Source organism: Xenia sp. Carnegie-2017, unplaced genomic scaffold (genome assembly GCF_021976095.1).
Source record: "Xenia sp. Carnegie-2017 unplaced genomic scaffold, XeniaSp_v1 HiC_scaffold_6, whole genome shotgun sequence".
Taxonomy (NCBI): domain Eukaryota; kingdom Metazoa; phylum Cnidaria; class Anthozoa; order Malacalcyonacea; family Xeniidae; genus Xenia; species Xenia sp. Carnegie-2017.
The window spans coordinates 21,789,483-22,043,788 of record NW_025813526.1 but is presented as its reverse complement, the minus strand read 5'-3'; the positions used below and the strand labels follow the sequence as shown (position 1 = coordinate 22,043,788).

The 254,306-nt window shown below is 34.1% G+C and overlaps 9 protein-coding genes, 10 long non-coding RNA genes and 2 pseudogenes across 26 annotated transcripts; 14 read left to right on the top strand and 7 right to left on the bottom strand.

Moving 5' to 3' along the window:
- Positions 1-31,220: 31,220 nt before the first annotated feature.
- On the top strand, positions 31,221-32,302 carry LOC124457618. Its single transcript, XR_006952691.1, has 3 exons — positions 31,221-31,315; positions 31,482-31,584; positions 32,246-32,302. It is a non-coding gene; the product is annotated as an uncharacterized LOC124457618 (long non-coding RNA).
- Positions 32,303-33,835: 1,533 nt separating this feature from the next.
- On the top strand, positions 33,836-64,275 carry LOC124457347 (deleted in malignant brain tumors 1 protein-like; the record flags this gene model as incomplete). Its single annotated transcript, XM_047007615.1, has 6 exons — positions 33,836-33,874; positions 34,013-34,262; positions 56,001-56,318; positions 58,686-59,003; positions 61,319-61,636; positions 63,989-64,275. Coding segments are annotated over exons 1-6 (1,530 nt in total), but the record flags the coding sequence as incomplete, so codon positions are not given.
- A 2,528-nt stretch (positions 64,276-66,803) lies between these two features.
- LOC124457615 lies at positions 66,804-67,335 on the top strand. Its single transcript, XR_006952688.1, has 2 exons — positions 66,804-66,984; positions 67,208-67,335. It is a non-coding gene; the product is annotated as an uncharacterized LOC124457615 (long non-coding RNA).
- Positions 67,336-68,289: 954 nt separating this feature from the next.
- LOC124457614 lies at positions 68,290-73,189 on the top strand. The gene is made up of 2 exons (XR_006952687.1): positions 68,290-68,325; positions 72,889-73,189. It is a non-coding gene; the product is annotated as an uncharacterized LOC124457614 (long non-coding RNA).
- Positions 73,190-77,415: 4,226 nt separating this feature from the next.
- Positions 77,416-78,681, bottom strand: LOC124457610. Of its 2 annotated transcripts, XM_047007834.1 has the most exons (5): positions 78,588-78,681; positions 78,261-78,343; positions 77,989-78,108; positions 77,661-77,783; positions 77,416-77,510 (listed from the first exon to the last, which is right to left on the bottom strand). In XM_047007834.1, the coding sequence occupies exons 1-4, from the start codon at positions 78,673-78,675 to the stop codon at positions 77,763-77,765; spliced, it is 312 nt and encodes a 103-aa protein (XP_046863790.1). In that variant the 5' UTR covers positions 78,676-78,681; the 3' UTR covers positions 77,416-77,510; positions 77,661-77,762. The 2 variants fall into 2 exon arrangements, 1 of the variants encoding a protein (XP_046863790.1); XR_006952684.1 differs by lacking the exons at positions 77,989-78,108; positions 78,588-78,681 and having other exon boundaries at positions 78,261-78,569.
- Positions 78,682-79,314: 633 nt separating this feature from the next.
- Positions 79,315-79,986, top strand: LOC124457607. Its single transcript, XM_047007829.1, has 2 exons — positions 79,315-79,686; positions 79,823-79,986. The coding sequence occupies exons 1-2, from the start codon at positions 79,399-79,401 to the stop codon at positions 79,982-79,984; spliced, it is 450 nt and encodes a 149-aa protein (XP_046863785.1). The 5' UTR covers positions 79,315-79,398; the 3' UTR covers positions 79,985-79,986.
- A 5,451-nt stretch (positions 79,987-85,437) lies between these two features.
- On the top strand, positions 85,438-86,094 carry LOC124457617. The gene is made up of 3 exons (XR_006952690.1): positions 85,438-85,608; positions 85,735-85,890; positions 85,994-86,094. It is a non-coding gene; the product is annotated as an uncharacterized LOC124457617 (long non-coding RNA).
- A 28,000-nt stretch (positions 86,095-114,094) lies between these two features.
- Positions 114,095-117,164, bottom strand: LOC124457621. The gene is made up of 3 exons (XR_006952694.1): positions 116,872-117,164; positions 114,769-114,881; positions 114,095-114,627 (listed from the first exon to the last, which is right to left on the bottom strand). It is a non-coding gene; the product is annotated as an uncharacterized LOC124457621 (long non-coding RNA).
- Positions 117,080-119,105, top strand: LOC124457619. Its single transcript, XR_006952692.1, has 4 exons — positions 117,080-117,535; positions 117,948-118,117; positions 118,244-118,333; positions 119,052-119,105. It is a non-coding gene; the product is annotated as an uncharacterized LOC124457619 (long non-coding RNA).
- Positions 119,106-119,261: 156 nt separating this feature from the next.
- Positions 119,262-123,828, top strand: LOC124457608. Of its 3 annotated transcripts, XR_006952683.1 has the most exons (6): positions 119,262-119,375; positions 119,447-119,634; positions 121,557-121,770; positions 122,953-123,055; positions 123,128-123,252; positions 123,637-123,656. XR_006952683.1 is itself a non-coding variant. In XM_047007830.1 (4 exons), the coding sequence occupies exons 1-4, from the start codon at positions 119,360-119,362 to the stop codon at positions 122,970-122,972; spliced, it is 438 nt and encodes a 145-aa protein (XP_046863786.1). In that variant the 5' UTR covers positions 119,262-119,359; the 3' UTR covers positions 122,973-123,828. The 3 variants fall into 3 exon arrangements, 1 of the variants encoding a protein (XP_046863786.1); XR_006952682.1 differs by having other exon boundaries at positions 123,128-123,828; XM_047007830.1 differs by having other exon boundaries at positions 122,953-123,828.
- Positions 123,829-142,722: 18,894 nt separating this feature from the next.
- Positions 142,723-145,443, top strand: LOC124457346 (annotated as a pseudogene).
- Positions 145,444-152,812: 7,369 nt separating this feature from the next.
- Positions 152,813-155,057, top strand: LOC124457345 (major facilitator superfamily domain-containing protein 9-like). Its single transcript, XM_047007614.1, has 6 exons — positions 152,813-152,854; positions 153,052-153,139; positions 153,231-153,281; positions 153,612-153,740; positions 154,266-154,506; positions 154,634-155,057. The coding sequence occupies exons 1-6, from the start codon at positions 152,813-152,815 to the stop codon at positions 155,055-155,057; spliced, it is 975 nt and encodes a 324-aa protein (XP_046863570.1).
- Positions 155,058-156,174: 1,117 nt separating this feature from the next.
- LOC124457344 lies at positions 156,175-158,171 on the bottom strand. Its single transcript, XM_047007613.1, has 3 exons — positions 158,129-158,171; positions 157,867-158,053; positions 156,175-157,310 (listed from the first exon to the last, which is right to left on the bottom strand). Exons 1-3 carry the CDS (start codon positions 158,169-158,171, stop codon positions 156,362-156,364), a joined length of 1,179 nt encoding a protein of 392 aa, XP_046863569.1. The 3' UTR covers positions 156,175-156,361.
- A 304-nt stretch (positions 158,172-158,475) lies between these two features.
- LOC124457616 lies at positions 158,476-160,056 on the bottom strand. The gene is made up of 2 exons (XR_006952689.1): positions 159,872-160,056; positions 158,476-158,660 (listed from the first exon to the last, which is right to left on the bottom strand). It is a non-coding gene; the product is annotated as an uncharacterized LOC124457616 (long non-coding RNA).
- Positions 160,057-165,538: 5,482 nt separating this feature from the next.
- LOC124457623 lies at positions 165,539-167,037 on the bottom strand. Its single transcript, XR_006952696.1, has 2 exons — positions 166,913-167,037; positions 165,539-165,673 (listed from the first exon to the last, which is right to left on the bottom strand). It is a non-coding gene; the product is annotated as an uncharacterized LOC124457623 (long non-coding RNA).
- Positions 167,038-182,118: 15,081 nt separating this feature from the next.
- On the top strand, positions 182,119-184,122 carry LOC124458266 (cytochrome b-245 heavy chain-like). The gene is made up of 4 exons (XM_047008317.1): positions 182,119-182,219; positions 182,973-183,063; positions 183,587-183,732; positions 183,809-184,122. The coding sequence occupies exons 1-4, from the start codon at positions 182,196-182,198 to the stop codon at positions 183,863-183,865; spliced, it is 318 nt and encodes a 105-aa protein (XP_046864273.1). The 5' UTR covers positions 182,119-182,195; the 3' UTR covers positions 183,866-184,122.
- LOC124458267 lies at positions 182,431-184,818 on the bottom strand. Of its 3 annotated transcripts, none has more exons than XR_006953106.1 (3): positions 184,718-184,818; positions 183,563-183,712; positions 182,431-183,092 (listed from the first exon to the last, which is right to left on the bottom strand). It is a non-coding gene; the product is annotated as an uncharacterized LOC124458267 (long non-coding RNA). The 3 variants fall into 3 exon arrangements; XR_006953105.1 differs by having other exon boundaries at positions 183,706-183,712; XR_006953107.1 differs by lacking the exon at positions 182,431-183,092 and having other exon boundaries at positions 183,257-183,712.
- Positions 184,819-214,150: 29,332 nt separating this feature from the next.
- Positions 214,151-214,933, top strand: LOC124457803. The gene is made up of 2 exons (XR_006952803.1): positions 214,151-214,518; positions 214,709-214,933. It is a non-coding gene; the product is annotated as an uncharacterized LOC124457803 (long non-coding RNA).
- LOC124457801 lies at positions 214,850-216,165 on the bottom strand. Of its 3 annotated transcripts, none has more exons than XM_047007988.1 (4): positions 215,969-216,165; positions 215,537-215,780; positions 215,328-215,428; positions 214,850-215,247 (listed from the first exon to the last, which is right to left on the bottom strand). In XM_047007988.1, the coding sequence occupies exons 2-4, from the start codon at positions 215,622-215,624 to the stop codon at positions 214,921-214,923; spliced, it is 516 nt and encodes a 171-aa protein (XP_046863944.1). In that variant the 5' UTR covers positions 215,625-215,780; positions 215,969-216,165; the 3' UTR covers positions 214,850-214,920. The 3 variants fall into 3 exon arrangements, with proteins under 3 accessions (XP_046863944.1, XP_046863942.1, XP_046863943.1); XM_047007986.1 differs by having other exon boundaries at positions 215,989-216,165; XM_047007987.1 differs by having other exon boundaries at positions 215,537-216,165.
- Positions 216,166-216,233: 68 nt separating this feature from the next.
- Positions 216,234-225,451, top strand: LOC124457800 (annotated as a pseudogene).
- Positions 225,452-231,854: 6,403 nt separating this feature from the next.
- Positions 231,855-251,186, top strand: LOC124457343 (deleted in malignant brain tumors 1 protein-like). The gene is made up of 10 exons (XM_047007612.1): positions 231,855-231,870; positions 234,670-235,058; positions 235,964-236,080; positions 236,959-237,276; positions 238,302-238,619; positions 240,972-241,289; positions 243,628-243,945; positions 244,967-245,284; positions 246,311-246,628; positions 250,861-251,186. Exons 2-10 carry the CDS (start codon positions 234,719-234,721, stop codon positions 251,184-251,186), a joined length of 2,691 nt encoding a protein of 896 aa, XP_046863568.1. The 5' UTR covers positions 231,855-231,870; positions 234,670-234,718.
- The last annotated feature ends 3,120 nt before the right edge of the window (positions 251,187-254,306 follow it).

Sequence of the window (254,306 nt, the reverse complement as noted above, 5' to 3'; positions counted from 1 at the left end):
TTGCCCTAGAAATATATTCCTAATATAAACTTTTTATAGTTTGTACACAATTTCTCTAATTTTCAAATACTGTTTTGGAAAAAATTAAGAAGTTCCTTGCAAAATGAAATACTAACTGTTACACACAATGCCAGAGCTCTTCAAGATTCCCTTGGAATAAATGGCATAGCAGACTCTTTATCTTGGGTAGGAAGCACATAATCATATATTCATGTTCTGCCACATTAAGTTCCTGTGAAATCCATTGTTTTCAACAGATTAAGACATGCATATATGAATTTGTGCCCCCAAACTAACAAGTGTCCTGCGCCACTGCTGGGATTTTTTATATATTAGTAAATCTGGTAGTTAGACAGTTAAATGTGTCATTTTCACTTCTATCAATGCTATGGCAATGATATCCTGCTTTTTCTTCTTCAGGTTATTTTTAACTTTTACTTTACATTGCCTTTATAGTTTGAACTATAATAAAGTATTATTAAATCAATCATTAAATAAATATTTCCTCCCATGTAAAGAAAACAAACATTGTCACAACAATTAAGGTGTTAGTCCCCAAATCAAGTATGATTGAATCAAATAACAATAACTGTATGTCCATTTCAAACAACTACAATTCTCATAAATAGAAAGTATATTTTGTAAATTATATGAATGAATAGAAGTAAATATAGAAAAGACTGTATTCATACTTATATAGCAAAGCAAATCTTGTGGGCTTTTCCGCATTTCAAAAAGGGATGTTACATGATCATGGTTGCTGTAAGATCAGTATTTACTCTCATTATACAAGAAAATGACCCAACAACATTCATTTTAAGGAACTTCACAACTTCTGAATAGCTAGATATTGCAAACTAAACTCATAAATATACTTTGATAGTTCCATACAAATTTCTTAATAAAAACTGTTCCAGTAAATAAATGGCAGTTAAAAACTTGAAAATACAAATGTTTGAATATTGTCAATAATATATTTATACCTTCTATAAATATACAACTGTTGTTATTTGAACCATTGTTAAAAAAAATCTACAATACAACTGTTTCTAATCTCCTTTAGTATAAAGAAGACATGCCTAAAATGAAAAGAGAAATTGATTTTCATCTTCATTAAAAATGAGCTACAAATTCCTTTCCTCTTCTTCTATCTCCTTGTACGTTTTGAAAAAACAGGAGTATTTTAGCTTCTAGTAAATAAAAGATAAATAGAAGTCCAAATGCTTCAGTTTCAATATCTATAGTTTGTTTATAACCAAATGAAGATTGTTGTATATTATTGCAGTACATGTTCAGGTCCAAATGTTTTCGTTTCAATTTTCATCGCTCGTTCATAAAAATCTTTTGACTTTTCGTACTCTCCCATTTTACTGTAAACCAAACCCAGATTGTTGTACGTTTTCGCAATAATAACATGGTCAGGTCCAAATGCTATTGTCTGAATTTTCATCGCTCGTTCACAAAAACTTTTTGCTTTTCGTACTCTCCCATTTTACTGTAAACCAAACCCAGATTGTTGTACGTTTTCGCAATATTAACATGGTCAGGTCCAAATGCTTTGTCTGAATTTTCATCGCTCGTTCACAAAAACTTTTGGCTTTTTCGTACTCTCCCATATCTCTGTAAACCGAACCCAGATTGTTGTATGTGTTTGCAATAATAATATGGTCAGGTCCAAATGTTTTTGTTTGAACTTCTATCGCTCGTTCACAAAAACTTTTTGCTTTTTCGTACTCTCCCATATCATTGCAAACCGAACCGAGATTTCTGTACGTTATCGCAATATTAACATGGTCAGGTCCAAATGTTTTCGTGTCAATTTTCATCGCTCGTTCATAAAAATCTTTTGCTTTTTCGTACTCTTCCATATCATTGTAAACCAAACCCAGATTGTTGTACGTTGCCGCAATATTAACATGGTCAGGTCCAAATGTTTTGTTTGAATTTTCATCGCTCGTTCATAAAAATCTTTTGCTTTTTCGTACTCTCCCATATTATCGTAAACCAAACCCAGATTGTTGTACGTTATCGCAATATTAACATGGTCAGGTCCAAATGTTTTCGTTTCAATTTCTATCGCTCGTTCATAAAAATGTTTTGCTTTTTCGTACTCTCCCATATGATCGTAAACCAAACCCAGATTGTTGTACATTGTCGCAATATTAACATGGTCAGGTCCAACTGTTTTCGTTTCAATTTCTATTGCTCTTTCATAAAAATGTTTTGCTATTTCGTACTTTCCCATATCTCTGTAAGCCGAACCCAGATTGTTGTACGTTGTCGCAATATCAACATGTTCAGGTCCAAATGTTTTTGTTTGAATTTTCATCGCTTGTTCATAAAAATCTTTTGCTTTTTCGTACTCTCCCATAGCTTTGTAAACCAAACCCAGATTGCTGTACGTTGACGCAATATTAACATGGTCAGGTCCAAATGCTTTCGTTTCAATTTCTATCGCACGTTCATAAAAATCTTTTGCTTTTTCGTACTCTCCCATATTATAGTAAACCGAACCCAGATTGTTGTACGTTGTCGCAATATTAACATGGTCAGGTCCAAATGCTTTTGTTTTAATTTCTATCGCACGTTCATAAAAATCTTTTGCTTTTTTGTACTCTCCCATATGTTTGTAAACCAAACCCAGATTGTTGTACGTTGTAGCAATATCAACATGGTCAAGTCCAAATGTTTTTGTTTGAGTTTTCATTGCCCGCTCGAGAAAATCTATAGCATTTTTATATTCTCCATTCTTCCAAAGCAACTCACCCAGCTCGTTGTACGAATATGAAACATCAATATGATCAACACCTAACACTTTAGTTTGAATTTCTGTTATTTCATAAAGTACTTTATACGCAAGTTTATAGTTGCTAAATTTTTTCAAAACATCTACAAAATATTTGGCAAATTTCCAATTTCTTTCATCAAGTTTTTGTTTTGATGATTTTACATCGATCAACTTATTTAAGAAATGTTGAAATGATGAATTTGTTATGAATTTAATTAGATGTGGAATTATTTTGATTTCATCTTCTCTGTCTTCAAAATGATTTAGTGCCCAAGCAACTTGACAGGCAAGATCAGCTGCAGACTTTTTAGAATTATTTTCGTTTTGTTTACAGCCAAAGGTCTGCGATGAATAATTTATGATGGCTTCGTGTACAACGCTGTGCAGGCGGATGTCGTTGTTTTCCGTTTGAAGGAATAAAGAACAATGCTTTAATTGAAGACAGATATCTTCTGCAGATTTTTGTGGATCAATGCTTTTAATAAATGGTATTATAACATCTTGTGGTAAGGGATCGAAAGATAATAACGAGAAAAGTTTAAAAACATGTTCCAACAAGATTGATTCTTTGGCATTTCTTTGTACTGCTAACATAACAGTTTTCATTCCTAAGTAAGTTGTGTTTATTTTTTGAAAATTGCCATCCATTTTCTGTCGCTCTCCTTCATTCAACTTATCAAAATATTTCTCCCACGTGAATGTCGGATTTACACTTTTTACTCTACCTACGTAGGAAGCAGAATTTGCCAGGAACAACGGTTGACGATCTAATTTGTCTGATACATCCTTTAAAATTTTTCATCTTCATTATGAATATCAGAAAAGACAGATAGAAGTTCTCGACATTCTTCATTGTTCATACCATGACTAACTGAAATGTGTTTATTTAGATTTCCATCTGGTGGTATAGCATCTGTATTTTGGACAGTTACTATAATTTGACCATTTTTCCAACTATGATCACCAACTTGAGGTAATAATGGATAAATTTTATGAAGTTCAACCACGTTATCTACAACAATCCACCATGTTTGCCAAGATTTCAGTTGTTGTGTCAGCAATAATTGAAAATCTTTAATTTTGTCTTCGCTGCTTTTTGCTTCTTTGAGAATATTTTCAATGACAGTTTTATCATTGCTTAATCGTTTACAAAGTTCAGCATAAGTTTTCAAAAGAGAGTCGATATCTTTTCCTTCGAGCGTCATCACAAATGTCGTATTCTTTTCCCAGTCAAACGAGTTATACATTTCTTCGCAAATTTGTCTAGCTAATTGAGATTTTCCACTGCCAGGATTACCAGAAATATAGTAATATGTTAGTTCATTATTGTTAGTACTGCGCAAGTTATTGAGATCTGCTGTGATTTGATTAAGTAACTCTGTACGTTTAACCACATCGTGATTTGGTTTGGAAGGAAGTACTTGAAAAGAATTAAATTTGTTTCGTTCACTTTTTATTGTATTAATTTCTGTCAGTAGAAATCCTAGATCTTGAAAAGAGGTTTCAACATGAGAAACCATTTTGTAAAATTCGGTATCAGATACTTTTTCATCTTTATTATGAGCGATTTTGTTTCTTACATCACGAAGTTTATCCACAGCAGCTCTAACTTTATCATTAATCTTTGTTCCAATTGAGTGGGTAAACATAATTGCTTTACATATTGTCGTGCAATCCCACTTACTGGTGTCACCATCTTTAAGTTTTGACAAAGTTTGTCTATCACAAAATTTTTTCTGTGATATTTCAATATTGAACAACTTCTGACCACTAACGTTTGTATTTTCCCATTCTCCGAGGGATTGTTTGTAATGAGTGTTCCATTCTTGGATAAAAAGATCAACAAGTTTCTCTGTAACATCTTTATATTTCAGGTAGAAGTAATTAATTTCTTCTCTTGACTGCATCTAAGGGTCATAAAATTATTAATGTCAACATAAATTGGTTCTTTAATTAGAGTTTATAGACAACTAAAATTGTTGAAGATCAAACATAGCTACGTAATGTTACAGTTTTACTTGTACGTGTAAATGAAATTCGAGGATGGCAGCTGAAAACAACGCAATTGGACATTTTAGTTTTCCCGCATTTAGGCATTTGGCTACATTTTGGTAGTGGCGTCGCCAGGATTTTGCGAGGGGGGAGGGCACAAAATTTGTACCACGTCAGTCGCTAGCGAAATGGCCCTAAAAATTGCTTTTGAATTGGGAAATTTTTGAAATATTTATCACAACATGAATAGTTTCAATTTTTTAACTTCCCAGTTTAACCTTGGCGGATTTGTACATTCTTCGTGTTATAACGTTACGTAGATTGATTATTGATTTTAATGAAATGTTTTCATATTATAATACTTCCAGAATTGCAGTATTTTCATGAGCCTTACTCTTAGTCATTGCTATATTTGTATTTTTGTGTGTACAATTTTGAGTCTACGAGTATAGTTGTCCACGATCTTATACAACTTCTATGATATGGTGTAATGTCGTTCATGATAAGCATCACAATATTACTTGTTCTTCCTTGCCTACTAGAGACTTGAATTATTCTAGAATTATTGTTTTGTTTTGTTTATTTTTAAGAAATTAAAATCTTCACCACTCGGCTAACAACCCAGAAAGGGTAAATGCAACGCAAACTAGTCTGCACAGCTAATAGAATGCTTCCCTTTACAGTAAAGTTGTGCAAATTTTGTAAGAGCTACATTAATGCCAAGTGCTTCTTTTATAATTTCGAATGATGAATATAAAGACTCTTATCTAAAATTCTAATGGGGGGCACTTGGGGGCTTAGCCAATTTTTAATGGGGCACGTGCTCCCTTCCCAGGCCCCTCTTTAGCGACTCCACTGCATGTTGCAATTGAAGTGGAGGTACTGAGTTATACCATCACTTAGGAAGATGTTTAACAATTTGTCTAACTGACACACCAAGTTAGGGCAGGCCTTCTACTTGAATACAATGACTACATAGTCAGCTGTACCATAGAAATATGTATGAAGCAGAGTGTTTTGAATTTAGGCTTTCCATTTAAAAAAATTCACATTTCTTATAAAAGATCTGATTGCCTTCTAGAATTAATTGTAAAGACAACCATAAAAAACTTTTGAAACACGGCTAACAGCCAAGGAACATTTATTGACGTTATTTAAATTTCCTTATGTACCATATATAGCTTAAATAGAGGAACTATTCCGACCAATAATAATATTTGTTATTTGTAACAAATACTATAAATACTGCTCTGTAAAATAAAAAAAATCAGCTCGATCATTAAGTTCAATCGTGGTTGTTACTGAAGGTATAGAGTATATTACGAAAAGAGATATGGCGAGTAACTCGAACTCAACAGGTTATGGGCCCAGGAGAGGTTTGCTTTTCGATGGAAGCGAAAGCAAATACGAGTTATGGGAAGTAAAATTCTTGGGCTATATGCGCCTTCAAAAACTGTACGACGTATTTATGGAATCAACAAGTGAGAGAGAAGAACCAGCAGCTTCAAAGCTGGCTGACGCTTTTGCAGAGTTGGTCCAATATCTGGACGACAGAAGTTTGTCTCTTGTGATTCGGGAGGCGAAAGACAATGGACGGAGAGCTTTAGAAATCCTCAGACATCACTATCAAGGCAGAGGAAAACCTCGCATCATCGCTCTTTACACGGAACTCACTTGGCTGTAGAAAAGTGACGACGAGTCTGTCACAGATTATATATTGCGAGCGGAACGATCGGCAACAGCCTTAAGAGAAGCCCAGGAAATGATAAGTAATGCACTACTCATTGCTATGGTTTTAAAGGGTCTGCCAAGCACGTACGACGTCTTTGCTTCCGTAACAGTTCAAAGGGAATGACAAATGACATTTACGGAATTTAAAAACTCGTAACCAAGTCATGAAGAAAATATCAAACCATTGTCACCAAAAACTGAGGTAGGTGACAACGTTATGTATGTGAAACAAAAATTGGACGAAAATTGTTTCAAATGTGGATGGAAGAAAGGGACACAAAATCTCACAATGCCGAGTGAAGGGGAACAAATGGTGCTCCATATGCAAGATCAAGACCCACGACACGAAAGATTGCCGAAAGAAAAAAGAAACATCCAAGTCAGCTAAAGACGAGCAGCGCTGTGACAGTGAATGGCAACACTTCTTTTTATTTGTGTCAAAGGATGAAGTAGAGAACGCTGAAGCAGACGTGAAGGATAAGGATCAAGCGATTTTAACTCTATTGCTGGACACAAAAGCCACAAGCCACATTATTAACGATAAGTCAAAATTTATAGATTTTGATAGTAAATTTGATAGTAAAGCGCATGTTTATTGAATTAGCAGATGGCAGTAAAGCCAACATAGTAGTCGGTAAAGGTACTGCTAAAGTCATATTAGTTGATTTGCATGGAAATGCGCAGGATGTCTTATTAAGTAATGCCTTATATGTTCCATCTTACGATCAAAATATATTCTCAGTAAATGCTGCCGTAGAAAAGGGGGCAAAAGTCAATTTAGATAAACACGATAAGCATGTACAGTGCCCTGATGGCACAGCGTTTGGAATAAGACAAAAAGGCAAACTTTACTATATAAATAGCATATCATCTTCGAATAAAAATGCATGTTCTCTTTACGAGTGGTACAAGGTTCTAGGGTCACTGCAACAACAAGGATGTTAGGAAACTAGAGAAGGTGGTTAAAGGGATGAAAATCACAGACTTGAGGGAAGTTGAGTGTGAGGTTTGTACGCAAGGTATAATGGGTCAGACGAAAAGTAAGCTGGAAGATAAAAAGGCGAGACGTCCTCTTGAGTTTATTTATACGGATCTTGCAAGCCCTATTGATCCGGAGGGAAGAGAAGGGTTTAGATATGCATTTTCGTTTGTTGATGATTATTCAGGATTGAATATGGTCTATTTTCTTAAGCATAAAAGCGATACACCACAAGCATTAAAACAGTTTTTAGCAGATGTTGCACCTTACGGAAATGTGAAGCACATAAGAAGTCATATCGGCACTGAATTTACAAGCGAGAAATTCAAATCGATTCTTAAGAGAAAACAAAATTAGGCAAGAAACTAATGCACCATATTCGTCACCACCAGAACGGCACAGTTGAGAGATCGTGGTTGACTTTATTTAACATGGCTAGGTGTCTAGGTGTCTAGCACCATGTTAGCACTTCTGTATACATATACGTAAGCGATGAAGATAAAGTTTCTCTGTCGTTTTATTGAGCATCATGAAAAAGAAATATTTATTGATACATCTTTAATACTCGCCTGGATCAAATTATGTAGTATAAGTACATGTCAAACAAAAGCATTCAAAATAACGTATCCAATATTATATTTATGTGAAGCGCCGCCTCAAAACTCAAGATCAAGATACTTCTTTAACCGAGTCAAAAGGGCGACTTGTTTATTATTGAGATTATAATTATTCTTTTAACTCTGTCCTTCTTAGATTTACAAACATTTTAATTTTAGTATGCGTTTGTTTTTCTGGTTGCTAGAGATTGTATTAGGAGAATTTAAACGAAAAAGTTAGGGTAATCAACTGATAAAAGTGCAACGCGCGTTTGATATTGATATTGCAGTAATTGATACCACAAGCCTATCTGCCTAAAGTGGTTTAAATTTATTAACTTATGCATTCAAGATGCGATGTGGCACAACAATTTTAGTTGTTTCAGGCTTACAATAACCGGTTTACTGCTGAAAGTTGCGTATATAGGTATTCATTTGTATTCATTTGTGGATATTGCTCATTTAAACTCCCTCCCCCCTCAAAAAAAAAAGTTAAGATAAGTTTCTCATGTTAGATAGTGAACAAAACTGCTTTATGATAACAACTTGGTATAATTTATATACAATAGTTTAAACCTTTATTCGTCTTATGAGCAGATGAGCAATGCTCATTGATGCTCATAATTACTTATGAGCACTTGCTCAAATGCTCATAACTGCTTCAACACACTTGCTCATTTGCCCATAAATGCACATTGCTACATAAAGTGTCTCATTTCTAAAAAGGCAGTGCCGGCGAAATGAGCTGCAGATATTGTGGAAAAGTGTTTAATCGAGCTTTCAACTTACGTAGACACGAAAAAGAATACTGTCCACTAAGACTAAGGGATGAAGGGAAAATGTTTCAATCAGATTCAGACAGGCAGGGAATGCATTTCGAAGATAATGTTTCTACAAGTTCAACAGATGAATCTGAAAGTTCAATGTCAATAGAAAATGAGGCTGAAACTGGAGAGAAAACTGATCCTTGGATACCTTTGATAGAAGAAGCAAGGGAAAGAAGTAATGTAGATTTCGATGAGATGAAGGAAAGCCTTGTGAACAGTGGTCTGGATGAGCAGACAGCTGAAAATCAAGCATATTCTAACATTCTACCAAAACTTCAAAAAGAATTGGAAAGTATTTATATGCAACGTCTTATGTGGATAAACCAACTGAAAAAAGATCCCATCCACAGAAAAATAATGCATCCAAAGAAAAGGTTTATAGAAAATGACGACTTTGGTCCACAGGAAGCTATGGAAGCAGCTATTGATAAGAGAAAGTTTCTCATCAACAGACTTTTAAAAGAGTACAGCTTTGGTGAGATTGCCAATGATGAAGAAGATTAACTTTGTTAGATGAATTCGTTTCATAATAACTTGTATCTTATTTTGAAGTGACGTTGTTCAATAAAATCTTTTGCTTTTCAGTTTAGTGTGAAAATTACTTTAATATTCCATAGCTGTAAAAATCCTCTGCTATTGTTTCTATCTCTACCTGTTTAATGGAAACATGCCAAGAAAGCCTCTTAGAGCTATACATACTGCGCGAAGCTCGATGTTTTTGAAATATTTTGCGCCTTCATAAGATGAGAAGGGAAATTCCCTAAAGTGATGATGCATGAAATAGCTCGAATAATATTACGCTTACGGCACACTTCTACCTATATAGCCGACTTTTAGCAGTAAACCGGTTATTGTAAGCCTGAAACAACTAAAATTGTTGTGCCACATCGCATCTTGAATGCATAAGTTAATAAATTTAAACCACTTTAGGCAGATAGGCTTGTGGTATCAATTACTGCAATATCAATATCAAACGCGCGTTGCACTTTTATCAGTTGATTACCCTAACTTCTTCGTTTAAATTCTCCTAATACAATCTCTAGCAACCAGAAAAACAAACGCATACTAAAATAAAAATAATGTTTGTAAATCTAAGAAGGACAGAGTTAAAAGAATAATTATAATCTCAATAATAAACAAGTCGCCCTTTTGACTCGGTTAAAGAAGTATCTTGATCTTGAGTTTTGAGGCGGCGCTTCACATAAATATAATATTGGATACGTTATTCTGAATGCTTTTGTTTGACATGTACTTATACTACATAATTTGATCCAGGCGAGTATTAAAGTGGTTATATCACGAATTTTAGCCCCCCTTTTTTATGAGCTTAATTGAAAATTTGCATTATTTGAAGAACTATGACATGTCGCTGGACTTAAACAGATAAATATAAGTTGCTTAATTTTACCTCCAAAGTCGGGTACTATTTGCGAATTTTTTACGACGCCATATTGATACTTGTGACGTAGATAGTTGAACACGTCTGTTTCCGTCAATACAATATTATATTATAGAAGGAGATTTTGTTGTCGTTTTTCTTGTCTTAAAAACAAATAATGACAGTATTTTCAATAAAATATTAAAAAACAAGTTGTCCGGAAAGTATGGCCTCAAATCAGTGCTCAGATAATTCGAATTCGATGTCTGAATGCGTATCTGATTCGAGCTCGGAATCCGTGGGTTATGTCGAGCATTTAAACGACTTCGCATGTGACGATGAACCGCTAGCAGGAGATGGTGATGAAGTGCATACTCCAGATGATCCCGATAGAATTCTCCCTGCGATATTAGAACAACGAAGTGATGGCGTAATTCCACTTGGTAAGTTGTTGTTTTCTCCTGTTTGTAATATACATAAAGTTACTTTATAAACCAGAATGCTTCCACGTTTCAGGTGTAATTGTCAATGCTGTCATACCGATTTGTTAGAAGGCGCATTAGAGTACAGATTCTGTAAGGAAATTGGACCAGCTTTGCAGAAAATGACATTCGATGGCAGCATTGAGAAAATATCATGCATAACACAGCATGCCAAATTTGGGCCTTTAGTTCATGAGGCTGTCCTTGAAAACGTCGGGCCACTATTGAGAGATAGGAATGGACGTGCTTATCGCCGCCAAGCATCACAATCATTAAATATGTAAGATTGTAAATTGTATGAGAAACAATGTTATAATCAACATTGTTTCATCAACAATTAGTCCAACCTTTTTATTTACTTCAGGTACTTGAGAGCTGTGGCATACAGATGGTTGATGCAATGGTTTTGTGGGTCTATGGGATGGGAGAATACTCGGCCTTTACCTGCTTGTGTTTACCACTTTATTCGTAAAGCATATCCAAGTGGTAACACAACAGGTTACATACCATCAGAGGGGCGATGATGGAATAGTCTTTTAACTTGTGCACTGTAGAGACTGTTGACCTTTGCTGAGTTTGGAATGGTCAGGAAACATGCCTAGATGAAAACCAAATAGGAGATACATGGATGCACTATATAAGTTGACATGCAGTTTAATGGTTTGAAACAAGAGTAAACAATAAAAACAAATCGGTGCAACTACTGAGAGGTTAAGCTGAAAGAATTAAATGAAAGAAAATCTTTTCTTCAATGTCAGTCTGGGAAAAAGACAAAAGAAAAATATATGGAATTAAATCATAGCATAAATGTAAAATGGAAAATAGCAAGCCGTTCAAATGGCGAATCGTTTGCTTCCCAGTGCATACTTAAACATGCTCAGCTTCATCACTAGTAGATGGTACTTCCTCATTGAGAGAACATGTTTCCTTCCGCGATGGCTTATGGAGAGTATGTCGAATAATCTACAAAACTTATATCGAATTTACATATGACAAAAGAAAAATTAACATAAACAAGCGTAAACTTACTTGTCTTCGCTTTCGATCGGTTATTTCGTCCTGTAATGGTTCAGGAATCCCAGCCACGTCAATGGTTGGGATAGCATCTTTCTTCAACCTTCTTTTGAGCTTGACTTACACACTCAAATTAAGGTCAAAACAAGAATCTTCAAAATGCGCAGAACACAGACACGAGGTAGAGAAAGCTTCAAAACCCGGTCTATGTTTACGCACAAAATTTACCCATTTTCTACGTATTTGCGGCTCTGTTTCTTTTTTAGGAAACAGATGCATCGACATTCCTTCGGTTTTTGAATCATTGGCGCAACTAATTTGATTAGGTCCGCCAGCAACACAGCGTTTTCCTCCGCGTTTCTTATTAAGATTACTAGTAGAATACGCCATGTTGATATATGTGTTCAACTTTCTACGTCACAAGTCATTAGCATACCGATCAAAAAGTTCGCAAAAAAAATGCTGAAAATCGTGACTTTGAACGTCCATAAAATCACTTTCACCAATCCAATTTCAATTATAATTGCAGATTTAAAATCACTGAAACAAGGTCTTTCAATTTAGCTAATAAAAAAGGGGGGCTAAAATTCGTGATATAACCACTTTAAAGATGGATCAATAAATATTTCTTTTCTATAATGCTCAATAAAACGACAGAGAAGCTTTATCTTCATCGCTTACGTATATGTATACAGAAGTGCTAACATGTAAGCAGTAAATTCATACATGTTTCTTATATTTCTTTTAGAGCAATGTGTAATGGTTTGACTTTACGAATCGAACTGGAATAAATATAAATATATATTTACAAAAGCTTAACGACTCGTGTTTCAAGTTTGTTCTTTTTATCCGAAACAAATATTTTACGCCAATCTTTACAAGTGTATTTTAGTATCTCAAGTCCATTAACGGGTGGCTTGACATCTTCAATGCTTTTCATAAAATCTTTGATCACAATCTCTTCGGACACATTTTTCAAGGCATCATCAAAATGCAACAACATACGCTCGTCATGCTCCATCATCAAACAATAATGCTCACGCTAAGAGGGTTGGTCAATCATGAAAAAATTGCAGTTCTTATTTACTTCAGCGTTTATCATTGCAACAAATTCTTCATCATAGCAGTCTAAAAGTTTATTTTCTAAGAAACTTTGATGTACAGTTATTTCATTCTTTTCTGACTGCAAAGGCAATTTGTTCAATCTTAATGCCTGATCAATGTCTACATTCAATTCCATTTGTTTCAAGAGATAAAATGTAAACTTTTCGATAAAGTATAAGCTATAAAATGCAATTACCTCGTTTTCTACCGTTTTTACCTTCGATTGAGAAAAGGAAACGGATCTAATGTCACTTTGTTAATAGCATGCAACTTCCAGCTTTGTCGTATTTCCGATTTTCACGCCATCCAATGCCATGCCTTGTTTATTAACCCCTATTTCCTGTTGACATGCGCGCGCACTAGTTCACTTTCGAACAACAACATAGAAAGGAAGGTATGCACCCACCGGTATGGGTGCACTGAAACTGCCATGTTGGAACATCAGAACCATGCTTGACAACGCTGACAGCAACAGACCTGAACGTCGTTCTGCTTTGATTGCACATGAACTGTCCAGGCTAGATGTCAACATTGCTGCCCTCAGCGAAGTTCGCTTCCCCAAAGAACGCAGCCTTCAGGAGCATGGCGCCAGATATACCCTCTTCTGGTCAGGAAAACCTGCAACAGAAAAGCGTCTCGCAGGCGTTGGCTTCATGGTTACAACCTCCATCGCTTCCAAGTTGGAAAACCTGCCAACTGGTCATTCTGACCGCATCATGTCCATGCGCCTCTCTTTGAAGAACAAAAAGTATGCCACGCTCTTCAATGTGCATGCCCCAAATCTTCAAGCTGTGCCTGCAGAAAAAGACAAGTTCTACTTAGAGCTCCGCAGAGTTCTTCGAAGCACCTCCGTAGACGTTAAAGTGATAATCCTTGGCGACTTCAACGCCAGAGTGGGACAAGACGCTGTTGCCTGGAAAAGAGTGCTTGGCAGACATGGCGTTGGTAACTGCAACGACAACGGGCGCTTGCTGCTGGAATTTTGCATGGAGCAGCAACTTGTCGTCACCAACACCATCTTCCAACAAAAGGGAAGTCTGAAAACAACCTGAATGCATCCTCGGTCCAAACACTGGCACCTTATTGACTACGTTCTAGTGCGCCAACGAGACCTCCAAGACGTCTTACACACCAGAGTGATGACCAGCGCAGTATGTCGCACTGACCATCGCCTCGTGCGCTGCAAACTCAGACTTCACTTCAAACCTAAACAAAGAAAGGAAGGGCCCCCAAAGAAAATGTTCAAGCTCAATAGGCTACAATCAGCTGTAGTGAGAGCTGACTTCCAGATGTGCTTGCAGTTCAAGCTTGAAAACGACGGCTGCCCAGAAAATCCTTCACCTGATTCACTTTGGCTTTATTTGAAAAGAGCCATACTGCAGACATCAGAAGAAGTCCTGGGATTCACCACTAAAAAGAACAAAGACTGGTTCGACGAACACAAACTAGGAGATCCTGGAATTGCTGGCTAAGAAGAGATCAGCCCACCAGGCTCACCTGGCTCAGCCGTCCTGTCCCGTGAGGAAAGCTGCGTTCCGTTACACTTGCAGCAACCTCCAGCGCAAGCTTCGAGAGATTAAGAACGAGTGGTGGATCAACCTCGCAGAACGAACTCAGCAATGCGCAGACGCTGGTGACTACAGAGGTTTCTACGAAGCCCATAAGGCAGTGTACAGCCCTACGCACAACGCCCAGAGTCCTTTACGCAGTGCGGACGGTGAGGCGCTCCTCACAGACAGGGCGTCCTGTGTCGCTGGTCCGAGCACTTCTACGCCCTCTTCAGCGCTGATCGAGTCGTTCAGGACTCAGCAATCCTCCGCATCCTTCAGCTCCCAGTTATAGTGGAATTGGACGAACCACCCTCTATGAAAGAACTCACAGAAGCCATAGAGAAGATTAAGAGTGGCAAGGCAGCAGGAGTTGATGGCATCCCACCAGAGATCTGGAAAGATGGAGGCCCAGCATTACACATAAAGCTCCAAGAACTCCTCGTCTGTTGTTGGGAACAAGGAAAGCTTCCAAGAGACCTCCATGATGCAGTCATCGTTACCTTGTACAAAAACAAGGGGGAAAAGTCAGTCTGCTCCAACTACCGGGGGATCACTCTGCTTTCGATCGCACGAAAAATCCTTGCTCGTGTGCTCCTGAACAGGCTAATACCTACCATCGCAGAAGACCACATCCCAGAAAACCAGTGTGGCTTCAGAGCAAACATGGGTACCACAGACATGGTGTTCGTCCTCAGGCAACTCCAAGAGAAGTGCCGGGAACAGAACAAAGGACTCTATGTAACGTTTGTGGACCTGACGAAGGCCTTCGACACAGTGAGCAGGAAGGAACTTTGGCTCCTTATAGAGCGCCTCGGCTGCCCCCCAAAGTTCCTCAGTATGATCATCGAGCTGCATGAAGACCGGAGCGGCCAAGTCAGGTTGAACAAAACCATCTCAGAACCCTTCCCCATCGTCAACGGCGTGAAACAGGGTTGTGTCTTGGCTCCGACTCTGTTCAGCATCTTCTTCAGCATGATGCTTAGGCAAGCCACAGAACACCTTGACGATGACGATGCTGTCTACATTCGCTATCGCCTTGACGGCAATCTGTTCAACCTCAGTAGGCTGCAATCCCATACAAAGACCCATGAGCAGATGATCCGAAACCTCCTCTTTGCCGACGACGCTGCCCTTGTTGCCCATACCGAAAAAGCCCTGCAGAGCCTCACGCCCTGTTTTGCAGAGGCTGCCCAGCTCTTCGGACTCGAGGTCAGCTTGAAAAAGACGGAAGTCGTCCATCAGCTCGCACCTCGGGTAGAGTACCGCCCTCCTCACATTACCATCTGCGATACTGAGCTGAAAAGCGTTCACCAGTTCACCTACCTGGGGTGTGTTATCACATCAGATGCGAAGATCGACAGGGAGGTCGACAACAGACTGGCCAAGGTAAGCAGCACTTTTGGCAGACTGTATAACAGAGTGTGGAACAACAATTCTTTGAAGAAAGGCACCAAGATCAGCGTGTACAGAGCCGTCGTACTCACCACCCTCTTGTACGGCTCTGAGTCGTGGGTAATCTACCGTCACCACCTACGCCTCCTTGAGCGTTTCCATCAGCGCTGTCTCCGCACCATCCTCAACATTCACTGGAGTGACTACGTCACCAATGTTGAGTTATTCACACAGGCGGAGATCACCTGCATCGAGGCCATGCTACTGAAGTCGCAGCTACGTTGGGCAGGGCACGTTTCCAGAATGGATGATCAACGCCTGCCCAAAATTGCCTTGTATGGCGAACTTTCCACTGGCCACCATAACAGAGGGGCACCGAAGAAACGCTACAAAGACTCTCTAAAGAAGTCCCTCGGAGCCTGCCGTATCGACCACCGCCAGTGGCCTATTCTTCCTGCTGACCGTGATGCCTGGCGTCGTACTGTCTACCAGGCTGTCTCCTCCTTTGAGGACTCTCGTACAGAGAACTTGAGGGAGAAACGCCGCAGGAGGAAGAACCGGGAAGCTTCAGCAGCCGTACCTGACGTGACCTTTGACTGTAGCCGCTGCAGCCGAACCTGTTTGTCTCGCATCGGACTTGTCAGCCACGAGCGTGCCTGTAGTTGCCGTTGACAGTTTCTTTCATAAAATCTTCGTTCGCGAAGCCATGCCAAGAGAAAAGGGGCCAAGAGATTTCCTGTTGACATGCGCGCGAACTAGTTCACTTTCGAAGCCTGGAAACTAACTGGCACGGGTAAGAGCTCTGTGACAAAAGTGTGACAAAGCTGCATCTTAACTACTTAGACCCTAGAAGTAAACAAGGTATTTTCGTAGGATACGATAAAAATAATCCAGCATATCTACTATACTACCCTGACATTAACAAGGTAGAGCGTGTAAGATGCGTTAAGTTCTTCAGGGAGGGTAGCAGGGAACTGCCAGAACTAGATGATGAAGAACTTGCACCTCAGATAGCAAAATTGTATGAAAGAAACCCCAAAACAACTAAGGAAGACATTATTGCTCCAGAGACATCTAGAGAATCAAGATACCCTACTAGGATAAGAAGTAAGCCTAAATATCTTGACAAGTATATGACAGAAGAAGTTTCAGGGGAGGATACTATCTCATATACCGTAGATTATTGCTATAGAGTATCCAACATCCTAACGACATATTCCCAAGCAATAAGCTCTATTGTAAAAGTAAAATGGCAAAAAGCCATGAATGATGAAATGAAAGCGTTAATTGACAATGATACGTTTGAACTTGTTCCACCCCCAACAAACAGAGACATAGGGGGGGGGGGAATGGGTATACACCGTAAAAGTAGGGCAACATGAAGAAGATTCCCATAAAGCCCCGTTATGTAGCAAAACGATACTCGCAGACTCCCGGTATTGACTACAACGAAACCTTTTCGCCAACTGCACGCATGAGTTCTATCCGTGTATTGCTTCAACACGCTGTTCAAACAACATGTTATTGCGTCACATGGATGTAAAAACAGCTTATCTTAACGCCCCAATAGACTGCGAAATTTATATGTATCAACCCGAAGGATATGAGGAAGTAGATAAAAATGGTAAAAAATTAGTGTACAGATTGAAAAAGTCTTTGTAGGGTTTGGTAGGAATTGGAATAACGTATTGCATGAACACTTAATCGGGAAAACTTTCAAACAATCATTAGTCGACCCATGCGTTTACACGCGATTTGAAGGAAAAGATGTTACTATTCTAATAGTATGGTAGATGAGATTATCATTGTTGCTTACAATGACACATTAATGCAGAGTTTCAAGAAAATCTTAAGCGACCGTTTTAAGATGAAAGATTTAGGAATATTGTCCTGATTCTTAGGGACTAAATTCAAATGCTCAGTAAAGAAATAGAAGATGCAGGTGAGATACGAGCGGAATTCGAGAGACTAATTTTGGATTCAAACGATATCATCAAGGAGTCAATTCCCCCAGTTGAAACGGCAACAAGGACATTGAACGACACATTGAATAGCAGTTCGAGTAGTGAGACGCAAAGAGTTATTCGAGCAAAACTCCCAAAGCTGGAAGTAAAGAAATTTAGCGGACGGTTACAGAAATGGCAAGAGTTTTGGGATTCGTTCGACAGTGCGGTGAATAGAAATGATGGATTGGCGGACGTAGACAAGTTTGCGTACTTGAGAAGTCTTTTACTCAACCCGCAAGATCGACAATATCGGGATTTGCGTTAACTTCGGCGAACTATCACGAAGCAGTAGAATTATTGAAAGGTAGATACGGCAAAAGGAACGTGATCCAGAAAGCACACATCCAGGAGCTGATGAATGTTAAATCCATAACGTACGAAGGAGATATCGACAAGCTACGGCGGTTATACGACACCTGCGAGACGAACTACCGTGGGTAAAAGGCCCTAGGAGTGGACGAAGCCGCGTACTCAGCAATCGTAGTACCAGACGTTATTGCAAAGTTACCGGACGCCTTTCGATTGACGATTACAAGAGGCCACGATTTCGCTGAGTGGTCAATGAAAGAGGCGTTGAAAGCGATTCTTAAAGAGTTAGTGTTTCGAGAAGCTCACAAGCCGATCAGAGAAAGGAGCAAAGGAAATGACGGGGAGAAACAACGAGAAACATCGAGACATTCCAGACAAATCGGGTCGGCGTCAGCGCTTCACGCAAAACACGAAGGTCGCAACGAGGGGTCAACAAACGATAAAGCAGCACGAAACTGTGTTTATTGTCTCGGGGAACACAGACCGGAGGAATGTAAGAAAGTCATTAATGTAAATGAGAGAAAACAGCTGATTCGTAAGTACGGAAGATGTTTTATTTGCTTGAAGAAAGGACATGTCAGTAAAAATTGTAATAATAATAATAAATGTAATGCATGTGAGAAGGCACACCATAGGTCAATTTGTGAAGCCAATGGGATTCTTTCAGGCGATGTTCAAACCAACCATTCTATTTTGGGATCTCATTGTAGGATAGCTTAACAGACAGCACAGGCTTTTATTAAGGGAGATAAGGGAAGTGTTAGAGTCAGAGTCTTATTTGATTCAGGAAGTCACGAGTCATTTGTGAAAGGAAAGATAATACAGAGAGCAGGCATTCAGTCTATTAGAAAGGAATGGGTAGAAATCAAATCATTTGGTCAAGAGAAGGCTGAAGGTAAATTGCGAGAAGTGTTTCAATTAGAGTTGACTTCAGTTACTAGGGGAGAGAGTTTGAATATTGAAGCATACAGTTTAGACTGTATATCTCAACTTAGAAATGAACATGTGGAGTTGAGAAAAAGGGATTATTCTCATTTAAAAGGTCTGTGGTTTTCAGATGTTTGCAAGGATAAGGATATTTTGGAAATTGAGGTTTTGGTCAGAGCTGATCATCTTTGGTGGTTTCAGGAAGGAAATGTTGTTCGGGGACAGGTAGATGAAGCGGTGGCTGTGTTTACTAAATTAGGTTGGGTGTTGTCCGGGCCCATGAAAGCTAGAAACGATTTAAATAACTTGCACATTCAAGTAAACTTCGTTGCTCATGAAAGCTCTAGCAATTCAAATTTGGATATGAATGTCAATCGCTTGTGGGATTTTGAACTATAGGAATAGTTAAAGAGGACGAGATTCACGAGTCTTTGAAAGATTCTATTGTGTTTAATGGTAAAGATACAGTGTTAAATTGCTTTGGAAGGAAGGACATAGATTAGATTCTACAAATTTTAATGTTAGCTTGAAAAGATTAAAAGGTCAGTTAATCTGGCTGAAGAAAGAACCAGACATTTTGGATAGTATGACAAGACAATCAAGGATCAGTTGAGTAGCGGTGTTATAGAACCAGTCATAGAATTAGAGCTAACCGAAAAAATACATTACATACCACATCATGCAGTTGTTCGTAAAGATGCAAAAACAACCAAGGTAGGAGTTGTTTATAATGCGTCATGTAAAGAGTCACCAAACGATTCCTCGCTTAATGACTGTTTGCATGTGAGACCCAAATTAGCACCATTGTTATTTCACATTTTGATAAGGTTTAGGGAGAAAAGAGTTGCGTTAGTGGCAGACATTGAAAAGGCATTTTTGAACATTGCAGTTGACACTTTGGACAGGGATTGCCTAAGATTTTTATGGGTAGATGATGTGAATAGTAAAAGGGTAAAAACTGGGGAATACCTGTTTTGTAGAGTAATGTTTGGGGTTAATTGCTCTCCATTTTTTGTTGAATGCAACGCTACAGTATCATTTAGACTCATTCATGGAAGTAGATAAAGAATTTGTTAGGAAACTCAGAGTCAGCTTTTATGTAGATGACCTTGTGTCAGGTGATCAATCGAGGAAAGCAGCAATCATGTTATATGAGACAGCAAGTAAGCAAAGGGCTGCAGGGGGATTTAAGCTTAGAATGTGGCTCAGTAATGATCAGAGTGTTCTTAAAGAAATAGAAAGGAGAGAAGGAAGCAATTTAGAAGGGAGAAAAGTAGATGTAGTTATGAAGAATGTGGTTGATGATCAAACTTACGCAAAAGCATCTGTTGGGGAAAATAGTAGTAGTGGAAGTTTTGAGAAGGTACTGGGATTGGGATGGGTGTGTAAATCAGATCAATTTGTGTTTTGCCTGTGGAAATTGGCTGAAAGAGCAAAAACACTCATTCCTAGTAAGCGAAACATACTAAGTGTTCTTGCAGGATTATTTGACCCTTTGGGTATTGTAAGCCCAATCATAGTTTGTGTTAAGTTATTGTTTCAGGAGTTGTGTATTGAGAACATTGAATGGGATAAAGAGTTGTATGCTGACAGGAGGAAACGGTGGGAGGTGTGGATAGAAGAGTTAGAGCAAGTAAGAGACTTAGTAGTGACGAGATGTGTTTATGGTAGTTTGATTGGTGAGACAAAGTGTTACTTGCATGGATATGCAGATGCAAGCCTGAAGGCATACTCTACAGTAATATATTTCGTAACAGAACTAAATGGGGCTTATCATGTAGAGCTGCTTACTGCGAAAACTAGGATAGCGCCATTGAAATCGCAGACCATTCCCTGATTAGAACTTATGACGGCTGGGATACTGGCAGTGTTAATGGACACAGTGAAGTCAGCGTTGGGAGGATACGTACAGTTTATTGGAACATACTATTGGTTAGACAGTATGACTGCATTGTGCTGGATCAGTAATAAGGGAGAATGGTAACAATTTGTACGCCATAGAGTTAACGAAATTTTAAAATTGAGCAGAAAGGATGATTGGAGACATTGCCCAGGTGTAGAGAACCCAGCTGACCTAGGTTCTAAGGGAGTTGCAGCATCGCAATTAAAGGGGAGTGAGCTTTGGTGGAAAGGACCAAGGTGGTTGTCGGGTCCGCAGTGCAAATGGCCAAGGGCAAAAGAGGTTAAGGATACAGAGGAAAGTCTTGCTGAGGTAAAAAGGACTGCATTAGTTGCAACACAGGTAGTAGAGATTGCAGTGAAGTTTGGGGATTTTAGTGATATAGAAAGACTTGTAAGGGTCATGGCATTTGTTCAACGGTTTGTAGACAATTTGAAGGCAAAAGTTAAGCATGAGGCAGGGAATACTGGAGCACTGAGAGTATCAGAGCTGGTGATAGCAGAGCAAGTGTTGATAAAATGGGCTCAGAAGGAAGTAAGGAAACGTAGTCATTATGATCAAATAGTCAGACAATTGAACATAGTGGAGCGTAATGGAATGATTAGATGTAAGGGTAGACTTGGCAATTCAGAGTTAGAGTTAGAAGCGAGGGAACCAATTTTATTGCCTAAGGATCACCACTTAACAGAATTAATCGTTAAAGATTGCCATAGGAAGGTTCACCATAGTGGGGTGAGAGCGACCTTAGCTTAGCTACGCAGCAAATTTTGGGTGCCTCGAGGTAGACAGTTTTTGAAAAGGGTGATTGGTAATTGTATGATTTGTAGAAGGCATCAAGGCCAGGCTTACAAAACACTAGTGCAAGCAGATCTGCCAGACTTTAGAGTACAATATTCCCCTCCCTTTTCTAAGGTAGGTGTGGATTTTGCCGGACCATTGTTTGCAAAAGAAGGTTGGCAGATGGTTAAGGTGTACATTGCATTATTTTCTTGCTGTGTGACAAGAGCAATTCATCTTGACTTAGTGGATAGTTTAAGTGCACGTTGTTTTTTGAATTGCATGCGAAGGCTCACCGCTAGAAGGGGAACACCATCGCTAATGGTTTCGGACAATGCCAAGACGTTTAAAGCAACTGAGAAAGCATTGAAGGGGATTTATGATAGCAAGGAGGTGAAATCTTTTTTGGAAGGTAATAGGTTGGTGTGGAAATTTAATTTGGCAAGGACACCTTGGTGGGGTGGATTTTTTGAAAGAATGGTAGCGTTGGTGAAAGGTTGTCTGAGGAAGATATTGGGTAATGCTAAATTGAATAGGGAAGAACTGTTGACGACATTAGTTGAGGTAGAAGGTACATTAAACTCCAGACCATTGACGTATGTGTACGACGATGAAGTTAATGTGGATGTACTGACTCCTTCCCATCTCATGTTTGGAAGACGATTTGCATCTATTCCAGACGAGGAAGTTCAAAACGCTATTAGGGATGAAGATGAAGGAGAGATAAAACGTAGGTTTAGATATTTAGCGAAATTGAAGTCACATTTTTGGTCAAGGGGGAGGAAGGAGTACTTAAAAAATTTAAGAGAATACCATAAGGTCGGAAAAGTGAAGGGTAGTTTTTGTCGAAAAAGAGGTGATGTCGTTCTTGTTTTTGACGAAGGTTTAAAAAGAGGGTTTTGGAAAAGAGCGGGAATTGAGACATTAGTCGTAGGATTGTCTTTTGTTGATGCCTGTGAACGAGTAAGGAGCATGAATTGGAATTGATGTATAACTTTGACTAGAAAATTAAATGGACGGGTATGCACATCCCCTCTTCACCTAAAATATTCACCTGTGCTGGTCAGGCAAGCAGGTTTGCCGGAATCAAGTGATGCAACCATCCCTTTTTTGCGCCAGCTATCTCAAGTCTTGTGGCGATGGAGAAATGGTGACGGGAACAGGCAGAGGATGCTGCTGGAAGTTCTTAGCCATGACTCTGCACGCAGGTGGCTGCGAATTGATGGTCGTCCGCCATAAACCTAGGGCAGATACGGCGCCCGTATCCTCTCGCAGTGACAGAGCAGCCCTCTTTAGGGTTAGCACTGCTCTCCCCACATGGGGAATGGGAGATAAAAGGATCCCTAAACAAAGCCTGCCCTACTTGCACCTGGCTGGAAACGCACCTGCCTGGGCATCCAACTAAGCGGTCGTACAACTAAGGATAACAAAACAAGAAAGCGCTTAACCATTGGGGCATGGAACGTGAGAACGCTGTTGGACAGAGGAGACAGACCAGAGCGACGCACTTCTTGAATAGCAAGGGTGCTTGGACAATACCAGGTGGACATAGCCGCATTGAGTGAGACCAGACTTGCAGATGAAACTCAACTGGAAGAGGTCGGTGGTGGCTACACCTTCTACTGCATTGGGAAACTGGACAACGCCCCAAGACACTCAAGCGTGGGATTTTCCATACGCACTCAGCTCGCAAGGCGACTAGTCAGCTTGCCACAGGGTATCAGCGATCGCCTCATGACCCTGCGGCTGAAACTCCAGAAAGACTGCAACGCAACAATTGTCAGCGCCTACGCCCCTACAATGACAAACTCAGATGAAGTGAAGGAAGCCTTCTGCGAAGAGCTCAACCAGCTACTCTCCAGGGTTGACCGCAGAGACAAACTCATCATCCTTAGAGACTTTAACGCACGAGTTGGAGTAGACTACACCATCTGGCCAAACATCCTGGGTCGCCATGGAACTGGCAAGTGCAACTCCAATGGCCTGATGCTACTATCTCTGTGCGCACAGCACGAACTAACCGTCACTAACACTCTCTTTCAACAAGCTGACAAGCTGAAGAACACATGGATGCACCCTCGCTCCAAACAGTGGCACATGCTGGACTACGTAATCGTCCGCCAGAGGCACCACAGAGACGTGCACATCACACGCTGCATGCGAGGTGCCAACTGTTGGTCTTATCACCGCCTGCTACGGAGCAAGATGAACATCCAGCTCGCCGGAAAGAACAAATCAGTAAGAGAGAAGCCACTGAGGAAGTTAAATGTAGCTCGCATTCCACCCAACAAAGAAGAGCTGCAAGAGAAGCTAGAGGTAGCCCTGGGAAACATTAACATTACGGGCGAGGATATAAAGGAAGACTGGAGCACCTTCAAAGAAGCCGTCTACAACTCTGCAGCGAGTGTCCTTGGATACGTTGAGCGAAAACATCGAGACTGGTTTGACGAGAATGATGCTGAGATCAACAGGCTTATTGACAGTCTCCATAAGGCTCACAGCGACCTTATAGAGGACAAAGCTTGCGAGAAGAAGAAGCAAGACTACCAGCTAATGAGGCAGCAGGTGCAACACAAGCTGCCGGAAATGAAGAACGCCTGGTGGAAAAAGAAAGCCGAAGAAATCCAAGTGGCAGCTGATGCTCACGACTCAAAAAAGCTCCACGATGGGCTTCGCGCGGTGTACAGTCCAAAATCGTCAGGCTCTACCCCCATCAGATCTGCAGACCGAACGACACTGCTAACAGACAAAGCTGACATACTTTCACGCTGGGCTGAACACTTCAACAAACTGCTAAATAGAGAGTCACAGATGAACGAAGAAGCCATTGAGTCCCTCCCCCAGCTGCCAATCAAAGAGGAAATTGCCGACCTACCCGCCAGAGACGAGATTGCAAAAGCCCTCACGCAGACAAGGTCTGGAAAGGCTCCTGGGGCTGATGGAATTCCAGCTGACGTCTACAAGAACGGAGACCAGGAACTCCTGGACAAACTGACATCCCTGTTCCAGGAGATTTGGAAAGTTGTCAAGGTCCCCCAGGACTTCAAAGATGCTGCCGTTGTGCACATCTATAAGAGGAAAGGCGATAAAACCTTATGTGACAACCATCGACGCATATCCCTCCTCTGCATCGCAGGCAAGGTTTTGGCCCGAGTCGTCCTCAACAGGCTAATCACATATGTTGCCGAAGCCATCGTCCCTGAATCTCAGTGTGGTTTCCGGGAAGGCATGGGAACTACTGACATGGTTTTCGCTATTAGGCAGTTGCAGGAAAAGTGTCGCGAGCAAAACAAGGACCTCCACATGGTCTTTGTAGACCTAACTAAGGCATTCGACACCGTTAATCGGGAAGGCCTTTGGAGGATCCTGGGAAAATTAGGGTGTCCAAAGAAGCTAGTCTCTCTGGTAGCCTCCTTTCACGATGGCATGCAGGAAAGAGTCCAGGAAAGTGGGGAGACATCGGACCCATTTCCTGTGAAGAACGGTGTGAAGCAAGGTTGTATTCTTCCCCCACTCTCTTCTCCATCCTGCTCGCAGCGATGCTGCTCGACGCCTTCCGTGACTTCGACAAAGGGGTGTACATTCAGTTCCGCACCGATGGAATGCTCTTCAACCTCAGAAGACTTCAGGCCAAGACCAAAGTCTACGAGGCACTCCTGCGTGAAATTCTCTTCGCAGAATACTGCGCACTAGCCGCCCACTCCCATGAAGACATCCAGTGCATAACAGACCGCTTCGCAACTGCATGTGATCGCTTTGAGCTGACCATCAGCCTGGGCAAGACTGAGATCCTGGTCCAGCTTCAACCATCCCAGATTCGTGACACCTCACCACCACCTCCTGTCATCATTAACCACACCAACATCAAGACTGTTGACAAGTTCTGCTACCTTGGCAGCACCACCAGCAACAATGGTTCCCTGGACGTAGAGGTAACGCTGCGTATTGCAAAGGCCAGTGCTGCTTTTGGTAGACTAAAGAGAAGACTCTGGCAGGAACACGGCATCAAGATCGTCACCAAAATTGCTGTGTAAAGGGCTGTGGTCCCGAGTGTTCTGCTGTATTGCTGTGAAACCTGGACCACTTATCGCAGGCACATACAACAGGTGGAACTGTTCCACCAGCGCTGCCTGAGAAAAATCCTTCGCATCAAATGGCAGGAGAAAGTGTCCAACCTTGAAGTCCTTGAAAGGTGTGGACTCCCCAGCATTGAGAGCTTGATAATTAAAGCTCAACTCCGATGGACAGGCCATGTCGTAAGGATGGATGACAGCAGAATCCCAAAGATGCTGCTGTATAGCAACTACAAGACGGGAGCCGTGTCCAAGGAAGACCGCTGAAGAGATACAAAGACACCCTTAAAGCCAACATCAAGAGCTGCAACATAGACTCAAACACCTGGGAGAAGTTCGCGGGAGACAGACTGCAGTGGAGGCATCTATGCTCCCAGGGCGTTCGGAACTTCGAAGCCGGTAGAGCAGCCGCCATCAAGGAGAAGAGAGCCCGAAGGAAGCAACGCTCTGCCATTCTTGTCTCGTTCCCCTGCAGCGTTTGCGGACGTTCGTTTGCATCACAAATTGGCCTCCATTCACACATGAGGTCCCACTCTCGCAAATAGACCTGCATGCCTACTCATCTGTCGCCCCGACAGGAAAGTCCAAAATCATTATCATCATCAGAAAATCAAATTGATGATATTTTGAGAATTGTGTTTGACTGCGTGCTAGGTTTAGATAGTATACAATCCCATAGAGAACCGGCGGACGCATAACTGCTTTGTGCTAACGTGCAAAGGAGAAATTTGCTACATCATTAAAATGTTCAATAAATGATCAATTTTAACCACCTGCTGTTTTTATTGCAAAATTTTGAATTCTGTTCATACCCAATAAAATATGAAATGCAAATTTTTATTTTAGCTATGACTGAAGTAAACACAAAAAAGTTTTGACTTGGAAGCTTTATGCCAATAAACCTTTCACAGTTTACTATTATTTATTTCAATTATTGAACATCCGGACTTACATGCAAACTAACTGAAATAGTCATAAAGGAAGACAGGCAGCCAGCCTTTTAAAAGTAAGATAGCTCAAAAATTAAAGATTTATATTTTAGGAAGTTAAGAAAATCGATAAACAGAGCTTCTCTAAAATTCTCAGCGTTCCAACTTTGAAGCGTTGTCAATGAAGTTTTGTCATTTTGTAAACTTTGGATACGGATAAACAAATAATCTGATCAGGGGCGTAAGAAGTAAAATTGGGGAGGAGCTTAAGATTTCAGGGCAATCGTTATTTAAGAAGGGAATATGAGAGTAATTAATCTCGAAGTCTCTAATTTAGAATAAATTTGTCACATCTCAGTAATCATAGATACTACAAAACTGATAGCGTTTGGACTTGACAGTTCATTATGCAAAGTATTGTCATTTTGTGAGCTTTTGACACAAACAAATATTTTAAATAGTCTATCTTACAATAAGTTGAACAAATATAGACCAGAAAAAAATCACGTGTACTATCACGTGAAGAAGTGAGCTTTTCACTCTAATTAGGCGCAATTTCTAAGGACATACCTAGCAAAACGTTTTTATGTCGTCATCTGTGGTACGAATAAGATAAGTAATAGATGACTGTATAAAAAAGGAAAAAAATTCTTCTTGATAAAAGCCATGTTAGATAAAGTGAAAATCATTTCGCATTTATGATATGCATTACTGAAATTTTGTGACGTGTCATGATTTTGATTTATTTTGTTGATTTTTTAACCCTGCCGTACTAATGATATTTGAAAAGGCAAGCGAAATTAAGTGTTGGTGATAATGCAAGAAAGGTCAGTATTTTGAAATGATAAATTATCCAATTTGTTAATGGGAAAATCCCACAAAAATCAACAGATGTATCAATATAAAACTTATGAAGCGTGAATTCCACCACGAAAATGACGTTCAGGTTTTTTATGACAAATATAACAAAATTCTAGACATAAGAATAAACATTGACACTCTGATATGTGAACTTTAGAATCAACATACCTTAAAAAATTTAGAAAGATTAAAGACGACGCAACCATCTACATGATGTCTTTGCTTTTTCTTGATAATAAAGAAATTGGAATGTTTAATAAATGTTCAATTTTAATCACCTGCTGTTTTTATTGCAAAATATTGAATTCTGTTCATACCCAATAAAATTTGAAATGCAAATTTTTTAATTTAGCTATTACTGAAGTAAACACAAAAAAGTTTTGACTTGGAAGTTTATGTCAATAAACCTTTCACAGTTTACTATTATTTATTTCAATTATTGAACATCCGGACTTACATGCAAACTAACTGAATTAATTATAAAGGAAAACGCGGTAGCCAGCCTTTTAAAAGTAAGATAGCTCAAAAATGAAAGATTAATATTTTAGGAAGTTAAAAAAATCGATAAACAGAGCTTCTCTGAAATTCTCATCGTTCCAACTTCGAAACGTGGTCAATGAAATTTTGTCATTTTGTCAACTTTTGATCCGGAGAAACAACTAATTTGATCAAGGGCGTGAGAAGCAAGTAAAAGTTGGGGGGCTCAAGGTTTTAGGGGCAGTCTTTATTCAAAAAGGGAATTTCAGAGTAATAAATCTGAAAGTCAGTAATTTTGATTAATTTTGTCACATCTCAGTAATCAGAGATACTTCAAAATTGATAGCGTTTGGACTTTACAGTTCATCATGCAAAGTTTTGTCATTTTGTGAACTTTGGACGCAAACAAATATTTTGAATAGTCTATCTTACAACAAGTTGAACAATTATAGACCAGAAAAAAATCACGTGTACTATTACGTGAAAAAGTGAGCTTTTCACTTCAATTTGGCGCAATTTCTAAAGATATACCTAGCAAAACGTTTTTATGTCATCATATGTGTTACGAATATGATAAATAGATAGATGATTATATGAATGAGGAAAAAATTCTTCTTGATAAAAGCCATGTTAGATAAAATTAAAATTATTCCGCATTTATGATATGAATAACTGAAATTCTGTGACGTGTCATGATTTTGATTCATTTTGTTGATTTTTTAGCCCTGCCGTACCAATGATATTTGAAAAGACAAGCGAAATTAATTGTTGGTGATAATGCAAGAAAGGTCAGTATTTTGAAATGATAAATTATCCAATGTGTTGTTGGGAAAATACCACCAAAATCAACAGATGTATCAATATAAAACATATGAAGTGCGAATTCCACCACGAAAATGACATTCAGGTTTTTTATGACAAATATAACAGAATTCTAGACATAAGAACAAACAATTACACTCTGAAAGGTGAACTTTATAATCAACATACCTTAACAAATTTAGAAAGATTAAAGAAGACGCAACCAGCTACTTGATGCCCTTTCTTCTGCTTGATAATAAAGAAATTGGAATGTTCAATAAATGTTCAATTTTAATCACCTGCTGTTTTTATTGTAAAATATTGAATTATGTTCATAACAGCGAGACGATAAAATGATATGAGCAAATTTTATATTTTAGCTGTAATTGAAATATACACGACAGGGATTGATTTAGAAATTTTATTGCAAATTCAATTTCAGTTCAACTCTATCAACTCATAAATGTTGTACACATTTAACTATTGTTAATTTTCAGTATTGACATGGGTGTACCGGACCAAAACATCAGGATGCGGACATTATTTTGCTCAAATAAACGTTGCTTCGCTAAAATTGTCAGCGTTCCAACTTTGAAACGTGGTCAATGAAGTTTTGTCATTTTGTAAACGTTTGATACGAATGAACAAATAATTTGATCCCGGGCGTGAGAAGCAAGTAAAAGTAGGGGGGCTCAAGATTTTAGGGGCAGTCTTTATTTAAAAAGGGAATATCAGAGTAATTAATCTCGAGGTCTCTAATGTAGAATAATTTTGCCACATTTCAGTAGTCATAGATACTACAAAGCTGATAGCGTTTGGACTTGACACTTCATCATGCAATTTTTTCATTTTGTGAACTTTGGACGCAAACAAATATTTTGAATAGTCTATCTTACAACAAGTTTAACAATTTCTATAATTGGCAAGGCGCAACCAGCTACTTGATGCCCTTGCTTCTGCTTAATAATAAAGAAATTGGAATGTTCACTAAATGTTCAATTTTTATCACCTGCTGTTTTTATTGTAAAATATTGAGTTCTGTTCATAACAGCGAGACGATAAAATGATATGAGCAAATTTTATATTTTAGCTATAATTCAAATACACGACAGGGTTTATATTAGAAAGTTTATTGCAAATTCAAATTCAGTTCAACTCGATCAACTCATAAGTGTTGTACAAAGTTAACTATTATTAATTTTCATTATTAACATGGGTGTACGGGACCAAAAACATCAGGATGCGGACACTATTTTGCTCGACGAAAGCGGAAATCCTTTACATGCAGTGCCGTAGTTAGACATGAAGAAAGACATGAACTTCTGGGGAGCATATTTTCTAACGCCAAACGCGTGAGCCTTTCTGGCGAGGTCTATAAAGTCATGCTCACCTTTGGAAAATTTCTAAATCCCATCTAATCCCAAAAAGGTGATTACAAGGACTTGGTATAAGGGTTTGATTATAAAATCTTTGATTAGCTAATCTATAATCTATAACAAATATGGCGGATTCAACTGTCGTGTTTCGTCTTTCAAAAATTTTAATTGACGATATATTTTCTTACTTGGAACAACAGAATGTTTTCTATTGGGATTTTAGATGCAGATTTTTACGTGGGAAAACCTATAGATGGCTTAGATATTTTGTTTTCTAAATTTCGTGAGGCGAATGTTAACCGTCTTCCTGTTTTGAGGATATTTGGCTCAACTCCTGGTGGACAGAAAACTTGTGTTCATATTCATCAAGTATTTCCTTACTTATACATACCTTACGATGGAACTAAACCCAAAGATAAATATCTGAAACAATTTACGACAAGTGTAGACTTTGCTGTTCAAGTTGCGTTTGGTAGAACATCATCTTCTATGAAGTATGTTCATAAAACTGAAATTGTTAGAAAAATGTAAGTTGTTTTCCTTGTTTTCTCGTCCTGTTGACAAAGCTTACTATTATGAAATCCTTTTTACTCTCTTCTTTAAATCACAATACAAAATCTTCCATTTTCGACCCAACATTGTGGAAGTATAGCTGCATGAATTTTCTCAAAGTATTTTGTCACAAGGCAAACAACCGCAGTGTGAAGAAACAATAAACCAAGGTTTTGACAAATTTTGTTTAACTTATTTTAACTTAGATTTATACAATAAAATATTTCTATTTTCATCTATTTTAGATGTGGATGTGGATAGTCCAGTTGTTGATCAGTCATTTATAGATGCACTACAAGCCAGCCAGGCCAGCAATTCATGTATTATTTAACAAAAATAATTCTTTCTGTCTCAAGGGCTCAAATTTTTTTTAATACAAGACATTTATTTAGTTGGAGAGTTGGATAAAGAATTGGTGGAGATTTTAATGAGTTTGGATAAGGATGACAATGAAACACTGCTGCATGAATGTTCTCATATTGCGGGCTCACAAAGTAAGAATGAACACTCCATTATATGAATATTGTATTGAGATCAAAACTACCATAATTAGACATGGATATCAATGGTGATTGTGTACAGTTTCATTTGTCTTTAGTAAAATTTGTCTTATATGAAGTTTTTCAATCAATCTTTTTTATTTTATTGTTTTTTCCGAAGGTAGTGATGATGAACATGATGAAGATATTGATGAAGATGAAGAATCAATATTAATGTCACAGCCATTTTGGAAAGATGATGTAGAGGAACATGATTCCCAAAGGTAAAAGTATCCATTTTTGTTTATAAAATAAAGACAGAAAAATGCGTGCGTTGATTTGTCTATAGTTGAGTTAACATTAGCTCGTGTATATATATCTGAGCTTTATCAACTAAAATCAATCAAAGAGAATTTACAAATCAATCATGAATACATGTTACAGGAAAAATTACAGCCATTTGCAATTGACTGTGAGACGTGCATAATTTAAACGTTTGTTACAGTTTCAAAACTTGACGTTACTAACGGCTAACTGTTTGTTGCTAAGGCGTAACCCTGAGATAGCATTGGTTAATGACAAAGTGTCGCTCTACGAGTCTACGACAAAGACACACTGTGCCTCACCAGTACCAATTTAAAGTTTTATATCTAACGATAAAGTTTAACGTTTTGAAACGTCTTTCCATACTTACATAATTGCAACATGTCACGGTTGTTTATTAAATATAAACAACATTTTCCATAACTTAACATGTACGCCTTAGCAACAATGAGTTAGACGTTAGTAACGTCAAGTTTTGAAACTGTAACAAACGTTTAAATTATCCACGCGGCACGGTCATATGCAAATATCTGTAAAACACTTGTTTCGTTTTAAATTTGTCTGTTTTGTATTATTGTTGTTTTATAAAAGAATTAAATGAAGTTTTTTGTGATTATACAGGCTTATGCAAACATCGGAGACGTTAGTGAGATCTTTTGAGCCTTTGACTTGCCTCAGACTGATCAGCTCTCAAGTTCTCCCAAAGGTCTCCTTGCTTTTCATAATCCTGTGCAAATACTGTAAACATCTTATATCAAATAGTGTGTCTGATGGTCCAAAACGTTTTGATATTGTACTTATGTAAGCTTTTTTTATCAAATTTTTGTTACTACTTTAAATGATTAATTTCGTACAAGAGTATTTTACAATGGCACCCAACATAACAGGATATTTTATATATAAACATGTAACTTAGAATATTTTGGAGTGAAGACATCTATGTTTTGCAATATCTCTTTATTTTCTTTTTTTATCAGTTATCAACTCTGTTAGACTTTGGGACCAGAAAGTTCTATTGGCAGAGGTCGTTTGGATGTATTTTACAATGGAGAATGGGGAACAATTTGTGATGATGGCTGGGATTTAAACGATGCTAAAGGTGTTTGTCGACAACTTGGTTATGACTATGCTGGCAGAGCTTTACTAGGAGGTAATGTTCCACATGGCAGTGGAATAATATGGTTAGACGAAGTTCGTTGTGTAGGAAATGAAAATAATATTTCGAGTTGTTCACATAGTGGATGGGGATCACATAATTGTACACATGATGAAGATGCTGGTATACAATGTTCAGGTTTGTTTCTACATTTTTTACATTTATTTACAAAGATAGTAAACTGAATTATTTGAAGGATCCTCAATGATTAATCGAAACATTTAATATGATTTCCAAATACTGAAACAATATTGACAAATTCCTTAAGTATAAACACAGCTTCGGACGTAAATTAACTATATAAACACAACTCGTTCCACGAGGACATAATTAAACATAACTATTTTATGATAGCCCATAGAAAGATTCGATAATACTCGAGAAAAAGGGCAGTCCATTGACCAAATTTTCCGTGGAGGAATGTAATAATCCTTAAATCATCTGTTTTTTTACGATTGTTTACATTCATTATAGCTTTTTAAAGCTGTAGGCTGTGGCTTATAAAGGCCCATTAAAATTTTTTTTGCATATATAACAGAAGCATCTCCAAATTAACACTGCAGTGTAAATTTATGTCTTTTAATGTCGTGCTGTCTATCTTAAGAATACATTTTTAATTTGTTTTTAACTGTCCGTTAAGGTTCAGCAAAAGCCATGCCTAGAGAGCACCAGAAACGTATTTCTGAATAATTAAAAAGACAGTTATTTTAAAAATACGATATAGTTTTCCACGTTGTGAGCGAAGAGTCTATGTGAACAATTTACTTTTTATTTTTTTCTTGTTTCAACAAGTTATGGGGCAGTGTTGCCATATGGCAATAAAATCAAATGTTTGGATGGAAAACTAATGGGAACATTCGCAAGTTAAAGTGTTAATAAGATATTTATATTACAAAAAGAAATGAGGACTGATCTAAATAAAAAATTATTTAGACTCATGAAAGTCAAATAGTGTCTACTTGTCTAAAACGTTTTGATATTGTACTCATGTAAGTTTTTTTATCAATTTTTTGTTACTAATTTAATTCATTACTTTCGCCTAAGAAGATTTTGCAATGGCATCTAACATATTAGGATACTTTATATGTATACATGTAACTTAGAATATTTCGGAGTTGAGACTTCTATGTTTTTCATTATCTCTTGATTTTCTTTTTTTATCAGTTATCAACTCTGTTAGACTTCGGGGACCAGAAAGTTCTATTGGCAAAGGTCGTGTAGAAGTATTTTAGAATGGAGAATGGGGAACAATTTGTGATGATGGCTGGGATATAAATGTTGCTAAAGTTGTGTGTCGACAACTTGGTTATGACTATTATTTCAGGGCTTTACTACGACGTAATGTTCCACGTGGCAGTGGAAGGATATGGTTAGACGACGTTCAATGTGTAGGAAATGAAAGTAATATTTCGAGTTGTTCACATAGAGAATGGGGATTGCATAATTGTAGACATTATAAAGATGCTGGTGTACAATGTTCAGGTTTGTATGTACATTATTTAAATTTTTATACAAAGATGATAAACTGAATTATTTGAGGGATCTTCAATGATTAATTGAAACATTTAATATGATTTTATAATACTGAAATAGATATTGACACATGCCTTAAGTATAAACACAGCTTCGGACGTAAATTAACCAAATAAACACAACTCGTTCCAAGAGTACATAATTAAACATAACCAATTTTATGATTGCCCAGAGAAAGATTCGACAATACCAGCGAAAATGGGCAGTCCATTGGCCAACTTTTCCTTGGAGGAATATGTTAATCCTTAAATTATCAGTTTTGTTACGATTGTTTACATTCATTATAGCTATTTAAAGCTGTATGCTGTAGCTTATGATGCTCCATTAAAATTTTTTTGCACATTAATAAGGAGCATCTCCAAATTTACACTGCAGTGTAATTTTATGTCTTGTAATGGCGTACTGTCTATCTTAAGAATTCATTTTTAAATTCGTTTTTAACTGACCGTTAAGATTTAGCTAAAGCCATACCTAGAGAGCATCAGAAACATATTTCTCAATAATTAAAAAGACAGTTATTTTAAAAATGCGATAAAGATTCCCGCGTTTTCAACGAAGAGTATGAGTGAACTATTTACTCTTGATTTTTTGCCTGTATCAACAAGTTATTGGGTAGTTTTGCCATATTGCAATAAAATGAAATGATTGAATGAGAAACTAATGGGGAAAGTTCGCAAGTTAACCGGTTAAGAACTTATGCACAGGGGTTAAACTAGCACCTTTTTAATGTGGGGATGAATTGCCTTGCAAGGACACAAGATGCCCTGCAGATCATATAGATTAGTACTTATTCAACATTAAAATATTGTGATGATTGAACACATTTTCGCTATATATTTTTGTAATACATATTGTATTCTTGTGACAGAGGGCACTTTAGCGTATTATTAAATCTTTAATGTCATTTTTTGCATCCTTGCAGTTGCCCAATTTTTTAAAATAACGTTTAGGTCAGCATTGTCCGTAAGATCTTTTTTACATGCAAGAACGATTAAGTCATTTAATCGCGTATCTATCTTTGTGTATCTCAAGCAGTTTTTGACAATCATATACTTCCTGAAACACCTTTCATCTTTCGCAACGGACACTGGAGCGGTCAGCAATAGTTGATACGCCTTGTACACCATTGGAAAGACGTTTTTGTGATTGAAAGCAAATAACGCAACGTCTTGAAGGGATTTGGGTTCTGATTTAAGTTGTGACGACACAATATTATTGAAAACTTCCAACTCAGACAGCAGTATTTCTGCATCATCATCTTATACCGCCGGTGGAAAAGACTACACTTTTCATGAACTGATTCAGCCATCGGCCTTTCTAGTGGCAGCTGTAAACTCTCTCGAAAAGGTTTTATCTGGTCAATGCAAACTTTAATGATATTGATATACTCGGTAATAAGTGAGTCTAGAACCAAGTACATTTCTTTTGGTACAAATCTTTAAAGGTTGTTCTGTTGTTATTTCGGAATGCTCACCAATTCGTTTGGGTGACTTTCTTGATCGATAATGACGTGTGTATTCTGCCATTACGTCTATTCCTACTTTGGTAACGAATGCAACCATTGCCTCTATCTCTGAGTCTAATCCGTTATCGTCACTTCGAATTTGTCTAAGGTTTTTTACTGTAGCATCAATCAGGTTAAGTGCATATATTATATTTAGCTCTTCCTCCTGCTGTTGTTTGATTAGGGATTGGTTTTGTCATTATGATTTGCATGAAAATAAGAGCAAAAAGAAAGTCAAAACTAAGAAATTTCTTTTTTACTCCATCGTCTTTAGATTTTACTTTTGATTCTACTTCTCGAGCATTAATAACTTTCACAATAGCATTTGGTATTACCTCATAACTTCTCCAGACAGCATCAATGGACTCAGAATTGTAAACCGATCTTATTTTTGACAAGTTTCGAAACATTAAATTGTTTTCAACATCTTTGCAACTTTCTTCTACAATTTTATTTCTTTTTGTGCTTTTGCTAAAGAGCACATATACGTAATCTAGAGCGCCGTACGTTGATGTACTTATTGAGCTATAATTGCAACAATGCTCGTTGAATGTATTAGACAGATGTCTCTGGCAAGGGATGTAAGGCACTTGTCGCTTTAAAATTTCTTGCAACACTTTTTGAGCACCATTTAGTTATCCAGATATTGATGTTGCGAAATCGTATGTTTGAAATGCAAGCATATCTATATCGATTTCATTTTCTATTAAAGATTTAATGACATCGTTAGCCGCTCCAGCATCGGTTTTATCAAGGCTCTCTTTCATTTCAAGCCGTCTCTCGCATGGGATGCTCATATGGTTGACATATTTTACAGCTCTCTTTCATTTCAAGCCGTCTCTCGCATGGGATGCTCATCTGGTTGACATATTTTACAGCTCTCTTTCATTTCAAGCCGTCTCTCGCATGGGATGCTCATCTGGTTGACATATTTTACAGCTCTCTTTCATTTCAAGCCGTCTCTCGCATGGGATGCTCATCTGGTTGACATATTTTACAGCGACGATAAGCATGTCTTCATTCAAAGTATTAGGTGTAGTGTCTGCAGACACAGAAAATACACCGGCTGACTTAATTCAGCACAAATTTCATCCCTCACAGATTGAGCCAGCAAATGATGCATCTCATTTTGTGCCTCTGACCTTGTATATGTTGTACTATATGGCCTTAGGCGCTGATCGTCCAGACACAGCTTGAGAACAGGAGAATGTATTGGAAAAAGATTTACAATCTGAATGAATTTTCCGTCCTTGTCGTTGCCGCCTCCTCTTGATGCCAACGACTGCTTGCCTGAGTGCGAGTCACATCAAGAAGAATCAACATAATTTCTTTGTACTTTTCTTCATCTGCTTTCTCTTGCATCAATATTTCCTTCATTTTCGCATTCATCATTACATCAATATGGCCATATGTTATTGAGAAACGAGCAAAACCAGCCAGAGTAGCTTGTTGGGACTTGCTACTGAAGTGTTTATGAAGTTTTCCTTCATAAACACTTCAGGAAGAAAGATTATATTTTGTTCTTTTACTTTTCATTGCAAAAAATGACGTGCTTCATCTTTCTATTGCTACCAAGGAAAAATACTATGATTATGCCAATGGATGAAACGTTTTGATTTAATCATGGTAAGACTTGGTAAACACAAGTAGTATTTAAGGGCAAAATTTAAAACTGGCCAAAATTTGCAAAATTTTTTTCCGTTCAGATCATGGATAGGGTTTTTCTATATTCCTTGATATAGACTGAAAGCAGGAAAGCGCTTTTCTAAGAGTTAAATTTCATGAAATTTTATAGGCTATAAGGAAAGATCCTAGTGATGGGGAATCATGTCAAAGAAATACACTAAAAACCTAATTCTAATCGAAGATCGTAAAAAGTGTCGTGGAAAATTTGAAAGCTTATGTAGAAAATGCTGTGTGTTTGACATTTTTATCCATTGTTGAAATGTATCTGTAATACAAAACTACGTGTAAACAAATTGTAATCAACCATATTATCATATAAAGTAAATGTACATATTATCATAATCTATAAAAAAGTAAAATGATGAAGTTTAATTTCTGCTAAGAATAAAATGTTATTGACAAATCAAATGATTTACTGAATTACATTATCTTTGACAATTGACAAATCGAGCCGTAAGATTTTCTTTTGAAGTTACATAAAGTTATTGCGTGGATTCCGCAAGACAATGCCGGCAATTGCTACCTACCATGCCACTTGTACTGCCCACCAACCAGAGATGACCGCGATTGCATGAAAATAAAATTAATAAAATCAGTTTATGATGTGTTTCAAAGGAGAGGCAAACCTCGACTAGCTTTGTAATTAAAAGAAATCTTAAAATCAATCTATTGTAAATCTTGACATTTAGTTTTTCCGTTGGGACTTGTTAATCCTGTAGATTGATTTACCAATAAATTGATGCATTGTAGGAATCAGAAATGTTTGGAATATGATATCGAAATAAAATTAAGAATCATTTTGTCTCACTCAAAATGGATGACGATTTTAGAAAATGACGTCAGATATTGCATTCATGAATTATTATGTTTCCAATCATTTATGATTTATCAAACATCAAGCACAACATAGAGTACCATTTCTTCAATTGCAATGTTTATGATTGTACAATGAATGCAAATTATAAATTATTAGTGAAAACATTTCATTTTTTGAACTTTTCTTAGTACAGACTACAGCTAAAATAAAGTGTTTATCTTTCTCATGACATATATCAGTGAAGAATCATAACCAGATGAGTACGGTATCTCTCAGAAAGTTTTGGTAATTCAGAAAATATACTGTTATGTAACGTTAAAGTATCGTTAACTTGACATCATTTCATATTATAAAATAAACACAACGAAGCACGTGCGCTGATGGGTTTAGACCTGTGTTTGCATGAGTTTGCGAAAACGATCTAAGCTCAACGAATCAAATCAATCAATCAATCAAACAGAATTTGCAAATTAATCATGACTACACGTTAAAAGAATATTATAACGGTTTTTTGTTTCGCATTATTGTTATTTTTAAAAAAATGTTTTTCGTGTTTGCACTGGCTTTGCAAGTGTGTCTGGGTAAAATTCTGAGCATGTGCAACCCTAGACATTCGGTCTCGGGCTTACACTGATCTGCTCTTGAGTTCTCCCAAAGGTATCCTCGGATTGCATAAGCCTGTGCAAACACATGCAGTAAACATCTTTTATTTATTAATTTGTGTATGAATTACTTCATTTGTAAATAACATCCTTGCTTTATTAGAGTAAATATTTACGAAATGCTAAAACGTCAATGATTTTCACAGAATCTGTTTACAATAGACTACATTTACTATCCTAGATCAAAACATGAGACATTTTCATTTCATTATGCCTAAGTAAAGAGTTTAACGACTTTTTACCCATTTTTAAGAAAGAACACTTATAATTTAATCAAACCTTTTAATCTTCGTCGTTAGGTCCTTACACCTCGACAACATAACGACATAGCGACATGATTGCAGATGGTGTTATAACATTTAACTAAAATACATGGAGTGCTACTTGTAATACAAAACCTTAATAATTTTTTGAAGCCGTAATTTTACCCCAGAAACGCGAGATTTTACACCAGACACGCTTGTGAAGTCAATTATTACTCCGTGCGAGAGTCTCAAAACACTAAGCACGCGTGTCTGGGGTAAAATCTCGCCTATCTGGTGTAAGATTTGGGCTTTTCGCTTCAATTATTAGCTTTAGGTAGCGCTCCATGTATTTTAGTTCTATGTGTTATAACGACTACCATTGGTAACCTGGCAAACATGTCGCTGAGTAGTAACAACCTAGCGTCAACGACGGTGTGTTACACACATAGCTACATAACTTCCTGGAAGTGTTATCTTGCCTATATTGAGTTAGATGGTATATGCCTGAACACAGGCTAAAAAATAGTCAAATAAAACAAAGTGCAAAATTTGTTTCGCCGTAATATTTTTGATGAACGTACTAAAACTACATTAAGTTACATGATAAGTTGCGTCGATTTGTAATAACTCTTTTCTATCTTTTTCGTTTTCTTACATTGAGGAAGAGCACTTACAAGTATGTTTGCTTCTTTTGTGAGGTTTTGTTGATGAAAAATTTCGTACAAGTTTAAAATGGGATCTTAGAAATTTTCAAAAACAATAAATAAATGTTTTTGTAATCAAATATTCTCTACCTCATTTTTCAAAATACCATACCCTAATATTTAAGTTACCTGAGATAAAAGCATTAAAATGTCAAATATTTCAACGTGACACGTAGGATATGCAAAGAAGAGAATTTTATTGTGTGTAATTTACTCTGAAATACATCACAGAAAATTTTTTTGTTTTGTTTTATGTCTTATGAAATCAAATCATTTTGATCTTTTTCAACAAGTACCGAGACATGTATTATTTGAAAACATTGAAGCATCATTACCACCTGGATCTACATTTTGATATGTCTTAACATTAAGAAAAGATTTCTTCAAGTTAATGCCTTTCTCAACCTCTATTGAATACTTATCATCAAGATTAACTTGGAAAGAACAGGAAAATAATCAAGTGAATGTAATGTATTAAAATCAGATTCGTCTAATTTTTTGAGCTGATTTGTGAAGGTCTTATCGGATTATTTCGTAATTTTTGTATTGTGTCAATGTTTTCATTTCATAGCAGTTTGTTTTGGCCTTTGAGTTCTAGCCCAGATTTAGTTGTGAAATGGGACAATTAACAACCGTGGGTTATGTAGCTAAATATTCTTTGTTCGAATATATGATGTCAAGAAATGCTTATTGAATTTCTTGCTGAAATTGCAACCAAAGGAAAACTAAAATTTATCAAAAGTGATAATTTAGGAGAATTTGCAGGATATGAGTTCAAATTTCTTTAAGTAATAGTCTAATCATGCAAGAGACATTGTTTATTGAGAGTTATTCGCCTTACCAAAATGGGAAGAGAGAGACTGGTCAAATTTATTCAATATGGCCAGATGGTTACCAGTAGAATTAAAATTACCAAAGTTGTTGTCAACTTGTGCAGTAATGGCATCTGCATATATTGCAAACAGGTGTAGCAATAATAGAATTGAAATAATTGCAAGTGAGGCTCTAACGAGATTTAAGTCTATTCTTACTAAAATGCATGGTTCGGTTCAATGTGTTTTTGCTAACACATACAGAATCCCAGAAAGCTCGAGCCAAGAGGTAAAAGAGGCATTTTTGCGGAATGTGATAAGAGGAGTCCAGCTTACCTAGTATATCACTAAGAAACCACGAAAATAGAGCGAGTAAGGTAAAATTTTTGATGGAGTCGATAAATTTGTCATTGACAAAATTAAAACGGATAATGAATTATGTCCATCACTTTGTACTATAAACCTGTTGCAATTCAGAGCAAGAAACTAAAAAATTGGAGGGCAAAGGTTTACGATCAAGTTGAGAACACAGGAAGGTACCCATCTAAAGTCGAAAATAAGCCAGCCAGCATAGCATAACTGCTATTACCAGTAAGCGTGCAGTTGATTAACGTTATAGATTAAATTACGTAGCAAATTCTTATTTAGAGGCGGATCAACCGAGTTAGTTTTGGTGATTACCATAAGTTATCAATGTTTATAAAGAATTATCATCTTTCGAATAAGATAAGGTTCCAAGCTTTTTTAGTGCAAATCAATATATTTGTAAAAACATCTATATTTTGTATTGCGATCTAGCGGAAGTATCTTTCTGGAAGGCGTGTCTTCTTAGAAATTGCTTCATAAATGTGAGGGACACGATCATTAAAGGCTCCGACACGAGTGGACCTTCTGTCAAGATATCTATACTGCTATCGGCATATTTAGATGACAGGGATGTTTATTTTGAGCAAGTTAAGGGTTATTTAAATTATAGGATTAAGAACCGAGAAAAGTTTGTTCACAAATTAAATACCTTGTAAGCCCCTGTGTGGTCTCAAACAAAGCGGCTGAAACTGGAATGAAACATTAAATAATTACTTGACCGTGGAAAGGTTTAGGCAATCACTCCCAGACCCTTAAGTATACTTTATGTTTGTAGATGGAGCCTTGTTGAAATATTTAAATGGTTTTACTTTCTATTTGTGAAGCAGAGTGCAAATTTTTATAACAATTATGTTGCAATTTAGGCATAGTGGAAGGAAACAGAAACTCAAAAATCAATGCAAATAACCAGGGACCAGTAAAATTAGCAATTTAAAGGACGCAACTTTTCATAAAAAGGTCTAGACACACATGGAAATCAAATATCATTTTAATAGAAGCGAAATACAACGCGGCTTAATGAGCTTAAGTTACTCTGCAAGCAAAGGCAACTTACCAAATATTTCACAAGAAGAAAACGAGTAAACATTTAGATAGGGTCGTGTTAGAAATGATTTTCAAATATCAAAAGAAGGATCTCTGATATCCTCAAAGAATAGGAAAAAGCAAATGGTTTTACTTTCTGCATGTAAAACAGAGTGTACAACTTTAGCTTGGGTGCAGTGATTTAAGCATAGTGGAAAAGAACAGTGGCGCGAAAATCAAAGCACACAACCAGGGAGCATTAATATCAGGAAGAACCAAGCTTTTCAAAAAAAAACAACGTTTAAACATATAGAAATTAAAAATCATTTTATTAGAAGCAAAGTGCAGGTAGCGCGGACAAATGAACTTAATTAATTGCCAACGAAGATAACTTAGTAAATACATTTACAATAACAAAAAGTAAAGGTAAAATAGATCATTTTCAACATTTTCTATGTAGCCAAAATGACACTGCCGTATGTATAAGTGTAATGTAAGTGTTTGCCAAGCCACGTCTTTATAATGAAATAAGGAAAGTGTAGTAATTTGTTTAATAATGTCACCCTATCATTGTGAACTTAATCTCATGATAGATTATTATCAACCAACAATGTAGCGTCCTTTATATGTAAATAACGTGTATCAGCATGTGCTTACTTGTAGTTTTTGTAGATTCTTGCAATGTAGAAGTTTTCATTGAATGTTATAAATAATTTTTTCAGCAGCAACGCGAGTCACAACAACTGTCACAAAATAAATTCACTAGCACAGTGTGAAAGAATGGATATTTACCATAGGTTTTAATAAAGGTATGTAAAACAGAGCTACAAAAGCTTTTCAAGAGTTCAGCAATATATATATATATATATGAAGTATATAAGTGAGCAAAAGTTCCATATTCGTGATCGTCCAGACTTTGTAAGCTCTGTTTGCTCAACTCAGGGTTCCATTTTTGAGATGTTGCCATTTAGTCTTACAGTAAAATATTATCACTCTTTTAAAAACCCTTAGTATTCTACAAAACTTCACCAAGTAGCTACCAGGTAGCTACAAATCTTTCTTTTCTAATCATACCTCCATTAAGAATCGACAAAATCATCACCACTACTCTGTCAAGTACTTCTCTACTGAGCTTGATGACATGATCAACCGCATATTTATGTAATCATCACAAATTTACAACGGCTTCATTTTGGTGAGAAGTTCTTCGGTATTTTCTGCACTTTTTACCCTGATTAAAAAACTGACAGGCTTGGAATTATCGCCTTCTTTACGAAATACGAGTGGGTTTTGCACGCCTAGAAGCAACACACTGTCTTTCCCCGATCTCGACATGAGTGTAGATTCATGAATGATGACGTTAAGAATAGTTTTACCCAAGGACGTATCATTACGTATTATCACCTGAATCAATATTAATGTTGTACCAAGAATTTGGCCAATCTGAAAAAATGCAAACCTAATATTCAACCAAAATAAGAAATAAAACAGCCAAAAGTGTTTCTTAGCTTGTACTTAGATTCGTTTATTCAATAATGACGTGAAATGCGTCAAGTGGGGTTCTCTTTAATACCAAAAATAATTGAGAGTTATATGTTTACTATAGTTATACGTTTAGAATAGTTAGTATAGTTGTACGTAACGTTATAAAGGAAGCTCATTTAAACTTATATAAATTTTTAATGAGCCTGCTCTGACGCAATAATAAAATTCCAAATTTTTTTGGCCATTCCGATTTAAAAGAATTCTTAGCTGGTCACGTACTAATGCATAGCACATTAGGTGAGACATACCCCGATTCTTAGATTCAAGTTATGTTCATGAATACAAAATACGATTGAATAATTATCATAGTTATGATACATAATTACTTATTTCACTTGTTAATGATAACTCAACTCAGTATTTGACTAACCAAATAAGCAGAATTGTATGGTAAGAATAAAGATTCTAAACATGACGACAAGTACGTTTAACTACTCATGAAAAGTAAAATAAATTTCAAACGCATTTTTTAAAAAAATTGTCAAATCGGGAATAAGATTTACAGAAATATAAGTTTCAAAGTTGCAGCCGACGTCAGTGCAAATTGTTCAGGATTAGACATCTCAAAAACCTTAAATATAACATAACAGCAGAAACTATCAAAAATCGTTTAAAGACAAAGAAGGGACCTTATTAATCAGAATTTTTAGAAAAATGTTCAAGAGAGAAAAATCATAAAAAAACAGCCTTACCATTGCCAAGAGAAAAACATGCAGTTAAAAAGAGACTGGAAATTCACCGGTATAGACAGGAACGAAACAAGAACGTTTGTGAATATTCATGTATTTAGCTCTTTCCGAGTGATTTCATTAAAAATTATAATCATTAACAAACAAAAAATCAGTCTGGCAGAACTAAACAGATGAACATTCCCCCCTCCTCCAATGCAGTCAACGTTCTAGATTCCTGTGCGTAGCCAACCTGCTTGTTTATAGTCCTGTTTATTGGTTTGTCTTTGTTGACTTACTTAGAAAACAATAAATTTGATAATGAAAAGAATAAGGCTTGATTGAACATATTTGTCATAATCTATGGTACGATGCAACATTTCCAAAAGTTACTTTTATTTGATTTTGAATCACCTTTTCAATTTTTTTGTAAATTTTTTCGTTTGGTCGTTTTATAACACCTCTTTATGCAATAGCCATGAAATAGCATCAGTTCTTTGTTGTTGTGCTCTTTGTTTTAAAGGCTTGTAATGATTGAGGCCTTACTTTCCTCAAAATTTGAATTCAGCCCATTTAGGCATCGCAGTTTTTGCAAACGTTCATGTCTGGCGAAGCTAGTATCTTTTCCAGCTGTTTTTTCTGGATCAAATATGGTTCATGCAACTTCTTGTAAAAAAATTTTTCTCGAAGGATTGTTTAGTAAATAAATTTTCGAAAGTATTTAGTCTGGATGATACGCTATAATTTAAGATAATGGGGACAAGTAGCAAGGCTTCACGTGCCGTCCCTGATTTCGACTGATTGCTACAACACGCGCAACACTTCCAAACTTCCAGCCCGAGTTTGGATCGCCCCTGGCGCGACAAGATATGATGATGATGATGATGATTTAAGAAAATTATTTTAGTCTATGCATTTTTTTTGCAAAGTTAAGTCAGCATCTTGAATTAACAGGCCCAAAAATTATTGATTCCATGCAAAGAAAGGATATAAAAATTGATATGCATCTGATATAAGAGTTTTTCCCAGATAATCTTATTGTTTTTAACGGCTAAGTTGTTTTTCATATGTCTTTTATTGACGAGAGTAAATCAAAATAGCAATCATCGTTCGTACACGTGATACTTCTTAGTCCTATTAGCTATGTAGGTACTAGTTATGATTTATACCTTAGCTGTTACCTTAACAATCCTATTGCCATATTTAACTAATTTTATTTGCACTAGTACTAGTACTGCTTGTCAAGCACTCATCCTTCATGTACCCTAAATGATCGTTAATTAATTGATTCTGTTAACGTTGATCAGAAATTTCCATTGACTTTGAAACTATTATTTGTGTTTGTATGTAACATGTGAAATATTGGAATTATCATTAAATGTCTCATTTACATCGCACTCAACATGTTACATTCTTAATTTAACAAATAACTAGCTCGATATGGTAACCAGCAACTAGTTTCAGTGGTCAGCGTAGATTTGTCTCCACTTATAGAAGTCGTGATTTTCCCACTCACTCAAGTATCATGTAAAAAACTTCAATTTTGGCTACTTTTTGTCGCCACTTGCTCACACTTCAAAAACAAGCGTAGTCTGTATGATTCAGGAAAGGGTTTTTATACAAAAAGTCCATTAGATACAGAGTTTAATTGAAGTTTTAAAAGTTGATTAGTTCAAATCAAATATCAAAATTTAAGACAATCATGTATGTTCTTTAATATATCACAAAATCAATTAAGAAATATTCAAAAACAACAAATGAAATGAAAAATTTCATGTTCACCTTAAAAACATTTTTATATTAGACATAAAGTTGTTTATTTAATGTACAAATTTTAAAACCTTTTTTGTCGTAAAACATTAGATACCGACGAATGTCACTCTTCTTTGTGTGGCAAAGAACACTCGTGCGTAAATATCCCAGGATCATACGAAAGCCTATGCTCGAATGGATACATTGTTTCAAATCTAAAAAGAAATGTTTCGGTAAGTTGGTCTTTCTAGATTTTATAACATATGTTGCAAGCTTACCCGGCTACATAAAAATTATCTAGAATATACAACTTCATAATGTCATTATGGTCATTTTGACAATAACATCTACCAGTTGTCTTCATAGTCCTCTATGAAATAGTGATAATATTAGTACTGTACTACATTCCAGAAAAACTTTGCTACCAGGTCTTTTCTTCATATTGCTAATAAAATGAATCAAAACAAACTTTGCTCCATTTCATGGGTTGTGATTGGTGTGACCGACCCCTGACTGTTCCTTTATACTCTCTATCCACGGTGGATAAGGTCTTTTTAGCGTCAGGAAATTATTTTTAAAAATATTTGTAAACTTTGGTAAATAATTTCATAAATTGAAGATTACATAGAAAAGTATGTTGCGTTTCATATAAAAAACAGGAAAGCATCGGTATGTTTGGTGTTAATATTAGTGTTTTGAATTACGACTTTCTTTGATGAACAAATAAAACATTTTGTTGTTGTAAAACGTTGTTATTGATAGACGCCACATCATTTTTGTTACAATGTGAGTTTACGTTAAAAACTTATTTTATGGCTCACAGAAAGTTGATCTTTATTTTATTCTATTTACGAAGACGATGTTTACTCGATCCTCCGACAGCAATTTCAGCCATTTAGGCCTCCGTCGTCTTTCTCATTTGGAACAGCTAACAAAAACTAAAAATTTATACACATTTAAACTGACATTGTAACCCTATTAATTTTAACTTTACAATGCATAATATCAAGAGAAACTTACGTACATCTGTGCAGTCTTTTCTTCAGTAAAGCAACTTAGTTTAACCTCAAATAAATTTTATCCTATAATTTTCACAAGATATGCTCTGTTCGACTTTCCTTCAGCCACACCTCAAATCTTCGTGTCGCAGCAATGTCACAATGTCGCAGTTAATAAGATACAAACATACGTAGTACGCCACAATTTATGATAGAAAAATAAAAAAGCATGTGCAGAAACTTTGCTTTTATGCATTCGGTGAAAACGAAAACTTACCTGTATGAGGATTGCAACTTATGAAAATGTAAGTCGTAAATTTTGTTGTGAAAATGTTTACGGAGGGGGGTCGCAACAATTAATGTGTCTTTTTTGTCCTTATTTTCTGCATTTTGAGAGAGGAAAGGGAATTGATACGTTGAAATGAACTAAATTTGACAAAAACATTAGAAATTAAAATCATGTGAAATGTGACGTATAGTGATAATTACCTAAGAAACTAGCCTTGTTTGAATTTGATGTACTTTGAAAAGTTTCATGCTAAGTTAGGTAAAAGGGGTTAAATCATATTATAATGAGCTATAAAAATTGAACAAAAATTGCTTAGAGACAATACTCCTTTTTTGGCTTCATATTATTTTATCTATAAACGGAAACTAACATGTAAAGTGCACATTTTTCTTTTAGTTTATAGAGACACTTGAAATAGTTGACCAATTTGAATAACGTCAACATAAACATATTTTTCCCGTGGTGTTGTTATTAGGAATTAAAGTAATTTGGTCTGTTGTTTTCAATGCAAATGGTAATTCTTCGAATTGTTGAAGCAGTATTTTTGTTGCATATTTTTTCTAACACTAAATTTCTGATATTATGGCTCTCTATCCAAAACATAATTAAAAATCATCAAAATTTGTGTCCCCGTCCCGTATATAGTTCATGTATAAAGACAATTTCCTAAGAAACTAGCATTGTTTGAAATTAATGTACTTTAGAAAGTTTCATGTAAGGTTAAGTAGAAAAGGGGCAAAACATATTATAATGAACTCTAAAAATTGAACAAAAGTTGCTTATAGACAATATTCCTTTTTTTAATTTATAGTATCTTATCTATGAGCAGACACTAACATCTGCTGTGCACATTTTTCTTTTAGTTGATAGAGACACTTGACATAGTTGACCAATTTGAATAACGTCAACATAAACATCTTTTTTCCCGGGGTGTTGTTACAAGGAATAAAATAATTTGGTCTGTTTTTTTCAATGTAAATAGTATTTCTTGGAATTGTTGAAACAATATTTTTGTTGCATATTTTTTATGACACTAAATGTCTGAAATTATGGCTCTTCATCCCAAAGATAACGAAAAGTCATCAAAATTTGTGTCCCCGTCCACAGAAAAACACTTGTCTTGTGTTGATATCAAAATTCAAAAAGCCAATATTACTATCATTTTAGGACAAGACAATTTCTACTTCAGTTATATTTTGTCTAAGCTGCTGTTTGAGAAGGATTGAAAATAACTCGCAAGAATTCAAAGGAGAAATTTCATTGATAGCCAAATTGCCTCTTCAATGGTAAGCAAAGAAAACATAAAGAAAACCTAAAATTCAGAGCTTATCACATAATTTAAGAACAATAGCTCTTATGGATTAAACTTCCTTATCAAGACCATACATTTCATTTATCATAGTCATATTTATACGTAATCCAACAGATAATCTAACACAATATTTATCTTATAAAATACTTAAAGCATTAAGAAGCACTTTTGTATGTTTTTTTAAACATTTTCTGTAGTTTAGAGTAGCACAGCCATGCATCATATATACATAGCTGCCATTTGGTAAATTGACTAGTCTAAAATTCTTTAAAAAATTTTACCGTTTCGCAAATCTCTTTATCATTTCATATTTATCCTTATGATGAAAACAAAAACGAATTGATTAATCACAACCAACGATCAAGTTGTACTAATTGATATTTAGGAATGTCTGGAAATGTATTAAATCATAATTACATTGATTCGCCATAGGAAATAGTAAGCTAAAACTTGAATGCATGTGAGATAAAGAATACTTGATTGAACATTAAACCGGTAATTTATGATTGAAGGAAATGTTAAAGAAAGAGAGGTACATAAATCAACAAATTAAAATGGCGCAAATCATCATCAAACATCAATACCGAAGTCATTATAAAGAGCAAGAAGTACATGCAGAGCAAATGATACATTTCTTGGCTCTTGTTTGTTCTTGTTTGTTCTATGTTTCTTGCTTCTTCTGCAACAATCATTCAATTTTGCAAGAATATTGAAACAAAATATTTGAACAAGTAGGAATTTTTTAATACTGCAAAGTTACATTCCTCTATTTAGCTTTTTAGACTTTCTTTACTTTAGCAGCTCTGTTAAACTGCTCATAAATTTCATTTAACTCAGAACTTATATAATTAGGAGAGTCGAACTTCTTTATACAACTAACAGATGTTGTAAAGCAGAATATCATGTATTGCTTAAAGGGCCTCCCTTTCTGTAACTAGACGGCATGTAGTTACAGAGACAAACGAGTCTATTAAACACTAAGCAACAGACTATTTTGCATTTAATTTTGCTGGCTTAGTTAACAATACGTTTTTCCCATTCATCTGGTAAACTGAGTTAGCATAAGCAAATTTGAAATCAACCGATTTTAAATTTTTTGTAAACTGCTCTTGGTGAATTTCATAATTTGCGTCATTTCCTTATAGTGGACATTAAAATGTATTATTTCTTTCTATGCTTTCGTTTCCTAGAAACCTTATATCTATTTATTCACAAAACTTTCTATGCTGGTAGAACCTACTTATATGAATTGTTGTAAGCATGAGTCGTTATAATGAACAATTTGCCTAATCTATTGCAACAATATTCAATCATCATCAATTTTCTGAAAGCAAACGTAAAAATACTTTTTGGAGAAGGAAGTTAAAATGTTACATAATTATAGAAATCAATACTTGATTTATACATCCCCCAAAAAGTGACAAACAAACTGATTATATGATTATATTGATGATAAGCCTTTCATAAATAAAGTAAATGTTTCACTACGAAAGCTTTAAAGAAATTAGTAATCGTCCACCTTCTAATAAATAGAAAATAAAGATGATATCAAGCTCAACAAAAGTGTTTCTTGGTTGATTGATTGATTAAACTTTATTAAAAGAGGGTAACACGTGACACAACAAGTGTGAAAAACTTGTGGCCCTCAAACTAACAAACTACGAGATTAATTACAATTTAAAAACCAGAATTACACAAGACTAAAAATACTAAAAAACTAAATAATAAATTATTCTATGAGCATATCTGAATTAGCTTTATCATAAAGTTTCTTTTTAAAAAGTGTAGCTGATGAAAGTTTACGCATAGTAAGAGGTAAACTGTTCCAAAATCGACTTGCAGTAGCAGCAAAAGATCGCCCACCATCTTGGGACTCTCATAATCCTGTCTATTAGTGTACAAATAGTAAATGGTAATGACGACATATCAATCTGCAAGAAAAGCTTAGAGACATTAAAAGACAACGTAAAAGAATGGATGGAAACTTGCGTTGATAAAAATGGCAATGACGATAACACAACTGCATGCAAGGAAGTAAAACAATACAACAAAGAAATGATGCAAATGCAAACAGAAATGTGTTTCTACAAAGGTATATTGATTGAATTTGACAAATTTTCATAGTTTCTTGTTCATAGCACCAAAAACAATATTCAACAATAATAGGTAGAAGTTATGCAGCCAATCTAATTTCAGTTATTAGTAATATTTCTACAGTGAAAAATTCTTTCTAAAAATACTTATTCTGGTCTTTCACAAAATTTTATGATCGTAAAGTCTATAAAAATTTGCATTTTTTTTAATCCACTCGCATCGTTGTTACTTATAGTTTTTTATTATTTATTTAGATGTTTATCCAAAGCCATATTTGATTATTATGAGCTTCGATAAAGTATACTCTGTCGATTCTATTACTGGAGATATTCATGTCAGCACTATTAATGGATCCAGTAAGAATAAATTTGACCATGCATCAAAATATAATGACATAGAAATTGATGTAGTTGAGAATGTACTTTACTACATTGATGACAAAGACATCAAACGGGGAAATTTTGACTTAACTAGAAACGAAGTTTTTGCGAAAAATGTTTCTGTTCATGATATTACAGTTGACTGGATTGGTCGTCGTATCTTTTACATTGACGACACGAACATTATCTACCAAATTCATTTGGAAAAGAAAATTACAAGTGTTATGAGGCTTCAACCAGGCTTACAATTTTCCAGCATTGCATTTGACTCAAAACATGGGTAAGGCGATATTGAAATTTTTTTATTTACTTGTAAGCGTAATCAATGTCAATCTATTGGAGGGTTTTCTTAAGTAAGGTAAGAGTTTTTATTATTAGAGACGGCATTTTAATTTAATAGAAAAGTTGAATTTTTGAAGTCCGTATCATGGCCTGTTATTTAGAGGTACAAGAATAAAAAAAAATATTGATTTTCGAGGGAAATCAAAACTCGCTTTTACCCAAGGGAGCAAATATTAAGTATTTTTTTGTGTATAAAGAAACAAACGTCATATATTTCGACGGCTTTTCAATAAAATCAACTGGATTTGGCCAGCAATATTTTATTGCGTGACTATGAGGCATTTCAAACCAACTGAAAGGATGAGCTCAGCTCGTGTGATTATACAGCACACATGCAGTAGAAAATAACATGCAGATCCTGAAATTGCAAAAATCGACAGCGATATTTATGTTGAGCAAACAAAAAGCTTTGAGAAATATGTAACAACGGAGGGATCAATGTTTATAATTGATGAAGTCGTTAAATAAAATAAAACAGACCGATAGAAACAGCAATAAAATATTAAATAATTACTTTACCGATGAAACTTTGGTCAAATACTCACAGAATATTGGTTTGCCACAACCAAAAACAAAAAAGTAGTCCAACTTCACTGTGCAACTTGGTGTTGTACATTTAATAAGATTACTGGCTTCGGCTGGCCACCTAAGAGCGCTTTTCTTTAGCAGAAAATGCAATTTGCTTGACACCTCCATGGTAATCATATGCTTAATAAGATATGCCCTACACAAAAGATTTCAACAGATTGGGAGCATTGTTTGTTGCTTTGCTGTGCCCTTTCATATACTGTGCAACAATCTCAATACGAAATAGCAATAAAGTTTTACAAAAAATTCACGAAGGTGGTGAACGTCAAAAACTTCAACCTTTCGTTTTTTATTGAAGATAAAAAAACTGCGCACATTCCCACGTAGTTACATCAAAAATATAAAAAAGAATTTTAGTTTTCAAAAAATGTGGCAATTTAGAAAAAAATCAGTACATCAAGTTTATAGTTTTTCAAGCCTTCTTTTAACTTGCATTGAATGGCGGAGTATATTGAAAAGTCAAGAGTTGCAAATTAAGTGTCTGCACACTACCCTGTAATAAATCCAATCACACATCCAATCAAATCACGGGATTGGAAAATCGCTCCAATACCTTTAGTTCATGCAGTGTTTCTTAGTGTAATTGATGCAAACGTTAGATCTGTAGTTGCTCAACTGATGATGAATCTGAAGATAATAATCACTTTAGAGATTAAAAAGAAATTGTCTGAAAAGCCTGTGAAGCGAGAACTTTCTGAATATGTTTTAATTAATTTACAAATTTAAAAATATTTCCTCTTCTAACGATTCCTATGAACTCTCCATTCATGAGAGCCTTCTAATTAATAAATACAAGTCTTCACTCATCGTTCAAGAAAGTTCCGTTGCACTTAACCTCTCTTATGGTCAGTATATTTTATATTTTACTTCACAACTTCTTTATCATGTATTCCATTTTGCACCGCCTCCTTAATACATAATTTAACACCTTTTGTAAATACAATATCTTGTTTTAACATCTCATTATAAATTATAATTTGACTGAATATGTCTTGAGTTAGGACGAAACGTCGGTATAAATTCCATTTTACAACTTTTGGTCTATTTCTATGGCTCTAATTAAAACTTTATGTTGGGCATTAATTTTTATCATATTACAAGAAAAAATTAATTTTCACGAACACAAAAAACCAAAAGAACGTAAGTATATACGAGAAAGTTTTTAAAGACTTCGGGGCAAGGTGAAATGAACGACAAGAAGACATGGACTTTACTGTTACTCAAATGAGAAATATATTTAAGAAATGTATAAGAGAATGCAATAAGCTGCGATGATAATCAAAACTGCCAGTTGCATCAAACATTTTCGATAAAGTAAGGGCCATAGTGTTCAAGCAGTTTTTGCAGCTAGTCTAATCAAGAGAATCTTAAAAACAGTTGATCTTTTCCTGTTAGCTACAATAGCTTTATGTTGCTATATTATCAAATTTCATGAATATGTTCCATTAAACCGTCTATATATGAAAGTAGTTCTGAATACTTTGACAACATCTTTGTCTAAATTGAAAAAATCTATCTTTCCTTTTATGTATATATTAGCCTGTTTATTGTTTATGTATTTCATTACGTATAGAGAAAACTAATGTACAAAACAAATGTTTTTATTAAGGTATCTATTCTTGGCAGAAAGTACTGAAGTTTTCTTATGGTTATGGAGCATGACTGCGAATAAACATGATATTTTTTCAGTTTCACTTCAATCAATAGCACATGATCTAACGCTTGACATGGCTAAAGAGAAGATTTATTGGCGAGTTTCAAACGGAAATGTTTTTTCTTGTGATTACTACTCCCATGATGTAATTGATTTTGGAACTTCAGGAGGTCCCATGGCAGTATTTAAAGATTTCATTTATATCATAAATAGTGTCGGACGAAGTGTCGTTAGTGTCCATAACACAACAGATCAACGTACGAGGCGTAAATATTTTCTTCCTGTAAACAACGGTTATCTTGATTTGGCTGTAGCTATGCACAGTATCACTCCTGACTCAAACGGTAGTTAAATATTTACTTATTTGACATAACAAACTAAGACTTGCAAAAACTCTCACGCTAATGTACTTAAAATTGAAAGACGTTAAAAAGTGTAAAGTTACAATGCCTTATTAAACGGTTGTTCTTCCTTCCAAAATTATAGAAAATTTGATTAACATTAAGTTCAAAGTGCAAAGTGTCTAATCTGGATGTTTTTGCCGTTTGTCTATTCTTGCCAAATTTGTTGAGTGTTAAATTTATATCTTTATTGTTTCTTACATCATTTCGAAAATCACTCTGGCTTGTAATCAATTTTAAATAAGAAAAAAATTCATGAAAATAGAATGAAAGACAAAAACGTTCAATTTGAGCATGTTGTGCAGTGAGCTTAATATTTATCAAATCTTCTAAATATTTAGTACATTGCAAAACAGAGTTCAAACTTTTAAATCTTTGGATTAAACTAGATTGAAAGTTTTCATTTTCTTTCTGCATGCAGTTCAAAGTGAGGCAATTACGAAGTACTCTCATGGTTTTCGAGATTAAATCTTAATTCATTTTACTTTTAAATAATCAAGACAAGACAATGCCAAAATACATGAGCTTTGGCACATTTTGTTAGAAATATTGATGAATTGACAATTTCCTGAACATTTTTTAATTATCTAACTTCTTTAGATACATCCTTTATAGTATCCCGAACAGCCAGCAAATCTGTTAATACTCTGTAAATTTTCAACATTTATTTAATTGTTTTGTTTTTACGATATTCGTGAACACCAAAGATACCAACAATACATCACAAATTTCCTAGCTGGGTACGTCATAGTGGATACTGAATGACAAATTGTGTTCTTTGAGAAAGAACATGTTTTCTTTTTAAATCCATAGTTGATTTTATTTTTAATTTTATTATTCTATATAGCAACAAACACTTTTCGACTTCCTTTATGTGGACCAAACACTTACTATCGTAAAATTAATGGATCATTAAACTGCACGTGTATGAAAGGATACTCAGGAGAATGTAACTCGTGCCAGGGTATGGATTTATAACTAAACAAACACAACTTGTTCCACAAGGACATAATTAAACATAACCTAGTATATCTATGCCCATAAAAAGATGAAGTAATACCAGAGAAAAAGGACCGCCTATTGAACAAATTTACCGTGGAGAAATGTGATAATCCTTATATTGTTTGTTTTGTTACGATTTTTACATTAATTATGGCTTTTTAAAGCTGCAGGCTTTAGCTTATATAGCTCCATTAGAATTTTTTTGCATATTAAAAAGGAGCATCTCCAAATTAACGCTGCAGTGTAATTTTATGTCTTTTAATGTCGTGCTGTCTATCTTAACAATTTATTTTTAATTTATTTTTAACTAACCGTTAAGGTTCAGCTTAAAGCCATGCCTAGAGAGCACCAAAAACGTATTTATGAATAAGTAAAAAGACTGTTATTTTAAAAATACGATATAGTTTTCCACGTTGTAAGCGAAGAGTATATGTGAACAATTTACTTTTATTTTTTGCTTGTTTCAACAAGTTATGGGGCAGTGTTGCCATATGGCAATAAAATCAAATGATTGAATGGAAAACTAATGGGAGAATTCGCAATTTAAAGTGTTAATAAGATATTTATATTACAAAAAGAAATGAGGACTGATCTAAATAAAAAATTATTTAGACTCATGAAAGTCAAACAGTGTCTACTTGTCTAAAACGTTTTGATATTGTACTCATGTAATATTTTTCATCAATTTTTTGTTACTAATTCAATTCATTAATTTCGCCTTAGAAGATTTTACAATGGCATCTAACATATTATAATACTTTATATATATACATGTAACTTAGAATATTTCGGAGTTCAGAATTCTATGTTTTGCAATATCTCTTTATTTTCTCTTTTTATCAGTTATTAACTCTGTTAGACTTCGGGGACCAGAAATTTCTATTGGCAAAGGTCGTGTAGAAGTATTTTACAATGGAGAATGGGGAACAATTTGTGATGATGGCTGGGATATAAACGATGCTACAGTTGTTTGTCGACAACTTGGTTATGACAATGGTGTCAAGGCTTTACTAGGAGGTAAAGTTCCTTATGGCAGTGGAACAATATGGTTGGATGAAGTTTCTTGTGAAGGAAATGAAAATATTATTTCGAGTTGCTCACATAGAGGATGGGGATCACATAATTGTGGACATGATGAAGATGTTGGTGTACAATGTTCAGGTTTGTTTGTACATTATTTACTTTTTTGTACAAAGATGATAAACTGAATTATTTGGGGGATCCTCAATGATGAACTTAAGATTTAATATGATTTAATAATACTGAAACAGATATTGCCAAATGCCTTAAGTATAAACACAGCTTCGGACATAAATTAACCAAATAAACACAACTCGTTTCACGAGTACATAATTAAACATAACCAATTTTATGAATGCCCAGAGAATGATGCCACATTAACAGAGAAATTGGGCAGTCCATTGGCCAACTTTTCCTTGGAGGAATATGATAATCCTTAAATTATCAGTTTTGTTACGATTGTTTACATTCATTATAGCTATTTAAAGCTGTATGCTGTAGCTTATGATGCTCCATTAAAATTTTTTTGCACATTAATAAGGAGCATCTCCAAATTTACACTGCAGTGTAATTTTATGTCTTGTAATGGCGTGCTGTCTATCTTAAGAATTCATTTTAAATTCGTTTTAACTGACCGTTAAGATTTAGCTAAAGCCATACCTAGAGAGCACCAGAAACATACTTCTCAATAATTAAAAAGACAGTTATTTATAAAATGCGATAAAGATTCCCACGTTTTAAACGAAGAGTATGAGTGAACTATTTACACTTTATTTTTTGCCTGGATCAACAAGTTATGGGGTAGTTTTTACATATTGCAATATAATGAAATGATTGAATGGGAAACCAAAGGGGAAAGTTCGCAAGTTAACCGGTTAAGAACTTACTTATATTACATAAAGAAATGAGGACTGGTCTAAATAAAAGTTTTTTCGACTCATGAAAGTCAAATAGTGTGTCTGATGGTCCAAAACGTTTTGATATTGTACTTATGTAAGTTTTTTTATCAAATTTTTGTTACTAATTTAAATGATTAATTTCGCACAAGAATATTTTACAATGGCACCTAACATAACAGGATACTTTATATATAAACATGTAACTTAGAATATTTTGGAGTGAAGACTTCTATGTTTGGCAATATCTCTTTATTTTCTTTTTTTATCAGTTAACAACTCTGTTAGACTTTGGGGACCAGAAAGTTCTATTGGCAGAGGTCGTGTGGATATATTTTACAATGGAGAATGGGGAACAATTTGTGATGATGGCTGGGATTTAAACGATGCTAAAGTTGTTTGTCGACAACTTGGTTATGACTATGCTGGCAGGGCTTTACTAGGAGGTAATGTTCCACATGGCAGTGGAAGAATATGGTTAGACGAAGTTCGTTGTGTAGGAAATGAAAATAATATTTCGAGTTGTTCACATAGTGGATGGGGATCACATAATTGTACACATGATGAAGATGCTGGTATACAATGTTCAGGTTTGTTTCTACATTATTTACATTTATTTACAAAGATAATAAACTGAATTATTTGAAGGATCCTCAATGATTAATCGAAACATTTAATATGATTTTCAAATACTGAAACAATATTGACAAATTCCTTAAGTATAAACACAGCTTCGGGCGTAAATTAACCATATAAACACAACTCGTTCCACGAGGACATAATTAAACATAACCTATATTATGATTGCCCATAGAAAGATTCGATAATACTCGAGAAAAAGGGCAGTCCATTGACCAAATTTTCCGTGGAGGAATGTAATAATCCTTAAATTATCTGTTTTTTTACGATTGTTTACTTTATTATACTTTTTAAAGCTGTAGGCTGTAGCTTCTAAAGGTTATTAAAATTTTTTTTATCATATTTAACAGAAGCATCTCAAATTAACACTGAGTGTAATTTTATGTCTTTAATGTCGTGCTGTCTATCTTAAGAATTCATTTTTAATTTGTTTTTAGCTGACCGTTAAGGTTCATCTAAAGCCATGCCTAGAGAGCACCTGAAACGTATTTCTGAATAATTAAAAAGACAGTTATTTTAAAAATACGATATAGTTTTCCACGTTGTAAGCGAAGAGTCTATGTGAACAATTTACTTTTTACTTTTTTGCTTGTTTCAACAAGTTATGGGTCAGTGTTGCCATATGGCAATAAAATCAAATGATTGAATGGAAAACTAATGGGAACATTCGCAAGTTAAAGTGTTAATAAGATATTTATATTACAAAAAGAAATGAGGACTGATCTAAATAAAAATTATTTAGACTCATGAAAGTCAAATAGTGTCTACTTGTCTAAAACGTTTTGATATTGTACTCATGTAAGTTTTTTTATCAATTTTTTGTTACTAATTTAATTCATTAATTTCGCCTAAGAAGATTTTACAATGGCATCTAACATATTAGGATACTTTATATGTATACATGTAACTTAGAATATTTCGGAGTTGAGACTTCTATGTTTTGCATTATCTCTTGATTTTCTTTTTTTATCAGTTATCAACTCTGTTAGACTTCGGGGACCAGAAAGTTCTATTGGCAAAGGTCGTGTAGAAGTATTTTACAATGGAGAATGGGGAACAATTTGTGATGATGGCTGGGATTTAAACGATGCTAAAGTTGTTTGTCGACAACTTGGTTATGACTATGCTGGCAGGGCTTTAATAGGACGTAATGTTCCACATGGCAGTGGAAGAATATGGTTAGACGACGTTCAATGTGTAGGAAATGAAAGTAATATTTCGAGTTGTTCACATAGAGGATGGGGATTGCATAATTGTAAACATTATGAAGATGCTGGTGTACAATGTTCAGGTTTGTATGTACATTATTTACCTTTTTATAGAAAGATGATAAACTTAAATATTTGAGGGATCTTCAAATAGATTTGACAAATGCCTGTATAAACACAGCTTCGGACGTAAATTAACCAAATAAACACAACTCGTTCCACGAGTACATAATTAAACATAACCAATTTTATGATTGCCCAGAGAAAGATTCGACAATACCAGAGAAAATGGGCAGTCCATTGGCCAACTTTTCCTTGGAGGAATATGATAATCCTTAAATTATCAGTTTTGTTACGATTGTTTACATTCATTATAGCTATTTAAAGCTGTATGCTGTAGCTTATGATGCTCCATTAAAATTTTTGCACATTAATAAGGAGCATCTCCAAATTTACACTGCAGTGTAATTTTATGTCTTGTAATGGCGTGCTGTCTATCTTAAGAATTCATTTTAAATTCGTTTTAACTGACCGTTAAGATTTAGCTAAAGCCATACCTAGAGAGCACCAGAAACATATTTCTCAATAATTAAAAGACAGTTATTTTAAAATGCGATAAAGATTCCCGTTTTAAACGAAGAGTATGAGTGAACTATTTACTCTTTATTTTTGCCTGTATCAACAAGTTATGGGTTAGTTTTGCCATATTGCAATAAAATGAAATGATTGAATGGGAAACCAATGGGGAAAGTTCGCAAGTTAACGGGTTAAGAACTTATTTATATTACATAAATAAATGAGGACTGGTCTAAATAAAATTTTTTTTCGACTCGTGAAAGTCAAATAGTGTGTCTGATGGTCCAAAACGTTTTGATATTGTACTTATGTAAGTTTTTTTTATCAAATTTTTGTTACTAATTTAAATGATTAATTTCGCACAAGAATATTTTACAATGGCACCAACATAACAGGATACTCTATATATAAACATGTAACTTAGAATATTTTGGAGTGAAGACTTCTATGTTTTGCAATATCTCTTTATTTTCTTTTTTTATCAGTTATCAACTCTGTTAGACTTCGGGGACCAGAAAGTTCTATTGGCAGAGGTCGTGTGGATGTATTTTACAATGGAGAATGGGGAACAATTTGTGATGATGGCTGGGATTTAAACGATGCTAAAGTTGTTTGTCGACAACTTGGTTATGACTATGCTGGCAGGGCTTTACTAGGAGGTAATGTTCCACATGGCAGTGGAAGAATATGGTTAGACGAAGTTCGTTGTGTAGGAAATGAAAATAATATTTCGAGTTGTTCACATAGTGGATGGGGATCACATAATTGTACACATGATGAAGATGCTGGTATACAATGTTCAGGTTTGTTTCTACATTATTTACATTTATTTACAAAGATAATAAACTGAATTATTTGAAGGATCCTCAATGATTAATCGAAACATTTAATAAGATTTTCAAATACTGAAACATTTTTGACAAATTCCTTATGTATATACACAGCTTCGGACGTAAATTAACCATATAATCACAACTCGTTCCACGAGGACATAATTAAACATAACCTATTTTATGATTGCCCGTAGAAAGATTAGATAATACTCGAGAAAAAGGGCAGTCCATTGACCAAATTTTCCGTGGAGGAGTGTAATAATCCGAAAATTATTTGTTTTTTTTACGATTGTTTACATTCATTATATGTTTTCTAAAGCTATAGGCTGTAGCTTATAAAGGTCCATTAAAATTTTTTTGCATATTTTACAGAAGCATCTCCAAATTAACACTGAGTGTAATTTTATGTCTTTTAATGTCGTGCTGTCTATCTTAAGAATTCATTTTTAATTTGTTTTTAACTGACCGTTAAGGTTCAGCTAAAGCCATGCCTAGAGAGCACCAGAAACTTATTTCTGAATAATTAAAAAGACAGTTATTTTAAAATACGATATAGTTTTCCACGTTGTAAGCGAAGAGTCTATGTGAACAATTTACTTTTTATTTTTGCTTGTTTCAACAAGTTATGGGCAGTGTTGCCATATGGCAATAAAATCAAATGATTGAATGGAAAACTAATGGGAACATTCGCAAGTTAAAGTGTTAATAAGATATTTATATTACAAAAGAAATGAGGACTGATCTAAATAAAAATTATTTAGACTCATGAAAGTCAAATAGTGTCTACTTGTCTAAAACGTTTTGATATTGTACTCATGTAAGTTTTTATCAATTTTTGTTACTAATTTAATTCATTAATTTCGCCTAAGAAGATTTTACAATGGCATCTAACATATTAGGATACTTTATATGTATACATGTAACTTAGAATATTTCGGAGTTGAGACTTCTATGTTTTGCATTATCTCTTGATTTTCTTTTTTTATCAGTTATCAACTCTGTTAGACTTCGGGGACCAGAAAGTTCTATTGGCAAAGGTCGTGTAGAAGTATTTTACAATGGAGAATGGGGAACAATTTGTGATGATGGCTGGGATATAAACGATGCTAAAGTTGTTTGTCGACAACTTGGTTATGACTATTATTTCAGGGCTTTACTAGGAGGTAATGTTCCACATGGCAGTGGAAGAATATGGTTAGACGACGTTCAATGTGTAGGAAATGAAAGTGATATTTCGAGTTGTTCACATACAGTATGGGGATTGCATAATTGTAGACATAATGAAGATGCTGGTGTACAATGTTCAGGTTTGTATGTACATTATTTACATTTTATACACAGATGATTAACTGAATTATTTGAGGGATGTTCAATGATTAATTGAAACATTCAACATGATTTTATAATACTGAAATAGATATTGACAAATGCCTTAAGTATAAACACAGCTTCGGACGTAAATTAACCAAATAAACACAACTCGTTCCACGAATGCATAATTAAACATAACCAATTTTATCATTGCCCAGAGAAAGATTCGACAATACCAGAGAAAATGGGCAGTCCATTGGCAAAGTTTTCCTTGGAGGAATATGATAATCCTTAAATTATCAGTTTTGTTACGATTGTTTACATTCATTATAGCTATTTAAAGCTGTATGCTGTAGCTTATGATGCTCCATTGAAATTTTTTTGCACGTTAATAAGGAGCATCTCCAAATTTACACTGCAGTGTAATTTTATGTCTTGTAATGGCGTGGTGTCTATCTTAAGAATTCATTTTTAAATTCGTTTTTCTTACTGACCGTTAAGATTTAGCTAAAGACATACCTAGAGAGCACCTGAAACATACTTCTCAATAATTAAAAAGACAGTTATTTTAAAATGCGATAAAGATTCCACGTTTTAAACGAAGAGTATGAGTGAACTATTTACTCTTTATTTTTGCCTGTATCAACAAGTTATGGGTAGTTTTGCCATATTGCAATAAAATGAAATGATTGAATGGGAAACCAATGGGGAAAGTTCGCAAGTTAACGGGTTAAGAACTTATTTATATTACATAAAGAAATGAGGACTGGTCTAAATAAAAATTTTTTTCGACTCATGAAAGTCAAATAGTGTGTCTGATGGTCCAAAACGTTTTGATATTGTACTTATGTAAGTTTTTATCAAATTTTGTTACTAATTTAAATCATTAAATTCGCACAAGAATATTTTACAATGGCACCCAACATAACAGGAGACTTTATATATAAACATGTAACTTAGAATATTTTGGAGTGAAGACTTCTATGTTTTGCAATATCTCTTTATTTTCTTTTTATCAGTTATCAACTCTGTTAGACTTCGGGGACCAGAAAGTTCTATTGGCAGAGGTCGTGTGGATGTATTTTACAATGGAGAATGGGGAACAATTTGTGATGATGGCTGGGATTTAAACGATGCTAAAGTTGTTTGTCGACAACTTGGTTATGACTATGCTGGCAGGGCTTTACTAGGAGGTAATGTTCCACATGGCAGTGGAAGAATATGGTTAGACGAAGTTCGTTGTGTAGGAAATGAAAATAATATTTCGAGTTGTTCACATAGTGGATGGGGATCACATAATTGTACACATGATGAAGATGCTGGTATACAATGTTCAGGTTTGTTTCTACATTATTTACATTTATTTACAAAGATAATAAACTGAATTATTTGAAGGATCCTCAATGATTAATCGAAACATTTAATATGATTTTCAAATACTGAAACAATATTGACAAATTCCTTAAGTATAAACACAGCTTCGGACGTAAATTAACCATATAAACACAACTCGTTCCACGAGGACATAATTAAACATAACCTATTTTATGATTGCCCATAGAAAGATTCGATAATACTCGAGAAAAGGGCAGTCCATTGACCAAATTTTCCGTGGAGGAATGTAATAATCCTTAAATTATCTGTTTTTACGATTGTTTACATTCATTATAGCTTTTAAAGCTGTAGGCTGTAGCTTATAAAGGTTATTAAAATTTTTTTAACATATTTAACAGAAGCATCTCCAAATTAACACTGAGTGTAATTTTATGTCTTTAGTGTCGTGCTGTCTATCTTAAGAATTCATTTTAATTTGTTTTAACTGACCGTTAAGGTTCAGCTAAAGCCATGCCTAGAGAGCACCAGAAACGTATTTCTGAATAATTAAAAGACAGTTATTTTAAAAATACGATATAGTTTTCCACGTTGTAAGCGAAGAGTCTATGTGAACAATTTACTTTTTATTTTTGCTTGTTTCAACAAGTTATGGGCAGTGTTGCCATATGGCAATAAAATCAAATGATTGAATGGAAAACTAATGGGAACATTCGCAAGTTAAAGTGTTAATAAGATATTTATATTACAAAAGAAATGAGGACTGATCTAAATAAAAATTATTTAGACTCATGAAAGTCAAATAGTGTCTACTTGTCTAAAACGTTTTGATATTGTACTCATGTAAGTTTTTTATCAATTTTTGTTACTAATTTAATTCATTAATTTCGCCTAAGAAGATTTTACAATGGCATCTAACATATTAGGATACTTTATATGTATACATGTAACTTAGAATATTTCGGAGTTGAGACTTCTATGTTTTGCATTATCTCTTGATTTTCTTTTTTTATCAGTTATCAACTCTGTTAGACTTCGGGGACCAGAAAGTTCTATTGGCAAAGGTCGTGTAGAAGTATTTTACAATGGAGAATGGGGAACAATTTGTGATGATGGCTGGGATATAAACGATGCTAAAGTTGTTTGTCGACAACTTGGTTATGACTATTATTTCAGGGCTTTACTAGGAGGTAATGTTCCACATGGCAGTGGAAGAATATGGTTAGACGACGTTCAATGTGTAGGAAATGAAAATAATATTTCGAGTTGTTCACATAGAGGATGGGGATTGCATAATTGTAGACATTATAAGATGCTGGTGTACAATGTTCAGGTTTGTATGTACATTATTTACATTTTATACAAAGATGATAAACTGAATTATTTGAGGGATCTTCAATGATTAATTGAAACATTTAATATGATTTTATAATACTGAAATAGATATTGACAAATGCCTTAAGTATAAACACAGCTTCGGACGTAAATTAACCAAATAAACACAACTCGTTCCACGAGTACATAATTAAACATAACCAATTTTATGATTGCCCAGAGAAAGATTCGACAATACCAGAGAAAATGGGCAGTCCATTGGCCAACTTTTCCTTGGAGGAATATGATAATCCTTAAATTATCAGTTTTGTTACGATTGTTTACATTCATTATAGCTATTTAAAGCTGTATGCTGTAGCTTATGATGCTCCATTAAAATTTTTTTGCACATTAATAAGGAGCATCTCCAAATTTACACTGCAGTGTAATTTTATGTCTTGTAATGGCGTGCTGTCTATCTTAAGAATTCATTTTAAATTCGTTTTAACTGACCGTTAAGATTTAGCTAAAGCCATACCTAGAGAGCACCAGAAACATATTTCTCAATAATTAAAAGACAGTTATTTTAAAATGCGATAAAGATTCCACGTTTTAAACGAAGAGTATGAGTGAACTATTTACTCTTTATTTTTGCCTGTATCAACAAGTTATGGGGTAGTTTTGCCATATTGCAATAAAATGAAATGATTGAATGGGAAACCAATGGGAAAGTTCGCAAGTTAACGGGCTAAGAACTTATTTATATTACATCAAGTAATGAGGACTGGTCTAAATAAAAACTTTTTTCGACTCATGAAAGTCAAATAGTGTGTCTGATGGTCCAAAACGTTTTGATATTGTACTTATGTAAGTTTTTTTATCAAATTTTGTTAATAATTTAAATCATTAATTTCGCACAAGAATATTTTACAATGGCACCCAACATAACAGGATACTTTATATATAAACATGTAACTTAGAATATTTTGGAGTGAAGACTTATATGTTTTGCAATATCTCTTTATTTTCTTTTTTTATCAGTTATCAACTCTGTCAGACTTCGGGGACCAGAAAGTTCTATTGGCAGAGGTCGTGTGGATGTATTTTACAATGGAGAATGGGGAACAATTTGTGATGATGGCTGGGATTTAAACGATGCTAAAGTTGTTTGTCGACAACTTGGTTATGACTATGCTGGCAGGGCTTTACTAGGAGGTAATGTTCCACATGGCAGTGGAAGAATATGGTTAGACGAAGTTCGTTGTGTAGGAAATGAAAATAATATTTCGAGTTGTTCACATAGTGGATGGGGATCACATAATTGTACACATGATGAAGATGCTGGTATACAATGTTCAGGTTTGTTTCTACATTATTTACATTTATTTACAAAGATAATAAACTGAATTATTTGAAGGATCCTCAATGATTAATCGAAACATTTAATATGATTTTCAAATACTGAAACAATATTGACAAATTCCTTAAGTATAAACACAGCTTCGGACGTAAATTAACCATATAAACACAACTCGTTCCACGAGGACATAATTAAACATAACCTATTTTATGATTGCCCATAGAAAGATTCGATAATACTCGAGAAAAGGGCAGTCCATTGACCAAATTTTCCGTGGAGGAATGTAATAATCCTTAAATTATCTGTTTTTTACGATTGTTTACATTCATTATAGCTTTTTAAAGCTGTAGGCTGTAGCTTATAAAGCTCCATAAAAATTTTTTTTGCATATTTAACAGAAGCATCTCCAAATTAGCATTGAGTGTAATTTTATGTCTTTTAATGTCGTGCTGTCTATCTTAAGAATTCATTTTAATTTGTTTTAACTGACCGTTAAGGTTCAGCTAAAGCCATGCCTAGAGAGCACCAGAAACGTATTTCTGAATAATTAAAAAGACAGTTATTTTAAAATACGATATAGTTTTCCACGTTGTAAGCGAAGAGTCTATGTGAACAATTTACTTTTTATTTTTTTGCTTCTTTCAAAAAGTTATGGGGTAGTGTTGCCATATGGCAATATAATCAAATGATTGAATGGAAAACTAATGGGAACATTCGCAAGTTAAAGTGTTAATATGATATTTATATTACAAAAAGAAATGAGGACTGATCTAAATAAAAAATTATTTGGACTCATGAAAGTCAAATAGTGTCTACTTGTCTAAAACGTTTTGATATTGTACTCATGTAAGTTTTTTTATCAATTTTTGTTACTAATTTAAGTCATTAATTTCGCCCAAGAAGATTTTACAATGGCATCTAACATATTAGGATACTTTATATGTATACATGTAACTTAGAATATTTCGGAGTTGAGACTTCTATGTTTTGCATTATCTCTTGATTTTCTTTTTTTATCAGTTATCAACTCTGTTAGACTTCGGGGACCAGAAAGTTCTATTGGCAGAGGTCGTGTAGAAGTATTTTACAATGGAGAATGGGGAACAATTTGTGATGATGGCTGGGATATAAACGATGCTAAAGTTGTTTGTCGACAACTTGGTTATGACTATTATTTCAGGGCTTTACTAGGAGGTAATGTTCCACATGGCAGTGGAAGAATATGGTTAGACGACGTTCATTGTGTAGGAAACGAAAATAATATTTCGAGTTGTTCACATAGAGGATGGGGATTGCATTATTGTAGACATGATGAAGATGCTGGTGTACAATGTTCAGGTTTGTATGTACATAATTTACATTTTTATACAAAGATGATAAACTGAATTATTTGAGGGATCTTCAATGATTAATTGAAACATTTAATATGATTTTATAATACTGAAATAGATATTGACAAATGCCTTAAGTATAAACACAGCTTCGGACGTAAATTAACCAAATAAACACAACTCGTTCCACGAGTACATAATTAAACATAACCAATTTTATGATTGCCCAGAGAAAGATTCGACAATACCAGAGAAAATGGGCAGTCCATTGGCCAACTTTTCCTTGGAGGAATATGATAATCCTTAAATTATCAGTTTTGTTACGATTGTTTACATTCATTATAGCTATTTAAAGCTGTATGCTGTAGCTTATGATGCTCCATTAAAATTTTTGCACATTAATAAGGAGCATCTCCAAATTTACACTGCAGTGTAATTTTATGTCTTGTAATGGCGTGCTGTCTATCTTAAGAATTCATTTTAAATTCGTTTTAACTGACCGTTAAGATTTAGCTAAAGCCATACCTAGAGAGCACCAGAAACATATTTCTCAATAATTAAAAGACAGTTATTTTAAAAATGCGATAAAGATTCCCGCGTTTTAAACGAAGAGTATGAGTGAACTATTTACTCTTTATTTTTTGCCTGTATCAACAAGTTATGGGGTAGTTTTGCCATATTGCAATAAAATGAAATGATTGAATGGGAAACCAATTGGGAAAGTTCGCAATTTAACGGGTTAAGAACTTATTTATATTACATAAAGAAATGAGGACAGGTCTAAATAAAAACTTTTTTCGACTCATGAAAGTCAAACAGTGTGTCTAATGGTCCAAAACGTTTTGATATTGTACTTATGTAAGTTTTTTAATCAAATTTTTGTTTCTAATTTAAATGATTAATTTCGCCAAGAATATTTTACAATGGCACCCAACATAACAGGATATTTTATATATAAACATGTAACTTAGAATATTTTGGAGTAAGACTTGTATGTTTTGCAATATCTCTTTATTTTCTTTTTTATCAGTTTTCAACTCTGTTAGACTTCGTGGACCAGAAAGTTCTATTGGCAGAGGTCGTGTGGATGTATTTTACAATGGAGAATGGGGAACAATTTGTGATGATGGCTGGGATTTAAACGATGCTAAAGTTGTTTGTCGACAACTTGGTTATGACTATGCTGGCAGGGCTTTACTAGGAGGTAATGTTCCACACGGCAGTGGAAGAATATGGCTAGACGAAGTTCGTTGTGTAGGAAATGAAAATAATATTTTGAGTTGTTCACATAGTGGATGGGGATCACATAATTGTATACATGATGAAGATGCTGGTATAGAATGTTCAGGTTTGTTTCTACATTATTTACATTTATTTACAAAGATAATAAACTGAATTATTTGAAGGATCCTCAATGATTAATCGAAACATTTAATATGATTTTCAAATACTGAAACAATATTGACAAATTCCTTAAGTATAAACACAGCTTCGGACGTAAATTAACCATATAAACACAACTCGTTCCACGAGGACATAATTAAACATAACCTATTTTATGATTGCCCATAGAAAGATTCGATAATACTCGAGAAAAAGGGCAGTCCATTGACCAAATTTTCCGTGGAGGAATGTAATAATCCTTAAATTATCTGTTTTTTTACGATTGTTTACATTCATTATAGCTTTTTAAAGCTGTAGGCTGTAGCTTATAAAGGTCCATTAAAATTTTTTTTGCATATTTAACAGAAGCATCTCCAAATTAACACTGAGTGTAATTTTATGTCTTTTAATGTCGTGCTGTCTATCTTAAGAATTCATTTTAATTTGTTTTAACTGACCGTTAAGGTTCAGCTAAAGCCATGCCTAGAGAGCACCAGAAACGTATTTCTGAATAATTAAAAAGACAGTTATTTTAAAAATACGATATAGTTTTCCACGTTGTAAGCGAAGAGTCTATGTGAACAATTTACTTTTTATTTTTCTGCTTGTTTCAACAAGTTATGAGGCAGTGTTGCCATATGGCAATAAAATCAAATGATTGAATGGAAAACTAATGGGAACATTCGCAAGTTAAAGTGTTAATAAGATATTTATATTACAAAAAGAAATGAGGACTGATCTAAATAAAATTCATTTAGACTCATGAAAGTCAAATAGTGTCTACTTGTCTAAAACGTTTTGATATTGTACTCATGTAAGTTTTTTATCAATTTTTCATTACTAGTGTAATTCATTAATTTCGCCTAAGAAGATTTTACAATGGCATCTAACATATTAGGATACTTTATATGTATACATGTAACTTAGAATATTTCGGAGTTAAGACTTCTATGTTTTGCATTATCTCTTGATTTTCTTTTTTTATCAGTTATCAACTCTGTTAGACTTCGGGGACCAGAAAGTTCTATTGGCAGAGGTCGTGTAGAAGTATTTTACAATGGAGAATGGGGAACAATTTGTGATGATGGCTGGGATATAAACGATGCTAAAGTTGTGTGTCGACAACTTGGTTATGACTATTATTTCAGGGCTTTACTAGGAGGTGATGTTCCTTATGGCAGTGGAAGAATATGGTTAGACGACGTTCAATGTGCAGGAAATGAAAGTAATATTTCGAGTTGTTCACATAAAGAATGGGGATTGCATAATTGTAGACATCATGAAGATGCTGGTGTACAATGTTCAGGTTTGTATGTACATTATTAACATTTTTATACAAAGATGATAAACTGAATTATTTGAGGGATCTTCAATGATTATCTGAAACATTTAACATAATTTTATAATACTAAAATAGAAATTGACAAATGCCTTAAGTATAAACACAGCTTCGGACGTAAATTAACCAAATAAACACAACTCGTTCCACGAGCACATAATTGAACATAACCAATTTTATGATTGCCCAGAGAAAGATTCGACATAACCAGAGAAAATGGGCAGTCCATTGGCCAACTTTTCCTAGGAGGAATATGATAATCCTTAAATTATCAGTTTTGTCACGATTGTTTACATTCATTATAGCTATTTAAAGCTGTATGCTGTAGCTTATGATGCTCCATTAAAATTTTTTTGCACATTAATAAGGAGCATCTCCAAATTTACACTTCAGTGTAAATTTATGTCTTGTAATGGCGTGCTGTCTATCTTAAGAATTCGTTTTTAAATTCGTTTTTAACTGACCGTTAAGATTTAGCTAAAGCCATACCTAGAGAGCACCAGAAACACATTTCTCAATAATTAAAAAGACAGTTATTTTAAAAAACACTTGAAAAAAACGACAGTAATTTAAAAAATGCGATAAAGATTCCCACGTTTTAAAGGAAGAGTATGAGTGAACTATTTACTCTTTATTTTTTGCCTGTATCAACAAGTTATGGGGTAGTTTTGCCATATTGCAATAAAATGAAATGATTGAATAGGAAACCAATGGGGAAAGTTCACAAGTTAACCGGTTAAGAACTTATGCACAGGGGTTAAACTAGCACCTTTTTAATGTGGGGAGGGGGGGGGATGAAATTGCCTGCAAGGACACAACAAGCCCTGCAGATCATATAGATTAGTACTTATTCAACAATGAAATATTGTGATGATTGAACAGATTTTCGCTATATATTTTTATAATACATATTGTATTCTTGTGACAGAACGCACTTTAGCGTATTATTAAATCTTTAATGTCATTTTTTGCATCCTTACAGTTGCCCAATTTTTTAAAATAACATTTAAGTCAACATTCTCCGTAAGGTCTTTTTCACATGCAAGAATGATTAAGTCATTTAATCGCGTATCAATCTTTGTGCATCTGAAGCAGTTTTTGACAATCATATACTTGCTGAAACACCTTTCATCTTTTGCAACGGACATTGGAGCGGTCAGCAATAGTTGATACGCCTTGCACACCATTGGAAAGACGTTTTTGTGATTGAAAGCAAATAACGCAACGTCTTGAAGGGATTTGGGTTCTGATTTAAGTTGTGACGACACAATATTATTGAAAACTTCCAACTCAGACAGCAGTATTTCTGCATCAACATCTTATACCGCCGGTGGAAAAAGACTACACTTTTCATGAACTGATTCATCCATCGGCCTTTCTAGTGGCAGCTGTACGCTCTCTCCAAAAGGTTTTATCTGGTCGATGCAAACTTTAATGATATTGGTATACTCGGTAATAAGTGAGTCTAGAACCAAGTACATTTCTTTTGGTACAAATCTTTAAAGGTCTTTCTGTTGTTATTTCGGAATGCTCACCAATTCGTTTGGGTGACTTTCTTGATCGATGATGACGAGTGTATTCTGCCATTACGTCTATTCCTACTTTGGTAACGAATGCAACCATTGCCTCTATCTCTGAGTCTAATCCGTTATCGTCACTTCAAATTTGTTTAAGGTTTTTTACTGTAGCATCAATCAGGTTAAGTGTATATATTATATTTAGCTCCTCCTCCTGCTGTTGTTTGATTAGGGATTGGTTTTGTCATTATGATTTGCATGAAAATAAGAGCAAAAAGAACGTCAAAACTAAGAAATTTCTTTTTTATTCCATCGCCTTTAGATTTTACTTTTGATTCTACTTCTCGAGCATTAATAACTTTCGCAATAGCATTCGGTATTACCTCACAACTTCTTCAGAGAGCATCAATGGACTCAAAATTGTAAACCGATCTTGTCTTTGACAAGTTTCGAAACTTTAAATTGTTTTCAACATCTTTGCAACTTTTTTCTACAATTTTATTTCTTTTTGTGCTTATGCTAAAGAGCACATATACGTAATCTAGAGCGCCATACGTTGATGTACTTATTGAGCTATAATTGCAACAATGCTCGTTGAATGTATTAGACCGATGTCTCTGGCAAGGGATGTAAGGCACTTGTCGTTTTAAAATTTCTTGCAACACTTTTTGAGCACCATTTAGTTATCCAGATATTGATGTTGCGAAATCGTATGTTTGAAATGCAAGCATATCTATATCGATTTCATTTTCTATTAAAGATTTAATGACACCTTTAGCCGCTCCAGCATCGGTTTTATCAAGGCTCTCTTTCATTTCAAGCCGTCTCTCGCATGGGATGCTCATCTGTTTGACATATTTACAGCGACGATAAGCATGTCTTGATTCAAAGTATTAGGTGTAGTGTCTGCAGACACAGAAAATACACCGGCTGACTTAATTCAGCACAAATTTCATCCCTCACAGATTGAGCCAGCAAATGATGCATCTCATTTTGTGCCTCTGACCTTGTATATGTTGTACTATATGGCCTTAGGCGCTGATCTTCCAGCCACAGCTTGAGAACAGGAGAATGTATTGGAAAAAGAATTACAATCTGAATGAATTTTCCGTTCTTGTCATTGCCGCCTCCTCTGGATGCCAACGACTGCTTGCCTGAGTGCGAGCCACATCAAGAAGAATCAACATAATTTCTTTGTGCTTTTCTTCCTCTGCTTTCTCTTGCATCAATACTTCCTTCATTTTCGCATTCATCATTACATCAATACAGCCATATGTTATTGAGAAACGAGCAAAATCAGCTAGAGTAGCTTGTTGGGACTTGCTACTGAAGTGTTTATGAAGTTTTCATTTTTAACGATTCCTTCATAAACACTTCAGGAAGAAAGATTATATTTTGTTCTTTTACTTTTCATTGCAAAAAATGACGTGCTTCATCTTTCTATTGCTACCAAGGAAAAATAATATGATTATGCCAATGGATGAAACGTTTTGATTTAATCATGGTAAGACTTGGCAAACACAAGTAGTATTTAAGGACAAAATTTAAAACTGGCCAAAATTTGCAAAATTTTTTTCCGTTCAGATCATGGATAGGGTTTTCCTATATTCCTTGTTATAGACTGAAAGCAGGAACGCGCTTTCTAAGAGTTAAATTTCATGAAATTTTATAGGCAATAAGGAAAGATCCTAGTGATGGGGAATCATGTCAAAGAAATACACTAAAAACCTAATTCTAATCGAAGATCGTAAAAAGTGTCGTGGAAAATTTGAAAGCTTATGTAGAAAATGCTGTGTGTTTGACATTTTTATCCATTGTTGAAATGTATCTGTAATACAAAACTACGTGTAAACAAATTGTAATCAACCATATTATCATATAAAGTAAATGTACATATTATCATAATCTATAAAAAAAAGTAAAATGATGAAGTTTAATTTCTGCTAAGAATAAAATGTTATTGACAAATCAAATGATTTACTGAATTACATTATCTTTGACAATTGACAAATCGAGCCGTAAGATTTTCTTTTGAAGTTACATAAAGTTATTGCGTGGATTCCGCAAGACAATGCCGGCAATTGCTACCTACCATGCCACTTGTACTGCCCACCAACCAGAGATGACCGCGATTGCATGAAAATAAAATTAATAAAATCAGTTTTTGATGTGTTTCCAAAGGAGAGGCAAACCTCGACTAGCTTTGTAATTAAAAGAAATCTTAAAATCAATCTATGGTAAATCTTGACATTTAGTTTTTCCGTTGGAACTTGTTAATCCTGTAGATTGACTTACCAATAAATTGATGCATTGTAGGAATCAGAAATGTTTGGAATATGATATCGAAATAAAAATTAAGAATCATTTTGTCTCACTCAAAATGGATGACGATTTTAGAAAATGACGTCAGATATTGCATTCATGAATTATTATGTTTCCAATCATTTATGATTTATCAAACATCAAGCACAACATAGAGTACCATTTCTTCAATTGCAATGTTTATGATTGTACAATGAATGCAAATTATAAATTAGTAGTGAAAACATTTAATTTTTGAACTTTTTTAGTACAGACTACAGCTAAAATAAAGTGTTTATCTTTCTCATGACATATATCAGTGAAGAATCATAACCAGATGAGTACGGTATCTCTCAGAAAGTTTTGGTAATTCAGAAAATATACTGTTATGTAACGTTAAAGTATCGTTAACTTGACATCATTTCATATTATAAAATAAACACAACGAAGCACGTGCGCTGATGGGTTTAGACCTGTGTTTGCATGAGTTTGCGAAAACGATCTAAGCTCAACCAATCAAATCAATCAATCAATCAAAGAGAATTTGCAAATTAATCATGACTACACGTTAAAAGAATATTATAACGGTTTTTTGTTTCGCATTATTGTTATTTTTTTAAAAAAATTAAAGATGTTTTTCGTGTTTACTGGCTTTTGCAAGTGTGTCTGGGGTAAAAATTCTTGAGCATGTGCAACCCTAGACATTCGGTCTCGGGCTTGCACTGATCTGCTCTCGAGTTCTCCCAAAGGTATCCTCGGATTGCATAAGCCTGTGCAAACACATGCAGTAAACATCTTTTATTTATTAATTTGTGTATGAATTACTTCATTTGTAAATAACATCCTTGCTTTATTAGAGTAAATATTTACGAAATGCTAAAACGTCATTGATTTTCACATGGAGTGCTACTTGTAATACAAAACCTTGATAATTTTTTGAAGCCGTGATTTTACCCCAGAAATGCGAGATTTTACACCAGACACGCTTGTGAAGTCAATCAATTATTACTCCGAGCGAGAGTCTCGAAACACTTAAACACGCGTGTCTGGGGTAAAATCTCGCCTATCTGGTGTAAGATTTGGGCTTTTCGCTTCAATTATTAGCTTTAGGTAGCGCTCCATGTATTTTAGTTCTATGTGTTATAACGACTACCATTGGTAACCTGGCAAACATGTAGCTGAGTAGTAACAAACTAGCGTCAACGACGGTGTGTTACACACATAGCTACCTAACTTCCTGGAAGTGGTATCTTGCCTATATTGAGTTAGATGGTATATGCCTGAACACAGGCTAAAAAAAAGTTAAATAAAACAAAGTGCAAAATTTGTTTCGCCGTAATATTTTTGATGAACGTACTAAAACTACATTAAGTTACATGATAAGTTGCGTCGATTTGTAATAACTCTTTTTCTATCTTTTTTCGTTCTCTCTTACATTGAGGAAGAGCACTTACAAGTATGTTTGCTTCTTTTTGTGAGGTTTTGTTGATGATAAAAATTTCGTACAAGTTTAAAATGGGATCTTAGAAATTTTCAAAAAAAACAATAAATAAATGTTTTTGTAATCAAATATTCTCTACCTCATTTTTCAAAATACCATACCCTAATATTTAAGTTACCTGAGATAAAAGCATTAAAATGTCAAATATTTCAACGTGACACGTAGGATATGCAAAGAAGAGAATTTTTATTGCGTGTAATTTACTCTGAAATACATCACAGAAAATTTTTTTTTGTTTTTGTTTTATGTCTTATGAAATCAAATCATTTTGATCTTTTTGCAACAAGTACCGAGACATGTATTATTTGAAAACATTGAAGCATCATTACCACCTGGATCTACATTTTTATATGTCTTAACATTAAGAAAAGATTTCTTCAAGTTAATGCCTCTTCTCAACCTCTATTGAATACTTATCATCAAGATTAACTTGGAAAAGAACAGGAAAATAATCAAGTGAATGTAATGTATTAAAATCAGATTCGTCTAATTTTTTGAGCTGATTTGTGAAGGTCTTATCGGATTATTTCGTAATTTTGTATTGTGTCAATGTTTTCATTTCATAGCAGTTTGTTTTGGCCTTTTGAGTTCTAGCCCAGATTTAGTTGTGAAATGGGACAATTAACAACCGTGGGTTATGTAGCTAAATATTCTTTTGTTCGAATATATGATGTCAAGAAATGCTTATTGAATTTCTTGGTGAAATTGCAACCAAAGGAAAACTAAAATTTATCAAAAGTGATAATTTAGGAGAATTTGCAGGATATGAGTTCAAATTTCTTTTAAGTAATAGTCTAATCATGCAAGACACAAATGATGTTTTCGTGTTTGCACTGGCTTATGCAAACCTTAGAGACGTTTTGTGTGAACTTTCGAATTCTCGATCAGCTCACAAGCTCTAACTTCCAAAGGTCTCCTCGGGTATGGCATAAGCCTGTGCAAATACATTAAACAACTTTTCTTTCTTAACAAAGGCCACGTCATTGTTTATAATATTCTTAGGTTGTTGATTTAAAATATGTTATCTGTTTTTTTTTTATTAAATACAATGGCATACATATAAAAAAATTGGCACGCAATTCATACATGTTGGTAGCCTGCAATTATTTAGCTACTGAATGAAGTAGATTTAATCAACATAGTCAAAATAAAATTATATATGTAATATTATTTTACGTCAAACTTTTTCAAGATTTGAAAATGCCATTTAGTTTTATGATCAAGTAATTTTCTAACCCTAGAATCCAATGTTCTACACAGTAAAAATAGATTGGTCAAAATGACAAAAAAATTGGTCATTTGAATGCACCTGAGAAGAATAATTTTATAGGTCAAAACAACCAATTCCTAAATTGGTCAAAATACCAAAACAAAATGGTTAAATTTACCAATTTATTTGACCAATTTTATTTGGTTGTTTTTACCATTAAATAAGCATTTTTTTCAGGTGCATATCCATGACCATTTGAGCAATATAGAGGATCTTTTTAACTAAGCTAAAGAAAATCAATCACACAATTATAAATAGCACATTTTTTGCAAACACAGAATACTTAAAATCTCTACGACATGCCTTTAATTAACACTACAAAAGTTTTCTACTTCATAGAAGAAATAAAATGATCCACAAAAGTTGGCAATTGAGCCTTACAATTGCATTTTGAATTTAAAAGCAAATGTTCGAAAAGAATAAATACATTTTTGCAATGTCCATTAATGCCTTTAGGATACTCAGCATTAAAAGTATAAAAAGAACTAAGTAAAATAATAACTGCATTGTCAATATTTTCCGTTTTCAGCTTTCCACAGTCATCCCCACAGCCACCAACATTATTGAATGAATGTTTCTTATTGTTCCTGTTGATAGGAGTCTAGGAGACGAACTTTTGTTAATGATCTCTAGAACTTCCACCAAGCTTTTACCCTTCAACAGAGATCAAATTATTTATCAACTTTTTCACACATTTATGCAGAAAATATTATTTGTGACAATATCAACTCTTACATCAACAATGTCCCAAAATAGCTTTTTGTTCATATCTCGATGGGTGCATTGGTCATCTAACACATAAGGCAAACATGCCATTATACACCAGTTCTTGACCTCTAAAATAATCAACATAGCATAGAATGAATATATTACCATTATCAGAGCAATGTGTTTTCTTTCATGAGCAGTTGGTGATTCAGTATGTGCCAAAATTGAAGAAGTTAATTGCCTGTTTAATGCATTTTTTTCATTTGAATTTAGTTCCTGCCTTTTTAATGCCTCCTCCATTGCTGGTTCCCACTACACACAAACAGCATGGTTTAATATGATATGGCAATTCTTATTAACATATTTTAAACTTGTATTGTGTAAAAAACTAAGTTTTAATGCTACTTACTCTTGTCAGCAAACAAAACTTGGACAACCAATTGGAACTGTTCACATTAGCTGTCAAGGGACTCCTTGGAACATTGTCCTTGAGATGTCTCTCTGGTTGAATGTTCTTAAAAAATAGTAAAATTCAACCTTAACATACAACATAAAGAAGTAAAGAAATAACGCAGCAAAATATTTATGAACTACATACATTGTATATTTATGAACTAGCATTAGAACAAATATTGTATACAAATAATGGCTTCAGCCTTCATACCTCATCATTTTGATGATCAGCTGAAGTACTAAGAACAATGTCTTCATTTACATCCAAGTTGATGGTTCTTATGTGGCTTGAATAGATGTGGGAGTGCACTGTTCAAGCTGATTCTGACAAGCCCTGTTAATAGAGGATTGAATCATAAATTCTACTTATAGTGACTCTTCTTCAAACATAATACAGCATAACTAAAGCATAGATGAACAAAACAATATATAGTAAGCAGACAAAATGCTTTTAAGCTATTTCATGCAAAATGGGAGCAATGGTTCATCTGGATCTACACAGTTACAAGACAAACAAGTCAAGCTGGGTTGCTTGATACCTCATCATGATTTTCTTGATGATCAGCTGAATTACTCGGAATGTCTGGATTCACATCCTTGTTGATGGTTCTGATGTTGTTGGAAGTGACACAAGAGTGAGTTGTTGAAGCTGATGACCACTGTTAATACATGAAGCCTGAAATTTTACTTCTGGTGATTTTATAACGACACAATCAAAGCACATGGCAGTAAAAAATATAATCAACAAACCAATAACAAACCAAGTATTTTGAACCTTTTTATGTAGAAAACCTGTAAGGCTTCAATTTACCTTTTGAGTAACGTCATTCCAAATACACGTAAACTTCTTGTGAAGTTTTATTCGAGGAATCATCTGATAAATATCATGTGGTTCTAAATTGAAAATATCCACGCCGTCGACTTGATTAGATTTAAAAATATAAGAAGCAAAACGTCAATGAAATTACGTTATTGCTGTTGGTATTCTCTAAAAGCGCTCGACCAAATCTGCCTGCTAGCAAAACGTAAACAAGGCAAGTCATCTATAAATCTAATTTTGAATTATTTTCTACACTAGATTTATGCACGAGACAACAACCCTCACACATGCGACCTACATTTCAGGGTGAGACAATACCCTCAAAATCTTCGACAATTTCATCCAATTTGTTGTTTTTCAAAAAAAGAATAACGTCAGCGACAGATGATTGTTTGTTGATTTCCATTTTGCCCACAATACAAGAGTTTAAACGCTTAAATACACTTCAACAAAGCACAAGAAATTTAGAAACACGCCACGCGACTACATACATCGGCAACAGGAAGTCAGGCACGTGCCGCTTTGCGTAATGGGATGTCAAGTGGACAAATCGACCAATCGCCGCAAGTTCGCAACTAATTGGACAAAGAAATGCACTTAATGACACTTAATATTGATCTGATTTTACTCATTCATTGCTCTAACAAACGGTAACGGAGTTGTCACTTGACTAGTGACGCAAGAATATTCGTAAAAATTCAATTAATTATGCCACGATTGTGTTGTCAGGTATGTGCAACGTTTTTTTTCAACGTCTGTCGCTGGAATGTTGCGTCATTTGGTCGCTGTTCATGAACGCGATGCCAGATTGCATATTCTCTGCGAAGTGCCGGAATGTAATTCAACCTTCGCTAAGGTAAGCTTTTGATTCTTGATACGACACTGATTTGTTTGTTATTTGTTAAAAATATTTACTTATTCAGTGCGTTCACGGTTTTGTTGTTTAGGTTAACTCTTACAAAAGTCATCTTAGAAGAAAGCACGCCAATGTTGACTTAAACTCACGTCATCTATGTTGCGTTGAATCAGCGAGTAGCACTCACAACATTTTTGTCCTGATGAGGATAGCCTTGAAATCTTAATTGATGAATTCAACAGGGAAAATGAACTTGATGACTCTGTTCAAGCAATGGAACACAAAAATGCTCAATTTCTTCTAAAAACAAAAGAAATCAATCTGCTCACACAAAAATGTGTGGATAACATTGTAGAAGATTCCACTGAACTTGTCCAAGGAACAGTCAAAGCAATTAAACACGGTTTGCAAAATTGCTTAGAGAAAGCTGGATTAAATTATAATGATGTGCCAGGTCTTGATGAATTATTTGATGAAGGACATGCTATCTCAAATCCACTCAAACATATTTCCACAAAGTATAAACAGAATGCTTATTTTGAGGAGCATTTTGGCTTAGTTGTAAGTTTTATTTCTATGTTTTTTGACTGTTTTTAGAATGTTTAGAGTTTTTGGATAAAGTTTTTTAAGATTTTTAACAGATTTGAGCCAGCTGCTCTTTAGTGCTTGTTATGCATAATCATTATTTTAATTGTAGCAACTCAGACGAATTAAACTTGGACACAGAGTTGTGAAAAGACTTTCAAGGACTGTGTACAAAGAGGTTATTAAAGATGATGAAATCATTTACATACCACTGCTTAAATCCTTGGAAAAAATGCTCAATGTAAAAGAGTACTTGAACAGGTCAGATTGTTAATAGCATGGTTGTGTTTTTTTTTTGTTGGCAAGTTTATCAAACTATGACAACTACATCTTTGCAAGTACCCATATCAATAACAGGGTTTCAAAATATTAATACATGTTCTATGTATAGCCATAAAAGGAACTTTATGTGTGTTTTACTGTGTTAGTTTCCATGAAAGCAAAAACAATGATGACATGCGTTTATTAAAGCACATTTCCAAAAATATATTCCAATTATTTCATGAAAATATGAAAATAGCCTGATTTTAATTTGAAATGTCTGATGGTAGGAAGGCACCCATCCTACCACCAGACATTTCCATTGCTGGTTAATAATAAATTTAATTTATTAATAAATTTAATATTTTCATTCTTCGATTTCAATTTCAGCTAAACCCTGGTCATCTTCCGCAACATAAACATGATGATGTAATTGAGGATGTTTGCGATGGCCAGTATTTCAAAACCCATCCTCTGTTTTCCAATGACTCAACTGCTTTACAAATCATGCTTTACTATGATGAGTTGGAAATTGCAAATGCCCTTGGTAGTAAAACTGGAAAGCATAAGTTAGGTAATAGTTTAATGACATCATAGTCACTAAATCAGTCACTCAAATGTAAAAAATTGTATGAGCAATGAAAGGCTATAAGAAGCTCTTATTACATCATATGCCATTATTTCTGTATGACAGGAGTTGTTTACTACACAACTGGAAATATTGATCCTCAATATCGATCCCAGTGTGATAACATTCACCTACTCCTTATGGCAACAGTTCCAATTATCAAAAAATATGGCATTGACATTCTCTTTGAGCCTTTCATGAATGACCTTGAATACCTTGAACAAGTAAGGATCCTATTTATTGTTTTTTAGCTTATTACCTGTTATTGATAATTGTGCAGAAAAAGTAGTTTGATAAAAATTGCTTAAAATTAACTGCCACACTTCTTTTTTGAGGATGGTGGTCACCAGTTCATTGTTAAAGGTGAACCTATGTCATTTTCTGGGACTATTGTGTTGGTTTCTGGAGACAATCTTGGATCACAACTCATGGGTGGATTTAAAGAAGGTCCAGGTGCACATTTGAAATGCCGGGGCAATGCATGGGGACCATTGAACAAATAAAGCAAAAGGTATGTATATTTATGATACTACATTATTAACCTGTTTCAACATAGATCAAATGTTTTATTATGGTTTTTTAGCAGACCAGGAACATGCACTTTAAAGTAAGTCTTACAGTTTTTAGAAAAACATTTTACACTTCGAACTTGTGCTGGTCATGACCGCCAATGTAAACTGATTGAAGAAAACCCAGAACTGAGTAAAGCATCCGGGCTTTGCAGGAGATCAATTCTTCGCAACTCTAGGTATTTTCATGTAGCAGATCGCATGCCAGGTGATGCAATGCATGATATACTAGAAGGAGTACTTCAGTATGTATGTAAAGAATTGCTGAAGGACTTCATATTTAAAGAAAAAATTTTAACAGTGGAGCAACTTAATGAAAGAATTAACTCTTTTGATTATGGATATTTTAATGATGAAAACAAGCCATCACCAATCACCCAGACAACTTTGAGGAGTGAAAACAATAGTTTAAAGCAAAAGGTAGGGTGTAGTGATTGTCACGAGCATTAATACCACCACCCTTGATTTAAATGATTGGTTTTTCTTTTTATAGCAAGACAAATGTGATGCCTTGGAAATTTCCTTCCTTTAGCTCTCGACAGTGCCATTCCTCAGGATGATGAAAAGTGGATGCATTTTCTGTTGCTCCTTAAAATTGTTGACATTGTTTTTTCACCAATCACAAACACTGATGAACTTGCTATCCTGGAAGGATACCTGAAGGAATTTTTGTGGAAATTCACCCAGCTTTATCCTGGGCTTTCAGTTATACCTAAGATGCATTACTTGGTTCATTACCCAGCTCATATTTACAGGTATGATTTTGCTGGTTTGTATCTTAGTTTATAAATAAAAATATGGTATGTAACTCAAAATGCATGTAAAAATTACATCATTGGTTTCCCTCTAGCTAACATGAGTCCTTGATTTTTCAGATTTGGACCAATGATTTGAGCTGGTGCATGCGATATGAAGCAAAACACAGTTACTTTAAAAGATTGGCTTCATACCTTGGAAACTTCACTAATGTTGCACTTAGCCTTGCTGAACGACATCAAACCAGAAGTTGCTATCTAAGAAATCAACCCATTCCAAAAAAGCCTAAAATTGGTAGGATTTTTTTGAATAGATTGATTTTAATTCTAAAAACAAAGAGGTCAATTTTAGTAACCTCTCTAGTAAGATAATAAATTGATGTTTGTTTGTTTCTCTTTAGATTCTGCAAAAGAAATTATTGCTAAGGATAGTGAACATTATTATTTGCTCAAAGAGAAGGAACCTAACTTAAGTGACATTAGTATTTTGTCAAGGTAAAGTACACATAGTGATTATTTTTATTACAGAAGATGGTGACTATTGCGAGAAAAAATTGCTAGTACTTTATAAAATGAAACCATGGCTGTAATCTGACTCTTAGACAATTTTAGATCCAACCCAGATCCTGTAGGTTTTGCACCCATTATGCGCTTAATTTGCGTCTTAGTAAGCATAAGCTTGTCAGGGCCGTCAAGTGCTTTTTGGTAAGTCGTATAGTCACTCCGGTTCCTTCTCTGACTGCCTTTGCCAGGTTATTTTTCTGAGCCGTTGAAAGTGTAACGCCGTGAACTGTGTAGTTATTACGTCCACCACCTTTAGCAGCTGCACCACCTTTCCTAACTACACCACTACCAGCAACTGTTTTTGCGTGCTGCCGGTGATAGCACCTGATATACCTGCTAGGCCTAGAGACGGTAACAATTTTGGTATGAGTTTAGTGACCGTAGGTTGAGTTTTCCAATAAGATTTTCAATAAAGCTACCGCCTTCTATACATCTTGACCCAGGAAGATAAATACCAGCGCCTTTAAATTCCTGAGTGATTACTCGCTCCATGGCGGGTCTTAGAGCTTCAACAAATATTGCGTTATTAATGTCCAACATTTTTGTGTACATGCAAAACAATTTGCGTATATAAACAGTCGAAAATTTTTGTTTTTTTAATATTATGAGTTATTTTTAAATAATAACATATCATATCTGACTAACAGTCTAAACGATTATGTCCATTTTACCGTTTATCCCATTAAGTCGAATAAATCGTTCGCTAAGCACCAAGCAAAACATGTTATACGCATTGCTGCCACCAGCATTAATCGCGCTACGGAAAGCTTGGTTCAAGGTCGAACGAATTGTAATGTTTGCGTCTTTTTTTTCAAAACATCGGCATGATGACTTACATCGAAATGGTAAATAGGAAACAGGCTTGCAGAGTCTCCTAAGCTTACTTGAGAGCCTGTATCTGGATCGCTGTACTTCATTGCAGCGTCTTGAAACGTCATGTAGGCTCTGCTGTAATTGCTGTTAGCAGCTGTGTAATTAACATCAAGCTCTTTTTCAGGATACTTTTGAGTGTTATTGATCTCAACATAAATTCGACTTGAATTAGCATGGTCAAAGACATGTATAGTTTGTTCTTGATTGTTAAAGCGTTCAGCGTCTTGGAAAGCCACAAAGATGTGAGTTGGTAGCTCTTCACTACTGTTTGTTGTCAGAGGCCGCGGAACCGGGGGGGCATTGGGGGCAAGTGCCCCCCCACTTTTTGCAACCGGGAAAAATGTGCCCTTTTTCTGGAATGAAAGTGCCCTTTTTCATGGTAGAGAAATGCCCTTGTTTTAGGTAAAATTGGACTGAAGAAGTTTTTCTTAGATACAAGTAGCCCCGAGAGTAGAACAAAGTCTGTCGGCATCATGCAAAATCAGCTATAGCTTAGTTTTTGATCTTGATTACCCAGATGGATCAAAAATCGCGTTTGTCGATTGGGGTTGTCTTCGCAGGGCTCCGCCCAGTAACTTAACCAATGAGAAGTCGCAATTTATGATCCACATGAGACTATAAATTCTACGGCAACGCATTGCTCCTGTCGTATTGTCTTTCAGGCCATTGGTCCTACAAAACTGTTGACAATTCATAATCATAATAATTGAAAATTTTGCGGTTTGAATCACTTCTAATCAAAATCATCATGCCTAGAGTTGCTAGGCGAAAACGAGAAAAGGAAAAAGAGCTTGTAGAAACAGCTAAAAGGATGCGAAAACTGACGAGTTTTTTTAGTAGTGCTCCAGCAGAGAACGTTGTTGACCAAAACATCGACTCTAGGTCTAACTTGACACTGCCGTCAGCTACAGAAACTCCATCAACGAGTTTATCTCCTCATTCCCACGAATCTGACTCTACATCGTCTTCAGAGATACTAGTCGCGCCGCCGACCGAACCAGTTCACACACCTTTTCAAAACCTAACGTATGCATCTTTGCCAAGTTCCACGACTACCGCCCTATTGGTAGGACCTATGCAAATTGAGTCAACGGAATGTTTGCTAGGACTCGATTGTAAGCGTTTGTGCTGTACAGGCCGACAGCCTTACCATCCTACCCTAGAAGAAATAAAGCACACGTCTAGAAAGCAAACCAGTACAGTAGGATCGTCGAATGTACGAACTTGTCCGTCTTCTATATTTTTGAAATATACATGGGTCACATACTGCATGACAAAAGGCACCATTGCCTGTTACTTCTGTAAAAGAGCGATGCGTCAAGACCTTGTTACTTTCAGTCATAATGGTGAAAAGGCTTTTCTCCTAGGACAATTCAGCGACGTTTAATAGCTAAGGACTTTGTTTTCAAAAACGAACGTAGGGTTAGATTTTTTAGGAAATTTGAAACTTAATCATGATTCATGAAACAATGCATATCTGTAATATACTAAAACAGTAAGCTGCAAACTCACATGCCCTTTTCGGTCAGTGCCCCCCCACTTTTAAGATACTTCCGCGGCCCCTGTTTGTTGTTACAAACCACGATCCAATGGTCTGATTAAGGCCAAATCGTTTTTGGTTATACGATTTTGCTCGAAATACAGCACGCGTGTGTATCCAGCGACCAACTTGCTTTCTATCATAGTCTGCGTTTCGATTGAAGGCCTGATGTAAGGAACCCAAAGCGAAAGATGAATATGCGAAAGGCATATTTTAAGATCAAACTCAAACTTTTAATGCGTTATTTAAATCTCCACCTTCCTACATACACGAAGAATATTTGCCGAAAGCGAAATATATCTTTCACTTTTTCGATAACATGTTCAGGTAAATGTGATTTTTGACATTCCTGTTAGGAGAGAACTCTCTCTTTGATTGAAGTGTGAAATGTAAACGACATTAATATCTTTATGCAAAATGTGTGACCTAAATATACGTCTTCTTATAAAGTATTCGTTTTTGTCAATGTTAATTCTTTGCTTTATTTTAGACGTGAACATTTTCTGTTAATGCGATCGAGAAACATAGTACAAATGTTGGTGGTTTTAATTCACCATGATAGAGGACTTATATAAATAAAGAAATTGATCATTGACCACGATGAAAACGTATTTGGCTTTTGTTCACCATTCCCTTGAGGCTGAGCTATTTACGAATTAATATTCTACTTCGTCTGAACTGCTTTATAACTGAGGAAATATTAAGATGGTAAGTGTCTTTTTCCTCCTTCATCGTTTTTGACAGTAATTTTACAAGACGTATGTATATTGTGAGTCCACCAGGCCGTTTACAAGGCAAGCTATGAATGGGAAATGACAAGATTTTGTTCTTTAGCGACGTTTCAATCTCCAGTGTCTCCAAGTCAAATGGAGTTTATTGGCCTTTGGCTGTTTTAAAACGTTTTCCTGAACATTTTTCTTACTTAGATCACGATTCTTGTCTCGACAATTGATTGAAAGACAAGTCACTTTTAACCAACGATTTATGAAGGTAAGATTTTTACAGCAACAAAATAAACTTTTGAGAAAGTTATGTTTATCTCAGGTGTTTAAATTAACTATTGTAACTTTACACAATTTTATTTTCTCTAGAGATGATTAAAATTACCCCATTATCAAACGCCGAAGTCTCGGCATTTTTTAATGTGAAAATCTTGTGTAATAAAAAGGTGGGATTTATCTTTATCAAAAAAAACAAATTTTAAAAATCCTAATTTTCTTACTGCAGTCAATGTTTTCAATTTCATGCCGTGTGCGACATGCACAGTTGTAAGAAATGGCCAATCTTCTTTCTGTGCTTGCCGTCGTCGACATAAGACTGCGGATGTTTGTCAGATAGCCTGAAAATTAGCTATATACGATTTTTAATATCGTCCATTCTTTTACTTCTGAAAGAAGTTTAACTGCTTTCAGTTTGTTGGTCCAAATGTCTAAAATCAAATGAAAAAAGTAGTTAAGTATTTTTTGTGAAACGGCAATCCTTGCACATTATAATGTTTTTGTCTGACTTTAGTCTTTACGTCTACTTTTTTGTCTACCTTTTCGTTTCCATAAGTATTCGTCTTTTTGTCAATCTTTTGTGTATCTTCTTGTATATCTTTTTGCCTTTATTTGTGTTACCTTTTTGTCTATGCTTTTCTCCACCTTTGGGCTTACCTTTTTGTCTATGTTTTCTATACCTTTGCGTCTCTCTTTTGTTATATATTCGCTTCATAATATGAAGAGTTATATCACAGAAAGAAAAAAGTCTCACAGGAAACCCACAGGTTTCTATTATGAGCTCTTTTGTTATTCCTAATATATTTAACGACTTGGCTAATGTGATACAATCCTTTAGTTAGGTGATGAGAACTTACAATATAAAGGAAGTTTATAAATACCTTGGCACAGAAATAGACAGTCTTAATACAAGTAGTTCCTGAAGATCGCCCTATGGCGTTAAACACAAAGTAGCGACAGCAAAAACTGGTCAATATAATAACTATAAAATGAATTGATTTTTCAATACTGAAGTGTAACTAACAATGCTAAAAATTGCCTTTTATACGTTCTTGTTCAAGTATACATGGTTTTAGTTTATCTTTGTTGTTTTAGTATTTTGTCAAAGTGTTTCCTCGATGTGGTTATGTATAAATATAATATTGTTATATATTTTAACGACTTAGCTAAAGCCTTAATAAATGCTGCGTCGTCTATGTTCAAAATAGTGCGCGAAAATGATAAAAAATTAATTAATCAAAATACCATACATACTTAAAAAGTGGCATCAAATTCCTTTGGCACAAAAGTTCTACTTTTTGTAACTTCAACTTGTTTTATATGTCAAATGTAATATTCGAAGCCATTCATAAAAATAATGCATGTAGGGAATTCTTTTAATATTTAATAAACCTTGAGGTAAGAGTTTAATCTTTTCCTATGCCAAGAGATGAATTCAATTATGTCTTCATTGCGATGTTGTTATCTTTACAATAGTTCAGAAATATTTTATGATTAGGATAGAGATGACACAAAAAAAACCACTAACATCACACTTCAAGTCAACTATTGTTTTGATCGACGAAAATTGAAGTTAACGACGAAAGATAAAACAAATCAATGTTTATAATGTTTATTAAAGCGTAATATATTTGAGATATAGAAACAAATTTAATGCTAATTAAGAGTTTCAAAATCTAGTACAACTTGATTAACAGCGTGTAAAACAGTGCTCTATGCTTATATTTCTTCCAAATGCTTCACAGTGTAGTTAAACACCTCGATCGATTTCAGCGTATTGAGCGTACACTTGATGATCTTTGCAAATTTTTTGTAATCAAAATATCTTACAATATGTCTCAAAAGAACTGGTCATCATCGAAATCAGCCGATAGTTAGAAATTCGCATGATCAGCGGCAATGATTGATCTCCAGGCTAGAAGGTATAAATGTAATTAAAATAAGTTTCTTGACTGGGATTTTTAATGAACTGTAGCTTCTATATTATACGTATGTAGTTATTAATTTATTATGTATTTAACTACGTTTAATTAAGGCTCCTTGAGGATTAATTTTTCCAGAATCATGGAAATTGTAAATGTCAGATAATTTCAAATATTGTCAAGGTTGAAAAATGAGACATCACCATGAAATATGTGATAGTCAGTAAACAAACCAGCAAAATCAAAGTGAAGCACCTTTCATGTTGATGGAAAAATGCTCAAAGGTGAAAGAATGCGACTTTGACCAAAATTTTTTAACGCGCTTGCATTTCACTCATTTTCCATCCAAATCTCAACAAACAACATAGCATTCCATAGCTAGAACCTAGAACTCTTTTTATAAGTATATAAAACTACATTTATTTATTCAGTAATTTACACACATCAGCAAGTAAAACTTGGATTAGCTTTTTTTGAAACACCCTGTATGAAGAACTTAGATCCCCAGACCGTGGGGGTTCCCCTTTGGATAAATCAACTTAAATGTATATTTTATTAAATACGTGTATAATTTACGGAAAATAAAAAAATAAGAATCAAAGGAAGATATCAGAATTCAGCCTTTAATAACACCATGACAACTCGTAGTGTATAGCAAGTCTACCAGTGCTATGAAAATAAATATTTTGTTGTTCAATTACTTTTTCGTTACTCACTACACTACATATGAGATGACAACAGTAAATATAGGCCAGACACACATAATTAGAGTAAAAGCCCCATTTGTCTTGGCTACATCACTACCTAAAACATACATAAAGATAATTTACATTGTCAGGTGGTCACCAATGCCAGATCTATCAAAACGCTTGTCAGCAAAGGATTTTTATTGTGTTTAAGTCTTTACAGAAAGGAATGGATTTGTGGCTCCATTTCAAGGAACAAGATGCTTTGTTAGCCCTGGCTTTTTGGGTATGTTTTCTTTCTCGTTTAGCTGACCAGCAACAGTTGTATTTTCAATTTCTGTAGGCAAAGTTTTAAATGGAGTGTTTGTTTGGTTCTTTTTGTTGTTTAATAAGAAAAATCTTAACATGTACATTATCTACATGAAAAAATTATAATGTTTAGTAAGATTTAAAAAGCCCAAACACTGGCTTTGCTGTGTAAATATGCAAGTTTCTGTTCACTGTGACAATTGATAAAATATAATTTGTATTTAAAAGAATTGTGTGTGGAGAGAAGGTCAATAGTTTGGTTACTTGATTCAACATTTCTTTCTATTTACGGTTGGGGATTTACACCTTAATTGTCGTGACAAAGTTCGTTTTTCGCTTACATTTAAATGTAGTAACTCTCATTTTTAATCTATATTTGAATTTCTTGGGATCAGAGATAACCACAACATTTTGTATAGTGATTTTGTGGTAAAATCATTTATGTAGCTGGGAGAATCAGTTTCAAAGCAATGTAAAGTATAAAGTATAGCAAAAGCAAGACATGAATGTCATAGCAATTAAAATGACTCATTACTGTCCATATAAGCAGTAAAGACACCAGTAGAAATGACTCATTTACTTTTCTTATCAGTTTTAAAGACGTTAGCCAAAAGTGTCTGGTTATGTCATTCACTCCTGAAAATGGATACATACTTTAAAGGAGGGTGTTGCCCTAGAAATATATTCCTAATCAGTGGCGTGCGGTCATGCAAGCGTAGGCAAGCGCCGCTTGCCTAAGCATTTTACCGAACAAAAATTTTTTGGATCAATCTCTGAGCAAAATCAGTTTAAATTTTTCTGTTCTAAACAATGTCAATGTAATCTTTTGTCTAAATTGTCTTTACAGTTGAAATGCTTGCTATTTATACGCGATTTACTGTCGTGGTTTTCGGTTTCACTTTGCTACACTTGTAAGATGAGTCAAGTGGATTAAATACACCTTAAAAATTTCTTATTTATTAACCAAGGCAAGCGCGCTTGCCTTCGGAGATCAATTTGAACATTTGCGCATGCGTTAATCTAGATTTGGAGGCTTCTTATTCGAGGAATATCGAGAAAAGGCAAGCGGCGCTTCTAAGGGCGCCGCTTGATAGCGATTGGTCAACAGTCTTGTACGCTCGCAATTTTAAACACATATCAGCGCGCGAATAATATTCGTATATTCAACACATTGGACATCCGAATTATTCACGCCGTTAATGTTATCGTTTATTAAAAGATGACTGAGAGCGAAAGGTAATGTTCTGATTTCTAATTCAAAGTAGTAGGTGCTTTACTGGTTATTTTATTATTTTCTGCGCACAATGTGCGTAAACAAGCAGGGGCCGCAGTCTGCAGAGATATCGAAATGCACGCAAACGTGTGTTGTGGTAAAGTATGACTAGCATTATGACCAAAACACTATGCTCTTGTCAGTCTTGTGTCGTTGAACTCGTAAATTAATGACTAAAAATAAAAGGTACAAGATACTAAATAATAAACACGACTCTCCGACATTTTGAAACGTACGAGTCAGTGCCAGACACATTTTGAAGAACGGGAGAACACGTTGCCATGACGTCATTATACCAAAATATAAACATTAAACAACGCCATGGCCTCAGTTTGTAACACACCGTGCCAATTTTGTGCGCGAAACTGGCTGTTCTTAATTGTTATAGTCACGACTGCTACAATACATTTCGCGCCTATTGTCTTGCAATTTATGTATGTAGAAGATATTATCTGTAGCATGTAATACAAGATTATGATATTGACAAGAGCTTCCTTTTGCGTAGTAGTTTTGATATTTGTATCCGGTAGATTTTAGCGTTATATATAAGTCTTTCGTATGAGCTCCGAACGTGAGTTCAATGTACTAGAACGCTATTAAATTTGTGATTATTTTATTCACTAGCGAAGAAGTTATTTACAACAGTCGTGAGTGTTCTATGTGTTAGAATTTATTTACAGGCTTTTTATATATTTGGTTAAAGAAGGTGCAGTTATTACACAGCGGATAATGTACTTGAAATTTGAGTAGTTTTACGTAATTATAAAGTATAATATCATTCAGAGTAAGCAGTTCGATATTGTCTTCTGTGTCACGAAAGTTCGCGAGACGAAAGATAAGATTCAAGAACAACTAACAAAATTCGTAGATTATTGGAATTTTACGTCAAGTATCGTCAAAGTAGCACTGAAACGCGGGCAAAGTGAAGAGGATGTAAAGGCGTCCTTCCGTCAAATGTTTTTCCGTGTAGTCAATAACATTGTCGTGCAGATTGACTCTAGATTCGAAAGTCTTAACAGCAGAGCATTCGTTTCTTTGTTGGATCATTCAAAGCACGAATTGTATAGCCGGAATTTTCCCGAACGAGAGCTGCAATCGTTGCAAGATTCATATGGAACATTCTTTAATCTTCAAGCACTAAAAAGTGAACTAATCGTTGTATACTCATCTGCCGAGCTCAAATCGAAACCTGTTTTTGATATGATATCAAAAATAATCGAACTTGACTTGAAAGCCTGTTTTTCAGAGGTGTACCGATTGTGTCAGCTCATTCTTACTATGCCAAGTACGTCCTCCTCTGCAGAAAGATCATTTTCGGCTCTCAAGCGTATCAGAACGTATCTTCGCAGTACACAAGGGCAAGAACGACTTTCTGCATTGGCTACAATTTCAATCGAGAAGGAGATGTTGGTAAGTTTGCAGGGGAAGCCACGATTCTATGAGGACGTTATAAAGGAGTTTTGCACAAAGGAAAGACTGATGGAATTTACATTTAAGTAAATCTGTTGTTGGATTTTGGACTATTTCGTTCTGTTACTTCTTCACTACAATAGAAATGCACGCGTAGCCATTTACTTAAAACGACTTTATATCACAATACCACATGTAATACTTTTAAACCGTAATTATGATATATACTTTATAAAAGTTTTTGAATTTTTTAGATTTTTTCAATACTGTCTCAGTCATGATAGATACATTTTTTTCGACAAAGTACTCCCAGAAATCGCGGGAAATGCGCTCCAGTAGCCTTCAAAATCCAAAAATTTTCTGGGGAGCATGCCCCCAGACCCCCTAGGTAGGTTCGCGGCAAGCCGCGAACCTCACCCCCAGCGCTTGCCTATTAAATTCGGTCACCGCACGCCACTGTTCCTCATATAAACTTTTTATAGTTTGTACACAATTTCTCTAATGTTCAAATAATGTTTTGGAAAAAAATAAGAAGAAGTTCTTTGCAAAATGAAATACTAACTGCTACACACAATGCCAGAGCTCTTCAAGATACCCTGGAAATAAATTGAATAGCAGACTCTTTATTTTGGGTAGGAGGCACATATTCATACATTCATGTTCTGCTACATTAAGTTCCTTTGAAATCCATTGTTTTCAATAGATTAAGAAATACATATATGAATTTGTGCCCCCAATTAACAAGCATTCTGCGCCACTGCTGGGATATTTTATATATTAGTAAATCTGGTTGTCTAAAATCTGGTAGTCGGACAGTTAAATGTGTGTCATTTTCACTTCTGTCAATGCTATGGCAATGATATCCTGCTTTTCCTTTTCAGGTTATTTATAATTTTTACTTTACACTGCCTTTATAGTTTGAACTATAAAAAAGTATTATTGAATCAATCATTAAAAAATGTTTCCTCCAAAGTAAAAAAAACAAACATTGTCATGACAATTAAGGTGCTAGTCCCCAAATCAAATATGATTGAATCAAATAACAATAACTGCATGTCCATTTCAAACAACTACAATTCTCATGAATAGAAAGTATATTTTATAAATTATATGAATGAATAGAAATAAATATAGAAAAGACTGTATTCATACTTATATAGCAAAGCAAATCTTGTGGGCTTTTCAGCATTTCAAAAAGGGATGTTACGTGGTCATGGTTGCTGTAAGATCAGTATTTACTCATTATACAAGAAAATGACCCAACAACATTCATTTTAAGAAACTTCACAACTTCTGAATAGCTATATATTGCAAACTATAGTCATAAATATACTTTGATAGTTCCTTACAAGTTTCTTAAGAAAAACTGTTGCAGTAAATAAATGACAGTTGAAAACTTGAAAACACAAATGTTTGAATATTGTCAATAATATATTTATACCTTTTATAAATATACAACTGTTGTTATTTGAACCTTTGTTAAAAGAAATCTACAATACAACTGTTTCTAATCAGCTTTAGTATAAAGAAGTCATACCTAAAATGAAAATTGAAATTGATTTTCTTCTTCATTAAAAATGAGCTACAAATTCATTTCCTCTTCTTCTATGTCCTTGTACGTTTTGAAAAAACAGGAGTATTTTAGCTACTAGAAAATAAAAGACAAATGAAGATTGTTGTGTTTTATTGCAGTACATGTTCAGGTCCAAATGTTTTTGTTTTATTTTCTATCGCTCGTTCATAAAAATCTTTTGCTTTTTCGTACTCTCCCATTTTACTGTAAACCAAACCGAGATTGTTGTACGTTTCCGCAATAATAACATGGTCAGGTCCAAATGTTTTCGTTTGAATTTCTATGGCTCGTTCATAAAAATCTTTTGCTTTTTCGTACTGTCCCAAATTATCGTAAACCAAACCCAGATTGTTGTACGTTTTCGCAATATCAACATGGTGAGGTCCAAATGTTTTCGTTTGAATTTTCATCGCTCGTTCACATAAACTTTTTGCTTTTTCGTATTCTCCCATTTTACTGTAAACCGAACCCAGATTGTTGTACGTTGTCGCAATAATAACATGGTCAGGTCCAAATGCTATTGTCTGAATTTTCATCGCTCGTTCACATAAACTTTTTGCTTTTTCGTACTCTAACATTTTACTGTAAACCGAACCCAGATTGTTGTACGTTTTCGCAATAATAACATGATCAGGTCCGAATCTTTTTGTTTGAATTTCTATTGCTCGTTCACAAAAACTTTTTGCTTTTTCGTACTCTCCCATATCATTGTAAACCGAACCCAGATTGTTGTTCGTTTTCGCAATAACAACATGCTCAGGTCCAAATGCTATTGTCTGAATTTTCATCGCTCGTTCACAAAAACTTTTTGCTTTTTCGTACTCTCCCATTTTACTGTAAACCGAACCCAGATTGTTGTACGTTTTTGCAAGAATAACATGGTCAGGTCCAAATGCTATTGTCTGAATTTTCATCGCTAGTTCACAAAAACTTTTTGCTTTTTCGTACTCTCCCATATTATCGTAAACCAAACCCAGATTGTTGTACGTTATCGCAATATTAACATGGTCAGGTCCAAATGTTTTTGTTTGAATTTCTATCGCTCGTTCATAAAAATCTTTTGCTTTTTCGTACTCTCCCATATTATTGTAAACAGAACCCAGATTGTTGTACATTGACGCAATATTAACATGGTCAGGTCCAAATGTTTTCGTTTGAATTTCTATCGCTCGTTCATAAAAATCTTTTGCTTTTTCGTACTCTCCCATATTATTGTAAACCGAACCCAGATTATTGTACGTTGTCGCAATATTAACATGGTGAGGTCCAAATGTTTTTGTTTGAATTTTCATCGCTCGTTCATAAAAATCTTTTGCTCTTTCGTATTCTCCCATATCATTGTAAACCGAACCCTGATTGATATACGTTGTCGTAAAATTAACATGGTCAGGTCCAAATGCCTTTGTTTGAATTTCTATCACTCGTTCATAATAATCTTTTGCTTTTTCGTACTCTCCCATATCTCTGTAAACCATACCCAGATTGTTGTACCTTATCGCAATATTAACATGGTCAGGTCCAAATGCTTTCGTTTCAATTTCTATCGCTCGTTGATAAAAATCTTTTGCTTTTTCGTACTCTCCCGTTTTACTGTAAACCAAACCCAGATTGTTGTACGTTGTCGCAATATTAAGATGGTCAGGTCCAAATGTTTTTGTTTGAATTTTCATCGCTCGTTTATAAAAATCTTTTGCTTTTTCGTACTCCCCCATATTATCGTAAACCAAACCCAGATTGCTGTACGTTGTCGCAATATTAACATGGTCATGTCCAAATGCTTTCGTTTGAATTTCCATCGCTCGTTTATAAAAATCTTTTCCTTTTTCGTAATCTCCCATATTATTGTAACTAATACCCAGATAGTTGCACGTTATCGCAATATTAACATGGTCAGGTCCAAATGTTTTTGTTTGAATTTTCATCGCTCGTTCATAAAAATCTTTTGCTTTTTCGTACTCTCCCATATAGTAAATTGAACCCAGATTGTTGTACGTTATCGCAATATTAACATGGTCAGGTCCAAATGTTTTGTTTGAATTTCATCGCTCGTTCATAAAATCTTTTGCTTTTCGTACTCTCCCATTTTAATGTAAACCGAACCCAGATTGTTGTGCGTTGTCGCATTATTAACATGGTCAGGTCCAAATGTTTTTCTTTGAATTTTCATCGCTCGTTCATAAAAATCTTTTGCTTTTTCGTACTCTCCCATATCATGGTACACCGAACCCAGATTGATGTACGTTGTCGTAACATTAACATGGTCAGGTCCAAATGCCCTCGTTTCAATTTCTATCGCTCGTTCATAAAAATCTTTTGCTTTTTCGTACTCTCCCATATTATAGTAAATTGAACCCAGATTGTTGTAAGTTGACGCAATATTAACATGTTCAGGTCCAAATGCTTTTGTTTGAATTTCTATCGCTCGTTGATAGAAATCTTTTGCTTTTTCGTACTCTCCCATATCTCTGTAAACCAAACCCAGATTGTTATATCTTATCGCAATATTAACATGGTCAGGTCTAAATGCTTTCGTTTCAATTTCTATCGCTCGTTCATAAAAGTCTTTTGCTTTTTCGTACTCTCCCATATTATAGTAAACTGAACCTAGATTGCTGTATGTTGTCGCAATATTAACATGGTCAAGTCCAAATGCTTTTGTTTCAATTTTCATCGCTCGTTCAAAAAAATCCTTTGCTTTTTCGTACTCTCCCATATCATCGTAAACCAAACCCAGATTGTTGTACGTTGTCCAAATATTGACATGGACAGGTCCCAATGCTTTCGTTTGAATTCCCGTTGCTCGTTCGAGAAAATTTTTAGCATTTTCATATTCTCCATTCTTCCTGAGCAATAAACCCAGCTCGTTGTACGAATATGAAACTTCAATATGATCAACACCTAACACTTTAGTTTGAATTTCTGTTATTTCATAAAGTACTTTAGTTGCAAGTTTATAGTTGCAAAATCTTTTCAAAACATCTGCAAAATATTTGGCAAGTTTCCAATTTCTTTTATCAAGTTTTTGTTTTGATGATTTTACATCGATCAACTTATTTAGGAAATGTTGAAATGATGAAGTTGTTATGAATTTAATTAGATGTGGAATTAATTTGATTTCATCTTCTCTGTCTTCAAAATGATTTAGAGCCCAAGCAACTTGACAGGCAAGATCAACTGCAGACATTTTAGAATTATTTTCGTTTTGTTTACAGCCAAAGGTCTGCGATGAATAATTTATGATGGCTTCGTGTACAACGCTGTGCAGGCGGATGTCATTGTTTTCCGTTTGAAGGAATAAAGAACAATACTTTAATTGAAGACAGACATCTTCTGCAGATTTTTGTTGATCAATGCTTTTAATAAATGCTATTATAACATCTTGTGGTAAGGGATCGAAAGATATTATTGAGAAAAGTTTAAAAACATGTTCCAACAAGATGGATTCTTTAGCATTTTTTTGTACTGCTAACATAACAGTTTTCATTCCTAAGTAAGATGTGTTTATTTTTTGAAAATTGGCATCCATGTTCTGTCGCTCTCCTTCATTCAACTTATCAAAATATTGCTCCCACGTGAATGTCGGATTTACACTTTTTACATCACCTACGTAGGAAGCAGCATTTGCCAGGAACAACGGTTGACGATTTAATTTGTCTGATAAATCTTTTAAAAATTTTTCATCTTTATTATGAATGTCAGAAAAGACAGATAGAAGTTCGCGACATTCTTCATTGTTCATACCATGACTAACTGAAATGTGTTTATTTAGATTTCCATCTGGTGGTATAGCATCTGTATTTTGGACAGTTACTATAATTTGACAATTTTTCCAACTATGATCACCAACTTGAGGTAATAATGGATAAATTTTATGAAGTTGAACCACGTTATCTACAACAATCCACCACGTTTGCCATGATTTCAGTTGTTGTGTCAGCAATAATTGAAAATCTTTGATTTTGTCTTCGCTGCTTTTGCTTCTTTTAAATATTTTCAATGACAGTTTTATCATTGCTTAATCGTTGATAAAGTTCAGCATAAGTTTTCAAAAGAGAGTCGATATCTTTTCCGTCGAGTGTCATCACAAATGTCGTATTCTTTTCCCAGTCAAACGAGTTATACATTTCTTCGCAAATTTGTCTAGCTAATTGAGATTTACCACTGCCAGGATTACCAGAAATATAGTAATATGTTAGTTCATTATTGTTAGTACTGCGCAAGTTATTGAGATCTGCTGTGATTTGATGAAGTAATTCTGTACGTTTAACCACATCGTGATTTGATTTACAAGGAAGTACTTGAAAAGAATAAAATATGTTTCGTTCACTTTTTGTTTTGATAATTTCAGTGAATGAAAATCCTAGAACTTGAAACGAGTTTTCAATATCACAAACCATTGTGTCGTATTCCAGATCAGATAATATACTATCTTTATTATGAGCGATTTTGTTTCTTACTTTACGAAGATCATTCACAGCAGCTTCAGTGTTTGGGTCAATTTTGTTTCCAATAGCGTTTGAAAACAATATTGCTGCAAACAGTGTTGTACAATCCCACTTACTGGTGTCACCATCTTGAAATTTTGACAGAATATGTTTGTCATGAGGTCTCTTTTTTGTTTTTTCAATATTGAACAACTTCTGACCACTGCTTGAATTGTTCCATTCTCCGTGGTTTTTACTGCAATGAGCGTTCCACTCTTGGATAAATAAATCAACAAGTTTATTTTTAACGACATTTTTAAGTATTTTCTGCAAGTAGTTGTAATTCTTTTCTTCTCTTGACTCCATCTAAGGGTCATAAAAATATTAATATAAACATAAATAGTTTGTTTAATTTGAATTTATAGACAACTAAAATCGTTGAAGATCAAACATAGCTACGTAATGTTACAGTTTTACTTGTACGTGTAAATGAATATCGAGGATGGCAGCTGAAAACAACACAATTGGACATTTTAGTTTTCCTGCATTTAGGCATTTGGCTACATTTTGGTAGTGGCGTCGCCAGGATTTTGCGAGTGGGGGGCACAAAATTTGTACCACCTCAGTTAGCGAAATGGCCTTAAAAATTGCTTCTATACTGTGAAATTATTGAAATATTTATCATAACATGAATTGTTTCAATTTTTGAACTTCCCAGTTGAACCTTGGCGGATTTGTACATTCTCTGTGTTATAACGTTACATAGATTAAGTATTGATTTTAATGAAATGTTTTCATATTATAAAACTTCCACAATTGCAGTATTTTTATGAGCCTTACTCTCAGTCATTGCTATATTTGTATTTTTGTGTCTACAAGTTTGAGTCTACAAGTATACTTGTCTACGATCTCATACAAGTTCTATGATATGGTATAATGTCGTTCAGGACATGCATCACAATATTACTTTTTCTTCCTTGCCTACTAGAGACTTAAACTATTCTAGAATTATTGTTTTATTTTTTCATTTTTAAGAAATTAAAGTCTTCCCCACTCGGCTAACAACCAAGAAAGGTAAATGCAACGCAAACTAGTCTACACAGCTAATAAAATACTTCCTTTTACAGAAAAGTTTTGTGAAATCGTAAGAGCTACATTAATGCCATGTGCTTCTTTTTCAATTTCGTATGATGCATATGAAAACTCTTATCTGAAATTCAAATGGGGGGCACTCGGGGAGCACAGCCAATTTTTAAAGGGGCACGTGCCCCCTTTCCAGGCCCCAATTTAGCGACGCCACTGCATGTTAGAATGAAAATGGAGATACTGAGTTATATCATCACTTAGGAAGGTGTTTTACAATTTGTCTAACTGACACACAAAGTTTGTGCAGGCAGTTTACTTGAATACAATGACTACTTAGCTGTACATTAGAAATGTAACCGTTACTAACGGTTCCTTTGAATTGTTTGGTTAGTATTTTGGTTAAAACAGTTCTTTTAAGGACTATTACATTGTTATTATCACCATTCACCATGGTATTTGCTATTGTGAAAGTGTTCTGTAATTTAGACTTTACTTAAAAAAAGTTCCTATTTCTTATAAATGATCTGATTGCCTTGTAGAATTAATTGTAAAGACAACCATAAGAAATTAATGTTCCTTCCAATAAAAAACATGTAAAATATAAGACATGTCACGTTTAATAGAAAAAACAAAAATTTCGTTCTTGGTGTGTAGAATGCAGGTTGAAACTGTGTCCAGGCGTACATTTAAAAAATTAATCAATTACACACCGAGAAATATTCTGGTGTATTCTGGCTTTGCCGTTTTATAGTATTCTCTATGTAATTGACATATGAATTTCATGTAAATGCCATAAAATGTACAAATTATTTCACGAGTTTTTTGCATGCATTTCAAGTTTCTTAAAACATGCCTAACACTTGAAATGTTTTGGAAAATAGAGAAAATGACAAAAAAGCTCAAACAATTTACATTTTCAAAACTATACAACGTGTCTATTTCTTACAATAAAAGTTTGTTGTGGCATAGGCTTATTTGAGAGGGGGCACAGGACCCCAAAGGTTTGAGTAACTGTTGGACATTTGAGCTTAACTCCATATTTCGTTTGCATAAACAATCAAAAAAAGCCAAAAAGACGTCAATGAAATTAATTTATAAGGAAGAAATGGAGCATGAAGAAAAAGATTTAAGTAAAGGGAGTTAGCCCACCTGCCATCTACATACACTCTCATGCACACAGATTAAACTTAGTAATCCAGAAATCACTCTCATATGTTGAACCATTGCATTTTAAAAGAAAGCAACCAGTAACATACGCTTTTTCCTTATGCGCATTGTATAACAGCAATCCAAAGCTCACACTCAAATCCCAATATGAAACCAGGTGTTTGTGTGTTACAAATCCGTCAATGCAGTTATTCGACAAGTCAAGAGTATTACCAAAGCATTGGTTTAGTTAACAAAGCATAAGGATCCATAAACATCACCGCCCGCGAATTTATAATTCGATACTGTTTGAGGTTTCGTATTCGTCTTCTGTTTTGTTCTTCTAAAAATAAAATTGTGAAAATGTTAGTGTCTTAAACATATATTTACAAAGTAGCACTATGGATGTTATCAGTGCTCGTAAAACAACACACAGAACAGTTATTTCTCTTCAATGTTATCGCAACGACAAAAACTTTGATGGTGTCTGACAAATGGCGGAAAACACTGGCAACCAAATAAAGGGTGTTATAGAGAGACACGAAATTTTCATTCAAATAAGCAACTGCACCAAGAATTTACCAATCTACAAGATGCCTCCAAGCTTTAGTTGGTGGGTCATATAATGGCCAATATAATGATCATAATATGTCAGCCATTGCTTATCATCGAGTGAACACTTATTTTGTTGCTTTAGACATAGTTGTTGGGAAATCAAAAGAAAGGCTTACTTTGGTGGACAAAGATATCTTGTTTATCATTGGTGACGTAGTGTTAAATGACAGCCTAGCAGAATTTTCCTGAAGTTCACATTTTTTCTGACTTTCCATGATGCGTGAGTAAGAATGGCCACACCAACCAAACGGAAGAAGCCATTATAGATGGCGTGTTTGGTCATATACGAATAATCCAAAAAATAATCTGCCATCCGGCTGTGTAGAACGACAAAAAAGTTGTAAAAAACAATACAGGACAAAATACCTACATAACCACTGAGTTTGCGCGACAAATTCTTTTTCTGTGGTTAGATAATCTATTTAACAACAAATGGTGCAAGTCAGCGAAGCAATTGAGCGAGCAGACGACTTGACGCTCTTCCATAACCATCCTAATCCAACGCTGTCGGGCTTATTAGGAGACGTGAATGTAGACGATGAACCGGAACAGAAACGGTCTCGTCAACAAGGGAAAATGGCAAATCTGGCCGGGCCGGGTATAAACACCCTGCTAAAGCCAACAACAACAATCTCCTAGAAGAAGGAAATGACGGGAGAACCACTTTGGATGACCTTAACAGGAAATTTGATCAACTTACTGTCTTGATGAATACTTTTGGTCCTGTCGTAAAAGAGCTTAAGCAGGCTTATGATGCTGCACGCCAAATTAACGATGGTGATGATATGTCTGAAAGTGAAACTGATGACGAACACTCAACCAGCGGGGCTGCTGCTGTAGTTGCAGATATAGCTCCAGCTCTAGCAAACCAAAGCGATGCTTTGGTAGATGAGCTGAAGCGCGAAGTGACTGAGAATGAACCGACAGACCAACCATTGCCAACAAACATTTCTAAAACCATGACCAGCATTTTGTCCACTGGACTAAGGGAACAAACATTATGAAAACGGAAGGAAGGGGTAAAACGATCCGAAAACTGTGACCTGTTAATAGTTACAAAGGTGAACCCAGAAATTTGGGACATTGCTAGGAAATCCACACGTAGCATGGATGAACGTCTACAAAAATTACATGCAAGAAGCCTTAATAGAGGGCCTCATTCTGATTTCCCGAATTACAGAAACGATTAGTACCTCTCTTGGAACAAACCCTACAACACATGCACCGACACAAGGACACCAGAGGTTATCTGGGATGGGCTGTCCACATCAATTGTGCTTCTTGCTTCAGCTAATCATGATCTGAACATGTACCGCAGGGACTTGTTCAAAGTTGACCTTGATGAAAATTATAAGGCAATCTGCAGTAACAAAGAACCTGTTGCTGCAGAACTGTTTGGTGATGATTTAAAGGAACGCCTGAAAACAGTAAAAGAAAGCAAAAAGGCTGCACAGCAACTGACAAGCCAAAAATGGAACGCAACGATCAACGGTAGACGAGCTCATATAATTCCAATGTGCCTTTTTTATTCCAACGTCGGGGCGGTCATTCCAAAGCCAAACCCAACGACGCAACTATTATAAAAACCAACCCAAGAGGAAAGTTGAGACAGGGGGAAAATACTTAGAAAGCAGTGACTCCTACTCTTGACCATATAAGTTCTAGTAAACGCAAGTGTGGTACTTCTATCATGTCTGGGAGAGACAATGATAGTAGTATAGTTTTAGGCCGGATACAACAATTTTTTGGGACGTGGAGAGAGCTAACTCACCATCCTTCCATTTTATTAGCTTTAAGCGGATGCAAGATTGATTTTCTTATAGACCCAGTACAGCTGAAAAACCCCACTCTATAAAAAAAGTCTCCTTCGGAAGTCCAAAATGTCGATCGTCAAGTTACAAAATTTCTAGAGAAAGTTATGATTGTTACAAACATGAACAGGGCGAGTTTATCTCCAATATCTTTCTTAGAGCAAAGAAAGATGGATCTTTTTGAATGATATTAAACCTAAAAGAGCTCAACACATTTGTAACATATGACCACTTTAGAATGGAATCTATCCATACTTGTACTCAGCTCATGCGACCTGGTGCTACATGGCATCCGTTGACATAAGAGATGCCTAATTCTCAATACCAATACACGTAGAGCATCAAAAATACTTAAAATTTATGTGGAAAGGTAATCTGTACCAATTCACAGGCCTTAGTCAAGGATTATCTTCCGTTCCACGTTTATTTACAAAGATACTCAAGCCTGTATATTCTAAGCTGAGGGAGCTTGGGAAATTTTTTTAGTTACATTGATGACTCTTTTTTAATGGGCTACTCCTATTCAGAATGCGAGCAAAACGTACATGACACTCTACAATTGTTTCAGAAGTTAGGATTTCTACCCCATAAAGATAAATCTGTTACGGAACCCACACAGATTTTACAAAATTTTGGGCTTGTGTTAAATTCAATAGATATGAATATTTCTACATTCATAGAGAAACACAACAAGTTATGCAAAGTTGCCAGGGTGGTGCTAAAATCTGACCCTCCTAGCATACGGGAAGTCGCCAAGTTAATTGGTATGATGGTAGCTTGTTTCCCTGGCGTTCAATATGGCCGACTGTTTTATCGTGATCTTGATAGGGACAAAACAATAGCTCTTAAGTCTAAGAGGGGTAACTTTGATTTGACATTGAAATTCTCCCCTTCGGCGCTGGAGGACGTATCTTGGCGGATTAATAATGCATATGAGTCCAAAAACCATCTGAATCATGGCAAGATAGACCACGTATTGTAAACCGTCGCTTCTACGATAGGATGGGGTGCACGTATTAACAAACAGTCCACCGGAGGCAAATGGGCAATCGCCGATAAAGACTCGCACATTAATTGTCTGGAACTCAAAGCAATACTGTTATGGCTACAATCTCTCTGTAGAGATCTAGTCCACACCCACATTAAAGTAATGAATGTAAATACCACGCCCTTTCATATATTACCACATGGGGGCTGCCACTCTCACCATTGTGATAAGATTGCAAGAGAAATATGGGCGTGGTGCAGAATCAGGGACATGTGGCTAACTGTCAGCTATATCCCTGGGAAACTCAACGTGGTGGCTGACAAAGCTTCCAGAACATTTGATGATGCCAAAGAATGGAAGCTTGATGCTGAATTATTTCATGAAATAACAACATATTTTTGGGACTTTAGAAGTTGACATGTTTCCTTCTAGACTAAGCTATCAACTTAAACCCCATGTCTCTTGGCACCCCTTAATGTCGTATTTGCGTGTAGGAGATTACACGCCCACCCATCATGTTACTGCCACCCTGCATATCATTCATATGCACATTTAGGAGATTCACGTGGCCACTATCTTTGAAATATGACCAATGTGCGCATGCGTAGAATCTCGTGTAATCTCTGCTCTGTAGATGCTAATAGAATCCCAATCAAACTTCAACTGCAGGTAAGTCTCGTTCAATTTCCTAATTTTGTGTCAATATTAATGAATTTTATGTTGACATCAAATAAAATACATCAAAGACAATTGTTTTCTGTTGATCATGCATAAGATTTTTAGCAATAGAATCCAATAAGAAATAAATAAATGTTGTGCTTCTTGAAGATAGTCATGTCAGAAAAATTAAAATCATTCCGTATAATGATATGCATAACTGAAATTCTGTGATGTGTCATTATTTTGACACATTTTATTGAATTTTTAGAATAATATTTGAAATGAAGTGTTGGAATGTATTGCTAGCGATGATGCTGCAAAGTTCAGTGTTTTCCAAAGTTAAATTATCTAAAATTTATTTGTAATTGTTTAGAAAACCCCATGAAAGGCAACAATTGTTAGTTATCAAAAATGCCTTTCATCAAAGACACAGAAAGGACACCAAAATAGTGATCATGCAAATCTGTAGCAGCTAATTTTTCCATAGTTATCTAACGCAAAATTTGCGAAATATAAAGATCTAAATAAGAAACTTCCAACTCTCTTTCGATGTAAATATTAAGGTCCTATATTCACTATAATATTAATGCTTGTACGTTGACATACCATCTAAATTGACCAAAGATCTTTCAGATCTTGTTGACTGATTTTCGTTGACGATTCAGAATATGTTTAACAAAAGATTTGTAAATTGTATAAGACGTAACAAATTAATGAAAAAAGTGAAATGTTGTACACGTTTTGTAAAAAGCCATGTTAGAAAAAGTAAAATTATTACATATAATGATATGCATATCTAACATTCTTTAACGTGTCATTATTTTGACTCATCTTGTCAATTTTCAAGCTTCTCCATGGAAATAATAATTAAAATAAACTTTTGGAATGTGTAGTTTATGTTAATGTGAGAAAAGTCGATACTTTCCAATGGTAAAATGTCCAAAATAAATTAACGTTTGTTTAAAAATTTCATCAAAATTGACAAGTGTTGTCCGTATAACAATTACTGAAATTATTTATATAAGTCATTTGTTACAGATTACATAAAAACAATCAATTACAGCTAAACTTTAAAATCAACATACCTTCACAAATTCAGAAAAATTAAAGAAGACGCAACCAACTACATGATGTCTTTGCTTCTGCTTGATAATAAAGAAATTGGAATGTTCACTAAATCTTAAATTTTAATCACCTGCTGTTTTATTGTAAAATATTGATTTCTGTTCATACCCAATTCAATATGAAATGTAAATTTTTATTTTAGCTATGACTGAAGTAAACACAAAGAAGTTTTGACTTGGAAGCTTTGTGCCAATAAACCTTTCAAAATTTACTATTATTTATTTCAGTTATTGAACATCCTGACTTACATGCAAACTAACTGAATTAATTATAAAGGAAAATGCGGTAGCCAGCCTTATACAGGCAAGATAGCTCAAAAATTAAACATTTATAATTAAGGAAACTAAGAAAATCGATAAACAGAGCTTCTCTAAAATTGTTAGCGTTCCAACTTTGAAACGTGGTCAATGAAGTTTTGTCATTTTGATTACTTTTGATCCGGATAAACAAATAATTTGATCAGGGGCGTGAAAAGCAAGTATATGTTGGGGAATTCAAGATTTTAGGGGCAGTCTTTATTTAAGAAGGGAATATCAGAGTAATTAATATTGAAGTCTCTAATTTAGAATAATTTTTGTCACATCTCAGTAATCAGTGATACTTCAAAATTGATAGCGTTTGGACTTGACACTTCATCATGCAAGGTTTTGTTATTTTGTGAACTTTTGACGCAAACAAATATTTTAAATAGTCTATCTTACAACAAGTTTAACAATTATAGACCAGAAAAAAATCACGTGTACTGTCACTTGAAGAAGTGATCTTTTAACTCTAAGTGGGCGCATTTTCTAAAGACATACCTAGCAAAACGTTTTATGTCAGTATCTGTGTTACGAATAAGATAAATAGATAGATGACTATATGAATGAGGAAAAAAATTCTTCTTGATAAAAGCCATGTTAGATAAAATTAAAATCATTCAGCATTTATGATATGCATAACTAAAATTCTGTGACGTGTCATAATTTTGATTCATCTTGTTGATTTGTTAGACCTGTTTTATGAATAATATTTGAAATGAACTTGCGGAATATTTGATTAGTTACATCGTATTGCTAGCGATGATGCTGGAAAGTTCAGCGTTTTCCAGCGTTAAATTATCTAAAATTTATTTGTGATTGTTTAAAAAACCCATCAATATCAACAAATGTTATTAATATCAAAAATGCCTTTCAACAAAGACACTGAAAGGACAAAAACATAATGATCATGCAAATTTGTAGCAACTAATATTTCCAAAGATATCTAAGGCAAAATTTGCGAAATATAAAGAAATAGATAATAAACTTCATACTCTCTTTGAATGTAAATATTCTAGTCGTATATTGTATAAAATGTAGTACACGTTATGATAAAAGCCATGTTAGAAAAAGTAAAGTTATTGCACATAATGACGTCTCATTAATTTGACTCAACACGTTAATTTATTAAATTTGCTGTATTCATATAATTTGAAATCAACGATTAGAATAAATTGGTACTGATGTGAGAAAATTCGTATTTTCCACGTGTCATGTATCCAAAATTTATCTCTGTTTGAAAATCCCACCAAAATGAAGAAAATTTATCCATATAAAACAAACGTGGCAGTAATTTATAAGTTATATTTAACTACAATATTCTTGACATCAAAACAAAAAAAATTGATGCATGTATACAAAACATTAAATCAGAAGGTTAAAACACACCATTACATAAAGGCGAGTAAACTTTAAAATCAACATACCTTCACAAATTCAAAAAGGATAAAAGCGACGAAAGCAACTACATGATGTATTTGCTTTTGCTTGATAATAAAGAAATCGGAAAGTTCAATAAATGCTTGATTTTAATCACCTGATGTTTTTATTGTAAAATATTGAATTCTGTTTACATCCAATAAAATATGAAATGCAAATTTTTTATTTTAGTAATGACTGAAGTAAAAACAAAGAAGTTTTGACTTAAAAGCTTTATGCAAATAAACCTTTCACAGTTTACTATTATTTATTTCAATTATTGAACATCCTCACTTACATGGAAACTAACTGAAATAATCATAAAGGTAAACGGGGTAGCCAGCCTTTTACAAGTAAGATAGTTGAAAAATTAATGATTTATAATTTAGGAAGTTAAGAAATCGATAAACAGAGCTACTCTGAAGTTGTCAGCGTTCCAACTTTGAAACGTGGTTAATGAAGTTTTGTCATTTTGTAAACTTTTGATCTGGATAAACAAATAATTTGATCAGGGGCGTGAGAAGCAAGTAAAAGTTGGATGGCTCAAGATTTTAGGGGCAATCTTTATTTAAAAAGGAATTTCAGAGTAATTAATCTCGAAGTCTCTAGTTTTGAATAATTTTGTCACATCTCAGTAATCAGAGATACTTCAAAATTGATAGCGTTTGGACTTGACAGTTCAACATACAAGGTTTTGTTATTTTGTGAATTTTTGTCGCAAAAAAATATTTTAAACATATTTCAAAAATATCTTACAACAAGTTGAACAATTATAGACCAGAAAAAAATCACGTGTACTATCACTTGAAGAAGTGAGCTTTTCACTCCAAGTGGGCGCAATTTCTAAAGACATACCTAGCAAAACGTTTTATGTCAGTATCTGTGTTACGAATAAGAAAAATAGATAGATGACCATAAGAATGAGGAAAAAATTCTTCTTTGTAAAAGCCATGTTAGATAAAATTAAAATCATTCCGCATTTATGATATGCATAACTGAAATTCTGTGACGTGTCATAACTTTGTTTCATCTAGTTAATTTTTTAGCCTTGCCGTACCAATATTATTTGAAAAGACTAGTGAAATTAATTGTTGGAGATAATGCAAGATAGGTCAGTATTTTGAAATCATCAATTATCCAATGTGTTATTGGGAAAATCTCGCCAAAATCAACAGATGTATCAATATAAAACTTATGAAGTTCGAATATATATTCTTCTGCTCTTTATAAAACTTGTGAATTCCACCACGAAAGTGACATTCAGGACATTTAAGACAATTAGAATTAATTCTAGACATAAGAACAAACAACGACACTCTGATAGGTGATCTTTATAATCAACATATCTTAACAAATTTAGAAAGATTGAAAAAGACGCAACCATCTACACGATGTCTTTGCTTTTTCTTGATAACAAAGAAATTGAAATCTTGAATAAGTGCTTGTTTTAATCACCTGCTGTTTTTATTGTAAAATATCGAATTCTGTTTATAACAGCGAAATGATAAAGTGAGATGAGCAAATTTTATATTCTAGCTATAATTGAAATATACACGACAGGGATTGATTTCGAAATTTTATTGCAAATTCAATTTCAGTTCAACTCAATCAACTCATAAATGTTGTACACATTTAACTATTATTATATTTCAGTATTGACATGGGTGTACGGGACCAAAACATCAGCATGCGGACACTCTTTTGCTTGACGAAAGCGGAAATCCTTTACATGCAGTGTCGTAGTTATACATGAAGAAAGACATGAACTTCTGGGGAGCATATTTTCTAACGCCAAACGTGTGAGCCTTTCTAGCGAGGTCTATATAGTCATGCTCACCCTTGGAAAATTTCTAAATCTGGAGTTCGTCAATAACGATTATCAGTGTTTTTGGAGTGTGATTTTCCATAATTCTGAAAGCTAATTGCCACAGGAAAAAAATTATTCTTATTATTTACCTATACAAAGCTGCTGCCAAAATTATCATGATAAATTCATTCTCCTAGGTGACTTGAGAAGAAAATGTTGAGCTTGGTTTTAATCATTGTTAATCTAATTATTATACCAATAGGTATAACTGGCCCTGACTTTAATTGCAGGGATTGTTCGAGGACAGTGTTAAATTAGAGATTAGAGGTAAGGCCTTAATCCTATCTAATCCCAAAATGGTGATTACGATGACCTGGTATAAGGGTTTGCTTATAAAATCTTTGGTTGGCTAATCTATAATCTAAAACAAATATGGCGGATTCAACTCTCGTCTTTCGTCTTTCAAAAATTTTAATTGACGATATATTTTCGTACTTGGAACAAGAGAATGTTTTCTGTTAGGATTGTAGATGCACATTTTTACGTGGGAAAACCTACAGAGGGCTTAGATATTTTTTTTTCTAAATTTGGCGAGGCAAATGTTAACCGTGTTCCTGTTTTGAGGGTATTTGGCTCAACTCCTGGTGGACAGAAAACTTGGGTTCATATTTATCAAGTATTTCCTTACTTATACATACCTTACGATGGAACTAAACCCAAAGATAAATATCTGAAACAATTTACGACAAGTGTAGACTTTGCTGCTCAAGTTGCGTTTGGTAGAACATCATCTCCTATGAAATATGTTCATAAAACTGAAATTGTTAAAAAAATGTTAGTTAGTTTCCTTGTTTTCTCCTCCTGTTGACAAAGCTTATTATTATTAAATCTTTTTTACTCTCTTCTTTACATCACAATACAAAATCTTCCATTTTCGTCGACCCAATAACGTTTCAATATTATTCACCCAAAATGATTTTATTTTTTAGACCATTTTATGGTTATCATGAGAATCAAGAAGAGTTTATTAAGATGGAGTTGTACAATCCAAGAATAATTCCCAAGTAAGATATATTTTTCATGTTGTTCTAACGTAAAACGACATCAAAATTTTTCATTTTTTTTCAGACTTGTTGATCTTCTCCAGAATGGAGCTATATTGAACAAGTCATTTCAACCACACGAAGCTCATGTTCCTTATATTCTACAGGTAATTATTGTTTTTTTATTATTAATGAGGAAAAAACACATCTTCGATTGTTATAACCCAGACTGGAGTGGTTAGTTTGTAAACTGTGCACCAGACAAGGGGCAAGGCCTGCAAAGTTTGTTATTTCTTTCTTTAGAAATTAATCTCATTCATTGTTTTTCAAAGTACTTGATTAAAGCAATATTTGTATTGTACATAGGAGTAAAAAATGGGCTGACTTTTCTACCGACATCAGAGATGCAACATTTGCATGTATAGGTGCCCACTTTGCTATAATTATACATCAGATCTCAGGTGCCCAATAAAAACATTCCATTATGGATTATAGCTGTAAATTTCATGTGCAAAACATTTTGTCAATAAAGTGAATGGTTTGAACACATTGTGGAAGTATAGCTGCATGTTTGTTGATGTTGATCATAAAGGATACTACAGTATTGAGAAGGATTGTTGGGGGTAGTCTTGATTGATGTTTTCACACCTAGATGAGATGATTACTGGTAACAATGTTAAAATGTCATTCAACACTATTGCCACTGACCTTCTTTAGTCTTTTCCTACCTGGTCGGTCAACTTCTATAGATTTTCACTAAGTTACATTATAAGAATTATATTGAAATATCTTTTATTTTAGTTTCTAATTGATTACAATCTTTATGGTATGAACTTACTTCATGTAAGAAAAGTTCATTTTAGAGGAATTTCTTTGAAAACAGGAAAGTTTCATTATTGATTTTTTCAGCATTGAATAAAAATCTAACACCACAATGATTATTTACCATCAAATTGAATTTTATAGATAAAAATCTTTCATATAATAATAAATCAATTCCACTTCATGGTTCATCTCCAAATTCATTTCTCAATTTTCCTTCATCTCAACACTGGAATGAAGACGTTATTCCTAGGTTTGTCTGATTCATATATATTACACTTGAAGATTAATTGAAACCAAAAGGATTTGTGTAAATCCTTAATCCTAAATTTGACACATGTGCGTATGATTTATCCCAAGATTTAGAGTCAATGCTCTATCCAGATTACAGAATTTACATTTAAAAAATTAGTTTAACTTTGGAATGATTCTTTGCGATAACTATCTTTACAGTTGATATTCAACATTTTAATGTTTGTTATTTGTCATTATTAAGAAATTTATGCCTGGATCCTACTGTGAAAAAAGTCAGTATAACTGCTATGTGAGAAGATGAAAGACAATGAAATTGAGATATTGGACTATCTTCACAAGTTGCTCTTCCTGATTCACAAAGTAAAGTACAAAAATATACATGTCACATCATTGTATAGCTCACAATACATTTCATCTATTTTATATTGTTATGGCATTCAGCGGCTGTGACATGTTCATCTCAGAATGATGCTGTTTTATAGTCCATAAAATTTCATGTTTTGTTAAAAATGTGTTCAACTTTTCCTTTATTAATTTTTGTTTACTTTAAAGTTAACACTACACATAAAAATTCAACTTTTTTATCGTTAGATCGTGCTGGAACATGCATTGAATCTTGAGAAAGAATTCAAGAAAACTCAAAGAAATTATTGATGAAAGAAATAAAGTGATGTAAGATTTGATATTGTGATGTTAAATGATTTAACTTTATATTTTTATAAATTTCAAATAAACTTGCAGTCAATGTGAGTTGGAGACAATGGAAAAATCTCTTTCACCCAAAGACTTTAAAGAATTTTCTCAAAGTATTTTGTCACAAGGCAAGCAACTGCAGTGTGAAGCAACAATAAGCTAAGGTTTTGTTGATTTTTGTCAACTTATTTCAAGTTATAATCATACAATAAAATATTTCTATTTTCTTCTATTTTACATGTGGATGTGGATAGTCCAGTTGTTGATCAGTCAGTTATAGATGTACTACAAGCCAACCAGGCCAGCAATTCATGTATTATTCACCAAAAATAATTCTTTCTCTCTCAAGGGTTTATATTTTTATTAATATGAGACATTTATTTAGCTGGAGAGTTGGATAAAGAATTGGTGGAGATTTTAATGAGTTTGGATAAGGTTGACAATGAAACACTGCTGCATGAATGTTCTCATATTGCGGGCTCACAAAGTAAGAATGAACATTCCATTATATGAATATTGTTGTGAGATCAAAACTACCATAATTAGACATGGATATCAATATTGATTGTCTACAGTTTCACTTCAGAAAGTTAATAAATAATTACCTTCCGTTGGGCGTTCAATCACAGCAGTTGTGTTTAAAACTGGAATTTTATTGGTTGTTACTCGTAAACTTGTGCACTTGAATCTATGTTGGCTAATTCATAACACGTGAGTGAATTCGAAAGGTAGCTTCTATTGACAATTATTCGTATACCAGAGCATTTTTGGTTGATTCATTATAATTATACCACGCGGTTGCATAAGAAAACTAGATGTACTACAAGCCAGCCAGGGCAGCAATTCATGTATTATTCACTAAAAATAATTCTTTCTCTCTCAAGGGTTTGAATTTTTATTAATATGAGACATTTATTTAGCTGGAGAGTTGGATAAAGAATTGGTGGAGATTTTAATGAGTTTGGATAAGGTTGACAATGAAACACTGCTGCATGAATGTTCTCATATTGCGGGCTCACAAAGTAAGAATGAACACTCCATTATATGAATATTGTATTGAGATCAAAACTACCATAATTAGACATGGATATCAATGGTGATTGTGTACAGTTCCATTTATGTTTAGTAAAATTTGTCTTATATGAAGTTTTTCAATCAATCTTTTTTATTTTATTGTTTATTGAGAAGGTAGTGATGATGAACATGATGAAGATATCGATGGAGATAAAGAATCAATATTAATGTCACCGCCATTTTGGAAAGATGATGAAGAGGAACATGATTCTCAAAGGTAAAAGTATCCATTTTTGTTTATAAAATAAAGACAGAAAAATGCGTGATTTGTCTATAGTTGAGTTAACATTAGCAAACTTGTCATGAGCGAACCTATCTGAGCTCAATCAATAAAAATCAATCAAAGAGAATTTCTAAATCAATCATGAATACATGTTACAGGAAAAATTAAAACATTTGTTTTAAATTTGTCTGTTTTGTATTATCGTTGTTTTATAAAAGAAGTAAAAGATGTTTTTCGTGTTTACACAGGCTTATGCAAACCTCGGAGACGTTTGTGAGAACTTTGGAGCATGTGCAAGCCTTTGACTCTGGTCATCACTGATCGAGTTCTCCCAAAGGTCTCCTTGCTTTTCATAATCCTGTGCAAACACTGTAAACATCTTAAATGAAAAATAATCAATCTTCTCTAAAGTTTTGAGTAGCTGTCTTCTTCACTTGCAGTTCGGAGGATGAAGAGGAAATGGACTGGAAACCACCTTTACGTATGTCTCAAGTGGATGGTCCTGGTGATGACGAGGACTCCGGGGGACATGTGTAGTCCATCAATTTTCACTCCGCGAGAGAATCTCGAAACACTAAACACGCGTGTCTCGATGTAATCTCGCGTGTCTGGATGTAAGATTTGGCTTTAATTATTTGCTTCAAGTAGCGTTCCATGTTCAATGGTAACAACATACATCATCTTAATGCAATTTTATTTGTTTAATTCCCACGCAGGCAGAAAGTTGTCTCTCATCCTAAATGTACAGCAGCCGTTCGACAAACATCATTTAGCAAAGATCGAAGGTAAATTTTACATGTTACGTTTCATCTCACGGGAACAATTTCTTTGTTTACCCATGTAAAATTATTGTTTTTTGAACATTTTTCAAAGTCAAGGAAAGCATGTGAAAAGAACATAGATAACATTTTCATAATGATAAAATAACATGTTTTTCTCATTAAAACTTTCACTTTGCGAAGATATTTTACTATTTGTTTTCTTGTGGCACATTTTTCATTTATCTACCAAGAGCCCATTTCCAACGCAAAATTGAAAGTGACCGTTTTCGTTCATTTGTCATTGAGAAAACGTTTTTTAGGAGATTTTAGAGTTGATTTCACAGTATTTACACCTTGTAAATTGTCAAATTTAGAGCAAAGTCCACTATGACTGGATGGTAAATAATTTGCACAGCGAATATTTAACTTTCAACAACCTTAGCGGTAGTCATTTGACTTTGAAGTAAAACACACAAATTTAAACATGTTAACGTTTCTTTAATTGACGTCATAACTAAAATTATTATTGTGATTGGCTCCTTAGGAGCATGTCACCTTTCACAAAGACACCAAGTAATCCCTCAATTCCTTTTTTAAGGCCTGTTTCAAACATTGCATTTTACATGCGCCCAATGCATTTAAAACAAAAGATAATGGTAAAGTTCCTTATTATCACGTTTCTTTTCATTTCTTGGCTTTTGGGTACATCTCCCAAAACACTGCGTTTATTAAATACAATGGCATACATTTCAAAAAATTGGCAGGCAATTCATACATGTTGGCAGCCTGCAATTATTTAGCTGCTGAATGCGGTAGATTTAATCAATATACTCCAATTAAAATTATATATTCAATATTATTTTACGTCAAACTTTTTCAAGATTTGAAAAAGGCATTTAGTTATATGATGAAGTAATTTTTTAACCCTGGAATCCAATATTTTACCATGTGATTGCAACGGATGGAATCTGATATTGCGATCTTTGAAGATTGAAGGTGCAGAATTCCAAAATATCGCATACATTTTCTTGTCTTATGATGAAAGAAAGCCTACACAGAATAAAGTCATTAAAATGCTTGATGCATCTCCACAAAATGACAACGAGCACGTGACGTGAGAACCACTTGACCAAATTTATCAAATCTCTTCTGAGTAACATTAGTGCATTTCTTCAGTTCAATTTTGGAGCCAGAGTGGTTTTACCAGGAATGAAGATGAAAATCACATTTACAGATAGAAAAATTCCATTATATCTGGAGCCAATGTGGTTCTGCTACTGTGGTTCATGTTCATATATTCATGTACTATAATCAATAATTAAAATGGAATTCAAAAGAAATTGATAAAATAGAACACACACAAAAAAGTGAATACTAGCCCTCTTTCCCAATCCTTGATCTTCTGCCTACCCTGGTTCTACGTACTGTATGATGTTTAACATTCACCTGCAGTGCTTCATGTCCAAGGCCATTATTATTAAGTTGGAAACAACATCAATTTTTCCATTCTCCTGACATGCCTGTGCCTGTGTCTCTTGATCATGTTGATGACCTTGAATCTAGTTTTTAAAATATATGTTCCATCGATTAAAGCGTTAATGAAACAAAATTTTGCCAGACTGTTTTCTAAATACATTACAACAACTATTCAAGCTCATCTAGCATCTTACAAAATATTTTTGTTAAGAAATAAAAGATGTTTACTGTGTTTGCATAGTCTTATCCAATGAAGGAGACCTTTGGGAGAACTTGGGTGCAGATCAGTGCAAGCCCGAGACTGAACGTTGAGGGTTGCACCTTCTCGAAAGTTCTCACAAACGTCTCCGAGGTTTGCATAAGCCAGTGCAAACCCGAAAAACATCTTTTATTTCTTTTATAAATTAACAAGAATGCGAAACTGACAAAACGTTCTAATATTCTTCTAACATGTATTCATGATCGATTTGCAAATTCTTTTAGTTTGATTGATTGATTGATTTGATTGGTTGAGCGCAGATTGTTTTTCAAAGGCTAATGCAATGCAGCTCTAGACCAATCAGCAGACATGTTTCATTATGTTTATTTTATAATTATCTTTGTTACACTGATATTGAAATTTTTTCATTATGCAAATTTTCTGGTAATGAAACACTTTGCATAACTAACGTTTGATTTGCAAATATTTTGAAGTGCATCAAATTTTCACAATCCTATCTGCCATGTATTGATTATTTTCTTGTACTAGTCAATAAATCTTTTAGTTGTGTTGAGAACTGATGCAGTCTAAATATGACTATGCAATGTAATGTCACAAGATGATATAGGTATTTGCATAGAAAAGGAAGGTTGAAACATCTTTTATACCTTTCACTGGCACAAGCTAGCTAACATGAAAATTAAGACATTTTAAGAGGTCAATGAAATGCAGTTTGCAATGTTTAAAAACACTTTGATCATTGTCTGTAATGTTATGTGACCTCATTGATTGTTGAAAGAGATAATGTATATTTATCAGATATAATGTATATAATGAAAGATATAATTTATGTGTATGAACACATGCACTTATAGGCTTATACACCATTGATAGACAGACTTGGACAATAGCAATAATAATAATATCTTTTTTATCTACATGAATTGAGCACACTGTCATACACGCAAGTCGACTTGAAGCACCAAGTTGAAAGCTCAACAAAATGAATAGTGTCAATACAAAGAAATGTCTAATCTAATATCGTTATCTATGTATATTTATTTTAAATCTATTTGCATCCAAATTCAATAATACAATCTGTACAACAAACAAAATTGCATGACTCGCCATTACATACAATGAGTATCAAAAAAATTAAATCAAAGTTTTATAGACAAACATGCATTTGACACAATGTGTTTTAAGGTTATATTTGAATACAGCAAGCTACCAAAGTCCTTTACATTTCCAGTTAATGAACTCCTCAAATAACAACTTCATGTTAAAATTAAGTTTTTCACCACTGGGAATTAAATAGAATACAATCATTCTCAAGCATATGATACAACACATGGAAAACCCTCTGTTTAGTTTTGGCTTGATTGAATTTGGTTTTGGTTAATTGGCAGGGAAACTTCATTTTAAATGCACTCAATTACTAAAGGGGTAAAAATGCAATTTCAACATGCAAATTTTATTTGACAAGTACTTTCGCATCATATTTGATTGTATGAATTCATAAATAGACATAATTATAACTGGACATTTAAGGAGCTCCTGTTTCTTGCTACAAGTTTACACAAAAGTAAAATTACAAAGCACAATGTCTACTGCAAATTTACCGACAAAAGTTCCATTTTTATTTTTTCAAGCACAGATATAAGTGTATCATGTAATACAATTAAAATTAATACTTCAATTACAATGTATTAATGCCAATTATGTTAGGAAAGGCAAAAGGTATGTTACACAAATGTCTGAACATATGCGAATGGAGACACATTTAATTGTATAGTGTGGATAAAGTATGGGATAAAATTTTCAAGCACTAACAAATAATATCAGAAATAATATCTACATGAAATTTTCCATACCATATCAGATGAAGTTGCTTGATCTATCTCCATTGCAGCACGCAACTGCTTTCATCGTCTATATTTTGTTCTTCTTGTAAGATCAACAGTGGAATCAACTGCATATCGTTTTTATTGCCCTCTTGAACCCATAAGAAAAGCTTAGATAACAAAATCACGAACACAAGTTTTATCAAAACGCTAAATTTTGACAAATTTTGAGGAATATTCATGACAGACTGCTCAAGACGAAAGCAGAAAGCGTTTGTTCAAGTCAGCTGTGAAATTACTACAATTAACACTTACCGCCATTACCACAGTAACATCAATGCTGAGCTGACATCGCCAAGGTGACAAAGCAAATTTCCTTGCCACTCAAGTAATCAAGTTCAAGTTGTTCTCAGCGTTTTGAAGCTCGCTGTTGTGAAAAGGTGACCAATTGTGAAAGTTAAGGATGAAGTTTGCGATTTTCGATTTTGGAGACAATACTTTTGATATTGGACAAACATCATGGATACAAGATAAAAATTCTACAACATTTGACAACGAATCCTGGCTCTTTACCCACGAAATGATTGTCAAGTGGCCCATAGACTTCAATGCAGCGAAACGAAAAATGCGAAAAAAAATTGATGTAGATACAATCAAAACGAAAGATATCCAGCAAGAATTTTAAAATTTGGAGGTTGGCGTTTGATTTTGATTTTTGAAATGCCCCCTCAAAAATATAAATTTAAAAGGTATAAATATTTCGAATAATCGTTTCTGTATAAACTAAATTTATTTAAAATGAAAGTGACAATATGGCGGACACTTACTTTTTAAAAAAAGCATTGCTGGATATATACCATTTTTTGTCATGAGAATGAGTATCTATACTTTCTCTACAAGTTTAATAATAATAGTTAATCTTTATTGAGGATGCCAACATCACTAAAAAGAAGTTTACAGAGGGGTCCTCTAAAAATAACTAAATATAATATAACTACTTAAAAATAAAAAGAAAAAGAATACAAATTGAAAAATATGAATATAGGTTAGGGTTTTTCGGATTATAAAAACTATAAAAATCGAAGTATTCTACATTTTATTATTAGATGACTTTGCCTCCATGGATTCATGCTTAGAGATGTATCTGAAAAGTGGGAAAACTTCAACTCCTAAAAGAGGAAAAGGTCAAAGAATCTCACAAAAGAATTATAAATACCATTCCGACTCCGATAAGGAGGATTATGAAGTCCAGTTTGGTTCACATTTAAGTAAAAAAGTATGTTTTTTATCGTGATTGGAGATTACAATCTCTTTGGTATCACTTTTGGATTCCAGCTTTTGTAGAAAGTGCTAAATATTGTACTAAAAAGGCGTTACTGTCTATTTAATTGTTTTTATTTAGCCCCCTTTAAAGAGAAGAAAAGTCCAGAAAGATAGTTCAAAGAAAAACTCCTTATATTCCATGGTTAAAGAAAAATATAAACAAACAGAGGTATTCATATTGTATTAATTACTTGATGCTTCATTAGTATTAATATGTCCCGAGGAGTAAAAGATCATTGACCGGTTGTTTTTTAAAGGGACATAGCTTAATGTTAAAAACTAACTTAGGGTTTGATTTGTTAACATAGGGTTAGCTAATCCTGGGTTGAAATTTTGTTTTTTAAAGTAGAGTTCAAGCATTGGCCTAACTAACTCTGAGTTAAGACATTTAACCTTGAGTTAAAAAGCGCACAACTCCAAAAAGATCAATTAACAATGTGTTCAATGAAATCAACCAATCACAGACGAGAAACCAGCTGGCAAAAAAGTTGTTTTTCCTTTTTTTATCCATTAAGTACTTTCTCGATAATGGAGGATGGCCATTTTTTGATGTGATTCTTACGTCTATTTACAGCCAACGATAGTTAGAAGTAATGAGTTCTGAAATATTTTCGTGTTTCATAAGCTTTTGTCAATTAATCACAGCTAATGTGCCTTCTTCTCATGTTCAAATATGTTATTTTAGTTAGGCGAGCATTGTATGAGTACTCGTAATGCAATTTTTTGGATAAATTCATACGATGAGTTAGAATATATATTTAAACATTGAAATAAAATAAGTTAAACAAAAGTATATGTTGTCGCTACTCGTTTCACAGCACAGGGCAATCTTCTCGGGAATCTTAAGCATTGTGATTAATATAAATGTTTTACTGATTTTTTAAAAGTTTGAAACAGTGCAAAATGAAGAAGACAACTTAAACGAGAATCGTTCTTTAAGTATATAAAGTTTTTGCAGTTCTTAGCAGTTGACGTTGTCCAGATAGAGTAAGTTTTGCTTTCTTATTTAACGCATTCGAGATTTGCCTGGTGAAAGGGTATTGGTATTATAAATGCCCTAAATTATTGTTTCTGCAATGCTTTGTTTACAGGACAGTACATCCTTTATACAGCTAAAAAAATCGAAAATCGTTTAAAAGAACTTTCCGAAGAATGTAGAAACTTAAAGATACAGACGACAAATTTAGCTACGTTGATGAATTCTGTGAAAGGTAAATGTTGGATTAGTAACAAGAACTAGCAATGTTTTCAACAATTGAAATGTATGTTCTTTCATTTTCAGAATCACCCATTATTGTCAAAAGCCTGGAAACTTTAACTAATGGACTTCAGTCAAGCAGTACTCATTCAGTCTCGCCACATGTCAACACTGATTTACCAAAACACCTGTCCCCTTTATGCCTTAAAAGCTCTTGCGATGCACCTACGATTGAGGAAAATGATAATACTGGCAACGTTGTGGAAGAGATGGTAAGAATAGTGCCTTCTTAGTTAAAATAAAGTCGTCTATATGCGCAATGCCTCAGCACAGTTCCGTAAAAAAAAGGTGTATATCTATAATGTCAAGCTAATATCATTATATGCAGTATTGGAAATTTAAGAATATGAATATAGCTACAGGGTGTATAAAAAACGGAACAGTTATGAAAACGCTGCTAAAGTTGTGAGTGACCAAAATTTGCAAAAACACTTGGTTAAGATAGTAAATAAGACTTTATATCTGAAGGTAAAGTTTTGGTGAATAATAGACTTTTTAGAATAAAAATTGTGTTACCTAGAAGCACTGTTGAAGTAGCTTGTACACGTATACAACAAAGCGGAGAAGCAATTGCAACACATGGGGTTAAAGTATGAGAGTATTGGTACAAGCTAACAAAATTTTGGGAATTTTAGGGTATGCATCGAGAAAGCTTACCTACTCAAATTGCAAGTTATTTTGAATTTTCCCTTTTTAAATTTCATTTTTTATAATTCTTCAATTTTGAATAAATGCGATCTTAAATCAAAAAAAAAAACGTGAATATTTACTTAAGTGTTAAAAAATGGCATTTAAAAGGAAAAAACACAAAATATTCAGCAAATTGGAAGCCTTGCGTTAGCGTACGCTTTTGCCAAATTTTTCTAAACTTTACTTAAATTCGAAGTTAGCTAAAACAACATCTGATTTACGACATCTGATTATTTAAAACAACATCTAAAACAACATCTAAAACAACAGCTAAAACATCTAAAACAACATCTAAAACAACAGCTAAAACAACATCTGATTTACGACATCTGATTATTTAATCTGATGATTTAAAACAACATCTGATTTACGAGTTATTTTAACACTTTTGGCCGAGTTAAAATTACTCCAAGTGGAGTAAAATCAGAATCCAATCATATATTAGAGTTAATTTAACTCCAATCTTGGGGTTGAAACAACTCTAAATTTTTCACTCCATTAAAAGGAGTTATTTTAATCACCTCTTTGGAGTCAAAATAACTCCTTTAAAATGACAGTGCGGGAACACAACTCTTATTCTAGAAATGGTTATTATTTGCGAGAGTTCTACTATCAGATCAACCATTGAAAGTGCAAATATCTATTGTACCAAGGCTTTTTTTGATCTTGCGGATGATTACTTAAGCGACAATTTCCTAACTGTTCAGTTTTTTTGGTAGCTACACCCGTATAGCAATCAACATATCGGTATTTTTGTGCGTAGTCAGAGACGCCAACTAACAGCACAATTAAGTTGCCTTTTGTTTAAGATAGGCATTCAAAAACAATCCAGAAGATGCTTCTTAACTTCTACTGGATCTCACAAATTTATTTTGGACCAACAGGTGGAGAAGCCAACTAGGCGAACAACTTGGTTGCTGTCTTTCAATTTCTTTTTGCTAGCGGCATTGCAGTTTAAAATTCGACCTGATATGTTTCAGGAAACCATGTTATCATTTTGAAAACTGATGAATTATAGAGTCGTAGTACGTTGTAGACAATATCTTGTTCTTCCTAAATTTTCTCTTTTAACGGAACCTAGAACCTAACTCGTGCATGTGAATAAAAAATCATAGCTATAGCAAATGGTAAAGGCATTAAATTTAAATGGAAAAAGAAATGACACTCCTTATAAAATAAACAATATTTAATCCAAACGTTATTCATTTCTATTTAATTTTTTTAAATTTGTAATCTTCGAAATTTCCGCATTTTCTACTGATGATGATAGCATGTAACATGTAACACTTGTCAAAACGTTTAGAATAAATATTCTTTACTTTATACGGAGTGTCAATTGTTTCGTGTTTTAGTAAAACACTTTATAGCAATCGTAATTGAAGTGTAATATAACTTTTTTCAACACTATGCATTTCAAATTTAAGCCTTCTAAATTTTTTATTAGGTAGCACTGGCTCCTGGTATTACGATTTTGCATTCGCAGAGGGATCTTTTGACTTTACAAGGAAATCCAAAGAACTACACGTATGCGTTAATGGACATGATTTGGTCCAGAGATGAGTTGGCAACACATTCTTTAACAGGAAAAACGTCCAATGCTCACAAAGATAAAACACCAAAGCCTTCATTGGATGCTTCAAAAGTTGCTGCACTGTGTGGTAAGTAAAGCTTTTAACCTTTATTCTATCATTTTAAGATGTATAATACAGTTTGTTAATACGGTCAGCCTTGAGGATTTTTTGTGGGATGGCTTTAGCAAATTGGAAATTAATACAGGTCCTCCAGAAAACTACAACATTTAATAGAATATTTGATGTAGTTACAAGTAAATTTGAGATGAATTGCATCATGTTTCAAGACATATACCAATCCTTGTAAGAATTCTTATATGAATTCCTATAGGTTCCTACAGCATGCTATAAGTTGTTCCTATAGGCTCATCGGCCAATTTCCAAAAGGATTCTATAGGAAGTTTTAATAGGAAGTTGGAGATCTGGTACGAATTCTTATAGCGATAATTTGTATAGGAAAACTTGTAGGAATTCCAATAGGATTCCTTTGTAAGAATTCTTATAAGAATTTTTATTGGAATTCTTATGTGAATTCCTATAGGTTCTTACAGCATCCTGTAGATTATTGCTATAGGCTCATGGGCTAATTTCCAATAAGATCCTGTAGAAAGTTTTAATAGGAATTCCTATTGATACTTTTCGTAAGGGTATCCAAGTTATATTAATAACCACAAACTTCAATAATCGTGATTTATGCAGTTGACTCGCTCTATAGCTACGCTAAAATGTCTTAGTTCTTTAATTCATTGTCCTAAGATTTGTCGCTTAAATTGGCATAGAAATTTCTTACCAAAATGTCGGCGCCACAAAATTGACCCTGGTGGGAGGGATAAGGGGGCGATTACATTAACAAACAGCAGCCCATAGTGAAATTCAACATGGTTTGTAGTACGAAAGAATGTTTTATGCAGTGCGGTGTTTGAAATTACCCGTTGAGTCACCTGAATTTTTCAGGTTCATGAGACAATTGCTTAAATTGTCCAACAAAGTGCGAAGATCATATCTACATTTAATGGTTTGCAGTGATGAAAATTCGCCAGGAGCGTTGTATTATTTCTTTGTGAACAGACTTTTGCGATTACATGTAAGGAAAAATCGACCTAATCATTGCATAATTTTTTATTACATCTTTGGTTTTCGTTACTTATACATTATGTACGATCATTTGTTTACTCGACTGTTTGGTGTTAAGTAGTTATTTAAACATTGAATTATTAAGGAAATTGTTACGATCATAAATGGTGTCAAAAATCAATTTAATTTTTTAAGGTTTTACACAGCGAAAGTAGACCAGAGACTTCTCAATTAAGTTAGCGAACATCAAAGAAACGTCTACACCAACACGTTTTGGCAAAACTTGGAGAAGGAAAATGTAATGCATTGGAGCTTATTTCTTTTACGGGGATTAGCTCTTTGATATTATTTGCCTGATCTATTTTTTTAGATTGTCGAAGGAGGATCATGACGGAAGGAACCGCTATCACAATTACCAAAAAAAATGCAATAATTATAGAAAAAACACGCACGGAGAAATTACTGGAACTTCCAGTGGAAAACCAAGCTATACCAGTAAGATTAATAATTTTAGTGATCTATTTACTAACATTCTACGATCACTGGAGAGTCTGGGCAATGTAGATGGCATAAATGGGTTTACGCAGTGCATGATTTTTACATGGCTTTGAAAGTGCCATGGCTAGGCAGGAGAATCAGTGGATCTTTGTTAAACCAGCAGTGAGCTTTTGCGTAAGAGCAACGCGGTGAATCGAACATGACCATTTGCAGCTCATAAAAGAGAGAATAAACTAAGAGACAGTTTAGCAAATGTGTTGTATTCTTAGTAAAAATGTTTATACTGCGATTGTACTCACCACAAAGCTAACGAGTGAATGGTAATAATCTTTGTAAAATGGTCAAGACAATGTCTTACTAAGAAAACGACTTTGTTTTAAGTGCACCCTGGAAAGCCGTCGAGCAGTTTAATAGAGCCTAACCTCTAGGCAGCAGTATGTGAATAGTCATAATTCTTGAATATGAGACAAACAATGTGCAGTGGGAGTAAAAAAGGATACGAAGATAAGGCATGGCAAAGTGTACAAATGTGTAAATAACAAACTGACTTTATTAAATTTGGAACATATTTTACCTTCGCCTTAATAGACTATAAAAATTACAGTTATGTCTTGTGCATTTTATGTTTCATTTTTGTTAGATACATTACAAATAAAATTTTCACGTTAAAATAACCTAAACAATGAACATTTTCACGCACTTTGGCCAAGCGATCAAATGATATTATTTTACACGAAATCTAAAACTAACGTCAAATATAAGCACCTTAGCTGTGACATTTTTATGTCTCAACATAACGTCAACAGTTTGACAGTAGAAGTGCCTCTTTTATTTAAGGCAAATTTTCTTTGTGCACTAAAATTTGCGCAATTATATAACAAAGATTTACTTGATTTAATCTTTTATTTCATTCCAAATTACATAAGAATAAGTGGACTATGTTAATTATAAATATACACACTAATATTGTACTGTCTTGCAAGAAAATAGGGAGTTTTAGCAAGAGTACGACTACGACTACGAGTACGAAATTTGACCGTGTAAGGGAATGGCACGAGGAAGTTTGTTGTCGTTGTCGCTTCGTCAAAATTTTGCTTTAGTTGTAAACAACAGAACGAGCCTTTTTATTGTCTAAAACACCGACGTTTGCGAAGCAGCTACGGCTCTATTTGACAATAATGATATCAAAGAATCGATAATACTGGTTTTGCGAGAATATAGGACTCTTTAGACTGAAAAATCTTCACTATTTTAAGTTTTATGTACGATATATTTGCACTATTTTATTGTTTGTGTACCTTTCACTTTGCGTACGAAATACATGAAAGTTTTGCAGGTCATATTTTCCTTTTTAACATACATCTGCGCTCAAAAAGAGTTCTAAATTAAAGCCTGGATGCTCGAAAATAGTACTGTAAACTAATTTCTTACAGAATGAAGAAATATACCTACTTTCTTTGCTTAAAAAGACATCGTAGTCGCGACTACGAATTTTTTACAAAACATCGTACTCAGATTGATGACGGCTACGTGTTTTTGTTGTCGCAACAATGTTTTCGCGCCAAAAGGACGTAAATCGTACTCGTAGTCGTACTCGTAGGCTCTGCTAAAACTCCTTAATACTGTAAAATACAGGCGAACAAGGTTTGAAAATAATTTGCAAACTGAAGATCAGATCGGAAATCAAAGTTTGTCTCAACAACCCACAAATGAAGCAATAGTGTTACAGAAAAGTCAAGGATAGATATATACCGCTCTGAATATAAGAACTTATATAACCAAAATAACCGACAATAACGAAACCCAAATTGGCCTACAAAACAAACGTTTGCATGGCGATTTTACTTACCATGAAGCTAATGACTGAATATAAAGATTCAAGACATATTCTCACTAAAATCAAGCTGAACGCAAAGCAACCAAACAAAACATACAAGAATACATATTACCGACGAAACAAGGCTTATAAAACCTTTTGAATTACCCAATTGTAAATAGATAAAAATGATACATAAATCCCAGCACAAAGATAACTCAAAGTCTACGAAGCAAGACAACAAAATAAGAATAATGAAGCGAAATAGCAATACAACATGAGAAGACGTTCCAGAGATACTAACAATCAAACTGAAACATATATAAGACATATGTTATCCCAACAAGAAAACTAAATGCCAAAGGAACAAACGACATAAAGAGAATAGTGCTCTGCGAGGAGAAATAGAAGAACTGAGCAGGAACTAAAGTACACAAGGAGAATTATCGTGAAATGAAACGAATTTTGATTAATCGATGCTTTATATACAATAATGATTTTAATTATTCAAGAATAAGTCAAAGTAAATAATCACATGGAGCATAACGAAAGATTAAAATACAATGGAACATGAACAATTGCTTTTGTATATTGGAGCTTTATTTACAACTTGAAGACAGAAAGGAATCGTTGACTACCTTTATGCATAAAATCTCAATTTAGGCTTAACTCCCAAAGGATAACGTGGTCGTCTTAATTATCATGGTCCGGTTGTATAAAACTCTTAACTAATTTTTAACTACTGTTTTTGCTGTTAAAATGTAGTTAAATTTAACCACGTGGTTAAGTCGGTTGTATAGAAAAGTAATTAGCGTTAACTGCATTTAAAAGGTAGGTAAAGTTAACTATCATATGGAGGAACAAACGACAAAAAAACAAATAAACAAATTTAGAAAAATTCGACTAAATTTTCTAAATTTAGAAAAATTTAGAAAATTCGACTGCATTTAAAAGGTAGGTAAAGTTAACTATCATCTTTTTAAAACAAAGTTAATTTTGGCGGCATAGCTTTGAACATGATGGGAACGTGCATGAACATGCCCTGTGTTCTTCACATCTAACTCATGGGCTTTTGTACAACTCCACCGCATAAAAGCCAGTTATTGTCTTCATCTCTTCATTGCAAATAAAAATAAAAGGAGTCAAAGGATGAGGATGCTATTCATTTAGATAACTTAGCTTTGTCGTTCACAAGCTTCACGTTGACACGTTTTATCCAAATTCTCCATTGTTTTACCAAACACCGAGTTCTTCATCAGTTTATATAATCTTATCGAAATCGTTTGCAGCATGTTTTCGTTCGTCGGTGTTAAAGTATATATAGGATTTTAGCAAGGGAGTTTGTTGAAAAACTCCAGAGCCCCATAGCTCTGGTGTAATCAAGGGTTGTCAAAAATTAATTGAGTTTCAATTAATTGCAATTATTGCAATTAATTGATTGGACAAAGCATCAATTAAAATTAATTGATTGGGCAAAACTCCCAATTTCTAGTAATTGATTGGGCATTGACTGCTTTTTTCTTTTTTTTTTACATTGAAACTACTTTTGTCTTGTCACAGCAGCTCCATCAAAGGTCAATCTACAAAAACTGCTGCCCATGAATTTAGAGATGCAACTCTTTCTAAAACTTAACAAAAGCTGGTGGCCCGATGCACAGTCTGTTGCGGAGGCTTCTGTTAGCATGTGATGAACACTTGGTTGCAACCCTTTTTGCCTTTTTGACAATCACATAATTTATGTGATTGTATTTGTATTCTTGTTAGATTTCTAAATTTGTTTTTTTGTGGGCCTACACTGTGGGCCGAAAAACTCGAATTATGCCATGTTGACATTACATTTTTTATTTTCTTCTTCGCTTTTTCATTCATAATGGGAATTTGAAAACTTATGGAACCTAAATGTGTGGCCTATGACATAGAGAAAAAAGTTAAATATATTTACTGTTGCTATAACTTTTGCTATTGCCTGTACAATAGACCTACCTATTTCTATACGATATTAGCGTTAGTGTGCGTTCTAGTACTAAAAAGATATGTAGACAAAGTATACAAGGGTTGTCAAAAATTAATCGAGTTTCAATTAATTGCAATTAGTTCTAACCAATTAATTGATTGGACAAAGCATCAATTAAAATTAATTAATTGGGCAAAACTCCCAATTTCAATTAATTGATTGGGCAGACCAATTTAATTGCAATCAATTATTGACAACCCCTGGGTGTAATATGTAAATATGATGAAAATTAATAATTAATAGCAAGTTAAATATAGAGCATGGGCACATGTTGATCTACATTATTTGAAACAGCCTTTGGAGGATAACCGATAATTTCGTTCAGTTTCACTACTACAATTTTGACAGTAAGTTTGTAGATTAATGGCATACATGCGTAGCACATTTGTTGTTCCAATCAATGTAGAAATCTGACATAAAACTCAAATCTTTTATAGTAAAATGGCCGAAAAAGTCCCAATTAAAAGACGGTAAGCATTCAGTTATTATTGAAACCACGTCCATAGATACAGAAGGACTAAATGTGCGATTGCTGATAAGCCGTCATATTGCGTAGAAAGTGTCATTGCGGAACCTGGCAAAATTATTGTTACTCATTTACTGTTAGTGATAAAATACAGATAATAGGTTTTTCGCCTTTTGCTTCGTTTCATTCCCTTATAACTCTTCAGGTCGACAACATATGTAGTCAAATCGTCATTATAAATATTTTAAATAATTCAATTAATATTAATGCTACATTTAATGCAATTCTGATGAAAATATCATTTGCTAAACTTTCTGTTAAGTGGAAACTTGGTAATTTTGGTGCGTATGCCACCCAAATTCATGATTTTATTGGCTTTTATGAATCATGAAACATATTACTGTAATGGATAAAGCATTTATAAATAGGTGCAGATATATTACAGAAGTATTTTTGACACAAAAACTTAGTACTTCCTACAATGCCCATACTTTTTATAAAACCTCAAATGTGCAATTGACACTGTAGTTAAGGATTCAATCACTAATTTCTGGTAAAAGATACATTATACTTTTCAATATATGGCATGCAATTATAATGTTGTGTCTAATTGCGAAGTTTAAGTACATTATAAGCAAAAAGAAGTTGACATTGCTACATGCTTTGATGTAGAAAAGGGTAGTTAATTCTTCATGGCTTACTAACAACTAACCAAGCAATGGACAATGCTGAGGGTGCGGCTAATGATATTTCTTTATTTTTTTAATGATACTACTATCAGTGGCATATCTAGCAAAAATTTTTGGTCAGGTATTGCATACAAAGCCCCATGCCATACAAAATCATGATTTTCAATCATACGTAAAGTAAGACATAAGTACTTTATTGAAGTTTAATTTACAAATTTTAAATTAGAAACAAAAATTATAAAGGTTTCTAAGAAGTCAAAATAAAATTACTGTCTTAGTTTTAGATATCAACTTTATAATAAAACTGTAACATAGTAATACAACAACAAATATTCTGACATGCATGTACTGGTAAAGATTAAAAGAGAATTCAATTTTTGAAGAGTCGCAATATTTCATCATCCCATCCTTGATGGAATTTAAAATTAAAACATTTATAAATCTTGAAACATTTGCAAACCTTTCAAAATAACATGCTTGATCTACATATTTACAACCATGCATCATCAAAATGTGGGAATTTAGTCCACTACAGTAATAATTATTATCCTTTGGATTTTCTTGTAAACGGACAAAAAGTACAAATAACTTACAAAAAATCTTGAAAAGAGAAATTAAGATGCAGCTTTATTCAACAGAATCAGTCTGTGAGCCAAGCATGAAATAAAAAGGAAAATGTTATTTTTTAACAACAATGCTACACCACTATTTAAATGAGCAGACATTATAAAGACAATATCAAAAGTGCTTACAATAAGACATCAAATCAGCTGTTTCTGTCGAAACTAACACATACACAAACCAAAATTGTCATTATGAAGTGTCAATATCTTTAAATAGGACAAATACAACCAAATTATTCTTTGAGGGCTGCTTCAGTCAACTCTAAGTAAATAAAAAAACTACAATTATCCATCACATATAGAAACTCCTTGTATCATCATGTTTAGACCATCAATTAATTTATTTCGAAAGATGGGAAAGATTCCAGTTAACTGTCCATAATTGTCAAATGATCATATAAACCAAGCAACCACATTTTGAGAAAGTGAAACTTTGCATAATATCAAGAAATCAACTAAACTTGCCTTTATGAAAGCTGTCATCATGCACTTTGTATACAAACTTTTGTCCAGACTGTAAATTTAATCAGCATTTTTATCATTATATCATACCCTTTCATTATAAGCTTAAACCACTGATATGTATGTTACAGTGGATAACGCACCATGTATAAAATCATAGATAAAACAAACTGAGATTGCTGACGTGTATACAATTTATACGTTGCCTGTCGTAGCTAATTGAATATTCCAAGATGGCGACTCAAGCGGGCAAAAGGACTATAATTTCTATTACGAAAATGAGGTTTTTCGCATTTTAGTCGTTGTACCCTTTGCATCCCAAGTCTAGCCGCTTTTTTTTTGGAAATGGGAAGACATTGCGGAGTTTTTGGTATGTAAACTTGGATGCATCAAAGGAATAACACGACAAATATCGCTTCGTGAAATTGTTAACGAATTGTCACCTAAGTGCAATGATAGCTGTTTTCTTATGTATTGATTTATTCCAAGTATTTTTATGAGAAGGAAATAACTAAAAGTCAAAAATATTGATGTGTGCTTTTTGGACTTCTGATTTAATTGTTAACATACACCAAAAATGGCAGAAACATCCAAAGACCTTAATAGTCAAAACACTTGAGGCAAATGGATTTCATACTGTTTCATTATTCATAATGACAAACCACACTCATTACTGTGGCCTTGTAGGTGTGTAATAGTTTTTCTCACAAGACCCTAATGTTGCCATGATATGAAAAAGTAAGGTACATAACTGTAAAATACTCATATTTTATGTGAAACATAAAACTTTTGTCAATTTTGCTTCAGTCATTCAATGTAATACATTAAGACACATTTAAAGAAGTCATTGGATTCATGAAACATTGCTTATTTGCTCTTTTGGTTTTGTCCTTCATTATAAATCACCATACAGAAGTTCACATTAAACGAAACTCGGTATTTCTTACATATTAATGCTCGATTTGATTAAAATGACCACTTGGCAAAAATTTGAAGAAGATATTTGTCGTGTTATTCCTTTAATGCATTCAAATTTACATTGCGTAATGAAATGTAGCATAAACAAGGTGAAATACCATAAACATTACATGTCCCATGACTTCAACTTCAAGACAAATGTCGGTTGTGCGATGTTGACATGTCGCACCAAACACGACAAGTAAAACATAACTTGCTTTGAAAGGTACAATAGAGTCAAGTGAAAATTTCTTTCTCAAGAAATGACAGTATAGACCTGTACTATAAATCCCCAATGTGTTTCGGCTTAAAATAATGCATTGTTCGTCATATTGTCGAATGGAAAAAAAAGGGACCTTCATGGAGCCATAGCTAAAAAATTTCGCCTCAACTTCAGAATTTTAAGTAAAATACTTACTTGTGAGAGTTTGCGAACCTTTATAAATATATGACGTATATGGTATATCTACTTTTTTCCCCAATTTTGTAAAATGAGTGTATGAGCAAATGCTCCAAATATGCGTTTTTGAAAATGCTCAGATGTCATTTTCCAAGCAGTTAGGAACATTTTTTCCATAAAATATATTGCATGGTATTGTATTGTCGACATATTGAGAGCCCGATATAAGTTGCGAAAAGCATTGGACCGACACTGTTGCTACGCATCTGCTCCCTGCTCATTATATTTCAGTGAACTCACTGATATATATATTACACTGGATAAGGCATCCCGTGTATAAATTTAGTACGAAAATTAAATTCTGAAGTTGGCTTATTTGCTTATGACCTTCGGTCCCACTTTACTAGAATTTTCTATTACAAAGTCACAGTTTCTGTGTATTTAACCGTTCTACAAACTTTTGATTCCAGCAAAATTTTTATGAAAGGGACAGAATGACCGGCAAAAATCTGTAATCTTAAAAATTTTGACTTCTTGCCTTTTTTTTTAATGGCAGAAAATTGACATTAGCCAATTGCAAGTCGACCTGCATTTTTTTAAACCAAACTGGCGATTATATGATTCTGTGCGTCTTAAAAAATGTGGAAGTATTACAGAATCCTAATAGTACCACCAATATATTATCTGTAGTGACGTTCGCGGAAGGTTGCTACAATTTACATATTTAACAACATGTTGTTTCGGGTTGTTATCGCAAACGTCATAATATTTTCAAATTACGTAGTTGCAAAGCCAAGAAAACAGAGCTTTAGGGTTAAAACACTCTATTTGTTTTCCTTTACATCTCATGAAAATTTTTCCTTGATCAGAAATTTTTTAATTGAATAAAAACGCGAAAACTGTGAATTTGTATTAAAAAAGCATATTAAATTAGGACAAATTGGTAAAACATCCACTACGTTTTACAAAAGTTCGAGTGGAAAGCAAACTGCTTTGGACATTCAGTCCATGTATTATATTTGAGATCAGGAGGCTTTCATGGATCATTAATCAGGAGTAGAGAGGGAAGATGAGATGATAGTAAAGTCGTCAAAGGCAGCTGTGATGAACTGATATGTTGATGTGTGATAAGATGCTGGATGTTGCAGAGCATTAAGCTGTTTTCCTGTCAGGGGCGATATCCCCAGCTGCTCTGAGATTCTAATGTAAAGACGGCGTGTGGTTTGACCAACATACGACGCGTTGCAGCGTCGACACTTAAAGAGATAAACAACACCAGATTTCAGGAACTTAGGAATATTATCCTTCAAGAGAAAAAATTAGGAAATTTGTGTAAAAGGACGGAAAACAAATATAATCCTTATGTGAGCGAAGACAGCTTTGCAGAGGCGGTTAAGCTTGGTGTGTATTTTGGAAAGACTGTATGCCTGTGTAGGGAAGGGAGAAATAGACGAGCTTCTTTGGCATGGTGATAATAAGTGGCTTGGAGGAAAAATAACAATTTTATTTATTATTACATTCTTATTGTTCTTATTATTTTGATTTTTCTTTATTGTTATCATTATTATTAACATTCTTTTTTTATTATTTTTATTCTTTTAAAACACGCATTTTACAAACACCAAGTTTTAAATTCTAAGAGAAAGTATCAAAACCTATGATCAATGGTCCCCTCTGGTTGTTACTATTATTATTATATAAATTATTATCATTATTATTATTTTTTTTTTTATTATTTTTATCATTTTTATTATTTTAATCATTATTATTATTTTTATCATTATTTTTATTATTAATATTTGTTATCTTTCGCTGATTTAATACTGATTTTACAACAAAGAAACAAGTCATAACTAATGGCTAAAGTTTCTTTGCTTTTTTGCACTTCATGGAGGTCGATTTAAACGTTGGTTAACGAGTTAAACGCATTTCATACAACTTGCCTCAGTTAATTAAACGCTACGCTTAACAGCATGCATCGCAGGTTTAACCATCGTTTTACTATCTGTCGGATTAAGAATATACTCGTTGGATGATAGCTAAACGTCGTTTATTGTAAACGGCTTTCGTACAAGCAGCCCCAGCAATATCCAAGTTATATTAATAAGCACAAACTTAAATAATCGTGATTTATGCAGTTGAATTCTGTATGGCTGTGCTAAAATTTTCTTACTTTAATTCACTGACCTAAACTTGTTGATTTAATCGGCAAAGACAATTTCTTAACAAAGTGACGCGCTACGAAATTGGCCCCGGGGGCGGGGCTATGGGAGCGATTACATGAAATGAAAATTCAACACGGACGTTGTATTAATTCCTTGGAAAGTCTTTTACGATTTCATGGAATAAAAAATCAACCCAGTCAATGCATATTTTTCTATACATCCATGGTTTTCGTTACTTATTCATTTTGAATGATCATTTATTCACTCGACAATTTAGTGTTAAGTGATTATTTTAATATTCAATTTTTAAGCAAATTGTTACGATCATAAATAGTGTCAAAAATTAATTTATTTTTTTAAGGCCCTACACAGATGAGGACAATGAGAATTTTTTCAATTATATTCAAGCAAATAAAGAAGAAGTATATTCCAACGAATATTGGAAAACCATGGCAAGACAAAATGTAATGCATTGAAGAATATTTTTGCAACGGGGATTAGCTCTTTCATATCATTTGTCTAATTTCAATTTATCTAGATTGTGGAAGGAAGATCATGGCAAAGCCTGAAAGGTCGTTATTATGGACATTTCAGTAAGTAACTAAATTAATAAACACATGTTTGCGTTCAGTTAAGTAAATTTGAAAAGAGATTTAATAATTACATGTGAATAAGATAAATTTATGTTTTCTACGGACTGTCGATGGTTAAGTTTGATTTTGATATCAATAAACACACATTTAGGCTTGCTTTTTCACAGTTTCTACCCCCCCTAAATTTAGGGGGGTCTTGGAATTTTCAAAAATGCCTTCTAGGGGTGGGTTGAAAAAATTTTGAATTTCTAAGGGTGGGTTATAAACTAGGGGTGGGTATGTCTATGTAGGGGTGGGTTCCGAGATTTTCCCTATTAGAAAAATTAAAAAATAGATGAAATGCATCTATGATAAAAAAAGTTAATAACTTCAAAGTTCAACATCACTCAATTTTTGCCCCCATGTTATTGCATCATCTATCTTCATATTACCCTATAAGGGACCAAAAATATCTCCCTAATTTGACACCATGTTATTGCATCAGCCATTGATTGCATCAGCCATTGATTGCATCAGCTATTGATTGCATCAGTTATTAATTGCATCAGTGAATACATAGACTTTGTCAGTGTTGTATATAGTATGCATAGAGAGACCATAAATAAGTCTAAAATCAGCTTTCCCTTAGAAAAAAACGAATTTTTTTTTCGGCTCGTATGTAGGGGTGGGTAAGGAAATTTTGGACCCAAATGTAGGGGTGGGTTACCAATTTGGGGTGGGTATGTCTATGTAGGGGTGGGTTCCAACCCCTCTAGAAACTATGTTTTTTGTCTATTTCTTGATTACAGAAAACATGTTTGAAGAAAATAAGCCGTCTCCGCAATTGAGGAAAGAGCCATCATGTAAGTTTTTTATGATTTTAAGAGGACGATTAAATGGAGCAATTTCAATTTAGTTTCAGCCCTGTTTGTCGTGCTGAGATTTCAGCCAAGTCCTGTTACAATATCCTATGAAAATAGCTTGAAAACGATTGATGAAACCACAGCTTAAAATATTCACGTATGCGTAATTGCGTACCTATTGTTTATGATGACGACAACAAATTAACGACATCTGATCAAGTCAAATATTAACAAACTTTAACACAAATAAAATCTAACAAGTTCATCCAATGATTTCTCTCAATCTCCAAACATCGACCGAAACGTATCCAAATTTTGGATACCTTATTAAGGCTCACAAGGCACAAAAATTATTTATAACTGTCTTAAAAAACTTTGTAAATATCTCATCAAACCATTATTTTTGACACAAAAAAGTCGCTGGTTTTACTTTCGAAAAATACAAAATGTCACCACTGTCTCTTTTCAATGTCGTATATCAAGTTACTTCCCCGGTTGTAACAAATCGTACATTGGTAAAACTGAGGGATGCCTTAAAACCCGACTTCATGAACATGCCACACAACATGAAACAAGCGCTATTGTACAGCATCTCTTAGAAAGCCAAAAAGCAAAGAACATTACATATCACAACAACAGCACACTTGATCATAAAACACTTTTTGATGGATTTCAAAATAGAAAATACCATGGTGAATGGTGATAATAACAATGTAATAGTTCAAAAAAGAAATGTTTTAACCAGAACACTAACCCAACAATTCAAAGGAACCGTTATTTACAGCTAGAAAGAGACACTATGCATTTCGGCAGACGACTCATCAGGTGTGTCAACGTCTGCTAAATGAGAACCTCCAAACCATGCTATATTTATAACGTTACAAAAGGTCAATGTCATCCCAATTTTTAGAGATGACACTTAAAACAGAGACCGATTAAACACGTAATCCTTTTGTCGGCAAAGGACAGGATTAGTCAATTTAATTAATACCGACTCCATGACGCGTAACTGGAATAACGAGTGAAATTTTTTAATAATTCTAAAGTTTTCATCAGAATAAGCATTGGCACAGCGAGTGTTGCTTAAAAAATGTTTTCCAATCGCTGAATCACATAGAATCGGATTTTCACTTTTACACCCACGTTTTGATAGTTGTCGTAAAGGAACAGTTTTATTCCTGACAGAAGCTGGTACATGCTGTTTTATTCTTTCACTCAACCTTTTACAAGTCCCACCTACGTAGCTAGCATCACATTTAAACTGTTAGACTACATTCCTTGATATTTGTGCAGGGAGACACTCTTTGGGAGTGGGTGGAAGAATAGTTCTTTTTGAGAATATAAAGACCACATTGCATGCATAAAACAAATTCTCAGTTATATTTTTAGTTTCCTTCTCGATTAGAGGCCTTACCCATCCAGGGAAGTTTAAGGAAAAAAAGGCACTTGGCCTGTACGAAATGTTTATTCCGTTCATTGTTAGGGGATAAGAAAAGTTTGTCTAGCAACCTTTCCGGATATCCATTCAACACAAAAATATTCTTCATTGTGATAAGATCACTATCAATAAACTCTCTTGAGGACAATCTATTCGTTCGCTTTGTCAAACACCTCACTAAAGAAATATTTTCTCTATGCGAAGAGAAGGAGTCAAAGCGTGTGTACAAACCAGTGAAAGTTGCTTTGCGATGAATGCTTGCTAATAACTGACCATTGCGTTTGTGTACAAGAACATCTAAAAAAGCTAATTGATTGTTTGACTCTAGTTCAGAGGTGTAATTTATTGCAGGGTGAAAAGAGCAAAGTTTATTAAGAAAAAGTTCACGATTTTTATCGTTATGAAACAAAGAAAAGGTGTCATCCACATAACGCTTATATACCACAGCACATCCGTACAATCTGAAGAAGCAAGCATTTTGCATTCTTGCGCACTTTTTGAAAAACCTAATTCTAACATTACCTAACTCGTACTTAACAACTATAAAATATTTTCCTCGTTACTTACTTAAACAGAAACCAACTCTTACTAACGGAAGCACTCTTTATTAAATCACACAAACAAAACTTAATAATGGACTTAAACCAGCAAGAGCTGTCGCTATTTGCTTTCACTGCCTCAATCAACTAATCCCTCCCATCCAACACACATTCCCGCACTTCCGATAAAATCATTTAACCCACACCTAAGTAGAGCTTCTGTTGGCTTGTAAATATAGTCTGTTGATGAATTTGTAACAATATCGAAATATTACTTTTCAGATAAATTCCCTTATTTCTTTTTCAAATATTGAGTTAAGCATGAGTCTTTTATTCGGAGTATGGTTCATATTTTATTACCCAATCTTAAAACGTAATTAACTTTCATCACTGACCATTATATCTAATGCTTACATTGCATTACTTTCAGTTTCAACTGCATTAAGCAGTACAACAGAAGATGGAAAGGAAGAGGTAATTATTTTGAAAATGACTTATATAAGAAGATGAAACCAAAAAATTTTTACATTACCCAGTTTAATTTCTGCAATGTTTTACGTCTTGATAAATTTGTATATGCAATCTCCACGACATCGCACACATTATTAGTGTTTTCTGTAGGTTGCTTTTTGCAACTTGACTTTCGCATTTTGTCAGAAAATTTTTGTAAAATAAATAAAAAGCTCTGCTGTTTGAGTTTCAAATTAGCAATGAGACTGAGAATTTAACAGTTTTACATGTATTGCGGCTATTGCCTGTGATAAATCGCCATTGAGCGTATGGACACAGCGAATGATGTTAGGAATTCATTGTAATCGAGGGAGCAAAGTGGATTTGGTTTTGTTTCTAAACAAGTTCTATGGTTTTTGGTTTCCCAAGTGTAGAATTGTTCTCTAAACACAAAAAATCAAATGAATTGACTCAATAACTGGAGTTATTTTTTACTTGTGCATGTTTGATATTGCCTGTTATATTTGAATAAATTATTTCCTAGTACAGCACTGATTCGTTATAAGTACCGCGTATTCGTATAATACCTGTATATATATATATATATATTGATAAAAAGAAGAAAATACACAAAAATTACAATTTCATCCCGACAAGCCTGGATTTAATCCCCTAAAGAGTGAGCAATCACGAAACAGGCTTGTCGGGATGAAATTGTAGTTTTTGTGTATTTTCTTCTTTTTATCAATATTTACGCTCTGCTCTCGGGCATCGAGCACTGTTTTATACGGAAAATCATAAATTATAAACTTCCTATATATATATATATAAACCGTACGTCCTGTGTCCCAAGTGCAGGAGTCACCATTTTAATATGGTGATAGCCGGGAGGGCACATTGTAATACACTTTGTATATATATATATATATATATATAAAAGATAAACGTTTCTCCGGATTTTAAATGATTTTTTATTGAGCTTTCGACTAGTTGCTTCGAGCCTTCATCAGAATGAGGATATTTATTTACACGTGCTTTTAGCTCGAAGCAACGAGTCGAAAGCTCAATAAAAAATCATTTAAAAATCCGGAGAAGCGTTTATCTTTTATATATTCAATGCCTGGATTACAAATTTTCAAACTTATATATATATATATATATAGGACAAACATCTAAGAAAATTTAAACAAGACTCACAGAACACAAAAACGCCATAAAACGACGAGATCCGAACTCACTACCGGCAGAACATACCCACGGAAACAACCACACATTCGACTGGACAGAAACTAAAGTACTCGGACGCGCACAGACTAAACACGCACGCGAATTTAAAGAAGCTTGGTACAGTAAAGACAACGACACAATAAACAGACATATCGACATACCCATCATATACTCACAACTAAAGAAACAGGACATAAAAACTACAAACAACACCAAAACTATAACACTACACTCTAATATTATTAACACCAATCATATTAACAATACACCAAACCCATGGCAACGTATTTCACCCCATCCAATCACATTAATCCACCCACTTATCCAATTAGACGCTCTAAACGTCTCCAAGCTAAAACGCACGTGTAAATAAATATCCTCATTCTGATGAAGGCTCGAAGCAACGAGTCGAAAGCTCAATAAAAATCAATTAAAAATCCGGAAAAACTTTTATCTTTTATGTATTCAATGCCTGGATTACAAATTTTCAAACTTTTATATATATATTTATATAGGAAGTTTTGTTTATTTGAATCTCCGTAATTACAGTGCTCGATGCTTAGAGCAGAGCATAAATATTGATAGAAGAAGAAAATACACAAAAACTATAATTTCATCCCTTCAAGCCTGTTTCGTGATTTCTCACTCTTCAGATGATAATATTAAGTAAATACAAAAGAACGTGCTTAACTATATATACAAGAGGAAGTTAGGATAAAAATTAAGGTAGAATTACATAAAAAGCTAGGTGTACGATTGCAAATTAGATAAAAGTGCCTTGTGTTTATGGCGACAAGAGGAGACAAGCTCGTTACGTTTGGTAACGAGGATAATTACGAGGATAGATAATAAATTTTTAAAATCATTTCTGAAAAAAAGATTTGCATATACAGTGCATTGTCACATAAGTTATTTAAGTCTGCCTCCCATCATAGACCTTATCCCTTCCGTCGGGGAATTCTTGTCGCCAAACTGGTAGTATGGTAAAAATTCCATTTTAATCATTTTCTTCATTTTTACGTAACAGGAAACAAATATTGAAGTGCTCGATATAAGCGAAACCTTTTGTGAATACGGTAAGTATAGCAGAAATGTTGTTTACTTTATAGTTTTATATAAGGAAATATTGTTGGAGAGTAAGACTAGGCCATTTCTAGTATGTGCTAATTAAAGTTTTTTTTCCATTTCATTTGAACATCTGTTGTAATAAATTAAAATATGATAACATATTCCCTCATAAACTGTCCAAATCAAGTGTGATTTGAATATACGTTTATCTTTATTCTCAAGTTAACGTTTCTGAGTTATTTGTATAATTTTCAGTGTTTTAGCTAACGAAGAAATTTTATCCTGCAATATAAATTGTTTTGTGTTCACTCATTGCAATAGGAACAATCTACTAAACAAAAAAAGAAATAAAAATATTTTAAAATTTACATAGCAGTACGGCAGTACTAAAACTTGCCAGACTGACCAGGCCACAGCTTTTTCTTGCTCATGCTTAACGACTTTAAAGATCGAAAGTAATCAAGTTTTGTGAAAAATACAAAACTAGAGTGCTCTACAAGCATTTAATCATTCTATGTTAATGCTGACTTTTAATCCATCAGGATTCATTGTTTTATGCATGATGTGACTAAAATATTTTATTTAGGGCCCATTCACACAAACACTTTAAATCGATTCGAAATCGATTCGCTTCCGTATGAGGGCTAAAGTTAACACTTGTAAATGATGCAGAAACGAAGTCGGTCCGAAGTAACTTGGGCCACTTGAGAAGGTGGTTTCCAATCGGATTAGTTTAGTCTGCATGATAATGTGAACATGCAACACGAAAAGAATCGGATCAATCTTGATCAATTACATGTTTTTAGCTTTGTGACCAGACTTTTCATGCGATCACATATATCACGCTTTTCGTTCTGCTGTGTTTGCTTGCAGCAATTTTTCAATTCAAGAAGTAACGCGATGCGACGCTTTGCATTCTTTTTGTATTGCAGGATTTTTTTGTATTACACTAGATATTTTCGCTGATTTTTTACGTTCTTTTCGTATTCCCGTGAAAGTATGCCCATTGCAGTAATCTCCGCCATTTGTACTCGTTAAATATTGTTATTATCAAAGATTCAAAGATGGTCTAGGAAAGGCGCCATAATTTATTGTCAATCATGTGAAGCAAATGCAAATAGTAATTTTACACAAAATATAGATGCTAAAGTATGTACCCACAATACCCTATAAGTTGACTAAAATACCTGCTAATCCATATCTGTCCTATTAAGTTTCTTATGATACTATGTTATCAAGCGAAAAATAATGCGGATAAAACTTTAACTGTGAACACTTGTGTTTTTCATTTTAAAAGAATCGAATTCGAAATCAACTAATTCGATTAGCAAACTAATTAAGTGCGAATTGCCATTAGTCCTAGGATATGGGTTACTAAAAATATATTTTTGTATATATCATTGAACTAAAGTACATGGAACGCAACATCAAGCAAATAATTAAAGACATAACTTACGCCAGAAACGCGAGATTTTACCCAAGACACGCGTGTTTAGTGTTTCGAGATTCTCTTGCGGAGTATTATATGATTGACTACACACGCGTGTTTGGGGTAAAATCACGGCTTAAAAAAATTATAATGGTTTTGTATTACAGGTAGTGCTCCCTGTATTTTAGTTCAATGGGATATATTAATGTTGTTACCAGGTTTTTGTGATATTTTTTACATGTTTAATTTTTTTATTGTGTAACCAACATATAAATTTTTGCGACAAATATTTGAATAAGGCAAATTGCGGTAATCATACGTAGTTCACAACAATTTTGATTAAAGTGGCAAATTACCAAAGATCATTCGTTAAGAATAATAATTTAACTAAGAATTAGTGTAATGTCCTAGTTAATTGCTAGTCAAATAAAAGGACTTCATGCAGCAAAGCCATGGAATGTGTCACACGAACGTATGATTAATAGAAAAAATGTCGTGTGATGTTCTGATTTAACAAGTTACTCTTTGTTACCTAATCTTAAAAAAAATCAGTGACTATTTTCATCAATGCGTATAACCTATTACTTTCAATCATAATTCAGGAGAAAGCATTAAGATGAGAAGAGATGAAGAGGAGGTAATTTTTCTATTACTGATTTATCAAAGCAGCCTGCTTTCTATAGTAGTGAAATTTAAGACGATTTAAATTTTTCAATCGCTCAATTTAACTTTTGCGATAATGTAGGTCTTGTTATGATTTAATTTATATACGTATATATATCACAAGTCTTTTCTATGTTGGTATACGAATCAGTCATTTTCTTCCATAAACTGATATAAAAGTTTCATGTATAATATCGTCATAAACTTTGTATGTTGTTGCAAAAAGGAAACATTCCACTGTATGATAAAAGCAAAAAATGTAGAACTTTTACAAACAAATCTGCTTATAAAATAATAAGTGGAAAATATTTGCAAAAAGTGTCATGAAATTATTATTGTACGCGTAGTTTACTATATCTTTAAAGGATCAACAAAAAATCGTTCGTGCAATAGATGTTTTTAATTTTTTGTTTGTTCATAATTTATCTTGGAAGACCAAATGCAGCGTTTTTGTTTCTACTAATTTTCTTATTATTGAAGTAAAACGCGCATAGTTTTAAGTATTATTGCACAAATTGATGCATTAATTATTTTTATATTTTTTACGTAACAGGCCACAAATAATATTCGCCATGTGATGGACATCGACATGGCGAATTGTGATGGTAAAAAATCTATTTTAATCATTTTCTCCATTTTTCCTGCAGGCTACAAATAATAAAACGGTCGATATGATCGAAACATTTTGTGAATACGGTAAGTATTGCAAACATGTTCACTTTATAGTTGTAATAAGCAAGCTGTATTGTAGAGTATTTTATTTATATTTAACATTAAAGTGATGTCATGTTTTCAACGATTAGCTCGTTTCTAGTAATGTGCTATAGTTTTACCGTTTTTTCTCCATATAAGTTAATCACTCGTTGTAATGAATTCGAATACATTGATATATTCCGTCTTAAAATCTCTTATCAATTGTAATTTTTTGAATATACATTTATGTTAACTCTCATGACTACGTCTCTGAGTTATTTGTACTCATTTAGTGTTTAGCCACTGATCTGATAATAGATTTTATATAGCTTCCATATGTACCAAAAGTAAAGCCTAATTATGTATGCGGAATTCGTTTCTGTTTACCCATTTGAGATACAATTACTATAGAAATATATGGCTGATAACGTTTACAAACAAATATTTTAAAATATCCAAGACATTTCGCGACCTTGCTCTTATGTCAAATATACGTCATAGATGAAACAAGTTATGTAAATCAATTTGACATCAAAATATTCCCGATATGTGAAAAATATCGGCTTTCGTATTCATTTGAAAATTTCTCGTCCAGGAAGACATGAATTTGACCCATCGTTGCCAAGATATGACAATTCACAGCTAGGTTGCTAAGTTCAGAGGCAGAAATGATCTAGAATAATATTCAATGCTTAAAATAATATTAATAATATTCATACACAGACATAAAATTGTCTGTGTATGAGTGCTCAATGCGAATGTTTTTTAATAATCAGTAATTCAATAACCGAAGAATAATCATTTTCATGTTATTCTTCGGTTGTAATGTAACGTGTATTTTAGATTTGGAAGAAATGCGAGATAAGTTAGATAAACTTGAAATAAGCCTTCAATCGACGTCACAAGAAAAGGAAATTCCTAATCTTGAAGCACATGCTGGTCCGTCTCCCCCTTCTCCGTTAGCTGGATTACTTACTCCTGGAGTACCACCACCTCCTAGCGGACCATCACTACCACCACCTTTATCAGGAGTGCCACCATCACCTCCACCTTTCGGGGGTGCAATACCAGGTGACATTTTTATTTGCGTAAAATAATTTTGATTATTGTGATGTTCTGAACTGAACATCTATCATTTGCTCTCTCTTGTTTTTCAAGGTCCACTACCTCCCCTTGGACCCCCAGGTGCCCCTGGCCTACCAGGCGCATTACAGGGAAAAGGAAAGAGAAATGTACCAAAGCCTTCGCAACCTTTGAAATCATTTAATTGGTCAAAACTGCCTGATGTAAGTGAAGTGTTATGTTAGGCATTGACATTGTCAGCGATGTCATTCAGTGACAATGTATATTGCCATGCATGTCTCTTTATGTACAAAATTTTCATTTCTAGACCAAAATAAAAGGAACAGTTTGGACGGTAATTGACGACTCGAAGGTACGGATGTTTTTCAAAGCAATACTTTCTTGAAGGTTTTTCATTCAATTTATTTAATTTTTGCTTGATCAGATTCATGAAATCATGGATTTTAACGACTTTGATCGCATGTTCTCGGCATATCAAAAATCCAAGAATGACCAGGTACATTTTGTGTTCGTTTTACACTTTCTTCAATGGTCTATATCCTTTGTTGAGAGCAATTTTGATTGTTCATTTTAGAAAGACGGTGGTGCAGAAGCTTGTGTGGCTGCTGAACAAAGGCAAGAATTGTCATTCATAGATAGTAGGAAAGCCCAGGTTCCATGATGCTATCAAATATGTTGAGTTGAGAAGTTGTTTTGCATTCAAATTTGCATCGAGATCTTGTTTTGTTTAGAACTGTCAAATTTTGTTATCAAAACTGAAAACTTCTAACGAACAGTTAGCGAGCTGTTCTCACCATGGATAAAGATGGCGAATTATCTGTAGAAATGCTTGAACAGGTAAAATTTCACTTCGACTTCTTACATAGGAATTAAACATTTTTACTAACGAATCTATCTTCATCCTCTTTGTTTAGCTCTTGAAGTTCGTACCCACTCCCAAGAAAAAATCTGCTCGATGATCATAGTAAGGAGAAAGAACAGTTTGCCAAAGCAGACAGATTTTTATACGAAATGTCCAAGTATGTCGTATATGTGAAGTGACTGCTTTAATTTCGTGTACCAAACGTACAAATCTTTATTTTTGCTTTTAGAATCAACCGTTACGAACAACGATTGGCAACTTTGTTTTACGTCAAACGTTTCCCAGAACGAATGGGCGATATAAAAGCAAAAGTTAAAGGTAAAAGATCATAGATTTTTTGGGAGGAATTCCAATCTCCATACCTACATAAATAATAGCAAACGCAATTAGGATTTGTTTTAGATACAGCAAACTTTCAAAGAAATTATCTCCAATTATGAAGTAGGAGTAAAATAGTTTAAAAAAATAAATCTGACATGACACGGTGACATCCTCAAAGCACCTTTTGAAATCTTATCCGAACGATAACAAGCCGTGCATTTCTTGAAAAGATGTCATTTTATTGTTTGAAGTAAATGTCTGTTGTACGTGACTACAATACCTTTATTTCAACAGCTGTGATAGAAGCATCTAAGCAAGTGTTCCGCAGCAGAAAATTCCGTGATTTACTGGAAGTTGTATTAGCCTTTGGGAATTATATGAATCGTGGAGAAAGAGGAAACGCTACAGGGTTTAAAATTGCCAGTATCAATAAGATCATGGACACAAAATCGAGTTCGAACAGCAAAATTAATCTTTTAGATTACTTGGTCATGCTTTTGGATCAAAAGGTTTGTGTGGAAGAATTTATACTTTAGACTCACTTTAGATTCACATTAAAAAATTAGTTTTGATTGTCTCGTCTTATGTTCCTGCAGTTTCCGGCCGTACTGCAGCTTGAGGAAGAAATGGGAGATGTTAAGACAGCTGCTAATGTCAGGTGAGGATAGAATGGGATCATAAATTATGGATTACCATCATTGATAGGAAAGATTGCTTGCTCCAACGACATTTTTTTCCAGTCTTCTAGAGTTACAAAAAGACGTAAAGAAATTCAAAATAGAACTCAAAACAGTTGAAAAGGTTTGTAATTTGTCCTTAAAAAAATGTAAATGTCTTTAACTTACAACTGCTCCAATTTTTCTTACAGGAGTATGATTATCATGGTAAAATAAGGATAAATTATCTGGTGATAATTTCGTTAAAGAAACTGGAACTTTTCTCACATCTGCACGAGCGTCGTTCAATGAACTTGATGATTCCTTGAAGGAGATGAAAACAAGAGTGAGAATTTTCATTTAGTTTAACCCTTGGCCATGAAAAAGGACACATTAAATATATTTCTACTTTTAGTACGAGAAATCTGTTTCGGCGTTTGGTGAACAACCGAAGACCATTACCTCGAAAAATTTCTTTGGCATTTTTTACACGTTTTTAGTATCTTTTGCCGTAAGTCTCTTTTTGTTGTTTTAGTTCTGTTTAACGCATGCGCAGTAGATATAAAATAACGTTAAATTGACAGAACTGAATCTTACTTTCAGGAGGCGAAGAATGAGAATGAAAAACGAAAGAAAAAGAAACTAGAGGAGGAAAAAAAAGCGAAAGATGAAGCTTAGGTTAGAAACAGTGGAAGTGTCCTTTTATACATTGAAGAGGGAGCTATCATAACGATTTCAGGGTACATGGGCGTCATTCCTGCAATAATAGGGGGACCATATTCATATATTCTGTTGTGCCAGGCTGATTTCTTTTGAAAATGAAATTGTTTTGAAAAGAACTTAGACAAGCATAGCAGAATATATGAATATGGTCCACCCCAATTAAGACAGGATTGACGCCCATGAGGGTGGATGATTTTGTCATGTGTTTTCAAGCTATAGTCTCTGGCCATAGGTCTGACATACTGTATTTTGTGGCTTACAACCGACGATTTGGTTTGATTCAATAATTAGAAATGTTAAAGAACAACTTTGAAAACATCGCATTTTCAGTACATGTTGGTACACGTTGTGATTGTACATGCAGACTTGCGCAGTCCTAAAAAAGGACTTGTAATGTTGGTATTAACTTCCGTTTCAATGTCTTAGTGTTAAACATCGCTGGTCATTTTGACTCTGAAAGACTGCACTAACTACACTAACTCTCGCTTGTCTCACTTGTCTCACTTCCGTTCCACTCATGTTTTCTATATTGTTCCTTATCGTCCCCGACGTACTCGAATGTACAATTGAAACCCAGGTTGGCTCAGCAAACTGAGTCATGAATAAATATCTATTTTTGTAATTTAGGACCTTGAGCAAGTTGCCTTAACTTTGTTAAAACTGAAATGAAATTCATAAAGGTCTGATGCTTATAAATTCAAATATTTAGAGTAATCTCTGCTTTGTTTATCGTAAAATCATTCCCAAAATTCCCAACGTGAAAAAATCATATTAGTGAGTTGCTTCTTTTTTAAGGAACAAATACTATTTATGCCACTTTAGCAGTCTAAGCTTGTTATTAAAATTACATAAAAAAGGCAGTTACAGTATTTTTCACAATGTACTTGCTTTTTAAAGCATTTTATAGTGTATATGTTTGTAAATATTGAGCATTTTCATTTAGATATGTTTACGCAGAACTTTGTTCTTAGGTCTGGAGAGAGTAAATATCGAACAACAACCTCGTTTTTGCTCTAAAAATTGCAAAAATACTGTTTTTCTCCAGATTGTGACTTTGATACCTAAATTAGCGTATTTATGGAAAGCTGTGTATGGTTTGCTTTCATTCAAATACAAAAAGTTACTGGTACCAGTTACATATGAAAGTTATTTGACCTAGAAAATGTGAAAAATCACTGTGTGATTTTTAACATGTGAAAAAACATCTTAAAATCTGTCTTTGTGTAAATAGACAAAGTAAATGTAAGAATTCATTGTGTGTAAAAGATATCGAGCTCAAATCAGCTTGATAAAGGCGCTATTTGATCTATAGATTAATTGTACATTTCATCATTTTATTTAGGCAAAAAAGTTATTCCAATATCTTAGGAAGAAAAGTATATTCAGAATCTTTTTTATCTCTAATTGTCGGAAATTATGTAAATAAATTATGATTGTTATTTGAGACTAGGAACTTATCGTTAAAGCGGAATAAGGAACTTATGATTATTGAGTATTTTATAAGGGTCAAATTAAGACGGCATTGTCTTTTGTTCATGCCTGTGAACAAGTAAGGAGCATGAATTGGAATTTATGTATAACTTTGACTAGAAAATTAAATTGATGACATTTGAGAGTTGTGTTTGACTGCGCGCTAGCTTTAGACAGTATACAGTCCCATAGAGAACCGGCGGACGCATAACTGCTTTGTGCTAACGTGCAAAGGCGAAATTTGCTACACCAAGAACTAAGGTACCTATACGTACATCGCTGCTTTTTATCACAGAAACATATTTCGCAATTGTCAGTACAAATTTTAAAAAACTCAGTCTGCAGTTTATTCAGTTGAAAAAATAGTAAATTGGATATGTGTCCAACTTTACGGAATCAAAACTTTGAAATAAATTGTAGAATCCCAAGATAAAGAACAATGAAAAATACATCAATTTATGAAAAAGATATTGCGTGTACTTTTAAGTTGTCATGTCTTTTATGAAAAGAATTTTTGTAAAGGAAAAAGCCACACATTGACAACAAAAAATCCCGTTTTCGGTCCATGCCTCGCGAGACACCGAGATACTTGAGAACTAGACGTTAATTAAGGGAAATAGATAATTGTTGTTGTCCATAAAGCCCATGGATGGTTTGCTCGTGATACATGAGAAACAGTAAATATAAAACGTTTAAGGTCGTCTTAACTTAAAACGGCACAGTGTCAAAAGAAGTTAATTGAAACGTTGCTTGATTTATTTAGTAAGAAGAACTTTTGTAAACAAAAAGATAGAACTCAAAAGCAAAAAACCCCCGTTTTCGGTCCATGCTTCCCGATACCTTCTTAAGCGTAAGGCACTAGAACGCTGCATGTTAACGTTTCGGTAGAAGATTTCGGCCCCTTCCACGCTATCCTACTTGGGGATGTCAATAGCAAGCTTCCGCCCATCAGACCCCGAGATCACCAGCGATAGGCTTTGCTCAGGGTACGCAGGGAGAGTGCGGTCGCGACCCGAAACGTCTGGACCCCTAAGCCACTGCATACATATCGCACCCAGCTTCCACTGCTAGTTGACATATATCAAACATATATTTAGCTTTATATTTATATACATAAATTCAAAGCCTTACGATAGTTGTGGTATTATTGAAGTCACTACTGCGCATGCCCAGGTAATTTCTTTAATAATTTGCGACTAAGTGAGCTAAATGCTACAACTTTAGTGCAAGTACATATGGTTAGTCGTTGCCATGACTATAAACAGTTAGTGAAGTGGACTGCGCATGCGCTAAAGCACTGCGGATGATTTCTTTATTAATTTGTTACTAAGCATGCTATTTACGTCAAAATCGGTGCTAGTTGATGGAGTGTGGATGCAGTTAGTCGTTGCCATGACCATCAACTTGGGCAGCTGGTCAAGTTGACTGCGCATGCGCAGACTATTTATCTGAAAATTTGTGACTGAGTGAGCTAATAATCGATAGTTGGTACTGGTACATACAGATATTTAGGGCTTTTCACTTGTTCCCAAACACTGAAATGGCACGACGTCATTTGTTATATTGAAATACTTTCGATTTCATTGTGAAGAAATGACGTCGTGTAATTGCAGTGGTTGGAAACAAGTGAAAAACCCTAAGTATCTTTCTGGAATGATGGCGGACCTGAGAACGCGGTGTACACTTCTAAAGAGTGGCCCTTCCGTTTAATTTTTATCATGTGGTAAGACTCAACATACTATGTGCAAATTTAAGTACATATTCTTGGATTCCAACCAACCTCCAGGGAATTATCAAATAATGTGGCTCGCAAACGTAGGCTGCTGGCAACAATAGCATAAAATATTCATTTGCATTGATCCAAACATGGCAGTCTTGACGCAACATACGCACCAGGAATATTTGATTTACAAATTCTAAATATGCAGATTGCGCCAATAACACTGTCGTGGTCTTGTCGAATTTTTCACTGGTGGTTTAAAAAAATGTCTTTGGTTAAAGCGGTTTACATGTTCTCAACCGATTTAGCCAATAATTTACTTAAACTAAGACCTCGTTTACATTGCACTGGATTGCTACCAAGGAAGGTTTAATTTTCTATGTGTTAAAAGTCGGTGATAAGGTCCAATATCAGAGACACAATTAAATAAATTGAATCTATCAACTTAATAAGAATTTAATCCAACCAGTTACCCTTTAAAGCAAATGAAGATGTTGTGATGAGCAAATCCGGAATAGCGCAAACGCAGCTTAAATGAAAGAAGGCAACTGCGTGTCGGAAAAATAAAGTGACGACTGTTTGCATTGAAAGACAGTTTAATAAATTAACACTCATATATAAACATTTTGTGATTAAACTGTTACAATTTGACTTACAGCTAAAATTATTCAACGTGGAATTATATCCCTCGTAATATTTATCATTTTTTTTAACAGTTCACCATCGATTCACACATGATACAGGCAAGCATAAAAACAATTGCTTCATCCTTAGCCAAAGTCTCCAGTCCTTACAAATAATGAAAACTAATGAAACAGATTGAGAAAAGGACAAAATGATAAGGATCTGGAACTTACATTAATGTGCTATTTCTGCACTGGTTTTCAAATGACATAATTTGTTGTGATTTGAGTAAGTTCCTTTGTGGCAGTTAGTCAGTAAAATGCTGTTTTAGTTGGCTGGAAGTGTTTCAAATCTGGTTTTTAAAAGAATTCGACAATCGTATCATCCATAAAAACCAATTTATTGATAATCATGATTTATGTATTCATACTGCACAACAATGAAACACAACAAACTACGACAAAGTATGTCATGAGAAAACAAGTCCTATCGCATGTTTCTCTGTTGTGCATAAACATTGGATTCGTCTACAACAATTTGTGGGGTTCTTCAGTTTATCCTAAAGAGTTATGAAAAGTTTAGATCTTTCCGCTGATTCCGTAGATGAATAATCTGTTTTATTATCCTCAAGTCCATTAGCATCTCTCATAACAAAATCACGTGGAGTAAACATATTTTCGTGTAAGTTTGTGTCCTTTGAAAATTAACGGGAAATTTCATCTTCATTTTGTTGCCTAGATAACAAGGCAAATTCGTCATGTAAGCCTGACTCAAGGCGCCCAACAGAACCCATCCTATCCATCAGGGGCGGATCCAGGCTGGTGCAACTGATGCGAGTGCATCAGTCATAAAATTGAATAGTTAATATTTCACAATATTATAACTTACAATGAATACGAGCAAAATACAAGATATATATCAGATTGGAACGTTTATAGTTTCTAAATGCTTTAAATACCTTAACACTGATGATATATTGACAACAAATGTACATTGATGATTGAGAATTATTGTTAAAAGCCTTCGTCGATTGTTTACATGTGAGTATCATTTTGATTACTGCCGCATTATTTAAAAATGCGTCGCTAAATATGGCGTTTTTATGTGTCGAAATTTTTAGCGAAAATTTGTTTCATCATCCAGCTACACTGAGCTGAATTTGTATTACTACGTTACGGTGGCTGGATAGTGAATCACTACGTCACGGTGCGGAAAAAGTGCACCAGTTGGTGCAACAGTACCGAGTCTCTTTGGCCGAGTGAACCATCTAAACGTCACGAATTTCATTGTTTTTTAGCTCACATGGATATTGTGCTTTCAAAGTTACTTAATATACATAAAAAAATAAGAGCTAATAATTTAATATTACATTAGTTCAGGATATTTCATAGATATTTAAATATTCCAGTAATATGTTGTAATATATGCTCAATGTGACAGACAGAGAGGGCACATTTTTCATACATTTTGCTTCTTTATAAATACTAACTTTCTGAGCTATGCAATGTGTTGAATGTAAGAGCTATGCTGGACCAAACATGTTATTCATTAGAGTTTTTCATTTTCAAATTGCAAGTCTAATATTGTCAATTCCCTGGAATTTAGCAAAGCAAACTGTAATTACATATTATTTCAGCCACAACAATTCCTTATTATTTCTTCCACACCTAGCTTGATAATGACTTTCATATGAAGTTGAAATATTGCTTTGAATCTTCTCTGTTGCTGTTATAACTGGAATCTTGAGTTTACAAGATGATGTTTTTTTTAACTGTTTGCTCTCATTTACAATCATGCACAGTGTGCCAAATTTCTAAATTTACCATAAAACATTATGATCACAAAAGGGTGGGTACACAGCAAAGCATTTCATTTACATAGATTTGATGTTACTGTATTGTCTTTACATGATTATTATTATCTCAAAATTGAACTATACATAAAGATACTAGAGCAACAGTTCTATATTGTAATTCTTTAACATATTTCATTGTATATTACATCACCATATTTTATTATTGCATATGCGCATATGTGTATCCTGAGCCTTATGTATAAAAGTCCTCACCATTGCTATTTGATTAGAGCTAGGAGGGCACATAGTATTAGCTATTAGGTACGTATTTATATTCCCCTTGAAAGCTGGTCTCATGACTTTGGTTGGGAAAGTATAGCACTGGCATTATCATGCTTAGATTCAATTATCCAAAAAATATTTATGGATTATTAAAGGCAATCCAAAAAATTACACTTTAAGGCTTGATGAATGTTCCCCTAAAAGGCTTTTCTTTATCAACATAGAGTCAATAGTGATTTTATTCGATAGACTTTCTAATTTTTATTGCTTGTGTAAAACTAGAGGTGATGGTAAATGCATGAACATTTCTTTGCTATATCTACGTATCTTTTTCTGCTGTTTGAGGAGTGATATTATCAATGAAAGAAGAAGAATAACATTTATCATTACTTGTTACCTGCCTTTGGTACGATGATTACATCGTGAACATTTCTTTGCTATGTCTACGTATGTTTTTCTCCTGTTGGAAGAGTGATATTATCAATGAAAGAAGAAGAATAACATTTATCATTACTTGTTGCCTGCCTTTGGTACGATGATTACATCGTGAACATTTCTTTGCTATATCTACGTATCTTTTTCTGCTGTGGGACGAGTGGTATCAAGTGTGATTAATGGTCAAAAACTTGTGCTTCATTTGTGAGATATAAAAGGTTTCTTTGCGTTTCACGACAAAAAATATGCCAAGCTTCTGCCTTTTCAAAATCACTCGTGGATTGGAATGATACCTTCCTGATTGTAAGTTTTGGCGAAAGTATGAAACTTGATAAATCTCATAATAGTAATGAAAATGTTAAAAGTTTAGTGGAATTTTAGATTTTATATCATTGAAATTTGCGAAAAATTTACAAACTAAGTAAAGCCAAGTTTTTTTTAAATTCTTTTGTCAAAACGCAGGAAATCACATTTCCGATGGTTTAAAATATAAAAATTTCCGGGGGGCATCCTCCCAGACCCCCTACAGAGCTAGCGCTTTTGGCGCTCGCAGTGGTGCATCAGTCACGAAAATTGCTGGATCCGCCCCTAAATACATGCCTGCTTTAGACAAGTGCAAAAAAAGATTTCTGATTCAGCAATCAATTGTAGCACCATCCATAAACTCATACAACACGTACATCGTTTTTTGTTGACTCTCCAGTTTCTACATAATGCCACTTATAAGCACATATTGTCAATCTCAGATAATTTTCTTATCTTTCTACATTTTGAAATACAAATCATTTTAAAGTACAAATCAAACGAATAATTGCAACTTTATCCACAACACTGACCATAATGCATCGCAGACGCATAAATGTTTCCAGTTTTCTCCAGGCACCTTAGTGCCTCAGATCATAACATACCAGGTCGTACCAGAAATTTCGATGTTTGTTTTTATATAGAATTCTCACAAATTTCTTTTGTTAAGCAAACTTTTTAGAACATCCGGTCATAGTGTTACAAGTACAACTGGCTTTCGCTACGTCTTTCTCTTTCTTCCGTGGATAATGGTAATAAGTCGGGATGCTTTCTCGTCAAAAGTTGATCAAGTGCTGTTATTTCGTTGCATTTATGATAAGTTATAGCAAAGTAGTTTATTATAAGACATTCATTTACTAATTTTTCATTTTCTACGATATGTAAATTGATTGTGGTCGCGTTTCAGAATTATTCGGCAATTGAAACGAAACGGGGGATAAAGCTAGTCTCGTTTGTGAGAATGTATTATATATTTTCTTTTTTAAAGGATTTGTTCGCAGTTGGTATGTTGCCACCATTGTTCAACCGTCGTGGTCGTGAACTTGGAGAGTCTCCTTCGATGATTGGTCTTGTAGGTTAGAAACAGCCTTCTGTTGTATTTTATGCCCTTTTTTTTCATCATTTAAACAATTTTCTTATAAAATTTTACATTTGGTTACGTTCCAGGATCCATTTATGGCTCATGGCTGTTTACAGTTCTTGTCAAGCCCAATAATGGTATTTATATATTTATATACATAAAATTACATTTGGTAGTAAATATAGAATACTCTGCCACATACTAAACTACCTGCATGCCTGATCTGAATGCTAATCCTTCCCTTCTCATCACTGAGCTTGATTGTTGTGTGCAATCTTTGTGGCAATGTATTCTATACATGTTTGTAAATGTAGATTGTCCAGGTTTGTATAGTCCTGAGAAGGACTGTTTTTGTTGTTGTTGACTGATGTTTCGAGAACCGTAGCGGTAGTCAACTTCAGAGTCAATCTTTTGATCGTCGATCGTTATACCAACCTGGATGATCTACATTTACAAACATATATAAGGCAAGGCAAGTGATGTTTGGAGTCGGAAATCGGTCTTGCTTCTTAGCTTTATTGGTTGTTTCATTGGAAATTTATACATGGGTTTGGCAAGCACAATTCTCATGTATGCTCTGGCTCGATTACCTACAGGTTTGATAGTTTATAATGTACAGATCTTTGAACTTGTTTCCAAACTAGTTCATATATAAACATCAAAGAAAGTACTCCACCCACTGAACCCAGTTAAAAGAAGCAAATTGTACAATAAATGGACATGAAATTATTTCGAGAATGAGAAGAGAAAATTGTAAAAAATCTTTAGTTTGATTACTTTCTTTTTAATACTTCTTTTTAATGAAGCAATTTCAATAGCAAAATTTTTGTTTTATACGCTTTTAAACTCTATCACTCCAGGCAAAAAGCGTAAACTAAATGGTCACTTTTCTTTATGAAAGTAAGTTTAAAATCACCCAACAATTCTCAAAAAAATTTTTTTACGTCATTCAATAATGCATAACACATCTTATTTTTAAGGCATGCTGTCTCATGTATGTTCATAGTGTATATAGTTTTTAACTTATAATATGGTAAAGTTTTATTTTAGATACATGCTATTCGGCTGTTATGTAGTTCTTATAAAAAGCATCTTATCTACCAATTTTTAACATCTTATAGGCCTTTTAAAACATAGTCATTCATCAGCAAAAGCTTATTTATCAGACATCACATTACCTGAAGAAAGATCAGGTGTATTTGGTTGGTTCAATGCATTTGGAAGTTTTGGTTTCATAATCTCGCCCATTATTTGTGCTACTGTTGCTATGCACGACAATGGATACTTCAAGGTTTCACTTTTGAGCTGTAGCGTGTATTTGTTCGCTATAATATTTGTATGGTTTGTCTTAAATAAAATAAAGTAAAGTTGGAAAATAAAATAAAGTTGGAAAACTCCTACATGGATAAAACAGTTGTGGAAGTGTTGGAGGGTTATGAGAAGGTCAATATGAATCTTAACAGACGTAAAAAGTTTAAAATGGAAAGTGACTTGGTAATGACAAACAGAATGACAAAGAGAAATCATTTTTCTCCAGAATCGTCAATGTTGTTGCTGTTTCATCAATTGTGAGCGTTTTTGACTTGTTACTGATCCGCATCATTATGGCTCTAGGCATGTTAATATATCGCAGTAATTTTACTGCTATGTTGGATTATCGTTATGGTGTAAATGCTAAAACAACAGGCTACATTATATCCTATGGTAGTATTGCTGGAGCAATATCTGGTATGTCATTGGGCTCTATATATAGCTACATACAAAGTGATGTAAATATGATGTCAATTGGTGGAAGTTTGATGATGGCATATTTTTGGGATAGCGATGTAACCAAATATTTATACAGTACTCATATGTATGATACTCTTCGTCACCAAGACAAAGGCTCTGTTTTACTAATGATAGGTTTATAATATGAATCAGAGGTTTAGAAATAAAAATCGAGCCATCCTTAAGTAGTCGTGATGGTATTCCATCGAGACCTGTACCTTTGTTGTATTTCCAATTTTTCATTAAGTGTTTAAAAACTATGGAGTCTGATACGTGATGGAAAGTAAATTCACAACCAAAATCAAATTTATCTGGAATAGGTTGACTCCAGATGCAATCTTTTATCTTAAAGTATTTTACTTTTGAAAAACATGCAATTGTTGGAAAAATATCAGCAAACTCACTAACAATTGGGTGTTTATGGCTTGTCGTTTTTCCTTTATTTGAAATGATGTATAGGTACTTGTATTGGAGTTCTTTGACCGCATTTCTTCTCCTTTCAACCATCAACTGAAATCTGCTGAAAACTCCTACTTTAAAAATCTACTTGATGAGAATGCGTCATCTACGGAGAATTTCTGTACGTGCATCAAACAATTGTTTCCATCAAAGAACCCCAATCCAAGTATCTGTACAAAGTGTACATTGTTTAAAATAAACTTAATATAACAAGAAGAAGAAATAGGTAGCAAAGTCCTTTTGACACAAGTGTGTCTTGTTAAAATTTTGCACGCAATACTATAACTGAAACAAAAGAAACATCAACACAAAATGTGCTCTGTTAATGTGATGCTGTTGTGATAGCAAGATAAACATCGTACTAGATACAGTAATTAATAATCATTAATAGCATTCTGCGCTTTTTACTGACACATAAATTAAAAATTTTAATGAAATATATACGTTTGCGGTTTAATAAAAAACAGGGAAGGAATTCTTCTTATTTTTTTGCAAAATTAAAGTTTTTTTGCCAGTGTTGCATAGGAAAAGAAAGCTCACGAAATGTGTCTTACTTTACAACTATACAACAGCATTTTATGTTTGTTTTCAAAATATTACAAACGTTACAAGAAACTAAAATGAAGCCAGCCCATTTTTAATGATGCGTTTAAAATATTTATATATCTTTTTAAAAAACTTGCATTGTGTAGTTTCTAGTGAAAATTCGGCAGTGGAACTCTGTTACTCTGTATTGCTTTGTTACTCTCTATCGCTTCAGCATAGCCTCGTAAGGCACCCAAATTCATCCAAAAAACAGTATTTGCTTTTTTGTTTTTATTCTTTAACAGTATGAACAAGTACTCAATGATTTATTTTAGATTTCAATCACTCAGGAGATATCTATTACTGCTTTTAATATGAATTGCAGTCTACTATGTAATATGCTATAGATAGCTATATAATTAAATGAAATATAATTAAAAATTAGAAGATGTTTTAGCTACAATCAAACATCATTCGCACATTCATGGAAACAGCCACAGTTCTCTTCACCAAATAAATTTTCCAAAGCAATATCTAGTTTGAAGCATAAGGCGTACTCATACTCAGGGTCGCAGATCTTTTCGTAATAATACGCACCAACACCATAACAAAAAGGAATTCTTCTACCATCTTCATCATGGAAAAATACCAGCACACCTGACTCACCCCTTTCAAGGAAAGTTTCATTGCACTGCACCAAAACAGCATCATCAATATCAATCTTGTTTTCAGGATCATGACAGGAATAAGAATCATTAACAATTTCTCCTTTCAAACGCCTATTGTCATATTTTTTCACTTCAACTAGCTCACGTGCGATGTTAACTCGTTCGTGCAGCTCCTCCCATACACTATTCCAAGTTGGGTTTTGTATTCCTTTTCGTCTACAATCCACTGTTTTGACAACATATCCATGGACTTCTATTGACAAAATGTCCGTATTCTTTTCTAAATTATAGCTGTTGAAATGCCCTAATGGACTTGGAGGCGATGTGTAGTGGTATTGATTTGAAATTAAATGTAATCTGAAATTATTTGGGTCATTTCTGTTCTGATTTAGCATTTCATATAATGTTTTATCACCATCTCCGTTGTAACAAACATGGCAACATGTCAACGCGTAATGTTTCCCGTTGTGACAACAGAACATTGTTAATGTGCCTCTTGAAACTTTCCCATTGCTACTTCCTACTTCAATATTTGATAGCAGTTGAAGCTTCGGTCTCGTTAATGGTTTCGGACGAAATTCAAAATACCTCAAAGCATAATGTTCAAAATTCTTATTTATTTCATTTTTCAATACATCTTCATCAAAATCTCCATTCTCATAATCAACTGTGATAAACAAATGTAAATATGGTATCTTCTCGTTTGGACCGACTTTTCCATACTCTCCCCGCATCCAAGGTAAACTGTAAAATAAAAAAGTGAAATGTTTAGCAAACAGCAATCATGTATGTGTAATCGAATTGTAAAAGTGAACATTGGGGGAGGGGGAGAACGTAATCAATTCTTGTTGATCGTATTTGTGCTAAGTTTTACGGTAAAATACGTAATATTATTGATAACATGGCTGCGTCGAGATCTTCAGTTATCACAGGGACAGCTACTGATGTATTATCCCCTTAAACATACGATGAGGGACGTTTAGACTAAATATCCCCCATCAATATTAAAGCCAGTGCTCCTTGTTTCCACATTTTATTCTCATTGCCTGTAGAATATATGCTGCTCCGCAATTTAAGTCGTTGAGTGGTAACAGATGCCTGTCTTTTCTTTGCATTGGCAACTTCCTTGTCACTTATTTATGAAAACCGGTAATAAACCATAAACTACTTTGCCGGACAAAAATTAAAAACTGCTACAGAAGATTTAGTTTCAAGTTGTTTATCGAGGCTATGATTGAATTCATCCTTATGTATCAACTGTAGTCTTTTTAGACCTAAATAACTGTAGAGAAAAGTTCACCTTTTGAGCTTCATACGCACATCTTTTCGAATGGCAAATCTTTTATCAAGAAACATTTCTTCAAATAAACGATCATCATTGGATTTATGACGAGAGTACTTCTTTGACGTACTATAACCAGGGTTAACATCAATGGAATTTTCTTCGTTATAATCGTCTTTAAAACTGGCATTGTGATCAGGAAGACCTTAAAAAACATAATATATAACTTAAAATAATTAAAGTACTGAATTTGTAAACATATTTGTTGGTTCTGGCGAACCATGGTACGGATTGCTCAATTGACAATCTGAACAAACGTACATCAACACATGCTTTATGTAAAACACAATTTAACAAAAGATGGAGTCGCATGATCTTGCCCACGAAGTCACAAAATACATTGTGACGCAACGACGCTTTATCTATTGCTTTATCTCTTTGAGTTCTCACAAAATATAAGATTTGTTACCAGATCGTCACCGTTTTAACGTGTCGAAGCGTATTGTTTCTTATCTTTGTTACAAAACATTGCGAAAGTACCTTTTGCCTTTGTTTCATCTTTAATATTCCCTCTCGTGGGATTTGGATCTTTCTCCCTTTCTATGACTTCTATGTCTGGTGACCAACGAAATTTCGATTTCTCTAGTGGCTCCGGTACAAATTCAAAGTATTGAGAAGCTTTCCATCCAAAAGTTTCATCAATTTCTTTTCTTAATGCATCTTCGTCATTTTGTCTTTCTGCTGCTACAGTCACAAACAAAGAAAGACGAGGTTTCCACCGTACACCATATCCACCACAAATCCAAGAAAAACTATAAAACATTATTTTAAAAGTCAAAAAAATATTGAAAACAATTAATCTTAATACATAATCTACCATGTTAAAAGAATATTAATTTCATATTCATGATACAATAACTCAAAGTAGTGTCGTTCAGAGGTTACTATAGCGTTGGACAATTTTGGTACTGATATTATAGCAGTAAACTTAATTCAACAAGTCGCTTATAGAGACTCTGTATAATAAACAGAGTATCTTTACCGCTTAATTTGGTACGTCTTTTGTACAGCTAATAATTATTAAAAATGCAAAATGTTTTACCAGTGAAAATACCGTTGTTAAAAGTCCTTCAACACAGGCTTTGTGCACGAAAAATTTATCGGAGAACAATTCAATCACCTTGAGTACAAATATTGACTGTTTAGCACAAACTATCAAAATTTTAAGCAATTTGGGACAAGCGCTGGCCATCGCGAGTTCTTTACAACATTTCCTCGACTGTTTTTCAGTTTTTCAACCTTTTTTCATTCATATTTATGAGTTCAAAGCCAAAAATTTCAAAATATTTACAGGGGAAGATATTCGGTGGGTTTGGGGGGTTAGCAATCATATATGTGTAATTGAATTGTAAATAGTGAATATCGAATGGAGGGGGAGAGAGTGATCAACTCTTAATTTTAAGTTAAAATACGTAATATTATTAATAACATGGTTCCTCGAGATCTTCTGTTATCACAGGGACAGCTACTGATGTAATATATTATCATATCAAACATCATCCAAAATCCACGTGACCATACAAGCTTTTTGCCGAGGATTAAGAGACTATATATACATACAATATGTAGACTAGCGAATCCAAAAAGGTCAATTTACAATATGAGTTCAATAAAAACCGTTACTATTTAGTCTAAAACGTTAAAGTAAAACCCGTCAATAGTTAATTGCTTACGAAATTAATATGTTAATCTAGGGTTAAGAAATTTAATGTACCTAGCGAGTAGTGTTAAAGTTAATCCTTGTTTTAACACTAACCGAAGTTTGAGAAATGCAAATTAAACCAAAATAAACCTACTTGTCTATCAAGTGGTAGTGAGTTTTTCGAGTTTGCAAATTTTTTGTTTTCAATAACAACCGATGATGTCATCAACAATAAAACGTAAATTTCTGCTTAGTGTGCGCACTTATCTTAACGAAATATTAAATTTAGAGGAAGTGTAAAAACGATTTCTCGAGACTTACCTGTTTAATTTGTCAAGAATCTCATCTCGAATAACGTTATGTTCGTTAAGAAAATTTTTGATAAAGAAATCATCATTGTTCTTTACATCATCAATGGGAGGTACATAATGCTTCTTCACTTTATCAACTGTGAGATCTAAATCTTTCGTTGTTTTTATGGAAAATCCCGTGTCTATAACAACAACTGTAATTGATTGTAATATAATACTTCTAGAATTACAGTATTTTCATAAGCCTTACTCTTAGTCATTGCTATATATGTATTTTTATGTTTACAAGTTTAAGTCTACGAGTATATTTGTCCACGATCTCATACAAGTTCTATGATATGGTGTAATGTCGTTCATGACATGCATCACAATATTACTTTTTTTTCCTTGCCTACTACGGACTTGAATTATTCCAGAATCATTCGTTTTGTTTTTTTTTCATTTTTAAGGAATTAAGTCTTCACCACTCGACTAACAACCCAGAAAGGATAAATACAACGCAAACTAGTCTGCACAGCTAAAAGAATGCTTCCCTTTACAATATAGTTGTACGAATTCCGTAAGAGCTACATTGATGCCATGTGCTTCTTTTTCAATTTCGAATGATTCATATAAAGACTCTTGTATAAAATTCAAATGGGGGGCACTTGGGGGCACAGCCAATTTGTAGGGGGGCGCAGCCAATTGTTAGAGGGGCACGTGCTTCCTTCCAGCTTCCATGGTGTTACTGAATTATATTATTACTTAGGAATGTGTATAACAATTTGTCTAACTGACACACAAAGTTTGTGCAGGCAGTCTATTTGAATACAATGACTACTTAGTCAGCAGTACAATAGAAATATATATGAAGCAGAGTGTTCAGTAATTTAGCCTTTGCATTTAAAAAAAGTTCTATTTCCCATAAAACATCAGATTGCCTTCTAGAATTAATTGTAAAGACCACCATGAGAAATTTTTCAAGTATTCTTCCTTTTCAATAAAAAATCATGTAAAATATAGGATATGTCTTGTAAGTCATGTTTTATAGAAAAGAAAACAAAAAATTCATTCAACTTCTGTAGAATGCAGATTGAGACTGTGTCCAGGCGAACATTTAAAAAACAAATTAATTACACACTGTAAAATATTATGGTAAATTCTGGTATTCCCATTTTATAATATTCTGTAATCGACATGCAAATTTCCTGTCAATGCCATAAAATGTACAATTCACTTATTGTGTTTCTTTGCATGCATATAAAGATTCTTAAAACATGCATAGCACTTGAACTGTTTTCGAAAATCTAAAAAAATGACAAAAAAGCTCAAAAAATTTGTATCACGTTTTGTTGAGTCATGCTCATAAACAACAGAAACATGTTAAGAAAATAGTATGTGCGTAGTTTGTTTTACCAATGTATCCGTTCCCACATGGCTAACAGCCAAGGAACAGTTATTGACGTTAGTCATATTTCCTTATGCACCATAACTAGCTTAAATAGAGGAACTATTCCGACCAAAATAATATCTGTTCTTTGTAATAGTAGAATTCTAGGGAAGTAGAATTCTTGTGCTATATGCGTCTTTAAAAACTGTACGACGTATTTATCGAATCAGCAAGTGAGAGAGAAGAACCAGAAGCTTCAAAACTGGCTGACGCTTTTGCAGAGCTGGTCCAATGTTCGGACGACAGAAGTTTGTCTCTTGTGATTCGGGAGGCGAAAGACAATGCACGGAGAGCTTTAGAAATCGTCAGACATCACTATGAAGGCAGAGGAAAACCTCGCGTTATCACTCTTTACATGGAGCTCACTTCGCTGTAGAAAAGTGACGACGAGACTGTCACAGATTATATATTGCAAGCGGAACGATCGGCAACAGCCTTAAGAGAAGCCGAGGAGATAATAAGTGATGCACTACTCATTGCAATGGTTTTAAAGGGCCTGCCAAGCACGTACGACGTCTTTGCTACCGTAACAGTTCAAAGGGAAAGACAAATGACATTTACAGAATTTAAAAACTTGTTACGAATCATGAAGAAAATATCAAACCATTGTCGCCAAAAACTGAGGTAGGTTACAACGTTATGTATGTGAAACCAAAATTTGACGGAAATTGTTTCAAATGTGGAAGAAAGGGACACAAAAGCTCACAATGCCGAGTGTAGGTGAAAAAATGGAGCTCCTTATGCAAGACCAAGACCCATGACACGAAAAATTGCCAAAAGACGAAAGAAACGTCCAAGTCCGCTACAGACGGGTAGCGCTGTGACAGTGAACAGCAACACTTCTTTTTATTCGTGTCAAAGGATGGAGAAGAGAACGCTGAAACGGACGTGAAGGATAAGGATCAAGCGAATTTAACTCTACTGGTGGACACAGGAGCTACAAGTCACATTATTAACGATAAGTTAAAATTTATAGATTTTGATAGTAAATTTGATAGTAAAGCGCATGTTATTCAATTAGCAGATGGCAGTAAAGCCAACGTAGTAGTCGGTAAAGGTACTGCTAAAGTCAAATTAGTTGACTTGCATGGAAATGCGCAGGATGTCTTGTTAAGTAATGCCTTATATGTTCCATCTTACGATCAAAATATATTCTCAGTAAATGCTGCCGTAGAAAAGAAGGCAAAAGTCAAATTAGATAAGCATGTACAGTGCCCTGATGGCACAATGTTTGGAATAAGGCGAAAAGGCAAACTTTACTATATAAATAGCATATCATCTTCAAATAAAAATGCATGTTCTCTTTACGAGTGGCACAGGGTTCTAGGTCACTGCAACTACAAGGATGTTAGGAAAATAGAGAAGGTGGTAAAGGGGATGAAAATCACAGATTTGTGGGAATTTGAGTGTGATGTTTGTACGCAAGGTAAACTGTGTCAGACGGAAAGTAAACTGGAAGATAAAAAAGTGAGGGGTCCTCTTGAGTTTATTCACACAGATCTTGCAGGTCCTATTGATCCGGAAGGAAGAGAAGGGTTTAGTTATGCATTGTCGTTTGTGGATGATTGTTCAGGATTGAATATGGTCTATTTTCGTAAGCATAAAAGCGATACACCATAAGCATTAAAACAGTTTTTAGCAGATGTTGCACCTTACGGAAATGTGAAGCGCATGAGAAGTGATAACGGCGCTGAATTTACAAGCGAGAAATTCAAATTGATTCTTAGAGAAAATGAAATTAGACATGAAACTAGTGCACCATATTCGCCACACTAGAACGGCACAGTTGAGAGATCGTGGTTAACTCTATTTAACATGGCTAGGTGTTTATTGCTAGAAGCGGAAATACCAAAATCCGTGTGGACACATGCCGTCATGGCATCTGCTTATATTAGGAATCGTTGTTTTAATTCGAGGTTAAACAAACCTCCGTTTGAAGCGTTTACAGGCTCAAAACCAGACTTGAGCAAAATGCACATTTTTGGTCGTGTTTGTTGTGGTTATTCACAAAATTCCAAAATATTAGACTCTAGAAGTAAACAAGATATTTTCGCACGGTATGATAAAAATAGTCCAGCATATCTACTATACTACCGTGACATTAACAAGGTAGAGCGTGTAAGATGCGTTAAGTTCTTCAGGGAGGGTAGCAGGGAACTGCCAGAACTAGATGATGAAGAACTTGCACCTCAGATTTCAAAACTGCATAAAAGAAACCCCAAAACAACTAACGAAGACATTAGTACTCCAGAGACATGTAGCGAATCAAGAAACCCATTAGGATAAAAAGTAAGCCTAAATATCTTCACGAGTATGTGACAGAAGAGGTTTCAGGGAAGGATACTGTCTCATATACCATACATTATTGCTATAGAGTATCCAACATCCCAACGACCTATTCCCAAGCAATAAGCTCCAATGAGAAAGTAGAATGGCAAAAAGCCATGAATGATGAAATGAAAGCGTTAATTGACAATGATATGTTTAAACTTGTTCCACACCAAACAAATAGAGACATAGTGGGGGAAGGGTATACACCGTAAAAGTAAGGTAACATGAAGAAGAGACCCATAAAGCCTGTTATGTAGCCAAAGGGATACTCGCAGACTCTCGGTATTGACTACAACGAAATATTTTCGCCAACTGCACGCATTAATTCTATCCGTGTATTGCTTCAACACGCTGTTCAAAACAACATGTCATTGCATCATATGGATGTAAAAACAGCTTATCTTAATGCGACAATAGACTGCAAAATTTATATGCATCAACCCGAAGGATATGGGGAAGTAGATAAAAATGGTGAAAAATTAGTGTACAGGTTGAAAAAGTCTTTGTATGGATTTAAACAAAGTGGTAGGAACTGGAATACCGTATTGCATGAACACTTAATCGGGAAAACTTTCAAACAATCATTAGTCGACCCAAGCGTTTACACGCGATTTGAAGGAAAAGATGTTACTATTCTAATAGTATGGGTAGATGATATTATCATTGTTGCTTACAATGACACATCAATGTAGAGTGTCAAGAAAATCTAAAGCGACCGTTTTAAGATGAAAGATTTAGGAATATTGTCCTGGTTCTTAGGGACTGAATTCAAATACCCAGAAAATGAAAAAACATTGAGTCAAAGGCAATATATTATTAAGTTACTAAGAAAATTTGGCATGTCGGAGTGTAAACCCAAACCCACTCCATCATCTTCCGATACAAATAAAATGTCACATGATCAATCGCGTCAGTCAGAAGATCCGTGTCTTTACAGACAAATTGTCGGTAGTCTTATACATGTTATGACAGGAACTAGACCTGATTTGTGCTTTATTGTAATAAAGCTGTCTCAAAAGATGGCAAAACCGACACAAGCAAACCTAATAGAGGCAAAGCATGTTTCAAATGACATTTAGAAAATGTGAAAGTGTTTTAAAATTGGTTGGTTTTTCTGAAACTGATTGGACTGGCGATGCGGATGACAGGCGTAGTATTTCAGGTTACGGTTTCAGGTTGAGTGAGAACGGTGGTTTGGTTTCTTGGAGGAGTAAGAAGCAATCTACAGTTGCTTTGTCAACTTGTGAGGCTGAGTATATGGCATTGACTGAAGCTATTCAGGAAGCGAAATTTTTGAAGCAGTTGTGTGTTGATTTGCGTATTTGTAAAGAAGGCGAGTATTTTCTGTTAAATGTTGACAATCAGGGTGCAATTAACTTAGCAAAGAACCCTATGTACCACAAAAGGTCTAAGCACATAGATATTAGATATAACTTTATCAGAAGTGAAATAAAGGCTGGTAAAATAGAAATTATGTATGTAGCAACACACGAAAATATGGCTGATATATTTACGAAAGCTGTAAGTTAGATTAAATTAAGTAGATTCAAAACATTTATAACTAGTAAATAGATACTAATTTGTTCATTTAGTTAATGAGCAAGTGGGGGGTGTTGAGTCATGCTCATAAACCACAGAAACATGTTAAATTTATTGCACATAATAATATGCAAAACTAAAATTCTCTGGCGTGTCATTATTTTGATTCATCTTGTTGATTTTTAGTCTTGCCGTACCAATGACATTTGAAAAGACTAATGAAATTAATTTTTGGTGATAATGCAAGAAAGGTCAGTATTATGAAATGACAAATCATCCAATGTGTTATTGGGAAAATCCCACAAAAATTAACAGATGTATCAATATAAAACATATGAAGGGCGAATTTCACCACGAAAATGACATTCAGGTTTTTTATGACAAATATAACAAAATTCTAGACATAAGAACAAACAATGACACTATGATAGGTAAACTTTATAATCAACATACCTTAACAAATTTAGAAAGATTAAAGAAGACGCAACCAACTACATGATGTCTTTGCCTCTGCTTGATAATAAAGAAATTGGAATGTTCACTAAATGTTCAATTTTAATCACCTGCTGTTTCTAATGTAAAATGTTGAATTCTGGTCATACCCAATTAAATATGAAATGCAAATTTTTTTTATTTTAGCTATGACTGAAGTAAAAACAAAGACGTTTTGATTAGGAAGCTTTATGCCAATAAACCTTTAACAGTTTACTGTTATTTATTTCAATTATTGAACATCCTGACTTACATGGAAACTAACTGAAATAATCATAAAGGAAGACGGGCAGCCAGCCTTTTAAAAGCAAGATAGCTCAAAAACTAAAGATTTATATTTTAGGAAGTTAAGAAAATTAATAAACAGAGCTTCTCTGACATTGTTAGCGTTAACTTTGAAACGTGGTCAATGAAGTTTTGACATTTTGTAAACTTTTGATAGGGATAAACAAATAATTTGATCCTGGGTGTGAGAAGAAAGTAAAAGTTGGAGGGTTCAAGATTTTAGGGGCAATCTTTATTTAAGAAGGGAATATCAGAGTAATTAATCTCAAAGTCTCTAATTAGAGTAATTTTGTCACATCTCAGTAATCAGAGATACTACAAAACTGATAGCGTTTGGACTTGACACTTCATCATTTAAAGTTTTGTCATTTTGTGAACTTTTGACGCAAACAAATATTTTAAATAGTTTATCTTACAACAAGTTGAACAAATATAGACCAGAAAAAAATCACGTGTACTATCACGTGAAGAAGTGATCTTTTCACTCCAATTAGGCGCAAATTCTAAGGACATACCTAGCAAAACGTTTTTATGTCATCATCTGTGGTACGAATAAGATAAAGAGATAGATGACTGTATAAAAGAGGAAAAATATTCTTCATGATAAAAGCCATGTTAGATAAAGTTAAACTCATTCCGCATTTATGATATGCATAACTGAAATTCTGAGACGTGTCATGATTTTGATTCATTTTGTTGATTTTTTAGCCCTGCCGTACCAATGATATTTGAAAAGACAAGCGAAATTAATTGTTGGTGATAATGCAAGAAAGGTTAGTATTTTGAAATGATAGATTATCCAATGTGTTATTGGGAAAATCCCACCAAAATCAACAGACGTATCAATATAAAACATATGAAGTGTGAATGTCACCCCGAAAATGACATTCAGGTTTTTTATGACAAATATAACAAAATTCTAGACATAAGAACAAACAATTACACTCTGATAGGTGAACTTTATAATCAACATACCTTAACAAATTTAGAAAGATTAGAGAAAACCCAACCATCTACATGATGTGTTTGCTTTTGCTTGATAATAAAGAAATTAGAATGTTCAATAAATGCTTGATTTTAATCACCTGCTGTTTTTATTATAAAATATTGAATTCTGTTCATAACAGCGAGACGATAAAATGAGATGAACAAATTTTAAATTTTAGCTATAATTGAAATATACACGACAAGGATTGATTTATAAATTTTAATGCAAATTCAATTTCAGTTCAACTCAAATCAACTCATAAATGTTGTACACATTTAACTATTATTAATTTTCAGTATTGACATGGGTGTACGGGACCGAAAACATCAGGATGCGGACATGTTTTTGCTCGACGAAGGCGGAAATCCTTTACATGCAGTGTCGTAGTTAGACATGAAGAAAGATATGAACTTCTGGGGAGCATGTTTTCTAACGCCCAACGCGTGAGCCTTTCTAGCGACGTCTATAAAGTCATGCTCACAATTAGAAAATTTCTAAATCAGGAGTCCGTCAATAACGATTACTAGTGTTTCTGGAGTATGATTTTCCATATTTCCTAAGCGCATCTACAAGTTCTGAATTTGGTGCTTGTAGATGCGCTGAGCAAATTTTTAATCATATATTTTTTGCATACTTTTTGTCTTCTTAAGCTTGTTTTGACAAATGCATATCAAACTCATCAACACTTTGTTATGGCACTTATAATATCCGCGACAACGTTAGGAAGATTTTCATTTTTCTCTATAACTTTCTATTTGCATATAGCATGTCATATCCAAGCTTTCCTTTGATTTAATGGAAAATGGTTTTTATTCACTCTTACACCTTCTTCCTTTATACTTAGTCGTTCTGTATTTTTGAAATAAGATTTACAAATGCGCCAACAGCATCTCCTAACCATTTTATTATCACTATTCTACATAAACAGTACTGCTGTCCGAATTGATTGTCCAAATTTTGTAGTTTGACCTCTTTTTTTTTGACTCGTGTGTTTACGGTTGGAAAGATGGATTGTATTCAAGACAAAATCGTCGGTAAAATGATATTAAGACAAGAGTAACAACAAAACTACATGAGCTGTCAATGTCGGCCAAAAAATACCAACACAGTTGTATATTTTAGTTTTGTTCATGTGGAAGTTAACATGCATGACAGTATAGGTCTGACGATAAGTTTCATATTCTTACCAACACAGTTGTATATTTTAGTTATGTTCATGTGGAAGTTAACATCCATGACAGTATAGGTCTGACGATAAGTTACATATTCTTACCAACACAGTTATATATTTTAGTTCTGTTCATGTGGAAGTTAACATGCATGACAGTATAGGTCTGACGATAAGTTTTATATTCTTCACAAGACTTTTTAACAAATTGTTGAAGCTGAAATTTATAATTATCTTAAAAAAATGTTTGATTGTGAGATGAAAGCAATCAAAACAAGTAATGATGATAAAATAATGACGTAGGCTTTGTGAGCACGTACTTAACACTTACTCTTATAAGAGGGTCAAAAGTGCGTCATTTATATTCGGTGAATTTCAAAAATCTTGCAAGATCATCCATGAGTAAAATCATGGCAAAAACTTAAAATAATGTTGTAAGATCTTGGCAAGATCTTGCTTAAAATCTTGCAAGATCTTGCAAGAGTAAAATCTTGTCAAGCGCTTGAAAAGATCTTATAAATAGCGTTTAAAGATTACATTTGGTGTTATTAGTGCAAGTGTTTTTATAAGGCATTCATTATATGCTGTGGTGAGAATTCGGTAGAAAGAAGTTTCGATGTCGCGGCTGTAGAAAAATAGCGAAATCGTGAATGGAATGAGACAAGAAAATGAAGAAAGTTACCAACAAGGTGAAAGTTGTGTTGAAGTAGAACAAACAAAGTATAGTGGATTCAGAAGATTTTCTCCTTTAAAATTTAACAAATAAAAAGTTTGACAAGGAAAGACAAGGATTGTATAAACATACCTTGATTCTAGTAGATTGATTGTTCACTAAAACTTTTTTGTTGCAATACATAATCTAGCTCTTCTAACAGTAACAGAAAGTTTTATAGAATACTTTTCCACGTACTAATCTGACCCTAACCTTTTTCTTAATCATAACCTGGCCTGATTGTTGTTGCCAGTCTTTATAACAGTGTATTCTATGATTGTGCCAATGTCAGCGCTGTTTAATCTAGTCCATGCAATATTTTTACTAAAGATTTATATCAGAATTATTTTTATTATAGTGTATTACTTTATAAAATCATTATCTCTACATAAATATTTATGAAAACACAAATCTAAATTTGTGCTTTTACTCATGCAACGGTGTAGTATAAAATGATTGAAATCCATTTTGTGATCCATGATTATTCTCATCAGGTAAGATGACAATTTGTGCTCGAGAATGTCGCAGTGAAAATTGATTAAAATTATACTCATCTACTGATGAATATGATGGATTCTCATACACATTAGGCATATTGGAAAGGTTTGTTTATCCATGATTATCCCAATATTGTGTAGAATATCCATCATTCATATCTTCATTATCATCGTTTTTTCTGAAGAAACAAAAAATTCTAACACCATCAGTCATCATCACCAGCAGAAGAAATCCAGCAGCAAATGCAACGATAGTGATTGGCTTTTCATACCAAATAGTTTCATGTAAACAATACAATTATTTTAAAGTAAATGGTTTGAACCCTGAGTATCGTTACATGTTTGTAAATGTAGATCATCCAGGTTTGTATAGTCCTGAGAAGGACTGTTTTTGTTGTTGTTGACTGACGTTTCGACAACCTTAGCGGTAGTCATTTGACTCTGAATTTTCTGTTGAAGTAAAACACACGCTTTTAAACATGTTAACAATTCTTTAATTGACGTCTTAACTAAAATTATTATTGTGATTGGCTCCTTAGGATATGTCACCTTTCACAAAGACAGCATGTAGCTAATCCTTCAATGCGTTTTTAAGGCCTGTTTAAAACATCGCATTTTACATGTGCCCAATGCATTTAATATAAAAGATAATGAGATAAAATTCCTTATTATCTTTTGTCTGAAATACATTCGGCACATGTAAAATGCAATGTTTGAAATAGGCATTAAAAACGCATTGAAGGATTACTTGTTGTCTTTGTGAAAGTTGATATGTCCTTAAGGTGCCAATCGCAATAATAGTTTTAGTCATGACGTCAATTAAAGAAACGTTAACATGTTTAAATTCGTGTGTTTTACTTCAACAGAAAATTGTTTACTTTAACGTTGTAGGAAGAAAGGTAAATTTTGTCTTTTTACTGACGAATACTGAAGTATGAGATACATGGAATAATGAACTGGTCTTAGTGTTGGCCTCGTAATTTGAAAGCTTTCACTGTAAAATGCTTTCATCATGATTATAAGCCATTGATCGTGTGAAAATTGTCATATCGTTCAAACTCAACTCACTAAAGCTATTTGTGCAATGAAGGTAAATGTTCTACCATTTGAATAGTCAAACAGAAAACAGAAAACAATTCGCTCATTCTCAATATATCTGATTAAGAATTTGAAACGCAAACTAACGTAATATGCAGAGTTATTCATCATGAAATCTCATACATGTGTTTCGCATTTTCTTATATTTTAGATCCCACATGGATGGAGTTGTGAAAGTCCCTTTACCACCTGTGTCGTTCACTTCAATTACTCTTACTAGTTTGTCATTACTCATGTGTCATGGTGATTCATGGCCAAGAATGTTCATTTGTAGTTTGGATTCTTTGTTGATGTCAGTTGTTTGTTCATATAATGATGATGGGCCCCATTGTTATATGAACCCACTTAAGGTGGTCAACTGATACTCACAGAAGATCAACTCTGCAATAAGCATGATTCGAGTAATGATATAACTAGGGTATTGAAGGTTGGTCCCTTTTCCTTCGCTTGAAGTTACCATAACAGTGCATTGTGAATTGTAGTCCATGGAAATGGCGATCCATGATATCAGTGGCTTCTTTATTGGTTTATGATGCTCCTTACTTCGTGTATGGAATGGTATCGACATGTTAAATGGACATCACATAACGGCATATGTACGTATGAACATTTACATTGAAGTGATTGCACTATAAAAATGGACTACATTCTACGAAGATGGAAAACAAGCGAGTGGAAAAACACGATCTATATCTTGTGGTTTGTAAGTTGAGTAGATATAAGTGTTAAAATTAACTTGTATGAGTAACTGCATGAGATAGTGAAAAAGAATCCTGATGGTCTATCTTTATAATTTGAAACTTAATCATGAAAAACACCCAGCTTAAAAAAGTGTCATTAAAAGATGTCACTTGCTGTGAAAAAATAGCTGGCTTTCACTCGCTAGTTTTTAGTAATTTTATTTAACGTTTATTAAGAAAATTGCAATAATGCAAGTAGGGCTCATTGAATTACTAAGATAAAAATTTTACAATTAATTTCAACGATACAACGTAAAAACTACGCAGTGAAAAAAAAGGAAGAGACCGACCAAGTCTCCTGGATCAAACTGACCAGGACAACCCTTGGAAATCAGGTATTAAAGTTTTATTCTTTTCAATGTAATTAATTTCAGTTTTTGTTCCTTCATTATGCTGACATTTATAACGTGTTTTTTATAGAGTAGCTATGTCTGTAGGCCTTCTAACTGGACAATGAATGAACAACGAAGTCGGGCAGACACACCAAGAAACAAGCGTCGTTGTTATAAGATGCACACTTGCTAATTTATTTATCCATAATGTCTATCAGTATAACGCATTTTCAAATTCGACCGTTAAAAATTTCCGTATAACTAAATGTTTACAATTGTTAAAGTTTCTGACAAAGCACACGAGTGAAAGCCAGCTATTAATTAATGAGGCAACATAGAAAATTTCAATGGAATAAAGTCTAGCAGACATCAAAAATTGTTTTTTTGCAAATCACAACGTCTCTTTAGTCATTTCATTTTTAAATGTATGGACAGGTGAATGGTCAGGTCCCTACGTACTGAATAATTTTTATATATGATTTATATATGGCTGCTATTAGTTTTTGTTTTTCGTCTATTGATTACAATTTTTGCTAACACTCTGCATTATTTCATTTCTTGTGCTCTACAGAAGTTTGCGCCTCTAACGTACGAACAAAAAATATTTGCTGTGTCAATAGGGTAGTCAGCCCACATTTTTATTGCTCCGTAATTTAAAATTTTTTATACGACTGTATAAGACGCACGATCTGACTACGCTGCATGCTAAATTAGATCATCGGGATCATCGAAAACAACAAAAATATAAAACATCATAAAACACTACAAAAATTTGAGGCAATTCCTCTAAATTTTTTCTTTTTTCATTTATTGGAGGGTTTTTTACCGGATCCGCCGGTTTTCCCTCCCATTTCGTTTTGGTTTGGAAAAAAAACAGTGTCCACATTTGGGGCCAAGGAAGCCATTTGTCATAACATGATTTATCGTAGTTATCATGAATATTCACGTTCCTTTTCATTTCTTGGCTTTTGGGTACATCTCCCAAAACACTGCGCTTATTAAATACAATGGCATACATTTAAAAAAATTGGCACGCAATTCATACATGTTGGTAGCCTGCAATTATTTAGCTACTGAATGAAGTAGATTTAATCAACATAGTCAAAATAAAATTATATATTTAATATTATTTTACGTCAAACTTTTTTAAGATTTGAAAATGCCATTTAGTTATATGATCAAGTAATTTTCTAACCCTGGAATCTAATATTTTACCACGTGATTGCAACGGATAAAATTTGATAATGCAATCTTTGAAGATTGAAAGTGTAGTATTCCAGAATACCGCATACATTTTTTTGTCTTATGATGAAAGAAAGCCCACACCAAAGAAAGTCATTAAAATGCTTGATGCATCTCCACAAAATGACAACGAGCACGTGACGTGAGAGCCATTTGTCCAAATTTATTAAATTTTTCTGAATAGCATTAGTGCATTTCTTCACTTCAATTTTGGAGCCAGAAAGGTTTTACCAGGAATGAAGTTGAAGATCACATTCACAGATAGAAAACTTCCATTATACCTGGAGCCAATGAGGTTCTGCTACTGCTAGAAATAAAGTTGAAGATCACATTCACAGTTAGAAAATTTCCATTATTCCTGGAGCCAATGTGGTTCTGCTACTGCTAGAAATAAAGTTGAAGATCACATTCACAAAAAGAAAATTTCCATTAACCCTGGAGCCAATGTGGTTCTGCTACTGCTAGAAATAAAGTTGAAGATCACATTCACAGATAGAAAATTTCCATTATACCTGGAGCCAATGTGGTTCTGCTACTGCTAGAAATAAAGTTGAAGATCACATTCACAGATAGAAAATTTCCATTATTGCTGGAGCCAATGTGGTTCTGTTACTGCTAGAAATAAAGTTGAAGATCACATTCACAGATAGAAAATTTCCATTATACCTGGAGCCAATGTGGTTCTGTTACTGCTAGAAATAAAGTTCAAGATCACGTTCACAGATAGAAAATTTCCATTATACCTGGAGCCAATGTGGTTCTGCTACTGCTAGAAATAAAGTTGAAGATCACATTCACAGATAGAAAATTTCCATTATACCTGGAGCCAATGTGGTTCTGCTACTGCTAGAAATAAAATTGAAGATTGCATTCACAGATAGAAAATTTCCATTATTGCTGGAGCCAATGTGGTTCTGCTACTGCTAGAAATAAAGTTGAAGATCACATCACAGTTAGAAAATTTCCATTATTCCTGGAGCCATGTGGTTCTGCTACTGCTAGAAATAAAGTTGAAGATCACATCACAGTTAGAAAATTTCCATTATTCCTGGAGCCAATGGTTCTGCTACCTAGAAATAAAATTGAAGATTGCATTCACAGATAGAAAATTTCCATTATTGCTGGAGCCAATGTGGTTCTGCTACTGCTAGAAATAAATTGAAGATTCACAGATAGAAAATTTCCATTATTCCTGAGCCAATGTGGTTCTGCTACTGCTAGAAATAAAGTTGAAGATCACATTCACAGTTAGAAAAATCCATTATTCCTGGAGCCAATGTGGTTCTGCTACTGCTAGAAATAAAATTGAAGATTGCATTCACAGATAGAAAATTTCCATTATTGCTGGAGCCAATGTGGTTCTGCTACTGCTAGAAATAAAGTTGAAGATCACATTCACAGTTAGAAAATTTCCATTATTCCTGGAGCCAATGTGGTTCTGCTACTGCTAGAAATAAAATTGAAGATTGCATTCACAGATAGAAAATTTCCATTATTGCTGGAGCCAATGTGGTTCTGCTACTGCTAGAAATAAAGTTGAAGATCACATTCACAGATAGAAAATTTCCATTATTGCTGGAGCCAATGTGGTTCTGCTACTGCTAGAAATAAAGTTGAAGATCACATTCACAGATAGAAAATTTCCATTATACCTGAGCCAATGTGGTTCTGCTACTGCTAGAAATAAAGTTGAAGATCACATTCACAGATAGAAAATTTCCATTATACCTGGAGCCAATGTGGTTCTGCTACTGCTAGAAATAAAGTTGAAGATCACATTCACAGATAGAAAAATTCCACTATATCTGGAGCCAATGTGGTTCTGCTACTGCTAGAAATAAAGATGAAGATCACATTCACAGATAGAAAATTTCCATTATTGCTGGAGCCTACCGTGGTTCTTCTGCTACTGCTTGCTAGAAATAAAGTTGAAGATCACATTCACAGATAAAAATTTCCATTATTCCTGGAGCCAATGTGGTTTCGCGCTACTGCTAGAAATAAAGTTGAAGATCACATTCACGATAAAATTTCCACATTCCTGGAGCCAATGTGGTTCTGCTACTGCTAGAAATAAAGTTGAAGATCACATTCACAGATAAAAAATTTCCATTATTCCTGGAGCCAATGTGGTTCTGCTACTGCTAGAAATAAAGTTGAAGATCACATTCACAGATAAAAATTTCCATTATTCCTGAGCCAATGTGGTTCTGCTACTGCTAGAAATAAAGTTGAAGATCACATCACAGATAAAAATTTCCATTATACCTGCTGGAGCCACACGGTTCTGGCTACTGCTAGAAATAAAGTTGAAGATCACATTCACAGATAAAAAATTTCCATTATTCCTGGAGCCAATGTAGGTTCTGCTACTGCTAGAAATAAAGTTGAAGATCACATTCACAGAAAAATTCACTATATCTGGAGCCAATGTGGTTCTGCCTGCTATAGAAATAAAGATGAGATCACATTCACAGATGAAAAATTTCCATTATTGCTGGAGCCAATGTGGTTCTGCTACTGCTAAATAAAGTTGAAGATCACATTCACAGATAAAAAATTTCCATTATTCCTGGACCAATGTGGTTCTGCTGCTAGAAATAAAGTTGAAGATCACATTCACAGATAAAAAATTTCCATTATTCCTGGAGCCAATGTGGTTCTGCTACTGCTAGAAATAAAGTTGAAGATCACATTCACAGATAGAAATTTCCATTATTCCTGGAGCCAATGTGGTTCTATACTGCTAGAAATAAAGTTAGAATCATTCACAGATAAAAAATTTCCATTATTCCTGGAGCCAATGTGGTTCTGCTACTGCTAGAAATAAAGTTGAAGATCACATTCACCGACATAAAACACTTAGACCTTCGGCCCTGTTGCGCATACTTGTGGTCCTTTACTTCAAGCCCTAAGAACGTATCAATGTGGCAATGAACTATTTGAAGAGTTTTCTTTCATTCTTTACGAGAAAAGTTCGTGGACGTTAGATATTGTCTAGTGGGGACGTTAAAGTCATATCTTCGCATCTAAATATTATATGACATTGCAATATTGTATTTGTTGCTTGTGGTGAAATCCATAATGTACTGTTGAAACAATTATTTCACCAGCTGATTGGTTAATTAATTGTACTATGTAGAAAGTATAAACACCTGCTTTAGTTTAGCATTCAGTCTGGATATATTTTTTGGCAACAACCATGTAAGATTGTCATCACTTCCTTAACAGTATTGTAACGTATAAGATTGCTTGTAGTTTTGTTTTGATAATTCCTACTAAAGTAATACTATATTGCTTCTTCCATCTTGAGAATGTAAGCTCGAAATATTAAACTGCCAGCAATTGTGATGTAAACTGTCTACTTATTGTCTGGTCATTGTTAAAGTATGCAGAATATGGACAGACGTTAGTGTATTTTCATTTGTGTTCGTGTAGTGTACTTATGGGCCACCATGTCTAACACAGAACGTATCCTGATCTATTTTACCATTAACACCCGGGAATCGATTTTGTCACACAAAATATATTTTGGATTAAGGATTAAAATTATATGACGATGCCACCCCCCCTGCCATCGAGCATTGATCCAATTGCTCCAATAATTAAATATTCAGAACCAAGTTGTTTGCATAATTTGCATAGTGATGTTTGTTTGTTCATTGACTTCCTTCGTGGTTCAAATGTGAAAGAAATTAAAATATCACGCTTCACATATGACAGACAGTAATTTATATTTTTCTACTTGCTGGGATTAAGTTGGATTGGTGAAATGGACAAATCCTTGGTTGGTGAAAATTTACTTTGATGTTTTAGGATTCCTTTCTTACAATTATCTCATTATTTATTTATACTTTGATGTACTAAAACTTTTAATTTTAGTACGCTCATTTCGTAAATGATCTGGGTTGGAATAAACTCTCTTATTTTTGGTCTAACTTCATCAATACGACACCAGTAAAGATTATTATTATCTTCATGTATTAACCAAGGTAGGGCAAGGAATATATAAAAGTGTACCATTGTAATTGACTGCGTACAAACGTAGTTTATAAATGCACTTGGTCTCACTCTGTTTGAAGTACAAATCAGTTGCAACTTTCCTTATAGCTACGTCATTTCCTTGTAACAACTATTTGAGATCATGCTTGCTTGTAAATAATCACGTTGCTTATATTCTTTGAGCAGTTTGTTTATATTGTACTGTCTGCCATGTTTTTTCAAACTCTTAGTATCAGGCAGTTTGGTCAAGTCGTGCATGTTTTGTTTACACTTTGTCCCTGGTATACAGGGGATCAACTTGTGGATGTGTGTTCACACTCTTTGTCTCTGACAGGGGGGTCAAGTTGTGCATGCATTGTTCACACATTATCTCTGACAGGGGGGTCAAGTTGTGCATGCATTGTTCACACATTGTCTCTCTGACAGGGGTCAAGTTGTGCATGCATTGTTCACATATTGTCTCTGACAGGGGGTCAAGTTGTGCATGCATTGTTCACACATTGTCTCTGACAGGGGTCAAGTTATTATGCATTGTTCACATATTGTCTCTTACAGGGGGGTCAAGTTGTGCATGTATTGTTCACACATTGTCTCTGACGGGTCAAGTTGTGCATGCATTGTTCTCACATTGTCTATAGCAGGGGGGTCAAGTTGTGCATGCATTGTTCTCCATTGTCTCTATAGCAGGGGGTCAAGTTGTGCATGCATTGTTCACACATTGTCTCCGACAGGGTGTTCAAGTTGTGTGCATTGTTCACATTGTCTCTGTGGTCAAGTTGTGCATGCATTGTTCACACATGTCTCTGATGAGGGGTCAATTGTGCATGCATTGTTCACATTATCTCTGACAGGGGTCAAGTTGTGAATGTATTGTTCACACATTGTCTCTATTGGTCAAGTTGTGCATGCATTGTTCACATTGTCTCTGACAGGGTGTCAAATTGTGCATGCATTATTCACCTATTATCTCGACAAGGGATGTCAAGTTGTGCATATTGTTCACACATTGTCTCTGACAGGGGGGTCAAATTGTGCATGCATTGTTCATATTATCTCTGACAGGGGGTGAAGTTGTGAATGTATTGTTCACATTGTCTCTATTGGTCAAGTTGTGCATGCATTGTTCACATTGTCTCTGACAGGGGTCAAATTGTGCATGCATTGTTCACACATCTCTGACAGGGGGTCAAGTTGTGCATGTATTGTTCACACATTGTGTCTCTGTGGTCAAGTTATGCATGCATTCACACATTGTCTCTAGCAGGGGGGTCAAGTTGTGCATGCATTGTTCACACATTGTCTCGACAGGGTGTTCAAGATTGTGTGTGCATTACACATTGTCTCTATTGGTCAAGTTGTGCATGCATTGTTCACACATTGTCTCTGACAGGGGTCAAATTGTGCATGCATTGTTCACATTATCTCTGACAGGATTCAAGTTGTGCATGTATTGTTCACACATTGTCTCTGACGGGTCAAGTTGTGCATGCATTGTTCACACATTGTCTCTGACAGGGGTTCAAGTTGTGCATGCATTGTTCTGTGTCTCGTGGGGGTTCAAGTTGTGCATGCATTGTTCACATTGTCTCTGACAGGGGTCAAATTGTGCATGCATTGTTCACATGATATCTCTCTGACAGGGGGTCAAGTTGTGCATTTATTGTTCACACATTGTCTCTGACAGGGGTCAAATTGTGCATGCATTGTTCACACATTATCTCTGACAGGGGGTCAAGTTGTGCATGTATTGTTCACACATTGTCTCTGACAGGTCAAGTTGTGCATGCATTGTTCACACATTGTCTCTGACAGGTGGGTCAAATTGTGCATGCATTGTTCACACATTATCTCTGACAGGGTCAAGTTGTGAATGTATTGTTCACACATTGTCTCTGACGGGTCAAGTTGTGTATGCATTGTTCACACTTTGTCTCTAGCAGGGGGGTCAAGTTGTGCATGCATTGTTCACACATTGTCTCTAACAGGGTCAGTTGTGCATGCATTGTTCACACATTGTCTCTGACAGGGGTGAGTTGTGCATGCATTGTTCACATTGCCTCTGACCGGGTCAAGTTGTGCATGTATTGTTCACATTGTCTCTGACAGGGGGTCAAATTGTGCATGCATTGTTCACACATTATCTCTGACAGGGGTCAAGTTGTGAATGTATTGTTCACATTGTGTCTCTCTGACAGGGGGTCAAATTGTGCATGCATTGTTCACACATTATCTCTGACAGGGGTGTCAAGTTGTGCATGTATGTTCACACATTGTCTCTGACGGGTCAAGTTGTGCATGCATTGTTCACACATTGTCTCTGACAGGGGGGTCAAATTGTGCATGCATTGTTCACACATTATCTCTTACAGGGGGGTGAAGTTGTGAATGTATTGTTCACACATTGTCTCTGATGGGTCAAGTTGTGCATGCATTGTTCACACATTGTCTCTGACAGGGGTGTCAAATTGTGCATGCATTATTCACACATTATCTCTGACAGGAGGTCAAATTTGCATGCATTGTTCACATTGTCTCTAGCAGGGGGGTCAAGTTGTGCATGCATTGTTCACACATTGTCTCCGACAGGGTGTTCAAGTTGTGTGTGCATTGTTCACATTGTCTCTGGAGGTCAAGTTGTGCATGCATTGTTTGCACATTGTCTCTGATAGGGGGGTCAAATTGTGCATGCATTGTTCACACATATCTCTGACAGGGGGTCAAGTTGTGCATATTGTTCACACATTGTCTCTGACGGGTCAAGTTGTGCATGCATTGTTCACATTGTCTTGCAGGGGGTCCAGTTGTGCATGCATTGTTCACACATTGTCTCCGACAGGGTGTTCAAGTTGTTATTATGCATTGTTCACACATTGTCTCGGGTCAAGTTGTGCATGCATTGTTCACATTATCTCTGACAGGGAGAGTCAGAGTTGTGCATGTTGTTCACATTGTCTCCACAGGTCAGGTCAGTTAATGTGCTGACTTGTCTCTGACAGGTGGGTCAAATTGTATCATTGTTCACACATTATCTCCACAGGCAGGGGGTCAGGTTTGTACATGTATTGTTTCACATTGTCTCTAGTGGTCAAGTTGTGTATGCATTGTTTGCTTTTGTCTCTAGCAGGGGTCAGTTGTGCATGCATTGTTCACATTGTCTCTAACAGGGGGGTCAAGTTGTGCATGCATTGTTCACACATTGTCTCTGACAGGGGGTAGAGTTGTGCATGCATTGTTCACACATTGTCTCTGACGGGTCAAGTTGTGCATGTATTGTTCACACATTGTCTCTGACAGGGGGGTCAAATTGTGCATGCATTGTTCACACATTATCTCTGACAGGGGTCAAGTTGTGAATGTATTGTTCACACATTGTCTCTGACAGGGGTCAAATGTGCATGCATTGTTCACACATTATCTCTGACAGGGTGTCAAGTTGTGCATGTATGTTCACACATTGTCTCTGTGGGTCAAGTTGTGCATGCATTGTTCACACATTGTCTCTGACAGGGTCAAATTGTGCATGCATTGTTCACACATTATCTCTTACAGGGGGGTGAAGTTGTGAATGTATTGTTCACACATTGTCTCTGATGGGTCAAGTTGTGCATGCATTGTTCACACATTGTCTCTGACAGGGGGGTCAAATTGTGCATGCATTGTTCACACATTATCTCTGACAGGGAGGTCAAGTTGTGCATGTATTGTTCACACATTGTCTCTGACGGGTCAAGTTGTGCATGCATTGTTCACATTGTCTCTGGGGGGTCAATTGTGCATGCATTGTTCACACATTGTCTCCGACAGGGTGTTCAAGTTGTGTGTGCATTGTTCACACATTGTCTCTGACGGGTCAAGTTGTGCATGCATTGTTTGCACATTGTCTCTGATAGGGGGGTCAAATTGTGCATGCATTGTTCACACATTATCTCTGACAGGGGGTCAAGTTGTGCATGTATTGTTCACATTGTCTCTGACAGGTCAAGTTGTGCATGCATTGTTCACACATTGTCTCTTGGGGGTCAAGTTGTGCATGCATTGTTCACACACATTGTCTCCAGCAGGGTGTTCAAGTTGTGTGTGCATTGTTCACACATTGTCTCTGACGGGTCAAGTTGTGCATGCATTGTTCACACATTATCTCTGACAGGGAGGTCAAGTTGTGCATGTATTGTTCACACATTGTCTCTGTGGTCAAGTTGTGCATGCATTGTTCACATTGTCTCTGACAGGGGGGTCAAATTGTGCATGCATTGTTCACATATTATCTCTGACAGGGGGGTGAAGTTGTGAATGTATTGTTCACACATTGTCTCTGACGGGTCAAGTTGTGCATGCATTGTTCACACATTGTCTCTGACAGGGGGTCAAATTGTGCATGCATTGTTCACACATTATCTCTGACAGGGGGTCAAGTTGTGCATGTATTGTTCACACATTGTCTCTGACGGGTCAAGTTGTGCATGCATTGCTCACACATTGTCTCTAGCAGGGTCAGTTGTGCATGCATTGTTCACACATTGTCTCCGACAGGGTGTTCAAGTTGTGTGTGCATTGTTCACACATTGTCTCTGACGGGTCAAGTTATTGCATGCATTGTTCACACATTGTATCTCTAGCAGGGGGTCAAGTTGTTGCATGCATTGTTCCACATTATCTCCGACAAGTGTTCAAGTTGTGTGTGCATTGTTCACATTGTCTCTGACGGGTCAAGTTGTGCATGCATTGTTCGCACATTGTCTCTGATAGGGGGGTCAAATTGTGCATGCATTGTTCACACATTTTCTCTGACAGGGGGGTCAAGTTGTGCATGTATTGTTCACACATTGTCTCTGACGGGTCAAGTTGTGCATGCATTGTTCACACATTGTCTCTTGGGGGGTCAAGTTGTGCATGCATTGTTCACACATTGTCTCCGACAGGGTGTTCAAGTTGTGTGTGCATTGTTCACACATTGTCTCTGACGGGTCAAGTTGTGCATGCATTGTTCACACATTATCTCTGACAGGGAGGTCAAGTTGTACATGTATTGTTCACGCATTGTCTCTGACGGGTCAGGGACAATGTGTGAACAATACATGTTCACACATTATACATTGTTCACACATTGTCTCTAACAGGGGGGTCAAGTTGTGCATGCATTGTTCACACATTGTCTCTGACAGGGGGTAGAGTTGTGCATGCATTGTTCACACATTGTTTGACTACCATTATACATGCTGATGCTGAACATTTTGATAATTGTGGTCATTAATTTGTCACGTATTCACACTGACTTTTGTTTATTAAATATTTAAGCTAATCAAAAACTTATTCAACGTTTAATTTTAATGCAGCTGTTGTGTGTCATCATTTTTTAAGTGAAAAAACCTTCAACATTCTTTTGGTTTATCATTTCTAGTCTGGTTTGGCATGGGCAAGAGCATCAGCTGCAGTTATTGATTTCAATTGCTTCTTAATTCTTCTTCCTGTCTGTCGAAGCATGTCATTTCTTCGAGGTGTAGATGTAAGTATATCAAAAGTTGTCATGGTTACAACACATAAGTATTTGCTAACGTTTGTGCGAAACTCTTGGAGAAATTGGTTTGTTAGTGTTATTTGATTTGAATATACATAATTCTAACATGATAAGATAGTATGAAGTTTAATGAAGCTGGAATTTGAGAGGAATATTAAAAAACTTAAGGTTTTTTTAAAGAGATTTTTAATACAGTGGCTGAAGAATTTCAGTATATTTATTTTTGTAGCGTTTCAGGAACTGTGGGGTCAAAGAGACATCCCTCCCCCTTACACTTTTTTCATAGAACATAAATTTATTGGTTAAAAGTCAGCATCTCATGTCTAAACTATAAAATATATTCTTATGCTATTCTTTCCCTCTTAAGCAACCTTTCATGGTCACTTTATCAAAGTTCATACCATTATGAAAAATATATAAAGAAAATAAATTTCTCTACATGTGTAGTTCTGAGGATTGACTATTGTGTTGAATATAAATTTGAAGTATTACTCCAGTAACTATACAACGTTCAGAGCATCCATTTAAAGTATTACTCCAGTAACTATACAAAGTTCAGAGCATCCATATGAAGTATTACTCCAGTAACTATACAATGTTCAGAGCATCCATATGAAGTATTACTCCTGTAACTATACAAAGTTCAGAGCATCCATAGGAAGTAAAGTTGTCAATGATAACCTAACCATAGAATTGAAGACATTTTTATGACATAATTTTTTTGTGATATTTCAACTTTAGTGTTGTGGAATGGGTCACAATTTACAACGATTGCTCGATAAAAATATCACATTTCATCGAGTCATTGCCTACGTGATTTGTTTCTTCACCAGTAAGTTGTTCTTCCTGTATAAGCTTTTACTAAATAATGGAAAATTCAGAGCATCATGAATAAGTTTTGAAAATAGAATATTCGAAAAATAGGGTGTTGTTATTGGGTGTGGTATCTCAAAAGAAATAGTCTCCCCCCTCTCCCTCTTCTTCTCTCCCCCTCTCCACTCCTCCACTCATCCCTCTCCTCTCCCTCTCTCTTCCTTCCCCTCTCATCCCTCTCCCCTCCCCCTCCTCCCACCCCCTTCCCATATGGCTATTGGATAAGTAAAGTTTTGCTTCATGTTTAATGTTAATCTATTACAGTTGATTTAAAAATGAGATGATTGAAATTCTAAAGATTTTTAAGTATGTGAAAACATTCGAATCCCGTTGAGACACCTGAATTTTTCAGGTTCATGAGACAATTGCTTAAATTGTCCAGCAAAGTGCGAAGATCATATCTTTATTTACTTTCAAGCACCGTACTGCATAAAACATTCTTTCCTATGCGAAAACACTTTGTCTGTTTTCATAAATTTCAGCCATTCACATCGGAGCACATCTTTTAAACTTTGAGAATCTTATTGATGCTTATGGTCGTGACTCTAAGGATCTACGCTTTCATTTGAGCGATCTGGGGGATTCTGGGAATGATACTTACATCAACCCTATAAGAAAAAAAGATACAGTAAGACCACATGACGTCATCAATAATTTTATTCTTCACGTTCCATTAACATAACAGTACGTCATTATTTTTACAGGACCCTCCAACTGAAGTCTTTAAGACTGGTAACTATATTTTTTACTTACGAAACTGAGAACCTTAGATAACATGAAAACATGACAAGATTTGCGCTGTGTAATTTAATATTTTTAATCGGGATTTGTTGGAAGAATTCACGTTCCTTTGCACTTGTTTTAAATGCGACGTTGAATTTTAACCAAAGACAAGATAGAAACTTGTTTGTAAATTTTCATGGTTCAATACTCGTTATTTGTGCTTATTGTATCATCTAAAGCTTTCTATAAATTGTGAAAGACATAATTAACATTGATTTGTCGTTGCTTCTTTAAAACTACTACATTAAATAAGTATTTCCTCCAAAGTAAAAAAAAAAACAACATTGTCACAACATTTAAGGTGTTAGTCCCCAAATCAAGTATGATTGAATCAAATAACAATAACTGCATGTCCATTTCAAACAACTACAATTCTCATAAATAGAAAGTATATTTTGTAAATTATATGAATGAGTAGAAATAAATATAGAAAAGACTGTATTCATACTTATATAGCAAGGCAAATCTTGTGGGCTTTTAGCATTTCAAAGGGATGTTACATGATCATGGTTGCTGTAAGATCAGTATTTACTCTCATTATACAAGAAAATGACCCAGCAACATTTATTTTAAGGAACTTCACAACTCTGAATAGCTAGATATTGCAAACTAAATTCATAATATACTTTGATAGTTGCATACAAATTTCTAATAAAAAACTGTTCCAGTAAATAAATGAAAGTTGAACACTTGAAAATACAAATGCTTGAATATTGTCAATAATATATTTATACCTTTTATAAATATACAACTGTTGTTATTTGAACCTTTGTTAAAAGAAATCTACAATATAACTGTTTCTAATCAGCTTTAGCATAAAGAAGACATACCTAAAATGAAAAGTGAAATTGATTTTCATCTTCATTAAAAAATGAGCTACAAATTCCTTTCCTCTTCTTTCTATCTCCTTGTACGTTTTCTAAATGACAGAATTATTTTAGCTTCTAGAAAATAAAAGATAAGTAGAGTCCAAATGCTTCAGTTTCAATATCTATAGTTTGTTTATAACCAAATGAAGATTGTTGTATATATTGCAGTACATGTTCCGGTCCAAATGCTTTTGTTTTAATTTCTATCGCTCGTTCATAAAAACCTTTTTGCTTTTCCTACTCTCCCATTTTACTGTAAACCGAACCCAGATTGCTGTACGTTCTCGCAATAATAACATGGTCAGGTCCAAATGCTATTGTCTGAATTTTCATCGCTCGTTCACAAAAACTTTTTGCTTTTTCGTACTCTCCCATTTTACTGTAAACCAAACCCAGATTGCTGTACGTTTTTGCAATAATAACATGGTCAGGTCCAAATGCTATTGTCTGCAATTTCATCGCTCGTTCACAAAAACTTTTTGCTTTTTCGTACTCTCCCATTTTACTGTAAACCAAACCCAGATTGTTGTACGTTTTCGCAATAATAACATGGTCAGGTCCAAATGCTATTGTCTGAATTTTCATCGCTCGTTCACAAAAACTTTTTGCTTTTTCGTACTCTGCCATATCATTGTAAACCGAACCCAGATTATTGTACGTTGTCGCAATATGAACATGGTCAGGTCCAAATGCTTTTGTTTGAATTTCTATCGCTCGTTCATAAAAATCTTTTGCTTTTTCGTACTCTCCCATATTATTGTAAACCAAACCCAGATTGTGGTACGTTGACGCAATATTAACATGGTCAGGTCCAAATGTTTTTGTTTGAGTTTTCATCGCTCGTTGATAAAAATCTTTTGCTTTTTCGTACTCTCCCATATCATCATAAACCAAACCCAGATTGTTGTACGTTGACGCAATATTAAGATGGTCAGGTCCAAATGCTTTGTTTGGAATTTCATCGCTCGTTCATAAAAATCTTTTGCTTTTTCGTACTCTCCCATATTATTGAAAACAAAACCCAGATTGTTGTACGTTGACGAAATATTAACATGGTCAGGTCCAAATGTTTTTGCTTCAATTTCTATCGCTCGTTCATAAAAATCTTTGCTTTTCGTACTCCCATATTATCGTAAACCAAACCCAGATTGTTGTACGTTGTCGCAATATTAACATGGTCAGGTCCAAATGTTTTGTTTGAATTTCATCGCTCGTTCATAAAATCTTTTGCTTTTTGTACTCTCCCATATTATTGTAAACCAAACCCAGATTGTTGTACGTTGTCGCAATATTAACATGGTCAGGTCCAAATGTTTTGTTTGAATTTCATCGCTCGTTCATAAAAATCTTTTGCTTTTCGTACTCTCCCATATTATTGTAAACCAAACCCAGATTGTTGTACGTTGTCGCAATATTAACATGGTCAGGTCCAAATGTTTTCGTTTGAATTTTATCGCTCGTTCATAAAATCTTTTGCTTTTCGTACTCTCCCATTTTATGTAAACCAAACCCAGATTGTTGTACGTTGTCGCAATATTAACATGGTCAGGTCCAAATGTTTTCGTTTCAATTTCTATCGCTCGTTCATAAAAATCTTTTGCTTTTCGTACTCTCCCATATTATGTAAACCGAACCCAGATTGTTGTACGTTGTCGCAATATTAACATGGTCAGGTCCAAATGTTTTCGTTTCAATTTCTATCGCTCGTTCATAAAATCTTTTGCTTTTCGTACTCTCATATTATCGTAAACCGAACCCAGATTGTTGTACGTTGTCGCAATATTAACATGGTCAGGTCCAAATGTTTTGTTTCAATTTCTATCGCTCGTTCATAAAAATCTTTTGCTTTTGTACTCTCATATTATCGTAAACCGAACCCAGATTGTGGTACGTTGGCGCAATATTTACATGGTTAGGTCCAAATGCTTTTGTTTTAATTTCTATCGCAAGTTTATAAAAATCTTTTGCTTTTTCGTACTCTCCCATATCATCGTAAACCGAACCCAGATTGCTGTACGTTTTCGCAATATTAACATGGTCAGGTCCAAATGTTTTTGTTTGAATTTCCATTGCTCGTTCGTGAAAATCTTTAGCATTTTCATATTCTCCATTCGTACAAAGCAATAAACCCAGCTCGTTGTACGAATGTGAAACATCAATATGATCAACACCTAAAAATTTAGTTTGAATTTCTGTTATTTCATAAAGTATTTTAGTTGCAAGTCTATAGTTGCAAAATCTTTTCAAAACATCTACAAAATATTTGGCAAATTTCCAATTTATTTCACGAAGTTTTTGTTTTGATGATTTTACATCGATCAACTTATTTAGGAAATGTTGAAATGATGAACTTGTGATGAATTTAATTACATGTGGAATTATTTTGATTTCATCTTCTCTGTCTTTAAAATGATTTAGTGCCCAAGCAACTTGACAGGCAAGATCAGCTGCAGACTTTTAGAATTATTTTCGTTTTGTTTACAGCCAAAGGTCTGCGATGAATAATTTATGATGGCTTCGTGTACAACGCTGTGCAAGCGGATGTCGTTGTTTTCCGTTTGAAGGAATAAAGAACAATGCTTTAATTGAAGACAGACATCTTCTGCAGATTTTGTGGATCAATGCTTTTAATAAATTGTATTATAACATCTTGTGGTAAGGGATCGAAAGATATTGAGAAAAGTTTAAAAACATGTTCCAACAAGATGGATTCTTCAGCATTTTTTTGTACTGCTAACATAACAGTTTTCATTCCTAAGTAAGATGTGTTTATTTTTGAAAATTGCCATCCATGTTCTGTCGCTCTCCTTCATTCAACTTATCAAAATATTGCTCCCACGTGAATGTCGGATTACACTTTTACACTACCTACGTAGGAAGCAGCATTTGCCAGGAACAACGGTTGACGATCTAATTTGTCTGATAAATCCTTTAAAATTTTCATCTTTATTATGAATATCAGAAAAGACAGATAGAAGTTGTCGACATTCTTCATTGTTCATACCATGACTAACTGAAATGTGTTTATTTAGATTTCCATCTGGTGGTATAGCATCTGTATTTTGACAGTTACTATAATTTGACCATTTTTCCAGCTATGATCACCAACTTGAGGTAATAATGGATAAATTTTATGAAGTTCAACCACGTTATCTACAACAATCCACCATGTTTGCCAAGATTTCAGTTGTTGTGTCAGCAATAATTGAAAATCTTTATTTTGTCTTCGCTGCTTTTGCTTCTTTTAGAATATTTTCAATGACAGTTTTATCATTGTTTAATCGTTTATAAAGGTCTACATAAGTTTTCAAAAGAGAGTCGATATCTTTCCTTCGAGTGTCATCACAAATGTCGTTTTCTTTTCCCAGTCAAACTGAGTTATACATTTCTTCACAAATTTGTCTGGCTAATTGAGATTTACCACTGCCAGGATTACCAGAAATATAGTAATATGTTAGTTCATTATTGTTACTGCGCAAGTTATTGAGATCTGCTGTGATTTGATTAAGTAATTCTGTACGTTTAACCATCGTGATTTGGTTTGCAAGGAAGTACTTGAAAAGATTAAACTGTTTCGTTCACTTTTTATTTTATTAATTTCAGTGAATGAAAATCCTAGATCTTGAAATGAGTTTTCAATATCACAAACCATTTTGTAAATTCGGTATCAGATACTTTTCTCTTTATTATGAGCGATTTTGTTTCTTACATCACGAAGTTTATCCAGCAGCTCTAACTTTTGGATCAATTTTGTTCCAATTGAGTTGGTAAACAATATTGCTTTACATAATGTCGTACAATCCCACTTACTGGTGTCACCATCTTTAAATTTTGACAAATTTGTTTATCACAAAATTTTTTTCTTGATTTTCAATATTGAACAACTTCTGACCACTAACGTTTGTATTTCCCATTCTCGAGGATTTTTTGTAATAGTGTTCCATTCTTGGATAAAAGATCAACAAGTTTCTTTTAACATACTAAGTATTTCTGCAGGTAGAAGTTATTAATTTCTTCTCTTGACTGCATCTAAGGGTCATAAAATTAATATCAACATAAATTGGTTCTTTAATTAGAGTTTATAGACAACTAAAATTGTTGAAGATCATAGCTACGTAATGTTACAGTTTTACTTGTACGTGTAAATGAATATCGAGGATGGCAGCTGAAAACAACAATGGACATTTTAGTTTCCTGCATTTAGGCATTTGGCTACATTTTAGTTTTCCTGCATTTAGGCATTTGTCTACATTTGGTAGTGGCGTCTTCAGGATTTTGCGGTGGGTGGGGAACAAAATTTGTACCATCAGTTGTAATAAATGGCCCTAAAAATTGCTTCTACTGGAAAATTTTTGAAATATTTATCACAACATTAATAGTTTCAACTTTTTATTTTCCAGTTAAACCTTGGCGGATTTGTACATTCTTCGTGTTATAACGTTACGTAGATTGATTTTGTTTTAGTTTTAAAATGAATTTTTGTCATGTTGTAATAGAATTTCAGAATTTAATGAACTGTTTTCATATTATAATACTTCCAGAGTTGCAGTATTCATGAGCCTTACTCTTAGTCATTGCTATATTTGTATTTTGTGTCTAAAGTTTGAGTCTACGAGTATACTTGTCCACGATCTCATACAAGTTCTATGATATGGTGTAATGTGGTTCATGACATGCATCACAATATTACTTGTTCTTCTTTGCCCACTAGAGACTTGAATTATTCTAGAATTATTGTTTGTTTTTTCATTTTTAAGGAATTAAAATCTTCACCACTCGGCAAAAACCCAGAAAGGATAAATGCAACGCAAAATAGTCTGCACAGCTAATAGAATGCTTCCTTTTACAGTAAAGTTGTGCGAATTCCGTAAGAGCTACATTAATGCCATGTGCTTCTTTTCAATTTCGAATGATGCATGAAAACTCTTATCTAAATTCAAATGTTGAGCACTTGGATGGCACAGCCAATTTATGGGGGCACGTTCCCCTTCCCAGGCCTTTAGCGACGCCACTGCATGTTAGAGATGAATAAGATTATTGAGTTATATTATCACTTAGGAAGGTGTTTAACAATTTGTCTAACTGACACACAAAGTTTGTGCAGGCAGTCTACTTGAATACAATGACTACTTAGTCAGCTGTACAATAGAAATATATATGAAGCAGAGTGTTTGTAATTTAGCCTTTGCATTAAAAATTCCTATTTCTTATAAAAGATCTGATTGCCTTTTAAATAATTGTAAAAGACAACCATAAAATTAATGTTCCTTCCAATAAAAAACATGTAAAACATAAGACATGTTAGCAATAAAAACAAAAATTTCATTCTAGTTGTGTAGAATGCAAATTGAGACTGTCAGGAACATTTAAAACAAATTAATTACACACTGTAAATATTGTGGTAAATTCTGGTTCTACCATTTTATAGTATTCTGTATGTAATCGACATGCAAATTTCATGTAAATGCCATAAAATGTACAATTTACTTTTGTGTTTCTTGCATGCATTTAAAGTTTCTTAAAACATGCCTAACACTAAAATGTTTTGGAAAATCTAGAAAATGACAAAAAGCTCAAAACATTTTTCTTACATTTACACCAACAAAACAGTACCACGTGTCTGTTTCTTACAAAATATTGGCTGTAGCATAGTCTTATTCAGAGACGGGCAAAACACCCCCAGAAGTATGACAGTTGGGCATTTGAGCTTAACTCCATGAGGTCGTTTGCATAGGCAATTAATGAAAAGCTAAAAAGACGTCTACTGAATTACGTTATATGGAAAGAGATGGAGCATAGAAAGGCTTAGAAATGAGGACGATAGCTCACCTGCAATCAACGTACACTTCCATGCACACAGATAATAAACATATCAATCGAGAAATCACTCTCAGATGTTGAACCATTGAGAAACAAAGTACTGCTTCAATCTATTTACACGTTTTTTAAAAGAAAGCAACCAATCACGCACCCTTTTTGGTGATGGAAATTGTAACAGCAAAATAAAGCTCACACTTCAATCCCAATGTGAAACCAGGTGTTTGTGTGGTTGCAAGCCATCAATGCAGTTATTCGACACGTGAGATTAGTAACAAGCGTTGGTTCAATTGACAAAACATAAATATCCCAATAACATCACCGCAAGCGAATTTATAACTAGATTCTCCATTGTTTTCTAAAAAGAAAATTGTGAAATTTCTCAAATATACATATTTACAAGTATGCAGTATAGTGTTATCAGTGCTTGTAAACCTTTACACAGAACCTTTGCTTCAAAGTTGTCGTCACGACAAAACTTTGATAATTATTCAATGGCAAAATGGCGTAAACAGGGTAAGAGGCATAATTTTTCATTTAAATAAGCAACTGTACCAAAATTTATAGTCTTACAAGACGCCTCCTAGCTTTTGTTTTAGAATAATATAATGATCATAGTATGACAGATATTAGCATAAACATGGTGGGCACTTATTTTGTTGCTTTGGTGGACAAGATATCTTGTTTACCATTGGTGACGTAGTGTTAAATGACAACCAACAGAATTTTCCCATAAACTTTACCCAAAGTTTACATTTTCTGAATTTCCATAATGTATGAATCATGAGTGTGAATGCACACACCAACCAAATTGAAAAGACACATGTAACTAGAATGATGACAATTTGGCAAAATCATCAATTTTGTGTCAATATTAATAAATTTTACGTTGACGTCAATCAAAATTTATCAAGAATAAGTAATTTCAGTTGATCATTACATACAATGAAAATGATGTTTTCTAGAGAATTTAATAAGAAGTAATAAAAATGTTGTTCTTCTTGAAGAAAGTCATGTCAGAAAAATTAAAATCATTCCACATTTATGATATGCATAACTGAAATTCTGTGACGTGTCATTATTTTGACACATCCTGTTGATTTTAAGACCTGTTGTATGAATAATATTTGAAATGAATTAACGGAATATTTGATTAATTACATCGTCTTGTAAGCGATGATGTAAATTCAGTGTTTTCCAACGTTAAATTATCTAAAATTTTGTGGTAATTGTTTAAAAAACAATATCAACAAATATTCATCAAAAATGCCTTTCAACAAAGACACAGAAACAACACAAAAATAGTGATCATGCAAATCTACAACTAATTGTTCCATAGATATCTAACGCAAAATTCATGAAATATAAAGATCTAGATAATAAACTTCATACTCTCTTTTGATGTAAATATTCTAGTCCTATATTGTATAAAATTTGTACACGTCTTGATAAAGCCATGTTAGAAAAGTAAAACTATTGCACAGAATGACATGCATATCTATCATTCTTTGACGTTTCTCATTAATTTGACTCAACACGTTAATTTTATAAGCTTTGCTGTATTAATATAATTTGAAATAAACGTTTAGAATAAATTGTGATATTGATGAGAAAAGTCGTATTTTCCAAGTGTAATGTATCCAAAATTTATCTGTGTTTAAAATCCCACCAAAATGAAGAAAATTTATCCATATAAAACATACGTGGCACTAATTTATAAGTTATATTTAACTACAATATTCGTCACATCAAACCAAAAGCAATTGATACATGGACACAAAACATTAAAACATTAAATCATACACCATTACATAAAGAGAGTAAACTTTAAAATCAACATACCTTAACAAACTCAGAAAGATTAAAAACGACGCAACCAACTACATGATGTGTTTGCTTTTTCTTAATAATAAAGAATTTGGAATGTTCAATAAATGCTTGATTTTAATCACCCGCTGTTTTTATTGTAAAATATTGAATTCTGGTCATACCCAATAGAATATGAAATGCAAATTTTTTATTTTAGCTATGACTGAAGTAAAAACAAAGACGTTTTGATTAGGAAGCTTTATGCAAATAAACCTTTCTGGTTACTATTATTTATTTCAATTATTGAACATCCTGACTTACATGCAAACTAACTGAAGTAAACATAAAGGAAAACGGAGCAGCCAGCCTTTTACAAAATAAGATAGCTCAAAAATTAAGATTTATAATTTAGGAAGTTCAGAAAATCGATAAACTACGGTGGCCGTATGTGCAATACACGAATGTGAATATATGAGCACACTAACTAAAAGTTGAAATGCATAAATAAATTTTTTCAGTTACAAAATTCAAAATATATTCTCGCATAAAGAAGTTTAAATGCACGAAGAGTGGAAAATACACAACTAAATATTTCACAATATACCAACTCCTTTTATATAAACATTAACATAAATACTTTATGCAAAATATTATTTCTCAATACACAACAAAATGTCGCATCTGTGAACATCAACGATCATAAGGGAACACTTTACGAATAGTCCTGTTACTGCTATTCATCCATAAAACGATTATAAAAACGAAGAAACTACTTAGATTAATTAGAGTTACAGCGTATAATGCAGCGATTTCGAGCGCATTTTATTTTGGAAAATGAATAGTCAAGGTCGCTGAAAATCCATCTTTGCAGAAAGTTATAGAGCGTTAAAAACAAGGCTGATTTTCCAAGATACTTTGTTTTTGTCTCAATACCATAGCATCAAAATTTCTTTGAGAACCTTGAAATACACAAAACTTCACTATCTTGGAGCCAAACAGAAAGACATTATTTATAGCAGATAATGTTAAAACTCGTATTTAGCAAAAGCTTGACGATTTCTGGCTGTTGTTCAGGCGGTTATCGTGCGGTTTGTCATACATTGCGAAGTGAAGGTGTGCAGGTTCAACGAGATGTCGTTAGAGTTATCCTAAAGGAACTTGATCCTCAAGGTGTAAAACAAAAGAAAGTCAAAACTCTTCGTCGTCAAAATTTATCACATCCAGGCTAAACCCCCTTTGGGTCAAAGCCTATAGATGGTATGCTAGCAGCCCCAGTGGCAAACAACAACACATGGCTTGGTGTCAGTGCGGAATAAAAGTTTTTTCTTGGTCAGTGAGTTCCACATCTGAAATCCTCAAACTTTTTGCAAAATTACCATCTGAAAACCGGGAAAGGATTAAGTAAGCAAAGTATTGCAACATTATCAGTAATAAATAAACACATATTACCTTCAATTGATTTTAAAATAAATGAAATTTGCCATAATGACTTCCTCAGATATCCTTCTTTGGTTGCCCTGAGGTGCAAGAGCAGGACTCAATTGCTCCAAAACTTCTTGCACTGATAGGTTACCATGTTTCTTCTTGCATATGTGATGGGCCATTCCTTTTTCTTTCTGATGAACTCTAATACCTATTATGATGAATTAGTGTCTCATATTTTATTTTATAATAAAATATTTTCTTATTCTTTATCTACAAACAATAAAACAATATAATGTTAAAATATCATACCCCATAATATGAAAGTCCTTCAATAAATTGATCCAACATGGACTTGCATTTGTATTTATGACAAGTATTTGGTTATCTCTTTGACCAGGGTGTCTTGTTGTTGCAGGGCAATGTTCAAGGCATACCATCTACGTCAAATTTCCATGAACATTCCTTCCACAAGTTGTCAAGTTCCATTTGGGATTTTGCTGAATTAACTAAGGTGGAAAATAAAGAAAGTGTTCAATGTGTTTGATAAACATTTAACTTTGATGGAATGAAATAGCTGATTAAAATGTCCTAATTCTTTGTCGATACATAATACATACCTCCTTTTAGAGATGTTCAGATGTTGCTTTATTTGGAACTTCATCGACAATGGAAATGGCTCATCAAACCCACCTGATATATTGACATACACCAGGGCCAAGGTTGTGGTAACTCTCTCCTCCCTGTACAATCTTAGTTGCCAACATCTTTCCAACCACAGCAAATGCACCACTTTACAATGCTGCCAGAAATTAGCTCTTATAACATGGCCTTCTGGTGTATCTAAATCAAAAATCTTGCTATCTAGTTAAGTTAATCATATGTTGAGTAATACAAAATATGCATAAAATTGCAAACAATGATGCATAAAATTTATGTTTAAATTTTGGCTATGGTAACTTTCAACAGTTATGTACAACATACGCACTGACAATTATATATGCCTGATGAATAAAATTGTAAAGCATTTCTTATGGCGCCTTATAAGGTGCCACTTTCTTTAGATATTGCACCAAAGGAGCAGATGAAAAAACTCACGACGGGGACCACCATTATCCCGATAGCATCCTGCTTCTCAAATGAAGCGAAAGTGACACCAGGGAAACTATACTTCTCCAGGAACTTTCCTTTCAAAATAAAGGTTTGCTGTATCCCACATGCTTAACCGGCTTACTACCACACTACAGGGTTCCCCATGAACAACTGCAGCTGAATGCTCTCTTATCAACCTAACTGCATGTTTCGTTCCAGGCCAACAGATTGATCATTCAGTGACACTATATCCTCAATACTTCCAGTTGTTGGATGCTTTCATTTATAGCTTTTGGACAGCCATGTTCTCATCTAAACCAACAGGCCTACAATACAAATTAGGTTGAAACAAAGTGAATACTGAAAACATTACAAACTCAAACTAACATAAAAAGGACAAGTACTCACTGAAATTAGCAACTTCAAACAGTGGAACGGAATGATTACATTCAGCTTTGTTCAGATTAATTGATGGTTCATCAACATTTTCACTGGATTTGCCAATTACATTATTTGATGATGGTACATTGAAGTCAATCCAGTCATCATCAGAATCACAGCCCATAGCTCTCTCTATCCTTTGAATCTGATTTTCCTCATCACTTAACCAATTTGTAATAGGTAGCATACTGGTCTCTTTCTTTTCAGTTGCTGGACAAAGATACAGAGTAATTCGGCTATAGCTTTTAGCAAGGCCTTCCTTGTATTTTCTCAAAGTGAACTTCTCACAGCAGCCAGGTATCTTTTTAGCTATTTTTCCATCAGGAAAAACCAATGCGTAACGGTCTCGGCTGAAGCTTCTGTCATAGTCTTCCCACTTCTTCACTGATCTTTCCCTTACTTCGTCATAGCTCATGTCTTTGGTCAACTTCACGGAAAGATTTGCCGTTGTACTTTCGCCTCACCATACTCGTATTCCATTAAACCAACGTTGATAATGACCTCATCTTTTGACTTGCTGCGTGTCCTTCTGCCTGTCGATTTCTTTTATTAGGTTTAAAATGGGACTGCCTCTCAATCTCTTTCGTTTTTAAAATCAGCGAACGTGGCTGCTATTGATGGCGTCCCATATTAATTGATTATTAGTACTGGAAGTAGAAGCTGACGATCTATCTCGGCGTTGGCACCCTTGTTTTTACTTTTTTTCGCCCACATGACGGGCAGTGAACAAAGCTGTCTTCTAATTTATACCACAAAAGCAACAATACATTTTGCGATTTTTGTGGCGTCTGAAAGGAGTTAGCATGCAAGTTTGTCGAATGAGAATACCACTCAATGGAGAGAGAATACTAGAGAATACGTGTGTGCTTTGGTTGTTGAAAGAAAGCCTAGTTGGGAACATGTGCCATTGTATTTTGTATTCAAAATATTTTAGTTGATCCTACATTTCACGCAAGTGAAAGATTTAGTAGTGTTTGACAGCTTTTTGTCGCGTATTATTCAATAATTAACACTTAATAAACCTTATTTACTTGTATCTAGTAGTTTGATTTGTGTTATGATTATTTGTTGAGTTATAATTTTTTACGCAATTACATATTTATTCGTGTATTGCATATACGGGCCACCATTATATTTCAACAGAGAAAACACTTTGAACATAAAAGTAAGTTTTATTACGATGAAAACACAACGAACGTCGTGTGAACGTAGACATGCGCCCACGATATAACTTTAAACATAGTTAATACTTCATATTTTGTAGTTAGGAACGATGATTGTAATTTACAACAGAAAATGAGACATCTGCTGAATTATGCTTGATAGTCAGTCAACAAACCATCAAAATAAACTGAAGCACCTTTCATGTTGATGGAAAAATGCTCAAGGTGAAGAATGCGACTTTGACCAAACATTTTTCAACGCTTGCATTTTACTCATTTTCCTTCAAATCGCAACAAACAACATAGCATTCCATAGCTAGAACCTAGAACTCTTTTTAAATATTTAAATTTACAGTTATGTATTCAGTTTTACACCTCAATAAAAGTTGAATTACCTTTTTGAAACACCTGTATCAAGAACTTAGATTTGAACCGTGGGGAATCCCCTTTGGATAAATCAACAAATGTATATTTTATTAAATAAATTGTATAATTTACGGAAAATAAAAAAATAAGAATCAAAGGAAGATATCAGAATTCAGCCCTTTAATAACACCATGACATCGTAGCGTAAAGCAAGTCTACCAGTGCTATGAAAATAAATATTTTGTTGTTCAATTACTTTTCGTTACTCACTACACTACATATGAGATGACAACAGTAAATAGACCCAGACACACATAATTAGAGTAAGCCCATTTTTCTTGGCTACATCACTACCTAAAACATACATAAAGATAAATTACATTGGCAGGTGGTCACCAATGCCAGATCTATCAAAACGCTTGTCAGCAAAAGTTTTTATTGTGTTTAGTCTTTACAGAAAGGAATGGATTTGTGGCTCCATTGCAAGGAACAAGATGCCTTGTTAGCCCTGGCTTGTATTGTTTTCTTTCTCCCTTTAGCTGATAGCAACAGTTGTACTCAATTTTATGTAGGTAAGGTTTAATTGGAGTGTTTGTTTGGTTCTTTTGTTAAATAAGAGAAAAATCTTAACATGTACATTAATTACATGTAAAATTTATAGTGCTTAGTAAGTTTTTTTAAAACGCCCAAACACTGGCTTTGCTGTGTAAATATACAAATTTCTTTTCACTGTGGTAAATGGTAAAATATAATTTGTATTTAAAAGTGTAAATGGAGAAAGTCAATAGTTTGGTTACTTGATTCATTTCTTTCTATTCACGGTTGGGGATTTACACCTTAATTGTTGTGACAATGTTCTTTTTCTTACATTTAAATGTAGTAAATCTCATTTAAATTTATATTTGATTTTCTTGGGATCAGAGATAACCAAAACATTTTGTATTGTGATTTTGTGGTAAAATCATTTATGTAGTTGGGAGAATCAGTTTCAAAGCAATGAAAGTATAAACTAAAGCAAAAAGCAAGACATGATTGTCACTTGCAATGAAAATGACTCATTACTGTCCATATCAGTAGTGAGACACCAGTAGAATAGACTCATTTACTGTTCTTATCAGTTGTAAAGACATGTAAAAAAATGTCTGGTCATGTCATTCACTCTGAACATGGATACATACTTTAAAGGAGGGTGTTGCCCTAGAAATGTATTCAAATATAAACTTTTATAGTTAGTACACAATTTCTCTAATGGAATTCAAATAACGTTTTGGAAAAAAAAAAGAAGTTCCTTGCAAAATGAAATACTAGTGTTTTGACACAATGTCAGGCTCTTCAAGATGCCCTGGAAATAAATGGCATAGCAGACTCTTTATTTTGGGTAGGAGGTACATATTCATATATTCATGTTCTGCCACATTAAGTTCCTTTGAAATCCATTGTTTCAACGGATTAAGACATGCATATATGAATTTGTGCCTCCCCCATTAACAAGTATCCTTCGACACTGCACAGGTTTTTATAAATTAGTAAATCTAGTAGTCAGGACAGTTAATGTGTCATTTCCTTCTGTCATTGCTATGGCAATGATATCCTGCTTTTCTTCGAGGTTATTTATAACTTTACTTTACATTGCCTTTATAGTTTGAACTATAAAAAATATATGAATCAATCATTAAATGATTAAATCCAATCATTAAATAAATATCCTCCAAAGTAAAAAACAAACATTATTCGATAATTAAGGTGTTAGTCCCCAAATCAAGTATGATTGAATCAAATAGCAATAACTGTATGTCCATTTCAAAAAACTACAATTCTCATAAATAAAAAGTATATTTTGTAAATTATATGAATGAATAGAAATAAATATAGAAAGACTGTATTCATACTTATATGCAAAGCAAATCTTGTCGGCTTTTCAGCATTTCAAAAGGGATGTTACATGATCATGGTTGCTGTAAGATCAGCATTTACTCTCATTATAGAAAATGACTCAACAATATTCATTTTAAGGAACTTCACAACTTCTGAATAGCTAGATATTGCAAACAAGACTCATAAATATACTTTGATAGTTCCATACAAGTTTCTTAATAAAAACTGTTCCAGTCAATAAATGACAGTTGAAAACATGAAAATACAAATGTTTGAATATTCTCAATAATATATTTATACCTTTTATAAATATACAACTGTTGTTATTTGAACCTTTGTTACAAGAAATCTACAAAAGAACTGTTTCTAATCAGCTTTAGTATAAAAAAGACATACCTAAAATAAAAAGAGAAATTGCTTTTCTTCTACATTGAAAATCAACTACAAATTCATTTCCTCTTCTTCTATCTCTTTGTACGTTTTCTCAAAGACATGAGTATTTTAGCTTCTAGCAAATAAAAGATAAATAGAAGTCCAAATGCTTCAGTTTCAATATCTAAAGTTTGTTTATAACCAAATAAAGATTGCTGTATATTACTGCTGTACATGATTAGGTCCAAATGCTTTTGTTTTAATTTTTACTGCTCGTTCACACAAATCTTTTGCTTTTTCGTACTCTCCCATATCATAGTAAACCGAACCCAGGTTGTTGTACGTTGCCGCAATACTAACATGGTCAGGTCCAATTGCTTTTGTTTGAATTTCTATCGTTCGTTCATAAAAATCTTTTGCTTTTTTCATACTCCCCATATCATTTGTAAACCAAACCCAGATTGTTGTACGTTGTCCGCAATATTAACATGGTCAGGTCCAAATGCTTTCGTTTGAATTTTCATCGCTCGTTCATAAAAATCTTTTTGCTTTTTCGTTTCTCTCCCATATTGTAGCAAACCAAACCCAGATTGTTGTACGTTGTCGCAGTGTTAACATGGTCAGGTCCAAATGTTTTTGTTTCAATTTGTATTGCTCGTTCATAAAAATCTTTTGCTTTTTCGTACTCTCCCATATCTTTGTGAACTGAACCCAGATTGTTGTACGTTGTCGCAATATTAACATGGTCAGTTCCAAATGCTTGTGTTTGAATTTTCATCGCTCGTTCAAAAAAATCTGTTGCTTTTTCATATTCTCCCATTTCACTGTAAACTGAACCCAGATTGTTGTACGTTGTCGCATTATTGACATGGTCAGGTCCAAATGATTTCGTTTCAATTTTTATCACTCGTTCATAAAAATCTTTTGCTTTTTCGTACTCTCCCATATTGTCGTAAACTAAACCCAGATTGTTGTACGTTGACGCAATATCAACATGGTGAGGTCCAAATGTTTTCGTTTGAATTTTCATCGCTCGTTCACAAAAATCTTTTGCTTTTCTGTACTCTCCATATTATAGTAATCCAAACCCAGATTGTTGTACGTTGTCGCAATATTAACATGGTCAGGAGTCCAAATGTTTTCGTTTGAATTTCTTTCGCTCGTTCACAAAATCTTTGCTTTTCGTACTCTCCCATATCACTGTAAACCAACCCAGATTGTTGTACGTTGACGCCAATATTAACATGGTTCAGGTCCCAAATACTTTCGTAATTTCTATCGCTTGTTCATAAAATCTTTTGCTTTTCGTACTCTCCATATGCTCGTAAATCAGACCGAGATTGTTGTACATTTTGCAATATTACATGTTCAGGGCAAATGCTTTCGTATGAATTTCATCGCTCGTTCATAAAATCTTTTGCTCTTTCGTACTCTCCATTTTACAATAAAAAAACCCAGATTGCTGTACGTTTCGCAATATTAACATGGTCAGGTTCAAATGTTTTCGTTTAATTTCCATCGCTCGCTCATAAAAATCTTTTGCTTTTCGTACTCTCCCATATCATCGTAAACTAAACCCAGATTGTTGTACGTTATCGCAATATTAACATGGTCAGGTCAAATGTTTTGTTTGAATTTTATCGCTCGTTCAGAAAACCTTTTGCTTTTTCGTACTCTCCATTTTATCAAAAGCAAACCCAGATTGTTGTACGTTATGCAATATCAACATGGTCAGGTCAAATGCTTTCGTTTCGATTACTATCGTTCGTTCACGAAAATCTTTTGGCTTTCGCACCCTCAATCTCTGTAAACCAAACCCAGATTGTTGTACGTTCTCGCAATATTAACATGGTCAGGTCAAGTGCTTTCGTTTCGATTTCTATCGCTCGTTCATAAAATCTTTTGCTTTTTAGTACTCTCCATATTACTGTAAACCAAACCCAGGTGTTGTACGTTCTCGCAATATTATGAACATGGTCGGAGTCCAAATGCTTTTGTTCGATTTCTATCACCCGTTCATAAAATCTTTTGCTTTTCGCACTCTCCCATTTTACAGTAAAACGAACCCAGATTGTTGGCAGCGTTGGCTTTTAATATTAACATGGTCAGGTCCAAAATGTTTTCGTTGTAATTTTTGTCGCTCGTTCATAAAATCTTTGCTTTTTCATACTCTCCCCATATCTGTATTAACCAAGCCCAGATTGGCCCATTGTTGCAATATTGTAACATGGTCAAATCAAATACTTTCGTTTGAATTTCTATTATAAACTCGAGAAAATCTTTGCTTTTTCATATTCTCCATTCTTGAAAAGCAAAGGAACTCAGCTCGTTGTACGAATATGAAACATCAATACCAATAAACACCCTAACACTTTAGTTTGAATTTCTGTTATTTCATAAAAATTACTTTTAGTTGCAAGTTTATAGTTGCAAAATCTTTCGAAACATCTACAAAATATTTTGCAAATTTCCAATTTCTTTCATCAAAGTTTTGTTTGATGATTTTACATCGATCCAACTTATTTAGAAATGTTGAAATGATGAATTTGTTATGAATTTAATTAGATGTGGAATTATTTTGATTTCATCTTCTCTGTCTGCAAAATGATTTAGTGCCCAAGCAACTTGACAGGCAAGATCAGCTGCAGATTTTTTAGAATTGTTTTCGTTTTGTTTACAGCCAAAGGTCTGCGACGAATAATTTATGATGGCTTCGTGTACAACGCTGTGCAGGCGGATGTCGTTGTTTTCCGTTTGAAGGAATAAAGAACAATGCTTTAATTGAAGACAGATATCTTCTGCAGATTTTGTGGATCAATGCTTTTAATAAATTGTATTATAACATCTTGTGGTAAGGGATCGAAAGATATTATTGAGAAAAGTTTAAAACATGTTCCAACAAGATGGATTCTTCAGCATTTTTTTACTGCTAACATAACAGTTTTCATTCCTAAGTAAGATGTGTTTATTTTTGAAAATTGCCATCCATGTTCTGTCGCTCTCCTTCATTCAACTTATCAAAATATTGCTCCCACGTGAATGTCGGATTTACACTTTTACACTACCTACGTAGGAAGCAGCATTTGCCAGGAACAACGGTTGACGATCTAATTTGTCTGATAAATCCTTTAAAATTTTTCATCTTTATTATGAATATCAGAAAAGACAGATAGAAGTTGTCGACATTCTTCATTGTTCATACCATGACTAACTGAAATGTGTTTATTTAGATTTCCATCTGGTGGTATAGCATCTGTATTTTGGACAGTTACTATAATTTGACCATTTTTCCAGCTATGATCACCAACTTGAGGTAATAATGGATAAATTTTATGAAGTTCAACCACGTTATCTACAACAATCCACCATGTTTGCCAAGATTTCAGTTGTTGTGTCAGCAATAATTGAAAATCTTTAATTTTGTCTTCGCTGCTTTTGCTTCTTTCAGAATATTTTCAATGACAGTTTTATCATTGTTAAATCGTTGACAAAGTTCAGCATAAGTTTTCAAAGAGAGTCGATATCTTTTCCTTCGAGTGTCATCACAAATGTCGTTTCTTTTCCCAGTCAAACGAGTTATACATTTCTTCACAAATTTGTCTAGCTAATTGAGATTTACCACTGCCAGGATTACCAGAAATATAGTAATATGTTAGTTCATTATTGTTAGTACTGCGCAAGTTATTGAGATCTGCTGTGATTTGATTAAGTAACTCTGTACGTTTAACCACATCGTGATTTGATTTGCAAGGAAGTACTTGAAAAGAATAAAATGTTTCGTTGACTTTTTATTTTTTAATTTCAGTGAATGAAAATCCTAGATCTTGAAATGACTTTTCAATATCACAAACCATTGTGTGAAATTCGAATCAGATACTTTTATCTTTATTATGAGCGTTTTGTTTCTTACATTACGAAGTTCATTCACAGCAGCTCTAACTTTTGGATCAATTTTTGTTCCAATTGAGTTGGAATACAATATTGCTGCAAATAGTGTCGTACAATCCCACTTACTGGTGTCACCATCTTTGAAATTTTGACAGAATATGTTTGTCATGAGGTTTCTTTTGTTTTTCAATTTTGAACAACTTCTGACCACTAACGTTTGTATTTTCCCATTCTCCGTGGGATTTTTTGTAATTAATGTTCCACTCTTGGATAAATAAACCAACAAGTTTCTTTGTAACATCTGTAAGTATTTTCTGCAGGTAGAAGTTATTAATTTCTTCTCTTGACTGCATCTAGGGGTCATAAAATTATTAATATCAACAGAAATTGGTTCTTTAATTAGAGTTTATAGACAACTAAAATTGTTGAAGATCAAACATAGCTACGTAATGTTACAGTTTTACTTGTACGTGTAAATGAATATCGAGGATGGCAGCTGAAAACAACGCAATTGGACATTTTAGTTTTCCTGCATTTAGACATTTTGCTACATTTTGGTAGTGGCGTCAACAGGATTTTGCGAGTGGGGGAGGGGGGAACTTGTACCACGTCAGTCGCTAGCGAAATGGCCTTAAAAATTGCTTCTGCACTGGGAGATTTCTGAAATACTTATCAAAACATGAATAGTTTCAATTTTTTAACTTCCCAGTTTAACCTTGGAGGATTTGTACATTCTTCGTGTTATAACGTTACGTAGATTGATTATTGATTTTAATAAAATGTTTTCATAATATAATACTCCCAGAATTGCAGTATTTTCATGAGTCTTACTCTTAGTCATTACTATATTTGTATTTTTGTGTCTACAAGTTTGAGTCTACGAGTATCCTTGTCCACGATCTCATACAAGTTCTTTGATATGGTGTAATGTCGTTCATGATAAGCATCACAATATTACTTGTTCTTCCTTACCCACTAGAGACTTGAATTATTGTACAAGTATTGTTTTGTTTTGTTTATTTTTAAGAAATTAAAATCTTCACCACTTGCCTAACAACTCAGAAAGGGTAAATACAACGCAAACTAGTCTGCACAGCTAATAGAATGCTTCCCTTTACAGTAAAGTTGTGCGAATTTCGTAAGAGCTACATTAATGCCATGTGCTTCTTTTTCAATTTCGAATGATGCATATGAAGACTCTTATCTAAAATTCTAATGGGGAGCACTTGGGGGCACGTATCCCCTCCCCAGGCCGCACTTTAGCGACGCCACTGCATGTTGGAATAAAGATGGAGGTACTGAGTTTTATTATCACTTAGGAAGGTTTTTATCAACTTGTCTGACACACAAAGTTTATGCAGGCAGTCTACTTGAATACAATGACTACTTAGTCAGCAGTACAATAGAAATATATATGAAGCAGAGTGTTCTGTAATTTAGCCTTTGCATTAAAAAAATTCCTATTTTTTTTAAAAGATCTAATTGCCTTCTAGAATTAACTGTAAAGACAACCATGAGAAATTTTTCAAGTATTCTTCCTTTTCAATAAAAAAAATTATGTAAAATATAGGACATGTCATGCAAGTCATGTTTTATAGAAAAAAAAAAACAAAAAATTCATTCTAGTTTTGTAGAATGCAGATTTAGACTGTGTCCAGGCGAACATTTAAAAAACAAATTAATTAAACACTGTAAAATATTGTGGTAAATTTTGGTATTACCATTTTATAGTATTCTGTATGTAATCGACATGCAAATTTCATACAAATGCCTTAAAATGTACAATTTACTTATTGCAGTTTTTGCATGGATTTAAAGTTTCTTAAAACATGCCTAACGCTATATTGTGGAAAATCTAGAAAATGACAAAAAAGCTTAAAAAATTTGTCTGAAATTTTGTTAAGTCATGCTAATAAACCACAGAAACATGTTAAGAAGATAGTATGTGCGTAGTTTGGTTTACCAATGTATCCGTTCCCACACGGCTAACAGCCAAGGAACAGTTATTGACGTTAGTTAAATTTCATTATGCACCATATATAGCTTAAATGGAGGAAATATTCCAACCAATAATAATATTTGTTATTTGTAATAAAGATTATAAATACTGCTCTGTAAAATAATAAAAATCAGTTCAATCATTAAGTTCACTAGTGGTTGTTACTGAAGGTATAGAGTATATTACAAAAAGAGATATGGCGAGTAGCTCGAACTCAACAGACTATGGGCCCAGGAGAGGTTTGCTTTTCTATGGAAGCGAAATTAAATGCAAGTTATGGGAAGTAAAATTCTTAGGCTATATGCGACTTCAAAAACTGTACGACGTATTTATCGAATCAACAAGTGAGAGAGAAGAACCAGCAGCTTCAAAACTGGCTGACGCTTTTGCAGAGTTGGTCCAATGTCTGGTCGCCAGAAGTTTGTCTCTTGTGATTCGGGAGGTGAAAGACAATAGACGAAGAGCTTTAGAAATCCTCAGACATCACTATCAAGGCAGAGGAAAACCTTGCATCATCGCTCTTTACACGGAACTCACTTAATTCGGTGAAGAAAAATGACGACGAGACTGTCACAGATTATATATTGCGAGCGGAACGATCGGCAACAGTCTTAAGAGAAGCCAAGGAGATAATAAGTGATGCACTACTCATTGCAATGGTTTTAAAGGGTCTGTCAAGCACGTACGACGTCTTTGCTACCGTAACAGTTCAAAGGGAAAGACAAATGACATTTACGGAATTTAAGAACTCGTTAGGAAGTCATGAAGAAAATATTAAATCATTGTCACCAAAAACTGAGGTAGGTGACAACGTTATGTATGTGAAACCAAAATTTGACGGAAATTGTTTCAAATGTGGAAGAAAGAGAAACAAAAGCTCACAATGCCAAGTGAAGGGAAACAAATGGGATCCATATGCAAGACCAATACCCACGACACGAAAGATTGCCGAAAGAAAAAAAACGTCCAAGTCAGCTAAAGACGAGCAGCGCTGTGACAGTGAACGGCAACACTCCTTTTTATTCGTGTCAAAGGATGAAGAAGAGAACGCTGAAGCAGACGTGAATGATAAGAATCAAGCAAATTTAACTATACTGGTGGACAAAGGAGCTACATGCCATATTATTAACGATTAGTCAAAATTTATAGATTTTGATAGTAAATTTGATAGTAAAGCGCATTAAAGTAAATGGTTTGAACCCGGGAGTATCGTTATATGTTTGTAAATGATGATCGTCCAGGTTAATAAAGTCCTGAGAAGGACTGTTTTTGTTGTTGTTGACTGACGTTTCGACAACCTTAGCGGTAGTCATCTTCAGAGTCAAATGAGGAGTAAACGTCAGGTTAGCCGTATTTGTTGTCTGGTTCTTACGTCATTGTATTGTGTGTACAGGAAATGTGCAGGAAATGTGTATTGTCATTGTGGATTAGTGTGAAGTGAAATATTTTATTTTTAGTTGTGATGTGTGATTTAGGTGTGACGTTTTAGTTGTAATGTGTGGGTGTCAATTGTGTATTGTCATTGTGAATTAGTTTGAAGTGTAATGTTTTTAGTTGATCGTTTGTTTGTATTGTGAATAAGTCGTTTGTAAGGTGCCGGTAATTGCTGTGATCTGTTCAGGGTTTGTTCCAAGTTGGTATACCAACTTTCTAATGTAAGCCGTTGTCTATAGTCAGTACTGTAAGTGATGCACTTTGCCGAGTCCCAGTCAATGTTGTGCTTTGTGATTCGGTGATGTTCGGCAATGTGATTAGTTTTGTCTTGTTTCTTAGTAGCTCGTTTGTGCTCAGTAAGTCTTATGTTTAAGTTCCTGCCAGTTTCCCCGATATAGGAGGCGTGGCAGTCGGAGCAATTTTTTTTTGTAAACTGCACCTTGTCGTTCGTTGGGTTGTTCTTTGTCCTTTATGTTCGTTAGTACTTGTCGTAACGTTGTGATTGGTTTATGTGCGACACGTATGTTGTATGGTCGTAAGATACGCAAGATAGTCTCAGACGTACCTTTGATGTAAGGTATCGTTGCTGTTGATACTGAGTTGTTCGTTTCGTTAGGTTCGTTGGGTTCGTTGGGTTTGTAAGTGTTGCGTTTGATAAAGTCAGAGTTATAGTTGTTTTGTTTTGTAGAGCGTCCGGTGAATCATATGATTTGTGCGTCTTGTTAATGTTCTGATTGTGGTGGCTTTTGTGTGATGTAGGGTTGTAAGATAGTTGGTCTAGTAGTCGGTCAGTATGTGTTGTTGCGATAAACTGTTGTTCCTAGTTTTGATTGTCATGTTTACCAAACAGTCGAAAGGAAGAGTTCCGTTTTCTTCGACATCTTTGGTAAATTGTATGTGGCTGTTCTGTTTGTTGATGTGAGTATGAAAGTCATTAATGTCGTCTGCATGTAGTGCTGTGATTGTGTCATCTACGTAGCAAAACCAAAAAGGTAGTGCATGACTTACAAACATTACAAAATAAACTGCTCCGACTGCCACGCCTCCTATATCGGGGAAACTGGCAGGAATTTAAACATAAGACTTACTGAGCACAAACGAGGCTACTGAAACAAGACAAAACTAATCACATTGCTTAGACATCACCGAATCACAAAGCACAACAGCATTGACTGGGACTCGGCAAAGTGCATCACTTACAGTACTGACTATAGACAACAGCTTACATTAAGTTGGTATACCAACTTGAACAAACCCTGAACAGATCACAGCAATTACGTACCTTACGAGCGACTTATTCACAATACAAACAAACGATCATAAAACATTACACTTCAAACTAATTCACAATGACAATACACAATTGAAAGCACCCACACTACAACTAAAACGTCACACCTAAATCACACATCACAACTAAAATAAATATTTCACTTCAACTAATCACAATGACAATACACATTTCCTGTACACACACAATGACGTAAGAACCGAACCAACAAATGCAGCTAACTGACGTTTACTCCTCGAAGACTCTGAATGACTACCGCTAAGGTTGTCGAAACGTCAGTCAACAACAACAAAAACAGTCCTTCTCAGGACTTTATTAACCTGGACGATCATCATTTACAAACATATAGTAAAGCGCATGTTATTGAATTAGCAGATGGCAGTAAAGCCAACGTAGTAGTCGGTAAAGGTACAGCTAAAGTCAAATTAGTTGACTTGCATGTAAAATCATGAGATGCTTATTAAGTAATGTCTATATGTCCATACGTCAAAATATATTCTCAGTAAATGCTGCCGTAGAAAAGGGGACAAAAGTCAAATTAGATAAACACGATAAGCATGTACAGCGCCCTGATGGCACAACGTTTGGAATAAGACAAAAAGGCAAACTTTACTATATAAATAGCATATCATCTTCGAATAAAAATGCATGTTCTCTTTACTAGTGGCACAAGGTTCTAGGTCACTGCAACTACAAGCATGTTAGCAAACTATAGAAGGTTGTTAAGGCAATGAAAATCACAGACTTGAGGGAAGTTGAGTGTGAGGTTCGTACGCAAGGTAAAAACTGTCAGGTGAAAAGTAAGCTGGAAGATAAAAAGCCGAGAGTTTCTCTTGAGTTTATTCACACGGACCTTGCAGGTCCTATTGATCCGGAAGGAAGAGAAGGGTTTAGATATGCATTGTCGTTTGTGGATGATTATTCAGGATTGAATATGGTCTATTTTCTTAAGCATAAAAGCGATACACCACAAGCATTAAAACAGTTTTTAGCAGATGTTGCACCTTACGGAAATGTGAAGCGCATAAGAAGTGATAACGGCACTGAGTTTACAAGCGAGAAATTCAAATCGATTCTTAGGGAAAACAAAATTAGGCATGAAACTAGTGCACCATATTTGCCACACCAGAACGGCACAGTTAAGAGATCGTGGTTTACTTTATTTAACATGGCTAGGTGTCTATTGCTAGAAGCGGAACTACCAAAATCCATGTGGACATATGCCGTCATGGCATCTGCTTATATTAGGAGTCGTTGTTTTAATTCGAGGTTGAACAAAACTCTGTTCGAAGCGTTTACAGGCTCACAACCAGACTTGGACAAAATGCACGTTTTTGGTTGTGTTTGTTATGGTTATTCACAAAATTCAAAAAAGTTAGACCCTAGAAGTAAACAAGGTATTTTCGAAGGGTGTGATTAAAATAGTCCAGCATATCTACTATACTACCCTGACATCAACAAGGTAGAGCGTGTAAAATGCGTTAAGTTCTTTAGGGGGGTAGCACGAAAGCGTTAATTGACAACGATACGTTTGAACTTGTTCCACCCCCAACAAATAGAGACATAGTGAGGGGAAAATGGGTATAAACCGTACAAGTAGGGCAGCATTTCGTAAAATAGTAGCGAGAGACTTGCCGAGCGAAATCGAATTCTTGTAATATTAAATGCGCATTAGCAATAGTGCTTTTACGAAATCGTGTAATAAAAATTAATGTAACATAAAGTTTTGATTAGAGCCATAGAAATAGACCAAAAAAATTGTAAAATTGAATTTATTGTAACGTTTCGTCTTTACTCAAGACATCTTCAGACAAATAATAAATAGGATGTTAAGACAAGATATTATATTTACAAGAAGGTGTTAAATTACTACTAAAGCAGGCGGAGTCAAATGGATTATATGATAAGGAAGATAGGATTGTAGTTATTGATTAGAAGGCTTTCATGAATGGACAGTTCATAAGAATCGTTAGAAGAAAAGATTATTTTAAAGTCGTCGAAGTTGGGGGTGTGTTAATTTGAGCAAAGATGCTTGATAACGCAGGGTGGGAAACTTGGTTGCCTGTAAGGGGGGATATTCCCAAGCGCTCCGAAAATCTGGTGTGTAGATGACGTGTGGTTTGACCCACATACGAGGCGTTGTAGCTTCGACACTTGAATAAGTAGACTAAACCAGATCTCAGAGATTTGGAAGGAAGGGATACGTTGGGAAGGGCGGAAAACAAATTTAATAGATACATGTGGGAAGGCTGCCTTTAAGGCTGAATTTGTTTTACGAATTTGAAGGGTATATGCCGGTGAAAGGAAGACAAAAATAGATTGGGCATTTGTGAGCAGTTAAAGACCTTTCAGGTGGTTTGGGGGCAAGGTGTTAAAGGAAGCGACGTGTGGTGCGGTCACTTATACATGAAGGAAAACGAGGTTTTGGCGAGTGACTTTCTGGTAAATTCAAGTTATTGTATGAAAAGTTTCGTAAATGTCAAACAAAAGGTTTAAAGATGTGGTGACCACACGTCATCTACACACCAGATTTTCGGAGCACTTGGGAATAATATCCCCTTACAGGCAACCAAGTTTCTCACCCTGGAATTATCAAGCATCTTTGTACTCACATTAACGCAACTGGAAACATCCGCAACAGACGACTTTAAAATAATCTCCTCTTCTAACGATTCTTACGAACTCTTCATTCATAGAGAATATCCCTAATCAATAATCTACAAGCAACTACTTAACAGAAATTACCAAGGAAACTCCATTCAACTTAACCTTTTTTATTTTTCTCTTTCATTTGCCCTGCTTTTATATCATATAATCCATTTGACACCGCCTCCTTTAGTAGTAATTTAACACCTAGTAATTTAACATCGTAAGACGATACATAAGTTTTTATATCGCCCCAGTACTTGTGCGTGCAAGCGATAATCAACCCATGGTTGCTAATTCCGTCTTTCGTAAAAGAAAATGAGAATTTTTGACAGATAACTAAAGTAGAGTTTTTTCTTGGAAGGCGTATTAAGGTTTTTACGAATGGGCGCAAGGACTGGAAGAGTGCAAAAGTCAAATATGACCGAATATATGTTGCCCATTACAATAATACTAGAAAGAAGCTTTTCACACTGCGATAATACATTGTTGAAAGCAAGCATGCGTCAATGTTGAAGATATATTATGTTTGCTGGCGGATTATTCATTTAAAACATAGTTTGTATCTATGTTTGCTTTCATTTTAAAATCACGGGCTTTAGGCCCTGTTCACACGATACCGGATTCGTTGAATACCGGATTACTTTCGTGCCAGGATGGTGGTTTCACTGGCTACGCTGCTATCTGATACGCTTTGTATCGTTTTTCCGGAGCAGCAGTTCCCGGCAAAGTGTAGGCTGGAACGAATACGAATAATGGCATTTAGCAGTTCTAAGCTCATCCTATTGCGTTGTTTGGTCTTCACTGATGTCACCAAGGAAAAGGTTCTTTCAACCACTGCATTGCTTACAGGATTTGTCAGGCAGCTTAAGGCGTAAGTTGCCAATTCCTTGAATGGTTTGACCCCAAGAGAAGTTTGGAACTGAACTATCTTTGACCAAAATGCAACTGCTGTATCAGGTATGATGCCGTTAAAAATTTGTTCCTCTTTCCAATTTCGGTGGACGATCTTCCTGTACTGCTCCTCAATTGCATAATCTTGATCCTTTCGTAGATTAGGAAGCGGCAGTTGCTCAAAATCGGCTCTCGTTGTTACATCAAGAACTTTGCTTGGATGCAGGGCGCTTAAACCTTTAAAGATATTGCGGACAGCTGGTAAACGTTTCTCTACTTGATTTACAGCTTCCACAAGAAATTCGAGACACCTATTTTTCACTTCAGAAACTTCAGCTTCAGCACGTCGTTTGTCTTGTTGGGAAGAAATGTATTTCTTTGCTTCTGACAAGAACTTTCTACCAAAGTCAACTTCATAAATGGCTAGATATTTTCCTTGGTGGTCGAAAACTCTACCATATAAACTTTTATGGTGTACATTTAGTTCCGTGAACATTTCTTCTGGATCACCATCAGTTGCCTGGAAGAAGGCATTCACCCTGTCGAATTCTATGACCAGAGGAGAAACGAAATGGAAATAAAGATATAGGACTGGATCATTGAGCATGTCCAGAAGAATAGCCTTGAATCGTGCTGCCTGCGTCGTCTCTGGTTGTGCTGTTGGGAAGTAAGCTTGCGGCTCAAACCAATTTGTGAGAATGCGAAATATAACTTTTCCTCTCACAAGCCACCTCGTAGTTGAGTACTTCTCAAACGGTGCATCTTGCACATCATCTGGATTCATCACTTCGTAGAGCGTCTTGTATGCTTCTCTTCTAATAGCGCTCTTTGAAAACCATTTCGGAATTTTTGCCAGAAGAAATCCTACACTCGACGGAAGTTTCTCAAATGCATGCTGAACACAAAGGGACAACGAATGGCAAATACACGTCATCTTGATGCAATGAGGAGCGACAGCAGCTATTCTTGTCCACAGCGAATTGTGTTCCCCAACCATCACTGAAGCACCGTCACTAGCATAGCCAACACAATTCACTAAATCAAGTTTAATTGTGGCAAGGCAATCTTTGATTGCATTAAAAAGATCATCTGCTGAAGTGTGGACAACAGGAACCAGGTCAACAAACGCTGTAACGATCTTATTTTCAACTTCGCTGAAATACCTTACGATAATGCAGACCTGCTTCGATGTGGAAATATCAACTTCTTCTGCAACTTTTGAGACACGTACGACTTGGATGGGCCTTGTAGTAGTAGATACTTTAATGTGTTTGATGTGTTTATCAGTTTTTTCGTGTTTGGTTAAGTTTGCTTGTTTGGGTCTGATTGTGGCACGGCACAATTTACAAAAAGCATCTTCACTTCCGTCTGAAGCTTTTGTGAGCCAGCTAAATTTACTTTCCCAAGACTTGTTATATTTTCTTCCGCTATCATACGCTCCTTTCCATTTTGATGCCATAATATTGCAACGAATAACGTTTTTATCAGTCTTAACTAGTATTAGTAGTGGTCGAACGTGCTATTTATAGCTAGATGTCGGACGTCTACGAAGACAAAGCTGTGTGCTTGCTTGTGATTAGCTGGTTAAATTGCATGACAATTGGCTGAATTATACTTAGCTGTGATTGGATGAAAACAATTCAATGCTCAATTTGATCCTTATGATCATTTTTCGTTGTATTTCCATCGCATTTTGTACATTTAAAAGATTTTTACAAATAAAGCTCAATAAAAATTTTAAAAAAATTGTTTGAGTAAAAAGAGGCCAAAAAGTAGCCAAATAGCAAAAAAAAAATTTCGAGGCCAAAGAAAGAAAAAAAAGGCCAAAATCTAGTTATTTGGCCTCAAAAAGGCCAAACTAACAACCCTGATCGTGTGAACAGAGTGCATTTTTCGTATCGGATTGCTCAGCGAATCCGGTACAAGACGAATCCGGTATCGTGTGAACAGGGCCTTAGTTACCAAAGTGGAACGTATCGGATTCGAGCGTTCACACGACAACGGAACGTATTGGATTGGTTTTTATACCACTTCCACAGCGGAGTCAAATCGCTCCGGAAAAACGATACAAAGCGTATTGGATAGCAGCGGAGCCGTGTGTACACAAGGCCTATCCGGTACAAAAAGTAATCCGGTATCAAACGAATCAGGTATCGTGTGAACAGGGCCTTAGCTTATAATACTCTCGGACGCTCCCCATTAATTTATCTTATTTCCTTTTATTGTTGTAATTTATGTATCATATTACTTTTATATAAACCTTGTATCACTTATGATTTCACTCATACTGAAGATGGCATCAAGAGATGTCGAAACATGTCTATTTTAAAAAAATTGTCGTTTATATTAAATGCGCATTAGCAATAGTGCTTTTATGGAATTATCCATGAATATCTTATTTCCTCTACTACCTCGTGACCATGCACATGATGTGTATCGATGTAGAACATTATTATTATATAGTAGAAATTTATTTCTTTTTATTATTATATAAAGATATATGAAAGTTAACAAGTTAATTTTCCAAATTTGATTCGAGCTAGTTCCAAATCTCACCAAAATCAACAAATATATCTTTATAAAACATTTACATACGTACATAACGCGGAAGTAGAATATTTTACAGAAAAACAAAATAATCGATAAATGGACATGAAACATTAAATCACAAAATCAAAATACAATTTAACAACGAAAGGTAAAGTTTAAAATCAACATACCTTTACAAATTCAGAAAGATTACAAGACACAACCAACTACATGATATCTCAGGTACGGTGTTCTAGTCGATTCTGTGGAATAATTTAAATGTTTAGGTATCCGGTCACGTGAGATATGTTACTCTACTCCTAGGAGAAAGGCTCTACAGTATACCGGAAGAAAACCCCTTTCGTTTTATCAACCAAACAAATCACCCAATTCGTCTTATGAGACGTGGCTAAAAGCCGGTAAAGTACGGGTACAAAACGTCGGCTGGTAGTCGTGGGAGATACATACATTGTACTTTGGTCGTTTAACTTATGTTATTGTGTCATTGGTAATATCGATAATGTTTTCTGATTTGTGATTTTCTTGCTCGTAATTTTAAAAGATGCCAAGGTACACCAAATAACGGCCTTATAGCTGTTAGACTTTTCAACATGAAAAAGCTGGGCAGAGTCTTAGAAAACCTCTATTTGGACAGCTGATGTTCTATGATCAGACACATGTTGATCAATTTGTTGCCAATTATACCACACCTACATCAAACAAGGTCAATGTAGCTTTAATATACTTTGTTGTTCTAATGAAAATTCAGGCATGGAAGTTACAGTGCTTTGAATATATTTGATTTTTTTACATTCTCTACCACATAGTTTTTATTTTCAATAAATTTGTGCCATGGGCTTTAGGAAATAAAGCTCTTGTATACTTTTTTGTTTGTTACATATTGATACTTATAGGAGTGTCATGGTTTTCTTGCTGGGAATGCTGTTTGATCAATGAATCGCTACAGAGATCTTGATGAAACAGCAATCTTTGGGCGAGGCTGTCGACATGAGTTTCCTAAAAAATTCTTAAATTTGAAACATGGAGAGAGGTCTGCACATTTTTTGCAAACACAGAATACTTAAAATCTCTACTACATGCCATTAATTAACACTACAAAAGTTTTCTACTTCATAGAAGAAATAAAATGAACGACAAAAGTTGGCAATTGAGCCTTACAATTGCATTTCGAATTTAAAGGCAAATGTTCTAAAAGAATAAATACATTTTTGAAATGTCCATTAATGCATTTAGGATACTCAGCATTAAAAGTATAAAAAGAACTAAGTAAAATAATTACTGCATTGACAATATTTTCCATTTTTAGCTTTGCCACAATCATCCCCTCTGCCACCAACATTATTGAATGAATGTTTCTTAATGTTCCTGTTGATAGGAGTCTAGGAGACAAACTTTTGTTAATGATCTCTTGAACTTCCCCCAAGCTTTTGCCCTTCAACAGAGATAAAATTATTTATCAATTTTTTCACACATTTATGCAGAAAATATTATTTTGACAATATCAACTCTTACATCAACAATGTCCCAAAATGATTTTTTGTTCATATCTCGATGGGTGCATTGGTCATCTAACACATAAGGCAAATATGCCATTATACACTGGTTCATGACCTCTAAAATAATCAATATAGCATAGAATGAATATATTACCATTATCACTCTCTAAAGCATTAACACTTCTGTATAAATAGGGATTTTAACTTATTGATTTTTACACCAACCTTTCTCATCTTCAACTGGACAATCCTCCAGCTCTTGAAGGATACTGCTGACATTCTTTTGCTTTGTCTTTTTAATAACAGACAGCATTTTATATTTGTGCAAATTCCCATCGTTCCTTCATGTCTTACGAAGTTTTATTCCATCGTTCCTTCATAAACTTCTTGTGAAGTTTTATTCGAGGAATCGTCTGATAAATATCATGTGGCTCTAAATTGAAAAAATCCTCGCCGTCGACTTGATTAGCTTTAAAAATATAAGAAGCAAAACGTCAATGAAATTACGTTATTGCTGTTGGTATTCTCTAAAAGCGCTCGAGCAAATCTGCCTGCTAGCAAAACGTAAACAAGGCAAGTCATCTATAAATCTAATTTTGAATTATTTTCTACACTAGATTTATGCACCAGACAACAACCCTCACACATGCGACCTACATTTCAGGATGAGACAATACCTTTAAAATCTTCGACAATTTCATCCAATTTGTTGTTTTTCAAAAAAAGAATAATGTCAGCGACAGATGATTGTTTGTTGATTTCCATTTTGCCCACAATACAAGAGTTTAAACGCTAAAATGCACTTCAACAAAGCACAAGAAGTTTAGAAACACGCCACGCGACTACATACATTGGCAAGTATATAGGAGTTATTGTTCCAGTTTATATTACAGTTCAATGGTGTCCCCACAGTACCCATGAGCCCACGCGGCCAACTCAATAGAAATCCTCACTTCTTGATTTCTTCACTCGTTATTGTGTTCTTATTTCGTTGGAACTGGCAGAGTTGGCGAATATTTTAATTTTATAGTCGAAATGACCGCGTTTTTACCGTCAAATCTTTTGGCATTATTTGCTGCTGGACCTCCCATACCATATCTTCCGCCTCTGGATAAACTAGGTCATCAGAAAAAGCCTTGGCCGTACAGTGGAATTGCGAGTATCGTTGCTGACTTCGAGGTATTAAATACGTCGATGATTTAATGTTGCAATACATATTTTAACACCTCTGTGGGTTTTGTTGTTGCGTTTTGAACACTAGAGGAATGAAAAATCAGATATCTCGATTTTGTTCACATGTGTTGAAGTATAGTACATAGCATGCAAACCGCCTTATTTGACTATAAAATATTGGGTAGTTATCGCGTATTCTATACCGAAACAAACAATTCAGTAGTTTTGGCAATCGACCTGATATACAAAGATTTTGAAAACTTTGATGTTCACAGTTCAAGGGAAATATACGTATTAAAATTTTCCCTGCCTTGTTTGTTCTTGTGAAAACCACGTGATTGAAATGAAAAAAATATTTAGGTTTATCAACATAATTTTTCAATAAAGTTGCATGTGAAGCTTCTCAAGAATTTGATGTACTAGAAATTAAATATGATGCAATATATTTTTCTTATTCCAAAAATTTTATATCACCAAGTTGACAGCAAGTACATATCTCATATGATTGGGTTTTCTGATTTTTTTAAAGTCATATAATAGCTATTGTTTATTGTACCTCATTGTTTTTAAATCAGTCATAAATCCAGATGATATAAGTAGACAGCTACATTAAGTTGAACTTAACAAGTTATTCTTATTCCCTATCTGTTTGAGTACACAGAATGTGAATTTTGATTTCATTTGTAAAGTAATTGAATGGAAAGGTCTAATTTAATCAATTGATGAACTTTCTTTTTCTATTGTGTTTAATTGGATTTGCTCGCTTTTGCGTGATTTTAATAAGATTTTTTTATACAAAGAAATGCTAACATATTAATGCTTTTAATTATACATATATTATTTTTCTAATGATTTTTGGGAATTTTGGTTTTCATAATTTCGAGAATTCAAGTAGAACTTTTACTTTATTTAGAATAAAGTCAATAACATTTTTGAAATTTCAAGGTTATATGCACACACATTTCTTGCATTGAAAACTGCCCAAGCTCAGCAATTCTAGTGCTTAGCTCAGTGATAGATATATTTAGTTAAACCTTGTAGTTTTTTCTAATTTTCAAGTGTTGAATGAATGTGCAAAACTTTTGAGCAACATTAATCCCCAACTAAGAGACATTGATTTTCATATTCCTCAGCAACTGACATGTGATTGTGTATAAGGTATATTGCCAATGTGGTATCTATAAAAAACTGAATCACTTCAAAAAGTTTGCAGGTGCTATCAGTAAAATCGACTCTACTTATTTTTCATAGGATCCTGAAGATACACCTTCTCCAACTCGTGCAGAAACTAGAGTTGAAAAAATAGAAAGAAAGGTATGTTTTTGGTTTCAGGGTGGTAAATTTTAAGTTGGTACATCAAACCAGTCAAGTGAAGTAGGTGAAAATTTGTGAAATTGCTAAGTTCCATATTTCAAAATCAAATCAAACATAGATTATCACTACCTACGTTCAAAAAACATTTTCATACAAAATCTGATAATATTACGCATTACTGCAAGACTAATAGAGCAAGCATTACTTTGGTGTATTCAGCAGCGAGGTCAGTAGTTTCTGTATGAATGTATGACCTGTCGGCAATCTTCAAAGCTTGAAAATATGTTTTCAATTGGCCAGTTATTGATTTTGACCAGTCTGCAGGCAGGCAACTTTAAGTGTGCTTTGACTGATCTGTAGGTTAGCTTGCAAACTTTCCTTTAATACAATTGGTCAACAAAAGAGCAAGGAAAACCGTCATTGGTCAATTTCTATTGACTGGTCTGTCAGGTCAAAAGTTAAAAATAAACACATCGCACTCAATACAAATCATTGTACCAACTCAAAGTCTGTATTATAAGGATATTTTAGTGCACTAAATTAAAAAATGGTTGTAACAGCACTTGAAAAACCTTATTCCGGATTTCAAAATATTTCTGCTTTTGGCCTATATGTACGAGACACACTATCCCTAAAGAGCTGAATTCTAAATTGAGAATGTTAAAGCGGGTGCTGAGCTGATCACATTGTTGAAAAGGAAATTATAAAAATGTAAATGCATTTCACTGCAATTTTATAGCTGAAGTTTATATCCCTCTGGATTAAAAACAAAGATCAAATACACAGCTTTAATAGTACTCATTACATTTTAATTTGTCATGAAAGCACAACGTTTTCTTTATAAAGTTTACTTTTCTCTGTAATATGTCTCTGCTAGTAATTAGACCTATTTGCATTTTATTTCAAGTGCTTAAAAGTCTTGAAGATGCAGAGTTTATCTTAAAAATACATTTTCATTTTGAGTTATTTAACAATATTATGACTTATGATTTTGAGATAGGGCAAAAGTTGTATTGAGCTTTGCTTACATTTTAGAAAAATTTGAACTTTAATTAGTATTAATATATTCATGTCAGTATCAAAATGGTATGAAGGGGGTAAGATAAAAGGCTGGATCCACCACTGTTCTCATTGTACAACTTTTTAAAGAAGTTCAATAAACTTGTGAGAGGATCAGTTGTCAGAATAAACAGTTGTTATTTTATAACATAATATATATATATCTAGTATACAATACATGATGGTGGTGGCTGATGGTAAAATATTTAACTAGAGCTGCAGCTTACATGTTGTATTTTTTGAAAATAGAAATGTGAAAGAATTGACAAAAACAAAGAGGATTTGGAGAAAGCTGCAGAAGAATGTAAGTTGATCCTAAATTTTTATAAATGTTCTAAATTGTTTTATTTTATGTTGCAGGCTGTTGGTGAAGAGTAGTGATTAAATAAATCTTATGTGATGTTTACTTTGCACTAGAACTTAGCACGAACCTTTAACATTGACAAAATGAAGTGAGTGAACATACCTGTATTTTTGTACCAATATAATTTAAAAAGCATAACTAAAACAGGAATAAGCTGTATTAATACCAAAATTTGTCATGCAACAAAATCATTTGCCACTGACTTTAAGAAAACAACTGAAAAATGAAAGGTGGTGAAAACTCATGAAATTGACTTTAGCAACTGACTTTAACACTCATGAATGGACACTGACTGAATGTTTAACACTATGAAATGGACAACTGGCAACTGAGAAATGGACAACTGAACACTGACTCTTAACACTCCATGAAAGGTGGACATAGTCACTAGTGTTTTAGTGGTTTGTACTCCAGTAAGAGGGGACAAAACTCAACATCATAAAAACTGAAATTTACGCACTGTATGATATTTCTTTTAATTATTTTAGGGGATCCTCACACTGATCCAAATGCATACACGGATGCATTTAAAACTTTATTTATTGCCAGACTGGTAAGCAATATTTTTTAGGAATAGGAGTTGAGCATTGCTTCGGGGCTGTTCATACGAGCCCAGCTAACTGGGATTCAGTGAGGCGTTAATTGATTTTGGCAAATGGAAACAATTCTATTCTTATGTGTCATTAGATAAATCTTCTAGAGCAACTTCACTATATTTTGATTTAATAAGTATGCAAAACATTTAAAATTGAAACAACCAGTTTGGCCTAATTTGAGAATTTCAACAGGAATGGCTTGTGGCACTTAGCAAACAGCTGTAATCTTTAAGCTTGAAGTTTTGCCCACTTTCAATGCCTCAAAATCAATTAACGCCTCGATGAATCCCGTGTAGCCAGGCTCATATGAACAGCCCCTTAATTAGATGAGTACATTGTTAATTGTTTTAATTATTCGTTATATGCATACCGTATGTAACCAGGTTTTTTTAGTTATTTACACCCACCATTACATGTATGTATAGTTAAGGTTATCGAGAGCTCACTATAACGGTCGGTCAACGGCAATGACCGCCCCAAAAAGCTTGTTGACCGGTTTGTTTACGTTACCGGTCATTTTGACCTACCTTTTTTACGTCTTTCCAAGTACTCCAGTCGTGCGATGCATGGTAACAACTTTACAGCTTGAAACATCAACAGGAGAGTTTGTTTTCTCAAAAAATTATCTTTTCACCTTCTATGGTGCAAGTTGTGCCTAAAGTGAATGTTCGAACCAGGGAGTATTGTTACAAGGATCTTTATAGACTGTTGGTATTCCGATAAATTTGGCGGCATTCTTCTTCATAGCCAAACGTTGATTACTTCTAAAGTTACTCCTTGCTTAACTCAGGAAATGACTACTCACAGCTTGTCGGAATGTTAGCCTATACAGACACCAACAATCGTTTTAAGGACTTCGCCAACTTGAACTTTGTCCTTCTCGTCTACAAACATGTTTACATAATTGCGTAAAAGCACTTTCGTTAATACTTGTTTAATGTAAAAGACGAGTTTTTTCCAAATAGACATGTTTAGATATCTCATTCATTTGCGGCTGTGGACGTTTCTGTCGTTGTTTTGAGACCTGGTATGTTTATGAATGTATCTGAAAGGTTTTATCTTTTTTAGAATTACGATACATCTGAAAAAACTGAAAAGAGATGGAGGTTTATGGTCCTGTAAAATCGGTCAGTGTACTTAAAGTGCCTATATCGTGTTTTTGCATTTCTGCCATTTAAATAGTTCAGAGTACTTTAAAAATTTTTGTAATATATTTTATAGTTCGAAAATATGATTTTGCTGGATATTTTCGCACTCCAAGTTGAAAAATTGACCATTTTCATTATTTGACCGCCAGAATAAAAAAACTGGCAACTAATGTTATTTTTGACGTCACATCGGGAATTCATCTGATGCGTTTTGTTTAAAATTGGATGTATTTGAACATCCACGACACAAGATGTCATACACGTAGCAAATGCAACAATATAGCTATGCTTTTGAGGAAATTATGTGTAAAATACAGTGTTTTCTTAAAACGGGTTCCCGATATGACGTCAGATCTAGACATTCGCCCTAGTTTTTTTGATGTTAAGGTCAGGCAAATCATCACCGACTTTGAGCTCTAAAAAATGCACGAAGATCAAATTTTCGATTTATAAAATATGGTCAACTTGTTTTAGGACATGACGTTTTATAAGGAAGTATTTTGGCTTATTGAAAGCAATAAGTTGTCTTCAAGGATAAGAACTTTGAGTGATTTTTATGATTGTCTGTATCTTCTCCGCATGTAGATTCAAATGGTGACCAATTCTACCACAGGAAAACCTCGTGGTTATTGTTTTGTCGAGTTTGAACATGAAAGGGACATGCATAGTAAGTTCTACCATTACAAGTTCTACCATTTGTTTTGTAATTTACAATTTTAGTTCTTTAATGAGTGCAAAGTTTCGAAATCGTTTATTTTTCTTAATGACCGTGTTGTGGTAAGTTGTCTGTAATGGTAAGTCGTTGAACACAGCCTGGTTAGTACGATGTTGTTGTTGGAACAAAATCCGATTTTTTTATCACGGTTTTAATAATTTTCTCACTGCAATGCCATCGATATCTACCACCATTTTTTTCCGGTGGTGTTTCCAACACTTTCAATTCCAATGCAATCAAAGTAATATGCTGCTATTATTTAATCATTGCAGTGCAAATACTGTCGATATTGCCAAGTGAATGGCAACAGACGATTTCTCGCTCCCATGCCATGGCTAACACTACTTGATCATTTAAAATGTTTCATTTTAACTGGTGGGTATTTTGGTGGGTATAGGTTTGTATTACATTCGAATGCTTTTAAAACAAAGAAAATATTGTTTACTCAAAAAGAGGCAAATAGTTTTGCACAAATTCAAAGTTCTGATCACGAAAAATACGTTTTAATAGCTCTTACAGTGCTAACTGATAAATTTCAATTCCACTTACCAAAACTGCTGTTTTAAAAACCTACAATGCCCTATTTTGGCACTGCGCACAATATGTTTAAAATGCACAAAGTGTAGCTTCACTTGACTTAAGTCCAAATCTAAGTAATGTTGAATCTCTCGTACTATAGTACTGTGTAGCGAAATAGAAAGTGATGTGATCAATTTCGATTAAATTTTGAAAGCTAAGCTTGTCTACTACAGTATAAGATTATGAAAAATTATACATTCGAATATACATAGGCGATGCTAGCTTTCTCTTTGACTTCAAAACTTCCTCCAAGTATTGAAATATCCCCTTGGAAAAGTCGTCCCCAATTTCACTCAATTCGAAGTGAATAATTGTTTTGAATGAATTAATGAAAAGTTTGGACAAGTTAATAAGAACTCTGAATCATGTTTGCGTAAGTATATGTGTTTTGTAAGTATGGAGTATTTGCCATTTTAAAGTTGAGGTATTCCCTTGTCTTCAGAAGCAATTTTTATTTACCTATATCGGAATAATTACGACGGTGTTTTCGATAGGCGGCTCTTATATATTCTCCGTTTACCTGTGATTCGAAATAGTGTGAAATGACTTACAGGTTATGATATAAGTCAAGTAACGGCGCCATTTTATACAAATTTTATAAGCTTCGGTTTTGATCCCAAACAAATTATATTTTATACCATAAAAGTCAAGCATGTCAACAACGATCCAGCGTTCGTCAAAATAAATTGAGCCCGGTCACGTGACATTCAAGCTAAGCTACAGTCTCGAAAAAAGCAGAAAGAGTTAAATAAATATATGGGTCGTGTAACTATAAAACATTTCCAAATCGTGAACAAGTTTTATTTAAATAGTATTAAATACGCAATCTTATTTGAACTATAATCATTAAATCTACTTCATTTACTAGCCATGTGTGATAGGCTACCCACATGTACGCATTTCGTACCTATTTTTACCGTCCAGACTACGTGATGCAAACCTCGACTGAAATAAATCATGCAAAGCTGTTTCTCGATGTTTGCTACCAATATTTTTCCCTATGTACTAGGCAGTTGTTTGGTTTTTTTGGTGTTTGTTTGAGTTAGTCCTTAGTTGTTTCGTACCATTGTAGCCGCTTATAAACATGCTGACGGTAAGAAGATTGACGGCAGGCGTATAGTAGTCGATGTGGAAAGAGGAAGAACAGTGAAGAACTGGAAACCTCGACGTTTAGGTAAATAAGATGGTGATTTTTGAAAAAAATATCATCAACGAGTGGAAGGAAACTGTCACTGCGAACAAAATGTAAAATAATTGGGGTATCAATCTAAGTTTTAGGAAATAATCAATCAATGTCAATCCTAAATTTTAGGAAGGATTTCAAGCCATAAGTAGGAACGTGTATTTTTAGTATCCTAAATTTTTATCTGTTAGCCCTGGGCTCATATAAGTTCGTGAGTTCTTTTTTATGGGCTAGAAAGGGAGGACTGCTGCTACACACTTGGTATATTTCAATTTCATATTTTTTGTGCTATAAGTTACGTCTTTCTGACTTTCTATCAAGGTGGAGGGCTAGGTGGCACACGAAATGGTGCTCCTGAAGCAAACATAAAGCATTCTGGCCGCGTCGAAAATTTTGACAGGTATGATGAATGTTCGTTAGCTGTAAATGATTTGCCATAATCGTAATTCAGTTACTTGTTTTAGTGCTATTTTTATTGTGGTTTGAAAATTATTGTTCAGCAAAAGATTAATCCCATAGTTAACCATGATGTAACGTGATCAAGTGATTTTTTCCCCGCATTAAGGCCCGTTCACACTATCCGATTAGTCGGATCACAAAAAATGGATCGTGTGAGCACATACAAAGCGAGCTTTCGACAGTCGGATCCGTCAGTCTGAAAATTCGCCGATGTTACGGATGTTCTGTTTGTTTAAATTAATGTTCCAATTGTGTCGCAGAGAGTACTTAAAAAATTCTTTTGTTTATGCGGGGCGACAAATGTAATAACTGTCATTTAGATTTAAGATCTTAACTGTCGTTTAGACCTTAATTGCAAATTGCATCGATTTTTGAAGAATATTACCAAACCTTTACAATATACGAACAAGGGGGAGTTTCGTTCTGAGCCAATCATAGGTTAGTTTACGTTTTAAAAATTAGCCAATCAGAACTCGCAAAACGCGAAAATGTAAACAAAAGGATTGAGAAATTTGCACTTTGTTTGAAGCCTTTGGTGAGCTACGTTTTTGAGTAAATAAATATAAAAAGCAAAGATTCATATAAAGCAACACTTTTTCTTCAAATTCCTCTTGGGCATTTTAAAATTGCGATCTAGAACGGAATTTATCGGCTGTTTAATAGCTACCATTTTACACTCGCGAAGTAGCATTGATTATGTGCTTGGTTTACAAGGGGTTCACCAGTCAGAGCGTATGTGGAACTTTTATTCTGGCGCAATTAGATTGCTCCAACTTTCCATTGCTCTATGGATTTTGCAGTCTTTACTTCAGGCTGGTTTTTAAAGTTACTGGTCGGTTAATGAGGTTTTCTAAAGGAAAGAATTTTTTTAACCGTTAAAATTTTCACTTGACGCTTTTCAATGTTTGTACTATGCAATTATTATAAAAACCACGTGTTTCATTTCATTAAAATTTTAAGTAGACAAGTATTGACATTTGCATTTCAACATGTGCAACTTGTACGGAACCTTAGGAAAACTAAAAACCAGCAGTCCCGAATATTTTAAATTCAAGTTATATTATTGTCAAATTTCCAGGTTTTGTCTGAGCAATCACAGTTTGTAGCATTTTTATTGGTGTTGAAAAACATTTGCACGAATGCTCGGGTTGGTATAAAGCGAAGTTCATTTTAATGACAATAAACATTTCATATGTCTCAAGACTTCACTTTTTACTCTGAAGCAATCTTCTGGAATTGAAAGACCCTGCCTACTCATGCCTGCATGTTGGATGAGACAGCGCCTAAAATTGACCTGAAAATGGATTTTACTATTTTTTTTAGGGATCGCGAGCGAGATGAACGTGATCGTGGTGGTGAATATCGTGACCGTTCAAGGCGTGATCGTGAACGAGACCGTGGTCGTGATAGAGATCGCGATAGACATGATCGTCGCCGAGAAAGGGGGGAGGGTATTCATTTTTAACTCAATATTTGGGAAGGAAACAAGACAATTTTTTATTTGAATAGTTATACTTTGAATTTGTTACACGTTCATCGTCAAGACTATATTTACAAGAGAACTGACGCTCTACTGATATGAATGTTACATCATTCCAACGGAAGTGTGGAAGTGTGGGGGTGGTACGAACATACCACACTATAACCCAGGAAATATTCTCTCAACACTACTCAATCCTCTCGCTTCTAATGAATTTACTCTTACCGATTCGTTCGTTGCCGTAAACTCTATCCACATTATTCCTAAAAATTTATTGAAGGCTATCAATTCGTTTCGTTTGAGGTCGAATCTTTATTTACCAACGTGCCTTTGAACAGAGCAATAAAAATAATTTTGGAAAGAAATTTTTGAGAAAATCAAATTTTAACTAAACTTGAGAAAAGAACTCTTAAAAAACTTATTATTGATTGTTGCATTAAAAGCGCTTTTTCTTTCGACAATGACATTTTTAAACAAACCGATGGGGGTTTCAATGTACTCCTCCTTAGGCCCCATACTCGCTAACATAATTCTACAACACACTGAAACACACTGTGCAGTCGCTTTGGTCTCGGAACTAAAGCGAATTGATACGCGCGCGTTAGTCGCTTGAACGTCAGAAACACACATGCAAAAACGAGCATGGCGACCACATTGCGACTATCAACATGGCGTCTAGTCATCAGGCTAAGTTACTAGCATCTGTTTGCATATTGTACGAGCTGGAAGAGGTTGAAAAACGGGAAAAAATAAAACGGGAAAATTTTCTGCATTCGGTGAAAATGAAAAACCACTTTCCTGTATGATGATTGTAAGTTATGAAAATTTAAGTGGTAAATGTAAATTTTGCTCTGAAAATGTTTACGGAGGGGGAGGGTTGGTGGGGGTCACAACATTAATATGTCTTTTTTGTCCTTATTCTTTGCATTTTTGAGAGGGGAAAGGGAATGAATAGGTTGCAATGATCTAAGTATATTAAAAACATGAGAAACTAAAATCATGTGAAATGGGATGTATAACGATAATTACCTAAGAAACTAGCCTTGTATGAATATAATGTACTTTGGAAAGGTTTCATGTTAGGTTAAGTAAAAAGGGGTAAACCATATTATAATGAACTCTAAAAATTGAACAAAAGTTGCTTATAGACAATACTTTTTTGGCTTGTAGTATCTTATCTATGAACAGAAACTAACATCTGCAGTGCATATTTTTCTTTTACATTGTAGAGACACTTGAAATAGTTGACCAATTTGAATAACGTCAAAATAAACATTTTTTTCCCGGGGTATTGTTATAAGGAATTAAAATAATTTGGTCTGTTATTTTCAATGTAAATAGTATTTCTTGGACTTGCTGAAACAATATTTTTGTTGCATATTTTTTCTGACACTAAATTTCAGCAATTATGGCTCTTCATCCCAAAATATAATGAAAAATCATCAAAATTTGTGTCCCCGTCCACAGAAAAGTACTCGTCTTTTGTTGATGTCAAAATTCAAAAAGCCAATATTACTAGCACTTTAGGACACGACAATTTTTGTTTCAGTTCCAATTTTTCTAAGCTGCTGTTTGAGAAGGATAGAAAATAAATTATCAGAATTCGAAGGAGAAATTTCATTGATAGCCAAATTTCCTCTTAAATGGTAAGCAAAGAAAACCTAAAGAAAACTTAAAATTCAGAGTTTATAACATAATGCAAGAACAATAGCTCTTATGGATTTTACTTCCTTATTAAGAACATACTTTTTATTTATCATAGTCATGCTTAGAAATAATCCAACAGATAATCTAACACAATCTTTATCTTATAAAATATTTAAAGTTTATGAAACATTTTTGTATGTTTTTTTTAAGCATTTTCTGTAATTTAGGTAGCGCAGCATGCATCATATATACATAGCTGCCATCTGGTAATTTGACTAGTCTAAAATACTTTAAAAAATTTTACCGTTTCGCAAATCTCTTTATCATTTCATATTTATCCTTATGACGAAAACAAAAACGAATTGATTGATCACAACCAACGATAAAGTTCTATTAATTGATATTTAGGAATGTCTGGAAATGTATTAAATAATAATTACATTGATACGCCAGAGGAAATAGTAGCTACATCAAAAATATTTAGAGCAACAATCATTAAGTATTTTTAGTCTAAATACAGATAACAAAAAAATTTTTTTTAAACTATCATAAACATTTAAGAATTATGAAATCTTTGCAAAGTGTTTTATGTTTTTACATGAGAATGATGGTAAACTAAAACTTGAATACATGTATGATAAACAATATTTGATTAGACATTGAAACTAAGATTTAGGATTGAGAGAAATAATCAAGAGAAAGAGGTACATAATTCAACAAATTGAAATAGGGCAAATCATCATCAAACATAAATACAGAAGCCATTTTAAAGAGCAAGAAATATATGCAGAACAAACGATACATTTCTTGGCTCTTGTTTGTTCTGCTACAATTATTCAATATTACAAGACCATTTTTGAAGATGGAAAACGCCTTTTAACTGTCTGAAACAAAATATTTGAAGATGTAAGAATTTTTCAATACTGCAAAGTTGCATTCTTATATTTAGTTCTTGAGACTTTTTACTTTGACAGTTCTGTCAAAATGCTCAGAAATTTCATTCAATTCAGAACTTATATAATTATGGAGTCGAGCTTCTCTCTACGACAGACAGATGTTGTAAACAGAATATCATGTATATCATGAATAATGTAATTCGTAAATTTTGCTCTGAAAATGTTTAAGGGGGGAGGGTTTACAACATTAATGTGTCTTTTTTGTCCTTATTTTCAGTATTTTTGAGAGAGGAAAGGGAATGAATACGTTGAAATGAATTAAATATAATAAAAACATGAGAAATTAAAATCATGCCAAATGGGATGTATAAAGATAATTACCTAAGAAACCAGCCTTGTTTCAATTTGATGTACTTTAGAAAGTTTCTTGTTAGGTTAAGTAAAAAGGGGGTAAACCATATTATAATGAACTATAAAATTGAACAAAATTGCTTATAGACAATACTCCTTATTTGGCTTTGTAGTATTTTATCTATGAACGGAAACTAACATCTGCAGTGCACATTTTTCTTTTAGTTTATAGAGACACTTGAAATAGTTGACCAATTTGAATAACGTCAACATAAACATATTTTTTTCGGGTGTTGTTATTTGAAATTAAAGTAATTCGGTCTGTTATTTTCAATGTAAATGATATTTCTAGGAATTGTTGAAACAATATTTTTGTTGCATATTTTTTCTGACACTAAATTTCTGCAATTATTGTTCTTTATCCAAATATATATAAAAACCATGAAAATTTGTGTCACCGTCACGTATATAGTTCATCTATAAAGATAATCACCTAATAAACTAGCCTTGTTTGAAAATGATGTACTTTAGAAAGTTTCATGTTGGGTTAAGTAGAAATGGATAAAACATAATATAATGAACTCTAAAAATTGAACAAAAGTTCTTTATAGACAATACTCTTTTTCGCTTATTGTATCTTATCTATGAACAGAAACTAACATCTGCAGTGCATATTTTTCTATTAGATTGTAGAGACACTTGAAATAGTTGACCAATTTGAATAACGTCAAAATAAACATTTTTTCCCGGGTATTGTTATAAGGAATTAAAATAATTTGGTCTGTTATTTTCAATGTAAATAGTATTTCTTGGACTTGCTGAAACAATATTTTTGTTGCATATTTTTTCTGACACTAAATTTCAGCAATTATGGCTCTTCATCCCAAAATATAATGAAAAATCATGAAAATTTGTGTCCCCGTCCACGGAAAAGTACTCGTCTTGTGTTGATGTCAAAATTCAAAAAGCCAATATTACTAGCACTTTAAGACACGACAAGTTTTGTTTCAGTTACATTTTTTCTAAGCTGCTGTTGGAGAAGGATAGAAAATAACTTATCAGAATTCGAAGGAGAAATTTCATTGATAGCCAAATTTCCTCTTCAATGGTAAGCAAAGAAAACATAAAGAAAACTTAAAATTCAGAGTTTATAACATAATGCAAGAACAATAGCTCTTATGGATTTCACTTCCTTATTAAGAACATACATTTCATTTATCATAGTCATGCTTATACGTAATCCAACAGATAATCTAACACAGTCTTTATCTTATAAAATACTTAAAGCTTTATGAAACATTTTTGTATGTTTTTTTAAGCATTTTCTGTAATTAAGGGTAGCGCAGCATGCATCATATATACATAGCTGCCATCTGGTAATTTGACTAGTCTAAAATTCTTTAAAAAAATTTTACCGTTTCGCAAATCATTTTATCATCTATATTTATCCTTATGATGAAAACAAAAATGAAATGATTGATCACAACCAACGATAAAGTTCTACTAATTGATATTTAGGAATGTATGGAATTGTATTTAATCATAATTACATTGATACGCCATAGGAAATAGTAAGCTAAAACTTGAATGCATGTGTGATAAAGAATACTTGATTGGACATTAAAACTGTAATTTATGATTGAAGGAAATGATAAAGAAAGAGAGGTACATAAATCAACAAATTAAAATGGCGCAAATTATCATCAAACATCAATACCGAAGTCATTATAAAGAGCAAGAAGTACATGCAGAACAAATGATACATTTCTTGGCTCTTGTTTGTTCTTGTTTGTTCTATGTTTCTTGCTTCTTCTGCAACAATCATTCAATATTGCAATAATATTGAAACAAAATATTTGAACAAGTAGGAATTTTTTAATACTGCAAAGTTGCATTCCTCTATTTAGCTTTTTAGACTTTCTTTACTTTAGCAGCTCTGTCAAAATGCTTATAAATTTCATTTAACTCATAACTTATATAATTAGGAGAGTCGAACTTCTTTATACGACTAACAGATGTTGTAAAGCAGAATATCATGTATTGCTTAAAGGGCCTACTTTTCTGTAACTAGACGGCATGTAGTTACAGAGACAAACGAGTCTATTAAACACTAAGCAACAGACTTTTTTGCACTTAATTTTGCTGGCTTAGTTAACAATACGTTTTTCCCATTCATCTGGTAAACTGAGTTAACAAAAGCAAATTTGAAATCAACCGATTTTAAATTTTTTGTAAACTGCTCTTGGTGAATTTCATAATTTGCGTCATTTGCTTATAGTGGACATTAAAATGTATTATTTCTTTCTATGCTTTCGTTTCCTAGAAACCTTATATCTATTTATTCAAAAAACTTTCTATGCTGGTAAAACCTACTTATATGAATTGTTGTAAGCATGAGTCGTTATAATGAACAATTTGCCTAATCTATTGCAACAATATTCAATCATCATCAATTTTCTGAAAGCAAACGTGAAATACTTTTTGGAGAAGGAAGTTAAAATGTTACATAATTATAGAAATCAATACTTGATTTATACATCCCCAAAAGTTAAAACAAACTGATTATATGATTATATTGATGATAAGCCTTTCATAAAAAAGTAAATGTTTTACTACGAAAGCTTTAAAGAAATTAATAATCATCCATCTTCTAACAAATAGAAAATAAAGATGATATCAAACTCAACAAAAGCGTTTCTTGGGACTCTTATAATACTGTCTATTAGTGTACAAATAGTAAATGGTAATGACGACATATCAATCTGCAAGAAAAGCTTAGAGACATTAACAGACAACGTGAAAGAATGGATGGAAACTTGCGTTGATAAAAATGGCAATGACGATAACACAACTGCATGCAAGGAAGTAAAAAAATACAACAAAGAAATGATGAAAATGCAAACAGAAATGTGTTTTTACAAAGGTATAATCGTTAGATTTGAAAAATTTTCATAGTTTCTTGTTCATAGCACCAAAAAAATTTATGCAACAATAATAGGTAGAAATAACGGAGCCAATCTATTTTCAGTTATTGGTAATGTTTCTACAGTGAAAAGATCTTTCTAAAAATACTTATTCTGGTCTTTCACCAAATTTTATGATCGTAATATACTTATTCTAGTCTCTAAAAATTTGCATTTTTTTAATCCACTCGCATCGTTGTTATTTATATGTTTTTATTATTTATTTAGATGTTTATCCAAAGCCATATTTGATTATTATGAGCTTTGATAAAGTATACTCTGTTGATTCTATTACTGGAGATATTCATGTCAGCACTATTAATGGATCCAGTAAGAATAGATTTGACAATGCATCAAAATATAATGACATAGAAATTGATGTAGTTGAGAATTTGCTTTACTACATTGATGACAAAGACATCAAACGGGGAAATTTTGACTTAACTAGAAACGAAATTTTGCGAAAAATGTTTCTGTTCATGATATTACAGTTGACTGGATTGGTCGTCGTATCTTTTACATTGACTCCACGAACATTATCTACCAAATTCATTTGAAAAGAAAATTACAAGTGTTATGAGGCTTCAACCAGGCTTACAATTTTCCAGCATTGCATTTGACTCAAAACATGGGTAAGGCGATATTGAAATTTTTTATTTACTTGTAAGCGTAATCAAACTATGTCAATCTATTGGAGGGTTTTCTTAAGTAAGGTAAGAGTTTTTATTATTAGAGACGGCATTTTAATTTAATAGAAAAGTTGAATTTTTGAAGTCCGTATTATGGCCTGTTATTTAAAGTACAAGAATAAAAAAATATTGATTTTCGAGGGAAAACAAAACTCGCTTTTACCGAGGGAAATATTAAGTATTTTTGTGTATAAAGAAACAAACGACAATAAAATCAACGAGATTTGGCCAGCAATATTTTATTGCGTGACTATGAGGCATTTCAAACCAACTGAAAGGATGAGCTCAGCTCGTGTGATTATTCAGCACACATGCAGTAGAAAATAACATGCAGATCCTGAAATTGCAAAATCGACAGCGATATTTATGTTGAGCAACCAAAAGCTTTGAGAAATATGTAACAACGGAGGATCAATGTTTATAATTGATGAAGTCGTTAAATAAAATAAAACAGACCGATAGAAACAGCAATAAAATATTAAATAATTACTTTACCGATGAAACTTTAGTCAAATACTCACAGAATATTGGTTTGCCACAACCAAAACAAAAAGTAGTCCAACTTCACTGTGCAACTTGGTGTTGTACATTTAATAAGATTACTGGCTTCGGCTGGCCACCTAAGAGCGCTTTTCTTTAGCAGAAAATGCAATTTGCTTGACGCCTCCATGGTAATCATATGCTTAATAAGATATGCCCTACACAAAAGATTTCAACAGATTGGGAGCATTGTTTGTTGCTTTGCTTTCATATACCCTTTCATATACTGTGCAACAATCTCAATACGAAATAGCAATAAAGTTTTAAAAAATTCACGAAGGTGGTGAACGTAAAAACTTCAACTTTTCGTTTTTTATTGAAGATAAAAAAACTGCGCACATTCCCACGTAGTTACATCAAAAATATAAAAAAGCATTTTAGTTTTCAAAAAATGTGGCAATTTAAAAAAAAATCAATATATCAAGTTTTCAAGCCTTCTTTTAACTTGCATTGAATGGCGGAGTATATTGAAAAGTCAAGAGCTGCAAATTAAGTGTCTGCACACTACCCTTCAATAAATCCAATCACACATCCAATCAAATCACCAGAATTGAAAATCGTTCCACTACCTTTAGTTCATGCAGTGTTTCTTAGTGTAATTTATGCAAACGTTAGATCTGTAGTTGCTCAACTGATGATGAATCTGAAGATAATAATCAAGTTAGAGATTAAAAGAAATTGTCTGAAAAGCCTGTGAAGCGAGAACTTTCTGAATATGTTATAATAATTTACAAATTTAAAAATTCCTCTTCTAACGATTCCTATGAACTCTCCATTCATGAGAGCCTTCTATCAATAAATACAAGTCTTCACTCATCGTTCAAGAAAGTTCCATTGCACTTAACCTCTTTAGCTTCAGTATATTTTACTTCCCAACTTCTTTATCAATTCCATTTGACACCGCCTCTTAAGTCGTAATTTAACACCTTTTGTAAATACAATATCTTGTCTTAACATCTCATTATAAATTATAATTTGACTGAATATGTCTTGACTAAGGACGTCAGTATAAATTCCATTTTACAACTTTTGGTCTATTTCTATGGCTCTAATTAAAACTTTATGTGGGCATTAATTTTATCATATTACAAGAAAAATTAATTTTCACAAACACAAAACCAAAAGAACGGTAGTATATACGAGAAAGTTTTAAAGAGTTCGGGGAAAGGTGAAATGAACGACAAGAAGACATGGACTTTACTGTTACTCAAATGAGTAATATATTTAAGAAATGTATTGAGAATGCAAATATGCTGCGATGATAATTAAAACTGCCAGTTGCATCAAACATTTTCGATAAAGTAAAGGCCATAGTGTTCAAGCAGTTTTTGCAGCTTGTCTAATCAGAGATTCTTAAGAACACGAACATGACATGGCAATAGAATCATCATTTTAAATGATACCAATAGCGCTAGCACCAGTGTCAATCTTTTCTAATTTTTCAAAAACAATGAAAAAATTTGACAATTAAAAGAGAAGGTTAAGATAGTTGTAAAAATCGTTTGTCCAAACAAACTGAAAAAAGTATCAACAAAAGACAATGTTTGTGAAGCTATAGCTCTTTTAAAGACATTTGTAGACGATGATCCATCCAAAGAGCTGCTACTTTTCATGCAAGATGAAACTGAAAAATTAAGAAAGCTTGAAATTGAAATGACAAAGCTTTCTTAACTTTATATCTACATTAAATGGTGCATATCATTTACCAACACCAAATTTTCAATTCGAACAAAATTTCCACGCATCAGCTATATTTCAGCATTATCAATTACTGACACAATTCATTCGGCAGCCACTCTAAACTACAGCATTACTCATTCCGACAATAATCTCAGACAATACCAATCATATAAGTTATGTGAATAAAAATAACATATTACATTTATTATGCTCTGAATCACATGCAATGTTTAATTACTTCATATATTTTAGTTCGGTTTTCAAACGAGGGATTTCAAATATTAAAGATGATCTTTTCCTGTTAGCTACAATAGCTTTATGTTGCTATATTATCAAATTTCATGAATATGTTCCATTAAACCGTCTATATATGAAAGTAGTTCTGAATACTTTGACAACATCTTTGTCTAAATTAAAAAAATATTCTATCTTTTTGATCTTGCATATATTAGCCTGTTTATTGTTTATGTATTTCATTACGCATAGAGAAAACTAATGTACAATACAAATATTTTTATTAAGGTATATATTCTTGGCAGAAAGTACAAAAGTTTTCTTATGGTTGTGGAGCATGACTGCAAATAAACATGATATTTTTTCAGTTTCACTTCAATCAATAGCACATGATCTAACGCTTGACATGGCTAAAGAGAAGATTTATTGGCGAGTTTCAAAGGGAAATGTTTTTTCTTGTGATTACTACTGCCATGATGTAATTGATTTTGGAACTTCAGGAGGTCCCATGGCAGTATTTAAAGATTTCATTTATATCATAACTAGTGTCGGACGAAGTGTCGTTAGTGTCCAAAACACAACAGATCAACGTACGAGGCGTAAATATTTTCTTCCTGTAAACAACGGTTATCTTGATTTGGCTGTAGCTATACACAATATCACTCCTGACTCAAACGGTAGTTAAATATTTTTTTACTTGACTTAGCAATCTAAGACTTGCAAAAACTCTCACGCTAATGTACTTAAAATTGAAAGACGTTAAAAAGTTTAAAGTTACATTGCCTTATTAAACGGTTGTTCTTCCTTCCAAATATATAGAAAATTTGATAAACATTAAGTTCAAAGTGCAAAGTGTCTAATCTGGATGTTTTTGCCGTTTGTCTATTCTTTCCAAATTTGTTGGGTGTTAAATTTAAATCTTTATTGTTTCTTACATCATTTCAACAATCACTCTGGCTTGTAATCAGTTTTAAATAAGAAAAAAATTCATGAAAATAGAATGAAAGACAAAAACGTCCAATTTGAGCATGTTGTGCAGTGAGCTTAATATTTATCAAATCTTCTAAATATTTAGTACATTGCAAAACAGAGTTCAAACTTTTAAATCTTTGGATTAAACTAGATTTGAAACTTTTCATTTTCTTTCTGCATGCAGTTCAATGTGAGGCAATTACGAAGTACTCTCATGGTTTTCGAGATTAAATCTTAATTCATTTTACTTTTAAATAATCAAGACAAGGCAATGCCAAAATACATGAGCTTTGGCACATTTTGTTAGAAATATTGATGAATTGATAATTTCCTGAACATTTTTTAATTATCTAACTTCTTTAGATACATCCTTTATAGTATCCCGAACAGCCAGCAAATCTGTTCATACTCTGTAAATTTTCAACATTTATTTAATTGTTTTGTTTTTACGATATTCGTGAACACCAAAGATACCGACAATACATCACAAATTTCCTAGCTGGGTACGTCATAGTGGATACTGAATGACAAATTGTGTTCTTTGAGAAAGAACATGTTTTCTTTTAAAATACATAGTTGATTTTATTTTTAATTTTATTATTCTATATAGCGACAAACACTTTTCGACTTCCTTTATGTGGACCCAACACTTACTATCGTAAAATTAATGGATCATTAAGCTGCACGTGTATGAAAGGATACTCAGGAGAATGTAACTCGTGCCAGGGTAAGATTTATAACTAAACAAACACAACTTGTTCCACTAGGACATAATTAAACATAACCTATTATATCTACGCCATTAAAAAGATTAAGTAATACCAGAGAAAAAGGACCGCCTATTGACCAAATTTACCGTGGAGGAATGTGATAATCCTTATATTATTTGTTTTGTTACGATTTTTACATTAATTATGGCTTTTTAAAGCTGCAGGCTTTAGCTTATGTAGCTGCATTAGACTTTTTTGCATATTAAAAAGGAGCATCTCCAAATTAAAACTGCAGTGTAATTTTATGTCTTTTAATGTCGTGCTGTCTATCTTAAGAATTCATTTTTAATTTGTTTTTAACTGACCGTTAATGTTCAGCTAAAGCCATGCCTAGAGAGCAACAAAAACGTATTTCTGAATAAGAAAAAAGACAGTTATTTTAAAAATAAGATATACTTCTCCACGTTGTAAGCGAAGAGTCCATATGAACAATTTACTTTTTATTTTTTTCTTGTTTCAACAAGTTATGGGGCAGTGTTGCCATATGGCAATAAAATCAAATGATTGAATGGAAAACTAATGGGAACATTCGCAAGTTAAAGTGTTAATATGATATTTATATTACAAAAAGAAATGAGGACTGATCTAAATAAAAAATTATTTAGACTCATGAAAGTCAAATAGTGTCTACTTGTCTAAAACGTTTTGATATTGTACTCATGTAATATTTTTTATCAAATTTTTGTTACTAATTTAATTCATTAATTTCGCCTTAGAAGATGTTACAATGGCATCTAATATATTAGGATACTTTATATGTATTCATGTAACTTAGAATATTTCGGAGTTGAGAATTTTATGTTTTGAATATCACTTTATTTTCTCTTTTTATCAGTTAATAACCCTGTAAGACTTCGGGGACCAAAAAGTTCTATTGGCAAAGGTCGTGTAGAAGTATTTTACAATGGAGAATGGGGAACAATTTGTGATGATGGCTGGGATATAAACGATGCTAAAGTTGTTTGTCGACAACTTGGTTATGACAATGCTGTCAGGGCTTTACTAGGAGGTAATGTTCCTTATGGCAGTGGAAGAATATGGTTAGACGAAGTTCGTTGTGTAGGAAATGAAAATATTATTTCGAGTTGTTCACATACAGAATGGGGATCACATGATTGTATACATTATGAAGATGCTGGTGTACAATGTTCAGGTTTGTTTCTGCATTATTTACCTTTTTATAGAAAGATGATTAACTGAATTATTTGGGGGATCCTCAATGATGAATTTAAACATTTAATATGATTTTATTATACTGAAATAGATGTTGACAAATGCCTTAAGTATAAACACAGCTTCGGACGTAAATTAACCAAATAAACACAAATCGTTTCACGAGTACATAATTAAACATAACCATTTTATGATTGCCCAGAGAAAGATTCGACATTACCAGAGAAAATGGGCAGTCCATTGGCAAACTTTTCCTTGGAGGAATATGATAATCCTTAAATTATCAGTTTTGTTACGATTGTTTACATTCATTATAACTATTTAAAGCTGTATGCTGTAGCTTATGATGCTCCAATAAAATTTTTTCGCACATTAATAAGGAGCATCTCCAAATTTACACTGCAGTGTAATTTTATGTCTTGTAATGGCGTGCTGTCTATCTTAAGAATTCATTTTTAAATTCGTTTTTAACTGACCGTTAAGATTTAGCTAAAGCCATACCTAGAGAGCACCAGAAACATATTTCTCAATAATTAAAAAGACAGTTATTTTAAAAAAGCGATAAAGATTCCCGCGTTTTAAGCGAAGAGTATGAGTGAACTATTTACTCTTTATTTTTTCCTGTATCAACAAGTTATGGGGTAGTTTTGCCATATTGCAATAAAATGAAATGATTGAATGGGAAACCAATGGGGAAAGTTCGCAAGTTAACCGGTTAAGAAGTTATTTATATTACATAAAGAAATGAGGACTGGTCTAAATAAAAAATTAGTTAGACTCATGAAAGTCAAATAGTGTCTACTTGTCTAAAACGTTTTATATTGTACTCATGTAATATTTTTTATCAAATTTTTCTTACTAATTTAATTCATTAATTTCGCCTTAGAAGATTTTACAATGGCCTCTAACATATTAGGATACTTTATATGTATACATGTAACTTAGAATATTTCGGAGTTGAGAATTCTATGTTTTGAATATCTCTTTATTTTCTCTTTTTATCAGTTAATAACCATGTAAGACTTCGGGGACCAAAAAGTTCTATTGGCAAAGGTCGTGTAGAAGTATTTTACAATGGAGAATGGGGAACAATTTGTGATGATGGCTGGGATTTAAACGATGCTAAAGTTGTTTGTCGACAACTTGGTTATGACAATGCTGTCAGGGCTTTACTAGGAGGTAATGTTCCACATGGCAGTGGAAGAATATGGTTAGACGAAGTTCGTTGTGTAGGAAATGAAAATAATATTTCGAGTTGTTCACATAGTGGATGGGGATCACATAATTGTACACATGATGAAGATGCTGGTATACAATGTTCAGGTTTGTTTCTACATTATTTACATTTATTTACAAAGATAATAAACTGAATTATTTGAAGGATCCTCAATGATTAATCGAAACATTAATATGATTTTCAAACACAGAAACAATATTGACAAATTCCTTAAGTATAAACACAGCTTCGGACGTAAATTAACCATATAAACACAACTCGTTCCACAAGGACATAATTAAACATAACCTATTTTATGATAGCCCATAGAAAGATTCGATAATACTCGAGAAAAAGGGCAGTCCATTGACCAAATTTTCCGTGGAGGATTGTAATAATCCTTAAATTATCTGTTTTTTTACGATTATTTACATTCATTATAGCTTTTTAAAGCTGTAGGCTGTAGCTTATAAAGGTCCATTAAAATTTTTTTTGCATATTTAACAGAAGCATCTCCAAATTAACACTGAGTGTAATTTATGTCTTTTAATGTCGTGCTGTCTATCTTAAGAATTCATTTTTAATTTGTTTTAACTGACCGTTAAGGTTCAGCTAAAGCCATGCATAAAGAGCACCAGAAACGTATTTCTGAATAATTAAAAAGACAGTTATTTTAAAATTACGATATAGTTTTCCACGTTGTAAGCGAAGAGTCTATGTGAAAAATTTACTTTTATTTTTGCTTGTTTCAACAAGTTATGGGGCAGTGTTGCCATATAGCAATAAAATCAAATGATTGAATGGAAAACTAATGGGAACATTCGCAAGTTAAAGTGTTAATAAGATATTATATTACAAAAAGAAATGAGGACTGATCTTATTAAAAAATTATTTAGACTCATGAAAGTCAAATAGTGTCTACTTGTCTAAACGGTTTTGATATTGTACTAATGTAAGTTTTTTTATCAATTTTTGTTACTAATTTACTTCATTAATTTCACCTAAGAAGATTTTACAATGGCATCTAAAATATTACGATACCTTATATGTATACATGTAACTTAGAATATTTCGGAGTTGAGACTTCTATGTTTTGCATTATCTCTTGATTTTCTTTTTTTATCAGTATTCAACTCTGTTAGACTTCGGGGACGAGAAAGTTCTATTGGCAAAGGTCGTGTAGAAGTATTTTACAATGGAGAATGGGGAACAATTTGTGATGATGGCTGGGATATAAACGATGCTAAAGTTGTGTGTCGACAACTTGGTTATGACTATTATTTCAGGGCTTTACTAAGAGGTTATGTTCCACGTGGCAGTGGAAGAATATGGTTAGACAAGTTCGTTGTGTAGGAAATGAAAATAATATTTCGAGTTGTTCACATAGAGGATGGGGATCACATAATTGTATACATTATGAAGATGCTGGTGTACAATGTTCAGGTTTGTATGTACATTATTTACATTTTTTACAAAGATGATAAACTGAATTATTTGAGGGATCTCAATGATTAATTGAAACATTTAATATGATTTTATAATACTGAAATAGATATTGACAAATGCCTTAAGTATAAACACAGCTTCGGACGTAAATTAACCAAATAAACACAACTCGTTCCACGAGTACATAATTAAACATAACCATTTTATGATTGCCCAGAGAAAGATTCGACAATACCAGAGAAAATGGGTAGTCCATTGGCCAACTTTTCCTTGGAGGAATATAATAATCCTTAAATTATCAGTTTTTTACGATTGTTTACGTTCATTATAGCTATTTAAAGCTGTATGCTGTAGCTTATGATGCTCCATTAAAATTTTTTTGCACATTAATAAGGAGCATCTCCAAATTTACACTGCAGTGTAATTTTATGTCTTGTAATGGCGTGCTGTCTATCTTAAGAATTCATTTTAAATTGTTTTAACTGACCGTTAAGATTTAGCTAAAGCCATACCTAGAGAGCACCAGAAACATATTTCTGAATAATTAAAAGACAGTTATTTTAAAAAGCGATAAAGATTCCCACGTTTTAAACGAAGAGTATAGTGAACTATTTACTCTTTATTTTTTCCTGTATCAACAAGTTATGGGGTAGTTTTGCCATATTGCAATAAAATGAAATGATTGAATGGGAAACCAATGGGGAAAGTTCGCAAGTTAACCGGTTAAGAAGTTATTTATATTACATAAAGAAATGAGGACTGGTCTAAATAAAAATTAGTTAGACTCATGAAAGTCAAATAGTGTCTACTTGTCTAAAACGTTTTGATATTGTACTCATGTAATATTTTTTATCAAATTTTTGTTACTAATTTAATTCATTAATTTCGCCTAAGAAGATTTTACAATGGCATCTAACACATTAGGATACTTTATATGTATACATGTAACTTAGAATATTTCGGAGTTGAGAATTCTATGTTTTGAATATCTCTTTATTTTCTCTTTTTATCAGTTAATAACCATGTAAGACTTCGGGGACCAAAAAGTTCTATTGGCAAAGGTCGTGTAGAAGTATTTTACAATGGAGAATGGGGAACAATTTGTGATGATGGCTGGGATTTAAACGATGCTAAAGTTGTTTGTCGACAACTTGGTTATGACAATGCTGTCAGGGCTTTACTAGGAGGTAATGTTCCACATGGCAGTGGAAGAATATGGTTAGACGAAGTTCGTTGTGTAGGAAATGAAAATAATATTTCGAGTTGTTCACATAGTGGATGGGGATCACATAATTGTACACATGATGAAGATGCTGGTATACAATGTTCAGGTTTGTTTCTACATTATTTACATTTATTTACAAAGATAATAAACTGAATTATTTGAAGGATCCTCAATGATTAATCGAAACATTAATATGATTTTCAAATACTGAAACAATATTGACAAATTCCTTAAGTATAAACACAGCTTCGGACGTAAATTAACCATATAAACACAACTCGTTCCACAAGGACATAATTAAACATAACCTATTTTATGATAGCCCATAGAAAGATTCGATAATACTCGAGAAAAAGGGCAGTCCATTGACCAAATTTTCCGCGGAGGATTGTAATAATCCTTAAATTATCTGTTTTTTTACGATTATTTACATTCATTATAGCTTTTTAAAGCTGTAGGCTGTAGCTTATAAAGGTCCATTAAAATTTTTTTTGCATATTTAACAGAAGCATCTCCAAATTAACATTGATTGTAATTTATGTCTTTTAATGTCGTGCTGTCTATCTTAAGAATTCATTTTTAATTTGTTTTTAACTGACCGTTAAGGTTCAGCTAAAGCCATGCATAAAGAGCACCAGAAACGTATTTCTGAATAATTAAAAAGACAGTTATTTCAAAAATTACGATATAGTTTTCCACGTTGTAAGCGAAGAGTCTATGTGAAAAATTTACTTTTTATTTTTTTGCTTGTTTCAACAAGTTATGGGGCAGTGTTGCCATATAGTATTAAAATCAAATTATTGAATGGAAAACTAATGGGAACATTCGCAAGTTAAAGTGTTAATATGATATTTATATTACAAAAAGAAATGAGGACTGATCTAAATAAAAAATTATTTAGACTCATGAAAGTCAAATAGTGTCTACTTGTCTAAAACGTTTTGATATTGTACTCATGTAAGTTTTTTATCAATTTTTGTTACTAATTTAATTCATTAATTTCGCCTAAGAAGATTTTACAATGGCATCTAACATATTAGGATACTTTATATGTATACATGTAACTTAGAATATTTCGGAATGAGACTTCTATGTTTTCATTATCTCTTGATTTTCTTTTTTATCAGTTATCAACTCTGTTAGACTTCGGGGACCAGAAAGTTCTATTGGCAAAGGTCGTAGAAGTATTTTACAATGGAGAATGGGGAACAATTTGTGATGATGGCTGGGATTTAAACGATGCTAAAGTTGTTTGTCGACAACTTGGTTATGACTATGCTGTCAGGGCTTTACTAGGAGGTAATGTTCCACATGGCAGTGGAAGAATATGGTTAGACGAAGTTCGTTGTGTAAATGAAAATAATATTTCGAGTTGTTCACATAGTGGATGGGGATCACATAATTGTATACATGATGAAGATGCTGGTGTACAATGTTCAGGTTTGTTTACATTATTTACATTTTATTTACAAAGATGATAAACTGAATTATTTGAAGGATCCTCAATGATTAATCGAAACATTTAATATGATTTTAAATACTGAAACAATATTGACAAATTCCTTAAGTATAAACACAGCTTCGGACGTAAATTAACCATATAAACACAACTCGTTCCACGAGGACATAATTAAACATAACCTATTTTATGATTGCCCATAGAAAGATTCGATAATACTCGAGAAAAGGGCAGTCCATTGACCAAATTTTCCGTGGAGGAATGTGATAATCCTTAAATTATCTTTTTTACGATTGTTTACATTCATTATAGCTTTTAAAGCTGTAGGCTGTAGCTTATAAAGGTCCATTAAAATTTTTTGCATATTTAACAGAAGCATCTCCAAATTAACACTGAGTGTAATTTATGTCTTTAATGTCGTGCTGTCTATCTTAAGAATTCATTTTAAATTTGTTTTAACTGACCGTTAAGGTTTAGCTAAAGCCATGCCTAGAGAGCACCAGAAACGTATTTCTGAATAATTAAAAGACAGTTATTTTAAAATACGATATAGTTTTCCACGTTGTAAACGAAGAGTCTATGTGAAATTTACTTTTTATTTTTGCTTGTTTCAACAAGTTATGGGGTAGTGTTGCCATATAGCAATAAAATCAAATGATTGAATGGAAAACTAATGGGAACATTCGCAAGTTAAAGTGTTAATAATTTATATTACAAAAAGAAATGTGGGCTGATCTAAATAAAAAATTAGTTAGACTCATGAAAGTCAAATAGTGTCTTCTTGTCTAAAACATTTTGATATTGTACTCATGTAAGTTTTTTTATCAATTTTTTGTTACTAATTTAATTCATTAATTTCGCCTAAGAAGATTTTACAATGGCATCTAACACATTAGGATACTTTATATGTATACATGTAACTTAGAATATTTCGGAGTTGAGAATTCTATGTTTTCATTATCTCTTTATTTTCTTTTTTTATCAGTTTTCAACTCTGTTAGACTTCGGGGACCAGAAAGTTCTATTGGCAAAGGTCGTGTAGAAGTATTTTACAATGGAGAATGGGGAACAATTTGTGATGATGGCTGGGATTTAAACGATGCTAAAGTTGTTTGTCGACAACTTGGTTATGACAATGCTGTCAGGGCTTTACTAGGAGGTAATGTTCCACATGGCAGTGGAAGAATATGGTTAGACGAAGTTCGTTGTGTAGGAAATGAAAATAATATTTCGAGTTGTTCACATAGTGGATGGGGATCACATAATTGTACACATGATGAAGATGCTGGTATACAATGTTCAGGTTTGTTTCTACATTATTTACATTTATTTACAAAGATAATAAACTGAATTATTTGAAGGATCCTCAATGATTAATCGAAACATTAATATGATTTTCAAATACTGAAACAATATTGACAAATTCCTTAAGTATAAACACAGCTTCGGACGTAAATTAACCATATAAACACAACTCGTTCCACGAGGACATAATTAAACATAACCTATTTTATGATAGCCCATAGAAAGATTCGATACTCGAGAAAAGGGCAGTCCATTGACCAAATTTTCCGTGGAGGATTGTAATAATCCTTAAATTATCTGTTTTTTTACGATTATTTACATTCATTATAGCTTTTTAAAGCTGTAGGCTGTAGCTTATAAAGGTCCATTAAAATTTTTTTTGCATATTTAACAGAAGCATCTCCAAATTAACACTGAGTGTAATTTATGTCTTTTAATGTCGTGCTGTCTATCTTAAGAATTCATTTTTAATTTGTTTTTAACTGACCGTTAAGGTTCAGCTAAAGCCATGCATAAAGAGCACCAGAAACGTATTTCTGAATAATTAAAAAGACAGTTATTTTAAAATTACGATATAGTTTTCCACGTTGTAAGCGAAGAGTCTATGTGAAAAATTTACTTTTTATTTTTTTGCTTGTTTCAACAAGTTATGGGGCAGTGTTGCCATATAGTATTAAAATCAAATTATTGAATGGAAAACTAATGGGAACATTCGCAAGTTAAAGTGTTAATAAGATGATTATATTACAAAAAGAAATGTGGGCTGATCTAAATAAAAAATTAGTTAGACTCATGAAAGTCAAATAGTGTCTTCTTGTCTAAAACATTTTGATATTGTACTCATGTAAGTTTTTTTATCAATTTTTTGTTACTAATTTAATTCATTAATTTCGCCTAAGAAGATTTTACAATGGCATCTAACACATTAGGATACTTTATATGTATACATGTAACTTAGAATATTTCGGAAATGAGACTTCTATGTTTTTCATTATCTCTTGATTTTCTTTTTTTATCAGTTTTCAACTCTGTTAGACTTCGGGGACCAGAAAGTTCTATTGGCAAAGGTCGTGTAGAAGTATTTTACAATGGAGAATGGGGAACAATTTGTGATGATGGCTGGGATATAAACGATGCTAAAGTTGTGTGTCGACAACTTGGTTATGACTATTATTTCAGGGCTTTACTAAGAGGTAATGTTCCTTATGGCAGTGGAAGAATATGGTTAGACAACGTTCAATGTGTAGGAAATGAAAGTAACATTTCGAGTTGTTCACATAGAGAATGGGGATTGCATAATTGTATACATTATAAAGATGCTGGTGTACAATGTTCAGGTTTGTATGTACATTATTTACATTTTTAAACAAAGATGATAAACTGAATTATTTGAGAGATCTTCAATGATTAATTGAAACATTTAATATGATTTTATAATACTGAAATAGATATTGACAAATACCTTAAGTATAAACACAGCTTCGGACGTAAATTAACCAAATAAATACAACTCGTTCCACGAGTACATAATTAAACATAACCAATTTTATGATTGCCCAGAGATAGATTCGACAATACCAGAGAAAATGGGTAGTCCATTGGCCAAATTTTCCTTGGAGGAATATGATAATCCTTAAATTATCAGTTTTTTTACGATTGTTTACATTCATTATAGCTATTTAAAGCTGTATGCTGTAGCTTATGATGCTCCAATAAAATTTTTTCGCACATTAATAAGGAGCATCTCCAAATTTACACTGCAGTGTAATTTTATGTCTTGTAATGGCGTGTTGTCTATCTTAAGAATTCATTTTTAAATTCGTTTTTAACTGACCGTTAAGATTTAGCTAAAGCCATACCTAGAGAGCACCAGAAACATATTTCTCAATAATTAAAAAGACAGTTATTTTAAAAAAGCGATAAAGATTCCCGCGTTTTAAACGAAGAGTATGAGTGAACTATTTACTCTTTATTTTTTCCTGTATCAACAAGTTATGGGGTAGTTTTGCCATATTGCAATGAAATGAAATGATTGAATGGGAAACCAATGGGGAAAGTTCGCAAGTTAACCGGTTAAGAAGTTATTTATATTACATAAAGAAATGAGGACTGGTCTAAATAAAAAATTAGTTAGACTCATGAAAGTCAAATAGTGTCTACTTGTCTAAAACGTTTTATATTGTACTCATGTAATATTTTTTATCAAATTTTTCTTACTAATTTAATTCATTAATTTCGCCTTAGAAGATTTTACAATGGCCTCTAACATATTAGGATACTTTATATGTATACATGTAACTTAGAATATTTCGGAGTTGAGAATTCTATGTTTTGAATATCTCTTTATTTTCTCTTTTTATCAGTTAATAACCATGTAAGACTTCGGGGACCAAAAAGTTCTATTGGCAAAGGTCGTGTAGAAGTATTTTACAATGGAGAATGGGGAACAATTTGTGATGATGGCTGGGATTTAAACGATGCTAAAGTTGTTTGTCGACAACTTGGTTATGACAATGCTGTCAGGGCTTTACTAGGAGGTAATGTTCCACATGGCAGTGGAAGAATATGGTTAGACGAAGTTCGTTGTGTAGGAAATGAAAATAATATTTCGAGTTGTTCACATAGTGGATGGGGATCACATAATTGTACACATGATGAAGATGCTGGTATACAATGTTCAGGTTTGTTTCTACATTATTTACATTTATTTACAAACAGTGGCGTAGCTAGGAAAAATAGTCACTCCCGCCAATCCATCTTGCGCCGGAGGCGCGACCCTACTAGGGGGGTCCGGGGGCATGCTCCCCCGGAAAATTTTGAAATCCAGAGCCTTGGAAACAGCATTTCCTGCGATTTCGAGGGCGAATTATTTGTTGTACAATAATTTATAAAAACCCATTTTTGTTAGCTGCATTCTTAATGTGGCAATCGTTGAAACTGCAACTAGTTAAAAGGTACTAAAGGTGGCTCAGAGAAACGTTACGCAGGAGACAATTGTCCCCTAAAACATAATTTACTCATCACTGCCCTGCATAAACAGAAGAAATTTGTATTAGCACAAAAATAATATAGTATACGACACTTCTAAAGTGCATAGAGAGATTTTCTTAGCATTCTACTTGTTAGTTTAAACTTGTTTAGATTGGGGCAAGTAGACAGGGATGGCTTTATTCTTTAAAGTTATGCTTAATTTTCTCAATGAAGTACCATGTATTATACGAACAAATATCAAAACACATACTATACTCATCATTTATAAAGAAAGGCCAGCCTCCTGGGTTTTTCTACAAATTTTCAACCACCTCGTTATGCAACACCTCTGATTCCTCTTTCTTTTCAATGATATCTTTGTGAATAGATATTCTACACAAAGAGCTAAGCCGACCTTGACCCATTCTATTTCTTAAATAGCTTTTACCCTTTTAAGCAAGAAAACGACCTCTCTACTGAAGCACTTGCCACTGCCAACACACCATTCAATTTTAACAAATTTACCACTTGACCTAAACTCGACTGGAGATTAAATTTGAAGATGTATTTAAGAACCTCATTACTGCACTCTTTGTGAAAGTCCTTGTCGTTGTAAATGAAGGAAAGTTGACTCTCCAAAGTTTGGATGTCAAAAGAGGACTATACTTATCTTTGAGAAGATTGATCTTCTCCTGTGGAACTATGCCCTTCCATGTAGTAAATAGTTTAGGATTTACAAGGTCTAAAAACTCGAACTGATTAATATCTTGAAATCGTTCACTTAACATGCCTTTAATGGAATCAATAATCTCAAAATAAAGCTGTTTGTAATTGTATCTACTATCTGCTCTGGTTGCTGGTGGGCCTACTTTTCTAGTGCAGTTTGGTAAAACTCGGTGAAAGCTTGATCTGTGCGAAGTGACACAATAAACTGCTTGAAATTGTCAATCTTGCTTATGCCATAGTTAAAATGGGTTTCCCTATTTTGAAGAATGGAATACAAAATTGTGGACTGTTCTAAAATCCTGTAAAAAACACACACTAGAAAACAAAAGAGAAAGCTATCAAGATAATGCAGTAAGCCACTTATTTTACTTAATGACTCATCATCCCACCCAGCTGGTTGTTCAAGTACCCCTCAAAAATATCTAAAAGTTTTCATAGTTTTGTGCAATACATTGATTAATCTAGAGCGATAATACCATCTTGTTTCACCAGGGCAGGAAACTCAAGGTTGTTAGATGTGAGAAAAGCTTTTCTTTTGGGGCATTGCTTGTAAATGTGCTGAATGTAGCTATATTAATAAAAAGATTTTAACAGGAGAAATTGATGAGGCTGACTGGCATAGGACCAGGTTCAATCTATGAGCTGCACAATGAACAAAATGAGCAAAGGATACTCTTGTCGAACCAATGCTTGAACACCATTGATATGGCCAGACATGACAGAAGCACCATCATATGTTTGTAAAACCAGTTTTTCTTTTATATTAGAATACTCACCAAGTTTATCTTTGACAACTTGTGATATTGCTGTGGCATTTCTGTTCATACTTACATCCACAAATCCTAATTGCCTCTCCATAATTTCACTTGCTTTGTCAAACCGAGCAATAACACTTAGCTGCTCTTTGGTGGAGACATCAGATGCTTCATCAACCTGAATACTCATAAATGTGCAATCATTTATTTCCTTTCTGATTTCATCTTCAATAATTGAATCAAGACAGCTGATAAGACCATTTTGAATTTCTGGGGAGACTCCAGTAAATCTTCTGTCACCAACTATATCAGATTCTGCTAGTCTACTGTGCAGTCGACGCTCAAATACAGAATCAAACTTAGCAAAACATTCGAGCAACTCTCTATAATTACCTTTGTTCAAGCTACCTTCGGACTCATTGTGACCTCTAAATGGCAACTCTTGCTTTGACAAATACAGCACGGCCTCAGTAACAGTTTTAAAATTTCTCGATTTTGTCTTACCTCCTCATTGTGACGCTGAATCTCATTTCTTCTAGCGAGGGACATAAGACAATCAATTCGTTCACTAGCTCCATACGTTTTCCATGTCTTAAATGCAGTCAAATGCGATTTAGATTTTTATGCTTCTTAGCATCAGACATAATACTCCGCATATCGTTGTAGCCATTCTTAGTCCACGATGGCGATGTTTTTTGGGAAAACATTAGACATGGCCAACAAAACACTTTCTGCAAGGTTGTACTGCCACACAGCCAGTCCTTCGCCTCATACCAATCTCTCTGAAATGCTCTTCCCTTATTTTGGATAGTTAAATCAGGAGTAGGCCGTTCATGAACGATAACATTCTGTTCGACCGACGATCGAGCAGAGAACGGTTTAGCTAATAAGCTATTTACTAAATCAACATCAGTTGAGCAAATCGCAGTCGCACTTGAAGCCATTGTGTCATACACAAATACAAAATAGCAATTTGAGAGTAAACACAATGGAAAATTAATACCGACAATGACACGTAATTTGATAATCACTAATCGCTGTACTCGTATTAAAAGGTCGAATAATTACAACCTCCGCCAATTTAAAATAGCGGGAGTTCGACTATAAAACAGCAGATTTGAGCATGCGTCAAGTCCCTTAGCCAACCAGAATTCAAAACTTCTTATATAGAATTATATTGTATGTTCCGCCCTCTGAAGATGGGCGGAATACGTGAAAATCGCGCGAGTATGCAATGTGCGAGAAAAGGCGGTTGCTAGGTTACATAACAAATCTTGAGATTTTGCTGTATTACGATTACGAACCACCTAATAAAAGCGTAAATATGAACAAATAAAACATAATATTACAAATTGTTCGTGAAATAATGTATATCTTATGTCCAAATAGAATATTTATTATTTTTTTGGGAAATTTCTACTCCCGCCGAGCGGGAGTAGCGGGACCGCTAGCTACGCCACTGTTTACAAAGATAATAAACTGAATTATTTGAAGGATCCTCAATGATTAATCGAAACATTAATATGATTTTCAAACACAGAAACAATATTGACAAATTCCTTAAGTATAAACACAGCTTCGGACGTAAATTAACCATATAAACACAACTCGTTCCACAAGGACATAATTAAACATAACCTATTTTATGATAGCCCATAGAAAGATTCGATAATACTCGAGAAAAAGGGCAGTCCATTGACCAAATTTTCCGTGGAAGATTGTAATAATCCTTAAATTATCTGTTTTTTTACGATTATTTACATTCATTATAGCTTTTTAAAGCTGTAGGCTGTAGCTTATAAAGGTCCATTAAAATTTTTTTTGCATATTTAACAGAAGCATCTCCAAATTAACACTGAGTGTAATTTTATGTCTTTTAATGTCGTGCTGTCTATCTTAAGAATTCATTTTTAATTTGTTTTTAACTGACCGTTAAGGTTCAGCTAAAGCCATGCATAAAGAGCACCAGAAACGTATTTCTGAATAATTAAAAAGACAGTTATTTTAAAAATACTATATAGTTTTCTACATTGTAAGCGAAGAGTCTATGTGAACAATTTACTTTTTATTTTTTTGCTTGTTTCAACAAGTTATGGGGTAGTGTTACCATATGGCATTAAAATAAACTGATTGAATGGAAAACTAATGGGAACATTCGCAAGTTAAAGTGTTAATAAGATATTTATATTACAAAAAGAAATGTGGACTGATCTAAATAAAAAATTAGTTAGACTCATGAAAGTCAAATAGTGTCTACTTGTCTAAAACATTTTGATATTGTACTCATGTAAGTTTTTTTATCAATTTTTTGTTACTAATTTAATTCATTAATTTCTCCTAAGAAGATCTTACAATGGCATCTAACACATTAGGATAGTTTATATGTATACATGTAACTTGGAATATTTCGGAAATGAGACTTCTATGTTTTGCATTATCTCTTGATTTTCTTTTTTTATCAGTTATCAACTCTGTTAGACTTCGGGGACCAGAAAGTTCTATTGGCAAAGGTCGTGTAGAAGTATTTTACAATGGAGAATGGGGAACAATTTGTGATGATGGCTGGGATATAAACGATGCTAAAGTTGTGTGTCGACAACTTGGTTATGACTATGCTATCAGTGCTTTACCAGGATTTAATGTTCCAGATGGCAGTGGAAGAATATGGTTGGATGATGTTTCTTGTGTAGGAAATGAAAATAATATTTCGAGTTGTTTACATAAAGGATGGGGATTGCATAATTCAGTATGTACCATGAAGATGCTGGTGATACAATATGATCCATAATCACAATCGAACGATACATATAACACAACGATTCATAACCAATTGATTGATCGAAATACCAGACCTAGGAATATGATAATCCTTAAATTATCGATTGTTTACGTCCCACTGACCAGCACATTAATAAGGAGCATCTCCAGTGTAATTTTATGTCTTGTAATGGCATGTGTATCTTAAGGTTTTAACTGACCGTTAAGATTTAGGCCATACCTAGAGAGCACCAGAAACATATTTCTGACAGTTATTTTAAAAATGCGATAAAGATTCCCGGAAGAGATGAGTGAACGCCTGTATCAACAAGTTATGGGGTCGTTTAACCATATTGCAATAAAATGAAATGATTGAATGGGAAACCAATGGGGAAAGTTCGCAAGTTAACCGGTTAAGAACTTATGCACAGGGGTTAAACTTGCACCTTTTTAATGTGGGGAGGTGGGGTGGGATAAAATTGCCCTGCAAGGACACAAGATGCCCTGCAGATCATATAGATTAGTACTTATTCAACAATAAAATATTGTGATGATTGAAAAGATTTTCGCTATATATTTTTGCAATACATATTGTATTCTTGTGACAGAACGCACTTTAGCGTATTATTAAATCTTTAATGTCATTTTTTGCATCCTTGCAGTTGCCCAATTTTTTAAAATAACATTTAAGTCAACATTGTCCGTAAGGTCTTTTTCACATGCAAGAACGATTAAGTCATTTAATCGCGTATCTATCTTTGTGCATCTCAAGCAGTTTTTGACAATCATATACTTCCTGAAACACCTTTCATCTTTTGCAACGGACACTGGAGCGGTCAGCAATAGTTGATACGCCTTGCACACCATTGGAAAGACGTTTTTGTGATTGAAAGCAAATAACGCAACGTCTTGAAGGGATTTGGGTTCTGATTTAAGTTGTGACGACACAATATTATTGAAAACTTCCAACTCAGACAGCAGTATTTCTGCATCAACATCTTATACCGCCGGTGGAAAAAGACTACACTTTTCATGAACTGATTCAGCCATCGGCCTTTCTAGTGGCAGCTGTAAGCTCTCTCCAAAAGGCATTATCTGGTCGATGCAAACTTTAATGATAATGGTATACTCGGTAATAAGTGAGTCTAGAACCAAGTACATTTCTTTTGGTACAAATCTTTAAAGGTTTTTCTGTTGTTATTTCGGAATGCTCACCAATTCGTTTGGGTGACTTTCTTGATCGATGATGACGTGTGTATTCTGCCATTACGTCTATTCCTACTTTGGTAACGAATGCAACCATTGCCTCTATCTCTGAGTGTAATCCGTTATCGTCACTTCTAATTTGTCTTAAGTTTTACTGTAGCATCAATCAGGTTAAGTGCATATATTATATTTAGCTCCTCCTCCTGCTGTTGTTTGATTAGGGATTGGTTTTGTCATTATGATTTGCATGAAAATAAGAGCAAAAAGAAAGTCAAAACTAAGAAATTTCTTTTTTATTAAAATGGCCTTTAGATTTTACTTTTGATTCTACTTCTCGAGCATTAATAACTTTCACAATAGCATTTGGTATTACCTCATAACTTCTCCAGACAGCATCAATGGACACAGAATTGTAAATCGATCTTGTCTTTGACAAGTTTCGAAACTTTAAATTGTTTTCAACATCTTTGCAACCTACTTCTACAATTTTATTTCTTTTTGTGCTTTTGCTAAAGAGCACATATACGTAATCTAGAGCGCCGTACGTTGATGTAATTATTGAGCTATAATTGCAACAATGCTCGTTGAATGTATTAGACCGATGTCTCTGGCAAGGGATATAAGGCACTTGTCGTTTTAAAATTTCTAGCAACACTTTTTGAGCACCATTTAGTTATCCAGATATTGATGTTGCGAAATCGTATGTTTGAAATGCAAGCATATCTATATCGATTTCATTTTCTATTAAAGATTTAATGACACTTTTGGCCGCTCCAGCATCGGTTTTATCAAGGCTCTCTTTCATTTCAAGCCGTCTCTCGCATGGGATGCTCATATGGTTGACATATTTTACAGCGACGATAAGCATGTCTTCATTCAAAGTATTAGGTGTAGTGTCTGCAGACACTAAAAATACACCGGCTGACTTAATTCAGCACGAATTTCATCCCTCACAGTTTGAGCCAGCAAATGATGCATCTCATTTTGTGCCTCTGACCTTGTGTATGTTGTACTATATGGCCTTAGGCGCTGATCGTCCAGCCACAGCTTGAGAAGAGGAGAATGTATTGGAAAAAGATTTACAATCTGAATGAATTTTTCGTCCTTGTCATTGCCGCCTCCTCTGCATGCCAACGACTGCTTGCCTGAGTGTGAGCCACATCAAGAAGAATCAACATAATTTCTTTGTTCTTTTCTTCATCTGCTTTCTCTTGCATCAATATTTCCTTAATTTTCGCATTCATCATTACATCAATATGGCCAGATGTTATTGAGAAACGAGCAAAATCAGCCAGAGTAGCTTGTTGGGACTTGCTACTGAAGTGTTTATGAAGTTTTCCTTCATAAACACGTCAGGAAGAAAGATTATATTTTGTTCTTTTACTTTTCATTGCAAAAAATGACGTGCTTCATCTTTCTAATGCTACCAAGGAAAAATACTATGATTATGCCAATGGATGAAACGTTTTGATTTAATCATAATAAGACTTGGCAAACACAAGTAGTATTTAAGGACAAAACTTAAAACTGGCCAAAATTTGCAAAATTTTTTTCCGTTCAGATCATGGATATGGTTTTCCTATATTCTTTGATATAGACTAAAAGCAGGAAAGCGCTTTTCTAAGAGTTAAATTTCATGAAATTTTATAGGCTATAAGGAAAGATCCTAGTGATGGGGAATCATGTCAAAGAAATACACTAAAAACTTAATTCTAATCCAAGATCGTAAAAAGTGTGGTGGAAAATTTGAAAGCTTATGTAGAAAATGCTGTGTGTTTGACATTTTTATCCATTGTTGAAATGTATCTGTAATACAAAACTACGTGTAAACAAATTGTAATCAACCATATTATCATATAAAGTAAATGTACATATTATCATAATCTATAAAAAGTAAAATGATGAAGTTTAATTTCTGCTAAGAATAAAATATTATTGACAAATC

Coding starts and splice junctions, on each gene's coding strand:
- LOC124457610 (XM_047007834.1), bottom strand. CDS start 78,675: ATGGAAATCAACAAACAATCATCTGTCGCTGACGTTATTCTTTTTTTG. Junction 78,109..78,260: donor GGAATGACGTTACTCAAAAG/GTAAATTGAAGC, acceptor ATGTATTAACAG/TGGTCATCAGCTTCAACAAC. Junction 77,784..77,988: donor ATCAAGAAAATCATGATGAG/GTATCAAGCAAC, acceptor CTCTATTAACAG/GGCTTGTCAGAATCAGCTTG.
- LOC124457607 (XM_047007829.1), top strand. CDS start 79,399: ATGGAACACAAAAATGCTCAATTTCTTCTAAAAACAAAAGAAATCAAT. Junction 79,687..79,822: donor AGGAGCATTTTGGCTTAGTT/GTAAGTTTTATT, acceptor TTTTAATTGTAG/CAACTCAGACGAATTAAACT.
- LOC124457608 (XM_047007830.1), top strand. Junction 119,635..121,556: donor GCAACGTTGTGGAAGAGATG/GTAAGAATAGTG, acceptor ATTTTTTATTAG/GTAGCACTGGCTCCTGGTAT. Junction 121,771..122,952: donor AAAAGTTGCTGCACTGTGTG/GTAAGTAAAGCT, acceptor TAATTTTTTAAG/GTTTTACACAGCGAAAGTAG.
- LOC124457345 (XM_047007614.1), top strand. CDS start 152,813: ATGGTAATAAGTCGGGATGCTTTCTCGTCAAAAGTTGATCAA. Junction 153,140..153,230: donor TTCGATGATTGGTCTTGTAG/GTTAGAAACAGC, acceptor GTTACGTTCCAG/GATCCATTTATGGCTCATGG. Junction 153,741..154,265: donor TCTGGCTCGATTACCTACAG/GTTTGATAGTTT, acceptor AACATCTTATAG/GCCTTTTAAAACATAGTCAT.
- LOC124457344 (XM_047007613.1), bottom strand. CDS start 158,171: ATGTACGTTTGTTCAGATTGTCAATTGAGCAATCCGTACCATG. Junction 158,054..158,128: donor ATTGAGCAATCCGTACCATG/GTTCGCCAGAAC, acceptor ATGTTTTTTAAG/GTCTTCCTGATCACAATGCC. Junction 157,311..157,866: donor GTGCGTATGAAGCTCAAAAG/GTGAACTTTTCT, acceptor TTTATTTTACAG/TTTACCTTGGATGCGGGGAG.
- LOC124458266 (XM_047008317.1), top strand. CDS start 182,196: ATGTCATTTCTTCGAGGTGTAGAT. Junction 182,220..182,972: donor CATTTCTTCGAGGTGTAGAT/GTAAGTATATCA, acceptor TTTCAACTTTAG/TGTTGTGGAATGGGTCACAA. Junction 183,733..183,808: donor CTATAAGAAAAAAAGATACA/GTAAGACCACAT, acceptor TTATTTTTACAG/GACCCTCCAACTGAAGTCTT.
- LOC124457801 (XM_047007987.1), bottom strand. CDS start 215,624: ATGCTGTCTGTTATTAAAAAGACAAAGCAAAAGAATGTCAGCAGTATC. Junction 215,429..215,536: donor TCCAGTTGAAGATGAGAAAG/GTTGGTGTAAAA, acceptor TGATTATTTTAG/AGGTCATGAACCAGTGTATA. Junction 215,248..215,327: donor CATTTTGGGACATTGTTGAT/GTAAGAGTTGAT, acceptor TCTCTGTTGAAG/GGCAAAAGCTTGGGGGAAGT.
- LOC124457343 (XM_047007612.1), top strand. CDS start 234,719: ATGACTGCAAATAAACATGATATTTTTTCAGTTTCACTTCAATCAATA. Junction 235,059..235,963: donor TATCACTCCTGACTCAAACG/GTAGTTAAATAT, acceptor TATTCTATATAG/CGACAAACACTTTTCGACTT. Junction 237,277..238,301: donor TGCTGGTGTACAATGTTCAG/GTTTGTTTCTGC, acceptor TCTTTTTATCAG/TTAATAACCATGTAAGACTT.